This window comes from Lutra lutra, chromosome 7, assembly GCF_902655055.1.
Source record: "Lutra lutra chromosome 7, mLutLut1.2, whole genome shotgun sequence".
NCBI lineage: Eukaryota > Metazoa > Chordata > Mammalia > Carnivora > Mustelidae > Lutra > Lutra lutra.
The window spans coordinates 103,302,937-103,559,144 of NC_062284.1; the positions used below are offsets into that span (position 1 = coordinate 103,302,937).

The 256,208-nt window shown below is 39.8% G+C and overlaps 1 protein-coding gene, 1 non-coding gene and 1 pseudogene across 5 annotated transcripts; 2 read left to right on the forward strand and 1 right to left on the reverse strand.

The window, feature by feature from the left end:
* Positions 1-16,407: 16,407 nt before the first annotated feature.
* On the reverse strand, positions 16,408-17,074 carry LOC125104522 (ferritin light chain-like; annotated as a pseudogene).
* Positions 17,075-36,044: 18,970 nt separating this feature from the next.
* On the forward strand, positions 36,045-144,236 carry KTN1 (kinectin 1). 4 transcript variants are annotated; one of them, XM_047736088.1, is made up of 44 exons: positions 36,045-36,234; positions 68,807-69,359; positions 72,790-72,927; positions 74,364-74,534; positions 75,526-75,656; positions 81,139-81,255; positions 83,355-83,495; positions 88,405-88,511; positions 89,301-89,433; positions 90,768-90,855; positions 94,168-94,334; positions 94,737-94,805; positions 96,241-96,278; positions 96,975-97,065; positions 97,421-97,489; positions 98,002-98,039; positions 98,189-98,270; positions 99,111-99,179; positions 104,772-104,806; positions 105,219-105,309; positions 105,995-106,063; positions 106,908-106,945; positions 107,806-107,896; positions 108,069-108,137; positions 109,200-109,237; positions 110,102-110,192; positions 110,269-110,337; positions 110,818-110,855; positions 113,714-113,804; positions 115,547-115,615; positions 116,740-116,777; positions 118,840-118,930; positions 121,174-121,260; positions 124,525-124,614; positions 130,230-130,310; positions 131,096-131,185; positions 131,312-131,404; positions 132,371-132,442; positions 133,049-133,132; positions 133,284-133,367; positions 135,757-135,840; positions 137,522-137,614; positions 138,653-138,773; positions 143,744-144,236. In XM_047736088.1, the coding sequence occupies exons 2-44, from the start codon at positions 68,837-68,839 to the stop codon at positions 143,746-143,748; spliced, it is 4,074 nt and encodes a 1,357-aa protein (XP_047592044.1). In that variant the 5' UTR covers positions 36,045-36,234; positions 68,807-68,836; the 3' UTR covers positions 143,749-144,236. The 4 variants fall into 4 exon arrangements, with proteins under 4 accessions (XP_047592044.1, XP_047592045.1, XP_047592046.1 ...); XM_047736089.1 differs by lacking the exon at positions 133,284-133,367; XM_047736090.1 differs by lacking the exon at positions 121,174-121,260.
* On the forward strand, positions 102,632-102,795 carry LOC125105939 (U1 spliceosomal RNA). The gene has a single exon (XR_007129177.1). It is a non-coding gene; the product is annotated as a U1 spliceosomal RNA (small nuclear RNA).
* Positions 144,237-256,208: the final 111,972 nt, after the last annotated feature.

Consider the following 256,208-nt stretch of genomic DNA (forward strand, 5'->3'; position numbering starts at 1 on the left):
AATGATAAGCCCATTACATGTTGACATGTTTTATGAAAAAACAAAACAAAACAAACTATGCTTTCAAAATAAAAAGAAAATCAGTGAGAAGATTAGTGTTTTGCGGGACGCCTGGGTGGCTCAGTTGGTTGAGCAGCTGCCTTCGGCACAGGTCATGATCCCAGCGTCCTGGGATCGAGTCCCACATCGGACTCCTTGCTTGGTGGGGAGCCTGCTTCTCCCTCTGCCTCTGCCTGCCATTCTGTCTGCCTGTGCTCGCTCTCTCTCCCTCTCTCGCTCTGACAAATAAATAAAATCTTAAAAAAAAAAAAAGATTAGTGTTTTGCGAATCTCTTTAATCTTTGGCTTAATAAAGAACAAGTATAGACTCTCCAGTCTTCTTCTGAAATCAATCTGTTGGGCCATGGTCATTTGTTGGAGGATCGAGGGAATTCTGGTCTCACACAGATAGGAGATGACCTTGAGGACCCCTGAAAGGACCTGAAGGATCCCGAGGTCCCTGGGCCACACTTTGAGAATCACTGGATTGGATGATTCTTTTTCTTCATGTTTGTTGACTCCTGCTAAAAAGATGACTATTATACCTCTGATCACTGTTTTCAAAGCAGCCCGAAGAAGGTAAAGTACAGGGATTTCTCATAAGGCATTTCCTCTTGGTAGATTTCCCCTCATCTCGCTAATCATACTTGGGTAACAAACTATAAAGAGACCAATCGTTAACCAAGGCGAGTGAAAAGATCATGAGTGATTTAGAATTGGGGCTACCCCAAGACTAGGGTAGGATTTACCATTCCTGGGGTTAAGAGCTCTGCCTCTGTTTTGGGTTACCAGATTTAGCAGATAAAAGTACAGGAGGTCCTACTAAACTTGAATTTCAGAAGTCAGAGTACTGGCTTCAGGAGAGCTGTCCCTGTGAGATGGGCCTGCTGCTGGGGTTGACACAGGGGATGCAAGGAGCAGGAACCTTGAGGACAGAGCTCTTTTCTGGGCTCCAATGATCCAGGGGTGCAGAGAGAGCCGCTGTACTAAAGGGAGGGAGCCACATGGCGAGGGCAGGGCAACTGAGCAGAAACCAAGGGGAGAGGCTGGTTTGGGCTGTTCAGAATGTTTGAGGAACTCTAGAGGACTCCATAGAGAGGCTTGCCCCCAGTTTCTAAGTGCTGAAGGGGTCCAAGGCAGAGGAAGAGAGGAAAAATAATGTCTCCCTATCCACATGCCTCCTTTCCAATCACTCTCCTTTCTAGGTCAGAAGCATCTGTATTTGCATTATCTAATGTTGAATTTACATTCACATATCTGCAGACTTTAACTGAAATTCTCAGTACTAATTCATACCTCAATAAGATCGTAGTGAGAAACAAAACCAAATGAACCACAATGCTTTTGGGGTTTTGTTTTTCTTTTAAAGCAAATCCTTTCCCTAGGCAACAACCAAATGACAAAATAAATTCTTTTGACACTATTTACTGATTGGCTTACGTAAATCATTACCAACTTAAAGAAATGGGCAGGAAGCTATTGTAAGAAAGCTTTGATAGGAAAAGGAAAACAAGGATTATGTCCCCAGAGATTGAATTTGTCTGTGGAAATAAGACACCATCCATGACAAAGTATTAAATCTCTCTCTCCCTTTTTTTTTTTGTTTCAACTAACATCTCTGAGAGCCCAAAGACTCACTCATTTATTCACTCAACAGTTATGGTGTCCTTCTCTATGCCAGGCCCTGTCCTGGTGGTGATACGAATATGAAGGGGATGCAGAAAGAAATAACTAACAGCCACAAAAAAACTAATAATAATTCTAAGATATTTTAATAGACGAATGAAAGAAAACATTCCTTGTCAAGCACCATATGAATGAAATGCTCTGTATCCAGGATCACATTTGATGGCAGGTGTATGAGGTCGGCACTATCCTTACCTTCACTTAGTAGATGAGAACATTGAGCTCAGGGAGGTTAAAAGATTTGCCCAAGTCAGTAAGTGGAAGAACCGGCATTCCAATTGGTGACTGCTGGCAGGTTGAGGAAAGCTTTCAGTGAGTAGATGACCCTTGAAAAGCAGTTAGGTGTTTCCCGGTTGGAAAGATGGAGGGAATGGGGTGAAAGGATGGGTCAGTCCTGGAAAGAGAAGAACAGGCAAGAGGAGGGGAGAGGGGAAACAGGGAGCGATTCTGAGGGAGCAGAGCCTGGCTGGGCATTTGGTGTGGGGAGTGGGAGAGAAGTCTAGCAAAAGATGGAGGGTTGGATGTGGGGGAGGAGAAGGGCTTGAGAATCTTACTGAGGAATGGCGGGTTTGTTTCCCTCAGAGGGACTTAGGCAAGAGAGTGACAGAAGCAGATTTGCATTTCAGAAAAATGACTCTGGCAGCAGTTCGATTACAGAGAGGCAGGAAATGATTTGTCTCCCTGGCTCAGGAGAGCAGGAAAGTAATGCCACTCCTGAGAATATAGCCTAGAGAGCCTCTCCAGTATCTGTGCAAAGAGACCAGCGCCGCACTGTTTGCAGCAGCACGATTCCTAAACGTCCTTCAACAGAGAATAAATAAATAAATTGTGGTATCATCACAGAATGTGTACCATATGGTAGTTAAAGTGAATGAATTAGGGCAACACATGTCAACAGGAAGAAAAAACAAAATGGTATGAAAGAAGTGAGTTGCAGAGGGAATATATAGCAGGAGGTCTTTCATAAAGTTTAAAAACCTACAAAGCAATGCGCTAAACTGTTTACCAATGCATAAATATCTAGAGAAAGCACAAGACACACATGATAATAGCAAATTCATGACAGTGCGCTGGGGAAGGAGGCACTTGGGATGGGGGCAGGCCAGTCAAGGTGGGCTTAAATATCTTTATCTATAGCTGTATTTATAGATATATCTGTAGCTGGATATCTTCATTTCTTTAAAACAAAATGGCAAATAAGACAGTGGTAAGTGATCTAGGAAAGATGTTAGGGTTCGAAGCTGATGGCCAAGAAAAAATTCTTGAGACATCTTTGGTGCAAAAAAGGTGATTTTATTAAAGCATGGGGACAAGACCCGTGGGCAGAAACCTGCACTGGGGTCATGAGGAGTGGTCCATTATAAACTTCCAAGTTGGGAGGGGGTCTGGGATAGCGTAAGTCTCTAAGGAATTTTGGAAGCAAGGTTTCCAGGACCTTGAGCAGACTAGCTATTGGTGGGAAAAGGTCATTTATTACCGTCTAATAAAACCTTAGTCATGAGACCCTTCAGATGTATATTGGTGGGCCGTATGCTTGGGGGTTTTGAGATAAAGGAAGTTTCCAAAGGAATTTTTATACGTTAAAGTAGACTTACAGGATGGTGGAGGCGGGGTGGGGGAGAGGATGGCTCAGGCTAGGATTGCCTTTTGCCCTTATTAACATCAAGGCAGTTGAGTCCCAAGAGGAATGTCACTCTGCCTGTTTCAAGAACTTGTCAGTGGGCTGTAGGTAGTAAGGAAATTTAACAATTTTTCTTCTGTCTTTGTATCCCACATCATTAGGGATTTGATAAAACCAGTAGAACACACTTGTTTGTTCTCTGGACTCAGTTGTATATTTGACATATAACATTAGAAACATTTAAGCTTAGATCCAAATCATACACCTTCTTCCACAAAAAGAAAGAAGGGAAATGGAAAGCAACAGGATAGCCCAGAGAAAGGGGGCAGGGAGGCAGACCACTGCACTGTCCAGGCAAGAGGTGATGGGACATTCAGTGACACAGTGGCCGTGAGAATGGAGAGGCCATGAGAAGTAGGTGATTATTGGTTGTGGGGAGTGGGAGAAAGAGTAGAAGCCAAATGACTCCTTGCTGCTGGCTTGCATTACTGAGTGGGTGGTGGGGCCGATTGCCAAGGGAATGTAGAAGAAACAACAGGTTTGGTTGGGGTGTGGTGTATGGACATCTGTTTCAGGCAAGTTCAATCAGAGCCTCTTCTTCCGGGAAGAAATGTCTAATATGCTATTGGATATTCAGGTCAGGAGTTTAAGGTCTGTGGCAGAAATACAAAATTGGTTGTCGCCAGCATTTGGGGAAAACCATGAGAATAAATAACGCGACTATAAGTTTCATCAGAGGACTAAACATAGACGTATAATATGGATAACACTAAAAATAGATTTTAAATGAAGATGAGCTCAGATATGAGACATATGATGTTTAAGTAAAATATGAAACCAGACTTTTACTTATAGTATTTCCAACTTTTAAAAGAAAGTAGTAATCTGCCTTTGACAAATTATATGTCTAAGAGCCAGAGTATGTGTTGTCTGTCTTAACCCCTCATCACCGTGACAAGAAACTTAATAACAATCCTTGAAAAGTCTATGGTCTCTCTGCTGGGTGGTTTGGAATCAGCAAAAAGGCATCGCTAAATTACCAATGGGAAACTGACCCGCTGTTGGTAACCAACTAATGCTCAGAATCACCCAGGGAACCTGCAAAAACAGCGCAGATTCCAGACCAATTGAACTAGAACCCCGGGGCAGAGGCCTGGGAATCAGCATTTCAAAAAGTCCTACAGGTCAGGCTGGTCCTAGCCAAGCTCAGTAGATACAGTATCAGCTTCTGGACAGCTGTCCTCTGATGTAGTGGGGACTGTCCACCTCCATTTGACTACTAATCCTCCCCTGGGACCTTGGGCAGGTGACTTAACCTCTTTATGTCTCAGTGGCCTCTTCCCTACAATGGGGATTAAGATAGCACCTACTCTTAGGGGAGTTGTAAGGACTAAATGAATTAATTTATACCATGTACTACAATACTATCTGGCAAAACAGTGTAAACATGTAAGAAAAGAGAGTTTCTATAATTATTACTGTTATTAACATCTCTGACAAGGATACTGGGACACTATTGTTACGACTATTTTTGCTAACTAAATATCCTAGTAATATTTTTAAAGAGAATAAAATTTTACACTTGAGTCCTTTGTACTGTCTTTGCCTCCCCCATCTTCCCCGCCTCTTGAAATAGTTGTCTTGTGTCTTTTATTTCTCTGGCACAGGAAATTTATCCTGAAGCTATTGGAAACATGAAGGCATATTTTATGCATGAACTAGTCTATGAGAGTTCTGGCATTCGATAGAGAATTGATTGGTATTCAAATGGCTCTTATTATTATCCAGGTCCTTCAGCAGACCCTGGGGATATTTGGGGTTTCTGGCGGTTTCAGAGGAAGTTTTTCCATGGTTAAGAAATTTACTGTAAAGCAAATTTTGTTTGTTAGACTTCACATCCATGCATGCCCTGAAGACTTAATTATATGGACTTCCTGAGGTAGATGTATCGTATCACAGCCACCTTTTCAAAGGGAACACTCCTGAATTATTGTAGTGCATATAGATTCCTAATGCATGAAAGATGAAAAAAACCCACATGTGTCTCATAGACATACTATTTACCAATCATCTTGCTAATTATCTCATACTAACCATACACCTTGGGTATATTTTATGAATAATACAGACTCATTTTTAAAAAATTATGTAAGTTTCAGGTATACAGCATTCAGCATAATAATATTCATATTATTCAGCACAATAATATTCAGCATAATAATAACAATACAGCATTTGTGTATACTACAAAATGGTCAGCCCGCAAAATCTAGCTACCATCCATCACCCTACCATAAGGATCCCCTTACCCCTTTGTCCAACTACCAATCTGTTCTTTGTATCAGTGAGTTTGTTTTATTTTGTTCTGTTTGTTCATTTTCATTGTTTTTTAGATTCCACATGTGAGTGAAATCATACAGTATTTGTGTTTCTCCTTCTGATTTTTTCCTTGTAGCATACTACCCTTAAGCTCCATTCATGTTGTTGCAAATGTTGAGATCTCATTCTTTTTTTATGTCTGGTATTATTTGTGTGTGTGTGTGTGTGTGTGTGTGTGTGTGTGTAGTTTCCATACCTTGGCTATTGTAAAGGATGTTGCAGTGAACATAGGGACGCATATATCTTTTTGAATTCGTGTTTTCATATTCTTTGGATAAATCCTCATTAGTGGAATAGCTGGATCATACAGTTCTATTTGGAATTTTTTAGAGGATATCCAGTTTTCCACAGTGACTACACCAGTTTACAATCCCACCGATAGTCTACAAGTGTTTCTTTTTCTCTAAATCTTCTCCAACACTCGTTATTTCTTATCTTTTTGATAATAACCATTTGAATAGGTGAGAGGTGTTAATTCATTATGGTTTTTTTTTAAAAAGATTTTATTTCTTTATTTGACACAGAATAGAGTGAGCACAAGTGGGTAGAGGGGCAGGGCAGAGGCAGAGAGAGAAGCAGACTCCCTGATGAGCAAGGACCCCGATGTGGGACTCGATCCCAGAACCCTGGGATCATGACCTGAGCTGAAGGCAGACACTTAACGGACTAAGCCACCCAGGTGCCCCCTTTGTTGTGGTTTTGATTTGCATTTCCCTAATCATCAGCGATGTTGAACATCTCTTCACGTGCATGTTGGCCATCTGTAGGTCTCTTTTCCTTTTCTTTCTTGTTTTGTTTTGATTTGTTTTTGTCTTGTTTTGTTTTTCCCCATGCCCACCTGCAGCTGACTCACCTCTCTTATATATATCTTCTTTGGAAAAATATCTATTCAGATCTTCTGCCCATTTTTTAGTTAGTTATTTGGTATTGGTTGCTGTATTGATTCATTTTGATAGTATTCCTCTACATTGAAAGTTACTCAGTAGTTTTAATTTCCTGAGAAGTTAATGATTCTAAGATTTTTGCCTATTAAGTGGTTAATTATTTCTAAATCATTACTAATGTACATTTAGAGAGCTCCATAAAAATGTAGCCAAGTAAGAGAGTGCATGAAATGATGCAATGTTAACATTTCAACACATGAAAAAAATGCTCAGAAGGACAAATTAAAACCATAAGGAAACACCACTAAATACTACGAGAATGACTAAAATCAGGAACACTGATAATACCAAGTGGTGACAGGGAGGTGGAGAAATTAGAGTTCATATACAAAGGGAATGTGAAATGGTATAGCCACTTTGGAAGCAACTTGAGCATTTCTTCTTTTCTTTTCTTTTTTTTCCCTTTCTTTTTCTTTTTAGAGGCATGAGCCAGAGAGATAGAAAGGGAGAGAGAGAATCTTAGACAGGGTTCAATCTCACAACCCAGAGATCATAACCTGAACCAAAATCAAGAGCTGGACACTTTTTTTTTTAAAGATTTTATCTATCTATTATCTGTCTGTCTATCTATCTATCAGAATGAGAGAAAGAGAGAGAGAACACAAGCGGGGGGTAGGGGGCGGGTGGCACGTAGATGGGGAAGCAGGCTCCTGCTGAGGAAGAAGCCTGATGCGGGACTTGTTCCTTGAACCCTGGGATCATGACCTGAGCTGAAGGTAGATGCTTAACCAGTTATTAAGCCACCCAGGTGTCCCAAGAGTTGGACACTTAACCAACTAAGCCACCCAAGGTGCCCTGCAGTTTGACCACTTCTAAACTTGAACATACACCACTATTTGACTCAGCAATCCCACTTTTATGTATTTACCCAAAAGAAATGAAAATCCATGTTCCCACAAAAACCTTTATGCAAATATTTATAGCAGCTTTATTCATAATTGTCCCAAACTGGGCATGACCCAAATGTCCTCCAGTGTAACCGGATAAGTACTTTGTGGCATAGCCATATGTGGGAAGCTGAATAATGGCATGCCCGAGGATATCCATGTCCTAAAACCTGGAACCTCTGGATGTTGCCTCATATGGCAAAAAGAAAGCAGATATGACCAAGTATCTTGAGATGGGGGGAATCCACGTGCGTCCTCGTAAGAGAAAGGCGAAGGGAGATTCGACTCCAGATCTACACAAGAGGAGGCACTGCAACCATAAAGCTGGAGATTGGAGTGATGTGGCCATAGAGCAAGTTTTCTGGCCACCACCTAGGGCCAGAAAAAGCCAGGAAGGGCTATTTCCCTGAAGTGTCCAAAGGCCCTGCCACCCCCTTGATTCAGACCCAGTGATACTGATTTCAGACTTCTGGCCTCCAGAGCTATGAGAGAGTACATTGTCTTAAGCCATCAAGTCTGTGGGAATTTGTTACAGCAGCCATAGGAAACTAATACGCCACACAATGCAATGCTACTTAGTGATAACAAGGAATGAGCTATTGATCACACAATGTATATTGTGTGCATATCACACAATGTAAGTTTCAAATGCATTGTGCTCAGTGAAAGAAACCACTCAGAAGGCTATATGATGTCATTTATATAAAGTTCTTATAAAGTTCTTGAGAAGGCAAAACTAGAGGGACTGAGAAAAGCTCAGTAGTTGTCAGGGGTTGGGAGGGGTCGATTGTAAAAGGGCTGCATAAGGGAGTTTTTTGGGATTATGGAACTGCTCTGAATCTTGACTGTGGTGGTGGTTATGTACTCTATTTGTCAAAACTCATAGAACTGTATACTGAAGAGGGTAAAGTTTACTGTGCGTGAATTCTAAAATAAAATTTAAAAAAGAATTCAAGCTTCAGCAGCTGAGAAAAATGTCAAAGTGCTAATTTTAAAGATCACATAACACAAGTCCTTGTCCTAAGAGGCATTGGTTTTCAGCTCAGACCTCAATCAGAAAACTTCCCTTTCCACTAAAAGAGAGCTTAACCCTTTGGTAGTTGGTAGTATGGGAACACAGAAGATTGGAACTGAGAGCATATTCTTTAGGTGACTGACCAGAGAATGCAGGGAATTCATTCTAGAGAGAAAAGAAGCTTCTCGGCTGGGAGAATAGAGAGAAGTAGCATTCCTAGGTAATAGAGGTCTGCATCTGTATGGCGTATTGTAGGGAATTAACTCCTTCAAGAAGGGTCCTTCAGGTGAATTTTAAATAACCACACCAACGAAAGATTGAGTTTTTCTGCAAAAGGCCCAAGATATAAGAAAGTGACAACATACTGTTGATCTGAGTGGTTCAAGACAGAAGGGGCACAGTGGAGCTGGGGCAACACAGGGGCGCCTGGGGGCCTCCGTCAGATAAGTGAATCCCTTCAGCTCAGGCCATGATCCCAGGGTCCTGGGATTGAGTCCCGCATCGGTGTCCCCACTCAGTGGGGAGTCTGCTTCTCCCTCTGCATGCTGCTCCCCTTGCTCATGCTCTCTCTCTTACTCTGTCAAATAAATAAGTAGAATGTTAAAAAAAAAAAAAAAAGGAAAGAACTGGGGCAGTGCAAAATGAAAAGTCAGACTGGAGCAGACTCTTCTCCGTGCTGTGATCCTTGTTAAGGGTTTCCACTCAGCGGGGAATTGGGTGTTTGTAGTCAGTATCCTCCTTGACACGCTGGTAAGGGGCAAGTGCGGTCATGCTGGAGGGCAGTGTGCTCCTTCCTGAGCTGGTTCCATCATTGTCAACTATTCTTCCCTTGCTCTCACAAAGGTTCAAGTTGAAACTCCCTTGGGGCGCCTGGGTGGTTCAGGCAGTGAAGCGTCTGCCTTTGGCTCAGGTCATATCCCAGAGTCCTGGGATCAAGTCCTGCATCCGGTCCCCTGCTCAGCAGGGAGTCTGCTTCTCCCTCTCCCTCTGCCTGCCTCTCTGCCTGCTTGTTTTCTCTCTCTCTCTCTGACAAATAAGTAAAATCTTAAAAAATAAATAAATAAAGTTGAAGCTCCCTTTTAGGTATGGTTGCCCATAAAGAGTTATTAATGAGAAGCAAGAAAATGGGGGAGTTTTGAAATATTGTAAATACTCCCTCTCTGGCCTCTGGGGTCCAAAAACTTAAGCTGTATAAAACGCAGCATCTTGTTTTTCAGTCAATGACATGACTGTGGACACGCAATCCAGACAGAACAGGGCAGCGGAGAGGTCTAGGGGTGCAACGGTGCCATTTCATTCTATCCTGGTCTCTGCTGAAGCTTGCTATCACCTGGTGGCAGTTTACTGACGTTGCCGGAAATAATTCTGGGGCCTGTGGCCGTCTGAGTCTTCCAGGACAGCAGGAAAGATTCCAGGAATCTCTGCTGGTTGGCAGTTGTCTTGATGGCCTGCTCTGGGGAGACTGAGCCAAGAATATACTGTACCCCCCAGGGAGTCACTTTCAACCTCTGTACTTCTTTTTTTTTTTTTTAAGATTTTATTTATTTTTTATTTGAGAGAGAGAAATCACAAGTAGGCAGAGAGGCAGGCAGAGAGAGAAGAAGGGAAGCAGGCTCTCTGCTCAGCAGGGAGCCTGATGCGGGACTCGATCCCAGGACCCTGAGATCATGACCTGAGCCGAAGGCAGCGGCTTAACCCACTGAGCCACCCAGGCACCCATCAACCTCTGTACTTCTTAAGGCTGGAACTGTCTGCCATTTCCCTGCCTGACCTAGCCCTCATTCCCATATTTCTCTGCAGAAGAATTTTAATTGGCCCCTGTTTGGGAAACAATTTTCAAAGGATTATGGAAGCCAATTGGCAATTGCATTATGTTTGAATTCATCTCATTGAGGGATGTGTTATCATTGTTCTGTTTTATTTTGTTTTGTTTTACAGTAAACGGGATTAATTCATTATATTTGTCAGTAACTAGAAAGCTGGCCAATTATCTGTTAAGCCAGTCCTAGTTGGTGAAGAAAAAAATGCTGTTATCTTAAAATGTGGTGAACCTAAGCCTGCTTGCTCTCAGATCCCTTCCTCAGATTTCTGCTCTGCCGGCCTATTTCCTAGGTCCTTGTATCAATGAGATTCCAGTGGAGTTTGCCAACAGGAGGCAGAATAATGATCCTCTGAAGATATCCACTCTTTAATTTCCAGAACCTGTGAAAATGTTAAAATGTGACATGGCAAAAGGGGCTTTGTAGATGTGATTCGGATTATGGACCTGAGATAGGGAGATTGTCCTGGATTATCCAAGTGGACTCACTCTAACCATATGAGCCCTTAAAAAGAGAACCTTTTCTTACTGGGAATGAGAGAAATGAGTCAGAAGGGGAAGTCTGTGAGATTGAAGCATGAGAATGACTTGATCTGCCATTGCTGGCTTCGAAGACAGAGGAAGAGGGCCACGACAAGCAATGTCGACAGCCTCTAGAGATTAAAAATCACCCCTGTTTGACATCCGGCAAAGAAACAGGGACATCAATCCTATACCCGCATGGAGCTGAATTCTGCCAACAACGTGACTGAGCATGGAACCAGATTCTTCTTCAGAACTTCCAAAATCAACTGCAGCACTGCGTGCCCCTTTACTTCAGCCTTGTGAGATTAAACAGAAGACCCAGCTAAGCCATACTTCCTTGGACTTCTGACCTACAGAACTGAGGCCCCTGGGTTCTGTAATATCAGTTCTTCCTATTGTCCCTCCAACCTGAAAGTCCTAAGACCTTTGTGCTGTTGCAAATATCGGGGGTAATTTATATTTCTTGCTGGTCTTCTCAGCCTCTTCCATCTCCTGGGTTACCAGTTCACCCGTAGAGAGTTCCATCTGCTTTAAATACTTCGAGTGGTTTGAGTGTCCTGATTTGACTCTGTATGACAAGTATAGGATAATTCAGCTTTTTGGTAGTGATTGGAAGGGAGGGTACGATCATTTATTCATTCATTCAACAAACATGCACTGAGAATCTATACTATGTATATCATTGGTGAACAGGGAAGACAAGGTCCTTGACTTCAGTGAATTTCACACTGCAGTCCAGCAGACAGAGTTTTAATTAGTAACAAAAGTAAAGCATTAGCATTGTGACAAAAATCAAGTATCTATAAGAACATAAAATGAGGAGTTCTTAAACTGACCTAGGAACTAGGGAAGGATTCTATAAAGAAGAGATATTTAATGAGAAGATTGCATAGGGTTCTCCAGAAAGTATGCGCAATAAAGTTGGGAAAAGGGTCTGCTGGAGAACAGGAGTAAAATAGCCCTGTTTTATTCTGCTGGAAATTTAATCAACAAAAAACTATAGGAACTAATAAGCAATTACAGCAAAGTGTCAGGGTACAAAGTTAATATACAAAAGTCAATTGTTTTCCTATATATGAGCAAGAAACAATGTAATCTGGAAAATAAAATGTTATCATTTATGTAAGCACCCCCAAAAAGGAAATACTCAGGTATAAATCTAACAAAATTCGTATAAAATATTTATGAGGAAAACTACAAAACTAATGAAAAATATCAAAGAAGAACTAAATAAATGTTTCATGTTCATGGGTAGGAAAACTCAATATTGTCAAGAGGTCAATTCTTCCCAACTTGATCCACAGATACAGTGCAATTCCAATAAAAATCCCAGCAAGTTATTCATGGATATAGACAAGCTAATTGAAAGTTTATATGTAGAAACAAAAGACCCAGAATAGACAACACAATATTGGAAGTGAACAAAAATGGAGGACTGAAACTGCCCAACTTCAAGATTTATGATAAAGCTATCATAGTAATTATGATAAAGCTATAGTAATCAAGATAGTATGTTGTTAAAAGAATAGACAAATAGATGAATGGAACAGGAGAGCCCAGTAACAGGACCATGTAAATATAATCAACTGATCTTTGCCAAAGGAGCAAAGGCAATATAATGGAGCAAAGGTAGTCTTTTCAACACGCTAGAGCAGCTAGACACATACATGCAAAAAAAAAAAAAAAAAAAGAATCTAGACACAGATCTTATATCCTTTACAAAAATTAACACAAAAATTTATATCCTTTACAAAATTAACACTAAATGTAAAATGCAAAGCTCTGAAATTCCTGTAAGATAATATAGGAGGAAACCTAGACAATCTTAGGTGATGATACTTTTTAGATACAACACCAAAGGCATGATCCATGAAGGAAATAACTGATAAGCTAGACTTCATGAAAATTAAAAACTTCTATTCAGTGAAAGACACTATTAAGAGAATGAGAAAACAAGCCACAAACTAGTAGACAATATTTTCAAAAGATACATCGACAAAGGACTGTTATTTGCAACATAGAAAGAACTCTTAAAACTCAACAAGATAACAAGCAACTCAATTTAAAAATGGGCAAAAGGTCTTAACAGACACTTCACCAAAGATGATATGCAGATGGTAACTAAGCACAAGAAAAGATGTCCACATTGTATGTCATTAGAGAATTGGACACTGAAATGAAATATGAATACATACCTATGACCATGGCCCAAATGCAAAACACTGGTGACACTAAATGCTGGTGAGGATGTGGAGCAGTGGGAATTCCCATTCATTACTGGTAGGAATGCAAAATAATATAAACACTTTGGGAGACAGGTTGGCAGTTTCTTACAAAACTAAACATTCTCTTTTATGATCCAAATATCGTACTCCTTGGTATTCACCCAAATGAATCAAACCCTTATGTCTACACAAAAACCTGCACATGAGTGTTTATAGCAGTTTTACTCATAATTGCCCAAACTTGGAAGCCATCAAGGTAGATAAATAAACTGGTACATATAGACAATGAGATATTATTCAGTGTTGAAAAGAAATGAGCTGTCAAGCCATGAAGAGTGATGGAGGAAAATTAAATGTATATTACTAAGTGAAAGAAGACACTTGGAAAAGGCTACATAATGTATGATTCCAACTATATGACATTCTGGAAAATGCAAAACTATGGAGACAGTAATATGATTAGTGGTCACCAAGGATTAGTGGGGGGTGGGGGGGTTAAATAGGCCAAGCACAGAGGATTTTTAGGGTGGTGAAACTATTTTGTATGATATCACAATGGTAGATACATGTCATCATACATTTGTCAAAACCCATAAAATGCACAACACCAAGAGTGAATGTAATGTAGACTCGTATAAATCTAAACTATAAACTTTGAATGAAAATAACATGTCTGTGTAGATTCATCACTTGTAAAAAATGTGTCACTGTGGTGAAGGTTGTCGAGAATGGGGCAGTTTGTGCATAGGTGGGGGGGCAGGAGGTATATGGAAATTCTCTGTACTTTTGCTCAATTTTGTTGTGAACCTAAAGAAAACTGCTCTAAAAAATAAAGTATATTAATTTAAAAGACCCTCTTTGCTATTTTAGTGAAGAGCCAAGTTAAGTCCCATCTTTGACAGCTTTCCTGGCCAGTCTACCTGCTCTCAGAGCAATCCATTCTGGAACCACACTGTTGTTTGACCTTATTTGACTGGATACCAGAGCAGATGTCTTAAGCGGCATCTTTTTCACGCATTTTTGAGAAGTGCATAAAGTGAAAAATGATTTTTTTTTTTTTTTTGCTAAATCAAATAGATAATGTACCCAACAGGTACCTTTATCAATTTAACACAGGATTGTGAATCCAACAATTCAACTTCTAATAACTTATTGTGAGAAAATAATCATTTAAAGAAATTCAACACAGGACAACCCTTTCGGGTCCCCTCCCTCCTCGGGAGCTTTGTACTATATCTATGCTATCGCTCAATAAACCTTGTTTCGCTGCTCACCACTCTGTCTGGTCTACCCCTTCATTCTTTGAAGTGGTGTGACCAAGAACCACAGGCACTGACAGAGAGAAAATCCTGGAACACCCATGCTTTAATAAAACCATCATTTTGCACCTAAATAAATTAATTAATAAGGAAGTCCAACATAGCATTGTTTAGAATAGTAAAAATAAAATGCAATTTAAATATTTACCAGTGCAGAATCAGTTATAAAAAACAAAAGGCATATATGCTTTTTAATAGTGAAAAATGTTGATGCAGATCTATATTTATTGACAGGGAAAGATGCCCACAGCATTTATTGCAAGAAAGTAGCAGGTTATAAAACCATATGCATATCTGTGTGTATTCCCACACAGTATCCCTAGGTGGTAGGTTTTGGAACGTATGCCAGTTATCAATTTATTGCTTTTCTGCTTCACATTCATACTTCATTCCTCATTCTGCAAAAATGGCGATGAGCCCCTATATATTTTCCTTTGCCAGCAGATACCTATGTTAAACTTTACCAGTATAGGGAGCTTGCTTTGTGGACAGAAGGGAGTTTCCTCCCTTGTTCCAGTGTACTGCTTTGGCAGGCTCGTGTCTCCAGAAAATTCCCCAACACACATACCCAACCTCTCCAGTGGTTTTGCAATTGAATGCTTCTGGAGCGACTCCTCCCTCTGATTAGCTCTCCCCAGCACCCTAGAGAGTAGATTTTGAGCCAGTTTGGACCACACAGCAACACAGTAACTTCCCTGCTGACCCAGGTTGACCACAACCTGCCCAACAAATCCTCTCCTCTGCTCTTGGTGGAGAGGGTCCTCCGACCCTCTATCTCAGGTCTTGGGGTTGGGGCTGCCCCTCATATCTACCCTTCTTATATTCTTTAGAGCTCTCTTTGTTTCCTACTGGCTGACTCCTTATTCCTCCAATCCCCTGCCATAGTTAAGAATTCTTTATATTAAACTTTCCCCGTTCAAAAAAAAAAAAAAGAAAGAAAGAAAGAAAGAAAAAGAAAAAGCCAGAACACAAAAGCAAACCCTAGATAAAATTACCTGTAACTGTACTCTTTCTGTGATAACTACCATTTACACCTTGATGTATACACTCTAAACCTTTTCTCTTATACAAATGTGTATGCATGTATTATATGTGTATGTATATACTTATAAAATACATATCTCTGTGTCCACATATAGTATTTAAAACAAAAGGTAAAGCACATTGTATGGGTTATTTTATAAAATTTCTTTTATTGTGTGACATTTTCTGTATCAATATTGACAATGGTTCCATTGGGATATCTATCTATCTATCTATCTATATACCTTAAATTTGTTAAAATTTCCCCCTTGTCTGGGACATTTAGGCTCCTTTCCATCTTATATTACAAATGATGCTCCAATGAACAACTTCATGTCAGATATCTCTTGTTTATTCCACCAGATCCACTTTCTACTTTTTTCCATCCTTTTCTCAGCTCTGCTCTCCTTCAGGGAATAAATTAACTGGTTCTTTTGCCCTCTGGTTTCCAGTGTGGTTCAGCCAACACAAGGTCCTGCAGGAGATTGGAGACAAGGACAAGACTGAGATCAGGGTATTAGTCCCTGGTTCCCCACTTCTGAGGTCTTCTAGAGCTGGCTCTGCTCCTCGACTGAAGGTCACCATTCTCAACATGGCCAATCCTTTCTTCCCCTTTCTCAGAACCGATCCTTCCTTTGTCCTTTTTCCTCTGCACCTCCTCAAGCCCTGGGTACCTGCACCATCCCCTGTGGTTTTCCTACAGCCCCTCCATTTCTTGGTAAGTGAACCCCACGTGAATTACCCTGGTTTGAGTGTGCCAGGTGTTCTCTTCCTAATACAACCTTTAAAACTAAATCTTTGTGTATGTCTTTCATTATATTCTTCAAGTAAATTTCTAGATGGAGAATTTGCTAGGACATTGAGTATACCTGTTGGTTTTTTTTTGTTTGTTTGTTTTGTTTGTTTGTTTTTCTGCAAAAAAGCTTTATTTCCATTGGGTGTGTGGTTTGGGAGAGGGCTCCAGGGTGGTTAAAAAGCTGCCTGTGGCTGCAGGGAGAGACTGGGGCAGAAGGCCTGACATCAGGGGGTGGCCAGAGAGGCCCCTTAAAGGCTGCTGGGCTTCAGGGTTGTGCTTGAGGGTGAGTCTTTGGATGCGATCCTAACCTAGCCCAGCTGGGGGCAGCTAAGCTGCGAAGGTGAGTCAGGTGGTCCCCATCTTTTTGATGCATTTCAACTCTTCAACCAGGAAGTGGTTCTCCAGGAAGTCAGAGAGATGGGGGTCTACGCAAGCAGAACTCAGGGCACGAAGCTCCAGAAAGGCCTGGTTCCAGTTCTTCTCCAAAACCAAGGTGGCTTCCATGGCATCCAGGGCTTTATCACCACTCCAACTGGGAAGGTTTCTGCACGTCTTGGATGAGGGCATGGTTACTGCGCGGGTTTGGCATCTTCCAGAGATGTTCAGTACCCTCCAGCTTCTCCTCAGCCAGCTTGAGGAAGAAGGGGCCCACGTCATCCACAGTTACATCCTCATGGTTGAAATAGGAACCCAGAGAGAGGTAGGTGTCGGAGGCTGGCAGAGGCATGTTGACCAGGCAGCTGATGGTGGTGGCCTCCATATGAGTGGAATAATTCTCATGAATCTGGGAGCTCATGGTGGATCCATAATAAGGAGCTAAACTCAAAATAGGGTGCTGGCTGGTCCCAGAGGCAGAGGTTAGCTGAGATGATGACTCCCAAGGTTGTGACTGGAGGAAAGTTTGGAGGTTGGTTGAAGACTGGTAGAAGGGATGTCCCTGGGTTGTTCCATCCAAACATTGTTGAGGCAAAAGACAGATCCCTGGGACCTCCCAGTACACTGCCTGAGTAAACCTGTTTTTAAGCTGTGTGAAACATGTTTTGTTGTTCAGTTTAGTTAGAATGTTTATAATCTTGGTGGTGTAAGAGGTCACCTTATAAAAAAATATGTAATCTAAACTCTGGGTTCAACCAGATGAGAATATACCTAAAGATTTAATAAGGATAAAGAAATTGGCAAGGAATACAGCCCACTGTTTACCCTGGTCCCTGAGAAGTTCTAGAGACCCCTAAATCTTTCTGAGCTTTTTAATAAGCCCATTTTGTGAAGGAGTTATTACTAGGATCCAACTAGAAAGTGAACTAAAGAAAGAAATCTAAACAGTTGATGCTGGTTTACTGAGTAGAATAAATAAGCCTTCCACATGGTAGCTGTTATCTGGGTTTCTGAGAACTCATTCATCCAATTTCTAACACAGGTGACCAAAATTTGTCTTCATGTTTCAACGTGAGACCCAGTTCTCATGATGATGATTTCTTATACCGGAGCCCTTCTAAGATAATTTAAAACAAGTGTGGCAGATATGACTGTTTAAAAAACTCAAGGCACAAGAAATACTCCATCTTTTACAGGGTGAACCCTATGAAACTGATGTTTTGTGAGTTAAAAATTGTCAAATATCAGCAATTTCATATGCTTTACCCTAGTACTTTTCTCTAAATCAATTTAATTCTATTTTGCGCCTTCGTCTTGCCATGCTGGCTAGAAAGATAACCTTAGCTGTTTGCAGGACTCCTCTCCACCGACTCTTCATCTACCCCTGTCCTTTCTCCAACCTCCTCCCCTGCTTGAAAATATGTCAGACTTTCTGGGTGAATAAGGAGTCGGGGGGAGGAGGAGAGCATCTGTTCAAGTCAATGCTGTATCTTCCATGTTCTCTGTCTGCCTCTGTTCATCCTAGGCTATAATGGGAGCATGGGAATCGAGAAGCTGCCTAGGGATCTGGCTGGGCAAACTGGTCAGCAGTTTCTTCTCTGAGGTCTTACTGTTCCCATAGTTGCAGAGCTGTAAGTAAAAAGGAGTTTCCAGATGATCATGCCGAGGCTTACCACAAAGGAAATGGATCACTGTCCACAGTCCCTGGAACATCATAGGTACTCAGTAAATATTGATCGAAAGAATAAATAAATGACTGAAATTGCCAACCTAAGCAGACCAAGCAGAGTGAGCAGAAAAAGAGCAACAGCAAACGCATACAGGACTCTTCACCTGACAGGCATTGTTCCAGTCGCTTTGCATAAATTAACTCCGTTCTTTTTTTTTTTTTTTTTAAGATTTAAAAAAAAAATTATTTGACAGAGATCGCAAGTAGGCAGAGAGACAGGCAGAGAGAGTGGGGGGAAAGCAGGCTCCTTGCTGAGCAGAGAGCCTGATGCTAGGCTTGATCCCAGGACCCTGGGATCATGACCTGAGCAGAAGGCAGAGGCTTAAACCGCTGAGCTACCCAGGCACCCCAAATTAACTCTGTTCTTGCAATGACCCCAAGACTAAGGTAACTGAGTAGAACTAAAGCATTTTCTCAAGTGTGTGGCCCACCACTATAGTCTGGTTCAAAAGCCTAACTGCTTAAGTTCTAATCCACACTGTCCCCAAGCATGGAATCACAGACGCATTCTAACTTTGGAGAAAAGGAGGTAGGCTTTCGATGTCCTTGGGTGTTTCATTTAGCTTCAACACAGATTTTGCTAGGGACATTTCTCTATGATATGATCACTAACAAAGCCCGGACAACCTCGGGCTTGCAGCAGCCCCCTGGCATTCCCCTCTGGTACACTTCGCAGGACTGGTCATGTGAGAGACACCGCTAACAGCAACAATTGCTGGGTGATGAATGGCTAGAAGTAGGGCAGCTCAAAGCATGATGGAGACAAGGAATGCAATCGGGAAGTGCTGACCTGGGACTTGGAGTGGGGTAAGTTGAGCCGTGATGGATGGAGGGCCACAGCTGTGCGAACAGCATGCTGGCACACACCGGCCGAGAAGCGCTGCTTCATTTGAACTGAAACAGGCAGCTTGAGAGGCAAGCAGTGACCAAAGCCACAAACCAAAATACAAACCTTTCATTAATCTTTCCAACCACACTCATACTTTTGGGTAGTGTTGTTCAGCATCATTCTTCAATATGATTAAAAAAACCAACAACAACAACAACAAAAAACAAAAACAAAAAAACCCCACCAAAAACCCAAAACAACCATGATGCAGAGCAATGGGCCTGGGGCCATTCACTATGAGACTTTTGAGGGAAGAACAGGCAGAAGAGGCTTTGAGCTGATATCTAATGACCCGATCTCCAAACAAAGGCTTCTGTTTAATTTTTGGAAGGGCAGTTCTAGAATGCACTGAGGTGTTTGTGCATGAGAGCAGAGTATGGACAGTTCCCTTTTTTTCACACGTCAAAGTCAAGGGTTCCCTCTGTTATTTCTCCCCTTCCCCACTGTGGTCCTACCTCTTGGATCTCATCCCAGGTCAGAGAGCTGGATGTCCGGGGTCACAGGGGACTCCACCAGCAGGAACATGATGACCCTGAGCAGTTAGTGTAAGGTTGGGTCCATGATGTAGGCGCCATGTTGTTCTGGATGCACTTGCACCACTTACAAGGAGAAGACCCTTCATGTGTCTGTTGTGACTTTTCAATAAGGCCTCAAATAAGACTTAAAATTGGTGTTTAAAAATTGATCCCCTCTTTTGGAGCATTGGGCTCCCTCCCTGCTCGGTGGGAAGTCTGCTTTTCCCTTTCTCTCTACCCCTCCCCACTGCTTGTGCTCTCTCTCTCTCTCTCTCTGTCTCAAATAAATAAACTCTAGAAAAAAAATTAACCCCCCTTCAAATACATGGTTTGCAAATATTTTCTCCCATTTTTTAGGTTGTCTTTTCAATCTGTTGATTGCTTCCTTTGCTGTGCAGAAGGTTTTCAGTTTGATATAGTCCCACTTGTCAATTTCTGCTCTTGTTGCCTGTGCTTTTGGTATGATATCCAAGAAGTCATTAGCAAGACCAATGTCAAGGAGCTTTTCTCTTATACTTTTCCCTAGAAGTTTTACAGTTTCACATCTTAAATTTAAGTCTTTAACCCTCTTTGGGGGCAGGGAGAGTGGGGTTGGGAGTGGGACGGTGGAAAAAGGAGAGCAAATCTTAAGCAGGATCCATGCCCAGTGTGGAGCCTAACATGGAGTTTGATATCATGACCTTTGATATCAGCCAAAATCAAGAGCTGGGCAGTTAACGGACTGAGCCACCCAGGCACCCCAAGTCTTTAACCTGTTTTGAGTTGATCTTAGTGTATGTTGTAAAGTAGGGATCCGATTTCGGTTTTTTTTGCACATGGATGTCCAATTTTCTCAGCACCATTTACTGAAAAGATTGTCTTTTTTCTCTTGTGTATTCTCAGCACTATTGTCAAAGATCAATTGATCATATATGTGTGGGTTTGTTTTTGGGCTTTCTATTCCTTTCTATTGGTCTATATGTCTGTCTTTATGCCAGTATAATACTGTTTTAATTACTGTAACCTTGTAATATGTTTTGAAGTCAGGAAGGGGTGTTTTGTTTTGTTTTGTTTTTTTAAAGATTTTATTTATCTCAGAGAAGGACAGAGCACAAGCAGGGGGAGGGGCAGGGAGAGATGGAGGAGCAGACTCCCTGCTGAGCATGGGGCTCAATCCCAGGACCCTTGAGATCATGATCTGAACTGAAGATAGCTGCTTACCTGACTGAGCCACCCAGGCACGCTGAAATTGGGAAGTATGAATATCTTCATTTTTGTTCTTCTTTCTCAAGATTACTTTGGCTAATTTGGGTCTTTTATGGTTCCCTATGATTTTTAGGATTATTTGAATTTTAGGATTATTTCCTCTATTTCAGTAAAAAAAAAAGTCATTGAATTTTGATGGGGATAGCATTGACTCTGTAGATCTCTTTGGGTAGTACAAACTTTTTTGGGTACAAATGTTTTTAGAATATTAAGGCTTCTGAACATAGAACTCAACAGTAAAACAAACAAAAAACCATGAATAATCTACATTAAAAATGCACAAAGGCCTTAAACGGACATTTCTCCAAAGAACATATATAAACAGCCAACAGGTATATAAAAAGGTACCCAGGGCTCCTGGCTGGCTCAGTGGGTAAAGTATGCAACTCTTGATCTCAGGGTCATGAGTTCAAACCCCATATTGGGTGTAGAGCTTAGTTAAAAAAAAAAAAAAAAGATGATTAACATCAATAATTATTAGGGAAATGCAAATTAAAACACAAAGAGATAACACTTCATATCCGTGAATAGCTATAATAAAATAGGATATCTGTCATCTTTTAGAGTTGTAGGAGTTCTTTACCTATTCTGAATATAAATACTTTGTTGGATACATGTATTGCAAGTTTTTCCCCAGCTCTACCTTGCATTTCCTTCTTTTAGTGGTGTTTTTTGCCTAAGAGAAAGTCCTAATTTTAATTAAGTACAACTTTTTTTGTTTTATACTTATACTTTCTTTTCTTATTTTATATTTTATACCTTAAGATTATGAAGATATTCTCCTACGTTTTCCTGAAAAACATTATTTTACTTTCCATATCTAGGGCTACAATCCATTTCAAATTAATTTTTGTGCATCTCATGTGAAAGAGGCATCACCTTCCCCTTGTCCGATTGATCCACTGCTATTTACCAAAAGGCCAGAATGCATAAATTTAAACTATGAATATAATGTGAGGAATGGAAGGCAGCAGTGTCCCAACACTAGAGAATGGAAGGGAGTGCCACAAGGAGCAGTATGTTTAGGAATGAGTAAATAGGTCCGTTTGAGGTGGGTATCTAACTTTAACATCCATGGTATTACCTGGTAAAAACACTGATTCCCCGATATACCCCCGTCCCCACCCCCCCTTCAATCAGGTCTAATGTAGATCACAAGTAATTTGTGGACTGCACTTTGAGAAATGCTGGTAAAAGCATGCAGGTGCTGTACATCTGTCTTTTTCAGATCATGCCGATATAATTACTTTTAAAACTTTATGGAGTTCCCGAGTGTCCATTTATAATCCATTCCGTGGTATAGAAGTCAGACTCACAAATCTCTTTGAAATAAGCTTTCCTCTATCTTGGACTCTCTGTAAAAACCACCATGGGACCATGACCTTAGATCCTTAGAAGCCCCATTGCTGCAACAGGGAAAGTCTGCGAGACACACTCCTAAAATCCTTAGAAGCCTTTCTGTCTGTCTGCAGGATCTATGAGGGGCTCCCTTAAGTCTCCCTGACTTCTAAATAAAGGATCTTACAGCTGTATCCTAGACTTGGTCTCTGCTCTGGAGCCCTTTGAGAATTGTTTGCCACTTACAGTACACTCCTACAGCTTGATGAGACCAGATTAACGACAGGATTTATGGGAAGAAATAGGGACAGAGTTGAGGGATCATTCAAACCAGAAGCTTTTGTGTAATGCTTCAGCTGCTGATTTGAACTCCTTTTAATCCAAACATTTTTTCTTTTTTTTTTCCTTTTTTAAGATTTATTTAAGTGAAAGAAAGTGAGAGTGTGTGCATACCTGCATGAGCAGGGGGAGGAGCAGAGGGAGAAGCTGACTCCCCGCTGAGCAGGGAACACGAGTTGGGATTTGATCCCAGGACCCTGTAATCATGATCTGAGCCCAAGGCAGACAGTCAACTGACTGAGCCACCCAAGTGCCCAAAGCATTATTTTTTCTTTCAGAGATATCCACTATTTCTCTTTTCCCAATATTAAATAACTTTTCACAAAAGTATTTATAGATTGGTGGGGGCATTATTATTATTTTTTTAAAGATTTTATTTATTTATTTGACAGATCACAAGTAGATGGAGAGGCAGGCAGAGAGAGAGAGAGGGAAGCAGGCTCCCCGCCAAGCAGAGAGCCCGATGCGGGACTCCATCCCAGGACCCTGAGATCATGACCTGAGCCGAAGGCAGCGGCTTAACCCACTGAGCCACCCAGGCGCCCCTAGATTGGTGGGGGCATTATTAATGCTTGGATCTGGGCTTTTTACCAATCTTGACATTGTATCCTCTACTGTCAGACTAGATGCTGAAAGGAGTTTGGTGCTGTTGACCCTCCTGCTCTTGTCATCTTGATTTCTTTCAGTCTCCTGCACCAGCGGGAATTCAGATCTCCCATAACAGTTTCAACGCACTCAAAGTGAGGAAGTAAAGTAATAAAAGAATGAGTTTTAAAGTGAAAGAAGGAAAAACATGGTTTAAAAAAAAATCCCTTTCTGAGGCTTTTAGCTAACTGTAGGAATCTCCTTTCTTTCCTGGCAATTTCATAGCAAGTGGATTCTGATAAAACCTTGCATTAGCTTTTAAGCATGATGACTATATCTTGGTCAGGGTTTAAATTCAGTTTGTTGTTTCTGCATATTCTGCTCTTCTTTATTGTTGTCATTGAAATATTAGAACTGATTTGTAAGAACATAATACAGAACTAATGATCTATTTACCCATTATTTGGTGGAGAGTAGCACCAATGGAGATTTTGTGGGAGGCTATTGTTTTACCTTAGTTTTTGCTGACCCGAAATGAAATACATCTTAATCTTGAGTTCTACTCTGTGATTGGTGCTGTAAGCCAAGTCCATCTGCAAACAAATCTTTTGACAATCACTGATGTCATTATTCAGGCACAATAGAAAATGAGACTGATGTGCAATACTTAGAAGACTAGGGTCCCTCATCAACAAACCCTCATTGAGTTGTGATTTTTGATGAGATGCTAAAGAACACTGAGCTTTTTCTAGGTTTTGAAAGTCAGAACTCACAATCGTTTTACATGCAAAAAATAGGTTACTCACTGGATTAAATGTATAAGTATAATTTTTGGTTGGTTAAGGAAATGAATGTTTTGTGAACATGACAAATCATAAACTAAAACAAAAAGAAGTTTAAATAACAGAACATTGTAAATGAACACGAAAGTCTTGGGGGATGAGAGGATTTCTGTGGTTTCTTCCAGATCTAACATAAATTTTCCATAGTCCTGAAAAATTAGATCAATGAGAATTCATAAAAAAAGATAAAAATCAAAGTATTACATCCATGCTCTAGAAAATATGGGAAAATGAGTGAAGAGCATAACTGAGCTGAAGTGCGTGATTTCCAAGACTTTCTCGTCAACTTGCCAAGAAAGCATAACTCTGTCCTCAAAAACATGTAAGCCACTGAAGATAATTCTGAGATGTGAGCAAAAGGAAGGGTAAGCCAATATTACTATCAAACATTTCTCCCTGGGAGACGAAATAAGTTTGGGTGTCATCAAAGATATATTTTGGGGACACCAGGGTGGCTCAGTCAGTTAAATGTCCAACTATTGATCTCAGGTCAGAGCTTGATCTCAGGGTCGTGAGTTCAAGCCCCATGTTGGGCTCCATGCTGAGTACAGAGCCTACTTTAAAAAAAATATCAATAAAAGGATATAGTTTGGGTGGGTAGTGATGGATTTAGTCTGATATAAACAAGATCCACTCTAAAGCAATTTTACTGAATGACTTAAATGTCAAGTTAGTTGGGTAAACATCTGCCCCAGTTTGCCTAGGACCATGGGGTTTTCAGGATGGGAGGCTTTGAGTGATAAAACTGGGAAAACCTCAGGCTGTTTTGTACAATTTGGTCACCATAGTTATAAGAGAACTAAGCAGAGGTCAGATACCCTTGGTACAGATCCATCACTATAGTCAGTAGAGTATGGCCCTCCTCTTGTTCAGTGGCTTGAGAAAACACAAAATGGCCAGATGGAAGCCTCGATTTCCAGTTCAAACTGAGTCACGTTTGGTCTCCTGGGAGAAGCCTTTCTCCTTTGGGAACTAAGACTTCTAAACCTGAAGAGAGAAGAAGCAAAACTTTGTAAGTAGATGATGAGGTAAAATAACAAGAAAGGCTACTCTCCTGTCTTCCCCTTGGTTTCTGCACCTATATAATCTATGGGGAAAAAAGCCATACATTTTGGTAGCTAACTCAGAGTATATATTACAATTCCAGAAAGAGCACGTTCATGTTGCAAGGTATCGTCTTTGTCTCTCATTTGTCACCAAAACAGGGTCTTTGATAGCCATTCCAACCATTCTGTAACATTAGCTATTTCTAGCAAATCCCTTGGGTCTTAGTCGATTGCTTCACTCTTTTTGTTACGAAATGAGGTCTTTTGTCAGAACAATATTGTATGGGATTCTGGGACAGTAAATAGGCATTCACTAAATACACAGATGGTGGTAATGGCAGAAGTATTGCCTGCAGGGAAGCAAATCCACATCTAGAATGAGTGTCTATTCTAGTGAGGGCCAATCACTGCTTCCTTCATGATGGAAGGTATTTAAGAAAAATCAGCCTGCTATCTGGTGCTGCTGTTCCACCCATGGTATGGTGCTGTGTACCAGGGTTCCATGTAGGTTTCTACTGGTTGGTAGGTTGGGCCCTTAGCAGTGGTGGTAGCTAGATTAGTCTGCATGTTTGAAACCTTGCATAATCTCCATCCCTGCTAACTGTGTCCATTTTATTCATGAGCTCATTTAACAAATTGAAGGTTGGGCAAGGAAAGAGTTGGTATACCTGTAGTTATGGCTCCTCTTGCTGCTTCGATTATAAAGAACGGCAATCTTATGCCCCCGATGAACATTGACATGGAAAAGAAATGTCCTTACATTTTATGTCGATTATTAAGTAGACATATCCACATGCCTCTCTCCCAAACCTCCTTGTTATCAGTTCTTCAATCTTGTACCTTCTAGGTCACTAACCTTCACCCATGAATCTGTGTAGACCTAAATATATAAGCATCACTCCTTTCAGGCAAAGTGCACACCAAATGTATGGCTTGATTTCCTGTCCACTTGGAAGATTTATCTTTCCTATCATCCTTCAGGGCCACCCTTGAATGGGGTTATGATTCTGCAACAGTTGACTTTCAGCTGGTGCTCACATATCGTGTGGTTGCATCTCTAAGCCAGACTCAAATTTTTTGCTTCCTCGATCAATTGGAATTTCATATGAGACTTTAGGTGTGAATGAAGCAGAGGTGGCACCGGAGTAGACAGCACGTTTGTGTAACTCATTTGTGCTTTCAGAAACTGCTCAAGCTAGATCTTACATAAGCCATATCTTTTTTTTTAAAATAATTTTTTTTAAAGAATTTATTTATTTATTTGACAGAGAGAAATCACAAGTAGGCAGAGAGGCAGGCAGAGAGAGGAGGGAAGCAGGCTCCCTGCTGAGCAGAGAGCCCGATGTGGGGCTCGATCCCAGGACCCTGAGATCATGACCTGAGCCGAAGGCAGAGGCTTTAACCCACTGAGCCACCCAGGCGCCCCAAGCCATATCTTTTTGATGGTGAACATCCTTTCCCTCACCCAAAATGGGTTGATGGGTGGATTATATCCAATTTATAATGGGCAGCTCAGGTCACCTGTTCACTTGGTGTCATTTCATGTTCAGGTACTTGAACTTGATTAGGGCACAGTGGCATTCAGTATGTCCCAAAACCTAGATGTCTGCACTCTGATTCTTCTATTGAGACTTGCCAGAGGCTATCTACAGTTTTCTCTTCTTCTGCGGATGACAATGCCTCCAGCATTATTGAACCTGCTGAGTCATAAGGTTCAACTGATGATAGGGCACAAAAGCCCTGCATGGAGTTCTTTCTTGTCCTGGGCCCCACTTGAAGTTAGCAAACTAAATCATTCAGTAAATTAGAGTAGCAGCAGACCAAGATGTGATATCTATCACCCTCAGAGTCTAAAGTTACTCAGGATGGCTATTTTTTAGGTATCTACTTGACTAAGCCACAGTATCCAAATATTTGGCCAAACATTATTCTAGGTGATTCTATGAAAATAGTTTTTAGATGGAATTAACATACAAATCAGAAGATTTGGGGTAAAGCTAATTGTCCTTCATAACGTGGCTAGCCTCACCTAACCAGCTGAAGGTCTTACTGGAGAAAGCCTGACCTCCCTGGGAGAAAAGGAATTCTGCCAGTAGACTAATTTGGGATTTGAACTGAAACATCAGCTCTTCTCTGAGTCCCCATCCTACATGCTCACCCATAATATTTTGGTCTTGCCAGTTTCCAGAACTACAGAAGTTAAGGAATCATCAATTCCTTAAATCTCTCTCTTTCTCTTTCTCAATATATATTACAACCTATTGGTTCTATTTCTCTGGAGAATGTGAACTAATACAGTTGCCTTTTCCATAGTGGCAGGGGTTGCAAAAATGTACCAACTTGGCCCTCGCTCAGGAATACAGATTATACTATAATCCAAGGGAGGAACTGCAAAATGAGGGAACAAAGGGACCAGGCTGGAACCCTGAAGGACAGCAAAACAAAAGTGACAGAGAAGAGAAACTCAAAAGGAGACTGAGAAGGAGCTTCAGGCTACAGAGAAGGAGAAGAGGCAGAAGAGCCATGTTGGTATGGTCCCTGAAGTCAAGGAAAGAGCATTTCCAGAAGTAATCAGTGGTGTCAAGTGACAAAGAGAGGTTAGCAGGGGAGGGATCATTGATGAGAAGTGTTTCAGAAACCAGTTGTGGTCGCAGGTTACTGTAGTATGAGGAGTAAGTAAATGGATAGTGAGAATAGAGTCAAGTAAGTTGTCTCTTAACCAAGCAATCAACCAACCAATCAAAAACCTGGCATTGCAAGAAATGGGGTGGTCTAGAGTTTGAAGGAATGCCTCTTCTCCCTCCATTTGAGTGGAGAGAGCCCTGAAGCATGAATGGCTGACAGAGAGGGAAAGAGTAAAGAAACAGACAGAAAGGGTATTGCTGATTAAGTGAGGTCCCTGAGGAGACCAGGAGGGCTGACATTCAGAGCTCTGTGTATGAGTCAGCATCCAGAGGAATTATTCTATAGCCTTCACAGGATGATGATTTATAATGGAGTTTGCAATCTGTTTACCTTGTCTCATAAGTACAAAGTTTCCCAAACAGGGGCACCTCAATGGCTCAGTTGGTTAAGTATCTGCCTTTGGCTCAGGTCATGATCCTGGGGTCCTGGGATGGAGTCCTGCATTGGGCTCCCTGTTCAGTGGGGAGTCTGCTTCCCCCTCTCTCTCCCTACCTCTCCTCTCTGAGCACGGGACACTTGGACACTTAAATGACTGTGCCACCCAGGTGCCCTGGGCAACAAAAATTTTTAGATGTACATTTTATATTTAAATACCTAATGTGATGCTATACATGTTGCAAATATTGCTTATTTGGTTTGATTTGATCTGCCCTCAACAGGTCACACTCTTAAGAATTATTTGAGTAGGAGTGGTGATGGTTTATGCTGAAATATCCATTTTTTCTTGCCTGAGTCCTTAGGCCATGGTTCATCCTGGCAACATGGCTGGTTGGGATAACGCTTGTAGACATTAGTGTGAAAGAGAGTTTTGTTTAGTTTTTGTTGTTGTTGTGTTTTGTTTTGTTTTGTTTTTAATATGACACTAAGCAGCACATTTTTTCTTTAGGCCTTATTAAATAGCTAATACTAATGAACAGATAAAACCTACCAAACAAGAGACCCTTGTCATGGGAAGACTCAAGAATGAAAAGTTAATCTTCTTTGACCCTGAGCATTATTTAGGTCTCTGATTAGTAAAAGTGTAGCATTGGTTATTAGGGTGCCATGAAAATGTTAAGAGAGGACCCCAAAGATGAGGCGAGAACTAAAAAGTAAGACGGGTAGTAACTGGATTAGAGAAAGGAGAACACTGTGAGGGTAATTTTCCTAAAGTCTTCAAGTACTTACAAAGAAAGGTATAAGAAGATACAAGAAAAGGTTTAAAACCACACTGACTTTTGTCTTACATTTTTGTGTTTTCTGCAAATTTTCTATTAACAACCATATGTTTCTTTTGGATTTTTTTTCTTCAGTGTTTTATTGTGGAAAAATTTCAAATGTACAGAAAAGTTGAAAAACAGTGTAATGTACACCTGCATGCCTACCTCTTAGACTCAACAGTTGTTGACATTTCCCCGTATTTCCTTTATCTATATATAGTTTTGGGGAATCATTTGAAAGTATGTTATAGACATCATGATTTTTCACCTAAATACTTCAACAGGTGTTTCTGAAAAATAAAGGGATCAGACATGTTTGTTTATTGCTGTAACATATATTGTTACACACCAGAAAATTAGCAATGGTCCTCTAGTATTATCCAGTACTCATTCCATATTCAGATAACCCCAATTTGTACTCCAAATGTCTTTCATAACATTTTTTGCATGATGATCCAATCAAGGGTAACTTATTACATTTCTTTGTTCTGTCTCTTTAATATGTAGCCGTCCTGCCAGCTTCCTGTGTTAAAGTCAGAAAGAATAGATGATAAAAAACAGAATGTTATCTAAAAATTTTTGCATATGTTACTTCATTTGGCATTTATAATCATGCTTATGATACAAATGTGCACAGATTTTTAAAAATGGAAGAAAATTTAAAATGTTACCTCTGATAACTCTATAGCTCTATAGGTTATAAACTTATTTATTTACTTATTTTGCTTCTTTCTATTTATTTGTTTTTCTTTGCCAAGTGTATTTTAACAATGAATGTGTAATTAAAAAGGTGTCCAAGATGGAGGTTAGACTAACAGAAGGATTACATTGTGGGGGGCACTAAACATTTTAACTATGAAGTCGCTGTTTGAGGAAGTATGTAACCTTTTTTTTTTTTTTTTTTTTTTTTTTTTTAGAGAAAAGAACCATTTCTGCCTAATGGGTAGGGGTAGGAGTGGTTTGGCCTGAGGTGAAAGGAGAGATGTTAGCTCTCTCTTTTTTAACACTGTTTAAGCAGTTTATCCACTAGACTACTGGCATGTCAGGGGTAGAGTGGAAGAAGGTTGGATTTGGGAATTTCAGATTCAGCTCTGCCACTAATGAGCCATTTGGCCTAAACAGGTTACTTGACTTCCGGAGACTGCTTTCTCAACTGTAAAATGGGCATAATTATGTCTCACTCAACTGTTGTTAGAATTAGCAATTTTAAGCAGTACATAAAAGTAGCTGATATCATATTTATACTTCAGATATAATTTAGTTTAAACAACACATGATTTAATATTCATATTGAGTAAGAACCTGTCATAAGGTGGTTAGTCTATAATAACATAGTAGTTATATTACCATCTTATTTTGGAATATTTAAAAATACATAATCTCAGGGCACCTGGCTGGCTCATTTGGTAGATCATGTGACTCTTGATCTTGGGGATGTGAGTTCAAGCCCCATGTTGGGTGTAGAGATTACTTAAACACACACACACACGATCTCATTTAATTCTCACACTAATGCTTAAAGCTAAGTACTCTTATCTGCTGTAATCATGGAGGAAACTAAAACTCTGAGAAGTAAAGTGACTTGTCCAAAGTTATACAGCTAGGAAGGAGCACCGCTAGGAAGGAGCACAGCTAGGAAGCAAAACCAGGTTCTGTGATTACAAATTCAATTATTTAACAAAAGTCCTTTTAAGGAAATGTATAAAATCATGGAGTCAGGTATCAAAGAGGCTTTAAATTTAAAGGTCGTTTCTTGGGACGCTTGGGTGGCTCAGTTGGTTAAGCAGCTGCCTTCGGCTCAGGTCATGATCCCAGCATCCTGGGATCGAGTCCCACATCGGGCTCCTTGCTTGGCAGGGAGCCTGCTTCTCCCTCTGCCTCTGCCTGCCATTCTGTCTGCCTGTGCTCGCTCGCTCTCCTCTCTCTCTGACAAATAAATAAAATCTTAAAAAAAAAAAAATAAAGTTCGTTTCTTCCAGTTACTACGTATACTTAGACAAAGTGTATGTTTTCAATACTGAATTCATTTTTCTTTTTTTCAAAATTTAAATTCAATTAGCCAACATATAGTACATCACTGGTTTCAGAGATAGTGTTCAGCAACTGTGTTGCGTAGAACACCCAGTGCTCTTCATATCGTGTGTCCTTCTTAATGCACATCACCCAATTATCCCATTTCCCCACCCAATTCCTCTTTAGCAACCCTGTTTGTTTCCCATAGCTAAGAGTCTCTCAAAGTTTGTCTCCCTCTCTGATTTCTTCCCATTCAGTTTTCCCTCCCTTTCCTTGTAGTCTTCTGCACTGTTTCTTATATTCCATGAGTGAAACCATATGATAACTGTCTTTCTCCAATTGACTTATTTCCCTTCGCAAAATACCCTCCAGTTCTATCCACGTGGATGTAAATGGTAAGTATTCATCTTTTCTGATGGTTGAGTAATATTCCATTGTATACATATATACACCACATCTTCTTTATCCTTCATCTGTTGATGGACATCTTGTCTCCTTTCATAGTGTGGCTATTGTGAACATTGCTGCTATGAACATTGGGGTGCAGGTACCCCTTCGTTTCACTACATCTGTATCTTTGGGGTAAATACCCAGTAGTGCAATTGCTGGGTTGTAAGGTAGCTCTATTTTTAACTTCTTGAGGAACCTAAATACTCTTTTCCAGAATGGCTATACCAGCTTGCATTCCCACCAACAGTGTAAGAGGTTTCCCTTTCTCCACATCCTCACCAACATTTGTTGTTTTCTGTCTTGTTAATTTTAGCCATTCTGACTGTTGTAAGATGGTACTTCATTGTGGTTTTGATTTGTATTTCACAGATGACAAGTGATGTTGAGCATTTTTTCATGTGCTTGTTAACCATTTGTATGGTTTTTTTTTTTTTTTTTTTTTTTTTTTTTTTTTGGAGAAGTGTCTGTTCATGTCTTCTGCCCATTTCTTGACTGGATTATTTGGTTTTTGGGTGTTGAGTTTGATAAGTTCTTTACAGATCTTGGATACTGGCCCTTTATCTGAGTTGTCGTTTGCAAATATCTTCTCCCATTCTGTAGGTTGCCTTTTAGTCTTGTTGACTGTTTCCTTTGCTGTGCAGAAGATTTTATTTTGATGAAGTCCCAATAGTTCATTTTTGCTTTTGTTTCCTTCGCCTTTAGAGACATGTTTAGCAAGAAGTTGCTGTGGCTAAGGTCAAAGAGGTTGCTGCCTTTGTTCTCCTCTAAGATTTTGATGGATTCCTGTCGCACATTTAAGTCTTTGATCCATTTTGAGTTTATCTTTGTGTATGGTATAAGAGAATGGTCCAGTTTCATTCTTCTGCAAGTGGCTGGCCAATTTTCCCAGAAGGATTTATTGAGGAGACTGTTCTCTTTCCATTTCAATACTGAACTCTGTTAGAGTTTACAGGATGGTGGCTGATAGCCATATTCAAATTGCTGATTTAGTTGAATGTTATATGTATGCTCCTTATTTATGCTAATAACAGAAAAGACATCTTGAGTAAGTGAAACCTACATATAAATGAAAACTTAGGTTTTAAATGTTTGTGTACCTAAAGGTTTATACTTTGGAAGTTAACATAGTACAGTGGCACATGCGTGGAATTGGAGTCTGGGTTTAGATGCTGGTTTTTGAGTTCTGTGTCCTTAAGCTAGTTACTCAGTGTAAGCCTAGTACTATACTATAGGGTGGTTTTGGTAATTGTGTGAACTAGTGTACAATAAACACTTGCACTGTGCATAGATACAATCAATACTGGTTTGTCTTTCCTCATTTAATCTACAAGTTTTCGATCATTGGACAAGCCTTTGAAGATGGGAGACATGAAGGTGGTTTCAATAATATTTAATTATGCTATAAAGTAGCTTTATATCACTACCCAATCCTGCCCAAGTTTCCCTTGAAGACATCCCCCAGTGAAGTCTTGGGGTTGTATGGGTAACGTTGGAACTCCCTTCTGCTTATATGAGACTCTCATATTTCTTGCAGCTATTTAGGTGGAAGAAAGATTGTTCTGCTTATCTATTATTGATTAACAAACCACTTAAAAATCATAAAAATTATATGGGTGCAGAAGTTCACTTGGGGCTTGGCTGGGTGGATTCTTCTCCTCCACATGGTATTGAGGACCCCTTGGTGGTATTTAACTTGTGGCCTGGGTGATCTGGGGTTCTAGAAGGCTTCGTTCATATATCTGGCACAGTGGTAGGTACAGTTAGAAGGCTAGACCCAGGTGGGTCCTCCCCCCATCCCCCCCCCCCCCCCCCCCATGTAGTCTCAGGACCTCTCCACATGGTCTCTCCACAAGGTAGTTGGACTTCTCCCATAGTAGCTCAGGGTTCTAAGATCAATGCTTCCAAGGGACAGGAAGTGGAGCTGCCTGTCTCTTATAGCCAGGGCCCAGAACTTGGGATATTTACTTCTAACGTATCCTATTAGTCACAGCAGTCACAGAGCCCTCCCACATTCAAGAGTAGGGGACACAGACCCTACCTCTCCGTGCAAAGATTGGTGATAATTTTTCATGAAAGCACTTGAATACCATATGCTTGAAGCAACAACATGTTAAAGGGGGCACAGTTCAGGTTCAAATATGCACAGTTATGTGCCAGATACTTTGTTGGAATAGCTGATTACTTGTAGATCAGCCCCTGCAGATGTTCCCAAGCGCTTCCGCATTCCATTACTTGGGAAGAGAAGTATACCTGGAATCCGCCCTTTACTTTCAGTTGAGTGAATCGCTTCATTATACTTTCACCTCTGACATCCCTGATCTGGTGGAGATGTAATCCTTTACTCACATATTACTCAGATCTCTACATAACTCACCACTTCTGGGAAATCTTCCCCAGATAAAACAGGAATAGCCAGCTTTCTCTCTCTCCACTGGAGAGATGTGTACTGTGTCTTTAAAACTTTTCCAAAATTCAGAACAAAGAGAATTATTATCGGGAGGCACGCTCCAGTAAATTGCACTTTGTTAGATTAAAAAAGAGACACACACACACACACACACACACACACACACACACACACGAGTCCTCTTAGGTAACAGTGTTACACTTTACAATTTTCAATTTAATTTATTTCTTAGTTACAATTAGAGATACCTCAGATGCTAATCCTTTTAGCAGGTTAGTTGCTGTCTCAGTAGCTTTGGAAGGTAGTAAGCAGCAACCAAAATTAATTATATTTTAAGTTAATTATATGTGCTAATTATAGTTAATTGTACTATATTTCAAAATTTAGAGGATATGTCTTAGTTCTTAATAGGGTTTACCATGCATAACAGTTCTAGTTAGTGTTTTTGTTAAGATGAGAATAAATAGGAAGCTTATAAAAATGAAGCAACTAATCACTTTCCTTTTAAGTCAAAGTTCAATCACCCAGAAAAACCTAAATAGCTGATACATTTATGCTTCTTTGTTTCAGACTGCAGAGTACAAAAATAAGTGTACTTTGATTGTAAAACTTAGTGTATTTAGGGTAAACAGGTCCCCAAACTCCTCTTATTGTCTTATGTATAAATGTACTTAAATATTACTGTCTCTAAAATGACTCTGAGGTTTTACTGAAGTCAGGAATATTATAGAAATTTTTATTCTAGCCTAAAACGTGCTTTAGTACTAACCCAAGGGAATTAGGTGGCTATTTGTAAGCTAATAAAGAGTCCTTAAACTCCATTATACAAATGATGCACTGCCCCCTTTGTATTGGGTCTAATGGCTTCCCTCTTCAATAGAGCTGGATCCTTGGGCACACACTCAGGAAACTTCCAGTGGTTTAGAGGTAGATTGCTTTGGGGGCATTGGAGCAGCTGAGGGAATGAATTACATTACTGAGAAAGGAAAAAGGAGGACAGTTCTGGAGTTAAAATAAGACAGAATGCATCTTTGGAGGACATAGTGGCTGCAGACTGGCAGAATTCTCAACATCTCAGGCTAACACATAATTTTCAGTTTTCATTTGTATTTTGGGGGTGCTCTAGAAAGCTTAGACAAAAATAATTGAATTCAAATGTAAAGTGCATTTTTAGCCAACCCATATACAGGAGATTCTCTGTTGGTGTAGGAACTGTTCTGATGTTCATTCCTTGAAGACTGTTGCTATTCCCTCTAGGTCAGGATGTAGGGGGAGGAGTTAGTGAAGAGTCCCTAATTTTACTTATCCCAGTCCACATCTTCAAATGATTGAAAGCGTTTCAATCATTTTGAGTTTCCATAACGTTTGAGGAGAGCTTGGGGTGTTTGTGTATGTTCTGGGCAGTGCCTGGCATTTTGCAAGGGACTGATGAGTAATCAGTAATGATAATCAGCACATCTCCTTTGCCAGTAGACCAGGAAGATCGCTGCTATCCTCTCAGCAAAGAGCAAACTAATAAGCAGGGATTCGGGCCAACCTCTCCTTTCCGTTGCAGCTTCTTGTTATTTACTCTGGCTTAATGAATGGCCACCAGCTGGCAGACACAACAGCTTCATAATATTTGCATACAATTTGTTTGGGTCGGTTTTTCATTTCTCTCTCCGCTTGAAGCTGGGGTTACCCGGAGGAGAATTCAGGCAAACTCTGGAGACCGAGGAGAGGAAGATTTCGTTTTCTAGTGATTTCTGGGAGGAAATTCAGGACGGGCAGTGTGAAATCGGGTACCATTTGGTTAAGGTTTAAAAAAAAAAAAAATCATCCAGTGTGGGGGCCAGGTGGTTCTTCAGTGGGAGGGCCACGCAAGACGAAACCAGCTTTGGCGAAAGGGGGGAGAGGGAGAGAGAACGAGAGCAGGGCTAATGAATGAAGGGAATTCCGCTGAGCCTCCAAACCCTGTGCTCCCACCCCCCACCTATATGCGGGACGTTGCCTCGAGAGGAAAGCCCTGGAATCCCGAACCAGCCTCACGCTGAGGCTTACCGGAGCCCGCGGACGCGCACGCGGAGGTCGAGGCGGCGGGCGCCTGTCCCTTTAAGGGGCCGGTCTCTGGGCACCGCCGGCCCAGACGCCGGGACGTGCCGGGGGCCGCCCCGCCCCGAAGCTGCCCGTTTCCTGCCGGGCGGCGCGACGGCACCTGAGCAACTGCGGTGGCGGCGGCGCCTCAGAGCGGGCGGCCCGGGCTGTAGTGCCCGTGCCGCCGCGTCTTCCCGGTCGCCTTTCCCGGCTGCGCAGAGTAAGGGTAAGGCAGGCCGCGCCGGGCCTGGCGCCGGTCGCGGGGACCGCGGTGGGGAGGGTTGTACCAGCCGCGGTGTCCCAGGGCGGGCGGGAGGGCTGCGCTGGACGGGGGGCGCGGCCCCGGGGCCCGGACGCCGTCCGCTGCTTGTTCCTGCCCGCCGGTAGGCCTCGGGCGCCGGGTCGCCGCGGCGGGGCTCCCGCCGGAGCCGGGCCGCCGCGGCGGGAGAGTTCCGAGGGACCGCTTGGCCTCGCCGGGCCGCTAAGGGCCCGACCCCGGCTCCGCGGCAGCGCTTGCGAGCGCGGAGTCTCCTGGGGACGTCTCCCGGTGAGAGGTTGGCGGGAGAGGGCCCTGGGGTGACCGAGGCGCCTATTTTTAGCTGGGCCTGAGGGCCCCCAGGAGGAAGGCGGATTACTGCCTCCTCGGACGGTGGACAGAGGGAGCCCGTCTCCGGCGGCGTCCCTGGGCCGGAGCTGGGCCATGCTTACGCCATGCTGGAATTTCAGTTCTCGCTGTTCCTCCGGATACTTAGGGAAGCGGCGCTGGCCCCCTTCCCAGTGCTTCCTCCCACCGCCGTGTGCGTGTCCCCGGGTCGCGGTGGGGGGCGGTTGGGGCTAGGAAAGCGGCTTGAGGGGAGTTTGGAAAAATGTGGACCGCCCTCAAGCCGGGGGAAGTTATCCCTTCCTCTCCCCGAGGGGTGTGTCTTCCTTAGTGATTCCCCCTCCCCCCTTCGGTTTCCAACAATGAGATTTTTGGCGTTGGGGAGCTCCGCCGAAAACCAAACCGGCAGCCTAGAAAAGTCGTTCGGTAATCAGACACCTGGTGTGGGATGTGCAGCCCCGCACGTTTGTGAAGGAGTGTGTGTGCATCGGAGACGGGGAGCTCCCAGCGCGGGGAGCGGCATCCTAACCTCGTCCAGCAGCAGCTTGATTAGGTTCAAGAGCGGGCTGTTTAATTTTAGACATTCCTTCTCCCGGGAGGAAGGAGGAATCGAAATTCGTATTTGGGCATGTATCAGAGAAGGATTCCATAGCAGGCATGTGAATATGCACTGTCTAAAGAGCTGTTTAAAGTTGTGGAGTTTTTTGAGATGCTTTGTGGAAAGTCCTGAAAATTTTAGACACCCCTGCCTTGCTATAGATAAATACCTTGGGGTGTACGAAACACTTTGAATTGAGTAGGAATTGATTTAAAGTTTGAGTTCTTGCTAAATTAGGTTGCATTTGTTCTACCTCACCTAGCCGGCGAATGGCAACTCCGGCTCCAGGTTGGCTAAAACGGTTGCTAACAAGATTGGGATGATCTTCTCAAGAATAACACTGAGTACTCTGGTAGATGTGCTTTGCTCTAGACTTTGGTATTTACTGTGTTCTCTCATAAAGAGGCTCCCCCCTTCGCCCTTTATCTTAGGATCTAACAAGAAATAGCTGGGCTTATTGGTAGGTTCTAAGAAAAACATTAATTTCCCTCCGTAACATTGAATTAGAAATGAGTTTTCTAATTTTGCAGCATGAGCAGTCATAACAGTATCTGTCAGGTGTGCTTGGAGAATGAGGTGTTCTGTTTACCTTTCTGAGACTCATACTGAAACGTAAAATATAAGAAAGCCTAACGAAAATTTTTCGTAAATGTGTTAAGCACTTTAAAATTATAAAGGATATCAAATATTATTTAACCTTTTCTTGATGACTCAGGGTCAACAATATGGAGAACCATTTATGATTTTGTTCCCAATTTAGTTTTTTCTGTATTATTCCTTAACATCAGTGTCTCTTCTGCTTGATGATGTGTTTTCTTGGATCTCTCACTCCAAGTCTTCTTCTAGTTTGTAGGCCTTAATCTACTTCGAGTAGGGAAAACATTTTAATAATTAGATGTTAAATAACAGTCAATATGGTTTTTCTAAAGGGCCTAATAAGTGAAGGCTTTTTTGAAGGACTGAAGGACTCATGTTAAAATTGTTACTGTTATTGAAGTAAAAATTGAATTTTACTTGAAAAGATATGGAAAGGTGTATTTTTAATTGAATGTTTATTATAATTTTTGTATTGCAAAGAAAGTTTTAATCTAAGAGATCTCTAATGTTTCCAGGAAGGTTTTGGGTTTTTTAGGGATCTGATCTCTAATGTGTAATAAAGAAGTGAAGAGAAATCATGCTTTGCAGGAACATTAAAATATTTGAGGATGACAGCATCTTATAAGCTGCTTGTTCTTGTACTGTTTGTTTTTAATTACGTTGAAGGTAAATCCAGAGTATACTTAGAGGTTAGAAGCAAGTAACTGGTTCTTTATAAATGACATTGATTACTCTTATGCATAAATAGAGTTGGGTTTTACTGCTTTCTCTTCCAGTTTTTGTGAACATGACTTTGGATGTTCTGATCTTAAAAATGTAGTTCATGTGCAAATCAAAGGGAAAACACTGGTTTAGGTAAGAGTGTAAGCTACTCTTTCTATAAACAGAATTAAACGGGAAAAACTTAAGTACTGTGAATTAAGGAGTTTGATTAACTTAACCTGCTGTAGCTGAGCTCTAGAAAAAGAAATGATAATTTGTAATTGTTTACATGCCAGGCTGTTCACTTGTTTAATATTTTTTGGTCTTTGAGAGAGCAGTGCAAACCATTTAGGCTTCCCCCTCACCCCATTGGCTTTAACGTTGGAAAGATAGGCAAAATGTACTTTTAGTACTAAGCCTAGTTTTAATAGAGACTCTGCTAGGAGATAGAGTATTCCTAGCAATTTTTAAAGAAATGTTCCACTCCTTTTGAAAAAGTTGTGATTTAGTATTTTATGTATTATCTTTACTACAGGTGGATTAAGAACTTTTAGCTTAAATCTGGTTTCAGCAAAGTGATTTGTACACTAAGTAGAACCTAAGTTAATTTGTTTATACTCTCCCCTCCTTCCAGGACATTGCTTTTTGGGTTTCTCTCCTACTAATTGCTTTGCTCTTTCTGCCTTATGATTCATCCTCTACTCTTGAAGTAGAAGTGCTCAGTCCTTGGTTCACTTTTCTTTTTATACTCCCTTGGTGATCTCATCCAATGTCATGGCTGATGGCTTCCATATTTATATCTCCAGCCCAGGCTTTCCTTCTGTACTCTACTCCAGACAACCTGTTCTGCTTTTCCACTTGTAGGTGAAGTAGTCAATTCAAAGCTAACTTCCATTTTTCCCTTTAAAACTCCTGTGGTGCAGTCTACGCCATCTCGTTTGATGGCAGCTCTACCCAATATTCAGGCAAAAGAAAAGTTGCGAGTCATTCCTGACTTCTCTCTTTTTTATCTTTTACACTTGGCACTCTTGGCTTTATCTTATCTTGGAAATATATCCAGAATCTGGTCACCTGTATTGCTTGCTAAGTTGATCCAGGACATTTATCTTTAGCCTAGAGTTTGGCGATTAGCCTCCTGACTGGCGTTCCTGCTTCTTCCCTAGCTCCCTATAGTCTTTTTCAAGCAGATCCAATCACTTCTCAAAACACTGCAGTGAGTTGTCATTTGCAGAGTAAAGGCCAAAGTCCCTATAGCCCACAGTGCCTTATAGAATCTACTCTTCCATATCCTTTACCTCTCAAGTTAGCTACTGCTCTGCCCCCTATTTATTTCTTTCCAGCCCCGTTTGCTGTCTTAAGGCCTTTAAATTGACTATTGTCCCTCCTTGGATCACTTTTTCCCTAAGATATCAGCATGGCCAACTCTCTCGTCTCCTTCAAATCTTTATTCTTCAAATATTTTTTCAAGGGCGCCTGGGTGGCTCAGTGGGTTAAGCCGCTGCCTTCGGCTCAGGTCATGATCTCAGGGTCCTGGGATCGAGTTCCGCATCAGGCTCTCTGCTCAGCAGGGAGCCTGCTTCCCTCTCTCTCTCTCTCTGCCTGCCTCTCCGTCTACTTGTGATCTCTCTCTGTCAAATAAATAAATAAAATCTTTAAAAAAAAAAACAAAAAATATTTTTTCAAAAGGTTTATCTTACTGCTTTATTTAAAGCTGCACTCCCTCGGGGTGCCTGGGTAACAGTCCGTTAAGCGTTCAGCTCTTGGTTTTGGCTCAGTTCCTCATTTCAGGGTGGTGATGCAGCCCCGTAGTGGGGCTCTGAGCTCAGTTGGGGAGTCTGCTGGAGATTCCCTCTCCCTTTCTTTCTCAAATAAATAAATAAATGAGTCTTAACAAAAAAATAAAGCTGCACTCCTCTACTTAATGAGTCTTGTATCCAGCTCTGTTTTCTCCATGGCACTTGCACCTTCCAACATACTATATAATTTCGTTGTTGATTGTGTTCATTGTCTCTCCTCTCTGCCCCCCATACATACTGTAATGTAACCTCTATGAAGACAGGGCGTTTTGTCTGTTTTGTTTATTGATGGATCCTAAGGGTCTCGGGCAGGTGTTCAGTAAAGATTTATTAAATATCTGTTCATTGTAAGTGAATTAAATCCTTATCCTGCAGTTTCTTATTGTGATGGATTCATTCTTGAACACATGGAGTTTTCAGTTTGCTCCTTTCCCAGGAACAGAGAACAGAAGAAAAGTAGCAAGAGCCTTTGGGAACCCCTTGTTGGAGGTAGTGATGTTAGAGTGTTAAGATCTTCTGGACCTTCCCTGTGCGATTAGGACCATTGGTTAGGTGACTTAAAAAGTTGGTTGAAACAAGAACTCATATCTACGTACCTGAAGTGTTTTGTTTTAACTTAAAACATTTATTTTTGTCTTTTTATTTGGATCAGTCTCTTTGAGTAAGGGTTACTGATCTTTTTTCTGTAAATTATACCCTGAAAGCATTGCCTATGGTTTCTAGTATTGGTTTCTTTAAAATGGAATGAAAATGTAGGCTCTGGAAACATTCCAAGTTAAAAATCATTCTAGATTTTCCTTTCATTAAGGCCTTCCAAAGGATATAACTTAGTTTTTATAGAAATAACAGCTTCTGTTTTTAATCTTCTATTTAATGAATTTATAGAAATAAATGAATATATAGGAGAGTAGACTGCTCTCCAGAAACATTTAGCTTTCTGTAGACACTAGCTCCTGTGTTTTTACCAAGGGGAGAAATGTCATTTACTCCAGTGGGAGAGATCCTTGAAGTACCTTCCATATTGAAAAGGTTTTGTTGTGGCTATAGGATCCCACCTGCCTACCGTTACTTGAGGAAAATGTCCTTTATCCCCATTTCTTTATTTTGACTGGTTAGTAACATTTATGATTAGTTATCAGAACTTAGGTGATTTTCAGTAATTGGCTATCAAGAGACCTGATATTCTGCATTCTCACTGGAAAATGTGGGGCAATTATTACTTCTTTTTGCTCATGAGTCCTGTAAGTTGCCGGGGAAACAGTCTGGCCTGGTGTAATATGCTGGAAGTCAGTACTTAGGAGACCTACACATCTTAAACTTTAATAACTCCAAGGTTTTATGCAATTTTCTTTTTTCTCAGTACTCTATATAATGTATGGTGTAATGGAAAAAGCATGGTAGGGACTATGAAGAGCTTAAGTTTGGTCTTGCTAGTTAGTACCACTTACTGTATGTGTGAACTTACTATCTTTAACCTGCCTAAGGCTCATTTGCCTTGCTTGTATTATCTTACTAGTTGCTACATAAGTGATAGCTAATTATTAGAGTGCTGTAAGTCTCTGTGAACACTTTTTGTACAGTACCATATTTAATCCTTCTGAACAGTTTTATGAGATTGTTACTATTGGGTGGAATCTAGGGAGACAGGTTAAATAATTTGTCCAAAGAGCAGCAAGTAAGAGGAGGAACCTGAATGTGAACTGAGGTATTCTGACCCTAGAGTCTATCCTCACTCATTGAGCTGTTTTGTAAGTATGCTTTCTAAAAATAGAAAGAAGGAAGGAAAGGGAAAGAAGGAAGGAAGGAAGGAAGTGCCTGGTTGCCTCAGTTGGTGGAGTTCAAGTCCCACAATGGGTATAGAGATGTCTTAAAAATAGGGGTGCCTCCATGGGGCTACCTGCTCAGCTAAACAGGGAGCCCACTTCTTTCTCTCCCTCTGCTGCTCCCCCATTTGTGCTCTCTCTCATTCTCTGTCAAGTGAATAAATAAAATCTTTAAAAAAAATAAAAATAAGGCACTGTCCATGTGCAGTTATCTGTTAGGTGTTAGAAAACTACATTAATGTTATACAGATTTTTTTTCTCCCAGAGTTAGAGGATTGGCTCTTAATGTTAGTGACTTAAATTTGAGAACTTGAAATTTTTTAAGTGGAGGAAGTAGAAAAAGCAACTTTAAAGCAAATGCCATAAAATGTTTTATGTAGAAAATAGATAGACTATGATTGTTCTGGATCCTAAGAAATTTTTTCAGTTTTAATTCTTTTGACTGTGTATTATGAGTTACTGCCATGTGATCTTGGAGGCATCGCTCAGTGGTTATATCAGAAAGGCCCAACCCTTACCACCCTGCCTAAAATACTCTATTCCTTGTCCCAGCCTTATTTTTCTTCATTGATCAGTTACTACCAACCATTATAGTATATGCTTATTTATATTGCTTGATAACTGTCTCACCTGTAAAAATATAAGCGCTACGAAGTGGGAACTTTGTCGTTTACCACTGAACTCTATCTCTGGTAGGTGGTGTTCAGTTCAATGAATGAATTGCTTGATTGAACGTGGTGAGGACTCACTGAGCCTTCTGCTTATCGTTTGTGCCATTCTTCTCTGCTAGCAAGGCTAGTTGATTTATATGAAATCCCATGTAAAACGAAACCTCTAGTATAAGGGTTTAGGGGTTACTCTTGGGAGCGGAATGAAAAGCTATTTAATACACGAATTTTAGCAAAAATGTATCTGTGCCTAGTACCAGTTAACTTTGTTGATCATTAATGTGTTTTGAGTAAAATGTGTACATAATTTAGTGATTACATGTGTTTAGATCTAGTTGTCTTTGAAATAAACTACAACAAGCTAAGCTGTACACTGAAAGCTCCCAAGTGTTCTGAGTGCTATGTTGCTGAACATTTAAGATGTTGCCTTACTTTTTTAATATCTACACACAGTTTGAATTCATTTATGTTGCTTCTGACCTGTACTTAGTTTATTGGAAAGTCATGTTTATTTGAAATGTGCTCTAATTCTTTTTACAGTTTTCTTAACCTGAATGAGGTTGACTGACAGTTAAGATTTCTGTGATGTGAATTTCTCAAGCTTGTCATATCATTTGGTACTCTTCATTTCTGGGTACAGTTTTCATGTACTGTGGTGTATAAAACTTGTGGTTGGTACACTGTTCTGATGGATGGAAGTAATTTCTTAAACTGCTTTCAGTTTGACCTAGATGTTAACTGTAATTTAAGGTTAAATTGGATCCTTTGTAAAAGTGTCTTAGTTCTTTTGTTCCTTTGGTAGTTGCAGGTGGGGGAGAGTCCAAAAAATTACATTTAGTTTTAACCTGAACGAAGTCTTTCTGAATTTGAAATTTTTGGAGTACTTTTCAAGTAAAATACACACTTAAGATTAGCCTTGGAATTTTATGTAAAATATAACCTGTGCATTTACCTTGTTTAATAGGGGTAAGGGAGAAAAAAATACTTTATAAATATAGAATAACTATAAAATGGGCAAGGCTGCATTCTTGTCTGCTTGTCTGGCATTATTTATCTGGCATAAATTGAATAATTATATTCCATATTCTTTCAGTTTTATTTAAGCAAAACATCCCAGCAGCATTTAAAATAGCATACTGCTTTTTTTTTTTTTTTAAGATTTTATTTTTTTAAGTAATCTCTATACCCAACATGGGGCTTGAACTCAAAACCCTGAGATAGAATCAGTCACTCCACTGACTGAGCCAGCCAGGTGCCCCTAAAATAACATTACTTTTGTGTAAGGAGTTTTAGTTACTACTTTGGGTTACTATATTTGATTTCTTAAGGTAGCTTTGTGGTAGGTCAAGAAAACCCTAGGTATTTTTGGTAAAGATTTTAGAAATTTCTTTATATTTTGAAGTATTTGCTTTTATTTTGGGGGGCGAAGGATTTGTTTCAAAGTATAACTTTCTAGAGGTATTTAGTGCTGTCGTAATTATATTGTATACATTTAAGAAGGGGGAAGTATATACCTGTTTGTTAGTTTCAAACTTACGTTGACCTTTTTGTTCTTGTCATCTTTTTATTTTGTTGAAAGTTAAAACAAATACTGAGGGGCGCCTGTGGCTCAGTCAGTTGAGTGTCTGCCTCTGGCTCAGGTCATGATCCTACTAGGGTCTAGGATCGAGCCCCATATCAGGTGTCTGCTCAGTGAGGAGTCCGCTTCTCTTCACCTCCCTTGCCTACCATTCCCCTGCTTGTGCGGGCTTGCTCGCTCTCAAATAAAACAAATAATGATTCAGATGTACAAGAGAATATAGAATGTGTCTGTGCAATTTAAAGATAAAATATAAAAGAAGTGCCCTTGTACCAAATACCTGTGTACCTTTCATTCAACTTTATTTAAAAAATTTTTTCTTTTAAAACTAAGTACCTAAAAATAGTATTTATAAGATATATGTAAGATAAAGAGTAAGGATACAGTGAACAGCCTTGTACCTAATCCGCAGTTCAGGAACATTATCCTAACTTTTAATTCCTTTTTGTGCTCTTCCGCCCCAGAAGTAACTATTATATTTGCTCTTTTTTTTTTTTGTAGTTTTGCCACATACATTTTTATACCTTTTATACCTAAAATATTTTTTTCTGTTTTGTATTTGAACTTTTTGTTTTGTTTTTGAACTTTAGAAAAGAGATCCTTCTGTATGATGAGTTTATTTGCAACTTCCTTTTTACTCTCGGCTTTATGGTCCTGATATTCTTCCACCGTGTTATATATTGCTCTAAATCATTCACTTCCACTGCTTGCATGGAATTTCATTGTGTGAATATTTTTCACTTAATTACCTGTTCATGGGCATTTCGATTGTTTCCACTTTTCTTTTGCTGTTGTAAAAAAAAATGATGTTGTGAACACCCTGCGTAGGTCTTTTGGTACACTTGCATACATAAATGACATACATAAATGTCTCTAGATAGTGTTTAATTTATTTTTTATTTAAAAAAATTTTTTCCCCAGGATAGTGTTTTGAAAAACCTTTTTGTTACTACTTACTGTAATAAATCTTACATTGTGAGACTCAGTACGTTATCAGATGTGCCACATCTATAACAAAAAATATTCAAGAAAAGGTACCTATGTGATGCTAGTCCATTTCATTAAAAATAAGAATATTGATTAAGACCCACTAAGTTGATTTTTGCTACCCACTAATGAGCTGAAATTTGCAGTTTAAGCATATTGTTTTGGAACACCTGTTTACCCTAACCCTAACCCTAACTGTTGGAGGGGGGTGCATTTTCAGCTTTATTAGGTACCACCAAAATGTTTTCCAGTGTCGTTGTACCAGTTTATTTTTTCCCCTCACTAATATATACATGTGTTGGCTCACGTTCTTGCCTATACTTGATAATTGGCAAATGCTAAAGTTAGAAACCCTAATGAAATGATAGCTTGTAGTTTTTGCATTTCTGCTTCCTGAGAAGAAACCTTTTTTCTAATGTTTGCTGGCTGTTTTTTCCCCTTCTCTCGGAATGGCTGTTTATTTTTCTGTTGGGTTGTTTTTCTTTTTGATAGGAGTTCTGTATATGTTCTGAATATTAATTCTTTGCTGATAAGTATCACAAATGCCTTCTCCCACTTCATGGCGTCTTACTTTTTTTTTCTTTGCCTTATATATTGTCTTAGTAAAAGTTCAGAATTTTAATTTAGTTGAATTTATTAGTATTTTCCTTTTACAATTTACACTTTGTGTCTTAAGAAATCCTTCTCTACTTCAGGGTTATAAAGATATTTTTACACATCCTTTTATGTTGCCTTTCACAATTCTTTGCCTGGAATTGATTTTTGTTCTCTTTTATGCTACTGTTTTCTTTTCTCTAAAATTTTATTGCTCAGCATTTGTTTGTTTTTTTTTTTTTTAAGGCTAAAATGCGTGAATTTACTAGATACTTTGAAGTAAGTCTTTGAGTTACTAGTTTTTATGCAGTGTCCACAGCTTGCTTTCATAGAGTCTTAATTATGTAAGAATGTTCAAGTATGGATAGAGTTTAAAGTATAGGTAACTTTGAAGTTTACATTCATCCCATGCGACTTTATAGAGATTTGAAAACATTTTAGTGATGCCAGTATTTGCATGTGGTTTCCTTAAGTTATGGACATTGTTGTGGAGCAGTCTGGTTAATTATTTCCTTAAGTAGCAGCTCTTTGTGCTTGCTATTTTGCAGTTTCACCACAGTGCATTGTAAGTGTGGGCAGACTTCTTTATATCCAACTGGTACTGAGAGTAATTACATATACTGTGAGGAATCTGATCTTCAAGTTAGGAAAATTCTCAGCTCTTTAAATATGGCTTCTGTTATTTTCATTTCTCTTTTGAAAGACCTAAGTTGGGGTCTTTGTATCTTAATTTTTATTTCGTTTTTTTTTCCCTTTATTTTTCTATGCCGCATAATTTAGTACTATGTAGCAGTTACCAGTACTACTCTATTCAGTGTAGACTATCTTCTCTGTTGAGTCTCTATGCTAGTATCTACAGTTTTCTTGGATTTGGAGTTGTTTTTTCATACATACCTGTCTATTTCAGTTCCTTCTGGTTTTCTATAATCTTTTGGCTATTTTAAAGGAGTCTCTTATCTCTCTGACATCTTCAACATGCTCACATTTAAAAATCTTTGTGAAGACTGTTTTGTAAAGCTAGTACCATTTGGTGTTAATTTTTTTATTAGGTACCCCACCCATCATTAAATTTCTTCTGTGGTTTGAAATTTTGGTTTGTTAGGCTTATTTTTTTTTTTTTAAAGATTTTATTTATTTATTTGACAGAGATCACAAGTAGATGGAGAGGCAGGCAGAGAGAGAGAGGGAAGCAGGCTCCCTGCTGAGCAGAGACCCCGATGCGGGACTCGATTCCAGGACCCCGAGATCATGACCTGAGCCGAAGGCAGCGGCTTAACCCACTGAGCCACCCAGGCACCCCTGTTAGGCTTATTTTGAGTGGAGAGTTTTTAAAACTTTTTTTTTTCCATCAGTGCTAACCCCCTTTACCCCTCTTTCCAAGTTATTTAGTTTTTACCAGGCCCACTGCCTTTAGATGCAGTTAAAAAAAAAAAAAAAGGCAAAGTTTATATATGTTTTTAATATGTGATCATATACTAAGAAGGAGGTGGTTATATATATTGCTCTTATTAAAAGAATGAAGTCTAAAAAATGATGGCTACTTATGGGGAGAGAAGCATAGTGTAGAAAAAGCACAAGGGTATAATCTATGCTTTGAATTTTCCTTTTTCTGAAGACTTTACTTTGGAGCCGTTTAAATATTTTATATAATTATTAAACAAAAATCTAAAAATCTGTAAAAAGTCAGAAGTAAAATGAAACCACTGAATCTTTCTTGTATTTGCTTGCTGGATGCCAGAGTGAACTATGCCACATGACTTTAAAACATGGTACTTGACTGTAAGTCCTAGTTAGAATATACTTTAGGAAGAGTGGAGGAGGGATGGCAAAAAAAAAGAATAAATCTTCAACTATTATAATCATAATTTTGGTAGTAATGTGTACATTGTTGTTCCAGTACTGAGTAATGTGTGCATTGTGGGCCAAATGAAATGAGCAATTACATTGGTATTAGCGAAAATGGATTTTTAACATTGTTGAAAACTGGTGTAGTGTTAAGGTCAGTGAAATTAAGTAAAAAATCCCATAGTACTATATTTGAATGAAAGGATCTGTATGAGTCATGCAATAATTTACCTTATTAAAGATGTGTACATTTTCTGGCCCAAAAGACCTAGAAACAGTGATCAAACCCAGTAGCAAAAAACACTCCTGTTGCCTATATAGTGGTCTTTAAGTACCTCTCTCAATAAAAGTAAACTAGTGTTTAGAATGGGCATTTTCTAAGGCAGGAATTGTATGAGATGAACCTACAAATTAATGATTAATTTCTGTGTTACAGTATTACTACAAGTTTAGAAACAACACATTTATTATACAATACACATTTAAAACAAGACACATTATTATACTACGGTTTCTGTGGGTCAGAAGTTGCTTAACTGGGTCCTCTGCTTAATTGGGTCTACAGTGTTTCACAAAGCTGCTATTATTGTTTTGACCAAGGCTGGGACCCCCACCTGAAGGTTAGCTGGTGGAAGATCTGCTTCCAAGTTCATGTGGTTGTTGGTAGCTTTCGGATCCTTGAAGATTGCCCAAGTAAAAGCCTCACTTTGTTGCTGGTTGTTGTCTAGGAGGCTGTTGTTACCTCCTTGCCATATGGCCCTCTCCATAGGCAGCTTACAACATGGCAGCTTGCTTTTTCAAAGCCATTAAGGGAGAGAACGCGTGTCTTAGTAACATGGGTTACAGTCTTAGGTAGTGTAATCATGTATATGTAAGGTGACTTAGATCATGTCACTTTTGCCCTACTTTATTAATCAGAAGCAAGACACAGGTCTCACGTACACATAACAGGAGGAGATTGCACAAGGGTGAGAACACCATGAGGCAGGGGCCAGGGGAACTCTAGAGTCCATTTGCCACAGCCCAGAACCTATCCGAAGCAACAGAGAGGCTGCAAACTATGAGGGTAGTATTAAAACAACCCAGGAGCCATCCTGAATAATATCTCATTGGCCATAAAGGGGGGGAATTTGAACATCAGTGATAGTAATTAGTGAATTGAGACCAATCAAATGTCTAATCTGTGAATTCAGGATACTAAAAAAACATTAAAAAAAAAACCCTTTAATTAGTTGCTATTGGGCCAGCTTATTATTTTGACAACTAGTACATAAAAAAATAAACATTTGTCCTACTCATATGATTTATGTCTCAGGGTAACCAAGTAGAGCAGGAGAGAAATTACTATGGATGTATTCTACCTAATCAAGAAAGAATAATGGAATACCACCATTTTGTATCTCTTAATAATGTGTAGGCAAAGATCATCAATGGCTGCTATTGTCACTACAAAGGGGGAGACATCTGGACATTAGATACATACTTTATGTATGTTTGTACTTTTATGCCATAATCATACACTCAAGTCATAATCCTGAATCTGACATAGCCTTTATTATTATTATTTTTTTTAAGATTTATTTATTTGAGGCAGAGAAGGAGCAGAGAGAGAGAGAAACTTAAACAGACTCATGCTGAGCACAGAACCTGATGTAGGGCTTCATCTTATAACCCTGAGATAGGGACTTGAGCCGAAACCAAGAGTGTCTCTTAACCAGCTGTGCCACCTAAGTGCCCCCTGATGTAGCCTTTAAATTTACCAATTTATAGGAAGTAAAAGGACAAAAAACTTGTTAAATACTATGAAGATACCATTAACAAAATTCACACTGGGAATCCCTACAGGACCAACTGGCTTTTCCAACCCCAAATTCTAAGAATGATAAACTGAATAATAAAAAGAGAAACCAAGATGATAAATAATCAGCAAAGAATAACTGAAAAGATATTTATAAAGCAGTTGGATTGTTGTGAATACTAGCTTAATACTTGGTATTAAGGAGTTAGTTAATTTAAAATTTGCTGTAAGATTAGATGTTTTGTCCTCTTTCCCATCCAGGTTCAGAGCTTTTATAAAGTTGTAACTCTAGGTAATATGTTTGCAACCTGATTATTTTTCATCTCCCTTCTCTTCCTCTCGTTCCCTGTCCCTACTTTCCTCTCCTCCCTGTCCATACAACCTGTGCAAATCCTATTGCCATGCCTACCCCTTGGTGTCAAGTAGTGAATTTGGTTCAGTTCTGTTGCTGTTACCTGCAGGAGCTGAATTTCTGACCTTTTGCTTACTGTAGAGCGAGTATCTGGTCTTCTCCGTTCTTTCTTTCCTACACTGCATTTAGGTATTGGTTACCGTTTTGGATTTTTATTTTTTCTGACTCAGGGAATGTTTAGTTTTAAGTTGAGCCAAATCTTTGTTAATCTCTTCTTATGTTTAATCTATCATTTTAAATGTTTGGAATAGAACCATCCTTATTGGCAGTCTTCATCTTCATTTTTACCTGTTATAATCCTGATTTGTTTTTTGACGGTCAGCTCACAGTATCCTGACTGCTATAGTTGTGTTATCTGTTCCTTTGTGCAACTCTGCCTTTTAATCTTGTTGGGTATTTTTCAACTCTATAGAACAAATCTGATTTTAGTATCACACTAATTTGTTATGATTGCAGTCAATTAAACTCCATAAGACTTGAAGTGTGATTCTCGTTCCTGCTAGTTGATACCGCTCATCCTATGCTTCTTTAGTCTCTTTTGGACTGTAGGTATCCTTTGCTACTCTGAGGTTGAATAATTTTTCTTTTCAGGGTAGAACTGGTATCTTTTGCTGTCTTAACTCTTGTTGCACACTCTGGTTTCTCTTCAGATTGTTAATAGTCTTTCACCTTTTAGCTCGTGTTTGTTGCCTCAAACTCAGAATCAAATGTACGTATCCTTTCATGACTTGAATTCATTCTTGAAAACTCCCCTGCTAAGTGAAAAACCATTACATGAAAACATATTTCCTTTAATTTAAAAAAAATTTTTTTAAAGATTTTGTTTATTTATTTGAGAAAGAGAGATAGTACAAGTGGTGGGCAGAGGTAGACTGGGAGGGGGGTTCGGGGGAGAGGTAGAGCTGGGGAGAGTAGGAGCAGAGAGGTGAGGGAGATGTGGTACTCAGTCCCAGGACCTTGGGATCATGACCTGGGCAAAATTAACCGGCTGAGCCACTCAGGAGCCCCTCCATTAATTTTAATGGAAAATTATACTGCTTTCCATTGCAACCAATGAATTACACATATAAGACAATATTAATTCAGCGGGACTCCTGGGTGGCTTAGTCTATTAAGTGTCTGCCTTAAGCTCAGGTCAGCTCATGATCCCACAGTCCTGGGGGGTCAAGTCCTGCATTGGGTTCCTTGATCAGTGGGGAGCCTGCTTCTCCCTCTGCCTGCTCTGCCTGCTGCTCCCCCTGCTTGTGCTCTTTCTCTCTCTGACAAATAAATAAAACCTCTTAAAAATAGTAATTTAGCAATGAAGATGAACTTATGTAAATGTAATCAATTTGAAAATAAATATACTTTGAATGTAAAATGTAATTGATAAAATAAAGGTATATTGTACTTGCCAAAAGTGAAAGAGAAAACTTGGTGATGGTGGTGATGGTTGGTGGGGTGTTTACTCTTTGGAAAGTTTATTCTTTTTGTACCATTTTCTTCACTCATGCCAGCTTTTCTGATGCTCAGGGTTATCTTGCATTTTACACTTAAAAGTCAAATTGTGGCACAGATAAGCACCTTTAAGGGAATAAAGGCCAAACAGAAGTCCTTAAACAGTATGGAAATAGAACACAGGCAGAAAAGACCGAAGAGTTGTAGGAGATAATAGCTCTGCATTCCTCTTTGTGTATACAAAGCAAAACGTTCTGGGTTCATCCAGTTGTGTGTAGTACATAGATACCTGTGTATAACTGGAAACCGACCTCTCTTTGCAACCACCCATCTACTTTCTGTGTCTATGATTTTTTTTTTTTTTTGAAGATTTTATTTATTTATTTATTTGACAGAGATCACAAGTAGGCAGAGGGGCAGGCAGAGAGAGAGAGGGGGGAGGAAGCAGGCTACCCGCTGAGCCGAGAGCCAGATGCAGGGCTTGATCCCAGGACCCTGGGATCATGACCTGAGCCGAAGGCAGTGGCTTTAACCCACTGAGCCACCCAGGTGCCCCTATGATTTTTTTTTTTTTTTTAAGATTTCTCATATAGATGAGATGTTAATAGTATTTGCAATATTTGTCTTTCCTTGTCTCCCTTATTTCATAATGCCCTCAAGGCCCATCTTTGTTGTTCAAAATGGTAAGGATTTCCTTAATATTGTTCATGGCTGAACAATATTCCTGTGTGTGTGTGTGTGTGTGTGTGTGTGTGTGTGTGTATACATTTTGTTTATCCATTCATCTTTCAAGAGACGTTTAGACTGTTTCCATATCTCGGCTCTTATAAATAATGCAGCAGTGAACATGGGGGGATAGATACCTCTTTGAGGTAGTGATTTCATTTCCATTGGATATATACCCTGAAGTGGGATTGCTGGATTATAATGGTAGTTTTGTTTTTAATTTTTGAGGAACTTCTGTACTGTTTTACACAGTGGCTATACCAATTTACATTCCCACCAACAATGTACCAAGTACTCTGTGTCCTCGTCAGCACTTGTTTTCTGGTCTTTTTAATAATAGCCATCCTGACAGGTTTAAGGTGATATACCATTGTGGTTTTGATTTTCAATTTCATTTTCTTAATGATTAGTGATATTAAGCAGCTTTTCACGTATCTATTGGCCATTTGTATATCTTCTTTGGAATAATGACCATTCAGATCCTTTGCCCACTTTTTAAATCTTTTGTTTTCATTGTTGGGTTGTTATAAAATTTGGATATTAACCCCTTACTTGATATGTAGTTTACAAATTTTTTTTCCTATTTTGTAGGTTGCTTTTTCATTTTCTGATTGTTTCTTTTGTTGTACAGAAGCTTTTCAGTTTGATGTAGTCTTTGCTTTTGTTGCTTGTGCTTTTGGTGTCCTATCCAAACATCACTGCCAAAACCAGTGTCAAGGAGCTTTGTCCTTATATTTATTTTCTAGGAGTTTTACATTTAAATCTTTAATTCATTTTGAATTAATTTTTGTGAGTGTTGTAGGATAGGGGTTCAGTTTCATTCTTTTACATGTGAACAGCCAGTTTTCTGTGCACTGTTCATTGAACTGCACTTTTTACCTTTTCCCTATTGAATATTCTTAGCTCCCTTGGTAAATATTAGTTGACCACATATATGTGAGCTCATTTCTGGGCTCTTGATTCTGTTCCATTGCTTTATGTGTCTGTTTTTTTCCTACTACCACACTGTTTTGATTATTGTAGCTTTGTAGTATAGTTGGAAATCTGGAAGTATGATGCATCCATCTTTGTTTTTCTTTCTCAAGATTGCTTTGGCTATTCAGGGTCTATATGAAATTTGGGATTTTTTTTCTATTTCTATAAGATGTGCCATTAGAATTTTGATAGAGATTGTATTGATTCTATAGCTGTAAGGCTTAAGGCAGTATGGACATTTTTCGTTTGTTTGTTTTTAGATTTTAAAGATTAGATTTAGATTTTTTTAAGATTTATGTATTTAAAAAAAAAGATTTTATTTATTTATTTGACACAGAAGAGAGAGCACGTGTGTGCACAGCAGGGAGAGGAACAGGCAGAGGAAGAGGGAGCAAGGAGCCGTTTTTAGGGCTCAATTCGAGGACCCTGGGATCACGACTTGAGCTGAAGGCAGACGCTTCACCGACTGAGCCACCCAGGCGCCACCAATATGGACATTTTAACAGTATTCTTCTATTCCATGTGATAACTTTCCATTTATCTGTGTCTTCTTCAGTTCTTTCATTGTCTTAATACCTTTCAGTGTACACATCTTTCACTTCCTGGCTATGTTTATTGAATAGTGTTTCTGGTGCTATTATGAAAGGGATTGTTTTCTCGTGGCTATATTTTAGATTTCTGATATCTGGTCACCTTTGAAGCTCTTAAATATTTCTGTTGTTTGGAGGGGAGTCTTGGTAATCACGACTTCGAAGGTTCACTGTATTCAAAGCTTTGATTATGTTGACTAGATAGACTTACAAAGCAGTTTTGAGTGTGGAAATTCAGTTGGTGAAATCTCAGACTTGACTTTTTCTTGGAGATTGTTCTTAATAAGGTAACTTTTCTCACTGTTTTTTGTTTAGGTTGCTTATTGCGAGTCTAAAAAAATAGCATCAACAGCAGAAAACAACTCAAAAACAAAACTTGTTTTTTTGGGGTTGTTGCAGGTTTAAATGTTTGTTGAAATACAAAAGTTATACTTCCGGTTTATGGTAGTCTTGTCTAGACTTTCTAATTTTTAACTTTCCGTTATACATTCCTTTGCAGCTTGAAGAATATTATAATGAAGTCCATATTGTGATAGAAAGTCCTTGATTTTGTTTTTCAGAGTACTAGTGAACACAGATAGGATTAGTGTGTATTGTATTTATGAAGGTTTATTTTGAAAGAAAATCCAAAGGGAGGGACTCGTAAGGACTACCAGTATAAAGTTATTTATGTTTTGAAATTATTTGTGTCATGAAGTAAACCTTTTTCTTTTCAGGTTTATGCTAGTTGCCTTTTAGATAGTGCTATGCGTTGAGCACCATGTTGGGCTTACATTACAAACAGTAGGTGGGAGAGAACATACAGATCAGTAGGGAAGTCACTTATTTGTTATTTTGTTAAACTCTCAATAGTATAAAGTAAACTTTGTAGTAAGTAAGTAAAAATCTTAAGTGAATTTTTTTAAAAACTAGTTCTCGAGGTACAATTTCAGAGAAAGGTGGCAACCTAAGATTGTGAATGTAAAAGCAAGTGCTGCTTCAGTTCAGTGAATGGGAATGGGAAAATATTCTGAATTTTTTAAAGATTATTTAACTTCAGTGTAGGTTAATAATTTATTATGTAAGTGATGTTTCGGAAAAATATGAAAATGAAAACATAAGTAGTTGCCTTGCAGTCTTTTAGTTCCATCAATTTATATGTGCTTGCATTTGGGATATGTGTTAAGATTTTGCTGTTCACAATTTTGCCGTTTGTGTAGACTTTATATCTTTGCTTTCTCTTAAGTAGAAGAAGTAGGAATTTGTGGAATGACATTAAAAAAATTGAAATACAGACTGTGGAAGTATAGAAATTAAAAAGTAGACTGAAGAATAGATTGTATTGTCTTAGAAAAAATCAGACTTGTACTCTTTGGTGCACTTGATTATAAAATACTGTGAAGTTTTGTTCTAATTTTATATGGTTTTGTATTTGGAAGCTCTGAACACTTTAATTGAGGGGGCCAGAAGAAGAAAGTTGTTTGTTAGCACTTTTCTCCCTGGCTTCCCGAAAAGTTTATTAGGAAAAAGGTCAGCTATAATCCCTAATGTGATGAAGGAGTCTTGTAATATTCTCTATCGTATTCTGATAGGAAGTATTGCTCATTTTAAAAACTGCATTTTAGATTATTAAGTTTCACATCAATTATTTTTAATTGTTTGCCAACATTAGCAGTCTGTTTTGTTTGTACAGTCTTTTCTGCTTCTGAAAACTAGATATTCCAGTGTTTAGCTGGATCTGGAATTTTGTGTTAATGGTAATTTTTTTCTATGGAGATTTTATTCCATTATCCTTTGGCTTCTATTGCTGAGTAGTATGTAAATTAATTTAATTTTTTATAGGTTTTTCCTATTGCTTTAAGACCATTGCATCTTCTGTTACATCGTTTTAAGATATGTGTGTGTGTGTGTGTGTGTGTGCGCGCGCGCGCACACACACACATACACACACTTAATGTGTATACTATCTAGATTTTATTGCCCTTCTGGAATTGGAAGGTTCTAATCTTTCAATAGTTTTTGAAAATTCTCAGTTATTATCTCATCAATACTACCTTTCTTGATTCTTTTCTCTCCTTGAATTCCCGTTTGACCTTCTGGACCTTTTCTCATTCTTTACTTTGTGTCTATTAGTTTTTCTTTCATGTTTTCTCTATGTATGTATTTTGTGCCGCATTGTCAGTTTTGATGAGATCTTTCTGTTTTATTATTCCTTAGTTATCATTATCAGTCTGTTTAGTTTTAAAAGTCTGTGTATCTGTATGTATATATATGTAAGGATGCTCATACACAACTTCTGTTTTTTCTAATCTCTCTGGTCCTAAGAGTTTTCTTTCTTATATGTGATTTCTTTTATGCTTCTAACAAGTGAAAGTTTTTTTTTTTTAATACTCTCTCACATTATTCTGTTTGGAATTCTTGGAGGTATAATCCCTGTTTTGTAAGTTCACTTTCAGGAGGAATGTAAATACTGTACGTTGCAGGCTCGACTGGGTAGAAGGAATTTTTTTCCACCGGATTTTAGGACGTTGGCATCATTTTTGTGTGTGTGTGTGTGTGTGTGTGTGTGTGTGTGTGGTTTTTTTTTTTTTTTTTTTTTTTTTTAAAGAGCCCAATGTGGGGCTCGATCCCAGGACCCTGGAATCATGACCTGAGCTGAAGGCAGAGGCTTTAACCCACTGAGCCACCTAGGCGCCCCATTTTTGTGTTATTTTTGATTGAAGGGGTGGGAGTGTTCTGGACTGGCAGAGACTGTGGATGCAAATCCCAGAACCCATGGTTATAAAAATCTTCATGAAAACTTTCTGTTAGCTTTTGAATGGTAGGAAAAGTGGGACAAGCTTTCTCTTTTTCTTGTGTAAATATGGGAATTTCTTCCTCTTAATTAGCCTTTGCTGACTGTGGAACCCTCAAAAGTCTCAATTTTAGTACCTAATTTCCACTTCCTCAAGTGCAGCTCATTGTCTTCTGTCTTTGCCTCAAATGGCCATTAACACTTTCATTTCCTATTTGATTTTCCCCCTTCCTTAGGAGTTCCCTTAAAATACCAGAAGACTTGCCTGTTTTAGAGCAAAACAATTTTTGTTATATTTAATTGGAAGAGTGTTCACTCATAATGCTACACATGGATTCCTCAATTTGGTTTTTAAGTTATAAATAAACTCATAATTTAAAAACAATTAAATTTAAATTATGTCATAATAGTAATGTGTGCATGATGGGAAAATAAAAACATTCTGAAGGATAAAAAGTGAAAAGTTAACCAAGAAAAGTATCCAGAAATCACCATAGAGTTAATGGTTTCTGATGTTTCCTAGGGGTTTTCTAAGCATGTATGAGCATGACTCTGTCACGTGAAAGGTAATTTTCTCTCTATACTGCTCTGCAACTTTTTATGTGTGTTTGACTTGTGTGCAATATTTCTTTCAATATCTTACCATATTACATGTGAAACTCTATTACAGGCTTATTTTGTCATTTCCCAAATGCTGGGCATACAGTTCTTTTTGGTTTTCACAGAGTTACATTGCTAAGTGAACACTGTGGGGTATGTCTTTGTACTTGTGTGATTAGATCTATAGAATATGGATGTCTGGTGGCTTTTCTGGAGAAGGAATTTTTTTCTGTCAAAGAGTATGCACTATTTTTATACTTAATGATTTCCCCAAATTTCTAAGAATATTACACTATTTATAATTAAAAACTAAATGAGAATACTGGTTTTCATACTCCCTGTCCATGCCTGATATTTTAGGCAGCTTTATCAAGATATAGCACACGATAAACTGCAAATATTTAAAGTGTACAATATGATAAGTTTTGATGTGTACATTGTAAAATTTGATGTGTACATTGAAACCACTAGTCATGATAATGAACATATATGCATCACCTCCAAAATGTCCTTGTACCCCTTTGTGATTCCTCATTTTCACATTTTCTTGCCCTGCCAGTTTAAGTAGAAATTGGCAGTTTAAAAGAAGAAATTACACCACAGTTTTGAGATATGTATTTGGTCTATTTCTTCTGTGTTTATTTGGCTGTTCTTGGGCAAGTTTTAAAAATTCTTGTTTCCTACTAAGTGAAGCTTTTTCAGTAGTTCCCTCAGTCTTTTTGGATAGTATTTGACATTCTTGTCTCATCATTTGCATTTCATGTTTGGTTTGTGAAATGATGTTTTTTTAGTATTATGCCTTTCCTGGGAACAGGCAAGAATAAATATAACATTTTATCATTTTAGTATTCTCATTGTTGAGTGACCTAAATTGATGAACGTAACAGGCTGATAAAATAACTCTTAGGTGCAACTTTTAACACTCTAGTCAGGCTTTCCTTTCCTAAGGGATGACAGGTTTTGAAGTAGGTTTTCTGTTTGCTGGTAAGTTGAATTGATACCAGACATTAGAACTACTTTTTGGTGGTGGGATTGCACCTGTTTCGTGAGGTTAGGCAGGAGTAGGACCATGGGAACGAGTTATAGGGAGATAAGATTTTGGATCAAAACCAAGAAAAATGTTCTAACAGCTTTCTAAGGCTATAAAAGGGGCTTATGGGAAGTGCTCATCCTAGGTTTTCAAACAGAGACTCACTGACCTTTCAGGTGGGTCCAATCTTTGAATGGCTAATTGGATTGGATGGTCCTCTCTAACCCAAAAGTCTAGTGAAAAGGTAAAGGTAGGGTGCCTGGGTGGCTCAGTTGGTTAAGCAATTGCCTTCAGCTCAGGTCATGATCTCGGAGGACATCGGGTTCCCAGCTCCATGGAGAGTCTGCTTCTCCCTCTGATCTTCTCCTCTCTCATGCTCTCAGTGACTTTCTCTCAAATAAATAAATAAAATCTTTCAAAAAAAAAAAAAAAGAAAAGGTAAAGGTAGGTCAAGATTATAGATGTTAAGGGAAGGAAGTCTTCTGTATATGGTATAGCTATTTTACAATTATATTATTGATGTGAATTTTATGTCCTGCTGTTCATTTTTGAGCAGTTTTGATGATTTATGTTCGTGTCTTTGGAAACTATGTATTGATTTGAAATACTGAGTATTTAGGGGTGCCTGGGTGGCTCAGGTTATTGAATGTCTGATTCTCAATCTCAGCTCAAGTTTTGATCTTGGGGTTGTGAGTTCAAGCCCTGCATTGAGTTCCATACTGGACATGGAGCCTATTTGAAATACTGTGTGTTTAAAGTGTGCTTTTGGTATTAAAGTTTTTGATTTGTTTAATTATCAGAAGTTAGATTTCTTTACAGAATAAACTTTTAACAAGATTACCACCTATGGAGGTGTTATGCAATGTTGTTTCCTGAGAAAATGGACTAGTTTGGGCTTGATGGTTAAACAGAAGTCTGAAAGATACTGGTTTAACATTCAGCACCTACCAGCTATGCAGATCCTTTTTAATTTCTTGAAGAAGCTGTTCAGACTGATTTATCTATTCTTGTATTAAAAAAAAAAGTAAGCTTGGCTAAAAGAAAATATAGAAGCTTCATCATGTATTGTGACATAATATCAAATGGAGAAATTAAATTTTATTACTCATCTCTGGCATTAGTTGAATTTGTTTCAGATCGGAGTAGCAGTGCCTTAGAATGGGTATTGCTTCAAATAAGTTAAGAGGTGTGTTAATAAGGTATGAGTCACAGAAATAACTGTGTGTTACAGTTTAAAAGAAGAAATTACACCACAGCTTTGAGATTTCAGTGTAGTCTATAAAGTTAATTTTAGAAAAGCTGTTGTAAATGGAATTCCCATGTCAGGCAATTCAGTGTTTCATTTACTAGATTATATTTTAGTAACTTTGAAATCTTTTCCTCTTATTTTAAAAGATGAATTTATAGTTTTATTGTGGATTCTGGGGCCATTATGCTTTTGGTGTAGCAACTGACTAGAGAATGGAAATTTAGATGAGTTTTTATATTTTGATGGCCATTTCAGGAAGTGGCTAATGGCTTCGGTTTTTCTCATTGGTGTCTTTTTTTTATTGATGTGTAGAATCAAGTGGGTTTTTTTTTTTTTTTAAGGACTTATTTATTTATTTATTTGACAGAGAAATCACAAGTAGGCAGAGAGGCAGGCAGAGAGAGAGGGGGAAGCAGGCTCCTTGCTGAGCAGAGAGCCCGACGTGGGGCTTGATCTCAGGACCCTGAGGTCATGACCTGAGCCAAAGGCAGAGACTTAACCCGCTGAGCCACCCAGGCACCCCTAGAATCAAGTTTTTAAAAATTCTTACTGCAGGTATAATACAGTTGTGAACTTTTAACCATACACAACTGTACAGAATAAGGTGAGTCTTTTATTTCTTGTGTTTTCTTTAGTACTTTATACATTTTCTTAATGTTTAAAATTTTAATCTGGTGTCTTCCTTTGATATAAATGATGCAGCCTTTATTGACTTGGAATAACATACTGTAAACATGCAGTAAACGAAATATTTATCTATTTGGTTCCATCTTAGATTTGGGTTCTGTTACTGTCCTTTTATCTGTACCACACTGCAATAAACAATAAACTGTTGCCTCCCTTTGTTAGATAGATTGTTTCTATGTGATAGAATTCTGTTAATGTGTACATGGAAAGTAAGTACTCTAGGATTTTAGGAGAAGGGGGACTAGCTGTAGGAATGGTACTTGAGCTGCAAGGGTAGAACCACATGGAGGTTTGGTTTTGGTATTTATGCTCTGATTTATTGGTACTATATGCTTAACTTCCTCAGCAAGAGCACGAATTCATTTAAAGTCAGCAGATCAGTTTGTGAACACTGCTAAAGCATCCTGCATTCTCCATTCACATTTTTAAATTTAACTGGACAGTCAAATAATTTACAAAGAATAAAAAATTAACAATATAATAATCACAGTGTTTTCAGTGGGACCTCCAATACCATCATTTTTATCCTTACTCTGGACTAATAACTGTTCCCCATTTCATTAAGAAAATGGCAGCATTGTGGAAGAGTGTTTCCACAAACTTCTGTATTATATCTATCCCCTTGCCTGTGTCGGTGCCTATGGACTCTTCATTCCTTCTGTTTTTACACAAGTTTATGCTTCCATCTAAGACCACTCTCTCTGCTTGTACACCAAACCCTATTCTTGCCCTTTGAAAACATTGCCCTTCATTCTTCTGCAAGACCAGTCTTCGCTTTCTACTGGATCATCTTTGTCAGTATATTAATGTGCTGTAATTTCTTTCTTCTATTTTTAAAAATCAAAATCTCAAGCTCATATTTCCTTCTAGCTTCCATTTCATTTCTATAATCTCTTCATAGAAATTCTTCTGAAGAGTTGTTTCTACACTTGCTGGCATCCTTCTCAATTTTGAATTTATTTCAGTCAGGTTTTCATCACAGCTACTGCTTTAGCCAAAATCACCACTGATGTCTGTGTTCCTAAATCCAACAGTCACTTTCTAGTTTTCATTGTACTTTATTACCAATGCCATTTGGTAAATTTGATCCATCTCTCCTTCTTCATACACCATTTATTTAGCCACCAGGGTAGCATGCTCTTGATTTTTGTTAATTGACTTTAGGTATAATTCATGTGCAGAATACTCCTAAATTTGTATCTCCAGCTTGCATGTCTCACCTGTCACCCACTCTTTTGTTTAGCTGTCTCCTAGACATCTCCACCTGTTTAAAACCTATCTCCTGATCTTCAACCCCAATCTTGTCCTTTCCACATTTCCCTCATCTCAGTAAAGGGCAGTTCTGTTATTTTTGGTGTTGTCTAAAATCTTTGGAGTTGACTTTTTTTTTTTGGCTGATTCTCTCACACCCCACAGTTTAGTCCTTATCAAATCATCTTGTCTCTACCTTCAAAATGTAGATAATTTGACAACTTCTTATTAATAGCCCCCATGCCACCAACTTGCCTAGCTAGAGATGAAGAGTGTGTTAATCTCCTCCATCACTTTCACTATGTTCTAAGAGTTGCCTTGTCCCTGTTTGTTGTTCCACCTAAGTGTCCCTGTCTGCATTGACTTAATTTACTCTCATCAGATCTCTTTGGCCTAGCGAAATAGTAATTTTATTTTTTAAAAAGATTTTTTTAATTTCTTTGACAGAGAGAGATCACAAGTAGGCAGAGAGGCAGGCAGAAGGAGAAGGAAAAGCAGGCTCCCTGTGGAGCAGAGAGCCCGATGTGAGGCTCGATCCCAGGACCCTGAGATCATGACCTGAGCTGAAGGCAGAGGCTTAACCCACTGAGCCACCCAGGTGCCCCGAAATAGTAATTTTAATGGGCTTCCTTGTATCTATGTTTTATGTATCCATTGGATTTTAAATTTTATATTTTTATTTGTAAATGTTCTGATTGATTCATATCTACCCAGTTAACTTTTGGTAGTTTCAGTTCTTTTCTTATTTTCCCAATTCCCTCTTACTGTGTATGTTGTAATCTATTGGTTCCAGTATCTTAAATTTTTAGGGATCTAATTACTTACTTTGTTTTTGTTGCCTCTTGCTCATGGTGGCTTATCTTGTGTTCTGTCATTTTGGATTGTGAACTCTTAATTTGGATGACAGTCTTTGGGTATCTTGAGGAGCCTAGCTTGAGAGAGCATTCCACCAGAGAGGGTGTGTGCGTTTATTTCTGGCCGTAGGCACTGTGGACACCACCATCTTGGGACCACTTAAATTTTTTGGCTTCATAGTCCAAGATATGTGGGTTTTTGGGACCTTAAGAGCTTTATAAGAAAAGACCCCTGGAGCCAGGGCAGAAGGGGACCAAAAGTCAAGAATCTGTTTCATTTTAGTGCTTTATTATACTGCTATTCATTGGTCTTAATTTATTTTGGCTTAGGATATATTTGGACTGTAACGTGCGGACTGTAACGTGCAGCCTGTATTTGAAGGTTAGCAACAACACAATGCCTACTCTTAAATTTTAGCAAGAAGAGTTCGGAAAAATTATAGATACTTCTGTTGTGGAATGAAATCTGATTAAATACTTGTCCACCAATAATAGACTTTTTATCACTGTACTTTCCATAAACCATTTTTCATAAAAAATTAACTTGTTCATTTAAAAAACGTAAGATGTTATTATGGATTTAAAGGAAGGGAGACATGGTGTGAGTAGTGGCATGTTTGGAATGCAGATGATTTAGATTCAGTGCAACCAGATTACAGATCTCTTTTTTACTTATGAACAGTATTTTTATAAAGAATCTGTAATAAGAGCTTTTAGTTTAGGCTTCACAGCTACTTACAGAATTGTAGCTATGTTGTATACTGAATAAAGCTCCTATAAGCTACTCTGAGTGTCTGTATATATTTTAAAGGTGTGTTCATTTAGTTGTCCAGACAGTATTGATTTATATAGGAACTTTAATGAAATTTAGTATTCCTAGGTTGAGAACTATCTTTCCCTCAATTGATTGCTTTTTTACAATGTGCCTGCTTACTACTATGTTTAGTGTATATCAATGGAGAAAAATTGACTTTGAATTTGTTTGGATCTTAGTCTAAATTTTGTTATTGTTTTCCCAGTAATTCTTTGAGTCATCCCAGTTAACACAATTTTATCAACTTATGAGCAGAATTTATAAAATTAGTTTGTTTTTTTCTTTTTGGATATCCTTTGTTTTAAATCTTTTTAGGTTAAAGATAAATGATGGCAGAAACAAGAGTAACTGAAATGCTATGGTGGTAAGAAAGTAGAATTTAAAATCTTATATTTACTTGAAATTCAGTAGTATACTGATCAAATTCTTTTTGTTTTCCCTCCTTATAACATGTAACCAATTCCTTTTGTGCTTACGTAAACCTATAAGAGTGTAATGTGCATTCAAGATGGTTACTTAAATTTCTGTTTTAATGTAGAAGGATTTAAAACTTGCAGGGGTTAGAGGCATTCAAAAACCCACATTTAACTTGACTGCTCCAAAACTTAACTACTAATAGCCTATTGTTGACTGGGAGTCTTCCTAATGACAGTTAACATGTTTTGTGTAATCTGCGATTATATACTGTATTCTTACAGTTAAAGTAAGCTAAAGAAAATAAAATATTATTAAGATAATCATAAGGAAGAGCAGATACATTTATAGCACTGTTATATTTATCAATAATGAAAGTTTATGTATTGAAAAACTCTCATAACCTGTGCATTTCAAACCTGTGGTGTTCAAGGGTCATCTGTACATTAAATATATTTATAATCTTACTCTAAAAAGTGATTCTCATTTTTCAGTATAATATCTGGTTATATCTATATGTATATAATTGTGCTCAACAGAATTTTTAGCTTTTTTGTTAGTGTAATATATTTTGCTGCATTACACTGTCTTAATTATTTTAAAATGGTGTGATTTTTTAAAGATTTATTTTAGAGATAGTGAAGGCAGGAACACTAGGGGAAGGGGCAGAGAGAGGGAGAGTCACAAGCTGATGCTTCACTGAGCTCTAGCCAGGCTTGATCTTACCACCCTGAGATCATGACCTGAGCAAAAACAAGAGTCAGTGTTCAAGGGACTGTGCCACCCAGGCATCCAAATGGTGTGATGTTTAAATGTGTAATGTTTCTGTAGATGTCCCACACTTAGATAATTTTGTTGCTTTACCATTATAAACAGTGAATCTTTTATTATGTATATAGTTTTATCCTTTTTGATTAAGTGATTTGGTTGAAATTATAATTTTTCCATTTTATTTTTTTATCATTTAAAATGTTAGGTTTTCCATTATTAATATAAAAAGAATGTTAAGTCTTCTGAAAAGTTTACAAGATTTAACTGAGTAATGGAGCTCAATTTTTGTATGAACAAATTAAGTTATAAGGACCGGTAAATGGAATCTTAAAATTATTTGATTACCATTCATAATATATACATATATACTCAGATGAAACAGAATTTTATATATTGTTTCTCTGTTCTGATGACTTTAAAAAAATTCTAAAATTCTAAGTCCTTTATTGGTAGGGCAGGGTTGAAAACTCTCATCTCTTATTCTAGAGCAGGATTTTAAGCGTGGGATTCCTGTATACTCTTTAGGGAGGCCAGAAACCTTTTGTACACCTTAGCATGTTAGACTTTTTTTTTTTTTTTTTTTTAAGATTTATTTTTCAGAGAGAGAGAGCGGTAGAGAGAACAAGCACAAGCAGGGGGAGCGGTAGGCAGAGGGAGAAGCAAGCTCCTCGTTGGGCAAGGAGCCTGATGTGGGACTTGATCCCAGGACCATGGGACCATGACCTGAGCCGAAGGCAGATGCTTAACAACGGACCAGGCATTTCTGCTCTTTGAGGAAGTGGATTGGTCTTTGTTCATTTCTTTTGGAGGATTTTAATCTAAATAAAATACTAAGGCCACTGGTATGGAATACCTTTTGAGAAGAGTTTGAGCTACATTTCTTATCCAATGGATATCTCATTCCTGTCTACCATTGGCTGTTAATTACATTCAGGTTAGAATCTGTTAAGGCTTAAGGAATGATTAGGTTCGAAGTTCATTAATATTACAAACGGAATAGTGAGGAGAAATTATTGATGCTGGTGAATTTTGCTGTCATCTCAAAACCTGAGTTGCCATTTGTCTCCGTGTTTTTTGAACTCAACAAACATTACATTGAGTTGCATATTGTGGACTGAGAAAATTTTAGCAACTTGATTCCTGTCACCCTGAGCTAAATTAACTTTGTCTCAACTTCTCCTGCCCTTTCCTTTTATTTTTCCATTGTCTTCCCCTGCCCCCACCTTTGCTCTTCTTTGTATTTCTCTGGATTTCATTCCCAGTCGCTTTTTGCCTCTTTTCTCTCCTTAAATTACTTTTTTTTTTTTTTTAAAGATTTATTTATTTGAGAGCATGTGTGTGCTTGCACTTGAGGGGGGATAGTGAGGGAGAGAATCTCATGCAAGTTCTTGCTGAGCACAGAGCCCTGTGCTGCTTGATCTCATGACCCTGACTGAGCTGAATCCAAGAGTCAAATGCTCAACTGGCTGAGTCACCCAGGTGCCCCTCTCCTTATATTACTCTTTTACCTGTGTATGTAATGTGAAGTTTCTTATTTTGATTTTTACTTATTATAGATATTGTAGTACTTATTTGCCAGTTTTAAAATAGGGAAAGAATTAAACATTTTTATGGATTTCTTTTAAACAAAGGATAAAACTAAAATGTTAAGGCAGGTGAGAGACTACAGCCATGATTCTGGCACAACTCTTTTAAAAAATCATCCTTATATATCCTATTGTTCATGAAATGTCTTGATTGTAGAGGTAAAATTATGGTTTGACACTTTAGCTTTATTGAATTGAATTTGACAAAACTTATTTTTGACAGAGACACTTTGAGAGAGGGAATACAAGCAAGGGTTATGGGAGAGAGAAGTAGGCTTCCTGCTAAGCAGGGAGCCCCACGTGGGACTCAATCCCAAAACCCTGGGATCATGACCTGAGCCAAAGACAAATGGTTTAACAACTGAGCCACCCAGGCTCCAAGTATTTACAGTTTTAATAGCAATGTTTTATTGAGTTGATATTTGCTACAATTGAACCCATTTTGATGTTGGATATTTTATGTTTTTCTCAGTTTTTCATATTATGTGTAATTCTTGCTGTGAACATCTTTATCTATGCTTTTCCTTACAAATGTCTTGGATTAAGTATCAGGATTATTGGATTAAAGAAACTCAAACATTTTCTTGACTTTAAATTTGTCTCGGTGTTCTTGTTAGGCTCTTGTAGATGTGGAAAGCAAGTTCAAGAGAAGGTGAATTGAAATTGGGTAAAGGGAATCTACTGAAAACCCAAAGATGGGAATCATGATTCTTCCAGGCTTATATGGGACCTGGAAAAGGAAATGAGAAACTCATCAGAACATTTGAGGAATGTGTGTTTCAGAGTTCTTGTGGTCTTATGGCTTCTCTTTTCCCTGAACATTTGCTTCTTACTGGGCTTGCTTTCCTAAGACCTTGGCTGCACATGGCTGCGGTTTGCTGTTCATCAAGATCTGACTTTGACCTGACCCTTTTTTCAGCGTCTATGGCTGCTGTTAAGTGCCTTTGTGTCTTTTCTTCCCCAAGTTAAAAATCTGGGTATTGACTTGTTGTTTTGTCCTTTTTCTTCCCCCAAATCCCCAGCTAAGTTGGATAGGCTATGGGTAGCCTATGGATGGTAATGTTAAAACAAACAAAAGAACAAAAATAGAACATGGTCTCTGCTCCTTGAAAGCATTTCTGGTTGACCAGTAACACTTAACAGACACAGTAAAATATGTCTAATCAATTAAAAATCTGGAGAGTTCATGAATTATCAGGGAAGAACAATTCTGTTTAGTTTCTTTTAGTATTTTGTTAGTGTGTGATTCCTGTTCCACTTCAACTTGTTAAAACCTTGTCTAAATAAGTCTAGGGTTGTGTTAATACCATTAAAAATTGCTTATGGAAGTATGAAGTGTTAACAAATGCTATTTGATTAGATTTTATTTTAGATTTATTTGACAGAACATGCAAACAGGGGAAGCAGCAGGCAGAGGGAAAAGCAGGGTCCCCATGAGCAAGGGGCCGGATTTGGGACTTAATCCCAGGACCCTGAGATCATGACCTGAGCCAAAGGCAGACTCAGGCTTAACCAGCTGAGCCACCCAGGTGTCCCTGCAAATGCTGTTTTAATCATAAAGATCAAGAGTGTGCCTAATAAACAGCTTTGTTTTCAGGTTCCAACTTGAAAAAGTATACCCCACATTTTAAAATGAGATATAAGCAAGTTGAAAGACTTAAATAATTTGCTTAAGTTTATTGTTATCAATAAAAGATTTCTAGGTCTATCTTGGCAGTTAATAGAGACCACTGTGAATAGCTTTATTTTGTCTTAGAAAATTCAAGTCCTATTAAAATCGTTCTGGTGAAGTCTTAAAATCATTAAACTCAGATTTATTCATTTTTAAAGCTGATGTTTTCAAAGGTCTAAAATAATTCTCAGAATGATTCCTCTGTTCAGGTAGAATTTTGTTTCTTTAACCATTACCTGTTTTTGAGACTTCAGTGGATAATTTAAAAACTTAAAATTCTCAGATTCATTTATACATTAAAAGCACAAAAGTTGAATTTAACCAGCTTTATCTTAAGCATGTCCTCAGGCTTAATTTTATCTGCATTCAATACCTTGCCTTTTTTCACAATAAGTTTGATAAGAGTTACAAGATTACAAACCATATTTATGTGGCTTATACATATTTATAGGAATAAGGATATCTAGAGTCTAAACATCAGAATCAGTCTTACTTTGGGGTTTAATTTTAGCTGTAACCACCTTTCAGATGAGGGATTATAGTGCCTATATTCAAGGCAGATCTAGATAACCACAGCATTACCTTTATTTTCTGTAATTATTGGGTTAATCTAAAAGTAGGACTTACTCTGTTGATTAGGCAAGGCCTCTTTTATCTTTTAGCATTTGGGAAAGATTATGATGGCCAGCTTTGTTTTTGCAGTATGTACTTTGTTTGTAGTAAGGAATACCATGAAAAAAAAAAAAGAGAAAACCATCTAATTTATAATTTATTTTAATACCAAATATTACAACCTAATATTTTGGTTTTGTCTTTATTATATTTCCGTATTTGTGACGTATCCCATTATATCATGAGGCTGTTAGTCCCTGAAATTAAGGTGCTAGGAATTTGTGAATGGGCTTAAATCTCTAAGTGAAGAAATGAGTTGCCTTCCCCCCCCCACTTAAAAGTATGGTACTATTAATGAATACTCAGTGTTTCAGTAATAGTTGATGCCTCTATTTCCACATATAGTTGTATTAACTAATGTTTAATAAAAGGAAAAAAGGTAAATACTAATAAAACGTCAAAAGTTGATATTTGGGGAAAAAAAAGTAATGGATAACTAGGTTCTTTCCCTCCCATGAGGATCTTTTCACATGATTTAAAAATAGCAGGATGTGTTACACTCTTTAGTTATTGCCACACATTTTTCTTTCATAGTGTATTTGAATTGTAGATGGCAAAACAAGAGTGTGATTTAAGCGATTAACCTGTTTAGATTGTATATCAGGTTAGATCTGAAATACTATTTAAAAGAGCAGAAATTTTGCATGTTTAATTTTTACAATACTGACTCAAGGTTGTTTTTTCCCCCCACATTTAGGTTTTATAGGATCACATTAACCAAAGCACCATGGAGTTTTATGAGTCAACATATTTTATTGTCCTTATTCCTTCAGTAGTTATTACAGTAATTTTCCTCTTCTTCTGGCTTTTCATGAAAGAAACATTATATGATGAAGTTCTTGCAAAGCAGAAAAGAGAACAAAAGCTTATCCCTACCAAAACAGATAAAAAGAAGGCGGAAAAGAAAAAGAATAAAAAGAAAGAAATTCAGAATGGGAACCTCCACGAATCTGATTCTGAAAGTGTACCCCGGGACTTTAAATTGTCTGATGCCTTGGCTGTAGAAGATGAGCAAGTTGTACCTGTTCCACTGAATGTAGTTGAAACTTCAAGTAGTGTCAGAGAAAGAAAGAAAAAAGAAAAGAAACACAAACCTGTAGTAGAAGAACAGGTCACCAAAGAAAGTGACGTGTCAAAGATTCCAGGCAAAAAAGTAGAACCTGTCCCAGTTACTAAACAGCCCACTCCCCCCTCTGAAGCAACTGCCTCAAAGAAGAAACCAGGACAGAAGAAGTCTAAAAATGGAAGCGGTATTATAATATATTCAACTATATTATATATAATTGTATTTGCTTTAATAACTTTAGAGCCTGAAATTTAGTTTGTTAGGTGTGTACACTATATTAGATACTGAGTTAGAAACCAAGAACGTTGTCCTTTTACTGTGTGTTTGCTTTTAATTGCTGATAAAATAATTGATCATAAAACAGCATAAAACCACTAAGGACCTGTAAATATCAGCAGTTAGAAACTTACATTTATTTCAACCAGTACTTTCTAATCAGTGTGATAGGAATTAAAGATGAAAAGATAAATTAGATACCACTTTTTGCCTTTGATTTTGCAAAGGTTTATGGTACAGCTTTTTTTAAACTAGGCATTACACTAGGTACTAGGACTCCAGAGATGAAAATAGTGCATTTTTAAGCTGTAGACATGAACATAAGTAATTATTATAAAATGTCTATTTAATTTTTTTTTAATTAAGTAGGCTCATGCCGATCATGAGTCTTAAACTCATGACCCTGAGATCAAGAGTCATAATTGAGCTACCAGGTGCCCCTCTTACAAACTGTTTAGAATAATGATCTTGGTTATGTCTAAACCAATGTAGTAGTTCTAAGGTGGATCACTTAGAGGATGTAATGCCTGAAATTTATCTTAGAGGTTACATAAGTACTAGCTAGTTTGGATGGTAGGGGAGGGGTGGGATAGGGTATTCCAGGTAGAGGGGTTAACAGATGTAATGAAGGGACACCTGGGTGGCTCAGTCCGTTGAGGGTCCGACTCTTGATCTCAGCTCAGGTCTTGATCTTAGGGTTGTGAGTTTGAGCCCCATCTTGGGCTCCACATTGTCTGTGGAGCCTACTTAAAAAACAAAACAAACATGTAATGGAAAGCACATAAGAAATGGTGTCATGATGTGTGAAACTGCAAACAGTTTATATGAAAGGATTTGTGTTCACCATTAAGTTGTTTGTGTCTTAACGGAGTGTTAAATTAGTTATATTGAATTTTAAATATTTGTTTGCCAACTATGATCAAGGCATGGTACTTAGAGAAATAAGAGTAAGCACCTCTATTTTAGCAGGGGGAAAGGACTTGTAATAAAAATGTGACTTGCATAAGAGATGTACAAAGTATAGAAGAAATGTCAGAAGCCTAAATGACTACTGATGGGAACCAGCGGGGAGGAGCTTTACAAGGAGGTAGTGCTTGAGATCTTCCAGAATGAATCACTTCACCCAAGCAACTAGTGGATCTCATTCCATACTGGCAGAATGTCATGTAGAAAGGCATAAAGAAGAATACGGAGTATTGTTGAACCATGAAATGTGAGGTTGGGAGTGGAAGGACACAAAGATGAAAAGATATGCAGGGGATGGGCCATGATAGTTTTCGTATATAGTGTTAAGGAGATGGGATGCTAGGTTGGCTGTTGTTGAAGATTTTCAAGCTGGTTACTTTACACGGTCACATTAATATTTTAGAACTGTATCTTTGGCAGAGCTTGAGGAGGACAAGTTTTATGGGGCAATGTTTGATGTAGATAGACTAGTTAAGTAGACTAGTGAAGAGGTTATTTTCTGAAGTTAAATTGGAGGATTGAACTATTGTGATGAGAAGAAATAGGAAGTAGATGAAAAGGGTGCCTGGCTGGCTCAGTTAGTAGTGCATTCAACTCCTGAGTCCAAGCCCCACCTTGGTCATGGAACCTACTTTGCGGGGAGATGGGGAAAGAAGAAAAGAAAGTGGATTAGAGAGGTCTACAAAGTTTAAAAAAAAAAAGATGACATGACTAATTGTATTAGATAAGGTATGATGGATTAGGAGAAGGCAGGATCAAAGCTAATTACCCAGTTCTAAGTTTCTCAGGGTTCGCATACTAAAATCATTGAGCTAAATCTGGCCTTGCTTTCTGTTTTTTTTTTTTTTTATGGTCCATGAGCCAAGAATAGTTTTTACATTTTAAATGATTTGAAAAAATTCAAGGAAGAATAATACTTTGCTAAATGTGGAAATTATATGAAATTCAAACCTCTTTGTCCATAAATAAAGTTTTTTTTGAATGCAGCCACACTCCTTCATTAACATATCTATGGCTAGCTTTCATACTACAACAATAGATGAATAGTTTTGACAGAGTCTGTGTGGTCTATAGAACCTAACCTATGTAATGTTTGGCCCTTTACAGAAAAAGTTTGCCAACCCCTGATTCGTAGATGGTTGGTAGCACTAAGACTGGGAAGGAATACTGGAGGGAGAGGGGATGTATATGGAGAAGAGAATGCCTTCAGGTTGTTTCAGGTTCCTATGAGGGGCCGCTTACCTAGGGAGCAATTTAGGATGCAATAGGACATGTAAGCGCAGAGGCATAAAGCTAGAATACAAATTCAGAAGCCTTAAGCATGACAGTAGTTGTCGAAGTTATGGCTGTAGATAAGGGCATCCAAGGAAATTATTTAAATTAAAGACTCTACCCTGAAGAATACCCCCATGAGGTCTTCTGTAGGAACAGCTCACATAGGGTCTGAAAAGGAATATTTCAAGTGTAAGAATTATAGGAGCTGATAGAGAATTTTAAATTTATTTTATTGTGGTAAAATAAATAATAACATACAGTTTACCATTTTAACCATTTTTAAGTGTATAGTTCTGTGGCATTAAATACATTTACATTCTTATGCAACCATTGCTACCAGCTATCTCAAGAACTTTTTCATCTTTCCCAACAGAAGCTCTGTACCCATTAGCCAGTAATTCCCCTTTCCCCTCTCCCCCAGACCCTGGCAGCAGCCATTCTGCTTTCTGTTTCTGTGAATTTGACTATACTAGGTTCTTCATATCTATGAAATCATATGTTATTTGTCCTTTTGTGACTGTCTTATTTCTCTTATGGAGAGGGGAGAATTTTAGGAGGTAGAAAGTAGTAGTGTAGAATGCAAAATAGAAATCAAAGAAGAATTTAAGGATATTGGTAGAGTATAGCATTTGGGACACTAGGTGGCTGTGTAAACTCTTTCATGGATATAATGAAGGAGATAAAAATCAGGTCTCAGATGAGAAATGATTGGTAGAAAAGGAAGTACAGATCATTCTTTTGTCAATATTAGAAGGAAATGGGTGTGGGAAGCTAGGAATTATAGTGGTGGGAAGGGTTTTATTTTTTTAAGATGGTAGAGATTTGAGCATGCACATAGGCTGAGTAGATTAAGAGTGGCTCAGAAGTGGGAGGTAAAAGAAGGAGCAAGTACTTAGAAATCTTGATAAAGTTAAAAACAGGTGTAACCGTAAGAAAACTAGAATGATGTTTACAGTAGAGAGTTTCAAAATTTGAAGGTAAAGCATTTAGGGAATTATTCATTAGTAATTGAATTTTCTGTGTTTGCTAATTATTCATTAGTAATTGAATCTTCTGCATTGTTGGCTGTGATGACTTTTCATTTATTTTCAATAAAGATGATCAGGATAAAAAGGTGGAAACTCTTCTGGCACCTTCAAAAAAGCAAGAATCATTACCCCTCCATCAAGAGACTAAACAAGAAAGTGGATCAGGAAAGAAGAAGGTTTCTTCAAAGAAGCAAAAGGCAGAAAATGGTGAAATATGTAGATATATATTTTATAAACACTAATCCTAGAGAAGTACACTAGGACAAGGACCCTAGAGACCTTGCGTGCTCTTTAATTCCCAGCTTAACGTGTACTATAACAACTATTAATGCTAATACAAGTCCAGGGATCTCTTGAGCTTTGGGGTTTTGTAGTGCTTTGACAGATGGCCAGGGTCTAAGTTTGTGATGAGGAAGTTAATCTGAAATTTAAAAAGGACAAAGCATTTATTAAATATTCTCATTCTTAATAGAGTCTTGGAAATAATGTAAATAGCATACAAATCATAGAAGAACAGTATTCCTGAAACATTTGTACTTTTAAATATCACTTAAAGATTTTGCTGGGGTCATTGACTAGATCTGTCATTATCCTATAGTCCCAATTTCCTAAACATAGCTTGCATGTATATATAGGAAGCATCCAAGTAAGAGTGATGGAGCAATTTTTATGGGTTCAGAATTGTCTAGAGAAGGCAGTTAAGAAATGAATGTAGATTAAATGGTGATATTCAAATAATACTGGGCTGTGATATCAACTCTTGCTAGAAGATAGTATAATTGGGAAGGAAAAAGATGAAATTCTATTATTTGTATTAAAATTATAATGTATCAAGCAACCAGATAGAAAATATACTACCCTCAATAGAAAAATACTACCCTCAAATATTTGATGATATTAAATATTTATTAAAATTTTAAATAAAAAACTATATGTACCCCAAGTTTTTTTTTTTTTAAAAGAAGTAGAGAGAGATTTCCATATGTGTGTGGAAGTTTATATCTTTGGTCACCAGACATCAGACCTTAATTTTGAAACTCTTAAAGTTCTTCCCATTAAAATCGGGAACAAAGTGTAAGGAGGGTTTCTACCTCCACTTTTAATGTTGTTTTGCAAATTTTAACCAGTTTAGTAAGATGTGCCATGGAAATTATAGGCATAACTTTTAGAGATGAGATGATATCTGCAAGGAACAGTGACTGATTCTTGTACGTAGAAAGTGACTCAATTAAAAACTAGCAATTGCAGTAAGAATTTAGTAAAGTACCAATATAAATACAGATTAATGGTTTTCCTTGGGCACTCATTAAATGTGGATGGATTTTTGGTTAAAACAGGAAGAAAATGAGAACTAACTAAAATGTAAAGGATGTAGAAGAAGAAATCTAAGATACAATTAAAAAGATATGCTAAATTACTTTTAGATAACTTAAATGATTTACTATAAAATAATATTGAACGGGTACTGCTTTAATTAGACTGTTTTGACTTGTTAAATGATAAAAGAGGAATTTAAAGCCAAGTTGGTGTTAGATATTTGAAAATAACTGCATTTATCATTAAACTTAAATGTGTGTGCATGTCATTAATTACTGTTACATAAAGCAGTGAATAATTGTAATTTTGTTGAATTCATATTGCAGTCTTGGTAGATGAACCCCTTATTCATGCAACTACTTATATTCCTTTGATGGATAATGCTGATTCAAATCCTGTGCTTGATAAGAGAGAGGTTATTGATCTAATTAAACCTGACCAAGTAGAAGGAATCCAGAAAACGGGGGCTAAAAAATTGAAGACTGAAACTGACAAAGGTACACATGGCATGCAACAGTTTGTTGTATTGAAGAAACACATTTTTGAGTTCTGGTGGAGTTGAGGAAATTTTCTCATAGAAATAATGAATTGTAAAAGAATAATAGAATCTTTGTACTAAAAGGCTTATTGGTGGTTTCTAGTCCAGTCTGCTAAGTTTTGTAGAGCTGGACTCTTGAATTTGACTAACCTAAGATCTCACAGTTGTTTTGCTTTGGCTGTTGTCTCTTGTGAGGTTTCTATGTTAATTCACAACCATCTTTTACTACTACTTTCTTAACAGACTTTTTTTTTTTTTTTTTTTTTTTAAGAGCAGTGTGATAGCTTCACAGCATAATTGAGTGAAAAGTACAGAGAATTCCCATATACGTGTTGTCCTCACACATGCACACATCTGATTTTTTAAACTTACATGTTACTGAACTGTTAAAACTCTGGGCTTCTTTGGGTCTAATGGGTTGCAGTTGCTTTTTAAAAAGAGGAAGTTTGTACTTGATATTAAGAGCTCCCTGGGGAAATTGGTGAATCAGGGGATGCTTGATGCATGGATTTTTTTTTAAATGTCAAGATTGTTTGTATTTATATAATATTTATAAAATTAGATTTTCTTTTTGTAATTATCTTTGTGCTTATTTTCTCCTGTAAAATTTGATTCATACGTCATGAGTATTAAATGAGAATGTTTTTGAACATATCTGGTATAGATATTAGCATACTAGACATTTGAATGTTTTTAAAGTGAGGGCTATTGGCACTTTAAAGTATTCCACAATTTGACCAAATTTTTAGTTAATGTGATTATTCCATAGTATATTAAAGATGATGAACACTTTTTTCTCTCTTGACTGGAAAACATTTTTTGTTGTTTGACCTGAAATGTAAATCTGTTTTCTCTTGGTTATTGACTTCTGGGTCAAGAAATTTTGATGCTTATCTTTGCTGAAGTTATTACTTGTGTTTCTCAAATGCCAACTCTTTATTTTTTTAAAGAAAATGCTGAAGTGAAATTTAAAGATTTTCTTCTGTCCTTGAAGACTATGATGTTTTCTGAAGATGAGGCCCTTTGTGTTGTAGACCTGCTAAAGGAGAAGTCCGGTGTGATACAGGATGCTTTAAAGAGGGTAAGCATATTTTTAATCATGGGCATATTTGGGAACAGAGATGAGAAGTTTATCGAACAAGGATTCCCCGACTCTCCGTTGGTTAGGCGTCCAGCTCTTGGTTTTGGCTCAGGTCATGATCATGGGGTTGTGAGATTGAGCCCCATGTCAGGCTCTGTGCTGGATGTAGAGCCTGCTTGAGAGTCTCTCTCTCCCTCTACCCCTCCTTCTCTGCTTGCACTCTCCAACAAAAACAAACAAAAAAAAGTTCGCCAAATAAGATTTTTGTTTAGAGGAATAAATTCACATTCCTATAGTTCATACTCCAAAGCACAGTCACATTTAATTCCAGAATGGCTTCAGAAATTATTTCTTATATCCATACTAATCATTATACTTATTTTGTCAGGTGTTGAGTCATCTGATATTTTGACAAAAATGAAGTGCTTATAATGAGTAAGATGATTTGATGATTTATAGGACATTAAAGTCATTTGGCACTTAACCTTGCTTTGCTCTGCTTGGAAGTATTGAAGGCAAGGTCAGGTGATTTCTGGGTAGACTATATGGAATGTTTCCGTGACTCAGGATAGCATACTTCAAAGAACCTGGGAGTGTGTATGTGTGTATATGTATGTATATGTATATGATATCATACTTCTAAAATAAGTGATTTGGATGGTAGAATTTCTGCTATGACTGACTAAAATTTGTTAAAAAGAAACCAAAACACCACCACAAGAACAACAACAACAACAAAAAACAAAACAAACCCCCCAACAAAAGACAATCCATCGAGTTAATATTTAATTTCTCATGAGTCATGCTCACTGTATTTTCATGTATACTGTGTCATACTGAGAAAGGTGACAAGTTTTCAAGTGTTACTTGTGTGAGATAGGATGACATGGTGTCTGATACTCAATATTAGATGTTGGACTTAACTGTTCTTATTCTAAACACCCACATACTAACACACACACAGCTAACCACTTACCTGCTTTAAAACCATGAATGGCTTCCATTTTTTCTTCAGTCCAAGCCATCCCCCTCACCTGATTACTTTTTAGTAGTCTCCTAGTTGATGTGTCTGTATCATTTCCTCATAGAAAGCTAATGTGAATTTCCCTGTCTAAATTGTTCTCTCTACTATTCTTTCTTCTAACTATATGGACTTTTTTGTCATAGCATTTATCATAGCATATTAAGTCTATACTTCTGAGGATCTGTTGACAATGTATTTTACAACTCTGGCATTTTATAATGCTTTTTGAAGGGTCTCCACATGGTGCCAGCAATGGCCTAGAGTAAACAAGGAATTCCAGGGTTAATCAGGGTATGTGTGGTGACTGTGTGTGACTTTGGATACAAAATCAGACTATTCGGTTCCAAGAAACTTTCTTGAAATTCTTATTTGAAGAATTTGCCCTTTCGTTTACTTTATTTTAATTGGGTAAGTGTATATCTTAAAAGGGTTCTTAGTTATTTGTGGGGATAAGGGAAAAGCCTCTAGCTGAAGTTACTATGCCTAATGTTTGAAATTGCTACTTTTTAAAATTGAAAATAATTGTTTTAATTGTTCTTTTCTGAGGATGTTGGTGGTGGCTTATGGGGGCAAGAATAATTATTTTATTGTCTGAGATTGCTTTGAACTTTAGAGACTGGGTGGTAAATGAGCCTCCCCTTGATAGCTGTTTTAGGTAGGCCAAAGAGGAAGTTGGGTACTCTTAATGATAGCGTTTTAAAATAGAGTATTTTGCAGCTTCACATTTTTCCCCATCTTTGGAACTATTTGGTTTTTTGTAAAATGTTCTGGAACCACTGGAGTGGTTCTGTAGAGATTCAGTATCTTTGTCCTCTGTGACTGCAAAAGTAAGTTTAGTTTCTCCCTTTTAGTAACTGCCTTGATCAGACCTTTTAAGAGATGGCAGGGTTCTAGGTATAAATAAATCCCCACACCTAATAAAGATTGCTCCAGGTAAAGGGTGAAGGTAAGTGCAGGAGTACCACCATAGGATGGAGATAGAGGAGTTAGAGGACTTGCTCACCAGTTGGATATGGTAACTAAAGAAAGGTCTAGAATGAATGCTTATTATTCCTTGAGTAACTGGATAGATTGTGGTGATAGTTGTATTTATGAACGCTTTGCTGAGCAGGAGAGTGTAGAGGATTGTGAAAAATTTTTGGAAGTTTTAGGCATCCTTTGGATCATTTAAGTGGGTATATTCATTTCACAGTTGAATATATATTTTCTAGAGTTGAAAAAAGATTACTTAGGGTGTGACTTAGGAAAGTAATCTATCTCCAATGCACATGGTAAATGTGTGATGTGGGGAGTGCTAAGAAGGTTTAAGAATGAGCCCTGAGAAACACCAACATGTAAAGATTAGGTAAAGCCACCACAAAGGATATGAAGAGGAGCAGCAACACAGGAGACAGTGGAATCACAGATGCTTAAGGCAGATAGAGAGTTCACAGGTGAGGGGGAAAAGTCAGCAGTGACATGCTTTAGAGAGATCAAGGAGGATTAGGATGGAAAAATTGGATGTGATATCCTCAGTGAAAGCAGTTTCATTGGAGTATTAGACTGTAAATAACTATTGAATAAATAGGAAAGGTGATAATGTGTCCAGTTTGAATAACCTTATATGGGAAGAGGAGAATAAGCGCTAAAGGGGTTGCAGAGTTGAAGAGGAGATTTTATGTTGTGTGCATGTGTGCTTGCATGTGTCTTTATCTTTAAAGTACAAGACACTTGTGTTTTATATTAGACCTAGGTTAATATATTGGTTTTAGAGTCACATTTCCTGGTCAAATCTGAGTTCTGCCACATTGAGATTTATTTGCCTTTAGGTAAGTGACTTAACCTGAGTGCCTTAGTTTCCTTATTTCCCAAATGGGAATGATAATCAGGTTTTGAAATTAAATGAAATAATATATAGTAGGTGCTTAGAGTTCCTAGCATATAGTAAATGCTCAAAAATGTTAACTGTTAATGTAATTATTAGAAAATATTTGATTTGATTTTAGTTGATTATTAATTTCTTAGTGTTGGCCTTTAGATATACTTGCCTTAATTATGTGATTTTCAACTTTAAATTTTAATTCTTTTGACTCTATGCTATATAACAGGATGAAGTCTGCCTACTTAAATTTTTTCCTATACTTTCTCCTTTTTGCCTCTAAACTTTTGTTAATTATAGCATTTGTTTGTCAGATACTTAGAATACTTAATGTTTGTTTTGTGACCGTAATTTTCATGTTTGTTTTAGTCATAGTTTTACAGATTAATGGTGGGTTTAAAGCTTGATAACTGTTTTTGGACATAGATTCTGTATTCGTTTCTTGGTTGGCTGAAGTTATTTTTCTTGAAATTTTTTCAAAAAGGGCTCATAGGAACTATATTTTCCAAATTCTGGCAGATTAAAAATGCCTTTTTTGGTCATTATATTTGAATGATAATTTGGTGGGGTGTAATATATCTGGGATATATCTTGAGAATTTTTCACTCTTGCTTTACTATTCTCTACTCATATAGCTGGATAGAGGTCTGAAACCACGCTGAATTTTGCACTCTTTTCATGTATTTTTGTTAGACTACACACTCAGAATAAAAACATCCTTTGGGCAATCTTCCCAAGTATTTATTATTTATTGGACTTTACCAGTGTCCACCTACTATACAAACATCAAGGGATTCAGCTTCTTTTAAGTTCAGCAGTAAATTTAATACTGTTTTGGCCTTGACACCTGTGTCCTCTTTCAGGACATTTATCTTTGGATAAAGCATGTCTTTTCAGTCATGAGATTTGTCCCTTTAGCATAATTGAAATAATGGGTATTGATTAAGTATATGCCAAATCTTTACCTGTTGTCTTTATCTTTCACATTTTAATCCTTTAAAAAAAAAAAAGCTTTTGGTTTCTTTTTCTTTCTTATTTACTTTTCTCCATCCTGGATGCTGTGTCTTACCGTAGTTCAACAGCGTGTCTTTTTCTGTTCTCTGCTTCTAGTTGGATTTTACTTCTCAGGTGGTGTAATCTTTACTTCCGGTTTGGGTTTTGCCAGCTCATATTTCATCTCATTCTCTGGTCTTTCTTTGAGCTTATCTATTCTCATGAGCTCTGTTCTTTGCTGTTGTTTTTCCAAAAGTGACTGCTGTAAGATTTTTAAAAATCATGGCAATATTTTTTGACACAATTTTGTCTGCTCTTTTACAATCCTTTTTTTGGTGTTTTTTCTTCATTTGTTGCTTATTTTTGTTATTTTCCTTCCGTTTTTCATGTATCTTGCATAGACTCTATTTTCTTTTAAAGATTTTATTTTGAATATTTTATTTATTTATTTGAAGAGAGCACAGAGGGAGAGGGAAAAGCAGGCTCCCTGCCAAGCAGGAAGCCCAGTGTGGGGGCTGGATCCCATGACCCTGGGATCATGACCTGAGCTAAAGTCAGATGCTTACCAGACTGAGCCACCCAGACGCCATGACCCTGTTTTCTTTTTAAATCAGTACTCTTAGTGAGGGTTGGATCAGCTCTGTGCCTGGAGATTGATAATGAAAGGACCAAGGGTAGCTGTTGTTTTCCTCAGGCTGTGTGTGAAAATAAATTCTTTTAGCCTTTCCATCTTCCCAGATAAAAGACTTCACTACTATGGGGCACATGGGTGGCTCAGTTGGTTAAGTGTCTGCCTTCTGCTGAGGTCATGAGCCCAGGGTCCTGGGATCGATTTCTATATTGGGCTCTCTGCTTAGTGGGGACTCTGCTTCTCCCTCTGTCTGTCCCTTCCTGTGCTTGTGTGCTCTCTCTTTCTCTCTGTCAAATAAATCATAAGAAAAAAAAAAGACTTCACTGTGGAGTCTCACTATAGAGAATTTCTCTCGACTCTTTCTCACTAGCTGCTCTCTTTGTAAAGTTTGTCTGATTTCTTCTTTCTTGCTTCTTGAGCTCTCCTTCCTTCTGTCTTTGTTCCTGATGTCAAGTGGAAGATTGTTGGTTTTTCCTTTCAGGATATGCTGGTTAATTTCAGAGAACTAGGCACCGGGGCACTTCTATAGTCTTGTGTATTTTGACAGGGTTGTCAAGCACTTGTATTTGATCTGCACTAATTTTGGCAGTCTTTTCTGATGTACGTTTTGATATTACAGATGATTGTTTCATTTTGGTTGTTCTCATTTTGGTTTCATATTCCTCTTTTGATCTTTTAGGAAGAGAAGAAGGAGATTGCTATCTTGACTCTGGGTTTAAAACTGGAGACTTAGAATTCTTTGTAAAAAATTTATTTCTTGGTTGATATGTATCCTATTGTATGCATCAGAATATAGAATGATACAGTGACTTTCATGAATGTTATTTCATTGAGTAGTACTTGAACATGATTCTGCTTTATATGTAATTGTGAACTCTGCATTGGCCTAAGAACACTTTATTAGATACTTCATTTTCATAATTTTCAGTAGCTCATGTTCACTCTTACTAATTCTGTATTGATTTCCTAATTGTAGTCAAGTAAAGGAGAATTGACTGCACTTGTACATCAGCTTCAAGAAAAAGACAAGTTACTTGCTGCTGTGAAGGAAGACGCGGCTGCTAGTAAGGATCGGTGTAAGCAGTTGACTCAGGTGAAGACATTCTTGGATTTAACGGTTATGTGTTCTGAATCAAAAGCAGTGAGGGATTTCAGAAATTGTCTGTAATCACAGATTGAATTATTTGTTATAGCAAATTTATACCCAGTAAGAGTCAATTTCTTACAGAATTATGGTGGTGATTTCTCACTTTTTCATATTGTAACCTACAGTTGAATTACAAATTTAAAATAACAGTACTCCTAAGTATATTAATTTCAAATAACAGAAGCATTTGGGCATTGGGGGCATGTTTCAGTTGGGTCTGACCTATAATTAGTCTCTAAGGAAGCATAGAACTGGTTATTTAAATCCAGTAGGATAAATGTGGAACTCTTAATAGGTGATTTTATTTATAAAGGTTCTTGTGATAAATATAATTTTTAATCAATGAAGTTCTTCAAACCCCAGATATTTTACTCTGAGAGATTAAAAAAAAACAAAAAACCTTTAAAAATTATGTAAAGATCATGTGAAATGATAAAAATTTCTAATTAGAAAATAATTGCTGGGGATGTAATGTACAGCATGGTAACTATAGTTAGTAATACTGTGTTATGTATTTGAAAGTTGCTAAGAAAGCACATCTTAAAGGATCTCATCATGAGAAAAAAAATTTGTAACTATAGTGGTGATGTTAACTAGACTTATTGTGATCATTTTGCAATATATATAAATATTGAACCATGTTGTATATCTGAAACTTACATAATGTTCTGTGTTAATTATATCTCCAAAAAAAATTAGGTAGACTGAGAACATAATTGAAATTCTATGGAAAAATATGGTCTTATTCCTCCTGAAGTACTTGTTTCTCCTTTTAGGAGTTAAATACAGTAAATGAGGTTTTTTTTTTTTAATCTTTCATAAAGCTACTTGATGACATTATGAGGATGGCCTCATTTGAATATAATACCTTTTATGTGAATTTGAAGTAAATAAAAGTTAATGGAAAAACTTGGTCAGATTAAGATTAATTGAAGTTGTTACTCAATAAATGTTACTAAAATAGCATGTTTCCTTAAGATTACACACTTTAGTACAGTTTTATGTGGCTATAATTTTCAGACTATAATTTAAAAATTAAGACGTTATCCACTTTGTAGAATTCATTGAGCTATATACTTATGACGTGTGTACTTTCTTCCTAAGTGTATTATATACATCAGTATAACACTTTGCAGATATAAGTAAATTATGGGTGGAAACCATCAGTCCATACAGTCCATAAAAGTTTTAAGTTTTGGGGGGGTGCCTCAGTGGCTCATTTAGTTAAGCGTCCCACTCTTGATTTTGGCTCAAGTCATGTCTCAGAGTTGTGAGATTGAGTTGTGTCCCATCCTGGGCATGGAGCATACTTAAGATTCTCTTTTCCCTCTCGCTCTGCCCTACCTCCACCCGCCACCCCTGCATGGGCGCATATATTCACTTCAAAAAAAAAGTTTAAAATTTTTCAGTTTCTTAGAGGAGGGAGTATAAACTGATGATGTCTTCAGGTAACTTTAAAGTTGGTTGGCTCTCTTTTACTTTGGTAATATTTGTTCTAGGGGTTCATAATAGTTGGAATACAAAATGAAATCACCCTTTTAAGATTTGATTTGGGAAGATAATAAAACTTGGAGTTCTGATTTTTTACTTTTCCTTCTTCCAATCTTCCATTCTACTATAAACATCTTTTATCTTTTCTCTTAGCAAAGAGATGACTTTTTTTCTCTGCTAGGTTATTTTTTTTAAGGTCTTTATCTAAACCCTAATTATTTTGCCTTAAAGCTATTCTTTCTTATAATCAAGTTAGAATGTAGGAATTATTCTAGGTTCAGCTCTTTAACTCTTAGACCAGAAAGTAGATTTGGAATAAGAGTAGATGGAACAACAAAGTGTTTATGAAAAGTAACTGATGTAAAGCTAGATGCAGGTAAGATGCAGAGACAATTTCTTTTTTAAACCTTTGACCTCAAGCATGTACTTATTTCAAAATTCATGATTGTCTTACATCAGTTTTGCTGATGCTAAAAATGTTTTTTAAAATTATAATCTTATGGTATTATTTTTAAATAAGTTTTCATAATATTTTTTCTGGTTTATTCTTCTAGGAAATGATGTCAGAGAAAGAAAGAAGCAGTGTGGTTATAGCAAGGATGAAAGATCGGATTGGAACGTTAGAAAAGGAACATAATGTATTTCAAAACAAAATGCATGTTAGTTATCAAGAGACTCAGCAGATGCAGATGAAGGTATCTTTTTATTTTTTGAAAACAAAATGAAATTTTGCATTCATTAATTAGCAAACTTTAGGTGCCTAATATGTGCAAGGGTATGTGCTGGGCAATGGTACAGTGACTAGTTAAACTGGCTTCCTGTCTGTAAGTAAGCACCTTTTTGAGGTAGGTATGAGGCAGAGGCTCGAAACTGACAAGTAAATACTCCATTACAATGTAGTAGTCCTGCCTTATCCCTTTTCACTTTCTGTGGTTTCAGTTACCATGGTCAACTGTGGTCTGGAAGCAGATGATTCTTCTGACATACTGTCAGAAGGTCAGTAGTAGTCTAACACTGTGTCACGGTGCCTACGTCACTACCTTCCGTCTCCTCATGTAGGCATTTACTATCTCACATCATCACAAGAAGGGTGAATGTGGTGTAATATATTGGAGAAAGAGAGATCACCTTCATGTAACTTTTATTACAGTGTATTGTTGCACTTCTGTTTTTAGTTACTAATCTCTTAACTGTGCCTAATTTATAAATTAAAGTTCGTGATATGTATGTATGTATGTATATATAGGGAAAAGACATAGTATACCCATGGTTTAGTACTCTGCAGCTTCAGGCATCTACGTGGGGATCTTGGAAGGTACTACCTGTGGATGGGGGGGATTACTGTAGAAGTAAGCAGTGGATGCTTTGGAACTATTGGGATGGGGAGTAGGGAAGAGGAGGATTATAGGGAAAATTTATTAGAAATGATATGCAGACTGTGTTGAATGTTTTAAAACAATTAGGCATTATCAGGTAAAAGAGTGAAGAAATGGGCAGTGAGTTACTGGTGTGATTCCTTAGTCCCATCCCTAGAGGTGATTGTTCAGTGAGTCTTATTTTGGGGCCCAGGATGGAACTTTTTAAAGTTTTTTATTAACATGTAATGTATTATTAGCCCCAGGGGTACAGGTCTGTGAATCGCCAGTTTTATACACTTCACAGCATTCACCGTAGCACATACCTTCCCCAGTGTTCATAACCCAACCACCCCTCCCACCCCCCAGCAACCCTCAGTTTATTTTGTGAGATTAAGAGTCTCTTATGGTTTGTCTCCCTCTCAATCCCATCTTGTTTCATTTTTTCCTTCCCTACCCCCCACAACCCCTAGCCCTGCCTCTCAAATTCCTCATATCAGGGAGATCATATGATAATTGTTTTTCTCTGATTGACTTATTTCCCTCAGAATAATACCCTCTAGTTCCATCCATGTCGTTGCAAATGGCAAGATTTCATTTCTTGCGATGGCTGCATAGTATTCCATTGTGTGTGTGTGTGTGTGTGTGTGTGTGTGTGTGTGTATCACATCTTTTTTTTTTTAAATTTATTTATTTGACAGGACAGAGAGAGAAAGAATAGAAGCAGAGGGAGTGGGAGAGGGAGAAGCAGTCTTAATGCTGAGCAGGGAGCCCGATATGGGGCTCGATCCCAGGATGCTGGGATCATGACCCGAGCGGAAGGCAGACGCTTAACAACTGAGCCACCCAGGCACTCCTATACCACATCTTCTTTATGCATTCATCTGTTGATGGACATCTAGGTTCTTTAGGATGGAGCTTTTTAATGAGTGCATCCCAAGTGTTTTTGATAGAGGTTGCCCAGTGATAACAGTTCATAAGAAATGCAGTAGAAGTTGTGTTTGGAAATCAGGGGTAGAGTGAGGAAGAGATCTAGAGATGTAAATAGAGGCCCTGTCTTAAAGGGCCTTATATACCTGAAGACTGGGGAGCCACTAAAAGAGTTTATGGAACTCAGCAGTGTGATTATACTGGTATTTTTAGTTATTATTCTGGTAGCAGTATGGAGAGTGGAATGAGATAATTGCAAGGCTTTTGCAGGAATCCAGGTCCGAGAACAAGGGCCTAAAATCAGATGTTGACAATGAGGGGTTGAGTTTAAGTGATACAGAAGAGTTAGTAGATGGAACTTAGTGATGGAGTGGAGGAGAGAGCGAGAGAGAGAGCTGATAACGAAGGGTGAGGACTCCTAAGGTTTTGGCCAAGTGACTTGTCTCTTGTCTTACTTCCACCTCTCTTCTTTCAGCATTTCAGAAGGTTCAGTTCTTACTGTCTTTTCTATGTGTTACTCGTTTTCATGATTCCAATTAAGTCTGGTTGGTTGGTTGGTTCTCTCTCTTTCTCTAAGATTGAAATACCATTTTTATCATTGATGAAGAGGCTGTTGAAGAACATGGTTTGTGTTGGCTTATCTATTGGGTGGGTAATATTTAGCCTATATGATCTTTCTGGGCCAGTGATTTTTTGAATTTTTTCCATTGCTAGCTGACGGTTCAATTTGGAAGCTCTCGTCATCACCTCAAATTTAACATATGTCTAAGATCAAACTCTTGCTTTTGATCAAATTCTTATTTTCCAACATCCGAGGCATTATTATCCTCAGGCTTGAATTGTTTTGGTTTCTCTCTCTTGCCCAGTTTACAATTTTTTCTGAAATCTTTAAGATACTTTATTTCAAGGTACTCTTGCATTCAGTTCTTAGATACTTCCTTAGTTTATTATTTCATACTGGAATAATTATAGTGGCTTTTTAATCTCTCATTTCCATTCTAACACGTAAATACTGTCAGATATTTATTTCTTAGATATCATTTTGATCACATTGCTAGTCTGCTAAAAAATCTTATTCTTCACAGCTATCAAAGTCCCAGTGTTTTCCACAGAAAAACACTAAAAAAGAAGTGAATGAATCTGTTGTCAGGTTCTTATAGTATCCACTGCTTTGTGCTTTCACTTGACCTGATCCTCTGTCTTTTCAATCCCGAGTGGTGTGAGATATCCTTTCCCATTAGTAAATGGGTTATTAAAGAATTGATTTTCCTAGTTTCAAATGATTTTTTTCTTTATCTTTCTTCTTTTCTTTTTCTTCTTCTTAATTGCTACTTACTATTAAGTCAAGTATTTGTAGTACTCTTATTGAGGGTTGAAGGTGATTTATTTTTTCTTTTTCTTTTTTAGAAGCCAGGATATAGGTTCTATGTGATATGTTCTCTGAAAGATAAATACATATACTTTAATTTCTCTCAATTAGGTTTTCTTAAGATTATTTCACATTCTAAAATAAGACCTTTCCTTATAGGAATATGAGATTCGTGTTCTTTATCTCTTGGTTCTGTAATTCTGAAATAAGAAATAAAGGCCCGAATTTTTTTATTTTTTATTTTTTTTAATTTCTTTTCAGTGTACCAGAATTCATTGTTTATGCACCACACCTAGCACTCCATGCAATATGTGCCCTCTATAATACCCACCACCAGGCTCACCCAACTTCCCACCCCCTGCCCCTTCATAACCCTCAGATTGTTTTTCAGAGTCCATAGTCTCTCGTGGTTCATCTCCCCCTCCAATTTCCCTCAACTCCCTTCTCCTTTCCATCTCCCCATGTCCTCCATGTTATCCCTTATGCTCCACAAATAAGTGAAACCATATGATAATTGGTTCTCTCTGCTTGATATTTCACTCAGCGTAATCTCTTCCAGTCCCGTCCATGTTGCTACAAAAGTTGGGTATTCATCCTTTCTGATGGAGGCATAATACTCCATAGTGTATATGGACCACATCTTCCTTATCCATTCATCCGTTGAAGGGCATCTTGGCTCTTCCCACAGTTTAGCGACTATGGCCATTGCTGCTATGAACATTGGGGTACAGATGGCCCTTCTTTTCACTACATCTGTATCTTTGGGGTAAATACCCAGTAGTGCAATTGTGTGGTCATAGGGAAGCTCTATTTTTAATTTCTTAAGGAATCTCCACACTGTTCTCCAAAGAGGCTGCACCAACTTGCATTCCCACCAACAGTGTAAGAGGGTTCCCCTTTCTCCACATCCTCTCCAACACATGTTGTTTCCTGTCTTGCTAACTTTGGCCATTCTAACTGGTATAAGGTGGTATCTCAATGTGGTTTTGATTTGAATCTCCCTGATGGCTAGTGATGAAGAACATTTTTTCATGTGTCCGATAGCCATTTGTATGTCTTCATTGGGGAAGTGTCTGTTTGTGTCTCCTGCCCATTTTTTGACACGATTATCTGTTTTGTGTGTGTGTGTGTGTGTGTGTGTGTGTGTGTGGAGTTTGAGAAGTTCTTTATAGATCCTGGATATCAGCCTTTTGTCTGTACTGTCATTTGCAAATATCTTCTCCCATTCCGTGGGTTGAAAGGCCAGAATGTTAGAGAATAGATTTTTGTATGATGAATTTGCCATCTATTTGGTTATAGCTCAGTTTGTGATAATATGAATGTGTTAAACATATTTTCAGTTTTAAACTTTTGATTACTAAAATCTTTTCATTAAAAACTGCAAACATAAAATTGATAAAGGATCAAGATAGGGTTATTCTGTAGGAGTCTGTTGGGTAGGAAAGAAATTCTAAGTCTTCTATTTCTAAAACAACATTTCTATTTGTATTAATCATTTCCAGTATGATAGCCCCTAAATCCACTTGCATTCTTGAATGTTGTGGCAGCTTGTATTTACTTTGCATTCACCACAATCAAAATGTAATTCATCCTTGGGGTGCCTGGGTGGCTCAGTTGTTAAGGGGCTGCCTTCGGCTCAGTTCATGATTCTGAGGTCCTGGGATGGAGCCCCGCATCTGGCTCCCTGCTCAGCTGAAGGCTGCTTCTCCCTCTCCCAGTCTCCCTGCTTGTGTTCCCTCTCTTGCTGTATCTCTCTCTGTCAAGTAAGTAAATAAATAATTATTAAAAAGAAACGTAATTCATCCTTTAAATTTGTTTATATTTATTTGAGAAAGATGGTCCAAACTTCATTCTATTGATGCCTTTTACATTCTCATTATAATGAAGTATGTTTTAAGTTAGCTTTGGCAGTCATTGTTTGTAAATCTTATGTTTGTAAAATACTTTTAGTTCCAGCAAGTTCGTGAGCAGATGGAGGCAGAGATAGCTCACTTGAAACAGGAGAATGGCATACTGAGAGATGCTGTCAGCAACACTACAAACCAGCTAGAAAGCAAGTATGTTTCCAAATGCTTTATTTTTAATTGAATGGCAGAATATTTTCTTGAACCATCAAAATCATGTTTGATAGTAATAGATTAGACTTCTGTGTTTTACATTTGTTTCTAAAATGAATTAATTTTCCAAAACCATTTTCTTGCTATGTAAAGATCCTCTTCAGCTAAACTATGTGATAAACACAGTGCTAGCAGTGCAACATTGTCTACAAATATATGAAACTGAATTTCTAAGTTTTAAAACACCTGTCCCCTTTAGCAGCAGTTCTTAAGCTTCATTATTCAGAAAGGCATCTGGCATGTTCAGTAAAAAAGCATATTCTTGAATCCTACCCCTAAAAGATTATGATTCAGTGGCTCTGAGGTGGAGCCCAGGAATCTGCATATTAAGACCTAGTCCTTGTGATAGTCATGAAATTGGCCTTGGTCTATACTTTGAGAAACTGTGCCTTAGAGAAGAGTTAGTAGCATGGTTACAAGAATAATAAGCACTCTGATTTCAGTAGATTTTCAGAACACCCGTTTGAGGGTGACGCTGTTGACTTATGCTCATGAGTATGTGGTCATCCATTTTTCTTGATTATGGTGATTTTAGAATTTGTGTAATTATTACCAGGATGATTCACAAATTATAGTCAGCCAAACTTCATTATTAGTAGACTTAAAACATTTTCTTTTTGATTGGCTGTAAGTGGAATTACTCAGAAAAACAGGTATCAAATATGTTTTGTTTATTCTTTTTATGTGTTTGTAATAACAGAAGGTTCCTAATCCAGTTACTGTTTTCAGGCAGTCTGCTGAACTAAATAAACTACGCCAGGATTATGCTAGGTTGGTTAATGAGCTAACGGAGAAAACAGGAAAGCTACAGCAAGAGGAGGTCCAAAAGAAGAATGCTGAGCAAGCAGTTACTCAGCTGAAGGTGATCTAGTCCCACCCCTTTTGTTATCATTTAATAAATAATGTAGATATTCAATTCAGGTACCTAAATGTGTATGTAGGTTTGAGAAATGCAGTTTGAGGTTTAAAGGAACCTGTAATTTAAGTGCTCTGCCTGTGTAGAAGCATGTGTAGTAACAAGAGAATTGAATATAGGCTTGAGACTGAAGTTAAAGACTGAAGAAATGAAAAATTAAATTTGCTGATTGACAGATACAATTTCTTTGGGTGGTTAGGGTTCACATGTGAGGCAAAAATCAAGTGGTTAAAATTACCTTTAATATATCATCCATAACTTGGATTTTTCAGTAAGTTCTGTAGGGCATATTTTTCTTCCAGCATCGGAATAGATGATTTTCCTTTGCAACAAGACCAAGAACTGCTCCAGTAGCTTTCACTTGAGCCATAGTATTAAAAAAAAAAAAAAAAAAGTTACAGTTTTTTTAAGACACCAGAAGGATACTTAGTACCATAAGAAGCTCATGTTGAGAAGTCATGCATGGGGTTGCTTAGGCTACAGAGGAATAGATTTGTTTCTTTTGTACCTTATAGCATATTCATATTGAGTAGAGTGATAAATAGAATTGTCCTTTCCTCCTTTTATTGGGGAGAGGATTTATTGAACACATACTTCAATTTGTGTAAGTCCAGTGTATTAGATTCCTACCTAGGTCATTGGTAGAATCATACCTTAATATCAGTTTCAGAGTGGTAGGGGTTAAAAGGACTTTGAGAATAATTGAAGGTGGAAGTTTGTTTTCTTGGCATTTTCATGGTCCCTCTGGGAGATTAATATAATTATCCTTTCTTTTATTCAAAATTTATCTTGCTGGTCTGTTTACTGCTGGCACTTAGAAATAGGGCAGTTCTGTATGGATATGGATAAGGAAATAAATGATATTAAAGACTATAGTCTTCATTGAAGTGTTGTGCTGGACCTCAAAATTTGAATTTTAGGTACCAGTAGGTACCTGTGATTTAGCAGTAAAGATACCATTCTGTCTTTTGAAAGCCTATCAGCTGAAGAAAATAAAAATGGAAAACAGATCTTAGCTAAATAGATCAGATATATACATAGTAGTAGCTATAGTGATCTACCTGCACAAATATTTGGTTTTTGTAAATTGGAGGGTAGAATGACTGCGGCTGATATCTTTGTATGTTTTAAGTCTGGACATACCTGCCTGTTTTATTAATGTAGGAGACTGATGGAATAAGCAGTTTTATGACAAGAGTAAAGAGGAGGATGCTTTTTTTTTTTTTTTTTTTTTTTTAAATTTGAAATCCTGTGATTATGCTGACTTACTCTTTCTCCAGGTTCAACTACAAGAAGCTGAGAGAAGGTGGGAAGAAGTCCAAAGCTATATTAGGAAGAGAACAGCAGAGCATGAGGCAGCACAGCAAGGTAAGGGGAGAGGTATTCGTGTAAATTTGGTATATAGTCCTGGGTTAAATTTGCTCCCCTCTTGGTATTATGCTAAATGAAATAAGTCAATCAGAGAAAGACAATTATATGATCTCTCTGATAAGAGGAATTTGAGAGGTAGGGCAGGGGGTTGCGGGGGTAGGGAGGGAAAAAATGAAACAAGATGGGACCAGGAGGGAGACAAACCATGAGACTCTTAATCTCAGGAAACTGAGGGTTGCTGGGGAAGAGGAGGGTGGGTGGGATGGGATGGCTGGGTGATGGACATTAGTGAGGGTATGTGCTGTGGTTAGTGCTGTGAATTGTGTAAGCCTGATGATTCACAGACCTGTACCCTTGGGGCAAATAATACATTATATGTTAATTAAAAAAAAATGTGCTCCCCTCTGTGTATGAAGAAAGTGTGATTTGACCTTTTTTGTTTAGGCCATTGAAAGTAGCTTTTGCACTTTCAGAGTATTTTATTTTTTTAAGAGTTGTTAGAGTTCCTAAAATAAATTCTCTACTAGCTTTATCCTGAAGCATTAAATTGCAAAGGAAATTATAGTTTATAATGGAGTAATAGGAATCTAGTTGTGTGTGTTTCCTTTCTGTAGTTATTCCCTTTGGTTCCTTGATTACCTCTTTATTTTTTGTTTGTAAAGGAGGACTCACTTTCTGTATTGTGAAGAGAAGGAGCATTACCATTTCAAATAGCTGACTTAAAACAGTCTACTTAAATGCTGACTTTCATTACTTATTCTTTTTTTTTTTTTTTGAAGATTTTATTTATTTGTCAGAGAGAGAGGGAGAGAGAGCAAGCACAGGCAGACGGAATGGCAGGCAGAGGCAGAGGGAGAAGCAGGCTCCTGCTGAGCAAGGAGCCCGATGCGGGACTCGATCCCAGGATGCTGGAATCATGACCTGAGCCGAAGGCAGCTGCTTAACCAACTGAGCCACCCAGGCATCCCTCATTACTTATTCTTAATTTGATGAATCCATCTGGGGGATAATGGAGCTTGTGTTTTGTGTATTATTTGTCACCATTACTCCTTTTCTCCTGTAAGAGTCAGTGTAGTAAAATATAGTTCCAAACAGTAGGATAGATCATACAGTTTTGGCTTTTTAGACCTTTGGTTTCCTCTGATTCTCCATGCCTGCCATCCCTCCATTCCCATATTTCCCTTTGGTTCAATATTTTAATATACCCAACATACTTAAAGGCTTTTTTCTTTATATATAAAGTTTATGTCAGTGTTCAGATACATTAGCTTATTTTTTAAATTTACATTTTACATTTCATCAATGAAGCACATATGAATGTTGACAAAAGAATTGAGCTGTAAACTATATATATTTCTCTATAAACTATGTAACTGTAAACCGTAAAACCTCACTCTGACCAGAAGCAATCATTTTTGCTTTTAATATTCTCCATCATATTTGTAAATACATGTATTATTTGTATGTTTACTGCTTTCCCTTAATAGGCCTCTGTTGACTTTTATTACAGGAAATGAGTTCTTAACTCCCACACCATTCCTCCCACCTTCCCCTCACTCTGCCAGCGTGGTTACGCATACTTCTTGATCATGTCAGTATTCATTGTTGACATCATTATAACAGTGTAGCTTAGTCCTGAGCCAAGATAAATATTAAAACTGCAATTCTTCCCGTGAACGATGTTTTCTTTCCTAGAACTAATTACTGCTTTATGGTTTTAACTTGTTTGATTTTTATTTTATGATTTAAAATTTTACCTATGGTTAAACTATTATCCTCTCTCCTCTGCCTGTCTCTCAACATATGAGGTAGTGGAGAATCTTTTCAGATTTTCCTGGGGATATCCCTCTGGAGTCCCCTCTCTTCCTGTTTCAGGACTTGTTTGTTTTCTAGGTTGGCTCCATAGCTGTCTTCCTGAGCCTACCTGGATTCTGGATACTATGTCACTGCCATCTTTCTTGCTTTCCTCCTTCATTTAATTGCGTATCTTTTAGTCCCATGAGGGCATGCCTCTAAGTACATTTGTTAAGGCTTTGCATATCTGAAAACGTTTTTATTTTTTCTATCTTCATACTTGATTTGAGTTTGATTGGATGGAGAGTTCTAGGTTATTCATAATTTTCCCCACAGAAGTTTGAAGGCATTAATTCAGTGTTCTTTCACTATTGCTGGTAAAGAAATACTATGCTCTTCTGAGTTCTAATCCTGGATCTGACCAGTATGTTTAAGTTCTTTTTTGAGTTCTGTTTCATTCTGTTATTAGTGTCTTGTTATGACAGCAACATCTTTTAAAATATACACACACTTGTGGGGCACCTGGGTGGCTCAGTCGTTAAGTGTCTGCCTTCGGCTCAGGTCATGATCTCAGGGTCCTGGGATCGAGCCCCACATCAGGTTCCCTGCTCGGCAGGAAGCCTGCTTCTCCCTCTCCCACTCCAACTGCCTGTACTCCCTCTCTCACCGTGTTTCTGTCAAAATCTTAAAAAAAATATGTGTGTGTGTGTGTGTATACACACACTTGCATTTTCTCTTTTTCCCTATATTTGCTTCTCTTCCGTGGTGGTTGTGGTGGTGAACTTGTTTATTTTGTGGGGCCAAGAGGTAGCTCTCATGATACCTAGTACCTCCATTTCCTGAGACTTTCCAGATTTTTCAGACATCTTCCCCTTCCATGTTAGTGATCATCTATTTCCCCATTCATTTTATCTTAATTTCTGGATTTGGAGTTAATTCATTTCTGATTGCATCAAAGATAGTTTGTGTTTGTTTCTCATTTTTTTGTTGTTGTTGTTGTTTTGGGGTCATTGCTAATAAGACAAGCAGACAGAAAAGTTGTACTTCATTCTACACCAGGACATTTGTCAGCCCTCAACAACTTTCTCTGTTTTCTAGGTAGGATAGTACAGGGAATTTATAAGAAATTCACTAGATAACTTACTAAAGTGTCTTTGGGGATATAAAGAATGCTTTCAAGAAATGATACAACACTTTTAAGCATTCATGTACCATTAACTTAACACATTTTTGAGAATATATTGTGCACCAAGCCTTGGGCACTGCTCTGGATATAGAGAAAAGGTAGTTCTGATCTCAGAAAGTGTACTTCCTAGGTGAGGATAAGAATTAGTATAGTGTGGCAGGTTCTGTGATAAAGGTAAACCTGGAGTGCTCAGAGGAGCCATGTGCAGGCGGGGGAAAAGAGGAGAGATTCAAGGAGTTTTCTTCTAGAGGAGATAATGCCTGTGCTAAAGATGAATAGTAGTAACCATGCAAAGGAAGAGAACTTTGTAAAATGCTGTTTGGTTACAGATTTACAGAGCAAATTTGTGGCCAAAGAAAATGAAGTACAGAGTCTGCATAGTAAGCTCACAGACACCTTGGTATCAAAGCAACAGTTGGAGCAGAGACTAATGCAGTTAATGGAATCGGAGCAAAAAAGGGTGACCAAAGAAGAGTCTTTACAGATGCAAGTTCAGGTATCTAATTCTCTTTTTGAGAAAATGCGTGTCTCTGTAGAAGAGAGAGGACCATCTACCTTATCCTAATTGTGAAGTGGTGATGAATAATTATAACTTAATCTTTGAGCAGTTGTCACAATACGGTGTGTTTGAATATGTGCTTAAAGATGTCCTCACTCAGTCTTTAAGTTCTTTGTGTTAGATTAGGGACAACACAACCTATTCTTAATTTACCTTCTATATCAACTCTCAAAATATAGTGCCTAGTCATTGTTGTTAAAATTATGGCTTTTGGAATCTGAGAATGCCTTTTTAAAGATAAACACAAGTTTGTATCTCATTTAGTTCATGTACATTGGTATATTTGTTAATAGCACACTTCCCCCACCCCCTCTTCTTTTTGGTTGTTATTTATGTAAGGATATTTTGGAGCAGAACGAGGCTTTGAAAGCTCAAATTCAACAATTCCATTCCCAGATAGCTGCCCAGGTAATTGTGCTTTCATATTGCTTGTCGTTACTAATATATATTATAATAATGATAACATATTATTACCAATATATAATATAAATACATATAATTTAATAATGATAGAATATAATTCTTAGCCATTAAATTAATTGTCTAAATGCCTGTTGAGTGCCAGGCACTGGATTAGTAGTTGGGAAACTAGTCTGTGAATCAACACTGATAGTCCTGATAGCCCAACACTCTGATAATTATATATATAGTGTTGTGGGAAAATACCAAGAAAGAAGTTCAAATCCAACTAATGGAGAGTTTTTACCATAGGAGGAAGAAACGTTCATAATCTTGACTCAGAAGAAATTGCCCAAATGGTGTTTAGAATAGTGGTTTATGTATTAAAAATGCTTACTAAATACTGACTGGCCATAAGGGAAAACTTTATATACCCTCAGGTGGTAGCAGTATGTTAATAATATAAGACAGTATGTTAATAGATAATGTGTGCAAAAAGATTATGTGTGCAAAAAGATCATTTTAAAACTTCTGTTTAGTAAGTGGGGACACCTTTCAGAGTTTTGCAAGTTGTATTGTTAGACCTGTTATACTTTGGCAACATTGCTTTTTAACATAGTTATAGTCTAAAGTGTATATATCTATAATACAATATTAAAAAAGAAAAACTTCTAAGTACTTATTTCTGTAACATGTACTGTTCATTTCAATTCCTCAACTTCAAAATTCTAAAAATTGTAGAAAAAGTACTAGTTTTTTTCTACCTTAAAAAGTAATTTTAACATTAAAAACTTGTTTTTGAGGTTCAGGCAATTTCAAATTCCCAAAACTTTGAGATTGCACATATTTGTTTCTAGTTGTTTTCTTTGTAGAAACTGTAATCAAAAATGAACTAAGAATTTTTTACTATAGAGGAGGATGTTTGTATATATGTGAATGTACATGTATATATGAATTATCAATTCAGAGTGGATTAAAATCTTAAGTTATTAGCTGCGAGGTAGCTCTAGAAAATTTATCAGGAATTAAATATAGAATGCTATAAGTATGTTTTTGAAAAAGAGGAGCATGGTTATTACTAAATGACTTAATTGTTACCTTAATCATGAACTGTATCATTTCATTATTGGAAGTTGTTACTAAGATAAAGATGAAACATGGCCTTTGTAGGTGTTTTTCTTGTATATTGTTACTTGTCAGTTATATAATTTCCAGGCCTGGCAGTTTGTTTCATTTGAACTGCTTTATAATTCCCTGATACTGGTTGTTGGTGATCAAGTTGCTTTCAGAATAATAGCTACTATTTATTGAACACTCATCATGGGCCAGATACTGCCTTAACAACTTGATATACATTAATTTCTTTTAATTTTTAAAGCTGTTTGATTATTGTACAACTTTTAGACTTAAATGCTTTTATGTTGACACTGTTTTTCTTTCTTAGACCTCTGCTTCAGTCCTAGCAGAAGAGTTACATAAAGTGTAAGCCTGCCTTTCTACACTTCTCTTATAATTGCTTAGTCACCACTAAATGATATGTGTTCCATCAAAACTTATGATTTACTTTGTATTCTGACTTGTTCAGAAAATACTCTTACCTAGATCTGGAGCAACTTTTGCTCTCCCCCTTCCCTCAGTGAGTTGAGTTCCTAAACATTGCACATTTTGTGTTTTTATGTCTTCATTGTAAAAAGAGTTAGGGAACCTTTTTTTTTCTTTTTTTATGTGGGGTTTAGCAGTGAAAGAGAATTGTGATTTGAGATTAATGGAAGTAAATTAGTTTTTGTGCCTCATAAGTATTTATTACCTACTCTGTATTTTAACTATACGGTGGTATACCCAAAACAAGGTTCTGTTTTTAGTGTATTGTTTAATTTGCATAGACATGGCTCACTTGAGTTCAGAAGATCTAAAATCTGGCTTTGGCATTACCAGGTTTGTGAGCTTGAGCAAATTACTTCTTTTACCTCAAGTTTTAAAACAGGGGTATGTATTTTAGGAAGTTGTAGAATGTATATGATAGATACTACTAAACTGAAAGGAGCTACAGAAATGGAGGGTACAGATGCATGAGAAACTACTTAACTAAGCGTGAGCATATTTAAGGCTTTTAATCCTTCGATTTGTGACTTGACTTTGAAATGTTTATTGAATATAATAATGTACTTCCTGTTAAAGGATTGCTGAAAAGGATAAGCAGATAAAACAGACTGAAGATTCTTTAGCAAATGAACATGATCATTTAACAAGTAAAGAAGAGGAACTTAAGGTACAGTAATTCTGATAAATGGCAAGTTATTTTATAAGCATTGAATTATCCTGATATGGTAATCAGTATGACCATCTATGAAAAATGGAAAATACTCTAAAGTCATTTAAAAAGTGTCTGTCTCTTTATTAAGCTACAAAATCCTCATTAGCCTTCCAAGAAAAGAAGTTCAGAGGATTTTCTCATATGATGCAATTCACAGTAATTTGGGAAATATGCTAAATAACAGGAATTGATGATTTCCTTTTCCTATTTAAGAAATTGTGATTGGAGGCCTTTACTTTGAGACCTTTACTTAGGTAGAAGAGATGCTTTACAAAGCATATTTACATATTATTTTTCCTTCTTATTCTAGGACACACAGAATATGAATTTCTTATTAAAAGCTGAAGTGCAAAAGTTACAGGCCCTGGCAAATGAACAGGTAGATCTTTATAGCTGTTGAGCGTTTACGTCAGAATTTGACCTTGTCTATACTTACTTCCATTGGAATTGCAAGCCCTAATTTCATTCATATACATAGTAAATATAATGGTTATTTGTGTTTGGTTACATGGCATATTGTTGAAAGCCTCTTCTATTTGACCATGACTATCACAACCCACCTAGATAGTACTATTTTCATGTTGAAACTCATGTTTGATCAAATGAATTGATCACTTTTAAGATCTCCGAAGAATCCACTAAAACATTCCTAATGTGCTCATTTGTTTTAGCCTTCTGCTATTTAATCAAAAAAGGATATTTTCATTTGGATAAAATTTGATGAGTGAGAAGTACAAAATACTGGACAGCAAAAAGTATTACAAAAATATGTAGATACTGCTTTAACATTTACTTCAAATATACAGCTTTTCAGTACATAAAAATAAGGGAAAGAATGGTTTTGAGTGCTTCCTAAGAAATGATTTAATTCTCATCCCGTTCCAAACACAGGCTGCTGCTGCACATGAACTGGAGAAGATGCAAAAAAGGTGATTAGAGCGTTGCTGTACATGGAGCCATTCATACATTTATGTTCAAGTATAGTTGCAGAAATTATTGCTACTCATAACTAATAGTTGTGCACATAATTTATGTAAACCTTTGTGTGAATTATTTTAATTGATTTTTTTTCTCATAGTATTCATGTTAAGGATGATCAAATAAGATTGCTTGAAGAACAGCTACAGTGTGAAATTTCAAACAAAATGGAAGAATTTAAGGTGTGTGATTAAGCTTGTCAGCTGAGCTTAGAACAACCTACTAAAGTTTTCAGTTGAAATGAGTCTAATTGTACTAGTTTTTATATGAAATCACCCTGAAGCAATGTTTCTGTAGTTTATTTGGGGATTATACGGACAATGAATGTTATACTTTTTGCCTGCATTATCTGTTCTCATAATAGACTTTTGAAATTTGTTTTGCCTCAGTCTTTGCTTTACTGTGGTTTTCATTTGGTAGTCTGATAGTTTTAATTGCCTCCATTGTCAGTGCAGTGCTAGTTTCTGGTCATGGCCTCTCAGCTTGAGTTGGAGTACATTCGGACTGCTGGGGTACATCTCTTCATGTGTATGAGATTTGTATTCTTCTTCCTCTTTTTTTTTTTTGCTTTTATTTAATAGGAATCCTGTAAATATTCACTTAGGAAAGCAGGATTTCCCAGAATCCATTGGCATAGACTGTTTCAGTTCTTTGAAATACATATGAAACAATTCTAAGCACAGTGTTAACACTGTTCTGTTTTGGGATAAACCACATGACTGAATTGGGAGGCTTAGTTAAAACTAGTTTTAGAGATCATTGTACAGGTGGTTTTTACTAGTCCTCTATTTTTATATTTTGGAAATATATTCATTGAAAATGAAAAATGGAAACCGCATGAAATTTGCATTGTATGTCAGTATATAATTCACCTGTCACTTTAAGTATATTTGAAGGGTTAATATGGGTTTGAATGGCTGGGGGGGGGGGGGGGGGTTGATTTTTTTTTTTTTTTACCTATTCAAATGATTGCTTTATCTTTTCTTAATAGAACAGTAAATTGAGATTTTTTTTTCCTTCAGATTCTAAATGACCAAAACAAAGCATTACAGTTAGAAGTTCAGAAGCTACGGACTCTTGTTTCTGAACAGGTAAGGCTTTAATGAATTGTAAGGCAGAAATATCTAATATTAACAAGATCTGATTCTTCTTAAATAATAACCACCTAATTTTTGAGGAGTTTTGCTGAATTATGGGTATATCTTTTCATTGCATTTCAGTTCATCTTGTGCTTATCAAGTGTCTAAGAAAAATATTTTTCTTCCTTGAGGGGAAGCTAATGCTAACTTCCTGTTATAAGCACTTAAAAAAAAGTGCCATAGAATACAAAAAAAGTATTTTACATTCGGTTCTCAGGATAAAAGTCTTTATACTTTTGGAGCCTTTTTTCTGAGGCAGCATGGGTTTCTTAAAAAGAAAGTGGGTTTGAAACCTGCTACCAGCACTTAAAAGCGGAGTGATGTTGATCAAATTGCTTAACCTTTTTGAGACCTTTTATTCCAAGTCTCTTACACTGAGATTTTATTTATATCATAAGCTTGTTAGATTTAAATGGGGACCTTTATGTATAGTGCTTAGCCTAGTGGTTGGCATTAAGCAGGCATTTTAAACCTCAGTTCCTTTCCCTTAGAATATTTTTTTTTCATCTCCTCTCTACCCCCTGCTGTCATCAGACTCTTCTGTATTTATAGCAATCTATCAAAACTGTAGCAGCCTTAGTATGCATGGCTTCATAAACTGGAGCTCCAGGCAATGTCCATTCTATGGCTATTCCTAAGAGTTGCCTTTGGACTTTTCTCCTACAGAACTCTTCAAATTCCAGGGTTTAAAAATACTCTAGAAACTCTTGATATTAGATGACACATTAAAATAGCTTTGAATGTTTCTCTAATAGTGTTAATCTTGGGGACTTGTATTAGAAGCTGAAATGTAAGTTGCAAATGGTAGCACTTCCTTTCAAAGATATATGCTTTCATTTTTTATTTGAAAATTCATGTTGTGGAGGTATTAAATTGGTATAAGTAGCTGTTTTTCAGGCGAGCCACATGCTGTGGAAGTATTTAATATCTGTTCACTTTTCAAGAAATAATCTTATTCTCTTCCTCTTAAATATGATAATGCCTTGCATAATCTTTATTATTTTGTATATACTTTACCCTTGCAAACAAAAGGCAGTAGAGGAGGTAATGCTAAACTGATGATATTTAGTGTAGTGCGGGGACATGACTTCATGCCACTGTAATCCTAAAATAATATTTAAGTCTTACTGTTAAATCTTATTTCCCTTTGTTGTCGTATAGCTTATAAGAGTTTCATTTCATCAGTTGTAAGAATTCTCCCCCCTCAGTTTATCATCTCTGAAGTCTGGATGTATCTTAGAATCTCTGGTTAGCTGGCAGCATTTAAAATTTTAGTAGCTACATAAAATACCAGGGGGGAAATGTAACATTAATGACTTGGAAGAGGTAAAATGTGATTGATAATTTTTGATTGTGTTACCTCTTGCCCAGAAAAGCAGAATATTAAGTTGTGAGTTGGTTATAGAGATTCTGAGAAACTTATTTCAGCGTATAAGCTTTTAAATGCTTCCTAAAATTAACTTCATGAAAGGGAAAACAAATGCCTAGAAATGTATGACTCTGTTGTGGAATTTCAGTAATAACGGTGCTGGTAACTCTTACATTTAAATAGAAAACCGGAATCTTTACAAATCTTTTAACTTTTAGAATCTTTTAATCTTCTAGTTCTGCCTCATTAGACAGGAACAAAACCAATAGCTTTAAATTTTTCTTTTTCTTAAAGAGAATATGATGATGATTTAAGAATTGCCATTCTAATAGCTTACATAAAATTCCCCAGCGTATGTGTGGAAGTTAATATTAAAAAAGAAAATCCTCAGGACGCCTGGGTGGCTCAGTGGGTTGAAGCCTCTGCCTTCGGCTCAGGTCACGATCCCAGGGTCCTGGGATCGAGTCCCACATCGGGCTCTCTGCTCAGCGGGGAGCCTGCTTCCTCCTCTCTCTCTGCCTGCCTCTCTGCCTACTTGTGATCTCTCTGTCAAATAAATAAATAAAATCTTAAAAAAAAAAATCCTCTAATTTCTACCTTAACCAAATCAGCCTTCTGATACTCCTAAGATTCCCATGTACTTGTAGATATTCTATTAGAATAACAACTTTTTGCATGAGATAGGTTTTAATGAATGAAGAATAGTTTTAGGAAGTTTAATGAAGAGTCCACAGAACAAAATTTTATAGCTACATTTTTTTAAAAGAATTTGATAGGGAAAACTTACTTTGTGGTACTAATTTAAGATTTGCCATTTGGTAATTCTTAGAACTTTTCTTCTTCTTAAAGCTCTCTTTTTTAAAAATAGTTTAGAAAACATGTTAACTACGATGGTATGTTTTGCTTGTAGTTGTGACTTAACTTTCTCATCTTGGGAGACCAAAGAACCATCTCTTTGGCTTCTTCTCTGGTTATTTTTATTGCTATCACTAGTGAAAGAAGAGATAAAGATTAGTGTAATCTTAATTTCTTTGATTTCCACCTTTCTTTAACCCCTTCCTATCCAGCAGTCAGAGTTCTAAGTGACAGTTGAGAGATGAACGGTTTAGGTATATAAAAAAAAAAAAATTCAGTATTTTTGCTTCATGGATTTTTATCAGGGAGGAAAAGATTGAGCTTATTATTGAAACAGAAACCAGTGATGGTGCCAAGTTGTTGTTTCTTCAGGTGTAGGAGACAGAAAGACAACAAATACCAGGTAAGGTAAACTGTTTATACACTAAAGAGGGCAAGGCTCCATGCTGATATAAGCCTATATGATAATCCTAATGAAGCAAATAAATCAGTTACTTACTAGGATCTCATTTATTCAAAATAAAACTTCTGGGGAAGCAAGGTTCTGAGTTATCTTTTTTTTTTTTTTTAAAGCATAGGGGCAACATTTTTATTCTTATTCTAGGAGATTTTTATTAAGTAAAAACTATAGGGGTAGGAAATTCTTTCCTCTTTGCCCTGTTGCATATTTGTTTTATTGCAGAAGAATTTATTGTATTAAATGTAGTTTGGGAAATTGTCTAGGGAGAACAAAATTGGATTGGGTTAGGCCGGTAATGTTAAAAGTAAGAAGGTTGGATGGATGCTAAGCTGGTCACTTTTCTGCAATTGAATATTTGGTAAGCTGATGACCGAGAGTACATGTTAAAGTGTATCTCTGTTAAAGGAAATTAATTTTATTCAGGTTTATGAATTGAGTATATGCTAGGTACTATGCTCCATGCTGAGGCTACAGAGATGAATGAGACTTGGTTCCTACCCTCAGGAATATGGCTTTTAGTGTGGAGATAGATGTATAACACAGAAAAGTATGATGAACAAAATTCTGTAATTGTGGTACAGGGTTGGAGGAAGAGATAATGAATTCTATCTGAAGGACACTGAGGGTAAAGAGGCACCACAGAGAAGGCTTGATTTTGAAAAATAGCCATTAGTTTGCCCAGTAGCTAAGGGGAAATCCAGCTCAGGGAATACAGTATTAATACTTACCTGGCAGGGGAGATACTATGGTCACAAAGGTGTTTTTCCTAGGGCAAGGCTTATCCATTGCACTCCGGATGTGCTGACTCCTGCGATTTCCCCAAATGTGGGAAACTCAACTGCATAATTTGTGGTGGTGGGGGACTGTGTTTGTGCTTTCCCCTGTTAAAAAAAAAAAAAAAATAGGTTATGGGTCATGGCAGTGTGTGGCCAAACTGGTGTGTTCATAGTTTATTGGCATGTTGTAGAAAGTGCAAAGGATGCAGTGTAAGGAGTAGAGAAAGACAGGCTATGGTCCAATCATGAAGGACTTTGTATGCTGTGTATGGTCCATGAACTTGATCTAGCATGTTGGTAAATCCCTGAAAGATAATTGCAAGGATGAATAAGTGTCTTGTCTAGCATTTTAGATCACTCTGGTAACAATGAGGTATTTGAATTTGGGGGAGGAGTATGTAGGACTAAAGGTATAATGCAATAAGTGATTAAGGTGCAGATAACTTGAACTTAATAGTGTTGTCTTTTTTTAAATTAAGATATAATTGACATATAACATTAGTTTCAGAAGGACTAATGATTTATGTGTTGATAATGTGAAATGAGCACAGCAAAAGTCCAGTTAATAGTTAACATTCATCACTATACGGTTACAAATTTTTTGTTTAATCTTTTTTTTTTTTTTTTTTTTAAAGACTGCAAGTGTGTGTGCGCTTTAGCTGGGTGGGAGTTGGGGGAGGGGAGGTGATAGGGGAAGTGGGGAGAGAGAGAGAGCACCAAGCAGGGTCCACACACAGCATGAAGCTGGGATGTGGTGCCTGATCTCATAACTGAGATCATGATCTGATCTGAAATCAGGAGTCCAGTGCTTAACTGACTGAGCCTCCCAAGTGCCCCTGTTAAATCTTACGTGAGATGGCCATCATCAAAAATAAAGATGGACAAAAACCCACTTGATGAAAAATTTGTAAACTTATTACATGATTCATATTGGTAGTTTATAAACCTGACTTACTATACTTTTGACAACTCCAGTCTCCTCTCTGGTGATAGGGAAATTTTTCCCATTGGGAAGTTTTTCCTGTGCCCCTCACAAAATACTCCTTGTAGGCAACAGGCAGAGAGAAGTATAGTGTGGTATTGTGATATTTGAGATGGATGAAGCCAAGGGTCTAACCTAAGGCATTGAAGAAAAGGGGGTTAATTTTAGAAATATATAAGAAGTGGAGTCTCAGGACTTGGATTTGGCAATGGAAAAATTAATAGTATTTGTGAAAAGGGTTATAATAGAATTGGGGGAAAAGTAAGAAACTAGAAAATTAGAGAAGTACAGATAAGGAATGGGATGGGCAGGAAAAATATTCAAAGAAAACACCTCAAGTCTGTTTTGGGAGGCTATTTAGCTGCCTGAATGAGCTAAGGGGGAAGCCTCTCTTCTGGACACAAAATAAATTATAGCAGTGGGGACTTTTTGTGTTTCTGGAGAGATGCTGGAAGGGAAGTAGTTAAAAGTGGGGGTCAGCTTACATGTCCTGTTTTAATGCTTTACAAGGAGAATATATTCATGTGTTGCTCCTGCAACTTACAATCAGTTTTAAAACATTGTATATATTTGTCTAGGTGGTGGTCACATAATATCTACATGTTAAAAATAAATTGATTGTATATGGGATTTTTGCACTTGCCCATATAAATGTTATACTTTAGTTTTTAATGTCAAAAATCAATTTATTAGAAGAAAGAACAAAGCCTCCCTTCTTGGTCTTCAAGGTTTTAGAGCCTTGGATTTTTTATATTCAAAGAACAGAATTGATACAGAATTAAGGCAGATTCTCTTCTTTATTCTTAAGATTTTCTTTTATGGCAATTAAAAATTATTCAGAAGGTACTGCTTCATTTTACTGGCTCATACTGCATCTTTTTCTGTGGTGTCTTTTGTGTAGCTGCTTCTCTTTTGTCTTGTGTTTTCTAAATTAAGTAACACTTCAATTATTATCAGTCTTCAAGTATGGCTCACCTTCCTAAATTTTGATTCTAATTAAAACTAAACAATTTTCATAGAATTATATTTTAAAATTAGTTTTACATCATGCAAACTTAGTAAAATTAAATGTTTTTCTTTTTGGGGGTAATTTTTATTTTAGCCTAATAAAGATGTTGTGGAACAAATGGAGAAATGGTAAGTTTAAATTTTTCTTTTTATATTTTAATGACTAATTTCTACCAAATTTGAGGTAACAGAATTATTAACATTATTAATCTAGATTTTTAAAGTGCTCTTTATACTTCATAATGGAAGTATGGTGGCATGCTGTTGGTGGCATGCTGTTGATTGGTTTGATTTGGGATTACATTAGGTTTGTGGTGTTAGGTGTAGGAATGATTTTATTTAGGCCATTATGTATTACTTGACACATTTTACTTCCGGGTTAAGAAGTACTTTTAGACCATGATCAGAGATCCTCAGAAACCTTTCTAGAAATTAAGTTTATAAGAAATGAGAGACACAGGAGTTGATTGATATAAAATATTTAGCAGTGATAGTATTTACCTTGAAAAATGGTTAATATATTTTAAATTTATGATTTCAGTATTCAAGAAAAGGATGAGAAGTTGAAGACTGTAGAAGAGTTACTTGAAACTGGACTTATTCAAGTGGCCACAAAAGAGGAGGAACTGAATGTAAAATATTTTGTACATTTGTTTTCCTTGTGAGTTTGTCAGTGAACATGAAGGGGATTACTGTAAATTAAGATTTTTTCCATAACTTTTAAAACTTAATATTAGTTATCCACATTTAATGAATATATTATTTCTTTTTTCTGTTAAACTTAACATTTTATTAGGAATACAAAAATACATAGTTGATGGTAGCATTCATTGTCTTAATGAAATACTTTTTTTTTTTTTTTTTTTTGGTTTGTAATTAATGCTTCCCCACCTCCACCATGCCCAGATGATAACTAACAGACTTCATGAAATAGTATTAGAGGCCAGGGAAAGGAGAGACTCCTGTTCTGTTCTGTGATTATCATTAGTTCTAACTAACTTGATTAGGACAGGGTTGCTGGAAGAAATGTTAAAAGATGTATTTGAGTTTAGGGGGAGAAATAACTTAAGTGGTATACTGTGTGCTCTTGAGGTTGTGGAAACATAGGTAGAAATACTTGTGGGAATAAATGAATTAAAAATTCATTTGAGTATCTCTAGAAGTTACAGAATTGTAGACATGTGTGACAAATAGACTTCTGGGTCTTCCGGAGAGGGAAAGAAGCAGCTAAAGAAAAATGAGAAATGAGGATATTTTGAAGATAGCTAATTTTTTAGAAAGCTAAGAGTGTGTTGTGCTTCTTCATCTTTGAAAAAGGCAATAAGAACAGAAAATTCATCTCTGACGAAAGAAGTTCAAGACTTAAAGGCTAAGCAAAATGATCAGGTAATGTATTCAGTAGATCCTGCAACTGTTCTTTTTTAAACAGTGCACAAACCTGTTCTGTTCAAATAGAGCAAGTCTGTTGTTTATTCCTCCTTTCACCAATGTGGAATTTGTCAGTCATAGTTTTTGTTTTTGTTTTTGTTTTAAAGATTTTTATTTATTTATTTTACAGACAGAGATTACAAGTAGGCAGAGAGGCAGGCAGAGAGAGGAGGAAGTAGGCTCCCCGTCGAGCAGAGAGCCTGATGTGGGGCTCGATCCCAGGACCCTGGGACCATGACCTGAGCCGAAGGCAGAGGCTTTAACCCATTGAGCCACCCAGGCGCCCCTGTCAGTCATAGTTTTAATCCGTGAATGATTAGTGACTTGATTAACAGTATTAGAAGCTGCAATTTTTTGAATGCTGACTATTTACCAGACACTGGGTAGCATACTCTAGATAGGATGTCATTGCCACTTACTGCAGTTATAAAAGTTCTGAGTGTACAAATATGGAGAAAGACTCTAAATAGCAGTAGAAGGAGCTCTCTGGAATTAGGCAATTTCCTAGTTCTGTTTTCTTCTTATCTGGTTAGAATTATTAATAAATTGTAACATGTATCTGTTGATTTTTATTTTTAGCCTACACTTTCCATAAGTAGCCTTAAAGCTACTTACTTTCAGAGTGCTTTTCATTTTCATAATTAGAACATTAAAAAAAAAACCTAGAAAGAATCAATTCCTGAGTTTATTGTTCTCATTTGGATTTTGGTATAATAGAAAATTTAAGGATAATATACTCTCTGTTTCTGAATTCATTAATATTTTGAGCAAATTGCTAAGTAGGATACTTTCCTATTTCCAGGTTTCTTTTGCATCTCTAGTTGAAGAACTTAAGAAAGTGTAAGTGGTGATATTTTTAAACTGGTCTTTCTCTTTTGGTCCATTTTCTTAGTGCTCATAAATCTTGTGCAATTTAGATAGCTGTATGTTAGTTTAACCTTCACTCTAGAATTTTTCACTGCTGGATTAAGGGAATTTCATTGTGCTTTTCTAGTATAGTGTGATTGCTAAAACATTTATTTCTGTAATTGATTCCATTTATTTTCTTGTGGCATCGAACTGTTAATTTTCTGTTTCTGCAGTAAGAATTGAACTATTAAAAAAAAAACAACAGGTTATACTGGATATGGAGAGCATGTATCCTCTTCTTGACCTCTGTAAAGTTTGATGCCATAATTGTGTATACATTCTGCCACTGCTTTCAGAACTCCGGAAGCCAATATTGTTGAGAGAAACTTGATTCTTCCCGGTGTTTTTCAGGGAATAAGTCATAACATTCTCTGTGCACTTTTGAAGCAGGTCACCTGCTTCTCCTTGTGTGTATCAACTTTACCATCTGGTATTTACTGATTAATTCTCATTTAGGAATATTTCCCTGCCGCCTCTTTTTTAGAGAGGGTGGACAGAGGCAGAGAATCTTAAGCAGGCTCCACACTTAGTACTAAGCCCGATGCTGGCTTGATCTCAGTACCCTGAGATCATTACCTGAGCCAAAATCGAGAGTCATATGCTTAACTGACTGAGCGACCCAGGCGCCCCTCATTTAAGAAGACTTTTAAGTATGTTTTTCCCTTCTTATGTGCAAGCTACTTTGCTATTTTATTTAAAATGGGAAGAGTTAATTTGGATGACCCCTGTTGGTGCTATTTGTTTATGTCTTGATTTCTATTAAAGTTTAATACTGTATTTCTTCATCTAAGGATTCATGAAAAGGATGGAAAGATCAAGTCTGTGGAAGAGCTTCTGGAAGCAGAAGTTCTCAAAGTTGCTAATAAGGAGAAAACTATCCAGGTATTGGGAGAGAGTAAACTGTGTGCTGGGTTTTTTTCTTCCTTTTTTATTTTTTCCCTTGTTTATCAGCTTTAGTGAATATCATTTAATTTCATGTGTTTGTCTGACATTGCATTTTATGTCAATTTCTGTGTTTCCATTGTCCAATTTTGTCTGTTTTGTCATTGTCAAGGATTTGAAACAGGAAATAGAGGCTCTAAAAGAAGAAATAGGAAATATCCAGCTTGAAAAGGCTCAACAGGTAAAAATCCCAGAGCCATAGCATGACAGATTTGTTAGTGTATGTGTTTATGAGCTATTTGGTTTTTTTCTTGTTACTCAGAAAAAAACTTTTAGTAGTGTGCTATAAGTATTTTGGGTTATGTGCATTTTTTAAAAATGTATTTTATTTATTTATGCCTGATTTGGGAAAGTGTTCTTGATATTTTATTCAATATATTTTTTAACTTTTAAAAATTGTTTTCTGTATTAATGTTTGATTTTAGTTTGCCAAGTTAAACACAAAACAGTTTGGTAAATCTTTTTTTAACCTTTTTTTTTTAATTGCATGGATTCAAATGTTTTGTTATAGAATACGTATTGCTTAACTTTTGCCTATAGAACAAAATACAGACTTCATTGGGGGGATTTCAGAGGTAGCTGGAGATTACTGGACATAGATGGGATTTGGTGAGTTTAATCTGATAAGGCTTCATTGAAAAAGTAAGATTGCATAGAAGTGAGGATTCATCCATTCATCCAACAATATTTCCTGAGTTCCTTCTGCTTGTGAAAGTACTGTGTTAATGATTTAAGGTCATGTGTTGAAAGAAACAGGTTATGATGAAAAGATCACAGTTCTCTAATATAGATTGAAAGGTTAGGAAAATCTCTTGAGGAACTGACATCTAAGCCAAAATCTGAAGGAACTCTGAGAAGACAGTGGAAGGTAAAAGTTGGTGTTGAATAACTATATGATTAAAAAAAAAAAGACAGTGTTGAGTACTGTTGAGTAGACAGCTTGAAGACTGGAAAGAAGAGCTCTGATACAGTAGAGAGGTATATGTACAGTTACTACTCTAATTTTCACAACTTTAGAATTACCACATTATTTAGACTTATTATTCAAATTTTTATTTTGTTACTCTTACTGTCTTTGGAATCAAGAGAAGGCAAAATCCAAACACATCTCATTTTGGCATGAATAATTCAGCTAGGATCTTTGTAATTTGAAGTGTATACATTTTAAAGTTTATCATAAAGCATAAGGTCAGTTGAATGGATTATAAATAGCTTTTTTTCTGCTTTTTTCTTTCTGTTTCAGTTATCTATTACTTCTCAAATTCAGGAGCTTCAGAACTTGTAAGTACCATTTCTTTCATTGCCCTTTAATATCTTTTTCCACAGGTTAAATATAAGTATGTATAATTCAAATACAAATACAGTATAGTTATAATGAAAATCAGAGCTTCTTTTCATTTAATTTCACGTAGTATTTTTAGGAATATGAAATTATATCTCAAAACTATCATAGTTTTACGTTTTCATTAGGATTTAACTTAAGCTTTTTGATGGAAATGGGGATAGAGTGGAAAGTCTTATTTTTCATAATCTATAATCTGAATATGACCTCGGACTGAGATGTTGCTCTTTGCCCATTTTAATAGCCACTGTGAAACTATGTATTTCATAGCCAAACCAGTGGTAATACGCTGTCTGATTTCCTGGTATTGATTTAAAGAAGATGATATGGAGTGAGAGTAGAGCCACCCTAATTTATTCACTATCTGGATCTGTAGTGATAGATGGAAATTTTTTAATAATCCTATACTTACTTTCTATACTTACTTTCTTAAGATTTTATTTGAGAAAGAGCACACAGAGAAAGAGAGAGAAGACACAAGATGAGCAGGGGGAGGGGCAGAGGAAGAGAGAGAAACAGACTCCTCATGGAGCAGGAAGCCTGATATGGGGCTTGATCTCAGGGCTCTAGGATCATGACCTGAGCTGAAGGCAGACTCTTATTTGACTGAGCCACCCAGGCACTCCAATCGTCTTATACTTCTTAATTTATTATCTGCAAAATCTTGTATAGTTTGTACTTAAAATATTTGGTTTATTTTATGTCTGTTTACAACCTAAAATCTACTTCTCCAGTCCCCAATAATTTTGGTTTGTATGGTTCTGTAATATTTTCACTGATAGTTCTTATTAACTTATTTTCAGATTACAAGGAAAGGAAGAACAGATGAATACCATGAAGACTGTTTTAGAAGAGAAGGAGAAAGACCTAGCCAATCAAGGGAGATGGTTACAGGTAAGAAGTTAAAAACAAAAGTAAACACCTTTTTTATACTTGACTGTCAGTTCAATTCATACCAATTCTTTTTCAGGATCTTCAAGAAGAAAACGAATCTTTAAAAGCTCATGTTCAAGAGGTAGCACAATGTAACTTGAAAGAGGTATAGTATAAATAGATTACCAGTGCATTACATAAAAAGTGAGGAGTCTGTTTTATATTATGCTAGAAAATAAAGAAGTTAGTATACTCTCTTAGTTTACTTGGCATAAAAATTACTGTACCGTAGTTGTGGTGTTGTTTATAAAATAAGTTAAATTTTATCTTTTTCAAGTCTTTCTGCCTGATTTGTCGGCCTAAGCCTAAAAGCATTTCCCATCCTTACTTTTTGAGATTGACTCTTAAACTTACCTAAGTATCCGTGTTTAATTGGTATATTAATCTGTAATCCTTAATAAATGGATATACAAAATTCAGTTAAAGTTCATTCTATCTTTGTGGATAGCCTAATTTTAACATAAAATTATGTCTTTATTTTTATGTTTCTATTTTATTGGTGCTTTATATATAGTACATATACTTTGTAGTTTGTAATACCTGATCTTTTTGATGTTAGAATTAAAAATGTGAATCTCTTCCTTAGGCATGTTCTGCATCACGATTTGAAGAACTTGAGACTGTGTAAGTATAATTTTATACTTTTGAGACTGTGTAAGTATAATTTTATACAGCATTTCAAAGAGGAAGTTCTCATTATTTTGCAGAATGTACTTGAATATCATGAGTTTCTTCTTAAATTAGGAATTAAAGTCCAGAAGCATATAAGCTAATAAGTCTCTTTCGGTGTAATAAAACAGTATCTCTCAGTGCTTTCAGATACATGGGGATATTATCCTTTCCAAGCCCTTCAAACCCATCAACCGAAGATAATCTTAGTTATAACCTTGATGAAGATTATTTAATCTCTAAGAAATAACTTGCTTATTGAGAAGAATGGTTATCTGTTTTCATACCAGTTACTGTGCTAAAGAATAAAAATATTGAGTCTGATCAGCACAGAAGGTACTACTAGTCTTAATAGACATTCATCCTAGCAAATTTTTATATTAAAAGGTCTGTTCTCTTAACTTTAGCTAACTAAATCAGTTCACAGTGGTGAGAGAGATATCTGGACTTCATCTTTTTGGCATACTATAGAATTACTTTAAAAAGATTTTTGCTTTGCTGTGATGCCGTCAATCTTTATGGATGTTTAAGAAGTGGCCCTTTGAAACTGTGTCTTTAAAAGTAAGATATTGAAGACATTAGGTCATTGTCTTTATGAGGACAAAGGAGATGTCTCTATTCTTGACACTAAAATTCTCATTTGTACAACTAATTGTTTATCATGGGGGCATTGTATAGTTATCAAGGTACTTGTTTCATTTGCTAATAGAAAGCTTAGAGACACATTTCTGGCCCATTTGTACTAGGTATATAAATCATTAAAGTGTGTGATCTTTTAAATTTTAATTTTTATTTGTTTTTTTAAGATTTTATTTATTTGACAGAGATCACAAGTAGGCAGAGAGGCAGGCAGAGAGAGAGGAAGGGAAGCAGGCTCCCTGCTGAGCAGAAAGCCCAATGCGGGGCTCAATCCCAGAACCCTGGGATCATGACCTGAGCCGAAGGCAGAGGCTTTAACCCACTGAGCCACCCAGGCGCCCCATTTTATTTATTTATTTTTTAAAGCGTTACATATTTATTTGACAGACAGAGACTACAAGTAGGCAGAGAGGCAGGCAGAGAGAGAGAGGGAAGCAGGCTCCCTGCCGAGCAGAGAGCCCGATGCGGGGCTTGATCAGCCCGATGCAGGGCTCGATCCCAGAACCCTGGGACCATGACCTGAGCTGAAGGCAGAGGCTTTAACCCACTGAGCCACCCAGGCGCCCCAAAGTGTATGATTTTAGATCTATTTCTGCATCAGTTTTCTTTTTTAAAAAAATTAATAGGGGCCCTTTGGTAGCGCAGTTGGTTAAGTGTCTGCCTTCAGCTCAGGTCATGATCTCCATCCTCAGGTCCTCAGCAGGGGGTTGGCTTGAACCTCCCCCTCTGCTCCTTCCCCATGCTTGTGTGTTCTTTGTCTCAAAGAAATAAAATTTTTGATAAAATAAAAAAATAGAATTAGGTTTGTGGGGGGGAGCAATTTTAGGTTTACAGAAAATTGAGAGAAAAGTACAGTTTCTATTTTCCCCCCACCTCCATCCTGTTTCTCTTGTTAAATCTTGTGTTAGTGTGTAGGTGTGTTACAATTGATGAATCAGTGTGGAAATACCGTTAGTAACTGAAGTCTATAGTTTCCATTAGGGTTCTTCTGTCTTCTGTGGGTTTTGAGGAATGTATAATGACATGTATCCATCATTACAGTATCATACAAAATAGTTTCACTGTCCTAAAAATCTTCTGGCTCTACCTGTTCCTCCCTTCCTTCCTCCAAATACCACCCCCCACCACCCCCAATCTTCAGCTACCACTGCTCTCCATAATTACTGTCTCCATAATTTTGACTTTTCCAGAATGTCATATAGTTGAAATCCTACAGAATATAGGTTTTCAGAATGGCTTGTTTCACCTAACAATATGTATTTAAGTTTTTCTGTGGTTCCCCCCAACTTTTTAATCCTATTCTACATGGGTTCTCCTTTGCCATTTTTCATGTAGACCTAGAAACATTTTGAAGTTCTTTCTACATTAAGGTGGGATAAAAATAACTTTCAGTTCAGCAAATATTTGAGAGCCGGTTTTGTGCCCTTTGGCACAGGAATACTGAAATGGCTAAGATGGGTTCTTGCCCTGAGGAAATAGATAAACAGATCAGTTTAATAGTGCTGGGTGTTACTGAGGTCTTTTACTTAGGTTGACCAGGGCAATTGGGATTCACATGAGCTAGATAGAGTAAGACTTAAATCTATGTTGGGTAAGGGAGAACCAGATTAAATTATATGTAGCATAGCTTTACAAAGGCTTGGCCATATTTTAAGTTCCAGTGTCAACTAATAATGGCTTTATTTTTTTAAAAAAATTTTTTTATTTTAGATTTTCTGCTTCGATAAAGCCGTGCTTGCTTAAGAAATGCTAACTATGGGGTGCCTGGGTGGCTCAGTGGGTTAAGCCGCTGCCTTCGGCTCAGGTCATGATCCCAGGTCCTGGGTTCGAGCCCCACATTGGGCTCTCTGCTCAGCAGGGAACCTGTTTCCTCCTCTCTCTCTGCCTGCCTCTCTGCTTACTTGTGATTTCTCTCTGTCAAATAAATAAATAAAATCTTTAAAAAAAAAAAAAAGAAATGCTAACTATGAAATAAACTGTAACAGTTTTATGATGTACTTTGAGTTGAGTGATTCTGGAAATGTTTTTTAAAACATTTATAAATTGGTGTAATCTGGAGAAAAGATCTGTTAGACATTGTTTCTGCTATCTTTTTTTCCTTAGGGGTGGTATTAAAGTCTGGTTGTCCTTTTTTATCTTTATAACTAAATATAAGGTCTTTATAAAAATTCTAGGTTGAAAGAAAAGGAAAATGAAATGAAGAGAATAGAAACTGTACTAAAAGAGAGGGAGAATGATCTTTCTAGCAAAACAAAGCTGTTACAGGTGAATATATTAGTTAAAACTAATTATTGTGTGAATGAATTATTGTCTTTGCATATTTTAAACAATTTTAACTACCACAAAAGAAAACCGGATAGAGAGATTCTTTCCTCCTAGCCAGGTACTGGGTCTCATTCTTCAGAAAATTAGCACTTACTTATATATCTTTTGAGAAAGTGTCCATTCATAAAATATGTGTGTACTTGTTTTCAACACAGTGTATTCAGCTATACACAAGTTTGTATTTGGCTTTTCGCCCTCTATTATTAATGTTTTTGAGATCTTTCCACATAAGCACATTTCTGTCTTCAAGTTTTAGTGGCTTTGTGGTATTCTGTTGTATCATCTGCTGTCATTTATATAACCAGTCTTGGTTTATGGATGCCTAGATTATTTAGAGTTGTGCTTCCTATTACAACAGTGAACATCCTTGTGTGTGCATTGTCAATACTTTTGCTAGTATATCTGTATTTAAAATTCCAGGAAACAAAATTTTGGGTCAAAAGTTACATAGTTTCTTTTTCTTTTTGAAAAGAGGTAGTTAAAATTGAAAATCCATATCTTCTCATTCCCATGTTGTTATATTGAAAGTATTGAAAGAACATTAATTTGAAATGAAAGCAAATTTTAGATGGCTGCATTGTTTCCATCCACTCTTGCTTACATTTCTTGCTCCAAGTGTTCTGTTGCGTTCTTTCTCCGCCAAGTGGATTCATTTTAAATATTGTTAGTGCTAAATCACCCTCCAAAAGTTTTTTTGAACGCATCTACTGCAATAGAAGGCCATTTCCTTTTCATTCTCTCCCAACACTGACAAAGATGAAAACATTTGATACTATGCTTGAAAGATGGTTGGATTGTTGTAATTTGCATTTGATTGTGAGAGAAGTACTTCATTTAATTGGCCTTTAATTTTTCCCACATTTTTTTTTTCTGGGTTGACTTTTTCTCACCAAATTAAAGCCTTTTTTTTTTTTCATAATAAGAGACTTTAACGTTTTGTCACGTTAAGAAGTAACTTGTTTTCTTAAATTTTTTAAAAAATTTCATTTGTGTTTTTCTCCCTACTTTTGCAAGTTAAAACTTTTATATACTCAAATATAATTTCCTGAGAAGTCTTGGAATGAAAGGTATCTCTCACTCTATGATTATAAAAGTATTTTCACGTTTTGATATGTTTATAATTTGCTTTTTTGTTTGATGTCTTACTCTGTAATTTATTTGAGTAAGTTATGAGAATAACATTTTAGCCTTGGGGGAAAAAAAGGTTAACCACATTATTAAGAATCCATTACTGCTTTACTGGAGTGGTTCTGCTTTCCAGGGGACAATGTCTGGAGACATTTTTGGTTGTCATAGCAGGTGGAGGGGTGCTAGTGCATATAGAAGATGGAGGCCATCGATACTGCTGAACATGCCAGAGTATACAGGATGGTCCTGTTAACAGAGAAACATCCAGCCCAAAATGTCACTTAGAACTTGACCTACTGATCCGAAATGTCACCCTATACACCTTAGAGGTATTTGGATCTGTTTCTGGATCCTGCATTCTTCCATTGAGACATACTCTCAGATTGGTACCGAGTAATTTATTCTAATTTTATCCTGTGTTTTAATATAGGGCTTATTTTTAAATGATCACTTAAACTACTTTAGAATTACCCTGGCTTATATGGTATGTTTCAAAAATTTATATGGAAAATAATCTCTGTGCAGGTATTCATGTTTAATTTTTGTTTAAATAGGAAGTACAGGAAGAAAACAAATTGTTCAAGTCTGAAATTGAGCAATTTAAGCAACAGAACTACCAACAGGTAGGTACTATTAGGTAGCTTGCCTTTCATTTATGTGGTAAAAAGTTACATAACTCCTAACTGTCTATAAGTATTCTTAACTATTTTGCCTTTTTATGGAGACTAAAGTATCTTGTTTTATTTATAAGTGTTTAGAAGATGTCCTTAAAAAGAGCAATTTACTATGCCATATGCAAGATAAAATAATCTATAATTTATAAGGTATATGCAAATAAATTGCTACCTATATTCTAGCTCTTTTATATATCTCTGTGTTTTCGGATCCTCTAGAATGTTTTTCTTAGCAATTCAGTTAAAATCCTATAGAGGTCAGTTTAACTCTAGGTGTATACCGTATTTCCCTCCTTTCCGTCCCCACCGCCCTCCCTGCAATTTAGTAATTGGAGAGAAACTAGGAAATGTGTAATGTTATGAATAATAGTTGACCTCTATTTAAAATACTTTTTCAAGGTATAATTCTGCTTAATAAAAATAAAATGGAAATGTGTAATTTTTTTTTAAGGTGTTACCAAAATATAGTTTGATTTTTCTGTAAGCTAGAGAGTATTATGAGGGTCCAAAGAATGTGTTCTTAGCAAGAAGATTATAGAATAGTGGTTAAGTTTGGGAGATTGTAGTCATTCAGTTTGGGAGATTATAGTATAGTAGATAAGTTTGGGAGATTGAATGTAAATACTGTATGTGAAGGTCTGTGTACTTATACGTATTATGTAGAATTTCTGTTTTAACATGGACGCTAACTTTTCTTAGTTTTTCTTTTGACTTCATCTTAAGGTTTTTGTGTTTGTTTTTGTGTTTGTTTTTTTTTTTTTTGGCTTTTGGAAGTTTAATATAGTGAAATAAAAATTATACAATAGGAAGATTTAGGGCATTAGCTCAGTGCTTTACATATATTGGAAATTGATAAATACTTGTTAAATGAAGAGTTTATGTTATGGCAAGGAAGATTTGATTTAATACTCAGTACTTTTCTAAATTTATACATATTTTTATTAAAATTACTTGGTCACATTGTATACAGAATATATAGTGTTTTTATCTTTGTTAATTTATATCTGAGAAGAGCTTTTTTGTAGTTTTGTAGAAATAACTATTTTGAAATAACATTTAACTTTTTTTAATAGGCATCATCTTTTCCCCCACATGAAGAACTATTAAAAGTGTAAGTAATAATTTTGATGCACAGTTTGGAAAGTGGTAATCGTTTTTATGTGTTAAACAGTTCTCAGATAAGAATTTAATGTACTTCAAATGGCACCTAATTTTTCCATTTCTGTTTGGATTTCTTGAACTACAGGTCACTAGCATTTAGCTATGCCCTTGGCTAAACTGATGTGCTTTTTTATGATATTTGGATTTTTGTTAAGGGAGATTTTAAGGTTTTTATACTTTAGAAAACATCTAATAAAGCTAAAATACATATATGTGTATATATATGTTTTTCAAAGATTTTATTTATTTGACAGTGAGAGAGGGAACACAAGCAGGGGAGTGAGAGAAAGAAGCAGGCTTCCCGCTGAGCAGGACCCTGGGATCATGACCTGAGCTAAAGGCAGACGCTTATCGACTGAGCCATCCAGGCGCCCCAAGTTAAAATATATATTTAAGCCTTTATTTTCCTTAAATTATCTCCGTTATCCTTCTAGTATCGTTGTGGAATTGAATGATGCAAATAATTTTCTGCTTCTGCCCTAAAAAAAAAAAAATCTCAATCTTTATAGTTGCTTGCTTAAAAAATTTATTATCTTTTTTTTTTTTTTTTTTTTTAAGAGAAAGCTGAGAGGGGCTAGGGACAGAGGGAGAGGGGAAGGGAATCCCACGCAGTCTCTGCGTCCAGCCTGGAGCCCTATGCACAATCTCATGGCCCTGAGATCGTGACCTGAACTGAAATCAAGAGTCAGATGCTTAACTAGTGAGCCACCCAGGCAACCATAGGAGTGCTCTTTTAAAGAGACATTTTTTTTTTTTTTCGGTGCAGGTTTATTTTAGAGAAAGCTCAGAAAGGAGGAGGGACAGAGCGAGAGGGAGAAAAAGCAGAGACTCCCCACTGAGCAAGGACCCTGCAGTGGGGCTTGACCTCGTGACCCTGAGATCCATGACCAGAACTGAAACCCAGAGTCAGATGCTTAACTGACTGGGCCACCCAGTCACCCTTAAGGAGACTTTTTTTACTAAAGCATTTTTCTTTCATTGTTAGCTTGTATTTTTCTCTAAAAGGGTATATTTAGGGTCATTTCAGCTAAGTTGGTGTGTTTGAATATTCTAGTTGTTATCCACATTATGTGTATTAGGTGATAAAAGTAAATATTCTTTCATCTTGATTCATTTACAAGGTTGTTGGTTTACTAGTTTAGAATTATTTACTGGTATATTGAGTCTGGAGTTTGTATAGAGCAAAGGTCAACAAACTTTTTCTATAAATGGCCTGTAGTGAACATTTTAGGCTTTGTGGGCCACAGAGTTCTGTTTTGCATCCCCCCCTGCATTTTTTTTTTTTTTTTAACAATTCTTTAAAACCATAATATCAGCTCTTGGCTTGGGGGCCAGACCAAAAAAGACTGTGGTTTGGGCCTCGAGCCCCAATTTGCCAACCTCTTACATAGAACCTACTCTTAAGGAGGAGCTATTTGTAATTTAACTTTCTACCCAAGCTGCTCTCAACTATAACAGAATTGAATTGTGAATCTTTGCCATTGTTTTCTGCATTTCTGGGAATTAACTAATGTATTAGAATTAGGAAAACCTGAATCTTGAGAATGTTATGAAAATGATGATACCAACCTCACATTAATATCATACTTCTCTTGTGGGTTAGCCATTTAAAGAAAGTCATAACTAATTTCATTACCTTTTGGGAAAAATATCAAAGGGAATATGTCTATGTCAGTTTTCACTCTTCTGAAAATAGCTACTTCCCTGCCGCAGATAAAAATAGAAACAACTGTAACTACAGCAGTTCATATATTCATGAACTGTTTCTTAAGAGGATGATTTCTCTTGAGCACAAATATCATCATGCCATATTGTAAAAGCCATTTTTGAAAGTAAGGATGTATCACAAATAGGTTTTCTATGGTGACAACTAATAGCTAAGCTTAAACAAGAGTTTGCTTGTTAAGTTAATAAGTTTTGCAAAGCATCATCTACTTGTTTTTATTTTGTAGTAATAAATACCTTCACTGTTTACCTAAAATGTTGCTATGTGTATTTATGTTCTGGTTTAGAATTTCAGAAAGAGAGGAAGAAATAACTGGTCTTCAGAATGAGTTAGATTCTTTGAAGGAGGCTGTTGAACACCAGAGGAAGAAAAACAATGTAAGCAAATCTTTGTCAGAATAAAGCTTTTCTTTTTAGTCACTGAAATACCATGCATCACATTTTTTAAAAATTTATTTCTGTAGTTTTCTTCTTGATATTTGTAAGAAAGTACTGTTCTGTGTGTACCTTTTTGGGGAGGATTATTAATCATTTTTTAAAAAAATTATTTATTTATTTGACAGAGAGAGATCACAAGTAGACAGAGAGGCAGGCAGAGAGACAGAGAGAGGGGAGCAGGCTCCCTGCTGAGCAGAGAGCCCGATGCGGGACTCGATCCCAGGACCCTGAGATCATGACCTGAGCCGAAGGCAGAGGCTTAACCCACTGAGCCACCCAGGCGCCCAGGATTATTAATCATTTTGTTGGAGAACAGATATTTTAATGAATAAATGAAAAGACTAGTTTGGGTACTTCTAATTATCATTTTAGATATTGAAACTATAATTACTACAGCTTCAGATTTCTTATTTTTTTTAAATACAGCTAACTTTCTGTTGAACTTTTATTTGAAAAAATTATTTTTTCATCTCAGTATTTTTAAAATCAGTGGCATCTCCTTTTAATTTGACTGGGCTACCCTTTTTGTAAACCAGAAGTAACTCAGTATTGAAACCTAGTATTTTCAGTAATTGTCTTTCAGAGCCTTGTGGAACCTCCTTTTTTAAACTGACAGTTGGTTCAGATTTTTGGTAATTAAGAGTGTTAGGGGCCTTAGAACCTTAATACATTAATACTAGAATGGGAAGGGGTAGTGCCCTAAGAAATTTAAGTCCTAATACTTTTACTGAATAGACAGTGAATTTAGGTGATTTTCTTAAATTCTTTTTGACCAGAAGGTGATACCTGTAAGTAGAATCCAAACATTCTTGTTAGAGAAGGGATTTTTGCACACAGAAGTATGATTGCTAAGACTTCAACAAGGTTAAACATGTTACTGAAATCTCTTACAGGGATATTGGTAGGAAATTGATACGTGTTTTCTAATGAAAGCTTAATTTTTCAAAGTTTGCATAAATTTGTTAACAAGTTGACATGTACTTGCACCCCTGAGTTTGTCAAAATTAGGTATGTGAATTGCCCTTTGTATTTTTGTGTAATATTACTAACAGTATTGCTTGGCCACAAAACCTGAGGTGAATTTGCCAATATACTGCTAACATCTTAACTGTGTTTTATTATCCGGATTTGGAGATGAGGTGGACTTAGTAAATGCAGCAGCATTGCTCCAGGCATTGAAGTGTGTGAAAAGAGCCAGCACATTGGGGAATCAGTCCATTCTAGTTCAGCCACCACCCTGGCTGTGTACATCTGGCCAAAATTGTTAACTTACCCTACTTGTGGTTTCCCCATCTATAAAATAGGAGTAAACACCTCTTAGCGTTGTTGTGAGGGTTAATGAGAATTTATGAGAAGCACCAAGTTCAGTGTTGGGCACATTAAGAATTCAGTAAATGGTGATTATTGGCTTTTTATTTGTTTTTAATCTAACATTTAGATTTCTAAATCTGAAGAAAGACTGAAATATAGCAGATTGTCCTTACTGGTATTTGCTAATGAAATGCTATTAAAATAGATAGTTCAGAACTCAGTTTCCAGTGACTTCTGTTTCTCTTCCAAAAGAATGTGGTTTTTAGTTTTCCAGCCTCCCTGTTTTCAGCCTTGATCAAGTAGCTCATACATTCATGTCAGGTTGCTTTATGGCATACACATTTGACCATGCCAAAAAAGATGGGCAAGCACAAGGAGTGACTCTGTTATTCCTAGGTGGACTCGAAATGCATTAATTCAATAAAACCTATTTAGAGGAAAAGATGTTATGCTGTAGTGGAAAGTCTGAGTGTTCATGGGCCTTGTTTAAGAATCACATGTAAAGCTTTTTGCAGTACTTGTGTATTTGCCCTGTCCTTAATCCCCTAATATTTGGTGTACCTGAAATCCTATTTTTATCTTGGTTTGTGTGTTTACTTTTGAATGCTTTCTTCTTTGTCACATGTACACAGTAATTACTCTATAGCTGGCATATCTGGTGTATATACTAAAACATGGGAAGTGGGCATCTTTATTTTCTCATTCAGACTTCTAAACATTGCTTTTTATTTTTTTGCTAATATACATATTTCCCATTGAAATAATTTTGCAGTAACCAGCATTTAAATGCAGTGCAAAATACTGATGAAATAAAAAGCAAAAAATCTTTCAATTATGGATAAACTGAAATCATTCTTTCTAAAAATGATTAGGACCTTCGGGAGAAAAACTGGGAAGCAATGGAAGCATTGGCATCAACTGAAAAAATGCTGCAGGACAAAGTGAACAAGACTTCCAAGGTTGTAATGCTAACTCCTAGAAGCAATCCACTGAACAGAGAAAATCTGCAGCTTGTCTTAAAATCAGACTAAAGCATTTAATTTTACTGCAATTTAAATATAAAATCTCCTTATCATCCACATTTATCATCTCTGTCATCTCTGCTTTTTTCATCTACTCTTTGAAGCTTTAATTTTGAGCATGCAGTTGTGATTACCTGATTGTTAGAGCTTTGGTGATTACTGCTTTAAGCTGAAGAATCTCAAGAGACCTATGCTACCCATGTAAGCTCTTGTCACGGTACCCCTTGTGGGTTAGTTAAGGGCACTCTAGTAAAAACCTTGGCCCCCCAAAATCTAACTGAATTAACGAACACATTTGAATATCTCGATGCACACTAACTCTCCTAAGTTCTTTGGGGCACACCAAGGTGACTCACACAAGGTAGAAAATGATCAAAGTGTTAAGGATCAATTCTGGTGGTTTCTTAGAAGAGATGAGTTAAAACTTCAGGTTTTGAAGTGGCTGGACAGTAATGGGGCATGTGTTATGTTTAGTATGGAATATTAATAAAAGGGATAGTTCTCTTGACCTGAGTGTATAAAGTACTCCTAAAACATATAGCTCCCTCTTTTTCAAAACAATAGAAGATATTCTCTATGAGTACAGGTTGTTCCATGGGTTCAGAGATTCTGATGGCTTAATATTGAGAAGAGTTGTTTTTAAAGATGGAGACAAATGAATGTGCCAGTGCAGTCAAGCATTTTGACAATTTCTACCAAGAATATATGTGGAACAGGGGTATTGAATTTTGTAAATGGGTTAATAAAGTTAATTATGTGATTTAGTTGAGCATTCTCTAAGTATTTTGTGGACCATGGTAATCTATTGAATTTTAAATGTAGGTCTTAATGACATTTGAAGGACTTTTTTTTTTCTTTTTAAGTAGAATAATTTCTATAAAGTTCTTTTTATAATCAAGTATGTTTATCGTTATTTTTCCTCTAGTGTAATAGATTTGTACTTCTGTACCTATTCACCTGCCTTAAATTTCACTAAGACCTAAATTTGGGACAGCTGGCAGACAGTGGGACTAGAGAAATCTAGGCCAGGGAAAATAGAAAGCAGGGCCAGCTAGGTAGGACGTTATTTCATTGTGAGTGGTTGCAGTCAGTTCCATTAGCAGTGGGGGTTCTGGTGTAGTTTCTGGTTGTTTTTGTTACTTTGTATTTTACTGTTAACACCTGCCTTATAGTTTTTATTTTGTTCATAAGACTGGGTTTCTGGGAAGTGTGCACACCCTTACTTAATATCATGCCATTCCTGCAAGAAATTACAGGCCACCGTTTTCGGCATTCTTGCATACTATTTCCAAAAGAGAACTAGAATTTATCCATGTTTCATCATGTGCTTGGTATAGAAATTGACCCTTATTTCAAAACTCAACACCAAGTGCATGGTGGCTTCTTGCATAGCTAGTGATCTACAGAGAATAGAATTTACAGTCTTTCTCTAATTTAATGGAATTTACACTGTTGTCAGACATCCTGGGTGTAAAGTGATGTTGATTGAAGCAGAACCATAAGTTATGCTGGAAGGAGAAAGAACTCTGTAGAACTCCTTTAGTGCTTTAGATGATAGAAGTAACAATAACTTTATGTAAAATGTAAGAGAGGGTGAAACACTGCTTTTTCACAGTTATCTTTAGAGTAGTGAATATTCTTGAGGAGCTACTATAAATGATAGGTTCATATGGAAGATACTTCATAAATATTACACTTAGATAAAAATAGCAACTTTCCATATCAGATCTTTTCCAGGTATTAAAGTGGAATAGAAAATGCTATCCACAGCCCAACTACCAAATTAGATGGAAACTTTTTAGCAAAATTAGTACAAATCAAAATTAACTTATTTTTCTCCCTCTTGTTATAAATTAGACACATTTCTTTTAGTTAGATTCTTTTTCCCTTGGAAAGTTTTCCAAAAAACTTCGTTGCACAGTGCTCTTTTCTTATTTTTCTTTAGTGATTGTTCTGCTACTTCTGTTGTCCGATGATAAAAATGACCTCTTAATTGTGAATTAATTCTGAATTAGCAGTTAATCATTTTCCTTGAATGAATGTATCTTATGCAGTTAGGTGTATTTCTGAAAAATAGTGGACTTTATTGAATCACTGAAAATAATCCATTAAGACATCTAGTAAAATACTGCCACTAATGTTGAAAAAAAGTTTTTTGTGTGTGTACAGAATGTGATGAATCTCTAGCTTTTTATTGTGTAATTTTTAGATTTTCATGTTATTTAGACTTTCTAAATTGATGTGTATTCATCTTAAATCAGCGATGGATTTCAAAGGTTACATTTAAATGGTGTTTGAAAGATAAGGTTGAGATGTTGCTAGCTTGCTTTCCTTCTTGTCACCTGTTGAATTTCACAAGTGTTTTTTTCTTGGCTTAGTTTAGATGTGCGTTTTTTGGGTGTCATTTTTTTACTTTTGTAGAGGTAGTTTGACCGTTAGATTTTTATTTTGCGTGTGATCAAGTCATTACCCTAATTTTGACAAACCATAGTTTTGAGTTAATAATTGATATTCATTGTAGTTTTAAAATCACCAAATTTAGACATGCATTTGTAATACCTTCAAATTTACAGCTGATAGAGTTCCTCTAAGTGTCAGAATTAGTCTTGATGCTTGGTATTAGCAAGTTTTTCCTCTTTTTTCTTTCCTGTTTTTCTCATAATGTACCACCCATCAAATTTTGATGGCCTTTTTTTTTCTTTGTAACTTCACTTGACCTTGAAACTGGAAATGTGAAATTGCCATTTTTAATCCCATGATGCTTTTTTTTTTTTTTTTAAATAGAAAGAGATTTGCCAGCCAGTAAGCCTCAGTTATATTGTCCAGGTGGATATTTTTTTGCATGTAGTTTAAGTTTTAGCTGTAGGAAGTGTATTTTTAATTTTTTGTTCTTGTTTGTTTTTTGCATTGTTTCTAGAAGGGCAAATCACTTGATTTCTAAGAGCAAGGAAAGTGTCCATATTATCAGATACTGCCTTGGTTTGATTAACTTAAAACATCGTTATTTAGGATGCTTTAGAGATCTTGCAGATTTTTTCTTATGGAAGCATTTTAACGTTTTAAAATAAGAAATTGTAGCTTTTGTCAGTATTAAGATGAATTTTTAAAATACTGTGACTTTTTCCTCCCTTAAAGCTTAAAAGACTTTTAAAAAAAATTCTATAATCTTGTAAGTTTGACTTGGTTCATCTTCTGCCTTAGGAAAGACAACAACATGTGGAAGCTATTGAATTAGAAGCTAAAGAAGTTCTCAAAAAATTATTTCCAAAAGTATCTGTTCCTCCTAATTTGGTAAGATTGATTTATTATTTCTTTAAATAAGTCCTCTTTACCATTATTTAAGGAAGTTGTGAATAAACAGCATTTTCATTCTATACTTGGTTTAGAAGTACATCTATTCCTTAATCTTTTCTATTTTTAGCATAGGGTGCTTTTGAGTAGGTAAGATAAATAGCTTGGTTCAAAACTCATTTCTGTTTATTCAACTGATACTTTTGTATGCTATAAAATTTACATAATATGTATTATTTAGAAGATCATAAACATTTGGGAAAGAAACATTTCTTAATGTTTAATAAACCAGTTATGTTTTTAATAGCTTTATTCAAAACAGTGTAATTTTATTATTATAATTTAATTTTTTGTGTGTGTATATATGTATGTATGTATTTATTTATTTTAAAGATTTTATTTTATTCATTTGACAGACAGAGATCACAAGTAGGCAGAGAGGCAGGCAGAGAGAGAAAGGAGGAAGCAGGCTCCCTGCTGAGCAGAGAGCCCAATTCGGGGCCCCATCCCAGGATCCTGGGATTGACCTGAGCTGAAGGCAGTGGCTTTAACCCACTGAGCCACCCAGGCGCCCCTATATGTATTTATTTTTAAGTGGGCTCCACATTGGGCATGGAGCCCAACATGGGGCTCGAACTCATGATGTTGAGATCAAGACCTGAGCCGAGGTCAAGAGTTGGACACTTAACTGATTGAGCCACCCAGGCACCTCAAAATAGATTTCTTCTAGTTTGAGGAACACCTTATTTTTTTTTTTTTTTAAGATTTTATTTATTTATTTGACAGACAGAGATCACAAGTAGGCAGAGAGGCAGGTAGACAGAGAGATGGGGAAGGAGGCTCCCCAAGGGGCTCAATCCCAGGACCCTGGGATCGTGACCTGAGTTGAAGACAGAGGCCTTAACCCACTGAGCCACCCAGGTGCCCCAGGAACACCTTATTTTTTAATTAAATGTGTTTAATACTTTGAACCAGGCTTTTTTCATTTCGAAGCTCAAGATTTTTTCACCTATTAACTTCTTTAAGGAAAGGCTTGAAGATAATACAGAAGAGCTTGCTTTACTTCAGATTAAGTGAGAGATAAAAGTTGCTTTGATTCAGAGAATTATTACAGTGAATATTTGAGGGCAGAGTGAGTGCATGTAGTTTCTTAAAATGATGTATGTCTTTCTTTAAAATTTTATTTTCATGGAAAATTATTTAAACACTCAGAATAGCATAATGAAGCTGGTGTACCCCATTCATCAGTACACAGTCTTATATTAACTTGTTTCTTGTACTTCCTAGATTATTCTGAAGGAACTCAAACATCAGAGCATTTTGTCTATAATTATTTTAGTATGTATTTCTAAAAGATAAGGATTGCTTTAAAAATTATATTTAAAATCCTTAATTTATACATTTGTCAATGCATTTTTCCCTTTTGCCATATAAATTTTCGTTTTAATGAAATAACAACCACTTACTGTAGTTTGTTATAGTCAGGAGCTAAGTAAGGTCAGTATGTGATTGGTTTAAGATGTCTCTTAGATCCTTTTGATTCTGCGGATCCCCTCCTGTATGTCAGCAACACCCCCCCTCTCTTTTCTTTTCGAGAGGGAGAGAATGAATTTAAGCAGGCTCCATACCTACCATGGAGCTTGATGTGATGCTTGATCTCATAACCTGATATTGATCTCATGAGCTGAAATTGAGTCAGATGCTTAACCAGTGGTGCCACCCAGTCCCCTCCATCCCCCGCCTTTTTTTAGACCAGGTGGTTTCATAAGAAATTTCCTAGTCTGGATTTAACTAACTGCATCCCTGTAGTGTCAGTGTGTTCTCTGTTCTTTTTATGTCCCATAAATTGGTAGTCATTAGAGTCCTGATGAGATTCAGGTTCAGTCCTTCAGGTGTAGGATGGAGTAAGGCAAGACTTCTTCATAGCAGTGTTGTGCCCTTCTATCATGAGGTCTATAAAAGGTCTGCTGGTTTTTCTTTGGCCGATTAGAACTTATTTAGGCTGGCTGTCAAGTCTTTTTTTTTTTGACACAGCACTGCTGAACTCTCACAGCTTCTTTGTTTTGTGATATGACAAGATGTTTCTGATTTATCGTTTACATCTTCTACACCAAACTTGGGAGTCAGCTGTTTCTCCAAGGAGCTCTTGGCTCTTCTTTCTGTGGATGCTAGGTGTAGTATAAGTAAACTTAATTTAATAGTCTATTTTATGTGTAGTCTGAGTTTAGCTATTGCTCTCAGATTATATCTTCATACAGTCTACATTTAACTTGTACAAGAAGCAGCAATTCTTTTGTTTCCTTGTTAACTGTTGTGGATACATTCGGGTTTGATCACTATAGTTAAATATCTACCACTGAGTTCAACTCATGAGACAACTTGTACTGGACAGACTTAAGGATACATTGTTAGTTCTAGTGCTGGTCTTACATGAAGCCTAGAAAAAGGGGTTGCTATTCGTTTATTTAATGTTTTTTCTTTTATGGCCATGACCTGTTTTTATTTCTTTATTTCTACTTTATAATTTTATTACTTAATGGAAATAAAATTGGGATTTATTTTATTTGGCTATATTGAGCTGAGAGTTAGTGATTATGATATCTGTTCTTTAAAGATAGTATAAAATCACTGACATGAAAAATTCTTCTTAATGTAACAGACTCTTTTTTTTTTTTTTTTTAAAGATTTTATTTATTTTTTTCAACAGAGAGAGATCACAAGTAGGCAGAGAGACAGGCAGAGAGAGAGAGGAGGAAGCAGGCTCCCTGCCAAGGAGAGAGCCCGATGCGGGGCTTGATCCCAGGACCTTGGGATCATGACCTGAGCCGAAGGCAGAGGCTGTAACCCTCTGAGCCACCCAGGGGCCCTAACAGACTCTTTCTTAACAGCAGTATTACCCTCAACAGCCATATAGGTTTTGACACTATAAATAATTATAAATTACCATAAGATTTGGGTGATGATATTTCGCTTTTGTTCATCCACTTGTTAAAAGTTGGCTATTTCTGCATGTAGTCTCTTATTTGAGAAATATATCAACTCTACTACTAAAAGTGTAGCATTTTTAGGCTTTTAAAATGTGAAGGATAGATGAATTTATGATAAAACAGTGTTAAAGTTATTAAGTTAATATAGTCAGTAGATATAAAAGGAATTTTATACATGAAGTAAAATATTTTTACTGTTTTCTTTTGCTTTTCTGCTAGCTAATCAATATAGGAGAAATCCAAACTATATGACCTAGAGGAATGTTTACAAACTTTAAGCAACTAAATCATCTTTTCAGCTGACTTTTAACTTTTATCGAATTCCAGTATTTGAAGCTAAGTAGGATTTTAATAGTATATGTTTAGTCTTGGATCAAATTTATAATGTGAGAATGTAATTTTGGGGGGTGCCTGGGTGGTACAGTTGTTAGGTGTCTGACTCTTGGTTTTGGCTCAGGTCAGGGTCTCAGGGATGTGAGAACGAGCCCCGCATTGGGGTCTGCGCTGATGGTGGAGTCTGCTTAAGACTTTCTCCCTCTTCTCCCCCAACACCACGTGTTCACCCGTTCACTGGCTCTCTCATTCCCTCAAAAATAAATCTTTTTAAAAAATAGGCCTTTTTGACCAATTGGAGCTATGAGTTACTGTACTATGGGGTGATCACAGCATCCAGCTTTATTTATTTTTTATTCTTACTTGATAAAGTATCGAGACTCAGCCATATACGTAAAGCTTTAAATTTGAGCAGTTGATAGAAATCTCATGTGTTCTTTTTCCTCGAAGTAAACTAAACCAAAGAGTTTAAATCAAATTTCCTCTTAGTCTCTTTTAAGTATCTAACAGATACTCTTTTTTTTTTTTTTTTAAGATTTTATTTATTTATTTGACAGAGATCACAAGTAGGCAGAGAGGCAGGCAGAGAGAGGAGGAAGCAGGCTCCCTGCCAGGCAGAGAGCCCGACGTGAGGCTCGATCCCAGGACGCTGGGATCACGACCTGAGCCAAAGGCAGAGGCTTTAACCCACTGAGCCACCCAGGCACCCCTATAACAGATACTCTTTATCAGAGTTTAAAATTTGGACAAGGAGCATCAAAAATGTAGGATAATTTATTCTAAAATCTAGAATGACTTAAACCAAGGTATATGCCTTGTCTTTGCATTAGCTAATCTATCAGCACAAATAGAGCTTTTGTTGTTTTTATTTATTATAATTTTTCAAAGATTTTATTTATTTGAGAGCGATAGCAAGAGAGCGCACAAGCAGGGGTAGGGGTGGAGAGAGGGAGAAGCAGACTCCCTGCTGAGCAGAGAGCCTGATGTGGAGCTCAGCCCCAGGACCCCAGGATCATGACCTGAGCCGAAGACAGATGCTTAATTGATCCACGAAAGTGCCCCTTTGTTGGTTTTTTGTTTTTGTTTTTTTTGTTTTTGTTTTGTTTTTTTTTTAAAGATTTTATTTATTTATTTGACAGAGATCACAAGTAGGCAGAGAGGCAGGCACAGAGAGAGGGGGAAGCAGGCTCCCCGCTGAGCAGAGAACCCGATGCGGGGCTCGATCCCAGGACCCTGGGATCATGACCTGAGCCGAAGGTAGAGGCTCTAACCCACTGAGCCACCCAGGCGCCCCTGTTTTTGTTTTTTTTTTAAAGATTTTATTTATTTGAGAGAGAGAGAGCATGAAAGGGGTGAGGGGCAGAGGGAGAAGCCGGCTCCCTGGTGAGCAGAGGGCCTGGTGCAGGACTCCATCCCGGGACTCCAGGATCATGACCTGAGCCAAAGGCAGTTGCTTAACCAACTGAGCAACCCAGGTGCCCCCCTTTGTTGGTTTTAAACAAGTAAATGTTGGGGCACCTGGGTGGCTCAGTGGGTTATGCCTCTGCCTTCGGCTCAGGTCATGATCTCAAGGGTCCTGGGATTGAACTCTACATCGGGCTCTCTGCTCAGCAGGGAGCCTGCTTCCGCCTCCCCCTCTGCCTGCCTCTCTGCCTGCTTGTGATCTCTCTCTCTCTGTCAAATAAATAAAATCTTTTAAAAAAAAAAACTTTAAACAAGTAAATGTTTATATATTCTTACTGCTTCTCATTATGATTTTAAAAACATTTCATTATATGTATGTATTTCTAAGTATTTTCAGAATCCCTGGAGCACCTTCATAGTGTTTGAAATCCTCTGAATAAAGTATTTTCAGTTGAACTTCATTAATTCATGAACCCAGAAGACTTAGTTTTTGAGAATGGGTTTACCTGAGAAAAGTTTTGAAATTTATTTATTTTCACTTTTCTCTATTTTAAAGATTGAATCTATTAATTCTGGCACTAGTAAGTGGTAGAGTCTGGAATTAAGTGAGCTCAGATCTCTATATAAAAGTCCAGAACTCAGTTGCAGATATCCTTGGTCAATGTAAATAAGATGTGATTTTGGTGGTAATACAGAGGTATATTTTCAGTGTTTATTTTCAAGACTGGGTTAGGTACAATTTATGCAGCAGTTATGTTCTTTGAAATTTCCAGAGGTGTGGTGTTTGTCTATAGGTTTTTTTCATGGTCATCTAATTTCGTTGTTTCAAATGTTTTACCTGTTTCATTTAGATATTTTTGAAAATTGGTTATTTTGACTTCTCTTTTTTAGAGTTACAGTGAATGGTTGCGTGGATTTGAAAAGAAGGCAAAAGAATGTGTGGCTGAAACTTCAGGTTCAGAGGAGGTTAAGGTTAGTTCAAGAAATGAACTATCTGTGTTGTAACCAGACATGGAAGAAAGAAGTAAATCAGACTTTGTCTTTATGAGCTTAGAAAGATAAGTATATATTATGAGTAGAATAATGACCTTTTGAGAAAGTGTAAGAAGGTGATTTCATTTCGTATAAATTTTGATAGAAATGCTGTAAGTCTTCATTGCATTTGATAAGTATACAAAGCTAATGTTTGCTGTTTCTTTAACTCTGTATCTTAATCATTTCTGAAACTGTATATTTAACTATCTCTTACTCTCTTTTTAGCCTGGGTTTAAAAAGTAAAGATCAGTTGAGGTAGGTAGGTAGAAACTGACTGATTTGCTAAAGTATCCCCAAATACATCATTAAAAGTGTTCAGAATCTAGATGTGTTTTTATCTTAGCTGAAATTTGGAAGATTTTTTTGTATCTCAAGTGGCATGAATAAAATCCTCTTTTCCATGTGTGTGTAGCATAGGTGTTGTGACTTGACTTCACATGTGGTTCTGCTTTGATTTTATCATCCTGCTAAAGAATGATAACCCTATTATAAATTGTGTAATATATTTTATAGTAATCAGACTCAGAGAGTTTTATTAGTAAAGACTGAATGACCAAAAGGGTCTTTGAACTTGATTGCTACTCAAGAAGGTTGAAATGTAGTGTCTCACTATAAAACAATTAGAAACCATTTGTCATTATATACCATTAAATACTGTAACAAATTTGAAGCACACAAAACTGGTAAAACTAGAGAAGTTTTCTTTATTTCATTCTTTCTAGGTTCTAGAGCACAAGTTGAAAGAAGCTGATGAAATGCATACATTGTTACAGCTCGAGTGTGAAAAATACAAATCCGTCTTAGCAGAAACAGTAGGAAATGATTTTTAATCTACATTTTGGCTTTATTTTTAAATTAACTTATTCCTTAGTGGCTTAAATAGTTTATCTTGTCATTAGAACATGAATTTTTCAAAACAACTGTGCTCTTGCCCATAGGAGGGAATTTTACAGAAACTACAGAGAAGTGTGGAGCAAGAAGAAAATAAATGGAAAGTTAAGGTTGATGAATCACAGAAGACTATTAAACAGGTATCTAAAAAAGCTTAGAGCAAGTAGTTCTCAAGAATGTGGGCCCTGGATCAGCAGCATCAGTAAGCCAGAAACTTGTTAGAAATGCCCATTCTTGGGCCCCACCTGAGATTTTCTGAATCTGAAACTGTAGAGATAGCAGGCTGTGCTTTAAAGAGCTTCCACAACTGATTCTAATGCCCACCCAAGTTTGAGAATTATTGTTTCAGAGCGTGGCTGAAAGGTAGTTATCTAGAATGTAAAGTGCTTTGGAAGTTATAGAACTACTATGTGATAAAATAAGGCAAAGAATTTGGGGTTCAGAACAAGCTTTGCAATGTTGATATGTGACCCATGATATAGTTTTCAAGAAAAAGTTGAGTCTTTCGCTTCATGTGACCTGAATATTCTTGTACAGCCCTAATTTTTCTCCCATTTACTTGGCTGTGGTAAAGAGTGTCATCTGTTGTAGTAGTCCTCTTTGTATGGTGACAAATGGTAGCTAGGCTTACTGTGGGGAATATTTTGTAATGTATGAAAGTATCAAATCACTATAATGTACACCTGAAACTAACAGGATATGGTATGTCAGTTATACTGTAATAAAAATCCATTACAATAAAGGGAAAGTAAAGAGTGTCCTCTGTTGCTCAGTTGTTTTCCTGGGCCAACCTGTATAGAATTTAGCATTGCCTGTGGTATTCTATGTTAATGCATTTGGGGATTAAATATAGCCAATTATTAGATGGTTGTTAGGGAAAAAAAATAAGCATTTCTAGCTAGGCCTTAATATGACAATGGGGTAGGTTTGGGTGACAATATAAATCAAGTTAAATGTCATGCTCTCACTGTCAAGGTCTTTTAAAATTCAGTATGGCTTTAGAATGAGATGCATTTCAAAATCTCTGAAGTGTCTGATCAAAATTCTCCAAGATAGAAGCTCTGTGTTCTTGATTTACTTGGTCATATAGTTGTTTCACATTTCAGATGCAGTTGTCATTCACATCTTCAGAACAAGAGCTAGAGCGATTAAGAAGAGAAAATAAAGATACTGAAAATGTATGTTATTTCATCGCTTGACTTATAACCTGTGGGCTCATTTTTAGCATTAAGCATTGTCTTAAGATCTGTTTTTTAAGATTTCTTTAATGATGCATTTGTTATGCTTTTAAGAGTATCTTGGGTAGGGGCGCCTGGGTGGCTCAGAGGGTTAAAGCCTCTGCCTTCAGCTCAGGTCATGATCCCAGGGTCCGGGGATCAAGCCCCGCATCGGGCTCTCTGTTTGGCGAGGAGCCTGCTTCCCTTCCTCTTTCTCTGCCTGCCTCTCTGCCTCTGTGTCTGTCAAATAAATAAAATCTTTAAAAAAGAAAAAAATCTTGGGTAGTGTTTGAGATGATATTGTAGTGTTTGAGATGATACTGTGTCTGTCAAATAAATAAAATCTTTAAAAAAGAAAAAAATCTTGGGTAGTGTTTGAGATGATATTGTAGTGTTTGAGATGATACTGTGTCTGTCAAATAAAATCTTTAAAAAAGAAAAAAATCTTGGGTAGTGTTTGAGATGATATTGTGTCATATTTGTAAGTACCATAACTTCCGTTATGGGGGAACATCATGAAAGGAATTCTTAAATGTGTTAACATTTTCTTCTTTGTTGCATTGCTAGCTGAGAAGAGAACGAGAGCATTTGGAAATGGAACTAGAGAAGGCAGAAATTGAACGATCTACCTATGTTACAGAAGTCAGAGAGGTACTTAAAGAATTTTTTGACCTTCTCAAATTAAGTTTGTAATAGTGATAAAATATTTCAGTGTAAGTTGTTTGTGGCAGAGCTTCCAAGTAGCGTACAAAACATGGGATATCATAAGGAGATCAATCTTAAACTCTAAACTTCATTGCAGCTGAAAGATCTGTTGACTGAATTGCAGAAAAAACTTGATGATTCATATTCTGAAGCAGTAAGACAGAATGAAGAGCTAAATTTGGTAAGAAGCTTGTTCTCCACTGGGTATCAAGTAGGCTCTGAAAACACTTGTGTTGACATGTGGAGAAACCATCCAAACTTTTTCTCCTCGCTAACATCTTTAGCTTGGCATTTTTGTAAGTTTAAGATAATCTTTGTATTCTGATGACTCCTAAGTTGATCTTTCTTTTCTTGACTCCTAAAAATGATCCTTCTTTCTTAGCTCCTAACAATGGCATGTTTGGCTTGCAACTCTTTTTTCCAGAAAAAAATTCATGTTTTGTAAAACCTAATTCTTGGACAGCATTATTTTCTGTTAATAAAGAAGTGAAACAAATAGATTAAGATTGGCTGAATTGTGAAGATTCTCTTTTTAGAGTTAATGATAGTTAACTGGTCTTGTTCTCTAATCTGGAAGGAGATTATTGAAGGTTGAAGATACATATTCTTCATTCAAGGGCAATAATTAATTCCAGCTTCTTATTTTAACTGGTCTTCCTACAAATTATAGATAACAACAAGCTTGTGAAAGTCTTTATCATCAACATAATATTTAGAATATAGCAATTCTAAAACTGTAGATTTAAAGTTAACTAAAGATAGCTAAATGCCTTATAATGACAGAGTACCCTGTATTCCCATTCTTAAATTTTCTGGAAATTTTACATTGATTCTGGCAGATTTACAAATTTACACTGCTTCTTAGCTGTTACATAAATATTACTGTCTCATTGTATGTTTCAAACAATCGTCTTTCCATGACTGAAAAATTATTACAACACGTGACTAAATTGGAAGTATCTGAATAAACTCTGGGAAGATTATAGTTAGTTTTCTTCTTACCTCAAGTCCTGCCCAGTTTGGAACTTTCTTAGTACTGCTGTGTGTATCAAAGAAAACTTCTTAACTCCCTCAGTTGTGGTTGGTCTTCTGTGTTACGGCAGCGATTTATGGGAATGAGTTTTCAAGGTAGGGCTCTTTGAAAAGTACACATAGAGTCCCCCTCTTTATTTTTGAAATAAAATTTTGGTTTTACTTATCTTCTTCATTTTATTTAATTGAATCATTCCCACTGCAACATGTGACTAGTTTTATACATATGCTTGTTATATATTGTACAGATCAGGACAGTGATTATGCCATAGCTGCAAGCCATAAGCCTTACCTTATAATGTGTTTTTTAAAAATCATTTTTAACTACAATTGTTGGAGATTTTACTTTTAACTTTGGTGCTTGGTAGCTGACCCCAATAGTAGCATCAAACCCATAGGATTATGGTCAAATTCAGCCTAATGTTCTTGTTGTATTTTTGCCTCTTTACTTCTGTTAAGGGGCCATTTTAAATGATACTTGTTTCTTATTTTTGCCTTGAATTCATAATCTTTATTTTAGTTCTGTTTGCTCAGGATGACTGTTGCCACGTTTTAAGATAAAATAATTTTGTTTGCTTATACATACATTGTATGTTTAGGAGCCAAGGGAATAATTCTCTGATGTACTAACTAGAGTTAAGTGAAAGAGCAAAACCTGAAGCATTTGGGTCTTTAGATAGAGTTCCCCAAATAAAATTTCCAAATGGAATGTCCCTCATTAATCCTTTCTCCATTTGGAAAGGTTAGTGTCTTATATTTCTCCCTTTTGGATCTCCAGAAATGGATATTATGCCTATCAGTGTTAGGCAAAATCAATTAACTTGATGAGTTTAATAAGAAAGTTATTTGTTGTCAGTGTGGTCCATTTCCCTCATTCATATTTAATCGGAGCATTTATCATGAGAAGAGGCATTACATATTGGCACTAGAGTTTATAGAACTTCATAACTGTTGGGACAAATTGGTTCTTGAGAAGCGTATCTTAAGACATTGCTTATTGTATAATTAGGCCCGTGTGGTCTTGCACCGATTTCTTTAGTGATGTTTTAAAGGATGGTCAACATTTAAATTTTTGAAGTTTTCATTTTACTGGATTTGTAATCTTCCATTCAGTGTTTTTTAAAATATTACACAATTGACTGTTAACTCTATAGGTCATAAGGCCTTAAAAAACGAATCAGTAAAATTTCTGGCCTACTTGCCTTTTACTTTAATTTAAATATGAATGAAGTACTTTATGAATAGTGAATAGTAATACTTTTAAAAGGCACTTTACTGGAATGTGATGGTTTTATTTTTACATTTACAGTTTTCTACTCTGAACCCTACTTTGTTTCTGTAGCTTTTCTTATATTTAGCTTTCCAGATGGGAACCTCCACTGCTTAGCTTTTCTATACATCTGGTGCAGCATATTGGCTAATCCACTGTGCATAATAACTGTTAGCGATCCCATTCTTTCTCATTCATTCTTCTAGAGGTCTCAGCACAATCAAAGAAGGATGCAAATTAAGTTAATTGTGGTCCTTTATTTTTACAGTTAAAGACACAGTTAAATGAAACACTCACAAAGCTTAGAACTGAACAAAGTGAAAGACAGAAGGTAGCTGGTGACTTGCACAAGGTAAGACACTGCTTGTCTTAAAGATGCCATATCACCATGCTATGTTGTTGTGCCTTGAATCTTAAGTAAACATAGTGCTAATTCTGGATTTTTTTTTCATATTAATGTGTTTATAAATTTAAGCTCTTGCATTTTTGGAACTAAACTTTCTGACTTGTTTTTCGATTATTCTTAATTTGCTTCATTATTTCAACACATTTATATAAGTAATTACTTTATAAAGTACAGATTAAGTTTTAAATGTAATTGAAGGTACTCTTTTTTAAAAATGTGGTTACATCCATATATTGTCTTGTTGGGATTTTCTTTGTAGTTGCTTACAGAGTATGTTTCTTTTGATTTTTATAGATCCAAAATGTGTAGACCTCTGATGTTTCAGAAATTTGTTCCTTTCATTTATTTCTTTGTGGAAATACACTTTTCTTTAATCTCATATATAAATAGGGGTTTTTTGTTTTTTGTTTTTTTAAGATTACATTTCTTATTCTCCATTAGGATGGCAAGTTATTTGTAATTCTGTTTTTAGGTATTTTTAATAGTGCAAGTCACATATGCTTGTATCAGAGCTGCTTTAGCTCTATGATTGTATTTGTGGGAGTCATTAGGAAAACAAATATGTCACTTTTTTAAAGGTTGGAAGAAATATTTTTGTTTGTTTTGTACGATATAGCTTCTAATTGTTATGTAAAAGTCTAGGAATCCAAAGAGTACATTTAGCATGATGAAAAAATAAGTGTAGGAATCCAGAATTGCTTCAGATTATTTTGGTGTTACTATTACCAGTAGATAAAATGTGAACTCAGGTTGTTTATCTCGAGCTCAAACGTAGGTTCAGGATACATTGTCAAGGATGAGCAATCTGACTTAGTTTGATAGGTGATTTTAATTTTTGACCTCTTGATCAAAATATAAAACATGCAGGTTTAGCCTAGCAGTTTCGTTTCTCAGGTATTAAGGATATTAAACAGGTGCTCAAAGATGTGGATGGGCCATGTTATTTATGATTGCTAATGCAACTGTAGAAGACAGTGAACTGCCCCATATCTGTAGGCCAGACATACTGTGCAATACTTGATTAGAAATGCACATAAATATTTATTGATATAAAATATTAACAAAATACTTTGTAAAACAAGCAAGTATAAAATATCAGGTATGTTAAAAGCCCATTTATATGAAATTTTCTGCCCAAATTTTCTGTTGGCGCGTATATGTATACAAGAGGGATCTGGAAAAGAGGGTCAGAACAAAGCCACTACTTAGAATTTGTGGGGCATGTATGGTTTCTCTCACATACCCTTCTTTGTGTGTTTAACACAAACTTAAAAATGTAAAAAATAGTCTTAGCTTGTGAGCTATACAGAAACAGGCTGTGGCCAGATTTGGCTGATGCTTGATCTAGACTAATGTTAACCTAAATATCAACTGTGGTTATTTCTTCTTTTAATGTCTTTTTACATATTCTCTCTTGCTTGAACTTTTTAAAACAAGCATATATTTTTATAATCTGGTCAGGGAGGAAACTGTTTTCATTTTGGAGGAAAAAACAGAGTAGTTGGCTGTCCATTGTATTTTGAGATGAACTTTAGTCTTGTACAAAATACTTAAGAAAATCACTCCTTTTATCCCTCATAATACTCCACTGTAGTATTTAGAGGCTACCATATTGCTTTCCTTACAGGCTCAACAGTCGCTGGATCTCATCCAGTCAAAAATAGTAAAAGCTGCTGGAGACACTACTGTTATTGAGAATAGTGATGTTTCCCCAGAAATGGTATGCATTTTCTTTTACCCCAGATCTCTAGGCTAATTACCTTGTTGTAAATTACATGAAGAATAAAAATGTGTGAGATCTGTCTCTGACTAAAAAAAATGATATACTCTGTCAGTTTTGTTGGATTCTTACCGAAGGTTGTCTTTTCTTCCAGATATTCTATCTCTGAAATGGACTTTTTTAATTAATGTTTTTATTAATGTCACTTTAGCTTAGTAAGATAGTACTTTAATTGTGTAAGATAGTACTTTAATTGTACTGTTTGTGTTGGAAGTATTATGGTATATTGCTGAAGAATGTGGGCTTTGTTAGACTGCCTGTGCTTGAATCCTGACCCTGCTACTTAGTAGCAGTGTGACTTTGGACAACTTTACTTAGCCTCTATGTACTTTGGTTGCCCCATCTGTGAAAGGCCATGATAATAGCATCAGACCTGCAGGATTTTTGAAGGGAATCAATGAGTTACTATCTAAAACACGTAAGAGTAGTGCGTAGCACTTAAAACAGTGCTGCCCAGCACTTAGAGCTCAATATATGTGAACTTAGTTTTACTGTTAAGAATGTGCTCTCCTTTGGTGTCTGGCAGATTTTTTTTCTGAAAGGAGAAATGGATTTACCACTACTAATCAGAGTCTAGATTTTCACCTTTGTTGGCCTAGTGACTTAACATAGGCTGTTTTTTTTTTTTTTTTTAAAGATTTTATTTATTTATTTATTTGACAGAGATCACAAGTAGGCTTGTGCTGAGCAGAGAGTCCTATGTGGGGCTCAGTCCCAGAACTCTGAGGTCTTGACCTGAGCTGAAGGCAGAGGCTTAACCCACTGAGCCACGCAGGCACCCCGTAACATAGCTTTCTTTGGTGCAACCTCATTTGTGTCACTAGATAGCAAACACTGTTTCTGTATGTGCTTTTTGTTAATTTTTGTCATTTTCAAGATTTCTCATGTTTGTATCTAAAACAAATATTTTCTGCTTTAGGTTGCAAATGCCTTTTCCTTATGTTTAGAGTTTTTTCATCACTTCCCTCTTCTCTTTAGGAGTCTTCTGAGAAGGAGACGATGTCTGTAAGTCTAAATCAGACTGTCACACAGTTACAGCAGTTGCTTCAGGCAGTAAACCAACAGCTCACAAAGGAGAAAGAACACTACCAGGTATTAGGTAAGAGTAACTGAAGTACTGTTGTCTGTTTATGGCTAATTGACAGAATGTGTGTATTTGTAGTGAGGGTTTACCAGGACTACCAGAGCTTCTGTTGCCCTCATGGAAATATTCCCTTTCTCTCTTTCAGCCCCTGCAAATAACAGCTTTAGCTTTCTTAGAGTTTTATTTCCATCTCTTCCATGTTTTGGTCTGACAGCTTGGAGGGGGTGGAAACCTTTTGTTTTTGTCTCCTTTGACCTTCTTATAAAACAGGCTCTCTTATGACTTGTTTACGTAGGTTTTGTTCATTGCATAATATGGGCAGCTGCTTCTGTAGTTTATCCTGATCTTAGTTTTGGTAAAGTATCTGTGATTTTTTTTTTTAATGACTTGGTAAAATAAAGTTAAATGTTTTTACTGAGATTAAATGCTGAATTGAAAATCAAGTCATCACAATTTCTTTAAATTGGAAACTGAGTTTTTACTTAAGTCTGCTTATAAGGTAATCAAAGAAATCTCACTTTTAAACCTATCATTAACTAAACCATATTATGAAATTTTATTGCCCTCCTGATAGGTTAGGTGTCCTGGAAAAGTTGGATGTATCACCATTTTGGTTATAGAGGCATTCTATCTCACTTTTATAGAATGATTATCCTCTGGTCTGCCTTAGCATAAACTCTCCTTTAAAATGCTATTCAGGGGGCGCCTGGGTGGCTCAGTGGGTTAAAGCCTCTGCCTTCTGCTCGGGTCATGATCCTGGGATCGAGCCCCGCATCGGGCTCTCTGCTCAGCAGGGAGCCTGCTTCCTCCTCTCTCTGCCTGCCTGCCTGTCTGCCTTCTTGTGATCTCTGTCTGTCAAATAAATAAATAAAATCTTTTAAAAAAATGCTATTCAAGTCATTTACCTCCATAAGATTTTGTGGACAAACGTAGCTCATTCTTTTAACCTGTCAGCAAAATTAATTAATCATTTATCCTTGGTAAGCTGACCTCTCCATCGCCTACAGTTAAACTTCTGCCACATTACCTTCCTTCTCCAAATTAGAAAGTAATCTGCTTCCTGCTTCGCTGGTAACTCTCTTTCCCATGTCTTCAGCCTTATTTTCTTCCCTGCACATGCTCTTTCTGTTCAGTCTTGAAAACCTACTCTAATGTCTTATTTTAACCTTGTACTTCCTTCAGTTACCACCCTAATTTTTTTAACATTACTGTTTTAACAGATTCTCAAAATAAGAAACTATTCTCACAATATCTCCTTCTTTACTTGCTTTAACAGCTTGTGTACACTAGAATGCATTCCGATGAAAACTTTTTTGCTAAGGTCATTAGTGATTTCCTGATTGCTAGATCTAATACAGGCCTTCGTTTTGATACTGAAAGTGTAAATTTCCAGTATAAGAGATTAAAAATAGTTATAAAATATGCTAAATAGGCTGAAGTCATTCCATAGGCCTTGGTATGATAAGGAAAGGGCTTCATTTCTGAGAGCCTAAAAAATTGTAAGATTACTTACTACCCTGTGCCTTTCAACCTTATCAGTAGTATCTCTCTAGCGTCTCAAAGGTGTTCTTTAGTGTTTTTCTTCCCAAAGACGTGGTCTGCTCATACTAAGTCTTATGAACCTGTTTCCACATTGTTCATTTTCATATTAAATTTGAGACTTCTACTGATTGTTGGTAGTATAACACTTTTAATTTTCAGAGTTTTTCTTCCTGATTTATGAAATTGTAGTAACTTGTTAAATATGTATATCCTGACAACATAGCTAAACCGAACTATAGTTTGGCAGGCAGCTTCTCTAAGTGATAACTCTTTCGTCAGCTAATGAACCTCAGTCCAAATTTGGCAGGTGGAAAGATGGTTGAGCATCAGCAGTGCAGTGTGAAGGATAGAATGGATTGTATGAAGAAAAGGGTCTGCAAGGCACTTGAGAACTCTTTCTTTTATAGGTTCTACCTGGCATTGGCAGTAGTAACCCCTCCCTACAGTTTCCTTGGTTCCACAGCCTTCTTTGTACCCTTTAAATGTTTGTTACCCAGTTTTTAACTTCAGCCATCATTTTTTGCTGGGTGTATTCTACCTCTTGTGAACTATTTTTTTCCTTTTAAAAAGGGGGTGGTGGGAAGGGACAGAGGGAGAGGGAGAGTGAGAATCTTAAGCAGGCTGGATGGCCAGTGTGGAACCTGATGCAGAGTTCCATCTCACAACCCTGAGATCACGACCTGAGCCGAAATCAGGAGTCTGACATTCAACCAACTGAGTCAGCCAGTCACCCCTCTTGTGAACTCTTTTAAAACTAGTACATATATTGGATGAGAAAAACAAACCCACTACTATGTGGTGATTAAATTGGAAATACAGCTTATTAATCATCAAAATGTAGCTAATAGGTTAATATCTGATATCAGGAAACTTGCTTCTTTTTAAGATATACAGCAAGTATATATCATATTTGTTAAGGGAAAAACAGTCTTTAAAAAGCAAAAATGGGGGGCGCCTGGGTGGCTCAGTGGGTTAAAGCCTCTACCTTCGGCTCAGGTCATGATCCCAGGGTCCTGGGATCGAGCCCCGAATTGGGCTCTCCGCTCAGCAGGGAGCCTGCTTCCTCCTCTCTCTCTGCCTGCCTCTCTGCCTACTTGTGATCTGATCTGTCTGTTAAATAAATAAATAAAATCTTAAAAAAAAAAAAAGCAAAAATGGGATGACGATATGCAGTTATTTAGTTTTCTGAATTCTAATATTCATTACTTAGCATTTCTCTAAGCTGTAGGGGTATGTGTATTGATCTTATATCCTTAATTTATAAAACTTTAACCTTTCTTTTATTTTGGAAGTCTTCTAATCTCCTATCCCTCCACCCCAAAAATAGAAGATTTTCATCTCTTTCCTTCCTTTGTATGAATTAAGATACTTTTTTTTTTAAGCTTTGGACTAGCAACACTAGTACTTTATAGTATGCTTTTTGTTGTTGTTGTTCCCAGATATCTATTTTTCCTTATGTCTCTTTCATATTTGCTTGTCTTCTAAGTGTTAAACTATATGTCTGACCATATCAGAAGATTTCATTACTCCAGTGTCTTAGTCTGTTTGGGCTGCTATAACAAAAATTGCATAGACTGAGTGGCTTAAATAACATTTATTTCTGACAGTCCATGCATGGCAGAAGGGTCAAGAGAGCTGTCTGGGGTCCCTTTCAGAAGGACACTAATCCCATTCATGATGGTGGAGTCATCCAAAGGCCCCACTTCCAAATGCCATTACACTGGAGGATTAGAATTTCAATATATAAATTTTGGGGGTAGGCACAGACACTCAGACCATAACACTCGGGTCCCGTTTACGGAATCCTGTGGAGGGAGGAGGTTGATTTTTAACAGCAGTCACTTCATGAGTATCACTCTAAGCTTGAGAGGCTTCTGACTTTGCTTAGTCTTCACAGCAACCCAGGGCACTGGGTAGGTAGGTGTTATTATTATTATTTTTTTTAATTGCCATTCTGCAGCCGACCCTCAGAGGTTCTATAATTTGCCCAAGGTCATGCAGTTAATGGCTAGGTGAGCTGGGATTTAAATTGAGATGATCTCTGCCCAGTGCCTATGCTCTTAGTCAGTACTTTTCTTCTGTAATTCAGGCATTCTGTGCCCTGACCTCTTTTTCTTGATGCTTTTTTCCCTCCTCATTCTGTCTAATCCTTTGTTGCCAGCATCGTACAGTTTATGTTGTCAGTTCTGACTTTTTTCTAAAGTATTTTGTTTGGCAATAGTGAGTTGGAGAGACTCTTAGTGTTACCCAGAAAAAATTGAGGTGATGTTTTGTGTATGTGTTTTATATGTATGTGCTCTCCCTGTTCTGTGTGACAAATAGATTTTATGATGTAGTTGTCTCTTGTTTCTGAAAGATGTTCTTTTATAGTGGTGTTAAGGTGTATAAGGTGTATAACGATTAGTGTTCCAGATTAAAAAGTAGCTTTTATTTCTATACTTTACACTTGGCTATCACTGATTTTCATTTTCATTTTCTGTGGTGTGTTTACATAGCACTTAAAGTGTCCTGTACCTGTGGCCTATGTAGACTTTCTGATCCAGTGTTAATCTTGTTTTTAATGGAGAACATAATAGCCAGTGATAACTTCACTTTTTTGCTTTCTCATTCTTTTTCCCTGACTTTTTATTTTGAAAAAGTTCACACATAAAGTAAAGCTGAAAGAATAGTGCAACACTCATACATCCTCTACCTGCTTCATTTCTTTCCATGTATATACGTATTTAGTTAATGTCAAACTGTTTGAAAGTACCTTTCAGATGTGACAGTTTATCTCTAAGCACTTGGTATGCATCTTTGAAGAACAAAAGCATTCTGTGATAAAGGCATTGTACCACTATCACATCCAAACAAAACAAGTAGTTACATAAAATTATCCATTATTAAACCCGTGTTCAAGTTCCCCATTTATACTGCAAGTATCTTTTTAGCTATTTTTCCCAAACCAGGATTTATATGTTGGATTTGGTTAAGTCTTTTTAGTCTCTCTAATGACTTTTGAGGTTTAATTTCTTACAGTCATTTTATCTGACTTGGAAAGCTTCACATGACCTCAGAAAATTTCTGTCTGAAACTTTTATTCATGGGGGAGAGTTGTAAATTTCAGTGCTACTCATCTCATTAGCTTTATATTTTCTTGAGTAGAACTAACAAAAATGGATTCCCAAATGTTCTCTTAAATTTTCTAATGGTATTTTTAAATCCCCACATTACTCTGTTTGGTCTGAGGTTTTCACTCATATTTTTAAATCCACCTCAAAAGCTTCTGATTCCTGTTATTTCTCTCTTGTTTTTGATTACCATTAGTATAATTGCTTTGATCCTAGTTGAAAGAGCCATGCTGGATCAAATAGAATATGTATGTTTGGTGTTTGACAAATGTCTTCTGATTGCCTTTTATTTCTTCTTTTAAAATGAATTTCTTTCTTTCTGATCTTTTACAGAGTGAAGTAACTGGGAAACTGTTCATTCAAGGATAACAGAAGGCATTGTATTATATTTTGCCAAATTAAAGCCTTATTTATGTTTTCACCCTTTCTACTTTGTCAGAAACACTGAACAGAGTTTTGTCTTTTCTAATCCTTGTTAGACTACTGATTTAAAGAGAGAAAAAAAAAGCCAACTCTGTAGACACCTTCAGAGTTTAGTTTTATAATAAAAAACTGTTTGAATAATTAGACCTTTACATTCCTGAAAATAAAATAAACATGTAATCTTTTATCTTATTTTGCTCAATAAAATTGTTCAGAAGATCAAAAGTGGTAAAGACAATATAAAATTTAACATTTTAATACTGATGTTGTACACTGTTTTACTTAACATTTTGGGGGGGAGAGTAACTGCCTCTGACTTCAATTCAAGAAAACACTTTTTTGTTGCTAATGTAATCCGTTTTTTTGTAATGGCGTCAGCAAATAAAGGGATGCTTATTATTCAGACTTGCTCTAATTTTCATTGTGCTTTAGCAGATCTCATTAGCTATACAGATCAACATAATTTAGAACACAGTTATTAATTGCAGCTCTTGGACAAGGTAAGATAGGTATTGTTGCTCATACAGCTTCTGTAAGGGGAGTTCTGGGTCTTCTGTGTGGCTCTGTGTGCTATGAACTGTGTCCAGCAGTGCTGTGCGCTGCAGAAAGGCCGAGGCAAGAATTTAGCTTTCAGACCCGCCACTCCAGCTTTTGGTGGAAGAGCTCTGCTTTTACACTTAACCGTTATTAACCAATAATAGGTAACTTTTTAGTGTCCTTCTTGTCAGGCACTATGTTATATAATTTGCATGTGTTATTTTTTGTTGAGGAAGTTCTAATTAAATAATTTGATGCAAGCACTGAACCCTACAGATGCTAACTAACCACTGAATGCTGTCTTGTGCTACTGAATATGAAAGTGCCTGTTAGGCCATACTGTGTTCTTTTTTTTTTTAAGATTTAATTTATTTATTTGACAGACAGAGATCACAAGCAGGCAGAGCAGCAGGCGGGGCGGCGGCGGGGGGAAGCAGGCTCCCTGCTGAGCAGAGAGCCTGATGTGGGGCACAATCCCTGGACCCTGAGATCGTGACCTAAGCCAAAGGCAGAGGCTTAACCCACTGAGCCACCGAGGCGCCCCATACTGTGGTCTCCTTGCTATTTCAGTAGTGCTTCTACTTAAAACTCTCTGCTCTTGGACATCAGTCGTGGCTTGCTTTTTCGCCATCTGGAATCTGTTTGAATGTCACCTTTCTCACCAGGTTTTTCTGGATCATCCAGTATTCCCCCTGCCTCCCTATCCACCTACCTATTTTTGTTACAATGTGTATAGCCTCCAGTATATACTTGGTCACACCTCTTCTTCCCACTAGAAAGTTGCTGCATGAGGGCAGGAATCCTCTCTTCTGCTCTCTGCTTTTTCCTACCCTTGAGCAAGTGCCTAACACTTACTTGTGCTCAGGTATTGAAACGAATGGATGAAATTCATTTTTATAGTTTGAGAATTATTTGAAGTGGTGCCTTTTCATATCATCCTGTGTACACCAGATAGTGTTTCTAAAGTACGTAGAGAGAAACTGAAGAGGCTGCTCATGGCCAGTGATGATTGGCCTGAGGATTTGGACTACCTCAGGGCTTACCTAGCTGCCTTCAGCAAACCACTGGAAAATTGATCGGAAGGCTAGATACCGTATCATCTCTCAACCTTTTTCCTTGGCTATTGTCTATAAATATACCTGTGTCTCTGCCATCTGAAAAAAGAAAACAGAAATCCTTCCTTTCTTTTGCCATTCTCCTCTCCCTTCACAGCTTAGTTCCTTGGAAAAAATGTGTAATTATTTTTCAACTTCTTCATATGTTTGAATTTTTAAAAGTTAAAACAATTTTTAAATTTATTAAATTAAGGATTCAGTCCATTATTATTTTTGTTTATATTTTGTTTATATTATTATTATTAATTTGTGTCCCCTCCCTCAACATCCGAATCAATACACATTTGTCTTTTTGCCTCGGAAGTGGCAAGAAGTTCATAACATGGTCTGTTCCGATTTGGGACAGTTTTATATTTCTCTCTTCCATCCTCAACTGTCCACCTTTTCCCAGTGTGTTATAAGCAGATCCCTGAGAGAGAAAGGAACATCCAGAGAGAGAGTCCTGTGTCCTCTGTCTCTAGTGACTCCCCTTGCCACCACTGCAGCCAGTTGAGGCAGGAAGCCCTAAGAAAATTACTCAGGTTGAGAAGAACCGACAGGGAGGGGAGAACGACCAACACACAGTGTTCACAAAATCATGCATGGTGACAAGATCCATTCTAATGGATTTCACTGTAACAGTGCCAAAAGCTCACTGATAGGGTTTCAGACTCCATGTTGTAATTAATCTGTAATTATAACATGTTGAATTTTGCTCTTATGTCTGAGAACATCCACAGTGGCCTGAAAGGCTGCTGCTCTGTTTTCCAATGACATGTTATTTGTGTCCAGAGGCCAGGTTTTCTTTATATACTTCAACCCAGACAGCATATCACAGCAGATTGCACACAGAAGTAGTTGGCTTCCATTAGGCCATGTAGTAAAGAAATTTGTAAACATGTAAAGTAATGCCAGTTTTCTCACTACATTTTTTTGGTTGGTTTTATTTTGGAAAATGAAGTTAAATTTAACAAAAACATATTCATTGTGTTGTTATTTTAAAATAAGAAATGAACATCTAAAATGTTTCTTGATTTCAATTTCTAGTACATTGAATATTATACAAATAACAAAAAAGCTTTGTATAGTATAAAGGATTTCCAAGACCAAGAATTTTAGAGCTGCTTGTCCTGGCATGTTGTTTTTTTCCCCAACACTGGGCAACTATCAGAACTTTCTTACTTGTATTTTGTTTTATATTTCATTCATTTATTAGTGAATTAAAAATGTTAAAAACATTTTGTCTTTTTTTTTTTTTTTTGGTTTATTTTGTTGCACTTTGCCAACTTCTTGTTCTCATAATTTATTTTCAGTTCTTGTTTTCTAATTCATTTTAAGGCTAAGTTCTCTGTACTTATTTGCATTCCACAGATTTTGATATGGGAGGATTTTGTTGTCTTTCAGTTCTTAATTTTTAAAAAATCAGAAGCATTTTAGATATACAGAAAATCATGGGAAAAAAAACTATGAGTATCCTCTCAATAGTAAGTAACATTTTGTCTTGCTTAAGGTTTTTTTTTTTTTTTTTTTCCTAAAAAAACATAAGGTACAGTTTAAAAGGCTTGTATACCCTGCTCTGGTCCAGAGGTAGCCACTGCACCAAAGGTGATGTTTATCATTTAATTTCATGTTACACAATTAACATATATATGTGTAGCCAGAAGTAGTATGTATTTCACATGTATTTGAATTTTATATAAATCATTCTGCTATTTGCTTTATTTGCCCAATATTAGCTTTAAAATTTATACATGGAGGTTTTTTTGTTTTGTTTTGCTTTTCTTCATTTTTAACTATGGATATGCCACAGTTTATTTGGCATATTCCTCAAAGGGACATTAAAATATCACCAATTTATGAAAATTTTATGTAACTTTATTTTTATTTCCTTTAAGGTAAGAGATTATTATTATTATTATTTTTTGGAGTGTATTTTTCACATCATGGATTTTTTCTTTTGAGAGCAAGAAAGTGAGGGGGGCGGGTAGAGGGAGAGAGAATCTGGAGCCGACTCCATGCAGAGCCCAACGTGGGGCTTGACCTCATGACCCTGAGATTATGACCTGATCAGAAACCAAGATCTGGTTGTTTAACTGACTGAGCCATCCAGGCGGCCAAATCATGCATTTTTAAAGTATGTTTTCCTAATACTGCATTTGGTCTGTGAATATGCCTTGTATGACACCAGTCTCCAGAATTTGTGGAGACTTTAGGAGAAAGAAATTAAAAACAAAACAAAAAAAATCATTTCGTTTTGGTTTAGAATAAAAGATTTATCAGCAAGAATGTGAAGTTGTAGCAGGAAATGAGTTCATTAAATGATTTGAAATCTCAAATTACCAGGCTAGTTCTTAGCCTCTTCAGTTAGAAAATGAGAAAGAATTGGGTAATATTTATTTTCTGGTGATCTCAGGAACACAGGAAACAGAGTCAAAGAGGTAGGTGAAGGTCTTATTTACATTTATGCATTCTCTTGCTATGAAGAATCAAGAAGTCGTGAGTTTGAATTAAGAGCAGGTTCTTTCTGAGCTATTCAATACAGAGTTCTTGGGATTTCATTCATTGCCAAAATACAGAGTTTCTGTTTATCTGCTCAGAGCAGTATTTCAAAATATCTAAAACATGGTATTGTTGTAATCTATAGATGATAGTTGTAGAAAATGGAAATTTGTTCTTAGGTCGATGAATTGTGTTGATAATCATATCTCCATCACCATCTAAATTGTGCAGGCTTTTCAGCCCTGGGCATCTAGTTTTTCTCCTTGCTAGCTGTGCAAGTAATAAAACAATGCGGCTCCAGTAAATTCTAACCCAAATACAACAATGAATTTTCTTCAATTCCTTGGTTGCCAGTAGTTAATATTTTTAAATATTCCAAGCAATTGAAGAGAATGGATATTTTCTATTTGTTAAATTCAAATTGTTAATTGATATATTCCTACCGTATTTCTGGTTTGTTAGGTCTGAGATGGGGCTCAAGAATTTGCAATTTGGAATGAGTTTCAAGTGATGCTGATGTGGGTTTGGGGACCACTCTTTGAAAATCGTGCATTGTGGTTTTTAATTTTCTTTCTTCTTTTGCATTTTCTCTGCAGTTTCTTGTCAAATGAGAGTTCTCATTTTCAAACATTGCCAAATATTTATTATTTTTATATCATTTCTATAATTTCTACAAATTCAGGGAGGTGGAGAGAGATTGCAGCATGTCAGCCTACTACCTTGAAAACGGAATCTCCCAAAACTTAAAAAAGATGTGCTAATTGGTGGTTTCCTTGGTGTTTCTTGATATTTCCAGGTTATGCCACACGAGGAGTTTTTTTTTGTTTGTTTTTGTTTTTTAAAGATTTTATTTATTTGACAGAGATCGCAACTAGGCAGAGAGGCAGAGAGGAGGAAGCAAGTTCCCTGCTGAGCAGAGAGCCTGATGCGGGGCTCGATCCCAGGACCCTGAGATCATGACCTGAGCTGAAGGCAGCGGCTTAATCCACTTAGCCACCCAGGCGCCCCAGGAGTATTTTCTTGAAAACAAGTTCATCTTAAGTTTTTTTCCTCTTTGATGAATTTCTCTATCTCCACTACTCCAAACCTGAATGTGCATGAATGTTATTCTTCATATTGACTAATGTTAGGATTTTTCTCTCCTTAAAGAATCAGTTGGAATAAAGATTTAGACCTTGACTCTATAATAAATTACCACAAACTTAGAGGCTTCAAACAATACAAACTTAACTGTCTTACAGGAGGCTAGAAGCACCAGATCAATTTCAGTAGATGAAAGGTGTCAGCAGGATTTGTTCCTTCTGGAGGCTCTCGAGGAGAATCTGTTCCCTGTTCTGTCTTCTGGGGGCCCCTGCATTCCTTGGCTGGTGAGCAGCTCTTGCTTGTATCATTCCAAACACATAACTTCTGTTGTCACATCTAATCCTCCTTTGGTTTTCTTGCCTTCCTCTTACAGGGACCCTTGTGAGTATATTGAAGGCCCACCTGGATAATCCAGGATCATCTTCCCATCTCAAAATCCTTAAATCACAGTGGCCCTTGCCATATAACATAACATAGTCACAGGTTTTGAGGGTTAGGATGTGGCTGGGGAGAGGGCCGTTATTCAAAAGACTGCAACTCCAAAGACCTTCATCCCTTTCACACCTATGACCACTGAACCTTGTAATTATTCTCCAGTATCCTATCCTCTGATACAGTCCTGCATCATTCTAGATCTCTTGGCCTCTAAATGCCACTGCTCCTGTCGTTTGCCCTTACGGAGGCCTTTGCCCCTTGACAACATTTTAAAAAAAGTTACATTGCCTATTGATTTTATCCCTTTCTCAATGGTCCATCTTATCTCCAGTTATTTGGTGATAAACTAAGTTCCATTACCCCTGTCCCTCACACATGCCTGGCAAAGAGCTCCATATCTGAATAAAAGTAGAAGCAAATGTGTGAAGTGAGATTCTGAAATCTGCAGGACTGGAAGTGGAACGTGGGGGAAATGGTGCTGCTGCTTTTAATTCCCACGTCCACTCTGATGTCATAAAAGGGTTCAGAGTTAGCAATGAGGTAAGAGGGTTTTTCAGAGATTGCTGTTCTCCGGCTGAGTCCCACCTCCACCGAAGGGGAGAAATAGGTGGTGGATGGTGGGAATCCTTCATCTCCAGTCAAGAGGGAGGGCTTTCGATGGGACCGTCTCTAAAGCTTGTAATGCATCCTCTGCATTTGGAAAAGAATGGACTGGGGAATGACTTTGGGAAAACCCAAAGGCCAAAAGGTGGTTGCTTCAATGGCAGGTTAGGGGAGAGGTGGCTAAGCTGAATGGCTTGCATTACACAAACTTTTCAGAATGAAAGATATGTGGCTATCTGTGGTAGGCCAGACAGGAGGCACAGGAGGGAGAAAGCCAGTGGGATTGTCTTGGATTCTTTCCAGAAGGACCATCAGAAGGAGGAAAAGACCTCAGCAGACAAAAGCTAAAGGTACCACCAGCTGCCTATGCATTGAGGAAGAAGGAAGCAGCAAGTTGCAATAGAGATGTTCTTGCCCTCAAGGCAAGTACAAGTGCGAGATCTCCATGGCTAGGAATGCAGGTTCAGGTTGATGGAGTCACACCAGAGAGCTCTCTCAGATTCCAGATCCGTGCTGGAGGAGAGCTGTGCAGACACATACTGGGTGGGCAAGAAATAATCTGTTTAGCCACTGGGGCTTACTTGTTCCCACAGCATGTTCTAGCTGTGTAGCATGGTCCCACATACAGCACACATACAGCACAGCCAATTACCCCTGGTTGTGGGGGAAGTGAGATGCGATGTGTGCAGTGCCCTGGGTGATGTTAGTTTTCCTCCCTCCCATGGCGAACTACATCAGCCTCCTATAGTAAACATTTGCAAGGGGCTGGCAGCGTGCACTGAGGTGTGTTTGAGGCAGGGGAATCGGGTCCTTGCTGCCAGGAAACCGGTTTAGATCCTTTGAGCACCATCTCTCAGCCCAATTTATTGGTTTGTCGTCTTCTTATTTTGATTCCTGTGTTAGGATTTTCTACAGATCTCCACAGGAAGTGGCTTCTTGGTATTGGATCATATCAGAGTTAAGCCCATTCCTTCTTGGCTTTACTTCTCAGGTGTTTTTTGCTTGTTTGTTTGCTTTCTGGCTAGGAATAAAGGCACTTCCTGTAAATACAGGTATGCTACAATATGTTTATGGCAGATGTATGACTTTTATTCATTCAACAAGTTTTTATTTTAAGTCTTCTAGGAGATCTGGGGCTGGGACACAGCAGAATCCAGTGTCTTCACAGAGCTCAGGGGGGCGCATGGGGTTACAAATCATGGAAAGTCCTGTGGGAGGTCCACTGAGCCAAGTCAGGGATGGCTCAGGAGAACACAAAATCTAAACTAAGGCCTGAAGTGGAAGATACAGGCAAAGAAGGGAATGAAGTAGGGTGGGGAGTGGCAGAGATACAGGAAATGGTGATGGATAATGTTAGGTGTGTTTCCACCTTCATCTAATAATTCTGTCCTGTTGTTGAGCGGGTACACAATAATGATGACAAGACAGTTCTGTCCCTAAAGTTTCACTCTTAAAGCATTTCTGAATGAGAACCAGCACATCCATCATGGCACTCATTTATGGAATGTGAATTAGGAATCAAGACTTGGTTTAAACATATCTTTGTCCATTCAGGCTTCTATAACAAAATGCCTTGCACTGGGTGGCTTGAAAACAGAACTTCATTTCTTCCGGTTCTAGAGGTTGGAAGTTTGAGATCAAGGTGCCAGCATGGTGGAGTAAGGGCTGGCTTCCAGGTCACAGATTTCTCATTGTTCCTTCACGTGGTACAATTCAGGAGCAAGGGAACTCTCTTGGGCCTCTTTCACAAGAGCGCCAATCCCATTCATGATGGCTCCTTCCTTATGACCTAGTTCCTCCCTACAGGTCCCACCACCTAATCCCATCATCTGGGGGTAAGATTTCAACATAGAAATTTTAGGAGGTCACATTCAGACCATAGCAAGCATAGTCTTTGCCCTGAAACTTTTCTGATCATATGTGGCCTGTCCACTTAACAGCCACACCAAACGTCCTTCTCCTTTACCGCCTCTCATTAGAGACTGAAAAGCCAAATAACTCACTTTTCCAGCTTCCCTTGCAGTGAAGGGTGGTGATATAGCTCAGATCTGGGCTGTGAACCCTAAGTTGAAGTCTACAGAAGGGACTTCTTAGAAAGCAAAATCTCACTTGATTCAAAAGGAAAAAAGAAAAGGAATACGTGAGCTGATCTAGCTAGCCCTTTTGCATTTTCTCTTTAACCTGCCTTGAACACAGACACAATGGTTGGAGATATAGCAGTCATCTTGTGGCATGTAGGACAAACCAAAGAAATACCGGAAAAAGAAACCCCCAAATCTTTGAAACTCTGACCTACCCCTGTAACTTCTCACCTCCAGACTCCTGAGTACATTTTTTGAAACAACAACAAAACACCAACTCTGTTTAAACCACTGTAGTGATTTACAGCAGAAATCAATCTTAATTGTTACACAATGCTGGGCAGAACCTAGTAGTCCTCTGAGCTTCTGTGCTACTTGTCATACAGTCTTTCTTTCCATTATCCCTGAGTATTACTTTTGGTTTGTCTGTCTGACTTCCCCAATACCAAGAGCTCCTTGGGATCAGGGACTCTCTTACCATTTGGATGACCCCAAAGCTATTACAGTGCCTGGCCCGTGATAGCTGCTTAGTAGTATTTTGTTAAATGAGTGAAGAAGCGAATGAATGATGCGGCCACGTGGAGAATGATGTGGGGATGGAGACATACTAGTGGCAGTGAGGCCGGTGGAGTGGTGGCAGCAGTAAGAATCCAGGCAAGAGGCAGTGAGACCCTGAGCTAAAACAGGACAATGCAGATGAGAGAGACTAAAGTCAGGGCTAACCGAGGAGGCAGACGGGACAGAACCTGGTCAGGGGTTGTGGAAGACAGATGGGAAGAGGAAGGCCTTGAAGATGGCTGAGAGCTCTTCAGTGCCTGGTGGGTTTGGGTATCCACTGGTTCTGTGGTCCTGGATTACTCAGACATGTGGGTGCCTTAGTCATCTCATGTGAAAAATAGGGATAATAATGCACACATGGGTTTGTTGTAGAAGGCAAAGACGTAGTATGCGTAAACTGCTTTTTAACAGTGCCTGGAATGTTCTAAGTGTGCGATACATGTTATCAGATGTCACTGTCATCATCTGTGGATACTGGGGCAGCAGAGCAAGAAAGCAGGAAGGGTGTTGAAGGAGAGGAGGCTGAGGGTGAGCAGGAAGGGGGCGTTCAGGAGGAACGAGGAGGAGGACCTAAGTAGCGAGCAGTGAATTTAAGATGTTCAGCAGCTTCTCAGGCTCAGCCGCTGGAGTGAAAGGCTTTATTTAAAGTGGGACTGAAAGTCACTTAATGAGCTCAAGAGGAATGGGATTAGGTGCAGCCTGCTTTTATTCAAGACTTGTGTCAACTGGTTATGCTGCTTTGATTATTGTTTTAAACATGTCCCAGAGGGCTTGTGGTAAGAAATGAGGAGTGCAGGATGCTCATTTTTAATGTGAAGAATTGTAAGCTATTCTGGGGCACAGTAGGAGTCTCGGGAGGGTTGTGCCTAACAGATCTCTGAAACAATTAATGAAGCCTAAGCACAAGAATAACACAAGAGGCACCGCGTAAGGGCCATTAGCCTCGAGGCAGTGGCGGACCCTGTGTGATCACGTAGGGCAAAATGGCAGGGCAGCAAGCACGCTCTCGCTGATGGGACCAGCGGCCTTTGATTAGGTTACAAGGGAACAATGACAAAAGTTCCACTTACTGCCTGCCTAAGAGGATCCAGAATTTTACACGTTCCTTTACTCCTCTCGATTTCCTTGCAAGAGTGAGTTGTTATTATTATGCCCATTTTAAGAATGAGAAAACTGAGGAACAGAGAGATTGAAGAACTTTCCCAGGATACACTAACCAGGGAGAGGTAGAACCAGGGAGGGGTAGAACCAGGATTCAAAACAAGGTCTGGCCAAGACTGACTGTTTCCTTTTCATTGTGGAGGAAGGCGGCATCGGGATAAAACCATTTCTGTAGTCCCTGCTTTCCCTTTTTCTTTCTCCTCAACTTGTTATCTCATAAGACTGAAAAGAGACCTGGCAAGTCTTGACTTTGTCAGGGAGTGGAGACAGAAGTTAACCTTTGTTAACCTTGTGCCTGGGTGACTTCTAGGGTGTCAAAAGTGCTCAGAAACAAACTGCTCTGCATCCTGACATCTGCTCATTCTAGGTGCTGGACCTATTTTTGGTAGCCAACTATAGGAATTAATTCTCACCATCCCCAAATAGATCTCATGAGCCTATAACTGCTCTGAACCTCTGTGGGCTTCTGTGTGTGCACATGTACTTCATAAGCTTGGCCAAAGAACAGGTCTAATTGTTTGTTTGTTTGTTTGAATGAGAGAGAGCCGGGGGAGAGGGACAAGCCAGACTCCATGGTGAGCATGGATCCCAACCTGGGGCTTGATCTTACAATCCTGAGATCAGGACCTGAGCCGAAACCAAGAGTCAGTTGCTTAACTGACTGCTCCACACAGGTGCCCCTGATTTAGTCTTAAAGAGCTCCCTGCGTAGTTTTCTGCCTTTCCTCATGATCACTGGCTTCTCTTTATCCACCAGGGTAGAAAGTCTTTGAGTAAGAGCATCTTTTCTGAGCAAAGTCTGGTCTGAACACACTCTTCTGGTTGTGCTCAGGAACCTGGGTGCCTAGGTCGTGGACAGAGAAACTCACAGGCGCTGAGGGAGCAGCGGGAAAGTGTGTCCTGGGGTTTGCATGTGGCTCTAGGCTCATGACCGAAGGTGAGGGATGGCAGAAGGGGACTCTTGTGAAATGCCAGCATTCTTCTTTAAAAGTAAAGTGTGTAACAGGTCATCAGCCAGGTCCCAAAGGGAGAAGTAACTAGAAGATGAGGATACTTGAACAAAAGAAAGTATATTTTAGTACTTCCTAGCTGCACGTTTTTCAGTTTCAAGGAAGAAGTGCCTCTGAGGAGGTCCAGAAACCATGACAGGATTTCTAAGGAAGCAGAAGCCCCTCCCCCAAGATGCTGTTACCAATAGCTGCAGCAGCGACGACCGACCGTAAAATTTGGACGGGCCGTAGCTCACCCCAGGCTCAACGCACAAGCCAGTACAGATAGGACTAACTGAGCCCTTCCCGCAGCTCTCCGACACCTGTCGTCTCAGCCCCATTCCGTGCATCTAGCAATGCAGGCACAGCACAGAAGGCACCGGCTGGAAATCACCAAGGGATGCGGGGCAGCACCGGGCTTCACAGGAGGGTTTGACTCTAAATTCTTAGTTTGTTCTCCTTTCCCAGTTTTGGGGAACAGGTTCTGAAGCAATGTCAGCATGAGGCAATTGGGTGCCTATTTCACAGGGCTGTGGTCAGAAACAGAGACTACATGTATGAGAGCATTTGGAGGACCGTGCAATGCCATCCAAGTAAAAAGCACGATTATTGTGATCATTGGTCACTTAGTTTTCCAGCTCTGTCAATGGATTCTTAGTGCACATCACATATGCGATCACTAGGGGGAGGCAACAGACAATGCATATAAGCTGGCTTAGTCTTGGAAGGAAAGTCTATTTTTCCTGTAAATGATGCTCAGGGGTTTAAAATAGAAAAGCAAAGGTTTGTATTAGGGAGTGGCAGGCATTCTCATAAAGGTTTGATGTTGTGTTTTTGTTGGGTTGTCTCCACAAAGGCATCCTAGACCCTATGAATGCTTTTGAATAGTGGGTGTTGCCCCCCAAAATGAATGGTTGATATTAAAGGGAGAAGAATTGACTCTTTGTTGTCTGACTTCTTACCTTCTGTCTCCTTTGTGATCTTTTTTGTTTTTGTTGAGGTTCAGCTTCTCCTTTCTCTCCACTTCATTTCACCATAGTAAGGTACATTCTTGATCCTTCCCATCCCAATTATAGTGTTCTCCTGAGCTGGCCTCTTTGACTATTGTATATAGATCATTTGATGGCTACTTCTATGTCATTGTCATCTGCATTTTTCTCTTAGATGTGTTCCCTTTCCATTCTTCTAGAATTCTTCAACACCCCCTCTGCTAGGTGGAAAAAAGTATTGGGCTAAGATTCAAGCCCAGTGAATAACCCTCACTCGCTGGTTGACCTTGAGACATAGTGGAATCCCACTGAGCCTTTGATTCAGGGATAGTTATCATTTCTATGTTTGCCATCCAGGTAAAGCACTATTTATTTTGTAACCCATATTAATCTGTCTCTTGTCTCTGCTGTTTATGCACAATTATCCAAACAGTCCCCTTTCTCTCCTACTCTGAAGTGTTTCTGGGGTTCGGTCCTTGGTACTCCTGAAGAAGCCCGCCTGTGGTGTCAATTCTGTTTGACCAGATGATCCCTCAGCCACCGTAGATTTTTCCTCGACTTCCCTGGAACCACAGCTGCATGGGACTCTGCTGCTAAAGGGAAGGGTGGCTCTCTTACCTTTGTGTTACCACCTGTTAGAAGGGGCCCAAAGCAGGATTGTTAAATCTCTCATGGGGAGTTGCCTCTCTCTCACATTCTGGGCTGGCTGGAGGTGGGTTCATCTAATAGTCCCCACACTTTTATCTTGAGAACTTCGATGTCCTTTAACAACCAAGGACCAATTAGTTGTGCTGAATTTCCCGTGCCCTTAGGATGATTCCTACCTTTCTCTACCCCTCTGAAAACAGGTTATTTGCCGGCCATAACAGAATTTTGGAACCTATTGGAGGACAAATCTTGAGTTCTTCCCACAAGACTATGACCCATGCACATAGACTATTGTTAGACCGGTTCCTATGGCCACAGAGCATGTCTGGACCCCCTGTAGTGGATGGTGGGAAGCTCTAGATGAAGATAAGATCTCTGTTTTAGTTGAAACCATAAGTATCCTCTTGTCCAGTCCTTCATGGTTCTTTTTACTCCTTCCACATTTCCCTTAATCTTTTTCTTTCATTTTATTTTTTAAAATTATTTTTATTATTTTTTAAAGATTTTATTTATTTATTTGACAGAGAGAGAGCACAAGCAGGGAGAGTGGCAGGCAGAGGCAGAGGGAGACAGAGAAGCAGGATCCCTGCTGAGCAAGGAATCTGATGACTCGATCCCAGGATCCTGGGATCGTGACCTGAGCCGAAGGCAGCCGCTTAACCCACTGAGCCACCCGGCACCCCATTTTTCTTTCATTTTAAATACTATTCTTAAGTGTTCAAAAAAATGCTGACGGGGAAATGTCAAAAGGACACATAATTTATTTAAAGGGATTCCCCTAACCAAATTTGGGACAACTTGAGTATCAAAATTAATAATGACAGTAGTGGATAGTAATATATTGCATTAACAAAAGAATCTACCAGTCTTCATTTGTACTAAATAAAAGAGAGAGGGGGTGAAAGAAAAGCCTTTCTTTGTAGAAGAATGCCAGTTAATAAATCCAAAGGAATGGCAGAGTTACAAAGCCATCATTTTTCAACCACCATCATAATAATTAACTTAGGTAAGAGTTACTAATGGATGCCAAAGCCACTGGGTAAAGGAAATTCTCACAGTCTCAAAGGATCATCCCTATGTCACTTACTAATTACGTAAGGAGAAAGGTACTTTTATGATGGAGATATCTGGCAGACACCACCTAAACGAAGTAATCAAACAACATCACCAATAGTGGACAAATCAACCTCCTGGCCTCTGGTGTGACACATGAAGATACAGTATCATCCCCGTGGGATTCTTGCCAAAAATGTTGAGCTTGAATCTGCTCAAGAAGAAAGAGTCAAATAACCAAATGAGGGAACTACCCCAGAGTAAAGGAAATTAACAAGACGTTTTAACCAAATGCAATGTATGGAGGCGTCTGTGTGGTGCAGTCATTTAAGCACCTGACTCCTGTTTTTGGCTCTGGTCATGATCTCAGGGTCATGAGATGGAGCCCCATGTCAGACTCCACATTTAGCCTGGAGTCTGCCTGAGAATCTTTCTCTTTCTCCCTTTGCTCCTTACCTCACATGTGGATGCTCTTTCCCTCTCTCTAAAAGTAAATAAATCTTTAAAAAAAAAAATGCATGGGACACCTAGATAGCTCAGTCAGTTAAGTGTCTGCCTTCAACTTAGGTCGTCATGATCCCAGAGTCAGTCCTGGAATGGAGTCCCCTGTCGGGCTCCTTACACAGATGGGAGTCTGCTTCTCCCTCTGCCTGCCACTCCCTTGCTTGTGCTCTCTCTCTCTCTAACAAACAAATAAAATCTTAAAAAATAAAAATAAAAAAAATGCAAAATGTGATCCTTGATTAGATCTTGAATACTAAGGAAAAGTCAGACTTTAAAGGACAGCATTAGGATAATTGAGGAAATTTGAATATGGCTTGTAATGATATATCAATGTTAGAAATTAGAAATTGTGTACTAGTGGAAAAGTTAAAATTAAATCAGAAATAAAGTGAAATAAAATAACCTTCATCATTGGGGCATCTGGGTGGCTTAGTTGGTTGGGCATCCAACTCTTGGTTTCAGTTCAAGTCATAATCTCAGGGTTGTGAGAGAGCCAGCCCCACCCATGTCAGGCTCCATGTTTAGCCCAGAGTCTGCTTGAGATTCTCCCTCCCTCCCTCTACTCCTCTCTCCACTTGTGCTCTCTCTCCCTCTCTCAAATAAATAAATAAATCTTTAAAAAATCATTATTTATGCATTTGTGTCTCAGAAAGATAACATCTATTTTTTTTTTTTAAAGTCTCCAAATTTTATAGGCTGGTAAATATTCCTGTGATCTTTACTTGCTCCTTTTCCTATCTTCTGTCTCAGTTTTCTCTGCTTTATTTTTTGGTGACAAGGAATCTCACAAAGAAGAGGGAAAATCATCAAGAAATGGCAGCTTGAAGGGCAACTTGTGTTATTAGCTCGTGTTTCCCTTCAAGACAATTGCAGGAGAGCCACAGCTTTTGATGGCAGAAGCTATTCCTGTTTTTGTTGGACAAGTGCTTCTACAGCACTGGTTTAGGGTAAGACATTTTTACCTCCTTTGGGTTCTAAAAAGCTGCTTATTTTAAAAAAAAAACAGCATTTCCTTTCTTTGCTCTTTCCAGCTCAATACCCAAGGCAGACATCTGGAACAAGGGAGGCTCTAAAAATGGGTCCTAGGGATCACATAGTTCCTTGGGCTCTACCTTGCCTAGAAGAGAAATGCTGTTGCTATTTAAAAATTACCATTATTATTGTTATTATTACCGTTATTATTATTTGAGTTCCAAAAGTCAAAAAACTTGGAGGGGGATAAGGCTGACTGCATAAACAATAGGATTGGGAAAAAAATGAGTAAGCAAGGACAGTCTTTCTTGACAACTGCAAACTTTTTATTGGCTTTGGAGAAATTTCCTTGGTTTTGTTTTTTGAGTTAGTAGATAAATTGAATTTGATGTTAGGAGTATTTCAGGGTAAGGATCAAACCATTAGAGCCCAGCAGCAGAAGAGAGATGTTGATAGAAATCCCAGATAAGTCTAGGTGGCACCAGAGCAGGACCTGTGTTCCCCGTCCTGCAAGACCAGAGGTGGAGAAGTCACAGGTGATGGGGGGATTGCCAGGGGGCCCTGAGGCAGCCTGGTGGGGGTCCTGGCATCCCTCTTAGTTCAGCGTGACTATCCAAAGGTCCTACGGCCCTGAAAGGGCAAGGAGAGGCTGAAAGAGGTCCAGACTGATGAAGACAGGGTGTGCACTGACATTGATTTAACTTTGACAAGATTAAGTTTTCTGCCTTCAGCAAAATGGGGCTCAGATACAGAAAATGTTTTCTATAAAATTAATGTTCTACTCTGACAGTCTTAGTCAAGGCCATGGAAATTGAGAGACTATATTTATTTTGTTGGGTTTGGCTGGGGCCTGAACAAAGAAGCAGGCTTTGCTCTGCGGTTACCAAGAGTGGACTGCATCTGGATTTTCTTCGCCCGTTTTGTTCTGGATTACAAGGTTTCCCAGGACTATGAGGCCAGACCCTTTATTTTAGCCCAGTTCTCCTGGTCCATCTGGGATTCCTGACACAGAAGGGCTCTGAGTGGTTTGCAGTGGACTTTTTCCACATTTCCAGAGCTCGCTCCCTATTCTCAGTCTGTGCCCTGTGGCCCGAGATGATGGATAGGACTGTAAGGGTCCTGGGGGCACAGGGACCCAAAGGTGCTCAGAGCAGAAGACCATCTGTAGTCCTGAAGAAGCAGGAGGTTCTCTCCCATCCCCCACAGCAGGAGCATTTGCTGCAGTCTTTCTTTCAGCAGTGCAAATAACTCCCCTGGCTGCTGGGGGTGGTCGGATGTGAGCATTGGGAAGAGGAGTTGAAGGGAGCATGGGGCACTGTGGGGCAGAGGGGAAGCTTGCGGCACCTGGGGGTGGGGGGAAGGGGCAGCATGGAGCATGGGGGGGGAGGGGGCACATAGCCTACGGCTGCTGGCTCCCAGCCTCCTCTCCCCTACACCTTGTGTCAGCTCTCTCAGCAGCACGAATGGCTGTGTTGGGGGGCTGCGGCTCAGAAAAGCCGCTAGCTCTGAGCTGTTGGGCCTTTTGGTAGTTGCGAAGGAATCACAAAGGTGAGTGAGACTTTTGGGGACCCAAGGAAGTTATGTGGAAATCTGCAGCTTTAGTAACCTCGTGGAAACTGCAATTCTGTTTGTGTTCTGAAGTCTGGGGTTTTACATCTGGAGGAATGAACTGTCCTGTCCATTACCCAAGAGACTCACTGTTGTAGGAAACAGAATGCACTGTTTGGGCAGGAGAAAATAGGGTGCCTCCTACCTCCTCACAAGAGTGTTGGCCAGTACTAAATGGCTCAAGGATGGTCACGGGGTGGGGAGCTGGCTTGTGGGGGGTTGCAGCTGTCTGAGGGGGGGGTCTGTCTGTTTTGAAGGACTTACTCCAGCTCCACTTCCTCAGCACTCTGCTACCCCCCAGCATTCTGCTGCTGACAGCTGGGCCCTACCTCCCTGCCCTCACCTTTTAATGAGGGAGCAATCATTTTGCTGCCAGCAAAGGGCACTGGCTGTAGGACACAGACCGGCTGGCGGTTTCTTTACCTGGAACAGTGGGGATGGGATGAAGTGGGGTAAAGAGAACAGCACATGGGCAAGAAGGTAAAAGATGCAGCTTATTATAAAGGACAGTCACATGTCAATGCAAATACAATAAAGCTGGAAGTCAGGAGGAATAAAGAAGTGTGTAAATGAGGAGGTCAAACGCAGTCACATTTACTTCCCAATTTTTTGGCAGCTAGGACCAAAACAGTGAAGTATAATAACGCACAAGAGATTTTTATTTATTAATAATATTTCTTGACTTTTAGGTGCTGTTTAGACACTTGCCAGAGAATGTCTCATTTCATCCTTACCGCAGGTCTATGAAGAGGTTCTAAATTGTTTTTAAAAGATGTTACTGGGGCACCTGAGTGGCTCAGTGGGTTGAGGCCTCTGCCTTTGGCTCAGGTCATGATCCCAGGTCCTGGAATCAAGCCCCATATCCGGCTCTCTGCTCAGCGGGGAGCCTGCTTCCTCCTCTCTCTCTGCCTGCCTCTCTGCCTATGTGATCTCTGTCTGTCAAATAAATAAATAAAATCTTAAAAAAAAATAAAGATTTTATTTATGGGGCACCTGGGTGACTCAGGTGGTTAAGCATCTGCCTTCAGCTCAGGTCATGATCTCCGGGCCCTGGGATGGAGCTGTGAGCTGCTGTGTCAGGCTCCCTGCTCAGCGAGGAGTCTGTTTATTTCTCTCTCCTTCTGCCTTCTCCCTGCACTCATGCTTCTTTCTCACTTGCTCTCTCTTAAATAAATAAATAAATAAATAAATAAATAAATAAATAAATAAATAAATTTTTTAGGGGCAGAGGGAGAAGGACAAACAGATTCCATGCTGAGCACAGAGGCTAGTATGAGGCTGGATCCCAGGACCCTGAGATCATGACTTAAGCTGAAATCAGGAGTCAGATACCTAACTGCCTGAGCTACCCAGGAGCGACCTGAAGAGGTTCTAATTTTATACAAGAGAATACAGAGAGAGAGAGAGAGAAATGTTACCTAACAGGAAAGTGGTGGCCCCAATTACATTAGGCTGACTCCAGAACCCAACCTAAAACCCTTGGCCTATTGCTATGTTGCCTGCCTCAATATAGGGAAAAGGGCATGCATACTTCTTTCTGGCTTCTTGATATGCATCATCAGACCAAGAACTAGAGAGGAGTCCCATAATAGCCCAATGGGCCAAAATAGATTTAATTTGGCCAACGTTATGTTTGTGGCTGGAAAGTGGAAAGCCTGTCTCAGAGAGCAGGTGCAAAAAAGCTTTGGATGTCTTCCATTCCTGAAGGTCACTTAGAGAGGCAGAGGGGCAGGAGCTCCTTGTCTTACTTTAGGCTGCTGAAGAGTCTCACTGTGAGAAACCTTGTGGTCACCAGAGGCACATATCTCAGATTCCTTTCTGTGGGCTCTCACACAACCTCCAGATTTTGCCAATTGCCGTGACGGGTTCAGAATCAATGACAGCTACGTTGAAAATCAGGAGCAAAGAGTGATTTCCTTTAACTACATTATCAGGTCATTTTTATCTGATGCATCTCAGGGCCCCCTTTTTCTCTTGGTCTCCCCTGCCTTGTCAACACAGCTGCTTCCTCTGTCTCAGCTGTGATGGGGATGGACTCCGGCAAGGATCTGGTGCGGTTCTGATGCCCAGAGTCTGTCTCCTTCCAGTACTTCTGGATGTAAATGAGCACCATGCCATGGGGGTGGGAGTGTGTGGGGGAGGTCCTAGCTTTCTCAGGAGTAAGGGCCATTCAGTGCAACTCAGAAAGGCAGGGAAATTAAATAGGCTACGTTTTAGCCAGTGAGACGAGATGGGTAAATTCCCTCTCCATTCTTCCCTTTGATGGACAGCCCTGTGGTACAGTTTTTTTCTTTTTTTCTCTTTATAGCCTGAATGGAGACATCATGTATGGCCAAGTAGGTATACCCATTGGTATATCTCTTTAAGATTTGTCAGGAAGCAGTGGACAGCACAATAAGACATGAGCTTGCATTGACTTCCCATCCTTCCCTAACTCATCTTCCTTTCCCTTCACTTTATTTCCCTGGCATTGAACTTCCCAACTAAAGTATTAGCCTTTAATCCTTGCCTAAAGAATCTAGGCTAAGAGTAGTCAAACATAGGCTTTGGAGGTCAAATTGAAGTACCCTCTGAATTTTTCATCTAGGCCACTGTCCTATGCCATTCATTCTAAGGGACTCTGTCCGTGGACCAGAAGCAGAACCTGGCAGCTATGTGGGAGATGTGGGCTCTGATCAGGGAGACTAGTCCCAGTATCTCTATGGCAAGTTTGGGATGGGGAATACAGAATCAGAGGACTAAGACCTCTCCCACCATCTTTCATTTCCTCGCTGTTTGCCTGGACCTGCCTTGATAAGGCTGCATCTTCTCTCTTTTGTCTATGCACTGGTAGGGATGCGTACAGCCTTTAAATCTCTTATACTTAAATGATCTAACTTCCTCTGATGGAGCTTGATATCGTTCCTTCCTAATAAACAAAATGATGGCTCAGCCCACAAAGACTGCAGATCTCTGCTGTGAATAAATGATATTAGCAAGTTACTATTATAACTTTCCATTCTAATCACTTGGAATGAATTCCTTTGCTCTGGTGTGACTGCCGGATTCCTGTGGGACTCTTCACAGACGAATTCTAGACAACTGAGCATCTTGTTGGCAAACAAAGAAATAAGAACTGGAACTTTTTCCCCTACAGGGACAAAGAAAATGCTGACAGAAGTCCTGGTGTCTTCTGACAATGCCACCTCCTTTAGCTAGTTGCTGGGTCGTCTGTTGGTCCTGGCTGTAGAGGAGTCTCACTGTGAGAAAACATGTGGTCACTAGAGACACATAGTTCAGATCCCTTTTTATTGGCCGTTTCACAACAATGACATAACCTAAGATTTCATGAGCTGATGAATCTCTAAAAATCCAATTTAGGTCTTTAGGGCTTATAAAATGTCCCCAAATTCTTCTGTAGATATCATAATGAAAATACCAGATCAAAGCCGCCACAAAGCAAAGCTGCTGAGCCTCCACGCCAAGCTAATGACGAGGGGTCACCTTAGTAATGTCCGTATGAAAGAAGCTGCCTTACTGGAGAAGAGAAAGGATTAGTTCATGACTTCAGAGTTCCTTAGGCTGGGTCAGATTGCAGATAAGATGGAGGAAGGTCTTTGAGGGGCTGGGAAAGCCACCCAGCAGTGCATAATGCAGAGCTTTGTCCTTTTCCACCTCAAAATCCTCGGCCCAGATGCACAGAGGTACCCTGAGGTCTGTGCCCCTCAAACTGAGACTGGAGTTTCTCCTAGACTCAGTGCTTAGAGGAGAAGTCATTTAAAGTGATCCTCTCTGAGCTTTTTAAGAAGTTCCATTTGGGTGTCTTGGGGCTCTGGCCTCAGAAGCAGGAGTTATCTTGGCCTGTTCTGAAAGGAGCTTGCCAGTGGGTGTGTCTGTTGTGGGAACAACCAGGATGAAAGCAGTCTGATGCATGTGGAGTCAAAGACTTTTTGCCATAGGTTGTTTTGGGATCATAGACCTGTACACAGATCATTTCCCTGCATTTTCTTGGTCATATCTTTGGTGCCAGAGTGTCTGACTGCTCTTTTGTCTGGAGATGTATCCAGAATTGACTAGAGATGATTCAGCCTAGGGTCTAGTTTCCCTTGCTCTGTAGACTCAGCAGGACTGTCAGCTAATAGGCCATCACAGACACAGCCTCTTGAACACAGACACAGCCTCTACTCAAGTTCTTTGGTCTCTCAGCTTCCTTCAGTCTGTGTGAAGATTTTTTTTTTTTTTTAAATTTGACAGACAGAGATCACATAGGCAGAGAGGCAGGCAGAGAGAGAGGAGGAAGCAGGCTCCCTGCCAAGGAGAGAGCCCAATGTGGGGCTCGATCCCAAGACCCTGGGATCATGACCTGAGCCGAAAGCAGAGGCTTTAACCCACTGAGCCACCCAGGTGCCCCTGTGCGAAGATTTTAATAGCTGGGTTGAACCATTTCTATAAAGATGGGTAAATTTCTATGAAACTAGGTGACAAGATAGCATTTCCATGGTGGCATCATTCTATTTTACTACTTGTTTTGTTCATATCTCCTATTCTTCCTCCTCATGTCTTTTCTTTCCTTCTTTCCTTCCTTCCTCCCTTCCTTTCTTTTTTTGTTAATCAAGTAGGGGCCCCATTAGGCTGTTGAGGCACTCAGGGTTGCTGGTTCCTCCCAGAGTACTGAGGGGTAGCTAACGTTCACTAATGAGAAAGGAAAATACCTTACTCTAAAAACCCAGAGCACTGCTATACACATAGCTGCTTCTCTTTGGAGGGTGGGGTGGGGGAAGATTCTGGCATTCTCTTTAGTTGTCTTAACACTGTGGGGCTCAATGGGAAAGGTCACCTGATTTAGGCCAAACTTGTCCTCCCTCCCACTCCCAGTTCTGGGGGGGTGGGGAGGAGCAATGATATCGCTACTTACCATCACCCTTGGCACTGGTATGTGGGTCCCCTTAACTGTTAGGCCCTGGGGACAGTCCAAGGCCTTGACTCCCAAACTCCTCATTTGGGGGGAGGGGTTTCAGATAAAGAAGTCAAAGCTGTAAGATGTCCTGGCAGCTGCCCCCAGCCAGCAGGGGGCAAGGCAGGGGGCTACAGGGGGTGGGTTGGCATGGGAGAGGGGGACAGCTTGGTCAGGCTTCCTGGAGTCTCCCAAACTACACAAAAAGGGTCCCACTTCCCACAGGTCTCCAAAAGGCAATGGTTAAGTATGGGGTGGGTGGGGGAGGCACCAAGTAAGTGTCGAGACACCCCCCCCCACCCTGCTCAGCTGCTGGGCCTAGCACAATGCTGGGCACAGAGAAGATGCTCAATAAATGTGTACTGAATTAATAATTGTAACAAAGAGGATGTGAGGGACAAAGGATGGGGCCTGGGGCCTCTTGGCCTAGTCTGTTTCATTCAGAAAATAGTAGTTTAAAAACTGTAAAAATCCTTTCCCTCCCTCTCTCTAATTCATGGTCCTAGGAAAGAGTTGAAAGAGTGTCTCTACTCCAACCCTTTCCTTTTCTTTTCCCCTAGAAATCTATGTACACATATACATATTTATATGGCACCACAAAGGGGTCCTAGTTATGCCCCTGCACCAGGAACTGGGGGAGCCAAGACCCAAGGCCTTGGGGTGGTCAAGGTAAATATGAGGGGTCAGGGTTTGAATGATGTGGAGGAGCAGCCTTCAGCTGCTGATAAGCCTAGAGAAGTTGGACTCTGAGGGCCTGAATACAGACCCCTGCTCCCTTCACAAGTGGTAACAGATCTTCTCCCCTCCCTGCCCTCCTAGGTAGAGATTGGTGGCCGCTGTATCAGTCCCGAGGGAGGAGGTGGGAGACTGGTTCCTCCCCTACCACCCTAGAATGCCACAACCTGGAGACCCTTCAAGACAAGGGCTGAGGGGTTTGCAGCCCTGGGAAAACTGGGCAGGGAAGAGAGCTCTATGGAAGGCACTGGAGTCAACTGCTCCCAGACTGCGGGCCCAAGGCATGGGGCAGGGGGAAACCTGCTCCCTCACTCAAACAGAACCGGAAAGGGCCACGGTGCTCAGTTTGGCAGCAGAAACACATAGCAGCAAAGATACAGAGAACCGGGGCGTGGCACTCAGTCCCACCAGTCACCCAAGAAGAAGGAGGTTCTAAGGCACTGACAAGAGGAGCTCATCGCCCTCAGTGCAGCCTGGGGCCCTCTTTGCAGCCTGGCCAGGCTGGTGGGGCCAACTCACATCCCCGTGATGCTGAGGAGGCGGTGGTCGCTGGGCTTTCTTAAGGATGAGTCCGCGTGTGAGGGGCGTGGGCCCCGGTGTGGGTGCAGGTCTCGGCTTCCCTGCTGAGGCTGCATGAGCACTCAGTTCGGTCATCCGCGCGGCTGGGATGCTCAGGGAGGGTGTGACTTCGAGGAGATCTGGGTCGCTCCAAACCAGCAGGCCACCTGTCAGGTCGGGAGCTGTCCGGAGGGAGGATGTGGCAGGCGGGCGAGTTCTCCAGGATGAGCACCCACCGCGGGTCTCGGGCCAGCCAGCGGAAGACACGCCACTCGCGAAAGAGATGCTCCTGGAAAGCCCAGCACTGGTCCAGCAGGTCCGCTCCTGAGTCTGGGCACTTCGCGAGCCTGGCAGTGAATGCGCATGCGCTCTAGCAGCTCGCCCATTGGCTGCAGGACTCAGGCACCTGAGGCCACCTCGGCAGGTGGATCAGGTGCTGGCCCTGCAGTTGCTGCTGGGTTGCTGAAGTCGGCCTTGTGCCGGGGGCTCGTCCAGGGCGACCACCGCACAGATCTTCCACGTCCTGGGCCTCCGCCCCAGGGAGCAGGTACTGGACTGGGGTCTTGAGGGCAGCGCCGTTGTCCTCCACCAGCAGGGGCATTGCACTGTGGGTGGAAGAGCAGAAAAGCCAGGGGAGGATGGCCTGGCTCCGGGGCTTCTGAGAAGTGGCTGACTCTGGGTCACCTTTGCCCTATAAAGGGCCCGCACCTCCTCCTTGCTGATCCGATTAATGGGGGCAGAGCTGCCTAGGGAGCTAGTGCGGTCAGTTTTGGCTGGACTCCGGCCCGGGCACCTGCTTCCCCTCGTTCTGGGCTCAGGTCAGAATGGGGGCGTGGAGGAGGGAGGTAAGGTTCTCCAAGACCTTCTGAGGGAAGGGAGACAGGTGTTAAGGAGCAGGGGGAGGTAGAGGCATGGAGGAATCACTGTTACCACGGAGACTGTATCTCCTGGGACGCAGGTGCAAGTGGAAACCCCCATAGCTGCTTCTCTGTAATGGGGCAAACTAGATACTGATTTTTTCCTGATAATCTAGGCATCTAGAACAGCTGTTTCCATACTTTTTAAAGAAGCAGACCCTTTTTCAAGTGGAAAACTGTAGCCTCACTGTATGAAACATATAAAACAGGCCTTGGTTGTGGAGGTGGGATAGATTCCTCACCCTCTTGACCTTCTCTTCCCCTTCCTGTCTTGGCAACAGTCTGTGAGCCATTCTGAGAAAGCCTGGCAATTTGTGGAATAGTGAAAAACTACTATGCTATCAGGAAGTGTGAGCTGATGTATTTGGTATTTATTGGCAAGATTGTGATACGTATCATCAGTTTGACGAAAGTAGTTTTAGATCTTGGTGGTACAAGTGCTGTAGCTCCTATCCAAGGCCAGTAGAGAGTTAGTTTCTGCCTAGAGGAAAGTAACAACTTAAGTCCTAAAACGGGCACGCAGTTACATGTATGTTGGTGGTGCCGAGTTCCTATTTCCAACATGGCCACCATGACCTAGCCCAGAAAACCCCAAAGGTGTGAGAAAGACCACATGTGGTTTTAAGAGCTATTTCTCTGCTCAGCATTTAAGCAGGAGAGTGCCTTCCATCATTTCTGAATCAAGGCTCCTGGACAGTCAGAAAGTCAGAGGGCTTCCTTTTGGGTTATCTTGGCTTTCTGTTGGTTCAGTGACACTGGTCTGTTCCATTTGACTTGAAAGTTATTGATAACTTTGGTGGCTGTTACATAATTGTTTTAGGGCATATGAATTTGGATTGATTCTACCTTGCCCATAAATTTTCATTGCTCATATGTTTCTGATCCCAGTTACTAGAGCATACAATGGACCATTCACCAACTGCTGCGGCTGAGCCTTTTTTAATAGGCACAGTTGAGGAGGTGTGGACAGCAAGTAGAAGTGTGTGATCTGAGGCTTGTTGACTGACGAGGCCTTATATGTGACACTAATCTACCCTGGCAAACTGGTGTTACCCTTGCAGTTTCCACTTAGCAATAGTGCTCATACACTGAGATCACAAATTCTTAGTTGCAGCCCACTTTGTCACCTGAAAAAAAAAGGGAACAAAGGCTTGAAAATAGCTTATAGGGTTAGTCTGATAAATCATATCCCATTAATTTCCAAATATTTCTGAGAAATCAGGAAGGGGAACCTAGTAAGTTCTATTAGCTCATGACTAAGTGATTATTAATCCTGTTATTCATTTTAAAAAACAGAATTACATTTAATGTTGTCTTTATCTGGAGAGAGATTTGTTTTGTTTGACAGAAAATGACATCTTGGGGTTAGTATAGACAACTTGGTCCCTTAAAATTTCATAGATAGGGAATTATAAAATTTTCTTTAGTTGACCATTAAAATAGTAGGTACTAAATTCTGTCTCCAATTTTTTTGGTCCCATAGCACAGAAGTAGTACCTTTCAGACTAATGGAGCTTGCCTGCTCCATTCATGGGGTCTAACCCTTCTACCTGGAGATAAGCATGAGTTCCCCCCGCCCTCTGCCTCTATCTTATGACATTTCCCTAAAACACTTTGTTCCATAAACCTTCTTCCTTGGTTTGTAAAAAGGCAGTGGTGCAATGAGGTTCAATATTCAGAATCCGGTGCACGTATTTTGTGTTAAGGGGCTGACAAATTTGAAATGATGAATTTCATATTTCATTTATGATGGGGATATTGTTGACTAGCACAAGAAGAGCATTAATTTGAGTTTTCTTCAGTTGGTGATGATGAATTGCCATTCAGTCATTTAGTAATTATCAGCTGATCACCTTCTCTATGCTCCAATCTGCCCCTTTTCTTCTGCTCTTTCTTTACATGTTCAGGAACTTATCTGTTTGTTAATTGTCTCATGCTGGGGAGATGCTGAGTATAAACATGGAGTGTAAACAGGGTAAAACAGTATGTCTGAACGATCCTACAGTTCTTAGCACAGCCTTTGAACTTGTGGAGGAATTGCATCAGCCCCCATTCCCTTTTTTGGTAAGCAGGATTTCAGAAATAATGACTCTGTAGTGAAGAAGCTAAGAACATGGGCTTCAGAAAAAGATTGTCTGGGCTTGACTCCTGATCTGCCACTTACTATTTAGGATACCTTAAAGATACTTCACCTCATGGTGCAAAATGGGGTAACATTATTACCTACCTCATAGTGTTATTGGGAAGAGTAAATGAGAAAATCCTCTAAAAGTTCTCAGAATAGCACCTGGCACAGGGAAAATTCTTAGTAAATTAGCCATTATTACAGTTATAATTGTAATCATTTTTTTCTTTCTTTATTTTTTTTTAGTTATTATGTGAAATATGGTTGTGGAGCATAGTCATGGTGTATGAATAATGAAAATAATCTTTTGATTTTACTTGATCCTTGTCTAAAAGTTTGCTGCTAAAGATGCTATCCTAGAGTGCAGCATATTGTCCCCACTGACCCCCACGCACAAAAAGCAGGGAATAGCCGTGAGATAATAAGATTGTATTGGAAGTCAGGAGACACGAAGTTGGATATTAACACTTTCTTAACTGTAGAACAACTTTGGCTCAGTTCTGCAAACTCCTTCTGGTCACCTTTCCCCATGTACAAAACTGAACTGTTAGGAATCATGGTAGGTAGCAATGAAAGCCTTGAGATATGTATAGATGTTGTGGTTTAATTCAGATTTTAAAGAATTTTGCATATAATGTTCAAATGAGCAAAAGCACCCATCTGTGTGAACTCAGTGGGCTCGCTGGAAGTCTTTTAATATAGTAAAAAGCAAAAAAAAGCATATCATTTTCTGAGGCCCAAGTGTGTGCTCGTACTTTATGTTTATTATCTCATTTACTCTTGACAGCAACTTCATAAGAAATTGTATTATTCCCATTTTTCAGATAAGGAATCTGAGCCTCCAAGAGTTTAAGTGATGTATTCAAGGTCACTTGGTTAATGAGAAGCAGGGAGGGAGTCAAAGCTAGACTTGCCTTAACCATTGCCCTCTGTGGTAGTCATCAATGCTCTTTACTTAAAGGCCAGAATGTTTAATTGTTGATGCAAGATTCTCCTTCTGAAAGGGCGATTGGCTTTTCTGTCCACCTGTGTCCTTGAGTTACTCTGATGAGCAGAATGTCCTGGCAGCCTGAGATGGACATGTGGTTTTAGCATGAAATAAACCTTCATGGTTTTGAGTCATTAAGATTTTGGGGTTCTTCGTTACTATAGCATAACCTGTCATATCTTGACTAGACTAATATATCCTCCAATAAGATGATGAACCCTGATAGCTAAATTATCTCTCTAATTTTCCTGTTTGTCAAGTGGAGACAGCAGGCTGATTCCTCTTTGAGAGAAATAATGATTAAATGTTTTTCAGTGCCAATGAAATAGGTCATGGGTTGAAAGGGTCTCTTAACATAATTTTTTTTCCTGCCATTTTTTTTTTCCTGCTTTCTATTTCTTTCATTCCTTGCCCTGGGCCTCCTTTTAGTCTCTGTACAGCCTGCTGTATGCCTGCTGCCTCGTATCACTCAAATACTTTTTTTTTTTTTTAAGATTTTATTTATTTATTTGACAGAGAGAGATCACAAGTAGACGGAGAGGCAGGCAGAGAGAGAGAGAGAGAGAGGGAAGCAGTCTCCCTGCTGAGCAGAGAGCCTGATGCGGGACTCGATCCCAGGACCTTGAGATCATGACCTGAGCTGAAAGCAGCGGCTTAACCTACTGAGCCACCCAGGTGCCCCAAATACTTTTTTGAAATAGGAAGGAAAATTCAGAATCCAGGAGAGCCAAATGTTGAATTCCAAATTTTCTTCCCTTTGTTGACAATTTGGTTAAAAAGGTGATGTTTAAGGAGTTTACCTTTACTTTTCACCAAACAAAACAATCATAGAACTCAATTTCTTAGTTTCCACATATCTTCAAAGTTCCTTTTGCCCCCATTTCTCTGGGTACTGCATCCGTGTGGCTTGAGGAGGAATCTTGGCTGGGACGCTTTTGCAGGAAGATTGAATTTCTGGTTGAGCCCATCACTCCCTGTCACCAAATTATCATCAGTAAATATTTATTGGCCAGCAACCCCCGGTGGAGCCCTGGGTATTAGGCCTCTGTGAGTCCCAGCTGATCATTATTAATTCAATGAACGTGGTTGTAAATTGGCTAAGATCACGCAATGGAAGCGATTACAAGTGCTCTTGTCCATGCGGGCTCACTCCACTGGAAGATGTTTCAGATCTGCTTCTGCTTCCTTCCAAGAAAATAGGAGAAGCAATTTGCTTCAAACTCCTTTCGTTTCTTGCCCAAATATTAAACAAGAATAAGGCAGGTTGGGAGAGGCATTGCTGGAATGAATTGTTCTAAGTGACTTGGAGGATTGCAGGTTGCAGGGTCGCTTTTTGAGCTAATGTGAATTGGCAGGTAAAATGCTTTCCACGGAGAAGAATTATGTGCTCAGGGTCACCTGGTTTTTTATCCGAGTTAGAGAAGTCACAAGGAGCTAGAAATGAAATGACCCATTATCAAAGAATCAATGAAAAAGCTACACTCGTGCAATGTTTCTGGATCAATATACAAGTTACCTTTCAGAGAGATGAATTATTCTTGAGTAGTTCAGAGCAGAACAAAGCTCACTTCCAGCCAGACTCCCCAAATGCATTATGTGTGAAAGCAGTGAAAGAAAGCATTAACCTACCAGAGACAAGAAAGAGGCATGCTCTCCAGGCAGGAGCCTTTCCTAAACAGTGCCCAGTGAGGGTATTCTTGGGAATATGGTTCAGCAAACATTGCTCCAGGGGCACAAGCTGCTGCAGGTTAAGGGGGTAGTGTAGATGAAGGTCTGGGGAAAGGGCCCATTCCTACCCTGAACACAGGAGGATAAACTGGTAAAGATGGTTCCAAAGGGCAGTTTTCCAGCTTCTATCAGAATTTAAATTTCTCTCCTCTTTAACCTAGCAATCCAATTCTTAGAGTTTACTCTATAAATAAGTTACAAATGTATAAGGAGGTTTCTTTTTTGTGATGGTAAACACATAACACAGTTTGAAACTGTCCATCAAAAAGGGAATGATTAAGTCAATTGTAATTTATCAATACTGTTGAATATTATCAGCCCTTAAAATATGAGGTAAATATATATGTTTTAATGTATGACCTTGGGGAAGTTATGAAACCTCTTACTGCTTAAGGCATCCCATTTGTAAAATGGGTATAGTATTTAATAAATATTATTTGAGTGACAGACTGAATGACTATGTGTGTGTAAGTATGTTGTACATGTACAATTTTTAATTTTTTTAAAAGATTTTTTTGTTTGTCAGAGAAAGAGAGCAAGCAAGTTCCCACACAAGCAGGGAGAGCGGCAGGCAGAGGGAGAGGGAGGAGCAGGCTCTCCTCTGAGCAGGGAGCCTGTTGCGGGACTCAATCCCAGGACCCTGGGATCATGACTTAAGTCGAAGGCAGGCACTTAACTGACTGAGCCACCCAGTCATCCCCAATTTTTTAATTTTGGAAGGACTAAACTTTATAAAAGTAAATGAGAAACCCAGTAGATAGAGCTAGGTTTAGGATCCCTAGATCCTCATCTGGGAGTCAGGGGTGGGAGATCGCGAGACAAAGGACGAAGAAAAGTAGTCTTTATTGAAAACACACAGCATGCTAGGCTATCTGCTATATACTTTATATAATCGTATTATTTAGTTTTCAAAACCATTGTTAGTAGGTACCAAATTTTCATCTTACAGATGAGAACAGTAAGACTCACAAAAAACTTAGCTGAGGTCGTATAGTTGTGAGTGGCAGAACTAGGTTTCTAACTTAGGTCTAATGTCAAAGCCATGCTTCCCATCAGCTCCTTTCATGCTGAGATCATAGCTTACCCCAGAATATTTGATGTTTCCTATAAGGTTTGACTCCATAATGCTTATTACATTTAATAAAATATTTGTTAAAAAATTGAGGATGCGGACGTAGATCACCCTTGCTTTTTTTCTTTAATATGTAGGAATAATTTTTTAAGATACTTTCTTTAATGTGTAAGTTTTTCTGTAATTATCTCACCTTTATCAGTCACCATAGGCTAAGTTGTGCTGCAGTAATAAATAATTCCAGCAATCTCTGAGGACTACTGTTTTGTTACATGTACTTCATGGACTGACTGCCACTCTGCTGCAAGTCTTCATTTCTGGATGTAGGTTGCAGAAGAAGCCCTTTGCTGGGACATAGTGAGTGTCATGGGAGAGGAGATGAGGGATGGAGGAATCACGCGGTAGTCCATAAAGCTTCTGCACGGTAGCAGTGCATGTGGCCTCCACTCACATTGCACTGGCCAGAGTGAGTCAGATGGCCAGACATGAACCATGTGGGGTGGGAAGAGTATCATCTTCCCATGGGGAGAGTCTATGTTGGGAGACCCACTGAGGAGTCACAGGTAAGAGGAGTAGCAGACTTTGTGAAGAGTAATGCAATATACCTCAGCACCCTAGGCAAGATAAAATTCAAGCCCCTCAAAACAGACACGGGTTTCTACTTCTGTTTAGCTTACATATATAGGATGGAAATTTTACTCATCTAATTCTTGTGTGTGTGTGTGTTTTTTTTTAGAAAGTAAATTTAACTTAATTTCACTTTTATGGGCATCAGTCTGATCCCAAATCAGCAGTTCTCAAAATATGTTGAGCAGTTCTCAAAATACGGTGGCCCCTGAGACACTGCTCAGGGGTCTGTGCGGACAAAACTGTCTAAATAGTAATACCAAGTTGTTACCTCCGTTCTCACTCTCGTTCTCTCATGGGTGTGCACTGGGGCTTTCCAGATGCTACATGACATGTAATATTGGAACAGACTGAATGCAGGAGCAGATATGAGAATCCAGCTAACTACTCTGAAACCAGGCATTAAAGAGATTAGGAAAAATTGTAAAACAATACCACTCTTCTCACAAATGTTTTTGTTTTGGAAAATACAGTTGTGCTTTATAAAAATGTTATAATAGATTTTCTCATAATAAGATTAGCAAATACATATTTAAAACTTTTCCCTTTAGTTTCTAATATAGCAAATATCATTACTCACAGCACATCTAAGCAATAGCCCTTTGAGGGTACTTAATAACTTTGATCAGAATGTAAAGGAGTTCAGAGGACAAAATGTTTGAGAACTTCTGTCCTAAAATGATGTGACAGGGCCTGCCTGTCTCAACGAGAGTATTAGTGGAAAGATCATTAAAGACAGCTCAAGTTTCCTTAGCTATACTGGAGATAGTGTGGAGCTCAGTGGATTCCTATAAATACTGTTATTTTTCATAATCATCACCAGTGTTCCGTATCTTGTACCTCCTGAAGGGGAGAGATATTAGTTTGTTAAAGAAGATTGGTTGCATGAATTATTTCCAGCCTTGCAGAAGTTCACAGCTTGATGTTACACCAGTAATGAATAAGAAAAATGGCAGTACATAACCCTGAAAAGAAATATGCAGCTTTCTAATAAGAGGCGCTAGTAATTTAACGTTGTCTTGGAACTTTATCTTCATGTCTCACTAGCTTCAGTGCAGAAGAACTGAAAGTAAACCACACGTTTACACTAATGAGTAGTAATAATGACGACTAATTTGTGGAGAGCCTTTATTCAGGTTCTGTAGTGTTTCTCATGTACGAACTAATTAAGCTTACTTTCACATTTGTGACCAAGCTCAGCAAGTTTTTTTTTTTTTTTAATCTTCCCCTTGTTTTTGCCTTTGTACTCTGCCAGTGCCCTTCTCCCCAGAGAGGTATCTCCCAATAAAAGGATAGAATCTTTTATATCTTTTGCAGAATTCTTACCAAATGACCTTGTTCTGAAAGCTAGTTCTGAAAGGATAGCTCTGAAGGAGGGTCTGGACATGCACGCTTGTGTGTGCGCGCGCGTGTGTGCATGTGTGTGCTTTGGTATTTCAGGCCAGAAAGAACTTTGCTTCTTCTGAGAAGCCAATAGTGCTGTTTACCAAGCGGTGAAAGGTATATAACATGCTGCATTTCATCTTCTGCCTTGGCTTCCTGGAAGCTCAGTCCTCACATGATTTTTACTTTGGGTGGTTTCTAATTCTTTTTTATTGTAAGAAACGTCCACTCTGGAAGCAGCCCCAAGATGTAATATTAATAAATGAACAACAACAGTAAGCCAGTGAGATGTAGAAGTGCTTTTGAATATAGGTAGAATCACTAACTGTTGCATTTGAGAGACCAAGCTAGGACAGGAATTCCTTCCTGAGGACCATGTATCTGCTGCTGTTACCTGAAATTCCCTCCGTCAGGGTCCCTCCTTTCAGGTAAGATATTTGGTCTTTTGAAAGCTGCTAAGTTACAGTGAAACCATGCTGTTGGGAAGAGTCATACCTCAGCCCGCTGGTCCTTACTGAGGCTATGACAAAGCTGTCTTTATCTGCTTGGTAAGACTGAGAGCAGAGTCCTGACAAGATAGGATAGGAGCTTGGAATTCCTGTAAAGGACTGGCGGGTCATGTAGGGCTCTCAGGCATCCCGAGAAACACGAAGTGTTGGGGCTTATAGACTGGGGAAAGGTTGGGCTAACAGCATGGAAAGGGAATGAGTATCACTGTTCACCATTTCACTGTTGTACTGGTTAAGAGGCTATGGTGGGTTTGGACAGAGGGGGAGAGACTGGAGGAAGCCTTGGTCATGTAAGAGTCTAGTTGTCATTCTGCTGGTTCCACAGAGGGGTCTGGTACAGCAATGGTTGACACTTATAAAACTCATCTTTTTCCTCTTGTCTAACTGCGTTTAACCACCAGGATATTGCTAGACAATAGTAGAGACATGGATAACTTTCATCCTTCTGGATTTTGACAAGTATTTCTATAGTTATTCATCATTAAGTGTTAAGCCACTTCTTTTGAGAGCCACATAATTATTTATCCTTCCCTAAATGTACATGTTATTTATGTTACAGATACAACCACATTCCTATATCCATATTGTCCTACATTATTAAGAGTTTTTATGAGGAACAAATATCAAATTTTCTTAATTTCCTTTGTTATGTGCGTATTTATATTATCACTTGGTTTTTCTCCTTTGATCTATTAAGGTAGGGATTTATATAAATAGATTTTTTTTAAACATATAATGTATTATTTGCCCCAGGGGTACAGGTCTGTGTGAATCATCAGTCTTATACACTTCACAGCACTCACCCTAGCACATACCCTCCCCAATGTCCATAACCCAGCCACCCTATCCCTCCCTCCCACCCCCAGCAGCTCTCAGTTTGTTTTGTGAGATTAAGAATCTTTTATGGTTTGTCTCCCTCCCTGGTTCCATCTTGTTTCATTTTTTCCCTCCCTATCCCCCCATGACCTCCCACCCTACCTCTCAAATTCCTCATATTAGACAGATCATATGATAATTGTTTTTCTCTGATTGACTTATTTCGCTCAGCATGATACCCTCTAGTTCTATCTACATCATTGCAAATGGCAAGATTGTGGGTTTTTTTGATGGCTGCATAGTATTCTGTTGTATATATATATATACACCACATCTTCTTTATCCTATGAATAGATTTATTAATATTGAATTATTTTTGGAATAGAAATTCCCTGAGATACTGCTCTTTCAGTGTATTCCTGGCTTCTGTTGTAAAGGTTTGTTAGGTCTTGAATTCACTAGTATTTGGACTTTTTGAAAAGAACTGAAAATCTCTACTTCTTTGTCTAGGCCATGGAACAAGTTTGGGTAATCTTGGGATTATTAGTTCCTTAAAAATTTTAGAGAATTAATCCCTGGAGCCATCAAGGCCAGCTGTTTCTCTCAAGGGCAATTACTGCAATTTTTAGAATTGTTAGCAAACTTACCTTTTTTTCTTATATCACTTCTTTGGTGAATTTTGATAATGTTTCATTTCATCCCAGTTTTCATATTTGTTAACACAGAGCTGTACATGACTCTTCTATTATTGTTTCATGCAACATTTTTTAAAGTGTGCATAATATTCCATAACCTGGGTGTGCTGTGATTCATGTAACTAGTTCCTGTTATTGGACACCGACGTTGTTTCTGGATATCTTCTACTTTAAATAATGGCCTGAGAAAAAAACTCATAGGTTCATCTTTGCACACATTTTACTAGTAGTTTCAAGGTAGTTGACAGATCAGTGAAACCAGTTTTTTCTTCTTGAGTTCTAAGTCAGCTCTGCCTTCCTCCCCTGCCTTGTTAAGAAGAGTATAACAAAGAAATCTGGCCTTTGAATTCACATCTTACTCCTGCCACTTAGTTAATGGGGACCTTCAGGAATTAACCTCTTTGCACCTTCGTTTTCTCTCCTGGAGAGTGTAGGTAATGATGGTAACCTCAGTACTGAGCACAAGGACTGGAAACCTTTCCAACTATGGTAAGCAGGAAGCAATGTAATACAGGGAGTTATCAGCTTATGCAATTGTTGGCAAAGCTGGGGGAGCAGTCACTCATCTGGACATCCTAGAATGATGTTCCATCCCAGAACGGACCCGCCAGGGGAGCTGGTCCCTCTGAAGCCACCGTGGGAAGTGTCAGACACATACAGCTGAGGGGTCATGGCACCACTGCTCCTGCTTCACTTGCCCAGGGAGCTGGAAGAAGGGCTATGATGCTGCTGCAGAAAGATCTCCTGTTTCCACCCTGGCTTCCTGGAATGAAACTTCTATAGGGGGCGGCAAGCAGCCTCTGCCTCATTTCTGCCTTCCCAAACTCATGCAAATACTCACAATCAGTGAAACCTAATTTACATGCGAAACGGAGAGAGCTCCACAGGAATCTGAGATACAGTTTTCGGCTTTGCAGCCTAGAGGTTGAGCAAGCTGGTCCATAGCTTAACACCCTTCATGGGATTGTTGTGAAGATTAAATAAAAATAATTTATACAGGTGCCTGGTACAGAGTGTAATGCAATCAGTATGGTTATTTATTGTTGTTTATTAAGAGCAAATCGTGTGCAGAGATTGCCTTCATTTACTAGGGATGGAAGAACTAATAATGCTTCTTTGCGGTCCTCCGAACATTCCTAGTAAAAGTAGGGAGTAGACAACTAAAGAAAAAATTATATCACAACAAAAAAAGTGCTGTGAGAAAGGAGGGGACATGGTAACTCTGTTGGCAGTATGTGTCACTTCATTTATTCATTCACTAAAAAATAGATTTCATTATATGGATTAGGCCCAGTGCTAGGTTCTGGGATGCAGAAGTGAGCCAGACAGGGTGTTGTCCTTGCTCTGTGTGTGTGTGTGTGTGTGTGTGTGTGTGTGTGTGTGTGTGTGTAGGGGGTAATAGGATTGGCAGGAGAGTCAGGGGGAAAGGCTTCACAGAGGATGGGACATCTGGGCTGGATCTTAAAGGATGAAGGAGATTTTGAGCAGAGAAGGGAAAGAAGGCAAGAACAGAATCATAGAAGCAAGATTTATAAAGGACTTTAGGCATTAGCCTAGGGCAGTTGTTTCTCTAAGTTGTGTTCCACAGATGACCAGTCCCCATAGTGATTCCTTGAAGGGATAGTTCCAGGGTAAGACATCATTTAGAGATCATGAGAATTATGAGCACATCAAAATATTGAGAAGGTTTACAGTATAATATCATTAAGTCTGTTTAACCCAATATTTAAAAAATTTTTGACCATGGAAACCTCTGATGTAATATCTTTTAGCAAAGGACCCACTTTGGGAAACAGTTCCAGGTAAGCGACCACTTTATTCCATGGACAGCAAGATGAGGTGCAGAAAGGTTAAGGGTCACATAGCTACCTTATACATTCTAAGGAGTCAGGGACAAGGTTATTCTCCAGCACTTTTATTTCCCCAGCAATTAACCCAGTACCTGGCGCAGAATAGATGTGAAAAAAATATTTGGGGTGAAACATTAGTGAATCAGTGATATGAACTATCATTCATATCAGAAACCTCAACTTTCAGATTTATGTTTTTACTCATATATACATTTCAGTGAAAGGGAGACATTTCCAAAAAGACACAGCGAGAAATTCTCCTCACCAGCGTTATGCAGAGACTTCTCCGTTTCAGGTAGTGCCAGATAAAATGCAGGATGCATGCCGTATTTGGGACACGCTTATGCCAAAAGTTATTCATCGTCTATCTGAAATTCAAATTTATTTTATTTTATTTTAAAGATTTTATTTATTTATTTGACAGAGATCACAAGTAGGCAGAGAGGCAGGCAAGAGAGAGGGGAAGGGAAGCAGGGTCCCTGCTGAGCAGAGAGCCCTATGTGGGGCTCCATCCCAGGACCCTGGGACCATGACCTGAGCCAAAGGCAGACGCTCTAACCCACTGAGCCACCCAGGCGCCCCTAAAGAACACATTTTTAATGAGATTGTGACATCATTAATAAGACAGACGTCAGACTCTGTTTCCCTAAGGAAACATTTATCGAGTACCTCTTTTAGGTGAAGCACTGTCACTTATTTCATTTAAATTTCACAACATTCCTGCAAGGTAGGTCTTATGACCTCATTCTAAATGTGGTGTTTCCCTGCAGCCAGGCCTGACGACAAGGAGAGGAAGCCCTTTGCCCTGTTGCTGGGAGAGGCTGAGTACTCAGCTTTCCCAGCAGGCTCTGTACCCCAGACAGGAAATCAAATGTCAATGTCACTTACTTTCTGTTCTGGATTGGGAAAGGGAAAACTTGTGTGTTCTGTACAGTGGAACTTGAATTTAACATGAGAGAAACATTAAAACAATTAGTACAAAGTTGTGAAAGGTTTTTATTTAAACCAGTACTTTCCATTCTCACTGATAATGTGTGTCATGTTGGAGTCTAAATTCTCTTCTCTATGTGCATTATAGAGCTTTTTCTAGCCTGTACAATTTGTGTGTCCATAATCACATTTTTGGTTGAGCTATATCTTGTAGTGTCCATGAAAGAATATGTTCACAATGCAGTTCTAAAGTGGATGTTAGTGTTTTTTATGTCTTACCAGCAGAATGGGTTATGGCTAGAGCTCCCTCCTAGCTCTTGTGGCAGGAAGTTGATATAAATATCTGTATGTGATACAAACGTATAAAAAATTAAGTGGCTAATATTATCAAGTACTTACTATGTGACAGGCATTGTTCTAAGGGCTCTGGGTCTCAACTCATTGTTTCTGACTTATCTCCCATAATGTAGATACTGTTAGTATAGAAGAGGAAACTGAGGTGCAGAGAGGTTACATACTTGCCCAGAGTCACACAAGTAGTAAGTGGCAGTCAGGATTCAAACCAGCTATTCTAACCCAAGAAACTGTAATCACAACAGCTATCTTGTCTCTTGGTATGGCATAGCACCATTTTCCTCCTGCTCTAGCAGAGAACAAGCACACTAGTAAGGCCCTAGTAGAGACTAGACTTGCACCGTCCAGTGTGCTCACCACCTGTGACTCATGGAGCGCTTGAAATGAGGCCGGTGCAACCTGTGATGTGCTAATAGAATAAAGCGCATATTAGATTTTGAGGACGTCTTATAAGAAAAAGAATGAGGGGCACCTGGGTCTTAGTCCTTAAACATTGGACTCTTGATTTCTCCTCAGGTCATGATCTCAGGATGCTGGGCATGGAGCCTGCTTGGGAGTCTCTCTCTTGCCTGCTCCCTCTGTCCCTCCTCCCTCTCTCCTTACCCCCCCCCCCCAAAAAAAAAAAAAAGAATGCTAAACATCTCTTTTGTAATTATTTCTTATTGATTAAATGTTGAAATAATTTAGGAATATTGGGCTAAATAAAATCTCTTGTTAAAATGCATTTCACCCTTTGTTTTTAACTTTTTAAAGTATGGCTTCCAAAGAATTTAACACATATGGCTTGCCTTTGTGACTTGCGTTCCTATTGGACAGCACTGGCCTTAACATTCGCTTATTGTTCACTTGTATGTTCCTGTGTCTTGGCACCCATGAGGCACAAACAATGGAATCTAGCAGTCAACAAGACAGGTTTGGCATCTGTTCTCATGTAGCTCAGTATTCTGGAAAGTCTGGTGGGCTGGGGGTGGGAATGGACTCCCTAAGAAGTAATTACCTAAGTAGTTAATTAGTTACCATCATTACTATTAAGTAGGAGAAGGGGTTTGCTATGAAAGAATACACCTAACCCTTGGATGCCATGTAATGAATATTATCCATTCGGTAAATATTTGTTGAGTGAAAGATTGAATCTGGGGGATTAAGGAGCCTTTCCTGAGGCCAAAACAGCCTGACAGAGTTCCAAGGAAGGAGGAGAGCAGAGAAATATTGGGAGCTTCTGCTGTGAGCACAGGCCCTGCAGGGCTGGGTGGCTTTGACTGGTCCTCCCCTTGCGACAGGAACAGTCGACTCTGGGCCAATTTCATGGCATAGCCGAGCCCACGTGTTTTGTGTGGAGAGCAGACCTGTGGGGAACTGTGCTTGTTGGCGTGGAGAGGAGTGAGCCACTGGAGGCATTTCAGGGAGCTGGGCAGGATGGAGGCACCTTTGTGTCCCTCCAGCAGCAGGCAGCTCTAGGACCTCAGTTTCTTCCACGTGGTGATGGCTTCGTGGCTGCCTCTCCTGTTCTTCTGCGCCCCCACGGCTAGTTTTGCCTCTGCAGCATTTCCCTTTCCTGAGCGATCCATTCGACAGGTTTTTATTTTGTTGTTGTTGCTGCCCAGTATAAATGAGACCTCCAGTAGGGAGAATGACTTTTAAATCTTTTGTGATCCTGGAGTACAAAATGTTCCCAATTTCTTCCCCTGAGCAGTTTCCGTTTCTGTGGCAAGCAACAAAAGAGTGCTTATTCTTGTTGATAACAGTGTAGCTTCCGGGAGAGGAGAGGGGAGGAGGGTGAGCCTGTGCTGGGGGGCTGGGGGCTGTCACTTGCCCAGCGGAGGAGAGAGTGGGGAGCAGAGCTGGGGGCAGAGGGCAGCTCTGGGCAGCTTGGGAGGAATGCTGGGCACTTGGCCTTGGGCTTCAGGCTGTGTGGAGCCTCATGCCTGTGCAGCCCCTGGGGAGGTGATTCTTGGCTGAGTCTCCTTCAGTTTTCTGCACTCCTGATCCTGGGTTGCCAAGTTACCCAATGAGCCAGAAAACAATAAAACCACCATTAACCCAGCTGGGGGTGATTTTGTTGGGGTTCTGAGCCTGTATATCTTGCCAGGATCTTACGTTGGGCTGGAACACAAAAGAGGGCTATCCCAGGGTGGGTAACAGTTTCAACAGGGAAATTAAGTCCAGTGCCCTGAACGAACTGGGCACCCAACAAATATTTCTTAAACCAACAAATAAGAATTTGCAGGAAGGAATACCATTTTAGTTAATTTGCCACACATGTACTATCTGGGTGGGAAGTCAAGCCAGCAAAGTATTATGATGTGGTTTGGTAAACACTGTGTAGCTTTATTCTTATTGTCATGAAAACCCAGCTGGGTCTCAGTTGCACTCATCATTTCTGAAGTCTCTTCTTTTTTTTTTTTAAAGATTTTATTTATTTATTTGATAGAGACACAGCGAGAGAGGGAACACAAGCAGGGGGAGTGGGAGAGGGAGAAGCAGGCTTCTGACTGAGCCCGATGTGGGGCTCCATCCCAGGACACTGAGATCATGACCTGAGCCGAAAGCAGGGGCTTAACCCACTGAGCCACCCAGGTGCCCCTCTGAAGTCTCTTCTTGCTCAGATTCTGTGATTCTTTGAAAGGTGCTTGGACCAGGGACAGGCTTCCAGTCTGAAGGAGGGTGATCTTCGGGCTTTGTGTCTCCTAGTGGTGACTACGTCTTCTTTGCTGTAGGGCATTTTGACTTCACGGCTGTTTCTGGGGCAGGATAATTCTTTGTAGTGGGGCTGCCCTGTGCCTTGTAGAATGTTCAGCAGCATCACTGGCCTCCTAGATGCCAGAAGCACCTTCCCATCTGACCCAAGTGATGAAAAGCAAGCCGCTTCCTGACGTTGTCTGGTGTGGCCTGGGAGGCCAGTCTGCCTCTGCCTGAGAGCCTTTGTCCCATGGGAACAAGGAGACAGCCCTGCAGACGGTGTGGGAAAGCCCACTCTGCGAAAAGCGGTTTCTGCTGGAATCTCTTATACAGCATGTAGGTTTGTGGATTTATCTTCCCAAAACATTTTATTTAGTGTACATTAAAGTGGACCTTTCTTAGTGCTCACTGCAGCAGAGGGTGGATGGGTGGAGGGCCCCCAGAGCACAGCGAGGTTCTAGGGATGGATAACAACGTGGGTGATGTCTGCCCATGAAGTCATCCTTCTGTCCATACTTCCTCCTCTGTTCCTTGTGTACGGTTGTGGTTCTAGACCCTGAATGTACACTAGAAGCATCTGGGAGGCTTCTCCAAAAATACCATGCCAGGCGCCAAGGCCAGGATTCTGACTGGCTGTCTGTATCAGCTGTGAAGTCGGGGCTGGGAGCCTTTGGTGTGGCAAGGAATATGGGCTTTGGGACACTCTGGGCTTCAGTCTCAGTGGGCCAAACTTCTCTGAGTTAATTGTTGAGCAAACTGGGGATAATTACAGCTTTCTTGTGTGGTGGCAGGTAAAGGAGGTAATATTTGAAGGAAGGTCTTATTGTGAGGGGTGTAATAAGTGCTCAGTGAATGCCCTTTCCTTTCTGCCCTGTTTTTCCTGATCTACTTCCTCTCTCCCCGTCACTTCCCCACTGGGGTCCCAGCCAGTCTCAGGCCAGCGTGGGATCTCTTTGTGGCTGATGAGGTGAGGTTGGCTCACTCACAGGGGCGCCACGTAAGCTCCTTGCACCTGGAAAGCAGCAGTTTCTGCACAGTTTTGAGGCACAAGGCCACGGCAGGGCTCCGAGGGCTCTCCCGGTGTATCCCCAGAGAAGAAGATCAGAGGGGCCCGCAGTGAACTGCCAGGCAGGACCAGGGAAATGCATGTCTGGCCAGGAGTCTGTCTTGATCACAGCCTATTTTTGTTTGTGTTTGAATGGGGAGGTGGGGGCTGCGACAGAGCCTGGGCGCTCATAAGTCCAAGTCAACAGAAGCTGATGTGAAAAGGAGAGGGGCCATTCATTCTTTCCTTCATTTACCCGTTTAAGTTCTTGCCTTTTTAAAGGCCCCCAGAATTGGAACAATGCCTTGGTTATGTCGAACTCAAAGATGATACATACCCTTGGAAGGAATGTTCTTGTGTATGTCCCCTGGCCCTCCTGGAGGCTACTGACAGCCACAATGTTTAATCAAGAACCAGGGTTCCCTGCGAACCTATCTGTGCCTGGGCTTTAGAAAACCCCACCATTTCATCAGGCAGAAATTAGTAGGCACAGATGTATTAGCTGGGCGTTGAAGTAGCCTTGTAAATAAGTACAAAAGTTATACCCTTACCAAATTATTTCCCCCATTAATTGTCTTCCCTTGGAATGCACTGCTTATAAAAATATGAGATGGATGTTTTTCAGTGGTTTGCCAGAAAAAGCCAACTCTGGGCAGGTGATTTGTAACCAGAAGCTCTGGGTAGACTTTTTGAACCTAAGAAATCTATTATGGACATTTCACTAGACCAGTGGTTCTCCACCAGGGGTGATTTTGTCCCTCAGGCAACATTTGGAATTGCCTGGGTATAATTTTTCATTGTCACAACTGGGGGGGGGGGGGTGCTACCGACATCCAGAGAGTAGAGGCCATGATGCTGCAAACCATCCCATAAGGCACAGAACAGGCCTCTCCAACAGAGAATTATCTAGTTCCACATGTCAGTAGCATTGAGGTTGAGAAACCCTGTGTTAGAGAAACCGGCATCCAGCGCTGGCCCTGCCCTGGCACAGGGATGTGAGGTCCAGCTGTCTCTCTGCACCCAAAGTCCAGCTCTCGCCTGTTGAAACATCTTGCTCAGCTTGGTGATGGTCGTGGTTAGATCTGGACACAATGTGGCCAAACAGTGATGGTGACAACTGTATTCATGACTGTTTCATTAATACCTGCTCTGTGCCCAAGCTGGGCCCTTCACAGATGTTATCTTCCCGCCCTCGCAGTAGTCCTGGGTCATGGAGATAAGCGAGCGGAGCCTCAGACAAGGGAAATTGCCTGGCCAAGGCCACACAGTCCTAGGTAAAGGAGTCAGGGTCTGTACCCAGGCCTTTTCCTTCCAGAGCTGGGATTGCTTGTTCCTGAGAAAACCAAGGGGCATGGCAGGGGTTAAGCCATTCTTTTATTTTTTTCATTCAGCGTTGGCATAGATTTTTGAACAGTTGGTTTTCCCTTCCTTTAGGTAGACTGTAGTTGAACTAAATTTTCACCTTTGTAAATTTTTAAGTCTACCTGGATTCCTTCTTTTTTTTTTTTTTTAAAGATTTTATTTATTTGACAGAGAGAGATCACAAGTAGGCAGAGAGGCAGGCAGAGAGAGAGGAGGAAGCAGGCTCCCTGCTGAGCAGAGAGCCCGATGCAGGGCTCGATCCCAGGATCTTGAGATCATGACCTGAGCTGAAGGCAGAGGCTTAACCCACTGAGCCACCCAGGTGCCCCTAGATTCCTTCTTATGAGTAGTGATTTTGTCTAGTACTCTATTGTAAGTAACAGCAATATGATGCCACACAAGGGGTAGGGTGACTTGCTTGAACTTCTCAGTATGCAGGCCAGCTGAGGAATGTGGACTACAAGTGTTCCTTGGTTTTGTCTGGATGCCTCCAGATGTTCCTTATCTGGCCAGGATGAACTTCTCCTGTGTACATCAGCTGTTGGGGGGGGGGGGGAGCAGAAGCTCAGGGACCCTCCTTCCCCGCTCCAGGCTGTCCCTGTTTGGTGTCTGAGAAGATTTGACGCCCGTGCAGCCTCTGTGACTCTGAGACCCCCCTAGGCAGCAACTGGGGGGTCAGCTGGTGTCCTGGGCACGCGGGTACCGGACCGTACACTTGGTCCTAAAGTTCTAACACGTAGGCTTGCCCCACGGCCGCTTTGGGACTCATTTCTATATCTGAAAATGAGGAGACATGCTCTTTGCAACTCTGTGCTTTTCTATCTCTGTAATCCTGTGGTTCCAGGCCGAGAGAAGTTTGAGTTCCAATCTAAGGAGCAGGACTGGAGGGAAAAAGTCCAGGGAGATGGTCAGTTTGCCAGCTGAGAACGGAGGCAAAACTTCAGACTAGGGCTCCCATAGTTTGACTTCAGTGAGCTTCTGTGACCTCTGCAACTTGCCACCTTTGTTAGTCTGCTTTCTCTGTATTGATTAGCAGAAAGCCCTGAAAGTGGGGTGTGAACAGAGAGGAAAGAGGCAGACTATTTCTGGAACCCTTAAAGACACTGTCCCTTAGACCTCCTCAGAGTATCTCTCTTCTGAAGACAGCCTGAGAAAACGTTCTCTGGTTCTTCTAGCTAAATACTCCTGAGCAAAAGCCCTCTCTTCCTCCTCCACCTTGTGCCCAGAGACTTTGGTCTGGCCCCCAATATCTCCTTCACAGAGACAGAGAATCTGCCCCTATTCACAGGCCCTGTCATGCAGGCAAGTATGGCCTGAATCCTGCTGACAGTTTGGGGGCTATCCCTCACCTAGAAGGAGGCTCTGAGGGGTAGATTGTCCAGTGATCGAGGCCTGTCAGATTCCCTCTCTGGGGAAAATTTGAATTAGGAGTCATAGGGAACAGAGAAGATTCAGCTAAAAGATCCTATCAGCCCAGGGGCTGAGATGGACATAAAGGTGAACAGTCTGTTTTCCGGGTGAAGAAATTTAAAGATGAAAGATGCTCAGTGAGGGTTCAGATTTGCATTTGGTAGAACCTGGGAAGTCTGGGTATGCCATTTCCTGCCCTGATATCCAGTGTGCTGGCGGCTTGGGGTTAGACGAAACAAGGGAGGCACCTGCCCCTGCACTTTATGCGAAGAGGCACAGCTATTAGAGAAGTCTCCAGCAGTATTGGTTTTCTGACTTGAAAGTCTCCTAGTACAAGTGGGAATTTGGATTTCACAAAGAACAGTGCAGGTGTAAAATCCACTCTTGAAAGCCCAGCTTGGAGCAGGCCTTAGGCAAGGTTGTAATGTCTGTGAAGTTGCCTTCTAGTTCCGCGAAGGCCTTTCTTTCTCTGTTCTTCCATTTATTCCCCTAGCTCCACAGCTACTTATTACAAATTTTCCCAAAGTAGGAAAGTAAAAAGTGACTGTTAACACATTATTAAGTGAAAGAAGTCAGTCTGAGAGGGCTCCATGTTATCTGATCAACTCTGTGACGTTCTGGAAAAGGCAAAACTATGGAGATAGAAAAAGATTGGTGGTTACCAGGAGTTGGGGGGCAAAGGGGAGAGAAGAACAGGCAGAGCACAGAGGGTTTTTAGGGCAGTGAAAATACTCTGTGTGATACAGTAAAGATGGATATGTGTCCTTATACATTTGTCCAAACCCATAAAATGTATAACACCAAGAGTGAACCTCGAGTCAACAGTGTCCTTTGGATGGTAATGATGTATCCATATGGGTAACGATGTATCCATATGGGTTCATCGGTTGTAACAAATGTTCTGGTCTGTGAGGGACTTAGATTACTGGGGGAGACTGTGCCTATGTGGGGGTAGAGGATATCGGGGAAATCTCTAGACCTTCCTCTCAATTTTGCCGTATACTTTAAACTGCTTTTAAAAAAAAAGTCTTAAAAATAACCCAGCCAAGCAAAAACAAAGAAAATGACTATTAAGACAGAGTGTTCCTTATATGCCTAGATAATTTTGCCTTTTGAAGGTATATACCTTTTAAACCAAAAAAAGAGTTGCAATTGTTTATCAGAAAAAAACTGCATCACAATAAAAATAGTATTCAGCCACTTCCCTGTACCTGGCAACTGTGGTCAATATTATTGCTTCCTAATTCATCAGGATTCCACACCATATTCTCCTTCTTGCTAGCAGAGGCTCCACGTCCGGTTACCCTCTCCCCACCATGTGCTCCAGGATGGGGCATGTGCTCGGTATGGGGAGATGCGTATTCCTTAGGTCTAAGCTGATCGTGCTCCCTGGATTCTTGTTGCCGGAAATTCATTTAGCTATGGGAATACAATGCACACCTGGTCAGTGAGATATAAAGGAGCTTTTAGGAAAGGTTTCTTCCTTGATGTAAAGATTTTTTTCAGAGGAGAATCTGCCTCTCCATCTTCCACTGGTCATGGTTGCTCGAGGCAGTGTTGTTTGGAGTGCCTTCCACCATGTAGCGTCCACTGGGAGACACTCTGCTGATGGCACAGCAGAATGGTGGAGAGCATGAAGGCTCGATGACATAAAAAAAAACTGCTCAACTAGCGACGCCTGGGTCACTCAGTTGGTTAAGTGGCTGCCTCTGGCTCAGGTCATGATCCCAGGGTCCTGGGATGGAGCCCTGTGTCAGGCTTCCTGCATGGCGGGGAGCCTGCTTCTCCCTCTCACCTTCCTCTGCTTGTTCTCTCTCTCTCTGTGTGTGTCAAATAAATAAATAAAATCTTAAAACAAAGCAAAACAAAACTGTTCAACCTTGGAACAGCCCCAATTCTGAACTTATTCCTTATTTTATTATGATACTATTATTTGGGTCTTAGTTATTTAAAGCTGAAAGCATCCTAATGAATGCTGTGCTAAATGCTTTATGTAGAGCATCTCAAATGATTCTCACAACTTTATATTGATGAGAAAATGGTGGCTTAGCGAGTTAAATAGCTTTCTGCAAATGACACAAGCAGCAACTGGGACCTCATATCTAGACACCTACTTTCAAAGAGCTGGCTCTCACCCATTACGGGAAAAAAATTGTCTCTTCCTTCTACCTTCCTCTGTGACCTTAAGTCAGGGTCTTATTCCTACTGAGTTTCAAGTTTCTCGTCTGGGAAGAAAGACAGCACTGGATTGCCTCAGTTGTCCTCCCCAGCTCTAAAACTGTAGGAATACAATTCCAAATCTAAAATTCTTGGTCTCCAGCCCACGTTGTGTAAGAATGGGGGTCGTATTATGCTAGCTTCTTGAATACAGGTGGAAAAAATCCAACTCTGGATGACATAAGCAGCAAATGTTGTAACATTCCAAGTGGATCCAAGTCATGGGCTTGGAGTAGCCTGATGAGGAAGTCACTGGTGCCACACTTAAGGCTGGCCACTGGTCCCGCAGCCAGCCCCAGTGCCACCACCTTGTTGGACACAGGAGGCCCTTGCCCGTGGTCTCAGAATGAATCCTAGACTATTCTGAGATTCTTCACTCCAGGGGAAAAACTGCAGATGGTGGCAGTTAGGTCTTATGGACTTAAATTGTGTATCTTGGTCGCCCGGGGCTGGGATCCATGCTCAGGTGGGGTTCCCTAAGAAGCAACCCCAAAACAAGGTTTTAAGATCCTGGTGGTTTGTTTGGGCCAGTGGCTCAAGAAAACATTGGTAGATGAGTGGGAAAGTCAGGCAGGGAAGGGAATGTATCACTGACGTTTGTGTTACCAAGCAAGTTATCTCTGTGGGCAATTCGAGCTTAACCCCGCTGGGGAGTTCTGGGATACAGTGTAAACCATGCTCTCGAGGTTATCCCACTGATGGACAAAGGAGCTAGGGTGTTTCCCCATCAGTTCCTGCTGGACACTGGTTGAGGGCTGTTGCAGGGTGGGAAGTGCCCTGCACCTTCCCTGGCGCTCCCTGCTTGTCCTGCATCCTGCATGAGCACTGCAGGGTCAGACAAAGCCCGAAGGCAGTGATCTGCCATTGGAATCTTGACAGGGTACAAGCGCCTGGCATTTGCTGCCTCTCACCAATATTTCCACGAACCTAGGAAGGAAGGTCAGAAGCTAGGCAACTCATACCATCAGGATCTGTCATGGGGTCCTTGTGAAATCATGTCGGATAGGCAGCCACACCGTGTGTGTGTTGGGGGGGGGGTGGGGGACCCACATACACTGGGTCCTCTGGGCGCCACCAGCCACTGAGGTCAGGCCCACTTGTAAGAAGTGCAGCCAGTGCAGGCTGTGCCGCCTCATGCCTTCCTGCGTGTCATTTCATCTGTGACGTCACCGTAGGCTTTTCGAGGGGAAATACCATCTTTGACATTTTTTTACCACCCTCTCTCACCAGTTGCATTCTTTGCAATGCTAGGCACATAGCAACCACTAATATGTTTGAAAATTAAATTCAGTGTTTTTCTAAATACTCTTATTAGTAGTCTATATAGATTGATGGAAAACTGGAATCATAACTATGTGGAAGGACCCTATGAGTCATGTAGAACATGCCCTTTCTACCCCAGAACCCTTGCTGTAGTGTTTCCTTCATAACTGATAGTCACGCTCATACGCTGGCTTTCGGGGCGGGTTGTGGTGGTGCGGTGGAGTGTGGCCCTGCAGTCAGCCTGCCTGCTTTTGAGTCGTGGCTGAGCCTTTTATTCCATATGTGGCCTTGGACAAATCAGGTCCTGTTCTGGAGCCTTATGGTAATGTCTCCTTACGTAGAGTTGGAAAGATTGAATGGATAATACAGACATAAATAACAATACATACACACATAACATATATACACAAAGATATTTATATCTGTGTTTACTAGCTAATGTTATTTAGCACCAAGACAGCAAATAACAGACATGTTGGAGCAGCTATTACTATTCCAGAAACAGGTTATTCCGTCTCCAAGATGGACTTCTTCATCTGGGAGCAGCTGCTACGATCAGCAAGTACCTCAGATCTTCTGTGCTCTACCTTCCATGCAAGGGTTCTATATCGAAACTAAATTATAAATTCCTTCTCCCAAAGGAGTGATTTTTAAACATGTGTTGATCTTGTTTTGCCTTCTCAAACTAGAGAGGGGAATTCTTTTTCATTTGCATGATTTGCTCTCAATGAGAGAAGCGCATCATCGCTCCTATGTCAGTATTTCCCAAAGTGTCTTCCGAAAACTCTACTCTCCAGAGGAAAAATCCTCTCCTTCAAGTCACAATGCCCATTCGTACATTAAAGCTTCTGAGAAGTCCTACAATAAATCGTTCCCCAAATTAAGTTGACATGGAATCTTTTCATCATGTCACATTTATTAATATCCCTGAAATTTCCTGGCTCAGGTTTTGATTTGTTTGACCTCTTTTCTGCAAGGTTTTTGGTATTGGGTACCAGCCAATACTATAGATACTGAAAATAAGTGCTTTATTTTCCCAAAAAAATAATCGAATAAAATTTTGCAATCATAAACTTCTCCATCTCTTCCTTTTGCTCTTTTCAGAAGGATGTTTTTCACTGTCTGCAAAACTGGGAAGACCCGTAGGGGAAAGCAGAAGAGCCTGCTCCCTCTGCACTGCTCCCCACTCTCCTCTCACCAGTGAGGCTACTCCTGCTTCTACCAGGGCCCCAGATCAAGGGAGAGTTCTGCATGGAGAAAACTTGCTGCCCTTTTTCCCCCCACTGGCCTTGGCGGGGAGGGGTTCCCACTAGTGAGCATGAAAAATTGAACCTGAAAAGGCAGGCATGCTTTCTCTAGAACCTTCTCTCCAAACTCATCCTGATGCTCCTAAGAACCGGCTCTGAAGGATGTCTGCTCCACTCATGAAATGAGTGCGTAGGCTCCTCACCCAAAGCTGGAAGTGGAGAAAAAGGTCATTTCATGATTTGAATGACAATGGCTCTTCCTTATTGTTTCTGCCCTCATAAAGGCAGGCCACACTCCTTTCTCAGGCCGGCTGTGTAATTAGGTTTGAGGGACATTGCCTGGGAGATCCCTAGCCACAGGATCTCAGCGTTGGATCGTGAAGCCCAGACTTTCCACCTTACAGATGAAGCGGTTATGGTCCAGAGAGGCTAAATGTTTTAACCCAAGTCATACCACAGAGATAGCTTCTTTCTCCTGCTCTAATGATACCTTTTCTTTCTTTCTCTTTCTTTCTTTTTTTTTTTCTTTCCTTTCTGCTCTTTCCTGTGTGTGTTGTGGGGTGGAGTAGAGACATACAGCTTCACAACTCATGATTTTTACCTTTCCCATTTGCAGCCAAGAAGAATATTGCTGGGTTTAAGGTCTTTCTTATTCATTCAGTAAATATTTATGTAAGTGCTTACTGGGTGTCAGAAGTTGGGCCAAGACATTCTTCTGCTGTGTCTCTTAAAAAAACATGATTTATTTCCTTCTGAAGCAGGTAGATTGAGGCCCTAGGCCAGTTGCTGTATGCACCCAAAATTGCTGTTTTGTGTTTTCTGGTTCTTGGCTCCAAACACTTTGGCCCTCATCACTGAAGAACCCCACTGGTGTCTCCAGCCCTTGGCTTCCCGTGAACCGATTCAGTTCAGGTCTGAGTCCTGAGGCTTGGAGTTTTACAGATTGGCCTGCAGGGTCTCTCCTTGCAGGGGACAAGGAGCGCTCCTCTTCCTTGAGGACCGGGGAAGTGTGGGTCTGAGGGTGGGGCCCTTGTGCCAGTCCCCCATCTCCACAGCATGAGGCCCCTGGCTGAGCCGAATGTGGGTGTCCTCCAAATCTGTCCAGACTCCCAGATGTGAGCAGACTGATGCCAGGAGGAAGGCAAGGGAAGGACAGTCCGTACTCTGGCTTGTGGGTGGTCAGTACCCTGCGCTTGGGTCTTGCCCTGAGGTGTTAAGACTTAGATTCAACAGTTATTCCCTGAGTGCCCTCTCTATGCTGGTCACAAGTCTAGGTGCTTGCATACACCTGTAAATAAAACAGGCAAATGTCTCTGCCCTTGTGGAATTTTCATTGGAACACGGAATGTACATATGAGTGTGGAATGCTCTCGTGAGTGTGGATACACGTATGAATGTGGAATGTACACACATATTCACATGAACGTAGAATGTATACACACACGTGGGATGTCCCCATGAATGTGGAATGTACATGTACACATGGAATATTCCGATGAGTGTGCATGTACATTTGGCAGCTTGCTGTGGACTCGCCGAGAAAGTCTGTGGACTCAGTCCAGAGAAAGAATGAGCCATAAGATAGGCCCCGAGGCTGCTTACCAGAATGGTGTAAGGGGGAGTCAGTGAGGGCTTCCAAAGGAATACTCTATTCACCTCCCCAGTTTTGCGGGGCCCTGACTTGTGCTGTGCTCTTAGCATTAAGCACTTGCCAGTGTCTTTCCTTTTAACTGAGAACTCTGTCCTAACTCTGTCCAGAGACTGTGTCCTGACAGTCTCCAGCTGCAGCAGGAGGGAGGACCAGCTCACCACAGCACCTTACCTTCGTCATTCCACCTATAGACGGGGCTCTGTGGTGACTGGGGTCAATGTGTCAGACTTGTTTCTGCCATCAGTATGATGAAAAGAGTCTGGAAGGATGCTCCTATAACATTCTAGATTTTGGAAATGTTCCAGACCAACATTTCTCTGCCCAATCCAGTCAGAAGACTAAAGAGGAGGCTGTTGCATTAGAGTCCAGATTTCTAAAGTGTGGTCTCTGGACCAGGAGTGTCAGCATCACGCATGTGTTAGTTATATCTGGTTGCTTAACAGACCACCCGCAGACTTAGTGGTGTGAAACAGCAAGTGCGTATTATCCCAGTTTCTCTGGATCAGGAGTCTGGTGTGGCTTAACTGGGAGCCCCAGGCTCCAGAGATCCTCAAGATCTCTCATGAGGTTGCAGCAAAGCTGTCTCTAGAGCCTGTAGTCTCAATTTGGGGGGAAATTCACTTCTACAACTTACTTGTGCTTGTTGTTGGGCCTCAGACTTCGTCCACATGAGCCTCTTCTTAGGACTTTTCAGAACATGACAGCAGGCTTTCCCCAGGGCAGGTGGTCTAACAGAGAATGAGAAATCACACAAGAGGAAATCTGTATAAAACTTGAACTTGGAACTGGCATTCCACCATTCTGCTATATTCTGTGCTTTAGAAACGAATCAGTCAGTTCAGCTTACACTGAGAAGAGGTTTTTAAGCAGGGTGTGACTACCGGGAGGTAGGGACAATCGCATGCTGTGGGAGAGGCTGTTTATCACCCCTGGGGACTTGTAGAATAGCAAATTGTCAGGCCCCATCCCAGACCTACTGTATCAAAGTCTGAGTGTGGGACCCAAGAGTATGTGTTCTAATGAGCCTCCCAGGTGATTCTGATACATGCTAAGGTGGTAATCATTGTCTGAGAATACTGATTATTAAGTTCCCACTCGGACATGTCCTTTGGAGAACTAGCAACTCCCAAATTTCACAACCAAAGAAAAAGAGGGTTATATTTGGAAAGTTGATTTCAACTGACTATGTAGTCTTATTTCAAGTTAGAATAAAGTAATACCTTTAGAAAAGGGGCTGGGCAAGTAACATGAGTTAAAGGGCAGTAATAGGGACTGGTGAGGACTAGGGAAAAAGGGCAGGTGAAGGCCCTATTATATGGGGCAGCTGCTCTGTGTTCTCACTTGTGGCCAAATTGGTAATTGTTGCTACATCTTCACAGTTTTAAAGAAAATATTGAAATCTAGACTTTTAACTGAACATTTCCATTTACAAAATGTTGGTAACTAATGTAAAATATTTAAAGGCACTTTGTTGGCCCATTGAAACACACACACACACACACACACACACACTCACTTGGGCAAAGTGCCTCTGGCAGAGGATCTGCAAAAGATATAGGTAGGAGCTTGTAGACTTGTCCTAGCAACATCGCTGGTTACTGGTTTAACATGAGAGCCATAACACAGTAGAAATAGAACAAAGGAGGGAGATATTGGGTATCTGTGGAATGTTATTGGGTAAAATAGTTCTGAAAAAATAACAGACTAAAAAAATTATTATTTGAGAGAGAGAAAGAGAGAAGATGGGCAGAGAGAATCTCAAGCAGACTCCACACTGAGCTCAGAGCCTCACACGGGGCTCAGTCTTATGACCCTGAGATCATGACCTGAGCCAAAATCAAGAGTGGGATGCCCAGGGAAATACAAATCAAAACCACAGTGAGATACCACCTCACACCAGTCAGAATGGCTAAAATTAACAAGTCAGGAAATGACAGGTGTTGGTGAGGATATAGAGAAAGGGGAACCCTCCTACACTGTTGGTGGGAATGCAAGCTGGTGCAGCCACTCTGGAAAACAGCATGGAAGTTCCTCAAAAGTTGAAAATAGAGCTACCCTATGACCCAGCAATTGCATTACTGGGTGTTTACCCTAAAGATACAAATGTAGTGATCCAAAGAGGCACCTGCACCCCAGTGTTTATAGCAGCAATGTCCACAACAGCCAAACTATGTTAAGAACCCAGATGTCCATCAACAGATGAATGGATAAAGAAGATGTGAGATACACACACACACACACACACACACAATGGAATATTATGCAGCCATCAAAAGAAATGAAATCTTGCCATTAGGAACGATGTGGATAGAACTAGAGGGTATTATGCTAAGCAAAATAAGTCAGTCAGAGAAAGACAATTATCATATGATCTCTCTGGTATGAGGAATTCAAGAGCCAGAGCAGGAGGTGCAGTTCATGGGGGAAGGGAGGGAAAAATAAACAAGAGGAAACCAGAGATGGAAACAAATGTAAGAGACTCTTAATCTCAGGAAACAAACTGAGGGCTGCTGGAGGGGATGAGTGCCTGGGTGATGGACACTGGGGAGGGTATGTGCTATGGTGAGTGCTGTAAATTGTGTAAGACTAATGAATCACAGACCTGTACCCCTGAAACAAATAATACCTTATATGTTAATAATGAAAAAAGAAAGAGTTGGGTGCTTAACCAACTGAGCCACCCAGATGCCCCAAAATAATGTAAACTTTTATCCTTACTTATTTAGTTACAAATATAGTAATGTCACTTCTGTGAGTACTGACCTTTCAGGAAATGATGGAACTAAGTTTTGATGAGCTTTACATTAAAGAGTAAACAAATGGCCAAGTCTTCTCAAGGACTGTTTATTGAGGGTCAGGGTGTTTTCCTGTTTTCAAGAGGAGGAAGTAGATATTCACTGAGGTTCCTTTACAAACTGAAATCTCAAAGAAATCCCATTCTTGGACTGAGATAGTACTAACAGGTTAATCTACATGAGTAAAAGAGAAATAATTATGTTAACTGGTAAAGATGGGAAATCAAGAGGTATTTAGACACAAGGTCGTACTTAGAGAGTAAGAAGGCTTAAAGGCACTGGAACAACAGAGAGAAGTTCAAAGTTTGTTTGTTTGTTTGCTAATCTAGAGTTTCTAAAAGGAAGACTTAAAAGCTTTCTGCCTAACAATGCTCCTTAAACAGTCCTACTCTGAGAGGGGTGGGTGAAGGAGGCACTGTTTGGTGCCTTTTTTATTCTGTGATTTCTCTTTGCACCCAGCAAACAAAGGACCCCCGATCTGCTAACTCACCCAAATGATTTACCAGCTGTGTCTTCCCCTAGGAGGTAAACAGGCAATAAAATAAATGAAATTCCTGTTCTTTATTACTTGACCCCCCATAAATCATCATTCACTCTGGGTGAGCGCTTATCTCGAAGGCATCACAAAATGTTTAAAATGCTGTCATCTCCTGTAGCATGAATGAAATAGAAGGAATGAGCAAAAATCCCAGTGATGATGTAGCTTCGTGCAAGGACAATTCCACAGGCAATAACGAATAAATTTCAGAAAAATGGGAGATCCTCTGTGTTTGTTGTATGCGCGAGTGTGTGTGTGTGTGTGTGTGTGTGTGTGTGTGTGTGTATGTGTGAGGGAAAGTGAGGATTCTTAGGGCCTTCTCAGTTTTCCCCATTCTTTTCCAGACCTTTCCTAGGATTAGATTCACTTTTGGAACCCTAGGTCCTCACAGAGCAATGCCTAGGTAAATTTGTATGGGATATTACTATCCATATTTGGTTACTTATGAAGTCTATTTTGAACTAAAAGCTGATTGTGCAGAAATAGGGGGCTTTTGTGTGGTGCTGGTGAGCGGGGGTGGGGGTGGGGGGGTGCCCTCCTGTCACCATGACAACAGCATTTGCATTAGCACAGGCTCCTCAGACCACATTACAGTCACATGGCCCAGAGGTACCCCTTTGAAGCCCTTGTAATCTTTTCCCTAAGCGTGATTGTTAACATCCTCTGAACATAATCATTAACCATGTTCTGTAACAGATAATTACCTGCTGGAGTTAGCATTTTCTATCCCTGAGTGCTCTGTGGGATTCACAGAGGGCATGACCCGCTCTACTGTTACTTTACCTAACAGAGTAAAATAAAGCAATTTGGCTTCTTGAAACCTGGGAGAGTTTGTAATTCACACAAAAATATTGTGTTGACCTGGACGTCGTGTGTATCTGTCACGTGCCGCAGGGCGTTCTGCATCCCTGTCTTTGCATACCCCTTGCAGGCAGCTTCCAAAACAACCTGGGCTCCCTTCTGTCTGTGTCTGCTCTTTTCCCCTTGATGTCTGCTCACTTATGGAACGTCTAGTGCCAGTTTGTTTTTATTTCAGATTTATTGCATTCACTTGCCAGAATATATGTCTTTTTTCCTGTTTATAGAAGTTTTCCCTATACATTTCTCTTTATACCTAACATTATTCCTTAAGACTCCCAAGGCTTGTGTCATGACCCAGGGGAGTCATATTTCTCTCTTGGCTCTAGTTTGCCCAGGAAAGCCTCTCTTGCACAGGAGAGAGCCTCCTCTTCCAGGTTCCCTAACTGCATTTTATCTTTGGGGGAACACTCAAAACTTCAGGAGAGCTGGATGAAATGGATGTTAGAAAGAGAGCATGTGAGAGAAAAAGGGAAGAAAAAAGAAAACTCCAAACCCCAAGCCGCTAACATCCTTCGAAGGCTTTGATTAAAGCACTGTACTCTAGGGGGCCTGGGGGGCTCAGTCTGCTTTCAGCTCAGGTTATGGTCCTGGGGTCCTGGGATAGAGCCCTGCATCAGGCTCACTGCTCAGTGGGGAGCCCACTTCTCTCTCTCCCTGCTTCTCCTCCTGCTTGTGCTCTCTTTTTCTCTGTCCAATAAGTAAATAAAATATTTTTTTTTAAAAAGCACTGTACTATATTACCCTATAGCTATGCAGATAGGATGTGGAATCATTATGATGCTAAAGAATACTTAGGTGTTATTTTTTTTTTGCCTCTTTTATTTTTTTTAAGATTTTATTTATTTATTTGACAGAGATCACAAGTAGGCAGAGAGACAGGCAGAGAGAGAGGAAGGGAAGTAGGCTCCCCGCTGAGCAGAGAGCCTGACACAGGGCTCAATCCCAGGACCCTGAGATCATGACCTGAGCTGAAGGCAGAGGCTTAACCCACTGAGACACCCAGGCGCCCCCCCACTTTTTTTTTTTTTAAAGAGAGACAGAGAGAGGCAGAGGGGTAGAGGGAGGGGGAGAGAGAATCTTAAGCAGGCTCCATGCCCAGCACAGAGCCTGACACGGGGCTTGATCTCACTACCCAAGATCATGACCTGAGCCAAAGTCAAGAGTCAGATGCTGCTTAACCAACTGAGCCACCCAGGTGCCTCAAGTGTTTTTTTTTTTTTTTTTTTTTAAGAATTTCTTTATTTTTTGACAGAGAGGGACACAGTGAGAGAGGGAACACAAGCAGGGGGAGTAGAAGAGGGAGAAGGAGGCTTCCCAATGAGCAGGATGCCTGATGAGGGGCTCGATCCCAGGACCCTGGGATCATGACCTGAGCCAAAGGCAGGCACTTAATGATTGAGCCACCCAGGTGTCCCTGCTTAGGTGTTTTAAATGGTACCTTGCTGGATACCTGGATCCTGAAGGTGAAACAATAACCTTTAGTAACCTAGGCCATGTCTTGCGGTGTAGGTTGGGACATGAAGAAGAATGTGGATGACACGACATGTTTACTTCCTGCCCTGATGATCTTTCTCTGCTGATAAAATGGACTAAAATGAGTTTTTAGAGTTATATAGATACCATATCGTCTGAACTCCAAATCGGGACCCATGGCAAAGCCTTAATACTGTGTGGGTGGTGGAATCAGTATCTCCAAAGTCATGTGACTGACAAAAGTAGTCAAAACTCTACTCTGAAAGGGAAGAAGACCCAGAAGAGGCTGCAGAAGGTCAATCTGCTGGATGAGGGAATATGTGGTATCTTGGGGAGTGGCCCTCTGGTGCTGAATACATACGCATATACATGCATAACGTGTATATATATGGATGTGTGGGCATGCGTGTGTGTGTGTGTGTGTGTGTATTATGTAACTAGAATTTTGTTTTAAATGAGCCCCTCAGGTCTTTAAGATAGCAGCTGACAAGACCACCTCTATGTCTTCAATTTGCTTTTGGCTCCACGTGCATTGATTCCTACAGCATTAAGCTCCCCTTTCTCTGCCCTTCCCCTGAAAAGCCTAGAAAATGGGGCCAATTCCCAATTTGTACGGCACTCCAGGCAGAGCTTCTGTCATAACGAGCTCCCTTGTGATGCAGAAACCAATAAACCTCTGCCAGGAACACCCAAGAGTGAACCAAATTACACATTTCTCTCAATTGAGTATTGTTTTATTTAATATGCTCGTACCTTTCTCATGGTAGGTGTAAAATTCTCATGTGTATGGGAAAAACATATTTGGGTCTGTGTGTGGAAACTTCTCTAACACTACCACAAGTAAAAGTTCTTCTGGGATGAGGCATTGAGACGGGGGCACTGAGACCCCGTCCAGTCATGTTTCTGAAGGCCGAAGGCGGAGGAAGTTCTCAACATACAGAATATAATTACCCAAATGGAAGGTAGCCAAGGGGCTGGAGTTAAGATTTCTTGTTCTTACACACAGTGGGGTATTTCGGGAACCTTCTTGTCATAACCAATTGCCAGAGATGAATGTGCTGGGGCAGGGAGACAACAGCTGATAGTTTGGTCAGTCTATTGTTTTGCATTAATTTGACTTTTTTTTTTTTTTTTTTGGTCAGAACCCAGGTGGTGCTGAATTCATTTAGATTCTCTCTGCCTGCCACATGTCAGTTCAGAAATACCCTGATGCACTGTGGTATTAGTTCTGTGCTGTGGGATCGGGGCCAACCAGTTGGATCGGGCGAACGTGGATGAGCTTTATTCATTGGCAGAATGAATAAACAGCCACTGTGACTTGAGCCAGTCAGAAGGCAGCTTATTCAGCACAGTTCAGTGCCCCAGGGATGAACTGGTCTAGTCCTTGATGGGCTCAGCCCCACAGTAGTTGTGCCGTGCACCAGTCCGTGTGCTGGGGTGAAGGGGTGCTGCCACAGCTCTGCTCTGAGATCCAGCAGATAAACTGATGAAATCTGCATTAATCTCAGGGCCCAGTGCAAGTGCAGCCAGTGCCCCTGGAGATTGTAAGGAGGATCAGGGGCTTCGGTTTGGAGAAATAAATGCATTTCTGTCATTGCTGAAAGGGATCACTTGGTGACAGTGTTCTAGTACGTTGCAATTATCTTTTAATTAATGAGCACTGAGGAATAAATTCTGACCGAACCATGTGTATAAGCTATTCAGGTATGGGAGCCCATAGAAAGAGAGATGGAGTAACACACATGGGTTTTTCAGTTATAACACTCAACGTTATTGACTTCTGTCTGTCTGATCATTCCCTCTCCCTTTCCCTTGATGGGCTGCGCTCCCGTAAGGCACGTTGTTTCCAGCCTGAGGATTTTGCCTTTGCTATCCTCTGCCTGGAATGCTTTGTCCCCCAGATGTTTGCATGCCTGGCTCTCTCCTGTCACTCACATCTCCTCCCAGAGAGACCTCTGATCACCGCATAGTGTGGCTCCCGTTTCTTCACTCCGTATCACGTCCTCCTGTTGTGTTTCCTTCACCGCGCTTACTGCCATCTGAAATGCTTGTTGAAGAGGTTATTTGTAGCGTGGCTCCGCTGGATCCCAGGATCCCTGGCTCTCACACGGAGTCTAGCACACATTGGGTACTTAAATACCGTCAAGTGGATGAATTTCTCTGTGTCCTGTAACGGTTTTTGAAGAAGTCAGCGGATCTGTGGTTCATAGGAAACAAGGAACACTTCTCCAGAGGGCTGTACTGCTTTTACTCTAGACTCAGCCCCTACCCTACAGGATGCCTTTCAGCAAGTCACTCAACTTTTGGGGGCTAATTGACTATGTCGGGGCATCTCAGCTCTAAGTGTTTCCAGATGTTGGTGTTCGGTTGAGAGGGGAGCGAGTGGGGTCATGGGTATTTTCTGTGTTAGTCATTAGAGTTTTAACCTTGAAGGGGCTGCATAGGCCATACCCTAGAAGTTTATCTTAGAATGATATGGCAAGGGGTACCTATTAGGGTACCAGCCCACAACTCATTTAATAGCATCCACATAGTTTAACAGATTTCCAGTCAAGATTCCCATACGCGAGTTTGGTTTTCTCTCTTTGGCAACCTGTGGCCCAAGGAGCACTTACAGTCCAGTAAAATTAGACTATTAGTAAATGTAAAAACTAACATGCACCATGGAGTAGTTTCTGCTAGATTCCCCCTGTGTCTGCTTCCCCTCAGGGAGCTGGTGAAGGGAGTTTAGGAAAGCTGTGGGGAGAAGCTGAGCTGTGAGAAGGAGCTGCAAAGGGCCCGGAGCTCCTCTGGCGCAGGGGTGGGCAGGAGTCTGCTCTTGGATCCTGTGCTGGTGACAGCCTTCTCCCCTTCTTCTCCCCAAACGTCTTCGCACGCAGGACACCTGGAAAGCAGATTCATGAGATTGGATGGCCGCATCTTTCCCAGCTTTAAAAAGAACTGCACCTTAATGAGTTTTAAAAGGACCCCAGCAATTTGAAAAGCAGCAAAATACAAGTGGCAGCGTGCTGGTGTGGGAGTGCGGACCATAATCCCAGGGTGGGAGACTGGATGCCATCCTGTGAAAGAAAGAAAAAAAAAATGAGGTGGCTAAACCAAAAACAAGAACAGGAAGATCAGCCCCCTATAAATTTTTCAGAGAAAATAAGATGTGAAATGCAATAGAAGTCTTGGAGCAATCTTTTTTTTTTTTTTTTTTTTTTTTTTTTTTTCCAATAGAGACGACTTGTTCTGATGCGATTTTCTGATATTATAGCTTGTTTCTCTCTCAGCTCTCCAACCTGCCCCACCGCAGATACACACTAAAGGAGTAGGTTCTGTTTTTCTCCCGAAAAAGAAAACATGAAAAAAGTAACTCTTCAGAGGTGCTGTTGATTTCAAGAAAACTGTGCCTCCGGTGAAGAATTTTCCTGGGTGCTACATGAAAAATACAATTATCTTACTCTAGTCAGCCAACGCTCCTCAAGAAACTGCTTTATTAGAGGGAAAACAATACTTTAAAAAATGTTTTGGTTCTAAAAAGGGATCCCTTTGACACTTCACCTATTATGGGGAAAAGGCAGAGTTTGACATTGATTCCTGTCCAAATAGGAGTTACATTTGAACGGTAGGAGGTAGACAACAACCAAACAAATGATGAGCACTTTGAAGGAAAATGAAGCAGCTAAGAGGATAGAAAGGAGAGAAATTACCTTTTCTGATAAACTGATTGGGGGTCTCCTCTCAGAGGGGGTGGTGTTTGAGCAGATCTCTATGACATGAGGGAGCAAGCCATGTCAGTGTTTGGGAGAAGAGCATTCTAGGCTTCAGGCAACAAGACCAACCTGGTCAAAACAGGAAGAGTGGAAGCGAGAATGAGGTTGGGACAAATAGTGTTATGAATAGCCATGGTGAGGACTTCACATTTTACTTCCATGTTGACTACTTGGGGGGACTCTGAGCAGAGAAGTAACAGAGTCTGACCTAAGTTTTAAAATAATTACTCTGAGTACCGTGTGGAGAATAAAGGGTACTTAGAGTGGAATCAGGGACACTATTTAAGAATGTATTAGTTCAGGTAAGATAGCAGCTTGGAATGTTAGAAGTGAGTTAGTGAGAAATGATTATATTTGGAATGTATATTTAAAATAAAAGTAACGGGATTTATTGATAGATTATTTGTGTGGGATGGCAGAAAGACAGGAACTAATAATGAGTCCAAAATCCTTAGAAAGTGTAGGAATGGAAGAAAGGTTTTGCATTTCCAATGCACTGGATAAATACTGACAAAAGTGTAGGCAATGAGAATGTAGGTCGGTGCCTAGTATAGGTGTATTGTGGACCGTGGCCAGGAAAGGTTCACAGCTTTCCCTTTACATGTTAGTTCATTACCTTTTTGGCTTTGCCTGATCTTACCTTTCTGACTTTGTAAGGTTTTTTTGTGGGTTTTTTTTGCTTTTTTATTGTTTGTTTTGTTTTTGTTTTAGATTTTGGTTTTTTTGGACGGGGTGTAGTGCGGTAGAATTTTGTATTCTTTTTTTTTTAATTGAAATATAATTGACAGTAACACTGTGTAAGAGATCAGAGTAGGAAAGGGACCGGTTTCATCAAATGTGCACCATAGGTCATGCTATGTTAGAGCTGAAAAGGAACTCAGAAGATGTTCAGTCCAATCCTTTAGTTAGATGATGGGGAGGAAAATGCTTAAGTAGAATTCTAGATATAAAACTACATATACATTTGAATATATAGAGAATATATATATAATACCTATTAACAAATAATACTTATTTGTCCTCTTAATTTGCTATTTCTGCTGGGTCCATGGGAAATTAGACCCTTATGGTGTACATCCTTCATCATTTCCTGTCAGTCCTTCATTAATTAGAAAAATTTTCACTGAGTACCCATCACACATTTGGAACTGTTCTCAGTTGAACATGTAGCAAACACAATGGACATATAAAGGGAAGGGACAGAAAAAAATAGTCAAGTGCATTATTTAGAAATTTGTATGTATATTATTATTATTTTAAAAAGTTTTAAAATTAACATATGTATTATTTGCTACAGGGGTACAGGTCTGTGAATCATCAGGCTTACACAGTTCACAGCATTCACCATAGCACATACCCTCCCCAATGGCCACCACCCAGGCACCACATACCTCATACCGCCCTCCCCTCCAGCAACCCTCAGTTTGTTTCCTGAGATTAAGAGTCTCTTACAGTTTGTCTCCTTCCTTGGTCCCATCTTGTTTCATTTTTTCCTTCCCTTCCCCCCACGACCCCTACCCTACCTCTCAAATTCCTCACCTCAGGAAGATCATATGATAATTGTCTTTCTCTGATTGAATTATTTTGCTTGGCATAATACCCTCTAGTTCCATCCACATGGTTGCAAATGGCAAAAAGAAACACAAGAAGGATGCTATAAACAATGAAAAACAGAGGGAGCTACTTTAGCTAAGAAGATCAAGGAAGAAGTCTCAGGATAATTCAAATTCAGGCATAATTAAAAGAATTTAACTCAAGTTAGTTCGAGAAAATTCCAGCAGGCCTAGTTCAGCTACTGCCCCTAAGGATAGTTAAGGTCTGGACATTTGAGATAATCCTATAGCTGTTCTTGTCGGACTCGCTGCAGGTTAAAGATCCCTCAGCTGCTGGGAGCTAACCAACTCTTCATAGCCCAGTTTATGGAGACCATCACCAAGAATGGCCTAAGAACCAGTTGGCTCTCTGGGGGATGTGTGTTCAGATGTCGGGTTGTGTCTCATACAGCTCCAGGGTCACCTCTCACACGAACTGAATTGAACACAGCTGTACTTGGTGGCTTTGATCGGAATAAGGATTTAATGTGGTTTTCCCCTTTATTTTTACTTATTATTTTTTGATGATTTTATTTATTTATTTGACAGATAGCACAAGTGGGCAGAGAGGCAGACAAAGGGAGAGGGAGGAGCCGGCTCCCCGCTGAGCGGAGAGCCTAACGTGGGGCTTGATCCCAGGACTTTGGGATCATGACCTGAGCTGAAGGCAGATGCTTAACCCACTGAGCCACCCAGGCACCCCTGGTTTTCCCCTTTAGTTTATCATACAAGATGATCTGGGTCGGCCCCGGGAAATAATGGTAGGGGAGGCGGATTGAAGAAGACAATAAATTCAGTTTAACCTACTCAGTGCCCCCCAGGTAAACTCCATGGTGGTGGTCTGAACATCCAGTTTTGTAAACTTTAGCCCTGTATGTTTTCAAACAGAATCATCACTGCAGAGCATGAAGTCCAAAAGCCTTGAGGGACTCCTAACTAGTTCTTTGTTCTAGGAGAAACGTTGAGAACTTAATACTGTTGACAAAACTTCCAAACATAATGAATCACTTGGAAAGCTCAGGTATCATCAGCACTACCCTCCCACCACCAACCTGGTGATATAGTGATATTATATAAATATTTATTTTGCATGTCTTTTCCCCTCCTCTCTTATTCTCCAAATTTAAGCTGCCTGAGAACACAGTCTTTGATTCATTCGTGCTTCCCAGAGCCCCCCGAACAGCACTGCCTTACAAGTAGTTGGTGTTCAATAACTGTTCATTCTGTCAGTTAACCTGGAGATTGGCAGAGCTTATGCGATCACAAGTCGGGGCTTTTTCATCTGGGGCCTCCCACAGAGGTTTGGCTTCTAGTGCTCCAGCAGAATAATCCTGTCTCTGGGAGCTGGGAACCATCTGGAGGCTTTCAGCTGGGGAAGATGGAAAATCCAGCATCAGGGTTAAGAGAGGCTGGAACCAGGATTCCCCGAGAACCCACGTCCCAGCGACATCCCCAAGCCCTTTGCCTGAGTAGGGGTGGCAGATAGGGACTGCGGGCTTCTTGGGAGCCCTCTTCACCCTCAGGGGCTGTGGGCTGAGCACTGCACCAGCACGTTCAGCTGGCAGGCTTAGGATTCTGTCCCCGAATGTGTACTTAAAGGAACCCTACTTTCCCTTGTTTTTCATTTTCAGGCTTTGAATCAGAAAAAAAACCTATTTTATTCGAAATCGAGAATGTACTTAGTGACCTTTCCCAAGTGGAAGCAAGGTGCCTACAGCCCACAACTTTAATTTAAATCAATTCCTTTCCTAGCATGAAAAACAAACACAAAAATAACTTCCCAGGAAGGACTTGGGGGTACTTTGAGTGTTCAGTAGTTGATCTTTTACAAAGGTAAACAGGCTCTTACCTTGCTGGTTTCTGAGAAGTTTGTTGGGGGTGGGGTGGGGTGGGGATGTGTACCAGGCTTCAACAAAACACCGTTGTGAGGCCAAGTGCCAAGTTCTTTGTGTGAAGGGCAAATCCGTGTTGGTGTAGGGCTGTGGCCACATATGGTGCAGATGCCTGCTGTTTGGAAAGAATTTCAGTGCAATTAAAAGACTTTTGGAGACTTGGCAATATTGTTAATTCCTTTGCCATTTTATATGAGCAGGAGGATTAATTAGCATGGGCTTTATAGAGTTATATCTAAATGCATATGTTTTAGGTTAGATATTTCTTTTTACTAGATTAGTCAGACTTGTTCCCAACTGTGAAGGCTGCCTCATGGGATTCATTCGTGCCTGCCTGCATGCTTCTTGTTTGCTGGAGTGTGTTATCCAGGGCTGACACCAGAACCATTTTTAGTGAGGCTGACTGTCCTTACCTTGCAAAATTACTTTTGATGAAGGAATCAGAAGGAAGGTGGGTAGGGAGTTTAGAATATGGAGGCAGACTTGGTCACAGAATACCTTTTGTTTTTGTTCATTTCTGCAAATGACTTTTTTAAGCAGTCTAATTTTCCCAATTGCATTTCCTTGATATTTTTTTGTTTTCACACTTTTATAAGAAAGAGAAAAAGAGACCAAAGTCTTTGCAGTAATGGCATCTTTTTTTTTTTTTTTTTTAAGATTTTTATTTATTTATTTGGCAGAGAAAAATACAGCGAGAGAGGGAACACAAGCAGGGGGAGTGGGAGAGGGAGAAGCAGGCTTCCTGCTGAGCAGGGAGCCTGATGCCGGCTCCATCCCAAGACCCTGGGATCATGACCCAAGCTGGAGTCAGATGCTTAAGGACTGAGCCACCCAGGCACCCTGAGGGGCATCTTTTAAATGAAGTTTAGAATAGCCCTCCAGAGCTTATTCAGACCCCTTCAGAGTTCTGATCTGAGCCCACGAGGTTCCCAGTTCATCTGTCAATTCAACCATAATTAGTAGAATCATTTTGCATGGATGCTTTGTTGACCTTAGAAATATAGGATATTCTAGAAATAGATGTATTCAGGATTCTCTTTCTTATCCTCATGGTAATGAGGGAGTTTCCTCAACTCCCAGCACTGGGCCGAACACATGGAAGTATACAGTGAATGTTGAATGGCTAATTGTTCGGCCTGGTGCCACTGACTGTCAACTTAGCCTGCGTGAGATTCACCAGGACAGCTTATTAACAGAATCATTCCAGGCACCAGCCTCAAGTTATGATTTGGAGTTCAGAGGAAGGCTGCAGAAGTCCCGATTTTTAACCCATGTCCTCATGGATGCGGATGCAGGTTACCTGAGGACCTCACACAACGGGGAAAGAGATTGCTGTGGGGAATAGGGCGGTGTTTCAGAGCTTTAGAGGAAACGTTTCTTTAGCTCAGTTTAGGCTCCTTCCTGCTACCATCCATGCTCCTGGCCTCCTCTGAGGATGCTCTGTGATGACTCCCTTTCTCTTGCGCTGTGGCTCAGGCCGTCTGCCCAGGGGCTACTCCCTTGTCTTCCATTCCCTGACCATCGCCAGTCCACTCTGCGGCAGATCGGATTCTTCCTGTTCCCCTGGAGCCACCTGAGAATGGCGTAATTGGATGGCACCCATTTTTGTCTTACTTTGGGATTGTGCAGATGTCCTGGTGGCCAGGGTGCCTTGTGCTTATCAGTCTGGTTTAAGTCACCTTCCTAGGCACCGGTGCTGTGTGTTTGCACAAGCCACTGAATGAAGTTAGTCATGCAGGCTTCAGTGTATAAATGAGATGACAAATCTAAATTTCTTGGCACAGCTCAGGGCGTATAACGTATGCCCCGTATAATGTCAATGTTTTTCCCTCCATGAATTATAAACTCCTGAGGGGCATTCCAGGGACACAAACTTGAATCAAACTAGATTTCCCAAGGGATGAAGCCAGAGCTGAGATTCACCTGAAAGTTAGACATTAGCCTGACATAATCATAAAACAAATAAATAGCGACACCCCAGGGATGTCTCAAGTGGGCAGTTTTTAGCAACAGCCGATGCTGTCTACTGAGAGGGGCGTTGCTAAAGTGTTGGAGGAAGTAACTATGCACAAAGCCTCCTAAGTAGACTCCACAGGACAATGTCTGCTTCACGCTCAAAAGCGAGGGAAGCTACTCACTGCCGCCTGGCCACGGTAGGAACAGAGGAGGTGTCCTGCCACAGGCAGGCTTGGTTGGGTCTCGTTAAATGAGAGTTATACTTTCTAGAATAGCATAACTGTGTGCAACAGTGAATAGGAGTGGGAGTAGCAACACAATAAAAATGTAGCCGCCAAAGAATATGTTTGAAAATCTCAGATGTTGGCCACAGCAGAGAGAGACGGAGAGCTCTCTCGAGTTTTCCCAGCTCCGAGTCTCTTGCTCCTTAGGGCACTCAGTGTGCACAGCCTCAAGAGAAGTCAGGGGATGGCCTTTCCAAGCCTGTGGAACAGGTGACGTCAGGGCATCTTGTCTAGTCTGCTTTAGTCTGCACATCGTGGGTCAGCCAGGCCGACAGGGGCTGAGGCAAAGGAGAATTTTGTCTTAATGAGGAGTTGGAGTTCTGCAGTTCCAGAGTTCATTCAGCAGATCAGTCCTCTGGGATGGTGATCCTTTAATTCTTTTTACCTTTTTGTTGAGATCACATGATGGTCATCACAGCTCTAAGGTTTTGTTCCACACAACAGGGTTCCAAGAGGGAAGGAAAGGGTATTTTCTCTCTCCCTTGCCCCCTTCCCTTGTCTATCTCCTTTTCTAATGTCTCTCTCACTTTTCTCTTTCTCCTTCTCTTTCCCCATCATGCTGTCCTCTCTTCCCTTTTTCCCTCTTTCAACTAGGATAAAAATCCCTCTCAGAAGCTTCCAAAAGGTTTACTTTACCTCTCTTTGATGAGAACCAAGTCATGTGCTCACCTCAGACCAATCACTACCAGTGCCCCAAGGGTCACTATTTTGGTTTAGACTTATCATGGCTTCTTTCCTGGGTCTAGAGAGGGGCTCCCTTTTCTGAGCCTGTAGCTGCGTGTATGCTATCAAGACTCAACATGCCAAGAGAGAAAGAGGAATGACTGTCTGGTAGGCAGTTGTCATACGTTTCTAAAGCTGTTCTAACAAAGTATCACAAACTGGGTAACTTAAATAATAGAAAGTCATTGCCTTGTAATGTAATTCTGGAGGCTAGAAGTCTGAGATCAAGGTGTTGGTAGGGTTGGTCCCTTCTGAGGTCTGTGAGCTTCTGGTAGTTTGTTGGCAATCTTAGGCATTCCTCAGCTTGGAAGAGCGTCATCCTGATCTCTGCTTTCATCTTCACATGCTGTTTTCCCCATGTGCATGTCCTTGTCCAAATTTCCCCCTTTTTTTTTTTTTAAGATTTTATTTGTTTATTTGACAGACAGAGATCACAAGTAGGCAGAGAGGCAGACAGATAGAGAGAGAGGGGGAAGCAGGCTCCCCGCAGAGCACAGAGCCCGATGCGGGGCTCGATCCCAGGACACTGGGACCATGACCCGAGCAGAAGGCAGAGGCTTTAACCCACTGAGCCACCCAGGTGCCCCAAATTTCCCCTTTTTATAAGGACACTAGTCATAGTGGATTAGGGGCCCTCCTGACTTCAATATGGCCTCATCTTAACTAATCACATCTATGATGACCCTATTCCCAAATAAGGTCACTTTCTGACATGCTAAGGTCTGGGACTTCAGCATATGAATTTTGGTGGTTGGGGGAAATGGGAGATGCAATTCAACCCATAACAAAAGTCGGTAGCATCTGCATAAGAGGTAAAGTGTCAGTGTTGACCTGAACACGGTGGCCTCAGCTACTCTTTTCTTGTTTGCATTTAGCATTTAATTCAGTCTAAAGAGAACTTTTATTCTCTCAATGTTAGAGAATAATAATAATAATTTAAGAAAAGCAAGTGAGAAAAAAGGGCACAAACTAGAAACTTCCAAGAACATAAAAAATTAAAACATCATCACTGTCGTTATCCTCATCATCAGTCCATCCAGTTTTGCATCTGCCTACTTCCTCCCTATAAATAGCAGTAGAAAACCACAGCCACTCAACCGGCAAATACTGGGAAAGCCCTCAGATAGAAATCTAAGAAGCAATAACACTTTGTAGTTACTAAACTCCATACTCATGAGGATCGTTAAGTAACTCTAATCATTTACGAAATTTAGTCTAGTGGAGTCATAAAATTGATTTTTCAAACATTTATATTCATTATTTAAGCATTTTTTCCCTAGACTTGGCCATAGAGAACACATAGAAAAGTCAGTTTACTCATTTTAGACATTTTGGGACTAGGTACATGTCAAAATGTATAAATATTTAAAATACCTTATAGAGCTATCAATGGTATGTAATGTTCTTCTCTTAAAGTAACTCAGTATCTATTCCAACTTTTTATTTAAATGGAAAGTACATTTCTAAGAAGATGAGCATGACATTTTCTACCTAATGTCTTTTAAAAAAAAAGTCATTAAAAGGTATCATATAAAGATCATAAAGCACCCTTATGACAGAATTATTTTGAAGTTATTGTAATCATTTTTTTGGTCAATCCTGCTATTCTATGGTGCTTTCTGATAGGTGCTCTTGGCTTGGGGGCTGACAGAGAAAGGAGGTGCCTGACACATTGCTCATGTCTCTTCCCATAAGGGAAGATGTGTGTTGGGTTGGAGGAAGCTGGCTCTACTGAGTTGTGTGCTATTGTCTAAGGGGAGCCGCCCAATTCACGCAGTGCTCTGCCCCCCACATCATGAATCTGAGCTTCATCTGAACCGTGGGGCTCTGCTCCACTCAGTGCCTGGTCTTTCTCTGTCTTCAGTGATGTTATGCAAATGAGGTCTCTATTGAGCAGAACTGTCCTAGGTGAATGGCAACTCTTCTTTGGCTGGGCCACCGAGAAGGGTCTGGACTTTGGCAAGAATATGTTTTCGCAAGCCCTTCCCCAGTGAAGGCAGACCTGCTAACATTTTTTCATGGGCTATACCCAGGCTCTCTGCTGGACTGCAGAGGCTGGGAATTGGTCCCGAGCTCCCCTCTTCCCAACAGTCCGCCCTCTGATGCATTTAAAGGTCAGCAGTTGCTGTAATTGCTCCTGCTTCCGCCGTCTGTCTCTCTGCCTGCCGCATGAGCGTGGAGAGCATCCATTTGAGTGACGCTATGACTTTGTTACAAATTAAGGTCCACTTTAAGGTGAACAATTCCGTGGCATTTATACATTCATCATATTATACAACCATGACTTCTGTCGATCTTCGAAACATTTTCATCACCCAAACAGAAAACTTCTTGCCTTGTATCCAGGAGTACTCCTCATTCTCTCTTCTGGCCCCCACCTCCCAGCCCCTGGCAAGCACTAATCTGGTTTCTGTGTCTATGGACTGACCTATTCTGGACATCTCATATGAAAGGAATCATACAATACGTAGCCTTTTGTGTTTGGCTTCGTATACTTAGTATAATTTTTTTTCAAGATTCATCCATATTGTAGTGCGTATCACTTCATCTTTTTTTTTTTTAATGGCCAGATATTCTGCTATATGGATATGCTACACGTTGTTTATCCATTCATCTTCCCCTTGAAGGCAGAGAACTATAGGCTAACATCATCAACCATGGTCTCACAAGAGTTTTGAAAAGGTGACATACACAGTTTCTGGACTCTGGAATTCTAGCTTCAGTGGCTCCAGAAAGTGGGTCCCGGTCTTTCTTAAAGGACTTTCTGTCCCAATCAGCCACGTGCTTGGGACCAAGAGCCTGGGCCATGTGTTCTTCTTCACATTAGTAGCCTGTGCACATCACTGGATGAGTTTGTCTCTCTTCCTTCTGTAGTGATGCAATATCTCTCTTGCAGGTGGCCCTTCCTGTCCTGTAAGCTTGCCCTTGGCTTCTGTTCATTGCTCTTAGATTTCTCCAAGGACTCAGAACTTCTCATACTCCAGGCCCAGGACTAGGATTTGGAGATTAGGATATAAGCCCAGCAAAATGGCCAGCTCTTTTTAGCATTAAAGTCTCCCAGACTTGAAAGCAGGGCCGATGGGAATGTTAAATTGCCTCATGGTTTTAAAAAATGCCAAGTGCTAGAAAGATTATGTGCAAAATGGAAGGCTCTGGGGGAACGTGATTTTTAAAAACCTCAGCCAATCGGCCCCCTGTGGCTAAGGGCAGTAACAAACTGCCACCCTACTGGGCTTTGAGTGATGGGCCATAATTCGCCATGGCCCTTCTGCTGACTCCACAAGCCATTTGAGCCCAGTCTTAAGTTTTATAATGTCACCAGGATCCCCGTTGGTGTAACAGCCCATGTCTCCTCTGTCAGTTACCTGGAGCGTGTGCTCCTATAAGGCTGTTCCCTGGATGGCCAGTGTTTAGGGCTAACACATGTTTTGGCTTACTTTCCACGTCAAGACAGTTTAGAATTGCCCAGGACTGACCCTACACATTTACAAAGCCTTGATACGCTGACAAGATTAACTGATAATTCTTTAAAGGTGAGGAATGTTTTTCTACCACGAAGCCCAGATGGGCCTTGATGACATCTGGGAAAATCACTGGCAGCTGCATCACATCCTGGGGGCCTCTTGTTGCCCACGTCACTGACACCCTCCCCCTTGTATCTGTAACATTGTAAGAGTGAGAAGATGACATCATGAAGGGAAAGATTTTAGCTCCATTACAGATGAAAGTTTACCTTACCACTCCCCACCTAAACAAGCCTGATGAAAAACCTATAAAGCTTTCCTGTCACCAGGAGCCTTGATCCACCTGTTTATTCAGGCTTTTCCTGAAGTGGGCTAAAGGCTGACAGCCTGAGTGTGGGCTAAAGGCTGACAGGCCTAATGGGTGACGTCTGGACCACTGTGTTTTAAGACAATATCCTTTAGCTCGGGGCTGTAGAGAGGAAGGGGTGTTTTCATCTCAAAGCTTAGCTTTATGAGAAAAGGAACTCGGGGAAGTCTTCTGACTCCCAAAGCACACTGCAGGCACGGACGGAAGGTGGTGCTCTGTTTCCTCCGCTCCCTCCTGCCCACCCCTCCCACTTAGTTCGGCCCCAGTTTACTTATAGGCAAAACCCAGAAGAAATGCTTTCCCACCACTTCCCTCTACATCGTAACCAGGGCACTTTCCAGAAAGACCTCGAGGGCCAGCTCCAAGAATTCCAGGGCAACATGCTTTACAGGGCCTTGTGACCTGTAGTGGAAGAAATTTTGGGCTTTGTGCCCATAGGCTGGTGGTAAAAAAGGTTAACGATTAGTGCAGTGGGGCGAAGGACCCCATCCATAAACAAGAGGAAGTAAGATTTGTGACAACTTTTGTGACGTAATTAAATGGGGAGCTCTCTCCTGGGAAACTGTATACTGACATGGGGCTCCCCCTAACTCCGTAGTCCCAGCACCGTCCTCTCCTTCCCCTTGCCTGTTTTCACAGGTGCCTGTCGTTCAGGGATGATTGGCCCAGTGTTGTCCAGCAAGCTCCTACCCCAGTGGTCTCTTCCGGGCAAAAGTAGTCAGTTAGAAATGTTTCTTTGTGAAATGTGCTCTGACTTCCTGAGGTCCTTTGGCTGGGTGCGCGGGGAGCAAGGAAGGTGGGGAGGGCTCCCTTACCTGGGGAACCCCTTCCTGCCCTGCTGGGCCATGACTCCGGCAGACTTCATCTATCCTCCCTGCCATCTTGTGAAGGAGGAGATAACATCATCTTTTCTAGATGAGGAGACTCAGTCTCAGAGAAGTTAAGTTTATTTATTTTGCTCCCTGCTGTTCTTTGATGGATTTGAGGTGGTTAACAAAAACACTTGCAAGTCAAAAGGAAAACCATAAAGACTGGAGGCAGAGGGGTGGAATGAAGGCAATGCATAGGAGGAATAATAAGCCACCCAGAAACACACACCACACTAGTAAAAGTGCTGAGAAGTGGCCATAAATTTACCTCAGGATTTCCTGAAAGCCAAGACAGAAGGAATAACAATTTCTAGTTAGAAGGTTAAACAACTTGTATCATTGGTAGAGAAGCGAGGATTTCAACCTACTTTTGTCAGATGCCAAAGTTCATTCATTCATTCATTCTTTCATTTAGGGCCCAAGTCTACAACAAGTTCTGAAGATTTGGGGCCACATACTCCATGCCAGGCTTAACAAGAAGCTGCTGGATGGGGCCTGCCAGTACCCACTGCCCTCCCACCAGCCAGGCCAGGAGGAGGACTGGGAGAGTGGTCTTCCTAGCACTCAGGCCATGTGTGTGGTCAGGGGCTGGTATCTTGCCATGGGGAGGGGAGGCTGTGACTTCTTCAGTGCGCAAAGACTGGGGACCCATGGGCAGGGAAACAGGCTACTGGAGGTTTGCTGAGCTGCGGAACCTACAGATTTACTCTGTGCCTTCAGCAAAATTCAGAATGTTGAAGGAGTTCTTGGAAAGGGCAACCTGGGTCTCCTGAATTTGAGCAAATGTTCAGCGGGTTCCCACATGGGCCTAGACAGTTGGGAAGACAGAAGACCCGCTGGAGTCGCTGGTGCCAGTGAGATTGTGGGATTGTGGTGCAGTGTCCCTGGGAAGAGGAGGGAGCTTCTCCCACCGGATCTTGTTTTCCCACAGCACTTGGAGGGTAATAAAAGTATCCTTGCAGCTTTTCTTCTTTGTTCATTCTTAAAAGAGTTTCTTGGGCAGGTAGAAACAAAAGCTACAAATCAAAAAACTTTTAACTTAGAGACTTTAAACAAGTTGCTGACTTCTGCTGTATCCTCATTTTTGCCATCTATAAAATGGGCACAGGACTTGCACCCTCCTCCTACCACCAAGACTTTGTGAGGCTTCGCTGAGACCAGCAGAGGATGTGTCTGTCTCAGGCCTGCCTCCCACACACTCAAAACAGGGTGTGGCATCTGTTTCCTGTGATCTTTCTTTCATCATTTCTCTCGCCTCCTTTCTCTGAGCATGTTCTGTCCTGAGGAGTCCCTAGGATATCCCCTTCCTGTGCATTAGAGACATCTCTCTTTGGGCTATTGATTATAGAGTCTTCAGGAGAATTGTAGAAGCAGAGATTTCCCGAGCTTATTCAAGGTGCTTCTCACTCTGCAGCCTAGTGTGCCCGTAGGAATCAGAAGCTTTAAACACTCCCCAGGTGACTGATTCATAGCCAGGTGTGAGCATTCCTGTCTCAGGCAATACTTGAAAATTGTGGTTGCTATTGCCTTTCCTATAGTTTGAGCAGGGTGCCACCTGCTCCTTGTTCAAATATCACTTTGTTGTTTCTAGAAAATGTGTGAAGTTCCCATGAGGTTTTCACCTTTGCCTGAAAGGCAGAGTTCCTTCAAACGGTGGGTGCAGAAAGCCTTTACTCACAGCTAACACACTCTGTCCCAGACTGGTTTATCAGATTCGCCCCCAGCAACCGCACAGGTCCCTGAGGAATGGCACTGGCATAGAGTCCTTCTGACGAGCAACAGGATGAGGAGATTCCAAGCCTGGGAATCCTGTTTAGGAGACCAGAACGTGTGGCCCCGAGAAGCCAGGGAACAGCTAGCGAGACATGGTACCTTGAGGAAGGAAAAGGGAATGGAACAGGAACACAGTCATCCCTCACCTAATAAATATTTACATCATTCACTTTTTTAAAATTTTATTTAATTATTTGACAGAGGGGAGAGAGATCACAAGTAGGCAGAGAGGCAGACAGAGAGAGGGGGAAGCAGGCTTCCTGCTGAGCAGAACCGATGTGGGGCTTGATCCCAGGACCCTGAGATCATGACCTGAGCTGAAAGCAGAGGCTTAACCCACTGAGCCACCCAGGTGCCCCTACATCATTCATTTTTTAAATGATTCCTTACACTTTCCCTATACCTTCCCTTAGCATCTTCAAATATTAAACCTCTTTAAAACTATGGCCAAGTAATCAAACCAGGACATTAACCTTGATTTGATACTATTATTGCTACAGATTAATTCTGCAGAATCATATTCAAATTTAATTTCAAATTAAATCATTCAGATTTCTCTAACTGTCCCATGGATGCCCTTTCTCTGGTCTAGGATCCAATCCAGGATCCCATAGCACAGTTAGTTGTATTTCCTTAGCCTCCTTTAACACAGAACAGTTCCTCAGACTGAGGCTTTTGAAGAGTGGAAAAGAAAAAAGAGTGTAGAATGTCCACCAGTTTGGTTTTGTCTGGTGTCTCCTCATGATTAAATTCAGCCTATTAATTTTGGAAAGAATACCGCAAGAGATGATGTTGTTCCCTTCTCAGGGCATTATAGGAGGTGGGATGAGATTGCTTTCCCCCCAGAAAAACATGTCAGAAGAAAATATACCTATTTTAGCAGTTGACAATCTATTTTAGCAATGACAAAGAACAGGTGAAGCCCCACCTTGAACCACAGCTCTAGGGGACCCTGCTCTGTTATCCTGTACCCCCTCTTAAACTGAGGGCTCATCATCTCCTTCCAGACCCTTCCTTCCTCCAGCTTGTTCACCTGCTGTGTGAGTTCTCCTCTTAGGGAGGCAAAATACTTTGAGAAACATCTGTATAATCTCCTATGAAAATAGGTCCAAGAGTAATAAAGACATGGCTACTGTCTTTAGTTAAGCATAGTTTTCTTTGGGAAGAAAATCGGATGTGATAGAAAGAATTGAATGTGGTTGAAGAAATGGATATTTATGCTTGTATGTGTGCAAGATTTGCCAGTAAGGAAAAAAATTAAACAAACTGCAGAAAATATAATTGTTGGTACAAAATTAGATCATGTTTCAAGGGGGTAGGAGAGAAATAATTCAAACTACTATAGGGAGAGAAGAAGCCTAGTGGAAGCGTGAATGTAAGAACAAGCCAGGATATTTTTTTGCCTCCCCTGCACAGTTAGAGGTCACATAATTGTAGGATGACCTTTGCTTGAGTGACAGGGTCAGAATGTGCTTGTGTTACTTGGGTATATATATATTTTAAAAGGTTTATTTATTTATTTGAGAGAGAGAGCGAGCATGAGTGGGGGATGGGGCAGAGGGAGAGGGAATCTCCAGCAGCCTCCATGCCCAGGGAGGAGCCCCACATGGAGCTTGATCCCACAACCCTGACATCATGGCCTGAGCTAAAACCGAGAGTTGGACGCTTACCTGACTGGGCCACCCAACCACCCCTGCGTGGATTTATTTTTGCCTTTCGTGGGTCCTTTTGGAATAAATGAAGAGCTTTAACAGAGGTATAGTATTAAGAACATCAAGGTTGAACTTCAGGTTAGTACTTGTTTGTCCATTTGGTGAGGCCGACCTAAGTGGAGGGGAAAAGTACCCAGAGAATAGGGCTTTATTCTTATATGGGTCATGTCAGTGACCTTATTTTTGGAGAAAATTATATTCGCTAAATTTAAGAGAATAAAGTAAAAGAGAAAAGGATACACTATACAGAAAAAAGGAGGTAAACTATTTCTGGGTCAAATGCTTGTAGCATTTGGCATCTTTAAAGATCTCTTTTTATCCACATACCCACACAGAGGTCTGCTATCTTACGAAGGTAAGATACTGTACATGTTGGTTCGTATCCTGTTCCTTTTTTAGTCTCTTTTTCTGCTTAAATTTATTAAATGCTGATTGTAAAAAAAAGGTGCAAACACTTCAGAATGTGTGAGGCAGGACATGGAAGTCTCTCCAGTGAACAGGATTTTAATAGTTTGGTGTATCTTCTCTCTGATTTTCTCCGTACTGTCTAGGAATGGAACGTTTTCACTTCAAGTATCTTAGACTTGGTAAATTTCTAACTGATGTTAGTGGGCTCACATGACTTTTTTGGTATCCAGTTTCTTTTCTTTGGATTATAGGGGTCAAAGGCTTTCATTGTTCACCTGTCTTGTAAACATTTCTTTCATTTCCCATTTTGCTCAGTGTTATGGGGACATCTGTCTCCAATGACTATCCCAACTTTCTTCAGAATTCCCCTGTGTTGGGGTGCCTGGGTAGCTCAGTTGGTTGAATGTCTGCCTTCAGCTCAGGTCATGATCTCAGGGTCCTGGGATCAAGTCCTGCATTGGGCCCCCTGCTCAGCAGGAGCCTGCTTCTCCCTCTGCCTCTGCCCCTCCTCCTTGCTCATGCTCTCTCTCTGTCTCTTTCCCCCCCCTCCCTCTCAGATAAATAAATAAAATTAAAAAAAAATTCTCCTTCACAGCATGCCCTCCATCCTGCCACCTACCTTGCCATCTCCCCTCCATTGTGCACAAGTTCTCTTTGAACTAAAATGTCCTTTCCGTTTCCTGATCTCTCATCCAGGGTCCCCTCTGGATGCTCAGCTTTCTTCTCACATTCTCTTTGCCCTCATTCTGTTTAGATCTTCCCTCCCTTCTCTGAGTCTTCGAGAAGGATGACTGCACACCTCTTACAGGTCCACCTCTTATCCTGATCCCTAGTGAGGAATCTGCTTATATCAGTTTCCAAGGGTTCTTGTAACAAAACACCACAAACCGGACAGTTTATAACCATGGAAGCTACCTTGTTAACTGTTCGGGGGGCCAGAGTCTGAAATCAAATGTCATCAAGCTCATGCATTCTCTGAAGGCTCCAGGAGAGAAGTCCTTCCTTGCCTCTTCTGGCTTTTGGTGATTGCTGGCAATCCTTGGCGTTTCTTGGTTTGTAGCTGCATCACTCCTGTTTCTGCCTCTGTCTTCACATGGTCTTCATCTTTTTATGTGTCGTGTCCGATGTCTGTCTTTTTGTCAGGACATGAGACATTGGATTCAGGGTCCCCTTAATCTTGTATGACCTCCCCTTAACTTGATAAAAATATCTGCACAGACTGTATTCCCACATAGGGGAAGGGAGGGGAAATGGAATGGACGAGATCAGAGAGATAAGCTGTGGGAAACTCTTAACTCTAGGAAACAAACTGAGGGTTTCTGGAGGGGAGGTGGATGGGGGGAAGGGGTAATTGGGGGATGGGCATCAAGGAGGGCACATGATGTGATGAGCACTGGGTGTTATACGAAACTGATGAATGAATGAATGAATTCTACATCTGAAACTAATGATGTAATATGTGTTGGCTGATTGAATTCAAATTTTAAAAAAGGACTATTTCCAAATAAGGTCAAATACTGAGGTTCATGTTCCAGGTGAACGTGAATTTTGGGGGACTCTACTGAGCTTAGTACACTGCTCTAGATCCATATTATCACTTCTCTTTGAGACATTTCCTTGCGGATGTACCACTGGAGTCTCCAGTTAAACATATCGAAAAATGAGGTCATAATCTTCCTGGTCCTCTGAGGATCCCTGGGAAGAAGTAGCTAAACAAATTCAAAGTTGTGAAGAAAGACTCTTTGAAATTTACATGCAATTTTGAAGTAAATGTACATTGTGCTTTGAGGATGGGCTTCTCTGCTAGTATGAAGCTATCACAGCCTGTAAGACATTTGAATAATATAATCTCATCTTCTTTAGTTTGTATTTTCCTGTATATTTCACCTTATATGTGTATAAATATGTGTGTATGTGTGTGTGTATGGTATGATGCATTAATACAGCAGATCAGGTATATGCTTTATAAGTAGATACATGCATATACCTGTAGTAGGGTGTGTGCTCAGAGATTTTTTCAGTGAGTGGAGCATGTGGTCAAGAGTTTGGAGAACAATGGTCTGTAGGGTCAGGTTCTTTTTCCTTAGCACTGCATACAAGGCCTTCACTTACAGCTCCTAACTTTTTTTTTTGCGGGGGGAGGATTTTATTTTTTTAGAGCAGTGTTAGGCTCACAGCAGAACTGAGAGGTAACATTTCCTCTCTACTCTCTGCCCCCACACATGCATAGCATCCCCTCTTACCAACATCCCCCAGCAGAATAGTACATTTGTTACACTGATGAACCTGCACGGACGGACACATCTCAATCACCCAAAGCCCATTGGTTTACCTTAGAGTTCGCTCTGGGTGGTGCATGCTCTGTGGGTTGGGACAAGTGTCTACTGGCAGGCAGCCATGACTTCAGTGTACAGAGTCGTCTTGCTGCCTTAAAATCCTCTGTGCTTCACTTCATCATCCTTTACTCCTGCCAACCCCTGCCAACCCCTGCTCTTTTTACTGTCTCCATAGTTTTGCTTTTTCCAGAACGTCACAGAGTCAGAATCATCTAGGATGTAGCCTTCAGCCTTCTTTTCAACCTTGTCTCCACTGTATCCCTCTGTGCCAGGGCAGCCTATCCCCCGTGTCTCCATTTACACACTCTGTTCCTTGGCTCTGGCTGTCTTCTCCGTCGTTAGTGCCTCTCCTCATGGTTTGCTCTCCTCCTCCTGCAACCCTTCTCTTCTCTCCAGGGTGGCGTCAATCCTCTCTCCTCCCTGAGCCTGTCTTTACGTTCAGGCACTCTGTCCTTCCCTCCTCTATTCTCACTCATGTGGTTTTCTCACACCGTTCTCCAGCTTCTCTGCTAGGGTGGGTGTTGTTGGCCTTGTGTTTGTGTGTGTGTGTGTGTCTTGACCCCATGATTGCGGGAATCTCCTTGAGGTTGGAGCCAGTCATTCCTCACTCCTGGTCACTCTCATCTCCTCTTCTCTGTTCTAAACAGACACTTAATATTTGTTTGATACATTTTTGCAGAATTGGCTTGTTATTTAAAAATTCTCAAGTTAGTGATGTTTTATATTCAAACATGGTCTACATTTCCTCTACAAGAAAGGGAAATCATTAGTAAATGAGAAAATGAGAAAATCCTGCAGTTCTGATGTTTCTTATCTGAGACCTCCCTCTCTTTCTCCCCAGAACTGATAGTGGGTAAGTTTTCACAGTGACTGAACATGGCAGAGGAGCAGAGGACAAAATCTCAGATGGGACAATGAAATAAAAATGGAATGTTTTCCATTTTGGTTCTTTTGTTACAAAAACCAGCTTTTGCAAACAGTGTTTCCCTGTTTGCCAATAGCAGTAGTCACTTCTCTTAGCTAGAAAATAATTTTTTTCTTTTTTTAGTTCTCTAAGACTTATATATGTTTCACCCATTTTTAGCTTTTTTTTTTTTTTTTTTTTTTTTTGGCAAGAGAAAAAAAACTGGGTATGAATAAGTTGCAAATGTTAAATGCAAAAGGAATGAGCTTTTGTAGTCACCAGAACCTCTGTTTGTACTCATCTCGGACATGGCTACTGAGGTGAGCAGTGTGTGACTGTGGGTTAAATGGCTTTCTTTTTTGTCTGCTTCAATAGTTCTAAGGGTGTCTAGAATGACATTTACCATTTATACTTGGCCTGCACATAATCAGACAAAAAAGTAATTTTCAACCATATCTATGTTCAAGCAAGTGTCAGAACATGTATGTCTATCATATAAAAATAATAAAAAGATAATACTCAGTTTTGGTTAGGCGGTGGAGCAAATTATACTTTCATCTCCTGTTGGCAGGAATTTGGAATGGTATAATGTTTCTGGAAAGCAATTTGGAAAAATGGATCAAAACCCTATAAAATATGTATATCCTTTGATCTAACAATTCCATTCTTAGCAATGTGTTCTAAAGATATCATTACAGTTTTGGACAAAGATTTAATACAGATATATTCCTTGTAGCATTGTTTATAATAGTGATAAAAATTTAGAAATGATCTGCGTGTCCAGTAAGAGGAAATTGGTAAAACAAAGTATGATTTTCCCATATGATAAAATACTTAGAGGCCAGTACAAATTGAATTGTAGAGGAATTTTTAAGATCCCAACATATTGCTTAGTGAATTAAGCAGGCTATAAACAGTATGTTCAGTTTGATTACAATTTGTTATTAAAAAATGTGTGTAACTTTAATTTTCCGGCTTCCTTTAACCTCAAGAGGCTACACTTGCCTTTAATATTTGTATCCTGTGGCTCAAGGCCCCATTCAGCTAACTGTGAGAGGTTTTTTTTTTTGTTTTTTTTTTTTGTGGAAGATTCCCCTGCTCTTTCTCTCATCACCTTCTCTGGCATTTTGCTCCTTTGCAGGTCACCTGTTGCTCTCTTGAATCCAGCTTCTCTGGATTAATTATCTTTCCCCTTATGAAGATTTGCAGAATCATGGACAGCAGTTGGTTTCCTGTAATGTCCCAAACACAGGTAAGACTAAGCTGTGATGCTCAGTACAATTTTCCATAATGCTTAGGTATAATGTATGGGAAGGGCAAAGCAAAAAGGAGAAAACTTAAAATTGGATGCTAGGTATGTTTGCTCCCAGAATGCTTACACTTGGGTCAGTCTCACCCATGTATCCATGTGTCTGTCCTCTATTGGTTGTGTTTCTCCTTTTCCTCTTACTGGCCACCATTTTGCAAGGACCATCTTTTACTCCTCTCTCAAGAGTGCTCTTAAGTTTATGGCCCCTTCCAGGGATTTTTGTCACCAATTCCTCTAAGACTCTGGAAAGGGGAAAACTGTTTTCCTAAAAGGAAACATAATTTGTACAAATTAATTCCACCCACACTGAGGATAATAAAATTTACATTATTATGCTTAGTGATTTAGCTTAGTATCTGAAGCCTCCCTATTCCAGAATGGGCTCTTATAAATTGCATGACCAAAAGGCCATTAAAGAGATCCTTCCCCCTGTTCCCCGTATTTTCCAAAATGAAGGGACAATTTGGTTCAAAGAGATATACCAGCTGTCATTCTATAATATAAACATTTCTTACAGTAATAGAAGGAAACATTGTACTTCTGTCTTTGCTTTTTACCAGTAGTGCTTAAAAAAAAAAGAATTCAGTTTCTACTAGAACATATAGATATTTAGAATATATATATAGAACATATAGATATTTAGAATATATATATATGGGTATAGAAAAACCCTCGAGGAGATATACCCTATCTCCTTGAACAATAGTCTTCAGGTGAAGAATGTATTAGCTATCTACTGCTATGTAACAAATTACCCTAAAATTTAGCTTAAAGCAACCACCCACTTATTATCTCACCATTTCTTTGGGTCACGAATCTAGATGCAGCTTCGTTGGGTGGCCTTTGGTTCTGTGTCTCTCACGAGGCTATGGTCCAGGTGAGAGCAAGGCCTTGGTCATCTCAAGGCTCAGATGGAGAAGGATGTACGAGAGAGGGTGGGAGGGAGACAGAGAGAAGTCGGGACAGAGAGACAGAGAGACAGAGAGAAGTAGGGTTTTGGTAGCCTAACGGTGTCGGGGGTCCCCAGGACACATCCCCAGGGTTGATGATTCTCTGGGAGGGCTCTCAGGGCTCAGCACATGGTATTCTATACAGTCGTAGCATATGGGTTATGATTTGTTACAGTGAAAGGGGCACAGCAAGACCAGCAAAGGGTGAAGGTGTCTGAGACAAAGTCTGCAGGAAACCGGGTATGAGCCTCCAAGAGCCGTCTACCCATGGAGTCATCAGGGCACATGGAATTCCCCCAGCAATGAGTTGTGACAACATGTGTGAAGTGCTGTCTACCAGGGACCCTCATTAATGACTCAGTGCCCAGGGATTGTAGCAGGAGCTGGTCACATAGACACCCTCTGCCTAGTATATATCAAAATTCCAGACTACCAGAGGGAAGACTGGTACTTAGCTTAGCCATAGTATTTATCTGAACAGTTTAAGGAACAGTGAGCCCTTCTTATCAGGGAATGGTGGGAAAACTCTTGAAATCCAAGTTCCCGGACACCAGGCAAGGGACCACCTTATAAGCTGGGCTTTCTGAGGATAACAGTCTTAGGCCTGCTGTGCTAACTCTTTTTTGCACACCTAATCTCAGAAGTGATATATATAACTTTTCTATATTCTGTTCACTAGTTGTGAGTCAGTAGGTCTAGTCACAAGGACATGACTGTCCAGAGGAAGGATCAGTGGGGGCCATTTTAGAGACTCCTCACTAGAGGGGGTGATTTTGCTTTTCCTTTCTGTATTTTCTGTTTTCTCTCTGAGGGCATGTGGTATTATTTTTTTTCATGTAGTATTTTTATAATAAGAAAAAGCTACTTGAAAAATGTGATTAATAATATATATATATATAGCAGCATGTACTGCTGGTGGTAGAAGGCATGTATTTCTTGGTGGAACAAAACTGGGATTTCTATAGGCACCATCCATACTCTGAGGTGTGGATTCTTATGGCCTCATAAATCTTGTTGATGTTTGAGATGGTGAGGTTACCTGGGAGGAAAATGTTTCTAGATATATTTATAAGAATAAATGTAGGATTGAAAAAAACTTTAGTGTTTTAGAAACAGCAACAGTAGCAGCAGGCAAGCCGAAGCAGACAGTAATTTGTTTGTGAAATGGCAGGATGTGGAAGCTAGGGGAGGCCTCACCAAGCTCCAGGAAGCTGCAGAGCAAGACAGATATTATGCCTTGAAATATCTGGCAAGAAAAGCTTCGAGTCATTGATCAATGTGGGAAGAATGGGGGCAGGGTGAAGAGGGCGTGTGGAGGCTGGAGCGGGGCACTTCTCCCCTTGGCTGGGGGTGGTGGCGTTCTGCCTGCTGCTCTTCTGAGAAGAGATGAGGGAAAAAGAACTTCTTTCCTCTTCTGAGCTCTGGATTTCAGAGAGGAATGGAGTTTGGCCTGGGGGGGCGATGGAAGTATCACAGAATGGGGGAGAGTTGCTGTCTGCTGGTCTGCTACCCATGGTGCAAAAGATGGTCCGTAATCTGATGTGGGCAGTCACGTGGGATCCAGGGTTACCACTGCTGTCAGGCATCTGGAACCCCAGAGGGCACTAGCACAGCACCTGGGTCACAGATAGGCATATAGAGAGAGAGAGGGACAAAGGTACAGATGTAATCTGGAGGCTACTCAGGGGCCCCTTCCAGCACTGCAATCTTCCATACCTGCTTTTCTTCACACATGTTAACTAAGATAGTCTAGTATGATATTATTAGTATTATTATCATTTTGGTTGGATTCTCCCCACCATAATGTAAGCTCTACGAGGGCAGGGATTTTCTCTGTTTGGTGTCTGACATACAAGAGGCACTCAATAAATGTAGTAGAATTGAATTTAAGAACACATTGATACCAGTACCTCATGTTTTTTTTTTTTCCTCACTTCTATTGCCTAGTGGTATTTAAATAAAAATTTCATATATTTGCCTTTCAACTTAGTGGGTTTCATCTGCTGAACTCCATGAACTTTAAAAAAGATCTGCCAATATTGTACTAAGTGAGAGAAACCAGACACAAAAGGCCACACATTGTGTGATTCCATTTATGTGAAATGTCCAGGCCAGGCCGATGCATGGAGACAGAAAGTAGATTCGTGGTTGCCAGGGGCTGGGAGGAGGGAACAGGGAAGGAGTGCTAATGGGTGTGGGATTTCTTTTCTGGGGTGATAAAAATGTTCTGGAATTAGACAGTGGTTATTGTTGTACAACTTTGTGAATATACTGAAACCCACTAAATCGTACATTTTAAAAGTGGTATGGGAATTATGTCTCAACAAAACTGTTATTCTAAAAATACAGATTTGTCATTAATTTCTCATGAGGCAGGGGTGGCTGTTTCTTTTATTGCAGTTGCACAGATAAGTAAAACGAAACGAGGGTTTTTAGCAGTGCGTGTGGATTTTGGAGTCAGACACACCCAGATTAGTATCTGGCTCCTTACCATGGCGACACCTTGGCAAGTTACCGTTCTGACCTCCGTAAGCCTCATTTCCCTTCTTTGAGAGGTGGATATACTAATACCTGAGACAAAGGACTGTGTGAAGGTCAGCTGCATTAACCCATGAAAAATGCCCAGCCCGGGGCTTGACAGCCTGACAACGAGCTTAGTCCTTTTCCTTTCTCCTCTTACCGCAGAAGACCTGCACGGTGCCCAGGTGAGTGGCAGAGCAAGTAATTAGAATCTGATTACTGAGGTCGGATACATTTTGTCACATCCGAAATGATGAGGCTGCCTCTTGGAGTCTGTTTGCCTGCTGTGGTTCAGCATTGTTGTGGGCATTATTCGTGGTGGAAAATCACTGTCCCTTGGTCTCTTTTCTCATCCAAATCAGAACAAAATTTCTGCCAGTATCACTGAGCATACCCAGCAGGTCTGGTCCCGGCTCTGGAGACTGGGGCTATCCCTGTCCTTTCTGAGAAGGAAAGAGGTAGGCAGGTAGAGCCCTGATTCTCGTCTGCTGGGTGGTTCGGTCCCATTTCCCCACTACACACAGTGGTTTGCTGGTAATGTGACAACCCCTTCTCCGGGACAAAAAAGCATCCTGATTTGTAGTGTGTGGCAGTTTCCATGGTGGATATCCTTTCTCTGGGGCTCACTTCAGCCTACCAAGGTGATGTCACAGAATGTGGACTTTGAAGAGACGTACCTGATCAGCTCACAAGTTGGGGGAACGAGCTCCAGCATATCCCTGCTTTTATGGGGTGATTACCCCACCAGGCTTAGTAGAGCTTGCAGGCAACTCATTGACGTGCCTGTTTGGGAAGGAAGGCGTTTCCTCACGTGGATTTCCACAGCATGACACCTCTGTTGTGCCTGCCTCCTGAGAACTCAGCATAGGAGGCACAAAGCTGTGAGCATGGAGGGAAGGTTAGGAACCTGCACAGGGACTTCCTGGAGAGTGGGGGTTGGGGTGGTGAAGGGTCCAAGCTGAGTCTGTTAGGAAGATGTGTTTTTTGACCATATGTGAGGTTGTATTGGAGTCAGCCCATTCAGGCCACTCAGAAAGCCTCACATGCTGTCTTCTGGAGCCTGCTGGAATTGAGTGCATGCATGTTTGACAAGGTCAGAGTCACACAACTAATGTCTAAGGGTGATAGGATGCATGTTAAGGAGAGAGGCAGAGGTGTCTGGCACATTGGCAGCCTTACAAACACAAGCTATACAAACCAAACTAATGAAACCCCCACTCCAGGGGGCTGACCCATCTCCCGTTGGGTAGCAGCTTCCAGATATAGTATATTCCTGGAAGCAAAACAATATTGATGAAGGTGTTTATGGAAATAATCTTGAATTCTGGGGCTGTTTAGAGTTTGTAGGATGCTGTGTATTGGTGTGGGGAATATGGTATTTTTTTGTTTTGTTTTGTTTTTTGCCATGAGAGTAATGGCTGGGCCCAAACTCTTCTAATCAAGGAAGAGTTTAGTTAGTTAGATTTAGTTTAGTTAGAGCAACCTAGCTGCTATAGGAAACTCAGTGATTTAATACAAACATCTTATTTCTTAGGACTTTCTTCTGGTTGGCTGATGGGGTGGCTCTGCCCCACAGGACCCTCGGCTTTCACGGGTCCAGGTTGACAGCGGCTCTCTTATCTTCACTGCTTGACTCCCAGAATTTCCCTGCTATCAGGAGCCAGCCAGGAAATGGGAGGACAGAGAAATAGAGAAAACATGTTTGCTTTTCAGCCACATCCATTCTGCCTACATTCCTTGATGGTCCCCCTTTTGCATGAGGAATAATTTCTGGAACTAGGTGAGCATTTATTAAAGTCTCTTTGCCTTTATGACAGGTTCTTCAATTTTTTAGATCAGTGAGTAGGTCCTGGCTGGGCTGCTGTTTCCCAGGAACAACTGTGTCCTGTGGAGGGGAGCCAGGTCTTCGGTGCACAGCAATCTGTGTTCGCCACAGTCAGGGATGCGTCTGTGGTCAGAACGGTACTGACCGAGAGTGTCCTGTCGTTAAAAGCATCTTTACTTACAGATTGGGCATGTTAGCATTTTCGTCTCCTATGTTTCCTTTTGAGAAGAAACTTAAATTAGTCAAGAAAGCATGGTGCTTTGTTAAGCCAAGAACTACATTTGGTCTGTGTTCCCCCAGTGGGACAGTTCTGGAAGGTGTGGCCTTTTAGCCCTGGGGGAGCCATTAACTGAACCCCCCCCCCCCCCCCCCCCCCCCCCCCCCGTCCTTTCTGCCTTAGCAACTTCTCTGCTTCTTAGATCCCTAGGCTCTTGTTAAATCCACTAATTTACTAATTCACTGCCCTGGGGATTTTAATTGAAGCCAGCACGAGTAACAGTTAAGGTCTCATGGCAATTACTCGGGCAAATGAAGTAACCCCTTCCAACAACTAAAGCTACTTACTAAGAATTCAAGCCTTGTCTGTTTCTTTTCATGCCCAGAGATTTCTCAAAGATTTATGTCTCCAGATTCATGCCTTCAGAGGTAATGGTGAACACAATGAAAACTGGCTTTTTTGGCCAGAGGGAACATCTGTGCCTCAGCGCTTTGCATATATAGTGTAAAGTGACCCACTTCATTTGTTTACATTTCTCAAGAAAGCGGATAGTCAATTTAGAATGGGACAGTCAGGGCAGCCGTGACCCTTCAGCTACCCCCAAGGAGGTCACCAGCTCTGTATTCAAATGTGAAGATCAGTAACTTCACACCCTAAGGGCTATTTGGATAATGTTCTAAAAGCCATTTGGTGAGCTTTAATCTTTGTGCCCCGAGACAGTCTTTTAGGCTTCCCAAAGAGGATCATAGATTAATGCCACCGAGTGTTTCCAGGCAGCCCAGGCAGTGGGGGCTAAAAATGTTGCAGGTTTCTGTACTGAAAGTCCACTCTTCCTATCCTACTCTTTGTGGTCTTTCTGTGTCTTCTTGTTCTTTTTTTTTTTCTTTCTTTTCATGTTGTCTTTGATATTTGTGATAGTTAATTTTATGTGTCAGCTTGATTAGATCACAAGATGCTTGGGTACCTGGTAAACTTGATCTCTGGATATGTCCGATGGTGTTTTCTGGCAGAGGTCAGCATCTGAATATGTACACTGAGTGAAGCGGATGGCCCTCCCCAGTGTGGATGGGCCTGATCCAGTCCATTGTGGGCTTGCATAGAACAAAAAGATGGAGGACGGTTGAACTGACCCTGCCTGTCTGAGCTGGAACATTAGTCTTCTCTTGTGGTGGTGCCCTTGGTTCTCAGGCCTTCAGGGTCTAACTGGACTCTGCACAATGTACTTTCAACCGTATGACTGGCTCTGCTGGGTCTCCAGCTTGCAGATCATAGGACTTCTCAGCCTCTATAACTATGTGACCCAGTTCCATATAATAAATCTCTCTCTCCCTTTCTCTCTTTCTCTCTCCCTCCCTCCCCCTTTAAGTAGGCGTCACACTGGGCATGGAGCACAGCATGGGGCTTGAACCCGTAACCCTGAAATCAAGACCTGAGCTGAGATCAAGAGTCAGATTGAGCCACCCAGGCGCCCCGATAAATCTTTCTGTTTAATCTCCTATTGGTTCTGTTTCTCTGGGGAGCCCACTCCAATATAATATTTCACCTGTGTGAAGTCGATGGGGAAGTATGATCCCTCCAGACGATGAACCAGATCCCAGACACTGGACACTTCTAGAGTTAGCACTGATTAAATGTGTCTACTTGCTTGTGTGGGGATATGCCTCAGAGCTGGTTTTCTTCCATATGGGTGGGATTAGAAATTTAATGACTTCCACAAGGGTATAGAAATGTGTATTTGCCTGCAAGGACTCCAAATGGTCTGATCTTATGGGGTCTTCCCTGATCAGTGTATTTCTTGCTCTAGTCAGGGTGAATAAAAATCCAGATTCTTATGTAGACTAGACTGAAAGATTCAGGAGTGTTTATATATATCCTTTCTGAGTGACAAATAGTCTACCTTTTAGTATTTCCCTTACTAAAAAAGGTGACTGTTGGGAAAGTCCTAGTTTGTCCAGGTGTGGCAAATAGATGTCATTTCACATGCGAGTGCCAAGAGATTTGTGGTGTCTGTTTGGAGACCTGTGCTGAGAATTCTGATTCTTCATTCACTGTCAGTATGAAAAACTTGTGCAGCTGGTTGGCAGTGCCTGCCAGAGGTGCAGAAGTAAATACGGAGTGCTCGTTACACGCATGGCACTGTCCTAGGGTTGAGGGCATTTTGTTGCCTAGCCTCTGTTGTAGGAGCAGGGGCAGTGTTGTAGGAGCTAACTCTGTGTTACCCCTGACTCATTATTTTACATGTCTAGATAAGTTAACTGATTCATCTGAAGCCACAAAACTAGTTAGAAGAGTGTCAACCAGAACATAGGATTCTTGACTTCCTAACTGTCCATCCTGTGACCCTTTCACCATTACCTGGGTGAGACGATTATAAGCATTCTTATTCTAGGCAACTTAATGGTCGTAGAAAAATTCTTGACCTTCTTGCATGTCTTTCATAAAGGGTTGGCCCTCAACTTGGGCTGCGGCCCAGGAGTAAGGAGACTTTTCCTTCTGTCTTGGAACCTTCCAGTCTAAATCACCTGCCCCCTTTGATAATGTAACAGAGGCAGCAGTGCCTGTGGAAAATTCTTCTTTGTTGGCAAATATCAATGTGGTATTTAGTTAAAGCAGGATATTATCCAAAGACCCTATGGAGGTTACAGAGTGCCTGGGGGGTAGGGTGGGGTGGGGTGGGGGTTCCGTGGATCAAAGTATCAAATGGGAGTTGGGTGAATTTTTCCATGGCCAAATTCCAGGAAAATGATCCCTGATATGGTTCTGTTGTTTGAAGTACGCCTGTTCCTGCCTAGAGCTGGTGAGAGCAGGCATATCCAGATGGGAGGGTGGAGAAGCACTTGGGAGGAGAGATTATTTTTTTTCTCATTAGGATCGAGTTTATTTCACCAGTTCCTGAGCTCACTTTACCCTGTACTTAGGGAAAGGGTGTGTGCCTCCCTGCTATGATTTCAATCTGAACTTCAAACCTTTGCAAAACAGGCTACTCTATCTCTTTTCCTGCTTGGTCTCCATGGAAAACTGGTGAGATCTGACCTCCTCCCAAAGTGTTCAAAGCAAAGTGTCTACTCAGAACTCTGTGGGCTCATACTACAATTGCAGGGAGGGCAGAACTCAGGCTACTAGTGGAGAAGGATTTGCTTGCCCATGAATCTTTCAAAGAAATCCTAGGCTGATTTATATAACCATGGCTATTTAAGGGTTCTTGAAAGGATTTCTAGGAAGTTAAGACCAATCTGAAATAAATGTTCTAAAATGCCTCTATCCATGCATGGGGCATGGTTTTTAAGAAACTCATTACTGGTCACTAGAAAGCCTGATGTAGCAGGACTTGCCTGGCCAGGCTCAGATCCCTTTGACTCACCCTGAACATCACCCACAGACAGATCCTGTAGGGTCCAATGTCTTTCTGGGCTCTCTGCCTGAAAACATTCTCTGGCAGTGTTTTCTGGGCACAGGTTGGGGAATTAACCCCCAGAAGCAACCCTTAGCTAATAAGAGACAGGAGTTGGTAGGCAAATCCTCCAGCCTCCTCACCCCACAGTGAGGAGTTCTGACGTGGGTCTCTAAGAGGTCTCAATGGGTCAGAGCCCCAGCTATCTGCAGCTGGAAGTTTCTCATTTATGCCCCTTAACTGGCTTGCCTCCCTTCCCTGTCTCAATTTCCAGTTTTGTCACCGTGAGTTCTCATCACTTACAAATAAACACTTGTACTGAAATCATGGTGTTGGGCTTATGAGGAAACCAAAATAAGACCCGAGAGACCTCTGTGTCTTTTCCTGCCTGAACTGGAATATCTAGAAGGTAGAAGGGGTGGCGTCCTATAACTGGTTGTTCTGGCCAGGATGGAAGAACTTCTGGGAGCCAGAGCCTTCTCTGCTCTCCTTTGTTGGCAGGTAGACAATGTTGGTCCACCTGGGGTTTTATCTTTTCCAGGGTGGGAGATAGAGCAGCACGATGTAAACAAAGTAAGAATCACTTTGGGGAAATCGGATTGAACCAGAGACATAGCATTTGACTTGGTGGTAATAAAGGTTCTAGTTCTCAGGCCATGGGAATGACCCCTCATTGAAATTCCAGGCCATGTTTGTGGGTCACAGCCTAAGTGCATCAGCTGGGTCCTGATGGGAGGTTCAAAGCAGCTGGCTAGTTTGCGAAGGTGAGGTGCTTGCAGTGCCAAGAGCTGGGCTACAGTGGGGAGAGGGTGTGATGGAGATACTCCATGGTGCAGACCAAGAGTACATAGTCCCTTTTCCTTGAGAAAATTGGTGTCTCCATTCCTTTTGTGTGGCCAGATTAGGCCAGGCAATGCCAAATCCCAGTGTACAGTGGCTTTATTTCTCTAGCACATAGAATGTTAGTGGTGTCATAGGTTTGAGCCCATCCTGAACTGGGGTCCCAACCAAAGGAGACTGACTTCACTCCTCTTCTTGTCAAATTGGAGATTAATGTGACTTATCAGATGTTTTTGCTTGCTTTATTTTTACATGGCACAGCTCAGAGGAAACTGTCCCTTGTCCCTTAGCCTCAGGCAAGTTCATGAAACAACCTGAGGCAGGAGCATTAAGCTGCCCGGTCTATAGAGCATCACTTTGACCTCTGGCCCCTGCTGCTTGGTAACCAGTGTAGGGCCCAGCTCAGCTCTGTGGAATTGGCAGGGACAGGAGGCAAAGAGGAAGGGGAAGGAAAGAGCCCTTCTGCAAGGAGTAGTTCTTATTTGGGAAATAGAAGGTGGTCCTTTCCTGGCCTGTTTCCATGCACTCTTCTGTGACCTTTCCTGCTCCAGCACGCTTCCTTACAGTGTACCCCTATGCTGCCCTTCTCTGTGGTCTGGGCCTGTCTGCATTCTTTCAGAGGCTAAGAGTATTGGGAAGTAACCAGAGAGCTAATGGGCCAACATGTTGATAATGATCATAGCTATCGTGTCCTGAGTGTCCGTGTCCGCTCTGGGCCAGACACTCTGCTAAGGACCATACAAGGATTACGTTGCATAATCCTTTAATAATCCCAGAAACTGGGCACTATGATTATCCCTGTTTTTGAAGTAAGAAACCAAGGCACAAAAAGGTTAAGTAATCTTCCCAAGGTCACACAATCAGTGAGTCTTGGGGCCAGTACACAAAATCCATGTTTTCAACAAATATTTATTTAGCACCTACTGTGTGCCAGGTGCTTATTCCAGGTGAACAAGACAGGCCACGCCCCTGTGCCCCTTCTACAAACTCTGTTCTAGTGCCGTGCAGAGAATTAAAATAAGCTGATGTGGTAGACTTTCTAGGTGGTCGCTTTAACCTGGGAGGTCAGGAAAGGCTTCTTGGAGGAGCTGACATTTAAGCTGCTATTTGAAGGATGGACAGCCAGACTCCAAAGATGACGGCAAAGAGAAGTTCCGCAGAAGAACAGCTGGGATGACAAAAGAGTCAAGGCGAGAACAGAAAGGAGAGGAAGAGCCGATTTCTATGAGAGGAGGGAGAGGCTGGAGGGCCCCTTCTGGAGCCTCCCTGTTGTCATTCTTCATTTGATCCGGTCTTTTAAAACTCAAAGGGGCTCCGTGGCGTCCCTGTGGGAATTCAGGGGCCAAAGGGCCTTTTCACCTTGTAATACCAGCCATATGGGTCACTATGTGACTGGGACCAGGGTGGGAGCCCAGGGCACACCCAGCCTGCTCCCTGGCGTGCTGCACTCTGACCTCATCGCGGAAGCTGGGCGTGCTGCATGCTGGGAACCACCCAGAGATGTGGAGGCCAGGCGGGGGTTTGTGGCAGGTCGATACTGTTTCCACCCCCTGGCAGGACAAGAGCTGTGCAGCCACCTCTGGGCTTAGAGCCAGCACCTCTTATTAAAAAACAGCAGGACTGATTGCAATGATGTTTTGCAAAGGAAACAAGGGAGAGAACGTGACGTGGGCTGAGATTACGGCTCACAACGTTTCAGGCCTGGGCCAGTTTCAAGAGTGAAGGTTCGGACTCCTCCCAGAGAGTGTTTCCAGGAAACCTCAGGGTATGAAATTGTCGTGCCAGATGTTCTAGTGAAAGGAAAACCTCTGTTATTACTCCTGCAGGTGAGACAGCAGGAGTGAGCGTGAGAGCTCTGAGACTGTAACTGCATCTGGGGAGTTCTGGACGAATTCCATATGCCCTGTTTCTTTTCACTCTCTAACCCTTTTCCTCCCTGTGGTCTTTGGGCCCAATCCTAAACTGCAGAGGTAGCGGTCATCGAGAGGCGAGCAGCTGGGAGAGGGGATGGGCAGCCATCTGCAAGCAGCACGTTTCACACGCATTAAGAATGATACTCCTGATGGGTGTAGATTGCGCAACCAAGGCCAAGCTCGCTTTCTAGGTCCCGAGCTAGAATTCTGTGCTGTGGGGGTGGGGATGTGTGGCATGTTAAGCCATCAGTATCCCAGGGTGCTTGGATGGAACACCTATTTCAAGAGAGAGAGAGAGAGAGGGTGTGTTATTTTGAAAAACAAATGCCCCAAGAAAAGCAAAGGACGTACCTGGGGTGGATGTGAAGAGCTATTTAACCAAAACTCATTTGCCTTGGGTACTTTAGTCTGGAAAACTGTCATGTTCACAGCAGACCCAGGCTAAGCCTAGATTTTCCTTTATGCTCAAGTAAGACTTGATGTTCTAACAGAAGTATTGCAATCTGGGCAGGAGTTAGGGTTTCAGTGGAGTGGGCTCTTAGTCTCCCATGTTTTTGGTGATGGAAAGGACAGAGAATGTGTCACAGTTTGGTATAGGGTCACGTAGGGCCTTTATGTATAGTGGTGCAGGTTGTACCCTGCACAGTGTTTGGTTTAGGGGGTTCATTTGGGGGCCAAGATCCAGCTGGCACCTTTGGCAAAGCTGTTTGCCTGGATTGCAGCTGTGTCAGCGCAAAGAGATACATTTTAAAACTGGTTCTAGCAGGACACCTGCTTCTAATTCCCAGAACGGTATCATTGTGTGAGTCTTTGTCATCAAAAAAATGTTTCTCATATTTCCCTTCTGTATACCTTCTCTCTCCCTCTCCTTTTTCTCTCGCTCTTAGAACACTTTCCTAGATGTCTTCTGGGAAATTGATAGGTGATACATAAAACCAGTGTTCAGTGGTAGAATAAGTTTGAGAAATCCTAGTTTAACCACAGCTTTATTTGGATAGTAGGATTTCTTTCTTTCTTTCTTTCTTTTTTTTTTTAAGATTTTATTTATCTGAAAGCGAGAGAGAACAAGCACTAGCTCATACTGGTGGGGAGGGACAGAGGGAAAGGGAGAAGCAGACTCTCTGCGGAGCAGGCAGCCTGATGCAGGGCTTCATGCAGGGCTCCATCCCAGGACCTTGAGATCATGAACCAAGCAGAAGGCAGATGCTCGACCGCCTGAGCCACCAGGAGCCCCTGAATGGTAGAATTTCTAAGAACATTTCCTATACGATGTGACCTATGTGACCTATATGATGAATCTTTGAGAGGTCGCTGTGGTGAGCAGAATTTCCTAAATGAATATGGCCATGGAAGCATCTCGGAGGACTAATGTTCTGTGAACACATGTAATACTGTTTTTTGTTTTGTTTTTGGTTTCAAGTTTTTATTTAAATTCTATAGTTAACATATAGTATAATATTGGTTTCAGGAGTAGAATTTAGTGATTCATCATTTACGTATAACACCCAGTGGTCATTACAAGTGTCCTCCTTAATGCCCATCACCCGTCTAGCCCATCCCCCCACCTACTTCCTTTCCAGCAACCTTCAGTTTGTTCCCTGTAGTTAAGTCTTATGGTTTACCTCCTTCTCTTTTTTCCCCCGTCCCCCTATGTGTTCATCTGTTTTGTTTCTTAAATTCAACATATGAGTGAAATCATATGGTAGTTCTTTCTCTGACTGACTGACTTTGCTTTTGGCATAATAAACCTTAGCTCCATCCACATCATTACAAATGGCAAGATTTCATTCTTTCTGATGGCTGAATAATATCCCCCTCCGTGTGTGTGTGTGTGTGTGTGTGTGGGTATGTGTGTGTGTATACACACACATACACACCACGTCTTCCTTATCCATTCATCAGTTGACGGACATTGGGGCTCTCTCCATAGCTTGGCTAGTGTTGATATTGCTGCTGAAAACTTTGGGGCACATGTGCCTCTTGAATCAGTGTTTTTTGTATTCTTTGGGCATGATTGCTGGGATCATAGGGTAGCTCTATTTTTCACTTTTTGAGGAACCTCCACCCTGTTTTCCAGAGTGTTTGCACCAGTTTGCATTCCCACCAACAGTGTAAAAGGGTTCCCCTTTCTCCACATGCTAGCCAACATCTATTGTTTCCTGACTTGTTAATTTTAGTCATTCTGACAGGTGTGAGGTGACATTTCATTGTGGTTTTGATCTGTATTCCCCTGATGCTGAGTGTTGCTGAGCATCTTTCCGTGTGTCTGTCAGCCATCTGGATGTCTCCTGTAGAGAAGTGTCTATTCATGTCTCCTGCCCATTTCTTAACTGGACTATTTGTTTTTTGGATGTTGAGTTTGATGAGCTCTTTATAGATCTTGGATACTAGCCCCTTATCCAATATGTCATTTGCAAATATCTTCTCCCATTCAGCTGGGTGCCTTTTAGTTTTGTTGATTGTTTTCTTTGCTGTGCAGAAAGCTTTTTATCTTGATGAAATCCCAATTGTTCATTTTTGCTCTTGTCTCCCTTTCCTCCAGAGATGTGTCCAGCAAGAAGCTGCTACTTCCAATGTCAAGGAGGCTGCTGCCTATGTTCTCCTTTAGGATTTTGTTGGCTTCTTGTCTCACATTTAGGTCTTTCATCCCTTTTAAATGTATTTTTGTATAGGGTGTAAGAAGGTGGTCCAGTTTTATTCTACGGCACGTCGCTGGCCAGTTTTCTTGACAGCGTTTGTTGAAGAGATTGTCTTTTTTTCATTGGATATTCTTTTCTGTTTTGTTGAAGATTAGTTGACCGTATTATTGTGCAATCCATATAATACTGTTTTAAATGATCCATACTGCATCCCATAGATTTTTAGTTAGGATTGCTCTGGAAGCATGCCATTGTTTGTTTTTATCAGTTGGGGTCCTAGGATAAATGTCAACTAACAGCCTTGACTTTCCAGTGGAGTCATGGTCTCCTTGGTGAAGGAGACAGCATTCTTTTCTACAAGCACCGCTTAAATATTCGAGGGTGCACAAAGCATTTAGCATGTGGGAGGACATCTTCTTGGATGGTTGATTGGGGTTTAATAGCCAGTTATCCTTGTTATCCTCCATAGATGGGATTCTTCAAGCATAAACAACAAAACGGTTCCCTAGGGAGCTGAGGATTTTTGGTGCTATCATTCAAAAAAGAGAGTAAGAAGAGGTTGTAGAGAAAGGAACTTATTCTTAAAAATCCACAAGTTTTAAGTTTGTTAGCAATAAGGAATCATCCAGAAAATATCTGATTACCTCTTTGACATGAGTCTTCCAATATGGAGAAAAGTCTACTACCCACCACCAAACAAGCAAATGGACAAGCAAACATAAAGACGTTCTCTGCTTCTCTGTTGCTTTCCCATGCACTAGAATCTCTTTAAGACCAAGAGAAGTGTATTAAAGAATAAAGAGTTTCTGTTCAGACCAGTGGACCACAGGCCTCCTTGTGGCCCTAGGGGGTGAAAAGGGTCTGGCTCCCAAGTTGGTCCTGACATCACTGGCACCACTCTCTTCTCCACTGGCCACAGCTGGTTAGAGCCAATCTCAAGTCCAGCTCAGTGTGGAATTTGAGAATGTGTTTTGTAGGCACAGTTACCACATCTAGAAAGCTGAAAACAAGCAGGTTTTCCAGCAGTCCCCAGGTCAGGAAGGATGCTGATAAGCTTCCCACTCACTGATGTATTATGGTCCCATGGATTATCCATTCTAAGTCTAGGCAGACTTGTTATTTTGTTCATTCAACTTTGTGATTCATGCAAACTGGAAGCATCCTGATGTAGAAAATCACTTGAAAATATAGCAACTGCTACTATTTTTGCTGAATGTATTATTTTGGTTTGTTCTGTATGGATCTATAACTAGCCCCTGAATTTAAAGGACATCACAGAATCATAATAATCAGGCACACCAGTGAGAGGTTATTTCTGCTTTTGTGCTTAGAGAAGGGAAGATTCGTTACATTGATTGGAAAAGCAGAGAATTCAAATGCAAATCCCCTTGCCTACATGTGGGATTAGAGAAGGTGTACATTAGAACAATTTGAATACCCGTTTAAATTTGACTGTATTTGTCTTCCCATATTTTACTCCCATCCATCCTCGTTGTGTTTGCCAGCCAGATAATAAAGAACTTGGTGAGCTTTAAAAGTAATTTCCCTTTTTGTACCCTGAGGTGGCCTCATGGAAGAAGTTCCATAGATTTATGAGTAGAATGACCATATGTTTTGGCTTTCCCAGATAGTCCTGGTTTATGTTGTTGATGGATTAATGATTGTTAATTATTTTTAGTGCCCACTTTCACTCTCCTAACTGTCCTATTTGGATGATAAATTATATGATTTCTCTACTCACAAGTGGGAGAAGTGGGCAGGTGGAAGAAATACCACAGTTGGTACATCTCCCCTTTTAAATCATTTTGGCAACCACCATCATTGAAATAATACATACATATTTATATACACACATATACATTTATTTCTATAGTCATTAACTTTAGGCAGTATGTATTAATTCCCTACTGCATAAAATGAGACGAATGGAACATTGTCCACATAAAGAGTTTCCTTCACTTACATCACCCTAGCTCCCTCCTAGCTTTAGCCAATCATTATACTACTTTCACATTGTCAAGATTTACATTTGTTAGTTGCAAGTATATTCTGTTGGATAACTGCAGTCAAGCCTTCTGCTTTGTCTGTAGGTAGATTCTAAAAGTTGAAAGGCCCTGAACAACATTTATAATATCATAATTATGTAACTCTTATTCCCAGTAGAACCAAGTAGCATGAACAAACCTTTAGAGAAGGATATCCATTCCATGCCATAATCAGGACAGTGTTTCAACTCAAATGACGCAAGGCTTGATCTCATGACCCTGAGATCGTATCCTGAGCCAAAATCAAGGGTTGGATACTTAACCAACTGAGCCATGAAGATAGCCCCAAAACATTTATTTTGATACTGATTGAGAAATCAGTATTTCTTTGAATATCTATGAAAATGTACACGTAGGATAATACTCCTAAAAGTGTATCAAATGGTGTTCAATCTTAACTTGAGATTCACTGGCTTAGCTGATGGGAGGAATTGTGGTTGACTCAATTATTAGCCATCTCAGGGCTTTTTAAACAATTGCAGTCATTGCTTCTCTTCCTTACGTGACTGCCCAGAAGTATCTATATGGCAGAGGAAGGGAGACAAGCCCTTCTGGGGAGGTGGCTGTCATGCCACCGTGAGCTTCACTCTTGATTCACTGCGTGACCCTTGGTAGTAACCATAACTGCTCCTGCTGTCTCAGGGGCTTCCTATTGACTAGGTACTGTGCCAAGCCCTCTACAAGCATATTCCTGATCACCTCTTATAACAGCTTCATGAGGATAGGATCATAATCACCCCCAGACTTATTGAGGCTCAGAAAGATATGCTATGATCATTTCACAACTCTGTGATCATACTAAAAAACCACTGAATTATACATTTTAAATGGGGGATTTTATGGTATGTGAATTACATCTCAATAAAGCTGTTACTAATTTTTTTTTTTTTAACCAACCTGAGGTGGAAGTAATTAAAATTATGAATGAGGTTAAGCATCTTTTCCTTTGCATAGCAGAAATTTTTATTTTTATTTTTCGTATCTTTCATTCACTTAAAAATGGGGTTGTTGGTCTTTTATTCACTGATTCATAAAAGGTTAAGTTTGGTCTCATATATGTTGCAAATATTCCATGTTGCTATTTGACTTTTGGCTTTATTCATGTTCTTTGTCCAGCAGAAAATGTTAATTTTTATTGAGATTAATATATCATTTATTCTTTATGTGTTTGATGTTTCATGTTGTGGTTTTAAAGGCCATTTTAACCCTATCATCAGCTTCAAGATGACTTTTTTAAAGAAGCATCCATGCTTTCTTTTGGTATATTTGTGGTTTATTTATTTTTTTTTTAAAGATTATTTATTTGACAGAGAGAGAGAGATCACAAGTAGGCAGAGAGAGAGAAGGAAGCAGGCTCCCTGCTGAGCAAAGAACCCGATGCGGGGCTTGATCCTAGGACCCTGAGATCATGACCTGAGCTGAAGGCAAGAGGCTTAACCCACTGAGCCACCCAGGCACCCCATATTTGTGGTTTATTTTTAAAATGTTTAATGTTTTATCCATTTGGAATGGGAATAAAGTATAAAAATCTAGTCTATTTTCTCCCAGATGGTTGACCAGCTGTCCCACCATCATTTAATGATTAATATATCTTAGCAGCTTCTATGAGAAAGTAACTTCTATCATGTATTAGACTCCCATATGTGTTTGGTTCTATACCCTTTATTCTGTTTCAGTGATGTTTCTCTCAGTTAATTCATCAAACTCTTTTATTGTTGTAGCTTTATAATCAGTTTAAATCATGGTAAAGTCCTTGTTCTTTTTGCTTTTATTTGGGAATTTTCTTGGCTTATTTCTTACATTTATTTTTTAATAGGTGACATTAGTTTAAATGATCAAGTTCCAATAAAAAATTCATTGTGTTTTATTTGATAGCATGAAATTTACACATTTAATTAGGGGGCTATTCCCTATATGGTTAAAGATGCCCTCTTTTTTGGTGTCCCTCTACTTCCTGATATTCCTCTTTGTCTCCTTTACTCTTATTTGATGGTCCCCAGAGTTGGGTTATTGGTTAGGGGGACTGTAAATTCATTGTTTAAACTGGGTTACTTTTTGAAATTAAACAAGTTGCTATGGATAATTGTATTAGGACAACAGGTGTAAACCAGGACTATCCTAGGCAATCTGGGTTATATGATGTTCCTAATCATTGGTCCCTTTCCAATTTATAATTTTTTCCCTTTTATGACCTTAGAAATTGCTATTATATCAACTACATTTCACATGTTAATGATTCCCAAATTTGCATCCAACTTGATCCACTTTCCAGCCCTTTGCCAGACGTCTCATCCCTGTGCCCCACAGTCATCTCAAACTCAAGTTGGATTCAGCTTCCCTTTATAACTGGGTCCTCTGCTTCTTTAGCAGTGAAGTCAGCATCTAGTCTTTTGAGTTATAATCTGGAACTCATCCCTATCTGGAACTCATCCCTTTCCCATATTGCCCCTATTGGTCTCCAGATCTTTTCAATTCTATTACTGAAATCTTTTCTAAATCCAATCCCACTTCCTATTGCCACTGTCTTCTCTTTATTAGGATCCTTGCAAGTCTCTTTTCTGGATTATTACAGTGGCTTCCTTTCTGTCATCCTGCCTCAAGGCTTTCCTTACTTCAGGCTCCTTTTAGAGTGACAACGTAAACCTGATTTTGTTATTCATTGGCTGAAAGATTTGTGCTAGCACCACATTTCCAAACCCTTACCATGCTGTGCAAAGCCATCACAGCCTGGCTCTGTCCTCCAGTGTAAGTTCTTACCTCTTCTGATATAAATGCCCCTAGTCAAACTGAAAGTCATTCCATCTCCCACATTATATATACTATGACATTTCCCCAACTCTAACTCTTCACAGACTGAGCTCACTAAAATACCCTTTCTGCTCTCTGTCTTTTTCCCCAAAACCAGCTCCCTCAGACACTGAGGTCAAGCCTTGCCTCCTCTGTCAAGCCTTCCCTGATTCTCTCAGGCAGTGAATCCTCTTTGCTGCTCTGCAACTCCCCTTCCCCCTGCTCACCCACTCCTTACCCGACAACTCCCTCTCTGTGTACATGTCTCCCTCACTCTCTCTACTGGTCACTTCTTAAGCGCATGCACTATTTCCCCAGAGCCTGGTACTTAACAGATGTTCAATCAATTTTTGTTGGCTAAACCCATGAAATATACTGCGAGTGGTGGTTTGTGACTTCTTGTGGTTACTTGCAAATTCCATCTGGAATGCTGCCCAGGGCAAGCTTGCTTATTTTTAATATTATAAATTACAACAATAAATTCAAATTATTAATAGTAGAAATTATGGAGAACCTGCTTTATTTAGGTATTATTATAGGCCCCTGAAGGGGCATTTTCTCCTTTAGTCTTAAAAATAACGTATCAAGATAGGTTTTTCTCTAGCCATTTTATGATTAAGGAAGCTAAGATTGAAAGCGGTTGAGTAACTTTTCCTAAGAGCAGTAGCTAGTAGATAGAAATACAACCAGCTATATTTGACTTCAGAATTTACAGTCTTTTCCAAGTTCATTTGGAGGCAACTTTTCCCTCCTAATGATTTTTTGGGATCATATTTCTTCCTCACCTTCCCTGACCTCCCTTGTTCTCTCTTCTCCTTATCTCTTTACCCAGAGGCCTGTTCTGAGCAGCCCACTATTAGGGCTACCCTTTCTGATTCATGACTCCGTCCCCGCACCCCCTGCCACCCCAGGTAGTCCCCAGCACTTTCAAGCCATTAAAGGGTGGCCTGTTACTGCCATCCAAGGTAAGAATGAACTAATTTGAGTGTGAAATCTGTGTATCAAGATAAGTTCTTGATATTTCACCTAGTTGAACTGTGTGTTGAGGGCTAGGTTTTCCTCTTCCCTCATCTCAGCATTTGCCTCTCAACTCCTTATTCTGCATCTCCATCTCCCTGGGTTTTTCTTTCTCCATTTAGGCCTTTCTCCAGAAATTTCCCTATAGAGCAGAAAGGAAAAGAGATGTTCTTGATTTGATTTTGATGCTGGATGTGAAGGCAGAAGATAGAAGAAGATACCAGCTCAGAATACAACAATATTAAGGAAGGGGTGGTGATGAGAAATCCTGAAACACTTGGGGTCATTTTTTGGCCTTTTCCCCTAGAAGAGGATGAGAATCAGTGTGTTGGAGTCAGCTCCAAATCCAAGTTCAGTGATCTCATTTTGGTAGTTTGAAATGAGCCATGAGGCAAGTGTGTACACCATGGAGATTGACACCCATCCCAGACCTTCCTGGAGAGCTGGTTGTTCAACCTTTCCCAGTGAATCATAGGGGTTACCACTGAGTGCCTGCATCATTACAGCTGGGAGGCCTGGATTATAATGTCTCTGTAATAGATTTTCTATAAAACGCCCATTTGTTCCACTTCCCTTCCCTATACTTATTCCGCTGGGTGAGGTCTCAGAGGCTCTGTACCAGATGTTAGGGGAACACGGTTCTGATCCAAGCTGTTCTGTCTGCCTGGAACTGTCCCCACAGATAGCAGCATGGCCCACATTCCCTCTCCTCCTCCAGTCTGTGTTTCAAGCTCTTCATATCAATGAGGCCTTTTCTGACTGCCCACATGGCCTGTGACCTGCTCACACCCCTGCCACTGTACTTCCCGTCTCACTCTGTGCTTCACTTTTACTTGCCACGTCCCTTATCATCATCCAACATACCATGCAGTTTGCTTATTGATCATGTTTATGGTGTGTCCCCCTTCTGGAATATGAGCTCCTCCACCTTAGAAATCCTTGTTTTGTTCCCTGGTGTATCCCAAGCACCTAGCATAGTGTCTGGCCCGTGCAAGTGCTGAATAAATATTTGTTGAGGGAATCAAATGGACAAACAGTCCTGTCTCTAAACAGATTGGTGGAAGGTCCAATTTGTCCTTGCATGGGTCCTTGCCCTGCTCTGAAGGAGGCCTCCCTTGGGAGTCCCCTGGACATGCGACTGGAGGCCTCACATTTATAAGTGGTTGCCCAAAGGATGACAGTGGAGACAGATTACTGTCTGCTGCTGGTTCTGCCCCTGTATGCTTACCATCTTGGTGTATCTGCTCAAGGCTTTTCAGCAAGAAATAAACCCAGGATAATGCAGCCAGGTGGTGGACAAGGGGAAAAGGACAGGCTCCACTCCTGAATGGACACCAGCCTCTCACCTTCCTGTTCTCCTGGCTTGGTTGGACAGATCTCCTCTGGGCAGTGGTGCTGTTACAGTATGTTTACATGATGCCCAAGGACAGACCACAAAGCAGTGGGCTTGAGGACACCTCTGGGCTGAGCTTTTCTCTCTCCTTTTTGGACAAAAGGGGTAGAGCAATGGAATTCCTTTTTTCTTTCTCTTTTCTTCTCTCTCTCTCTCTTTTTCTTGTTTGGGCAGAAGGTGTAGAATGGCAACTCCGGTCTTCTAATCTGCAAAATAATGATATATTTGGTTTTATTTTGTGAGATTTTCACTAGGCTCAAATGGGAAAATAAACAGTAAAGTCATACTTTGAAAGTACAAAGAAGTTTGCCAAAGTAAAAGGCATTGTATTGAGTGTAATAAATCCCTTATAAAAACCAACCACATTATCTAAACTTGAATTCGTTTTTCCTACCAGGAATTACCTTCACAGGGAGGGAACGAAGTAGGAAGGGAAGGAAGGAAGAATGGAAAAAGAGAAGGAAGGAAAGAAGGAAAGAAGGAAAGAAAGAATGATTTGGAAAGAATGAAAGAAAGAGAATAACAAGAAATAGAATAGACTTCCCCAGACAGACTCTGCCCTTGTTAGCGCACAACATTAATGCATTTCCATTATTAAAATGAGGGTTGAAACTGCCCCTCAGGCTTGGCTAATGGCATGGTTATACCATAAAAAACCATTGTTCTCTGTGAATAAAATGCTGCTTTTGAAAGACAAGGGATTCTTATAGGACCAGGGAAGATCAGTTATTAATTGATATCTGGAAAATGAGATTCACCTCATGGGGGGAAATGATTGGCTTCCAAAGAGCTGCATCTGTGACTGCAGATAAAACTAGTGACTGCACAGTTTTATGTACAATGGTCCCTCCTTGTTTGTGGCTTACTTTCTGTGGTCTCAGCTACCCACAGTCAGTGGTGTTCTGGAAACACGATCCTCCTTTTGACAAAGCTTCAGGTCAGTAGTAGCCTGAAGCTACATCACAATACCTATGCCATTCTCCTCACTCCATCTCATCATGGAGGCATTTTATCATCTCACAGCATCACAAGGAGAAGGGTAAGTGTGTACAATTAAGATATTTTGAGAGACTGCATTCACATAACTTTTATTACGGTATATTGTTATAATTGTTCTATTTATTATTAGTTATTATTAATCTTATACTGTGCCTAATTTATAAATTAAACCCTATCATAGGTATTATGTGTGGAAAAAAGTATATATAGGGTTCAGTAACATCCACTGTTTTAGCCATTCATTAGGCGTCTTGGAATGTATCTCCCCATGGATAGTGGGGGGGGGGGCTGCTATATCTATGAAACACCTCTGACATAAAAGGCCCACCCAGTTCTAGTATGGTTTTATAGAGAAAATGTTAAATGCCAAGGAGAATCAACATCCATCCATCTACCCGTTCATCCACCCACCCACGCATCTGTCCATCCATCCATCCATTCATCCATAATGGTTAAGAGGAGGAACTCTGGATCTTGGATGTGAATTTCACCTCTACTTCTTAATAGCCATATGATTTTAAACATGTCCCTTAACCTCTTCATGAAGTTTCTTCATCTATAAAATTGGGATAATATTATATATTATATATAATATATATGTGTGTATATATATATATATATGCGCTACCTTATAGCATTGGTCTGAGAATTTAATGAATTAATATATGTAAGCCTCTCAAATAGAGGCTGGCAGATCATAAGCATTCTGTGTGTTAGCTATTACTCATTTGACCAGTGCTCACAGCACCCCCAGTATGTACTGGGCACACTTTTCCCTGTCATTAAATACCCATCTGTAAGCACAGTGTCCATAGTTGCATACTATTCCATGAACTAGATATAGACATCCTTTAGTGATTTTTAAATTTTAACCTGTGTCAGAATCACCTGAAGAGCTTGTTAAAGCAGATTATGGGACCCCCCTCTAGAGTTTCCAATTGATGAGGCCTGAGACACATCCTGACAATCTGCATTTGTAACACGCTCCCAGGGTGCCGATGCTGCCTCTTGGGAACCACACTTTAAAGGCCACTGCCTTAGTATATTGAACTAATTTAGTTAAACTTTTGAATATTCAGATTGTTTCAGGAAGCCTCTGGGCAACCAGAATTTTTACCAGTCACTAAGAGATAAGTGTCTTAGTGTATCAGGTAAATGAGGAAAGGGATTTAGACAATGTCTAAAACCCCTACGTCACATACCTATTAAGCATTGCTTTCGATCCTCCTAGCCTCACCTGTGTCGTGTTCTGGCTACTGCTGTGGGAACCGGTTGAGAGAGAGTGCTCAGACCAGCTTTGGGCAGGTGCAGTGAGCCTGAGGTGAAGCCCTGCCTCACCTCAGGCCCACCCCTTTCATCCCTCAACACTCACCCTCGGGCTCAGCTTGGGATTCCTCAGATATTTGCTGGGCTTGCAGGTGGCACCATCCAAGGCAGTTTATGTTCCCCCACCTCCCTTTCAGGCTGGCAGACTTCATAACACAGCCTTTACTCCTCTCCCAGGTGGTCCCTGGGGTCACGCTTTCCAGTCAAGTGCTGGCTTTCAAAGCTCTGTCTCAGGCTCTGCTTTGGGAGGCACCCAGTTTGGGCAGTCCTTTTCAGTGTAAAGTTTAAGTTTTCTGACTGCTTTCTTCCGATTGCTTAGTGGGAGAAAGGCAGAAAGCAAGAAGAGTTCTAAAATTGGGATAGGTGGATCAGGTTTTAGGAAGTCTGAGAACTCTCTCAAATTGTTTCTTTTTTTTTTTTTAATTTTTTATTTACTTTTTAAATTTCTTTTCAGTGTTCCAGAATTCATTGTTTATGCACCACACCCAGTGCTCCATGCAATATGTGCCCTCCACAATACCCACCACCAGGCTCACCCAACCTCCCACCTCCCTTCCCTCCAAAACCCTCAGTTAGTTTCTCGGAGTCCACAGTCTCTCATGGTTCATCTCCCCCTCCGATTTCCCCCAACTCCCTTCTCCTTTCTATCTCCCCATGAATGCTAAATTGTGTGCATGCCTGCATTTTTTTTTCTTTCTGAAAGAAGTCCATTGCATTGAACAGATCATCAAAATAAACAATAACATGGAGAGAAGGAGGAGAAGGAAAGAAAGGAGAAATTTGGGTTCTAAGGTAGTGTTTGAGAGAGTAGACAGAGATGGGAAACCTGGGTATAGATGCTGAGTAGCTAGGGAGTGGTGGCATGAGAGGAAAGAATTAAAAAAAAAAAAAAAAAAAAAGAAGTAGGAGTAAGTGGAAAACACATTTCTCTGATTTTACCGCTGGACCTAGCTGGAAAGCTGCCTCTGGCATTCACTGCAGGCTTTTACCCACTGTTCAGAGAGCCGATGCTGACAAGTGGGATCTGAAGGAGATCAGGAAACCAAGGTTCAGTTGCAGAAACAAGTGGGATCTCCTGATTTGTTAAAGAAGGGGATTGACATTAAGGATTTCTAAAGAACTTTTAGCAAGAAAATACTTGCTTCCTCTAGTTCATGTCCTTATGGTTTATTTTTGGTGGCTTTTCTCTTGGTAAAATGGAGCATTTTTGGTTTTGCCACAAGTGCAGGAACCCCAACCCAGTCCTTACCTAGGGCCTACCTATCTAGCCCTCACCACCTGAAGGGTCACGCTGGAGTGAAAATTATTTTAATTGGATTTGGGGGCAGTGTGCCTTTGGAGCAAGCAAACTAGAGAGTCAAAATCTAGTTTACATAGTGATAAGAGTTGAAAAATGATGCTTTCTAATGAACAAAATGCCTGCAACTCATCTGGCTTAATATTAGCATAAAAGTGTTTATCACATTGGCATACAGTTAGAACACTAGGTGAATTTGCCTCTGAAAATGCACTGAAGCAGAGGTCTCTCTCCATTTTTTATTTCTATGTACTTTATAGGTATTTTGACAGGTCTGAAAGCAGAAACCAGAATCTGATTAAAGACCAATGTTTGACCTTATTCTATTGGTTGGTTATTTTATTTGCTTGGTAAGAGCCGTGGAGAGTGAGAAGGGAAATCCCAGCTGATCTGTGACATAGCAGCTCATGGTGACATTGACTGGAAGATCCTGGCTCAGGCAGGACTAATTTTCTCCCCTCCCACCTCCTTGCAAAGTGGGGGCCCAACAGCTCCAAGATGACCAGACTCCTGCAAGCTTCACAGGATGGTTTAGAAATGAAAGGTTTATTTTCATAATGCTGCCCACCTTCTTTGATTGACTTCTGCTCACCACTGGTATTGATAGGTTCTTTAACCTCAGATCTCTTTGACCTTCCCAATTTTCCCCTCCATCTTCTCTTAAGATAGTGAGGTCATGATCAGATGTACATGTGTGCATGTGTGTATGTGTGTAAGATTACTGTGCATTTGTTTGTGAATATTCATTCATAATTCACACTAGCCCAAAGTGGAAACCACCCAAATGTCCATCAACCGATGAATGGATAAACAAACATGGTATATCCACATGATGGAATATTACTGAGCCATAAACTGGAACGAAATACTGACATGCTACAATATGTATGAATCATGAAAACATTATACTAAGTGAAAGAAGCCAGACACAAAACAACAAACATTTCATGATTCCATTTATATGAAGTATCTAGAATAGGTAAATCCATAGAGATAGAAGGTAGATTGGCAGTCGCTAGGAGTCAGGGAAGGAAGGGTAATGGGAAGTATTACTTAATGTGTATGGACTTTCCTTTCAGGATGATGAAAAGGTTTTGGAACTTGGTATAAGTGGTGCATACACAACATTGTGAATTAAATGCCAATGTACTATAAACTTTAAAATGGTTAACTTTGTGTTATGTGAATTTCACCTCTGTAAGAGCGAAAACCATAGCTTCAAAACTATTGTCCTAGTCCAGGTGAGAAGTTCTGATAGCTTGGACCAAGGTGGTGCTTATGAAGGTAGAAGGGAACAGATGGAGCCAAGAGATATTTAGAGGTAATTGTGAAAAACTAATGACCAACCATCACATCAGAGGAGCCCCTCTGTTGGTGTCAAAATAAAGGGAAACAGGGAAATGAGAAGAATTCTTCTCCCAGGGCAGGGGGCAGTTCTAGCGAAATTTCTTACATTAGGCACTTGGAACTCCTTGATTTTATAGGTACAAGTACAGTAAGATATTTCATATTGGCAGGCACTGGGCAGCTATGATATAGCGGAGAATTTCAGGCTTCATGGGAGAAAACACTTGGGAGTGTGCTTATTGGTCACTTTTCCAGCATCTTGTTGTGTCTGATAAGCCTTTCTAGAAGTGAGAAGCAGATATACCAGAGACATCATCCAGCCCTGGATGGTCACACCACACCCACGAGAAGGCTCAGCTTTGATGTGCAGTTGGTACAGAGGAATCAATAAGATTATTGAAACCAGAAGGAAAAGTCTATGGCATGTTTTCCCTGAGTACCCGCAAGAAAGGTCAAATGAAAGGAAACGGTTCTACCTGACTACATGTAATTAGACAAGGGGAATTCTCTGCCTCCCTCATCCCCGTATGAAGCCTCTCCAAGGTTAGCTTTGGGGATATAGATTTAGTTTCCACAATAGTAGATACTTGTCTTAAGCATCTTCTGTTATTATTGTAAAAACTAGATTAATGGGGCATTGACTGGCCACAGAACAGTCTAGCAGAGCCCATTAATCTGAACGCATCGCATCTGAAATTGTTCCAGAGTCTTGTTTCCCTTCCCTATCTTATTATCTTTCTCTGTAAAAAAGATTATTATTAAAAAAATTTCCAAAGCAAGGAAGATCCCAGTCGTTATTTTTATCATGAATTAATCTCCTTCCCGGGAGATTGAAGGCCCTCTGGGTGGGACTTGCTGCTAATATCATCCTGAGTGTACAATTATCTTCTAATAAGCATAGTCTCCTGTCCCTGTTGCTTAATAGCTTAATTATATTACCTAGGACAAAGGCTGGCCCAGGCCTAGTTAAAGACAGTTCAGACAGTAAACCCTAGCTGGCCACCAGGAGCAGGACAACACTTATGGGAAGGGAATGTTAAGTGGACATGCTTCTTGAGCCTTCTGTGTCTCTTTTGCTTGTAAAGCACTTTGCTCTTGGCCCAAGGACTGTCATTCCCAAGGGCACTGGCACCTGCCTCAGGTAGCCTCAAATATAAATGGTGGGTTGCTCCTGACTTCTGCCATTACATGTATGTTAAATAGTGATATTAGGTGGGGTAATGGTCACACAGTAGAATGAACCAGAAAAAATAGTTAAGAAACTTAAATATATCTAAGGAAAAAAATGATAGGACAGGGATTTTCAAAGTACAACTTTGGAAAATTTTGGAGAAAATATATTTTTCTTTCTTTGAGTTTTTTAAATTACCAAAGTAACACATAAATAAATCATAATTATAAAAATTTTAGTTGCCACAGATGTAGTTAATTATTCACATCCATTCCCAGTATAGCGGTCATCCTTTATTCCCCCAACCCCTATGTCATCCCAATCACTTCACTAAGAATAGAATTCCTGAACAAAAATGAAATTGTTTATACCTTACTTAACATGCACTGAAGCAATTAGGGCCTGGTTTGAACTTACCACAAGCTGAATTTTTTTTTTTTTTTAAAACTTCTTGTTATTCTACTGTAAAGAACCCCTGCCTTAATGTTGGCATAGAATTATATAAAACCTTGAAACTTTCAAAGGAAAAGTAATGAAAAACAGTGACATAGTTAGACCACTGAAGTGATTAAAGTTTAAATGGAGAAAGGAATCTGACTCTTAGGTCAAAGAGACATAATAGCATCCAGCCTGTGAAAACAAGAGCAAAGCTTTGGGGTTATCAGCTCCCATTTTATGGATAAGGAAACTGAGATCTTTCCAAGATAAATACTTTCTCAACATTGGTACTCCTGCTGTGTATTTATTAACCCTGACATTTTAAGTGCTGGCTTTTATCAAACAAATTAATTTTCTTATACCTATTTGATTGACTTGACTTCATCACTCCTTTGACCTAATACACTTAGCTAATTCATTTAACAAATATTACTGGAGAAACCACTGTGGTCAGGACCTGGGAGGACCAAGATGGGGAGCCAAGGTCTTTCCCCTCAAGGAGCACCAAGTACACAGTGATGGTATTAAGTCCTATAATACAGACAAAAACACATTCTTAATTTTATGCTTTGAGGGTTTTTTTTTTTTTTCCTGCCTTTAATTGTCTCCCCACTCCTATCTATCCCTTTCATTTCCTTTATGGCATTAACTATCTTTTCAGACTAGTATTCCATGCTGATTCTCCCCTCTGTTTCCCTTTTAGGTTTATAATTAAGGTACCAAAATTTTAGAAGTTGATTCTTTATCAGTCAGGATAGGCAAAGTTACTCTTGAGTAACAAACAACCTCCAAATACCTGTAGTTTTGCATATTAAAATATATTTCTCATTCACATGAATCTTCCTTGTAGGTCAACAGGGAGCCTTTGTGGAATCTGGGCTGCTAGAGGCCTTGTCTTGACATGCACTTCCATGATAAGTGCCACATGGGAGGGAGGTGGGAGCTGAGTGCTACTAATTAAATGCCTTCGTGGAAAAAAGAGAAGTGACACCTATCACTTATTTACATCCTATGGCAGTAAACCAGTCACATGGCTACATCTCTTCAGGGGATGGAGAAGGGCAGTGCTCCTTGGGAGTGTATGAAGAAGGAGAATCTGGATACTTTTGAACATACAAATGATTACCACAGTTATATAGTCCTTATTAGTATGCTAGTATTTCCAGTATGTTCATCTTAACTTTACCAAATTATAAGAATTGTGAAGGTAAATGACTGCGACCTCCTGATTCTGTAAAACCATAGTGTCCACCAGAGGGCACAAAACCAGACACTTAGTACATTTAAGTTTGACCTGAGATTTTTGTGAAATTCTGTTTAATTAAGCCCAGTTTATGATATCTTCAGATTTTGGCCTTACCATATGGATTAGAAGCACTGGAGAAATCTGAGCCTGGTTTGTATTCCTTGCCAGAAGAACCAAATGAGAGGGTCCCAGGCAGGAAACTCACTAAGGCCTTTTCTAATTCCCGGACCTGTCTAAATATCCCCAGTGATCATCAGTCACTTAACACCACTCCCAAACACTGTCATTTGCTCAGCTTAAAACAAACCAGGCAAAGTGGACAACTCATATTTATCAAGTATCAGAAGGAGGGCACATTCCAGGTGATCTTTGAGATTCATTCTGAGATTCTTTAAAGTTTCTTTAAAGGAAGATGGCAATTATTATTTTATTATTATTATTATTAATATTAATGATAAATGATTACTACTATTATTTAAATTTAAGTTAGTTAACATGTAGTGTATTATTAACTTCAGGGGCAGAATTTAGTGATTCATCTGTTGCAGACAACACCCAGTGCTCATTACATCAAGTACCTTCCTTAATGCCCATCACCCAGTTACCCCTTCCCCCTACCCAATTCCCTTCCAGCAACCCTCAGTTTGTTCCTCTAGCCAAGAGTCTTTGATGGCTTGCCTCCCTCTCTATTTTTATCTTACTTTATTTTTCCTTCTCTTCCCTATGTTCATCAGTTTGTTTCTTGTTCTTGTTTCTTTAATTCCACATATGAGTGAAAGCCTGTGGTATTTGTCTTCTCTGACTGACTTATTTCACTCGGCATAATACCCTCTAGTTCCATCCATGTTGTTGTAAATGGCAAGAGTTCGTTCTTTTTGATGGCTGCATAATATTTCACTATATATAAATCTCATTTTCTTTATCCATTCATCTGTCGATGGACATCCAGGCTCTTTCTATATTTTGGTTATTGCAGTCAATGCTGTCAACCTCGGAGTGCATGTGGCCCTTCAAATCACTATGTTCGTATCCTTCGGATAAATACTCAGTAGTGCCATTGCAGGGTCATAGGGTAGATATATTTTTAATTTTTTGAAGAACCTCATACTGTTTTCCGGAGGGATTGTACTCTTTTGCATTCCCACCAACAGTGTAAGAGGGTTCCCCTTTCTTCACATCCTTGCCAATGTCTGTTGTTTCCCGATTTGTTAATTTAGCCATTTTGACAGGTATGAGGTGGTGTTATGTATATATATATTATATATATATAATATATATATATGTGTGTGTGTATGTGTATATATATATGTATATATTTGAAAAGATTGCAAATATTTATATCTGTTCTTCTAATTTATGAGCATGGACTATTTTCCCATTTCTTTGTGTCTTCTTCTGTTTCTTTCATAAGTGTTTTGTAGTTTTCAGAGTACAGATCTTTTACTTCTTGGGTTAGGTTTATTCCTAGGTAGGTATCTTGTGGTTTTTGGTGCAGTCATAAATGGGATCAATTCCTTGATTTCTCTTTCTGCAACTTCATTGTTGGCATATAGAAATGCAAGTCTTCTGTGTATTGATTTAGATCCTGTGACTTGGCTGAATTCCTGTATCAGTCCTGGCAGTTTTTGGTAGAGTTTTCAGGTTTTCTCATAGAGGATCATGTCATCTGAGAAGAGTGACTTTTTTGCCAATTTGGATGCTTTTTATTTCTTTTTGTCTGATTGCTGAGGATAGGACTTCCAGTACTATGTTGAACAACAGTGGTGAGAGTGGACATCCCTGTCGTTTCCCTGACCCTATGGGAGAAGGAGAGCCTGGACCTCTAAGCTTGCTGAACTACCCCTGAGCCCCAGAGCCCAGCTGGGCACTCAGCTATACAATGAGTCTATATCTCGGGATCTTGAATCCCATTTGTCCTTGCACCCATCCACCCTGGTTTGTTCATGGTCACCCAGTTCCTGACCTCTTACCTGTGATGCCTTCCAAACCTGGGTGCTTCAGACAGACAGTCAGTGCTCTTTGAAACTGAGTTTTTATTTTATTTTTTTTTTAATTTTATTTTTTTATAAACATATAATATATTTTTATCCCCAGGGGTACAGGTCTGTGAATCGCCAGGTTTACACACTTCACAGCACTCGCCATAGCACATACCCTTCCCAATGTCCATAATCCCACCCCCCTCAACCCCCCTCCCCGCATCAACCCTCAGTTTGTTTTGTGAGATTAAGAGTCACTTATGCTTTGTCTCCCTCCCAATCCCATCTTGTGAAACTGAGTTTTTAAAGTTATTGTTCAACATGCATTTTAAGGAGAGGCTGCATAGGGGAGAGTAGAGAAGTGGGGTGGCTGATAGTAGTGCTCAGATTCCCATCTGATGCCCTAAAAAATTCAGCTCTGGCCCTAGATCCATTACCTATGGCCAACCCTGTAACAAAAGACCCCAAATTAGTGACTTTCAAACAAGAACCATTTATTATTTCCCGTTGAGTCCGTGGGTTAGCTGGGCTCATTCACACATCTGTTTAGTTGTGAGTCAAATGAAGACTGCCTTGTTTTAGGATGGCCACCTTTGGGATAGCTGAGATCCCCCTGTGGGCTTGTCACATGCACACATCCCACATGCCTTCCTGGCAGGCTAGCCCAGGCATGTTCTCAGGCTAGCCTGCACATATTCCCAGGACAATCTCAGAGAAACCAGAGGACATGGAAATGCTCAAACATGTTGTGAAGCCTCTGTAAGTGTCCAGTTTGCTGCTGTCCCATTGGCCAAAGGAAGACACATGGTTCAGCCCAGAATCACAGAGAAATTGGTCCTACAAAGTTACAGGGAGACCACAGACTGAGGCCATTAATGCAACCAATCCACCACAGGCCCCAAACATGCGTATTCCATGCTACAAAACCAAACTCCTCCAAGTGTTCAGGACCTTCTAGCTCTGAAGCCAGTTTATAGTAGAAAGAAATTTGTATGCTCTTACTGCACATCTAGGAAACTGCTGGGATTTCACTGTGGGTGACTGGAAGCCAGCCGGGAGAAGTAGGCCTCAGGGTGGGGAATGGGACCACTGGGCACTTACTTCATTTCTGAGACTCCAGCTCCTCTGAATTAAGAGCACATTCTTGTTGAGTGTGAGGAATTGGTCATTATCATCGTCATAGCCATTCATTTGCATATAGATGGCAAGACTGTTGTCTTTACTTCTGCTAGGACTTAAGTTTGCAAGGGAAGGGCAGGAAGTGCAAAGTTTTCCACATTATGGCTTTATCCCCTAAGGAGATGCCGTCAGTTTCAGAGAACCAAATAACGTCCTCGGTCAGAATTCAAGAGCCACTAAAATGATGTAATGCAAACAATTTTTTACCAAAGGCTGCGGAAACCAATTTATACGCCTTTCTGTGCCTTTCTGACCCTCTCTGCCTTTCTAACCATGGGAGATAAATGATAAATATTATTTAAAATATTACACAGTTCTGGAGGGAGTCCAGAACCTCTTCAACACTGCATTTGTATCATGTTATAAAACTTCTCTTTAATTTGGCAGGAAAATTTTTTTTAATAGTTTTTGGAGTCTGCAAAGAAATGCCTTATTTAAAGTGTGTTCCTTATCTCCTCTGAACTGGGACCCTGCCTGACAGCTAGGCATACCACATTAACTGAGTCTCACATGCCACGCCAGGGGCAAGCAGGCTGTTGCTTAACAAGGATGCATAATAGCTAACTGCATTTCAGGCCATTGGTTTGTCACTGTGACAGTGCCAAGTAACGTTTTCAACAGCAAAGCAGTGAGGCCAATTCTGATTTACTTATGAGCCTGAAAAATCATAAAACAGCCTGCTCCCTAGGAATATGATGTTCCCAAGAATGTTGGCTTGTACTGTAGTGTATCCTGTCCACTGCTAGGCTTGACTGACATGTGTCTGGAATATATTATGGATCCTTGATGTCAGTCATCAGTTGTCATAATCCTCACATGCACTTGCTTAGTCTTTCCCCATATTCTGCATCAATAGCCTATAGAGACAAAGCCTGCATACGAGGAAAGCAGTGTTTAACCTCCCTAATTAGCAGCTTCGGATGAAAGAACATCTCCAA

Coding starts and splice junctions, on each gene's coding strand:
- KTN1 (XM_047736088.1), top strand. CDS start 68,837: ATGGAGTTTTATGAGTCAACATATTTTATTGTCCTTATTCCTTCAGTA. Junction 83,496..88,404: donor CTCAGCAGATGCAGATGAAG/GTATCTTTTTAT, acceptor AAATACTTTTAG/TTCCAGCAAGTTCGTGAGCA. Junction 133,368..135,756: donor AGAATGAAGAGCTAAATTTG/GTAAGAAGCTTG, acceptor TTATTTTTACAG/TTAAAGACACAGTTAAATGA.